The sequence below is a fragment of the Choloepus didactylus genome, chromosome 9, assembly GCF_015220235.1.
Source record: "Choloepus didactylus isolate mChoDid1 chromosome 9, mChoDid1.pri, whole genome shotgun sequence".
Taxonomy (NCBI): Eukaryota; Metazoa; Chordata; class Mammalia; order Pilosa; family Megalonychidae; genus Choloepus; species Choloepus didactylus.
Genome location: NC_051315.1, coordinates 121066147 through 121354504, shown reverse-complemented (window position 1 = coordinate 121354504; position 288358 = coordinate 121066147). Strand labels below are relative to the sequence as shown.

Genomic DNA, 288358 nt, shown 5'->3' with positions numbered 1-288358 from the left:
TGAGGGCAAAGTAAGATCCTGAGACTGGTTCTCCTAGATTCTCTACAGCAATAATGCCAGCTAGTCTTTTTCCACTCTGATAGATGCATTATATGCATTTGCTCATTTGAACTTTGTTATTAGATACATATTGCTTTTCTCATTGAGCAGATGAGAAAACTGAGGTTCGAAGAGTTTATTGACCAAGAACCCAGCCCCACATGTAGCAGAGAGAGCTTTTGAGGGGCAGACAGAACAGCTGTTCCTGGGAGCTGTTACAGGCAGGCAGGTCAGGTGCTTACAGAAGGATTATTGAAAGGTAGCAAAGGGTATTTATTGCTTTGTAAGAGTCCCAGCAGGAGACAGAAGATGCTTTCAGCTGAGATTGTGACTTGAACTTAATGAATGGGACATTAATAGAATTGTGGTCAAGGTTAAGGAAACCAACAAGGAACGGCTGAGCTTCTCAGGCAGGAGCACCAGCAAGTCTAAGGAGGAGCCAAGGATGGAAACGCCAGGTGCTGTCGTGAGAGAGGGACAACCTCCCCAGGCAGAAGATAAACTCCAGTCTCTCTTCCCATCGGCACCCTGAACTCTTGCCAGCATCTCCCCCTGGTTGAATCCAACACAAGGCAGGGGGAGAGGGCATCTTGATAAGTAGTATTTGGGTCAGCCCCCTTGGAGCACAAAGCAGGGTGATGAAAAAATGGGAGGAAAAAAAAAGGGGCGGTGGGGGGGGGGCGTCCTTTTGTTCCATTCACTGCCTGCAGTCCTGCTCTGTTGTATCTTTCTTTTCATGTCAGGCAGGTCCCATAGCTTTCTGATCAGTTTAAGTTGTAATAGTCTATTTTCTGTGATAATACCAACTTTCATCCAGAAAAAGTCCATAATTGCCAAAACTGGGAAGCAACCAAGATGCCCTTTTATAGGTGGATGGAAAAACAGACTATGTTACATCCAATGGATTATTATTCAGAGATAAAAGGAAGTGAGCTATCAAGACACAAAATAACATGGAAGAACCTTACATGTATATTTCTAAGTGAAAGAGTCCTGTCTGTAAAGGCTATATATATTATGATTCCAACTATGTGACATCACGGAAAAGGCAAAACTATAGAGGCAGTAAAAAGATCAGTGGCTGTCATGGGTTGGGGGTGGGGAGGGGAGGTGGAGGGAAGGAACGAACAGATAGAGCACAGGAATTTTTAGAGCAGTGAAACCATTCTGTATGACATCATAATGGAGGCCACATGACTACACATTTTCCAAAACCCATAGAACCGTACACACACGGAGTGACCCCAAATGTTATCTACAGACTTTGGTTACTAATAATATATCAATGACAGTTTCATCAATTATAACGAATGTACCACACTAATGCAAGATGTTAATAATGGGGGAAACTGTGCATAGAGGTGATATATGAGAACTCTGTACTTTCTGTGCAATTTTTCTGTAAACCTAAAACTGCACTAAAAATAAAGTTTATTATTTTTTAAAAAGTCCATTTATCTAAACAGACCTTCCTTTGCACATCTAGAGCAAAGCTTCTAGCCATCCTCAGCTCAAACCTAACCTGGCACGGGGACCCATCGTGGGCAGAGGCAGTAGAACACTTTCAGCGTGGCAGCGTGGCCACTCAAGAGGCAGGCAATAATAAAACTGATCAAAGTTCAATTTTCTTTTTATTATCACCCTGCACAGGCAATTCTAAGTTATATCAGTGATGAAATACTCCTTTCCAAATAAAAATTATTGCTGGCCAAACTTATAAACAATTGTCAAGGTTACTATTGAGTCTTTTTTTAATAATATTTTTATTGTAGAACGTATACGTAGAAGTGATAACTTTCCAAGAGCAATTTAACAAGTAGTTAGACAGCAAATTTCAAAGAATATTATAGGTTCCACCCCCACAGTTGCAGTTATTTTCTTATTGTGAAATATATCATAAATACAAAAAGGTAATATCTTTTAAAGTATGATTTAGCAAGTAGTTTTATAGGAAATTGTTAGCGTATATTCAAGTTTCAACTGAGCACTTTTTTTTTTATTTGACATTTAACAAATATAGTATTCTGCAGCTATACAAACGTTCATTTCAGTAAAGGTGTGGAATTGTTCAAGCTTGGTTAGGCAGGGCTCATGTCTCCAATCTCTATGTACTCTTGGATTTAAACCGGAGATTCAGAATAAACAGTAATAGCTGCGTACAATTTTTCTTTTCTGAGGTTTTTTTTTTTTTCTGGTGTGACATTTCACATGAGGCTAATCAGACACAAATTTGCCAACAGTCAGAACTGAACTTGAACAATGTACAATGAAACACTGGGCTTTATAAAATTGTTCCCTTTGGAGAAAGTATTGACTATGCAACAACAAAATGTAAGGAAGTGAAATTTGCATAGAGATAAAAAATCAGATTTCAAAGAAGACTACCAGGAAAAATGACAAAAGATGATGGCCTTACATTGCCTGAAGATGTCAAAAAGGTAATGTTTGAATGCCTTGATCATTTTGACTAAGAACTGGACACTTGTTCTAAATCAATGAATGAAGTAATGGCCATGTACTCAGTTATTCAGGCATATTCTCTGATTTTTGCAGAAGAAAAAACTTTAAAGTTTCTTCCAAATATAATCTAAATGTATAGTGAATTTTCTGGTTAAGATATTTTAGTGGAAGTATATCAACCACAGAGATATTTGATTGACTCTGGAATTGACCCTGAAGAAATAAAGACCTAAACAGTACTGCAATATCTGGAATTCATTATGAAATGAGAATTTCATGAATTTCTGCCAAATTTATCATTATATTGAAGAGTTTTGCTAAGTATTTATAGACCTATTGCTACATGTGAAAGAAGTCTTTCATAATCAAAACTAATAAAGTGTAACCATCAGATATGAGCATTAACACGCAAAGAACAATTTTAACAGCTATTAACAAATTTTCAGAAAACAGAAATTACAATGTTATTCATTATTGCAACAGACTAATATGGCAATTTAAGGTTTTTCTTCCTTTTTAAAATATATGGTAATGCAATTTAAAAGTATTAATTCATTCCTTTTTCCTTTAATATTTATTAACTTCCTTATTTTTAAATTTATTTTTTCTACTTGCATTATTATATATACAGTGTTCATAAAAAGAAAAATTTCACTGTTCGCAGAATATCCAAGATTACTGAAAATAATCTTTTCGGTAATAACAGAATGTTAAAGAATGATCTGGTCTGGATGTCAATACACTGGTTACGCCATGGACAGAAGCATGTCTGTTCTTTCATTATTCCTCCTTGCTCTATCTATCTTCTTCCGTCCCTCTACTTCTAGTTCCTCCAAAAGGTGGGAGAGAGAATTAGAGACAAGGACCAAATTCCACAGTCTGCTTATCTGCTTAGCTATTGGAGTCCATACTCGATTCTTGATGTACTTTGTGAATAGTGTTCAAAGGCTGGTTTTCTCATGGATCACAGGAGTGAGTGTCCTTGGGAGGTACTTCAGGAACTTTGCTTTTGTGTGGCTTCCCCATCTAAGCTCCCGTATTTGAGAGTGCACCCCACAGCCTTTCATGATGGGGTCTCCTCACCCTGAAAGGCCACCCTCTTGGGAAGGAAACAGCTGTGTTGTTTTATGTCTACTGGACCCAAGGGAAACTCATCAAAGAGGAGGGACACAGGCTGTCCGTGTTGCCCGTTCTCCTTGTCCTGCTTACAGAATTCTCCAGAGCCTCAGTCACTGTCTTGACATCCATGTACACCCCAGCACCATGTGCACGGGAGGCGCTCCCAAAATTCCACTCCCAGTGCTTTGCCCTTGGAATTTGGTTTTCCGCAGCACAAGTTTCTAGCAAGTAGTGAAATGCTGATCTTCCATTCTTCTCATAGTCCCAGTGTTAAGCAAAATAAAACACCTATCTGCAAAGAGCGTTTCCAAGGGACCCCTTTCCAAAAAAAGATTTTCCAGAACAATTGACACTGAGAAAATGGAACAATGGAACGCAACCTACAGAATTGCAGATAGCAACATCTGGAGATAAACCAGTTTGGATCCAGGAGACCGAGCTTATCACAATGGACAAACCATACTAATCAATGTATATCTGCTGCTCACTTTGTAAGACTCCTCCAACCCCATGTAAATACCAACTTAATATCAGCCAATCAGAACATTTCCTCGCTCACTTCCGGGTTTGCCCCCTGCAGTGTAAGTTTTCCCTTTCCACTTCCTCGGTGGAGCTCGTTAGCACTTTCGGGTTGTCGCTGACCAGATTCGTTAATTGCAATCATTAGTTGCCCAAATAAACTTGGATAAAATTTTAATTTGCCTCCGTTTATCTTTTACACCAGTTTCTCGCAGTGATTTTCTTGGTGGCTCGCTCAGCTGCTGGCTGTACGTTTTCTATTGGTTAGCTCCTTGTATGGGTCAGTTGGAGGTGAGCGTCTCAGAGCTGGTTTGATCAACTTTTAGAGGGAGCCATGGAGCTCGTTCCTACAAGCCCCCCTGTTAGCTTTAGCCGCTCTCAACAGAGAGGAGAAGGGAGACCTCTGCTAGGGGAAGCTGTGGGAGCGGCTGTCAGATGGACGTGACTCAGTCAGACTTGTGATTTTTTTAGGCAAGAATGGAGGGAATTCCCGTTTCATTATCTCTCTTTTTTCTGTGAAATAGAAGCTGAGATTTTCTATTAAGTCTACAAAAGGAGATGGGAAAAGGAATGGCAGATTTAAAGAAACAATTTTGCAAAATATTTTTGTAAAGACAGTACAGACTAGGAGAGCAAGCTACTATGGGAAAACATATCTAATTATGTATATAAATTGTTGAACACCACTGTGTGCAGGATACTATCAAAAGGGAGGGCTGACTAATATAAACCTCAATAACCAGTAATATCACTTTAGATGGGCTGAGCGCTTGGGTTCAATACATCAAATCATAGATATTTTGCTCAAACTGCCCCCTAAACATATTGTTTTTTGAAATTAAAAAGGTACAAAAGAACATACTAAGAACAATAAAACAAAGATATATTGCTCATTTCCAACACTTAATTCTTTTTCTTTCAATGTTTCTCTTCGACTTTTCAAAATATGCATGTCTTTCCTATGCTGCGTCTGAAAATGAAAACTACCAGCTATGTTTTAAGCCTACAACATTTCTTGAAAAGGGTGGATTGAATACATCTCTTTGGAATATACCTCTTCAACATAATTGGGAAGAAAATTTCTATTTTCAAGTCCAAGCAATCAATTTTTAAAGAGCCCTTCCTTTCTACTGCCTCAGAGGTATTTACAGAACATATTGTGATCTCTCCTTAAATGTGGCACGTTGCTTCTGCTATTTTTAGTCTTCTTATTCTCTTTCCAATTGCTCAGTTCATGGCTTGACACACATTTGGAAATGTCCCCTTGGTGTGCTTAGTATACTTTATAAAGGAACAAAAAAGGCCTTTTATTTTCTTGCTTCCCATGTGAATTCCCCACACCTAGCTTTAAAGTGAATAATAACCACTTCGTATAGTGTGTTGTTAATGCACATAGGGTCAATTTGCTTTCCTCATTTGCTTTTCATCAACAACCAGCTCTGCATGTTTTTGGTAGTAGAAAGATCATATTTTCCCAGAAGGAGAAGGAAATACAGAACTTTCATATTGCTTGCTTAAGTGACAAATATTACCATTATAGAAATGCAGTTTGTTCCTGGGTGACTTCCCTTGGTTTTCAAGGAGAATTTTCCTTTGTGAGTCATCCAATATGACTCTTACATTACTTTCGTTTGACATCTCATGTAAAGGACTATAATTCTCATTTTCACAGAGGAATAATTTATAGAACAGCTTCCTGATAGTAGATCAGCAGTTACATTCTAAAAACTCTTGCCTACAGGTATACTTTCTTTTACATTTGGCAGAACTTCCACCTAAATTACCTCTGGTTTCCTTTTCTGACATTGTCTCCTATATGTGTCTCTGAACAAAAAAAGATTAAAATGAAAAAGCTCACCTTCCTTTAAGCAATGGATCACAGAAGTGATTCAGATAAAGGGATGTTTTGTCTGATTGATGGTGTGTGGAAGAATGAGGAAGTGAGAAAAAACGGCTAAGGAAACAAACAAAAGGCATGAGTCCGAGAAGAGTGAAAAAGACTTTGCTTGTCTGAAAGGATGAAGTATAAAAAATGGTGTCTTGCTCTTCCAGTAGATTGCATTGTCTTGCCATCCACTACACTGAACTTTGGGGAGGAGGCCCCATAAATGGACAATCGGAAAAGAAAGGGCCAGAGTGGAATTGAGTTGCCTGGCTGCTTTGAGTCAGCTGCTATGCCCACATGCCTGGCTCCATGTGACTCCCGTAAGTCTATTTTCAAGGCTTGAGTGCAAGTCTAAAAAGGTATAGAGGGAAAATTCAGAGATTAAAATCTGATTCCAATGTTTTTCACCTTGATTTGAGAGGTGTTTGTATGGGTATATAGATTTGTCAAAGCTCATTGAACTGTATCCTTTAAAGGAGTAAGTTTTATTGTTTGTGCATTATATCTCAATAAAGATAATTTTAAAAGCTAAAAAAGACTATAGCTATAAAAATACATGGAATATGTTTGTGAAAAAAATATAACTTTTATGACTTTTTTATGATATTATTTTACCTTTAGAATAAAAAGCATAACTACTTTAAAAATCACCCCCTAAAAAATATTGTACTCCTGATGTAACCTCTCTATATAATATAATTATCTCTCCTCGTAATTAAAAGGATTACTATTAAGAATTTTAAAAATGAAAAACTATATCTTGGTTCTAGTTCTGGTGTCACCATAGAAGTTACTCTCTGAATCTTTCTTTCCTCATTCATAAAACGGGAAAAATATCTGTTTTACTTGGATCACAAGGTGATTAGGAGTATTACAAGAAATAATATATATAAAACAGTTTAATAAAGTGGCCCAAAAATGTTTGATTTTAAATTTACAACCCATTTAATTATCTGACCAGACTATAAAAACATTCTTACCTTGGACTATATCTCAGTCGCACTGTAGTTTCCAGCAGAACACAGTGAACATAGAGTAGGTGCTCCATAAATATTTGTGGATTCAATAAATGAAAGAATTAGCAACTGAGCACCAACTATTGCCAGGGACTGTGGCAGGCATAAAAGGGAATATAAATATTAGTTAAATTCAGATTCTGAGAAGATAACACAAGAAAACACATGTACTTAACAAGGCCATTTGTCTGCTGAAAGGAATGTCACTTGAACAAGAAAAGAGACTGGTTTGAAAGAAATTGGGCTGCTTTGGTTCTTGGGTTGAAACAAGATCTTTTGAGGAAAAGGCAAGGAAATAAGAGTAATGAGGGCTTAACTGTCCAAAATAAAAATACCAGATAGATCCTGATAACAAATATATGTCTTTCTTGTTTCTCTCTCTCGCTTTCTCTCTCCAAACATTCACACTCACTCACACACACACACATAAATTTCTTTTCTGTTTTTCGTTGAACAATACTGAGGAACATGGACAGGGAGAAAACAAAGTTATCCAAAAAATTGTTAGTAAATTGTGGATTTAACAACTTTATGATACTCCAGGGTGTCTTCAACTCTCTTAAGACTATTGTCAATAGGCTCTTTACAAATAAAACCTCCAGAAAAAGTTAAATTTGATTTCCATTCAAAGACAAATAGACACCACCTTTCCTAGGAAAGAAGGAAGAATGACCTCTGAGCACAGAGCCTGGCTCTTCTGCCTTGAGATGATCTGAATGTCCCAGGACCCTGGCCAAGGGGTTGGAGACGGCCATCCCTAACTGAGGCCACTGCTGCTCTCAAGTCCACTTCAAGGAGGACATTGAATTTGAAGGATGACCTCCTCAGTATGAGAAGATGTTTCCCACAGGGACTTGGGTATGTCTTGAAGCCACAGAAGAGTGCTCCAGCTCACAATAACAAAATTACAGGAGTCCATAAATTCCTCTATTTAATGATTTTATATGAACTTTTCATGGACTTGCAGAAGTGTTACAATAACTTTAAATACTATATTCAGACCCATCACTCACATTGTCCCACATTTGGTGAAGCCCGTTAGTAGACCTGGCCATACTGCTCACTGAGGATTCCAGTGTTGCAATCATTTACTTAAAAAAAAAAATTCAATGGGATTATTGCATCTTTCTTAACTTTTGATAATTTATCTTTTCTCACTGGAGATAATTTCCATAGCCCCTGTCTCTTTACCACAGAACACAATTTAAAGAAATCTCCTTAGTTATATCTGCATTTTAAAAAACGTATAAAACTGAATATTGAAGTTTGCATCAGATCATTCAAAAGCTGTTTCTCATAAACCAGTTGGAGCCTTTATTAATTTCTCCATTCTTTCTATATAAATGCAAGGTGGAAAATTCCAGGCTGAAGACTACCGTCTGTGTTGAAAGCTATTTTACATTGGCCAGCAGGGTGCCTGAAGCAACCTATTTGCTAAACCACAAATACTAGGAATATTTCAGACAGTCACTGAAAACCTATAATTCCTTTCAAGTTAATCTATGTATTCACTTACCTCATGGAAATCACCCTCGCATGTGTTGTTCTTTAGCCAATAGAAGACAACACAATGCCTTCGAGATTATTTCTTTGCCAGAAAAGAATCTAAACCTGAGATTTGACAGGATGTTCTGTAAAGCAAAACAGGGTTGTGAATTAGGGAAGTTAAGTCATTTACAAGTACACTAGAGCTAAACATTGGTCTTTGTCATCCCAATCGGGGACACCTGGCTTTGTCCTCTCCTTTGGGTAGATCTACACATTTTCAGTAAACATGTCAGTGGTTAAAATGCTCCCCACTCAATGTTTAGATCAACAAGACTTTCTACTTGAGCAAACTAGAGGAAATTTTCCAGATCTCGATTCCCATGTAGCCTCTTGTAAAGAATTCTGGGATGATTAAGTCAGAGGATGTTTTAAGGTTTCAGTTGTGGTGATTTACAAGCACTAATCATGTAAGATCACCTATTCCAGGTCTTATATCACCCCACCACCCACAACAAAAAAGACATGATGGTAAAAATGAGCCCTTATTGGCAATGAGATAATCCCCTGGGAATAAATTTGGTTTGGTTAAATGTTCATGAAACTGAAACCTTAACAAAATGAAATGCTTTTACAAATTTGGCTGGAAATCTTTCAAAGACAGGTTTTTTGAAAGGTTTCCTACAGTTCCAGATTTGAATTGGTAAAAGCTACAAATGCAGCTCTTAAAGCTTGCCCATCACATAAGAGAACAGCGTATTATACTCTTTCCTACCATGTGGAGTTTGGTTTGTTTATGACTAACGATATGAACTCGAGTGGACAAAAAATCCTTCTGCTTTCACTGGCTAAGGATAATGCTTTCACTTAGGGTGTCAATGTGAAGAATTGAAATGTGTTATAGATAATATCTCATTAATTTCCTTTGACAGGAAAATCATGTAGAGAAATTTGAGGATACTGACTGTTGTACTAATGTGGGGGAAAAAAAGAGTTGAAGAAACAGGATTGAACTGAGTGTTCCCTGAGACTGTCATTTGTCTCCAGGCCTCTTTCTAGTCTGTTCTTCTCATGTTGGGCAATTTAATGGTAATTACACACATTTATGGATCTCACAAGAATGTCTGTGAACTTGTGCCTCTTATCACTTTACTATATTGTGACATTAAGAAATTAGTGCTAGACTTAAAGTAAAAAAGACATTTACTTATCCTCATCATTTGCCAGGTGTCAGATATTGTGCAGTTCACCTAACTAGTCTAATATTCAGTTTTCTCAATCATTCATTCAGTCGTTCATTCATTAAACAAATTTTCATTGAGTATCTATGTTCCAGTTTGCTAATGCTGTGGTTATGCAAAGTATCAGAAATGGATTGGCTTTTATAAAGGGGGTTTATTTGGTTACACAGTTACAGTCTTAAGGCCATAAAGTGTCCAAGGTAAGGCATCAACAATTGGGTACCTTCACTAGAGGATGGCCAATGGTGTCCAGAAAACCTCTGTTAGATGGGAAGGCACATGGCTGGCGTCTGCTCTGGAGTTCTCATTTCAAAATGGCTTTCTCCAAAATGTCAGTGTCAGCTTCCAATGGCCGTCTTTAAAATGTGTCCCTCAGCTGCAGCTCCTCTTCAAAATGTCCCTCTCAGTTGCTCTGAGGTTCTTTTGTCTGTGAACTCCTTCTTATGACTCCAGTGATCCAATTAACAGCCACCCTGAATGGGTGAGATAACACCTCCATGGAAATTGTCCAATCAAATGTTTCACTCTCATTTCATTGAGTCACATCTCCATGGAAACACTCAAGGAATTCCAATCTAATCAACACTAATATGTCTGCCTTCACAAGATTGCATCAAAGATGATGGTGTTTTGGGGGCCATAATGCATCCAAAACAACACAGTCTACTATAAGCCTACTGTGATAGGTACTCACAATAAAATGGCAAGCTAAAACGGATTGTGGCAGCTGGCCCCAAGAGGGCCACCATCAGTTTCTTCCCTCCCAATATGCTCAATCCTTTTCCCCATTGCAAGATGGAGTATATTCCCCCTCCCCTTGAATCTGGTGGGATCTGTGATTTCTTTTGACTAATATGATACGGTGGAAGTGATACAGTGACAGATTCCAGGCCCAGACTTTAAAAGACTTGTGACTTCCACTTCCTGTCTCTTGGGCTATTCACTTTTGGAACCCTGAGGCCACCATGTAGAACGTCTAACTCTCCTCAGGCTGCCATCCATGAGGAAGCCCAAAGCTGGCCCCGTGGAGAGGCCATGTGAGGAGAGAAAAAAGGAGACTAGGCCAGTCCATTCCAGCCCCAGTACCAGACTATGTGAATAAATCATTAGAGTAGGCCCACCTCAGTTGGAATCTGACTTCAACTCTATGAAGAATCCAAAGCTTGAATTTCCCAGGTAAGTCCATCAACGGAGAGAAATAATAAATGTCTATCCTCAGCAAACTAAGCAATAAGGTGGTATTTACACAGTAATAGGTGATGGCACACAGACATAGTCCCTGCTCTCCTGGAGCTTTTAGTGGGACAAAAAGAGAATAATTAAGCAAATGATCACAGAAATCAATTAAATTTACTCTGAGATGGATGTCATTAAGGGAAAGTATATGGGGCTGTGACATATAACAGAGGAACAGGACCTAGTTTGGAGTCTGAGAAACCTTCTGGGAGGTGGGGGTGTATGGGTTGAAATCCAAAGGATAGACACCATTTAACTAGGCAAACAGAGGGGAATCTCTGTGCTCATAGGGATAGTATGATATTGTGGTAGGAGAGATCTAGTCCTGTGATTCCAAGCAAAGGAAAGGGTATGTGCAATGGCCCTGAGTTAGGCAGGGGCCTGATGCACTTATGGACAGAAAGGAGGTCAATGAGGCTGATAGGCAGAGAGGAGTAGGCAATAAAGTAATGAGAGAGAAGGCTCCCACTCATGCCAGGCCTTGTAAGGAGTTAGGAATGTGTTTTTCCTGCAATGAAAAAGCATCTGAATACTTTTAAGTGGGAAAGTAATAAAATCATATTGGCCACCCATTACAGGATGGATTGCAAAAGCTCCTTATCTCAAGTGTCATGATATATGTTCAAGCATTTTTAAAATGCATTATTAAAATGCAAAGCATCATGATTATGACAAAAAGTTTCAGTGTGTTTACAAAGACAAGCCCAGATAGTAAAACCCAGGGTAAACTCTGTATTTTCAAGAAATATTTAAAATGAAAGAAAAATTCAGTAATCATCCACAAATTAGAGTACACTTCTGATGGAGTTTAGATTTTTTTGTTATAGGAAAATCAAGCAAAACTACAATTAAAAACAATTTCTTTCAAGAGCTTTTGTATTTGTCATGGATGGCAAAACTTACAGGGAATATGAGGTCAGAAGTTGAGACTTACTGTGTTATTTCTGTCAATAATTAGCTGTGTAATCTTGGGCGAATCATTTATTCCATGGACCTTTTCCCATCTGAAAATGAGACGATTGTATTAACTGGTGTCTTTCAGTCCTGTGATTCAAATCGTTCCCATCTATTGTCTATAAAATGATTTCACACTTAAGCGAATATATGAAGGGAAAACGCCTGTATTTTTTCAGAACTGCTGATGAATATTAAGCCAAGATTGTGTATTCTTTCCATTCCGCTGGCTTATCACTCATAAACTATGGTTCCTTCAAAGGCTAATGGGCCATTATTGGCAAAATCATCAGATATTTTGTTCTTCATTTTTCTGGGAAACTTTTAAGAACAACTGATCACTATGAGTCCTATCACAACAAAATGTTAATACATTCTAATATTCTATAAAAGGCTGATTAGTCTCATTGATACCAACCCACTGTCAGTTTCTGGGCTTAATTTCAAAAAAGGCCTTAAAATAATTTAATGTTTTGCATTTATGTCCATGCAAGTTCCTTCCATCCTATGTGGGCAAGTTACTACAACCATGCATCATGCTAATACAGGTTCAAGCCACAACAGAAACTTTTAGCAAATATTCCCTTTGTTACTTGAATTGAACAGAGAGTCCAGAAAGGGCAAATAATCTCCTTGTAACTTACACAGCCCAAAGAGTCCAAAAGGGCAGGGGATGAAGTTCCATCCCAGCCAGTCTCCTGGGATGGCCAAAAACTGCCCCAGGTGGGGATCAATAGATGAGTGCTCTGCACACCCCACTTTGCACCAGAGAAGATAGACAAATCTGTACTGTTTGAGTGTGGTTTTTATAACCTTATTGGCGTGGAGGTGGGGTGCTATCTGAGAATTCCTGTTCTGATAAGCATCTGGGACTGCTTGTTTCTGGTTTCCAGGTTTAAGGTCTGGTTGAGCCTTTTTATTAGACTTAACGTCTCCCCCAGGTTGTGGCATGGCACACAATAGAAAGGGAAGTGGTGCAGCAGGGGGCCAGAGTTTTGCTCCTTAGCATGTTTTCATGACTTCCCCAGAACAGGAGGTGGGGGTAGGTGACGTCTGGGCAATGGTCCTTAACAGGTGTCTGTGATTTCCCTACCATCTTATTTAGAGGCCTTTGCCTGAAGGAAAATGAATGTTCCAAGTTATCTTATTTAGCTTAGGGTTTTGTATGTTTATAATGTCCTCAGTTTGGGTAAAATTTCAGGTTCACCTAGATGCATCCGTTATTGGAATTTACATCAGTATACATGAATAAATGGAAACAAGTTTCCCTTAAGCACATTTTTGTTCAAGTCATCTTGCTAGGTGAAAGTGAGATACATATGACTAACACTTGGCCTCTACCTAAAGTAGTTTGCAGTTGACTAGAGGAATCAAAACATTTATGCAAAAAATATGTTGCTAGTCTGAGAGTATTATGTCATGAGAGGAATGAAATATACTTACCATAAGATAACATGGTAATAGTTATCTTCCACTTTGCAGTCCATAAACTCTGAGAAATATCTTTAGGCAAGTTGAAGGAGGTCAACAGAGGTGGGTAGAACAGTAGATCAAGGAGGGAAAAAGCACAAGCTTTGGATTCAGACCCAACTGGGTAAGTCCTGCCACTTAATAGCCCTGATAATAGTGACAAGGTATGTAAATGTTCTATATCTGATTCTGTATCTGTAAAATGAATATGATCTATACCTTCCTCGTTGACTTGTTGTCAGGTGGTTTTGTCAAGAAAATAAATACATAGTTGTTATAATGCCTGAAACATAGTAAGTACTGAATAAATACAAACCACTAGGATGATGATGTTGATGGAATTTTTTTAATGATGAGAATTAACATATGCTGCTGTCTGCAGGCAAATTGCAGCATTGCACCTAGATAACCACTAATCAAGTGTATTAGGCATTTACACAAATAAGTGCATTTTACAGGCAAACCCAAGGCCTCTGTTGATTGAATAAAAACTATCTCTCAAAGTAGAACTTTCACTAGCAAATCATGAAATAGTGAATATTGACTTTCAAGGTCACCACTTTACTGATTTGGTAAAACTTTTCTTCTACCAGTTTGTGAACTAGTCCACCCTTCTCTGATATTCAATGTCTTCAGGTTAGCTCTCCTTTTCTCCAATTGAATTTCTCAGATACAAAATTGGAAGAATGTATAAATAATCATTATCACATTATACCTTTTTGCACTCACCCCACTTTAAAAAGCCCCAAAATTCTAAAAGAAGTGAGCAAATCCTTGGCAGGCACCAGTTATTGAGGGTAGTAAGAATTTTCAGTGCTGAGAGATTGACTGATTCTTCTCTACACAAGCTAAAAACCATACATATTCATATGTGACTAAATCCAGACTTCCTTTGAAATACAATAAAATAATATGAAAACCACAAAGTTAATTGATGCATAATTAATGTATAAGCCTATCTAGCAAATAAATATTCATTGATAATGCTTCTATCATTGCAAGGTGAGTTTTTGGAGAGAAATAATTATTCAATTAGTGTAGATTTCCAGGTTCTAAACAAGACCAAAGATAGAGATTCAAAGAACAGTACCTAACTAGGCACCATCTGGGACTTTAGGCTAGTTTCACATACTTTACGTCATTATATAGGTGAAGTCCAAAAGCTAAGTGACAGAGTTCTGTATTTCACATCTCTCTGCTTTTCATGATACCTCACTTTTACAAAAATGAGAAATAGGCTCTCAAATGCCAAAGATGTGAATGTGTTTGTTTATATCTGTGCTCAGTTAGTGATCTCATAGAGAACAAATATCTAAGTGTTTGTGTATATGTGTGCATGCACACCTATATGTATGTAAATGTTCATAATAAATCATTAATCTTGAGCTAACCTATATAGCTCTACCAACAGTAAAAAATAAAATCTACCATTTATCAGTTACCTAATGATCGAATGGCAATGAATTAACTGCTTTGAATATAGTCTTTTTCTACTTTTCTAACCACCCTGAGAGGTAGATATTACCCGGGAGAAAATTGAAGATAAGGTAAACTAATGAATTTCCCCCAAATCATGATTAATGAGTTGCATATTTATGACACTCAACAGAACACTTGTTTCATTTTTCACATGTTCCATATTTTCTACAATGAGCAGTAACTCCTGTTTGAATAAGAAAAAAGTATGAAAAGGGCTTGTGAATGAATAGCTAGCCAACAGTATTGAGCATAAAATCAAGTTTCAAGCAGGAGTGGAAAAAAATTGTATTTATTTTTCTCAGTTATTCAAGACTTCTGTTTGTATTATTGAGTAATAAATTTCCATTGTAGGTATATTTATGTGGACTAAATGGTTCATACATTTCAACCAAAACAGTTTTCTATTTATTTTAGTTGAAGAAGCCAAGCGTTTCAATATGGTGATGGGCAATAGGAGGCAATGGCAAAGTAATAAGAGAATATGGTTTCTGTATCAGCATAGAGATGGTGTAACTCAAGTGCTAGCATGGCGTATTTTGCCAATAAGTCTCAACAAAAGCCTTCTGGATAGCACAGCCCAGGGTCCATCTCCTGATGCTCAAAACAGTCAGAGTCATAGATATTTAGCAGCACTTTTCAAATCTCACAGTGACCACAAATGCATTTTGGAGAATTCTAAGAAGATCCATGTTCCAAGTTTCTTTCTGAAGGTGTGAAAAGTGTTTTATGCATCTGTGCCTTACAAGGACCAATGAAGGATTTTAAATTCAATTTGGTCTTTTTAGGCCCTGAACACTGAACTGGAATGTCCCAAATACCCAGTGGGTCCACATGCTGAGCACAAATAACAGAGGGTCCTGATGGGTGCTCCTCCCCTGCAGTGTTTTTGTCTGCAGGCAAATTGTACCTCAACCAACACCATTTGCCAATCTTCATGCCACCAACAAACAACTGTGTGTTTTCTGTGAAAGAAGAAGGCTAAAATTGCCCTCTCTTTTCTTTCCATCTATTTTCTCATATATTTGAGTGTGAAGTGAATTTGGATTCCATGGCTTTTAGGGGTTAAATGTGATTTTTGGCAGGAAAACATAAAATCCCTGTTCTTTAATCCTGAGATTTAGAATGAGGAATTATAAATTACTCTTTTTTATACTATTATTATTATTATTATTATTATTACAGATTTCAAGGATGGATTCAGACATGTTTTCCCATAATATATGGTATTACTCTGTACCTATCTGTGCACCAACAATGATGATTTCTTTAATATTAACCCATTTGCTTTTGAATATTTGTTTTAAGTGGTTTATTTATCATTTGGATTCCTGTGTTCAATCTGTTTTCTCATTTCCATCTTCATAAGCCACGTTGTATTTTCTAATACCTCGGGAATATAAACAGATGTTGCATCATTCCAAAATCTTTCATTTACTTCACGGATTTCAGAAACAACCATGGTTACCAACTTTCCAGGAGAAAAAAAATAATATTTGGAGTTATTATCAATCTCCCTTTCATGTCAAACTGCTACATCTTCATGAGAAGCATGCTCAGAATTTAAATCCATTCTAGACTGTTCTAATTCTCAGTGGAGAAAACCATTCCAGTATTTAATATTTCTACCATTGTCTTTAAATTGTTTTATTTTCTATGTAGGTTATAGTTTTCCTATAAGAAGTCCTGGAATTTTATTTTCTGTATCCCAAGGAATTGTAATTGATTTGGAGAAAAATTACAGGCTTAATATCCTTTAGCTCTATATCCATCTTTTCCTACATCTCCTTGAATTGATTTATCAGATTTGTTTGAACCAGTTGATTAGTTGTTCCAACTTCTGTTACTCCTCTGAAGTTTTAATTTGTTCCCTTGACTGAGCCATATCTTCCTGTTTCTTAGTATGGCTTGTAATTTTTTGCTGATGTGTAAACATCTGACTATCCTGGTGAGTTAACTCTGAAGGTCAGTTTCTACCTCAGTTTTATCGTTTCTTGGCTTTGTGTTAAGGCTCTTCTATGATGCTTGGTCCAACTTACTCTGGACCTTTAGAGTAGCCTGTGTTTAAATGTTCAGATTTTGTCAGCTATTCCTCACCTGACTCTTGCCCAAGATATATGGTACGATTTTTAAGATTGCACATTTTGTGCAGTTGTTTCACATCCAGGAGAGAGCTTCGTTTCCTCTGTTCCTTCTCTGGGAACCTTGAGCTGTTCTGTTTGTTTTTGTGCAGAATTTTCTCCTCAGCTCCTATGATTTGTGTAAATTCTCTCCCTCAATCAATGCCCCTTTCCCTAACAACTTTCAGTTCTGGGACTTGTCCTGTCTTACAGCAGCTCAGTTTTACTCCCTTTCCTTTTTTCCTGTGAGGCTTCTTTTGCTTCCAGTTTCTTCCTCCTTAGTGTTTCCCACCATGGGGACCTCACTGGGGTCAATCCAAAAGGTCCATTTTGCATTTAGGTGGTCCAGCAAACAGACTGGACTGAGTGTGCATGCACATCTTTTGCCAACAGTTCTGCCACAATCTCTCCTCCCCCTCCCTCTCCTTTGTTCTCCTGGTGCCACTTTTGTATGCAGCATGCAGCACTCCTCAGCCATTGATGCTGTACCCTGCATCTCTGCGGACTTGGTCCCTGGGCCTGGATGTTCATGGGGTTCTAACTCGCTGCTGTGAATGGCTCTGTAGTCTGCATCTGTGGCAGGAGGGACCCAGGCCATGCTGCCTCTGTGCAACTCCTAAGTTGTGTGGGACCAAGGGGGAGGGATCTGGACTGGCAGGTCCAGGAATAAAATCTCCTACCTGATTCTGATTTTTCATTTTCTTTAATTCAGCATTTGTGGAGTCCTCCAGTATGTATCATCCTCCAGAGTTCCAAGCAAGTGGTATTGGTCCTTTTATTAGTTGATTGAGAGGAGCCTTTTCCAGAGGATGGCTTACATCACCATGCTGATGTCATCCTATATAGAGGAATTTGTAATATCCTCCCACTCTGATTTTGGACTTGGCCTTGTGACTTGCTTTGGTCAATAGAGTGGTATCAAACATGTTGAAAATAAAGGCTTGGAAAGTGCTCATGTTCTTCTGTTTGCAGTTCTTGCCATGTTGCCACTGCTATGAGAGTGTGCTTGGGCTAACCTGCTGGAGGATAGAGGCATGAGGTCATGTCCCCACACTCATTAGCCAGACAGGTTAGTGAGCCCAGCTAAGACAGACCTGCCCAGACAAGCCCAGCCTAAATCACTGTCACAAGATAAACAAATGCTTCGTGTTTTAAGACAGGGATTTGGAGGTTGTTTGTTAATCTGCATTTTGTGACAATAGATGGCTGATACAGACAGGGTCTTATTTATTATTATGTATCCAGCTTCAAATATCCTGCTGAGACCATATACAACCGGCACCCAATCAATGAAGGGCAGCTAATACTAGGAGATGTAGGGTCATTAAATGTTAGTCAAATAAATTATAGAATGACTGACAATGGGGGTGGGTCAGGAGAAGTGTGATCAGAATGGCAAAAGAACCAGTCCATGGCCCCCAAATATGAAACTTTTATTCTGGCTTGAAAGTCCATGGAATTTTACCCACAATCTGAACTACTCCCAATACTTTCTTCAAAGTCACCAGTTTAAATTTATAGAGATCCCCAGAGAAGTAAAATGGAAACTCCATCTCTTACTTTCCTTAGAAACACAGATTTCAAATTCCAAAGTGCATGCTCCCTCCATTGGTCACGATGATGGCAAATTTTCACATTATACACACCTTTGCCAGATGAGCATAGAATGACAGTAGTTTGCAGACAAGTTAAAATATTTTTATATTTGTTATTAATAATATCAGTGCAATGGAAGAACTTAGCAAAGTTAGCAGTAGGTGTCAGGATCAAAGTAAAGAAGAATCTAGTAAGGTAGAGAAAGTACTGAGGAAGATCAAGGAGACAAATTCAATCAGAGACTAGAATAAAGTCCCAAACCTCAACTCTTGGACTACTGGGAATTAAGAGTTTGTGACAAGGAACTTCATCAGAAGGGAAGTTGCAGGCACATGGGGAGAGGCTATATGTGGAAACCAAAGGCCACAGGTCACAAGGAATCAGCCATCCCTGAAGAGGTCCTAAAGTAAGCAGAGAAAGGAAATGAGAAACTGAGGGGGGAAGATGCCAAGATAGTAGCTGAAGCCTGAAAGCCAACCCCAGATAACAATACCGGCAGACAGATCAGGAACAGGAGCACAGTGGGAGACCCATGGCAAACAAGAAGCCAACCTCAGATCCACAAAGGAGGGGGGAGGAATTGGCACAGGATTCAGACATCTAGAAAACTCTCAGAGGCTGTGATTCTGGGATAGATAGAAACCATCTGAGGTTCCCAATATCGGCTTTCAGTTGCTTAAGACACTCTGCCTCTTATTTGGGGGAGATTCCATACCCCAAGGTGAGCAGAGACTCCACGTATATGGGCATGGAGTGGTTAAACATTCAAGTCTCAAACTTCTGCTTCTAGAGAATAGCAGCATCATGCTCACCTTGGTCTCTGGTCGGGAAGTAATCTTGCTGTTTACAAGGTTTAAATATGCTTGCATTTCCTCAGCACTCACAGAATGCCCGGACTGAACCCAAACAGAAACCGTGCCCTTAATTACATGGGGTAAGTTCAAACCAGATCCCCATTGAGGAGAAAATCACAGGTCATGTTAGGGAATGATATCAGATAGCATTTAGAGTTGCAAATAGTTAGACAAATGGATCTAATTCAAGAAGTAACGTTAAGAATGCCTTCCACTGATTACATATCACGTGTACATACTGAAACAGGCAAGAGCTTGGCTATTAGAGGCAAGATTTTTCACCCCTTAAGAGGGACACCACAGAGACATCACCCACCCCATCCCTCCTGCCCCTCCCCCACTTATCCTTATAAAAATGATCTGCATTTAAAAATTGTATATCCACCCGATGCGCGGCTCAGTAAATAAACATCCATGGCTGCTGAATCTTTAAGGTTTGTCTCATAAGAGAACACTGGAACTGAGGGGCTTTCAAGATCACTTAGTTCAAATTCCTCATTTTACAAATGATTAAACCAAAGCTTAAAGAAATTAAGAGACTTGCCAGAGACACACAGCTATATTTAATTTGCTTCATGTGACTGAGACACATTATAAGACACGGTAAACTAAATACAAATTCCCAGACATAGTGTTTAGTGTTCTGGAATAAAAGAGAAAAAAATATGTGTAAACCAAGTATGTTAATGGGGTTCTCCTGGAGCCCAGAACCAAAGAATTTTCTTTTTCATTTTGTTTTACAAATATTTGTATGACCAGGATAATTGACAATTCTAATACCTATCTACTCACTCTTTAGGAGGGAGGATAACAGCTAATTAAGGGCAGCATCTTACAGAAATAAAACATAAAATAACCAGAAAGATGGCAGAAAGAATAAAAAAGAATAAAAACAAAGAGGCCAGCTTTGGGAAATAGGGCTTATTTCACAACTTTGCCTGGGCTGATTTGAAGGTTTAATGTAGTGATATAACTTAAGTTATACACTTTATGAAACAGTTAATCCACTAAATCATTTTCTTTGAGCAGAAAAACAGCTGTAATTCATTCATCCTGAGCCATTATCCCAATCTTCCTGCTGTCATTTATTGACAGAATTATTGACAAAATTACTTAGTTCTAATTCCAACAACTGCTCCTGATCAGGCCCAAGTACTTCACCCACAAGGTGCCTCATGGTGAAGAGAAGCAGCATACTGGTGCTTGTTTGGGGGAGTTTCGTGAAGAATTCATGAAGGGCTGAGCACTGTTTTGCTCTCTAGTAGTCAGGAAGCTGCCCCAGGGACCTTCAGGGAAAATTCCCAGTTTGTCTGCACCAATTACATGAACTTGAAATGTAGGTTTGTAAGGAGAAAGTGAAAGAGCTTAAGGATGCTCTTCTCTGCTCCTGGTTGGAAAAAGATTATCTCCACACCCAGTTATTACTGGTTAGCGTTTGTTAAGCTCATAGTAGAGATCAGGTACTGTCTTTTCATGTGCTATCTCACTTAATCTTCACAGAACTTCTATGAAGCAGCAAAGGGAAACATAAACTTGTGTCAAGAGGTTGGCAGTGGCAAACTAGAACACAGAAAAGGAAGGAAAGGGAGTAAGCATTGTGCCACTAAAGCCATGGAAATGGCTGATTTGAGAAAAGTGTCACATGAACCTTATAAAGAAGCAAGATCACCCAAAACCATTGGATTCTCCACAAAACCATTGGAAAAATTCATGATCAGTGGAAAGGTTGCAAGGGATCCTGGTATTAGGGCATAAGGAAGAGATACTTTGAGAAAGTTTGTCGTACTCTACTAAGAGATTTTGAGGTGGCCATTCTTAGACCTGCTACGAAATATCAGATCTGTCATGTCAGCCCCAATGCAACTGTTAAAAATTTGTTAAATATTAGGCTGGTTTTCTTCTTATCCCTTCAGTGGTAGATTTCTCTCCTTCCCTCCCTTTCAGTCATCAGAGATCTCTTCTTTCTTCTCTGTTATTAAGATCCTTTCAGTGTCTGAAGTTTACTTCATTTATTCTTGTGTCCTCAACTCTTTTGGGGGCTTGAAAAACATATGATTATGTCGCCTTCCCAATTTGTCCTAGCTGTTAAACTGACAGTGACATCCTCTTGCAATTTTCTTCATCTGAACCAGAAACTTGTCTCTTGTCTACATACTATGTTACAATTACTGTGTACATTATGTAATATTTACTGTGCTTCTTTCTCAATGTAGTGTACCTTCTTTGCTACATTTAAGAAAATGTCTTTTGGTGTTTAGATGGGTTTCTATTACTGTTTTAGTGGAAACCTTTGTATTCAAATCCTTTATACTGTCTTTAATATCCTTTTATCTTACTGAACTTTTTACGACCCGGTTTGTCAGCTTTAACTAGTACCCTTTGACTCCTACCTGCTAACTATAAGTCAATGATCTCACTCTACATTCCCCCTTCACTTTCACTTTCCCTCCTATTTTTTCACTTGCATTCGTTCCTCTTTCAGAACCTATGTTCGTGTTTACATGGTCTTGTTCTAACCTTATCCCTACTCTTGTTTTAGACATAATTCTACAACTAAATACATTATTAAATGCTCACCATCAGTCTTTCTGCTAAAGTTTTTCCAGCCGTCTCTTGGTAGGATGAGAATTTTCCAAATTATCAGTTGCTGATTCCTTTGTGCATAAGTGTTCAGTTCTCAGTTTATCCCTTTTCTCTCACATTTTACTATAAACAGCAAGGAGAAACCAGCCTGCACCTTCCACACTTAGCATAGAAATCTTCTCAGCTAGATATCCAAGTTCATCACTTGTAAGTTCTACCTTCCATCCAACATCAACACACAACTGCACCAAGTTCTCTGTACTTTCTAATAAGGATCATCTTTCCTTCAGTTTCCAATAACACATTCACCATTTCCTTCTAAGGCCTCATTGTAAGTACCTTTAATGTCCATATTTCTATACTTTCTTCAAAGCAATCTAGACTTTTTCTACTGAGCACTTCAGAATTCTTTCAGGTGTAACCTATTATCCAATTCCAAAGCCATTTCCACATTTTTAAGTATTTGTAATAGCAGCACCCTATTTTCCAGTACCAAAAATGCTCTGCCAAATACCACACAATGTATTAGTTTAATGGGAATTTATTGGATTATGTTTTTGAGTCAAGAAGAAGTCCAAAATCAAGATATCAGCAAGGTTATGCTTTCTCCCCAAAGTCTGCAGTACGCGGGTGCTGGCTGCCAGCAATCCTCGGGGATCTGTGACTTATCTCTGCTTGCTGTCACATGGCATTGTCCTTTCCTTTCTCACTTCTGTGACTTCCAAGTTCTCTTTATAAGGCCTCCAGTAATCCAGATTAAGACCCATCCTCATTCAGTTAGCTAACACCTTAACTAAAATAACATCTTCACTGTGGTCCTATTTACAATGGGTTTACATCCACGGAGACATGGATTAAGATTGAGAATATGCGTTTGTGGGGGTTCATAATTTAATCAACTACAGCACCCTTATCACTACAGCCTTAACTTCTCCTTTGCCACATAACACATTCATAGGTTCCGGGAATTAGGATGTGGATTTGGGGAATCATTATTCTGCCTACGAAAATTAGTGAGAGCATTTACTGGAATTTTAGTCATGTCCTGTGGCTATCTGAGTTTGGAAAGTTGGAAAACTCCACCTCCTGTTTTGTTTTTCCCATTTGGCAAATTAGAAAGCTGAAACAGCAAATTCTAAGTTTCTATTCCAACTGAAAGACTCTAAAAGCTATTTGTACTTAAAAGATGTCAGAAGTCTAAAGTGCATCCCAGGCTATGAGCAAAATCTGTTTGGGAAATAAATCGGGTTACAAAAGATTCTGACATGCCTTCCTACAAGCTATATTTTTCTTTACTTGTAACTACGAATCTAGAAGAATCCTCTTCTAAATAAAAGCCTGTGTGAAAAGCAGAAAAACCACATCCATTAGTACTAATAGCCAATATCTTATAAGCTGAAGCAATAGAGTCTTATTGTTACAAATAGTCAACAATAAAGACAATAACTGAATCCTTCACAAGTTGCATCCATTGTACTTTTGTCAGCACAAAAATTATTTTACACATGGCAGGGGGTTAAAAAAAAGATGCACAGGAAGGTCAAACAAATTAAGAACTGGGCAGAGGCTTGAATAGAGACATTTCTCCAAAGAAGATACACAAATGACCAAAAAGCAAGTGTAAAGATACTCAACAACAGTAGCTATTAGGGAAATGCATATCAAACCACAAATATCATTTCACACCCAGTAGAACAGCTACTATTAAAAAAGGAATTACAAGTGTTGGAGAGGATGTGGAGAAATAGAACACTCATTCATTGCTGGTGGGAATATAAAATCTTGCAGCTGTTGTAGAAGACTGTTTGGCAGTTCCTCAGAAAGTTAAGTTTAGAATTACCATATGACCCAGCAATCCCACATGTAGGTATATGCCCAAAAGAATTTAAAGCAGAAACTCAAACAGATATTTGCACACCAAAAGATGCCAAAAGGTGGAAGCAACCCAAATGTCCAGCAACTGATGAACTGATAAACAAATTGTGTATACACACAATGGAATATGTGCCGGTTTGAATGTATTGTGTCCCCCAAATGCCATTATCTTTGTGGTCTTGTGGGGCAGAGATTTGCTTGGAATGTGCCCCACTCAGCTGTGGGTAATGATAATTTTGATGAGATGTTCCCATGGAGGTGTGGCCCTGCCCATTCGGGGGTGGGCCTTGATCAGTGGAGCCATATAAAACATGCTGTCTCAAAGAGACTGAAGAGAGTGCAGCTGTGAGTGACATTTTGAAGAGGAGCAAGCTTGCTAGAGAGGAATGTCCTGGGAGAAAGCCATTTTGAAACCAGAACTTTGGAGCAGACGCCAGCCACCTGCCTTCCCAGCTAACAGAGGTTTTCCGGACGCCATTGGCCATCCTCCAGTGAAGGTACCCGATTACTGATGTGTTACTTTGGATACTTTATGGCCTTAAGACTGTAACTGTATAGCCAAATAACCCCCTTTTTATAAAAGCCAATCCATCTCTGGTGTTTTGCATTCCGCAGCATTAGCAAACTAGGACAGAATATTATTCTTCCATCAAAAGAAGTGAAGTTCTGATACATGTGACAAAATAAATGACCCTTAAAGACATCATGTTGAGTGAAATAAGTCAGACACAAAAGGACAAACAGTGCATGAACTCACTGGTATGAAATAATTAGAATAAACCAATTCATAGAGACAGAATCCAGAATATCTGTTACTAGGGGATGGGGTGGGGAGGGGGGTTAGAGATAGGGAATTAAGATTTAAAATGTAAAGATTGCTATTTAAGATAATAGAAGAGTTTTGGTAACAGATGTTGGTAATGGTAGCACAACATTGTGAACCCAATTAACAACATTGAATTATATATTTGAATGTGATTTAAAGGGAAGATGCTAGGCTGTATATATTATACAAGAATTAAAATTATTTAAATTAAATTAAAAATTAATTTAATTCAATTCATGGAACTGTGCAACACAGTTAACCCTAAGTTAAACCATGGACCATAATTAATAGTACAATCTAAAAATGTGCTTGCATCAATTGTACAAATATACCACACCCATGCCAGGTGTTAATAATAAGGGGTACAATATATGAGAATCTTGTATTTTATGGATGATTGTTCTGTAAACTCACAAGTTCTCTAATAAAAAAAATGAATTAAAAGCAGAGTATATAAAGAGGTTTGAAAACTTATTTTGGAGTTATAAAAAGTTACAGATCTTATTCAATATAATGTAGGTTTTCCTGTTAAATTGGTCTTATATATCTTAAATTTATTAATTCATAAATTAATTAAAAATAAAGTTTAATTAAAAATTAAAAGAATGAGACAGGCATGCTTTGTGTCTGCCATTCTTTTCCTTGCTAACAAAGGCCAATTTCATTCAAGTGTTGGCAGCAATGTGGTCAGATGAGTTGTGCTCCTGCCCCAGTTCCAGGGAGGTTAGATGTGGTCATGTGATCATGGTAAGCCTCTTTACCTTTGCCAGTTATTGGCTTAGGGGGAGCATGTGACCTGGTTCTTCTTAGTGGGTCTAGAGGAGAACTCTGCTGTGGGCTTCTGGGAAAAATTTTCCTTCTTAATAATAAAAGAAAAGCATTAAAAGGATACTGCCTGCCCCCTACCCATTATTTCCCTACTCCTCCTGCTTTTTGGTGTAGCTCTTGTAAGATATAGATGCAAGTGCTGAGCTGCTGCAGCTATCTTGTCACCAGGAGGGGAGACGTTGTCTGCCTGCTGAGGGTGGCAGAGCAGACTACATGGAATGAGCCCAGGCTATTGCTGAGTTCTACATGCTACTAAGTCATCCCTGAAACATCCTAACCTTGTGAATTCTGGAAAAGCCACAAGGTAACTGTCCTTATTGTTAAATCACTGTTAATCAGGTTTTCTGTTACTCTAACCAAAAACGTACCAACTGATACAGGGAAAATAGTCTGTTTAAAATTTTAAGAAAGCATTTCAGTTGTGAAATTATAAAGCCTTTTTATATAGTATTTAATGGCTTATTGTTGCTGTTTAGCAAGATTTTATTTTAGATATGTACACATTGCTTTTTAATGAGATCATCTAGATAATGGGTGGGCAAATTATGACCTGGGGGCAAAATCTGACCCACCACCTGCTATATTTGTATGGTCCATGAGCTAAGAATGGTTTAAAAAAATTTTTAATGGTTGAAAGAAATTATGTAAAATTCAAATTTCTGTGTCCATAAATAAAATTTTATTGAACCCTGCCGGTAGTCTCCGACAATTTTCACACTGCAACAGCAGAATTGAATACTTGAGGCTGAGGCCATTTAGCCAGCAAATCTAAAAATATTTACTATCTGGCCTTTTAAACAAAAAAGGCTTGCTGACCCCCTATCTAGATGAAAGTAAGAAACACATATAAAAGGTTCATTTGATTTTGAAAAATATTTAAAGTGTTATTAAAAACTGTTAAAAAAATACCACACAGGGTGTTTTCAGTTACTCCTTATAAGCAAATAGCAAGGGCACTTAACTGGCTCACTCTCTTTTTTTAAAAATCTCTCTTAATAGCTACCTCACAGGATAGTTGCAAGGGCTATACCTCCTATTATTGAGGTGAAGAAATGCGCTCAAAGAGATTATGGGATTTGTCCAAGATGACCCAGTTCATAAGTGATGAAGGGAAGAGTGTCAACTGGGTTACTAACTTCAGAGAGAGCACTGTTTTCTCCACATCAGCATGCCATACCTACTCTTTAGTAAAGAAATGGTGAGGAAAAGAAAAGAAAAGAAAAAAAAAGTTGATCATGGTATTGATTTGTGTTCCAATTTGCTAGAGCTGCCATTATGCAAAGTACTGAAATGGATTCGCTTTTAGAAAGGGGATTTATTAAGTTACAAATTTACTGTTCTAAGGCCATAAAAGCATCCAAACAAGAGGATACCTTCACTGAAGAATGACTGGTGGCTTCTGGAACACCTCTGTCAGCTGGGGAGGCATGTGGCTGGTGTCTGCTGGTACGTGATTGTGTTTCAGCTCCTGCGTTTCAAAATGGCATCCTCTAAAATGTCTCTGGGCTTCTCTCTCTTAGCTTCTTCAGCCCAGACTCTGGGCTAGCATCTCCAAAGCAAGCATCCGGATCTGCTATTTTTAAAGGACTCTAGTAAACTAATCAAGACCCATGATGAATGAGCAGGGTCAAATCTCCATAGAAAGATTCAATCAGGAGGTCACATCCTAATCAGAAAGATTAATAAATCTGTCCCCCCACAAGACTACATTAAAGAATATGGCTTTTGGGTGGATATCATGTATCCAAACTGGCACACCAATTGAGTGACTTCTTAGTGTTGATTAGGTTGGAATATTTTGATTGAGGGCTTCCATGGAGATGTGAATTTATCAACTGTGGGTGACTCATTTGATTAAATTATTTCCATGGAGATATGGGCCCACCCATTCAGGGTGGGGCTTGATTTAATCACTGGAGTCCTATAAAGAGCTCACTAACAGGAGGAACTCAGAGCAGCTGTGAGGGACATTTTGGAGAGAAGCTAAAAGCTGACACTGATGCTGACACTTGGAGATGCTTGGAGATGATTGGAGATGCTAGCTCAGAATTTGCTCTGAAGAAGCTAAGAGAGAACCCAGAAACATTTTGGAGAAAGCCATTTTGAAACCAGAATCCTGGAGCAAAGGACCAGCAGATGCCAGCCATGTGCCTTCCCAAGTGACAGAGGTGTTCCAGATGCCGTTGGTCATTCTTCAGTGATGGTATCCTCTTCTTGATGCCTTCGTTTGGACACTTTCATGGCCTCAGAACTGTAAATTTGTAACTTAATAAATCCCAATCCATTAATAAAAGCCAATCCATTTCTGGTATTTTGCATACTGGCAGCATTAGCAAACCAGAACAATTGGTAAAGAGAGAAACTCCACCAGCTAATTTTCTGATGATGATTCTTCACTTTGTTTATAGACTTCTATTCCTGTCTCAACCCTTATTTACTCATTTCTATAATTTACAAATTTCTACAAAATGGGTAGGAAGAGCTGATGAGAATATATTTGACTAAGAGCTTTGCATGGGTTGAGATATTCTTTGATGCCATACCTCAAAATAAATTCATGCTTACATCAGAACTCATTTTATTAGGCCAATATATCAAGGTGTATAAATTGTTAAAAGATAGATAACAAGTTGTTGCAGGTGAGAAAAGTAGAAACTGATATGAAATTTTTGCACAATGCAGCTTCTTTCTTTATAAATAAACTTAACACATGCAAAAATGGTAACTATGGGATAACTTTTAAAGGGAGTTTTTATTCCTGATAGTCATTTTATTGCACATCAGTATAAAAAGCTGCTGGTCAAATTAAATATACATTAAGTGTGAGTGTGTGTGTGCACCTTCTCACCAACTCTGTTCTCTTAGTCTTGTACACCCCATCTCCTCCCATTAATTTGAAACATATGATGACTATGAGGACAAATATATATATAGAGAGAGACAGTATACAGACAGTACAACATTATATCTAGTTTGGTGAGAATGAGGGGAGGTGAGAGTTGGACAAAAGTTCAGATAAAAAATTATCACGTCACCTAAAGAGACTGTCTTTTACATTGTTGTTCGTTCCTCCCAAGATTTAATCTGTGGTTTGACACCCAAAATCAAAGCTACAGAAAATCAATTAAAGTATTAAATATTAGTGAGAAGGTCATTGAGAGTAACAGTTAGCTTTAGAGTGAAGCAAACCAAATGGATCAATAAAATTATTCCAATGTAAACTTCCAAACTTAAAGTCATTCACCAACACAGAGTGCATGAGAAATCACTTTACATCAACCCCGCCCACCCCCCCAAAAAAAACACTTATTGGCATCTCTTATGACCATCCACAGAATGGATTGCAATTTGCATGTAGAAATTGTCAACACTGTCCTATAGGCTTTCAAAATTGAAATAACATCATTACCAATGACTAGGCTGCTTTGTCACTGAAGTACTTAATCAAATATAATATTTGTATGCGAGACATAAGATATAATAGTTTCTATGACTAGAATGTCAGAAAATAGTTATTTAGTATAAATGAAACTGCTTCTGTTGAGTGACACTTTAGAAAAAATTCTGCAGAAAACTACCACTGACAGCCATCATCTCTCCCCAGGAATCAATCACCTGTTACTTTACTATTGCCAAAAATAACATTAAAACCAGAAAAAGAAACTGATAAACACAGCATTCCTTTTAACAGAGTTCTTATTAGAGTCCAAAAATAAATTTAATGGTTTAAGAATTAAATAGAAATCAAAACAATTTAAAATAAACCAAGACTAATATTCATTTATTCAACTGATATTTATTAACAATTACTGTGTATAAAAATCTGGCTAGGCATTGGGGATATAGTGGTGAACAAGAGAGCTTTTGGTGTAGCATGAAGACAGGCATTAAATAAGTGATAATATTAAAATATAAGAGGCAATATCAAGCTATCATAGAGGAGTTACAAGGTGCTTTGGGAACAGATAGTACATTGTTGTACAGTTCTGCACTTTTTACAATGTAATATTAAAATATATATAAATCAAAATACCCTTTCAAGATAGAAAAAAATTATTATTTTAGGATTTAATTTTATGATTATGGAATAAAAATGAATATTTTATATCCAAATTTGATTATTTGCAGATGTGATTTTGCCAGGGAATTTTTTAGTATGCTACAGAAATTAAAATTTTCATTAAAGGAATAAATCAAGTCCACAAAAGATTACTCTATAATTATTTGAGCTATTAGAGCGGAAGCACAGGAAACTATAACTGTTGTATTATTCCTTATTATTTAGCAAGCCCTTTTGTATCTGGAACAGTATTTTTTAAAATAACGACCATTCTAAAGTTTTAAATGTAATTCTTTTTTTCAAGTCTTCCCCAGTTTTCACTTTTGCTTAATACATGGTGGAAGCAGGAGAAGCCAAAAAAAGAGTTAAGGAATTGATAGAGGGGGCTGAGACTGTATAGCTTCTGAGACTGCAGATATGTTGAGTTTTTGCACCCTCTTGGATAATTTTTCCCATGGACTCCACAAAACTGTTTGATGAGAGTCCAGGAAACATGTTCCTTGTGATACATACCTGGGCGAAATGAAGCCCCAACCACACACACCCATCTGTTTTAAGGAACAAAAGCCTTAACATTTTGCAGGTGGGGGAAGGTGGGCAAATCCACTATCACCTTTAGAGCACTGGTGGAACCAATTGGAGATGGGGAGCTTAGATCCCTGGGGAAGGAGCAGGACACCCTGTTGGGCCCAGAACTATAGCTGAGGGAGGGAACGATGACAAGCTCACACCCAGGAGACAGGGACACAGTGCTTGCCTAAGACTGAAGCTCAAACAGAACCAAGGGAGCATGCCTTCTGTGGTGGTTAGGAGCCAGGTACCCCCCAAAAATATTTTCTTAATCTTAATCCATTCATATGGGTGTGAACCCATTGCACATAGGACCTTTAGATGAGGTTACTTCAGTTAAGGTATGGCCCAATTGAGTCCGGCTGGGTCATACTCCTATTACTGGAGGCCTCATAGGGAAGGCCAGAGAAAGAGAAAGCTCCAGGAATCAGCCAGAACGTGGAAGTAAACAGAACTTGGAGGAGAAAGAAGGCACTGCCATGTGCATTGTCATGTAATGGAAAAGTCAAGGAATTCCAAAGATTGCTGACCGGCCGGGAGATACCATTGCTGGGAAGAAGCAAGCCTTCCAGCCTCTGAAACTGTGAGCCAATAAATTTTTGCGGTTGAGTCAAACAATTGTATGGTATTTATTTTACCAGCTGGGAAACTAAAATCCCCCCTCCTCATACCAGCAAAATAAAAACTGGATAATAAAAAGTAACAGTGGAATTCTGCTTGGATATTCCTGAGAGTGTGGAGATAGATACAATGCAAGGCACAGCAAAAGGGAAGATGGAAAGCTTCGGGTGGAGCAGACATTGAGTAAAACACTCTAGCACACCGGTCTGCATCCTTAACACAAAGTAACGAGAGAGGATTTTGAGGACTGTAGGTTCCCTGTCAAGGAAGGTAGCCCAAGACAGGGACAAGAGTCTACAGGACAGGGCCAAACCTCCCTTTACCAGCCATGTTCCCTCACGGATCTTCTCGGAGTTCAAAATCTGGCCTTCCAGACATTATGAAGACACTTTAGTCAAAAAAAGGAGACAAAACATATTTTATCTAATGACTTGTTAAATAACTTACCACTGAAACATAAGGTCTGTAGGTCTCTACTTGTATTCTTCTCCCAGGTGCCACAAATGTTATGGATTTGCCTACCTGTGAGAAGGTTGGCTTGCCTATTGTCATTCAATTTCTTAAAATTTATTCATGAAGCTTCTGATCTCTTGGTCCTTGTTTTAGTGCTTTTTTCTATAATACTGCTCAATCCCCCATAATTTAAGTATCTATTTTTAATAAAATAGAATGCATGATTTCAATCAGATGATCTTCCCAAAGAGAGGATTTGAAAAATCAACAGAAGTCGTATCTTTTTATCCACGTAAGATATGAAACACCTGTAAAGCCATGTGCTAAAGCTGACAAAGGAAAAGAAAATAAATGACACTGTGTCTATTTGTTGAACTTTTGGTTTAGCAGTTTTAATTATTCTGTATAAATGAAAACTAAAAGCTTTTGATTCCATAAAGGCAAAAGCATTTTCTACCATATTTTCTGTGTGTGTGTGTGTATATATATGTATATTATATATGTAGTACCTATAAATTTTTTCAACTTGGTCCACAGTATCATATAGCAATTTTTATGAATTGAATTGTGTCCCTCAAAAAGAAATCTTCATGTCCTAACCGCTAGTCCCATGAATTTGACCCTGTTTGGAAACAGGGTCTTTGATGATGTCGTCAGTTAACACGAGGCCAAACCGGATTAGGGATGGAACTTAATCCAATATGACTGATGTCCTTTTAAGGAGAGAAAATCTGGACACAGGCAGTATTGCTGACAGGGCGACGCAGAAATGAGACACGGACACAAAGCTAAGAATTAAGGGAGCAGGGGGCCCACTTGCATCTCGTGCTAAGTGGACCACAATGCAGCCTTGCTCCAGCTATTTATTTCAGAAGATTAGGTGTATATGCTAAAGGTGCTCAGGTGGGGGAGAGCCCACCAGATACCTATATTTACATCAGGTGCATACAATCTAGGTTTAAGACAATGGTAGTCACAAGACACACATCTTTACAGGGCGGGCCTGCATGGCATTCTATGCAGGCCTGCAGCTCAGCATTCTAAGCCACCACCCCAGATATGCCTCAGGCAACATGGAAGACTCAGTTCCCCACAAGGCAGAGAGAGCGACAGAGAGAAAACTACCATGTGGCAGAAGTGGAGATAGAGTTATGCCACCACAAGCCAAGGATGCAGGTGTGGATTGCTGCCCCCCAGAGCCGGGAGAGGCAGGGGAGGGATTCTTCCTTTAAGAGGGAGATGGCCCCGCGGACACCTTGCTTTTTGACCCCTGTCCTCCAGAACTATGAGACGATAAATTTCTGTTGTTTAAGCCAATTAGACTGTAATTCTTTGTTATGGAAGTCCTGGCAAACTAAGGCAGCAGTTCCTTGACAAATACAGGGAATAAATGTCTGTTACAACCAGAAACCTTCTTTGCTATTCCAGATGCATACGTTCTCTAAATACTTGAAGTTAGAGGGAATGCAACATTCAAACTGCATTTAACTCTAATACAGACAATCTAGTATCCTGACAGGTAAGGAAAGAATCTCTTCTTTATCAGACTGAGTAATCCAAAAGCCACAGTTCTCAAATTGATCTACAAATGCGGAATGATCCCAATCAAAATCTGAGCAGTTTCTTACAGATATAAATAAGTTGACTCTAAAAATTTGTATGGAAAGCGTACTAGAATAGCTAAAGCAATTTTGATAAAGGAGAACAAAGATGACATACATGAACTGATTTTAAAACTTAGTATGCAAGCTTAGTATGCAATCCATAACAATTTTTGAAATTACCTATTTAACTGCTTGTTGTGCTGTACATTGAGAGTTAACATCTTTCTGTATGTATATTATATTTTACAATAATGGAAATAGCTGAAGTTGTGGAGCTGTGACCCATGATATTCTTTGAAATCTCTCTACTTGTTGAATTGTACTTTGAATATTATCATTGTTATGTATCTGTGTTAAAGTTCACAATAAAAATGCATTAAAACTTAGTATAAAGCTATAGTAAACAAGACTGTATATGTATAATGGCACATAAACAGACACATAGATCAATGAAATAGACTAGAGGGTCCAGAGAGAGATATACACAAATATGTTTGACTGTTGACAAAGAAACAAAGGCAATTCAATGGAGAAAGAGAAGTCTTTCTAACAAATCATACTGGAACAGTTGAACATCCATATGAAAAAAAATTTTCTCCAACTTTCAATCTATATACAAAAATTAACTCAAAATTGATCATGAGCATAAATGTAAAACATAAAAGTTTTAGAAGAAACAATAGAAAGGAAAATTTAGTTAAGTAAAGAGTTCTTAAATATGACACCAAAATCATGGTTCATCAAAGAAACCATTGGAAAATTGGACTTCATCAATATCAGCAAATTTGTCTCTTAGAAAGACCCTTTTAAGAGAGTGAAAATACAACCTACAAAGTAGGAGAAAATATTTATTAATCACCTATCTGAAAAGGTATTTATATCCAGTATATATATTTTTAAAATCTCAAAACTCAGTAATTATTCCAGTAAAATATTTTAAATGGGCAAAATATTTGAACAGACACTTCACCAACAAAGATGTGTAGATGGCAAAAAACATAGGGAAGATGCTCAACATTATTAGTCATCAGTTAAATGCAAATTAAAACCACATTGACATACTGCTACACACTCATTAAAATGGCTAAAATAAAATTTAAAAGATATTACCAAATACTGATGAGAATGTGGAGCAATGGAATGCTCATACATTGCTGATGAGAATGCAAAGTGGTATACTCATCCTGGAACACAGTTTGGTAATTTCTTACAAAGTTAAACTTTCCACATGACCCAGCAATCTGGGTATTTACTCCTAGGTATTTACGCTAGAGAAATGAAAACTTATATTCACTCAGAAACCTGCACACTGGTTTTATAGCTGCAATATTCTTTTTGTTGTTGTTGTTAAAAATTATCAAAAAATTAAAAGAAAACATTTTGAACAAAATGAAACAAAGGAATATGAGAAACAACTATAGCTGCAATATTCTTAATTGTCAAAAAAACTGGAAACCACCCAAATGCCCTTCAGTGAGTGAATGGATTTAAACAAACTGTTATACATCCATATAGGAGTACTATATGGCAATAAAAAGGAGTGAGATATTGATACATGCAACTACATGCATGAATCTTAAATGCATTATGCTAAGGAAAGGAAGCCAGACTAATGGGATTGAGAACAAACTGGTGGTTTCCAGGAAATAGAGATAGGAAAATATTGTAACTACAAAGGGATGGCATAAAGGAATCTTGGGGGCAAGATAGAACTGTTCTGTGTGCTGATTGAGCTGCAGTTTTACGTGGCTTGATACATTTGTCAATACCCAGATAACTGTACACACTCAAAACAGGTAAAATTTACTGTATGAAATTTCAAAAATAAATGACAAAAAATTATATCTACAGACAAGCAAACCAAACAACAGAATATATTCAGAATCTGTTTATTTCTTACCACTGTACTGTTACCACCATAGATGGGCTGAGCATCCTCTTGTACCTAGATTTCTGCCATAACCTCCTAATTCTTTTTTCTTTTACTCCTGTAGACTATTCTCACATCACAGCCAGAGTCATCTTTTAAAATCATAAGTCAGATCATTTCACACCTCTGCTCAAAGCCTTCTGTGATGGTTGGGTTCATGTGTCAACTTGGCCAGGTGATGGTACCCAGGTGTCTGGTCAAGCAAGCTCTGGCCTAACCATTGCCGTGAGGACGTTTGTGTCTGGTTAATAAACCAACAGGCTGGTTGATTAAATCATCAGTCAATTGACTGCAGCTGTGACTGATGACGTCAACAGAGGGTGTGTCTTCCACAATGAGAGAATGCAGTTGGCTGGATTTAATCCAATCAATCAGTTGAAGGCTTTTAAGCGAGACAGATGGAGGACATAAACTTCTTCAGCTGACCAGCGAAGTATTTCCTGAGGAGTTCATTGAAGTTGCCAGTTCGTTTCCTGAGGAGTTCATCGAGGTTGCCAATTCATTTCCCGAGGAGTTCATTGAACACGTTTGTTGAAGTTGCCAGTTCATTCCCTGAGGATTTCATCGAACATCTTCATTGGAGTTGCTGCTTGCCCTACGGAATTTGGACTCGTGCATACCCACAGTTGGTTGAGACACTTATAAATCTTATATTCACAGATATCTCTCATTGATTCTGTTTCCCTAGAGAACCCTAACTAATACACCTTCCAAAGGCTGCCCATTTCATTCAGAGGAAAGCAAAACACAAAACAGGCTACAGGCCCTTTATGGTTTGCTCTCCTCCTACAACCCCACCCCCAAGTCTCTCCCCGTGGCTCACTCCACTCCAGTTACAATGGCCTCCTTTTTATTGTACCTCATACCACACACAGGCTTGCGTTAGAGAATTTGTTGTAGCTAGTCCCTCTGCCAGGAATATTCTTTTCCAGATATTCACCCCCATCCAGTCTTTGCACAATGATCACCATCTAAAAAAGACCAACGCTGACCATTCTATATAATATTGGAAGGTGCTCCCATCCAGTACTCCCTGATTCCCTGATCAAGTGTTCATTTTTATAGTGCTTATTGCCTTCCATTAAACTATATATTTCACTTATTTCTATGTATGTTATTTGTTGTCTGCCTCCCCCAGTTATAATGTAAGGAACCAGAGGGTAAGAGTTCTTGCATGTTTCATTCACTGATGCAACCCAATACCTAAAAAAGAGTCTGACATTTGATAAGAGCTCAGAAAATATTTGTGGAATGAGTAAATAATTGAAAGCTATGAAAACCTATAAGGATTGTTGGGAACTAATTAAAGACATATATATGAAAAGAATCCTTTAAAGACTTGTTAAAATTAGGTTTGTTGTATATGACCTTGCAATTTCTCTAGCACAGCCATGGCCTTCTCTAATTTGCAAGCTTTAGAACACTTTTATTCTGAGCCCAGATCCATATCTAACTTTTTGTTAGATCTTAAGCAAGTTGTCATCTCCCTAAGCCTGTTTTCTGTTCCATAAAATAAAGTGTTGGAAAAAAAGCATTTCAAGAGCTGCAGTGGACTTAGTATATGAGGTTCATACAGACTTTAGAATCACCTGGGGAATTTTCATAAGTACCGATGCCTGGGCACCACCCCCTAATATCTAATTTAATTGGTCTTGGTGGAGCTTAAGCATTGATAGTTTTAAAGTGTCCCTATATAGCCAAGCTTGAGACCCACTGACCCAAAGAACATGGTTCAACCATGTTCAGGAGCAGTCTTCCATGGGTGTATGTTGACGTGTTCAGGTGTTTGCTATTAAAGTTGAATATGGATAGCATTAAGCGGATCAATTTGAGACGTGTCTGGTTGAGCTGATCAATACCAACATACAATGGGGGGAGGGATACTAAGAGGCTGTATAGAGATGAATGGTCTTGCTTGGGCTTCACTGGGGCTTCTCCCCATTTCGTGCTGCCTCTGAGTACATTGATTCTGTTGATTTTCAATCTCCTTAAGCTGCTGAATAAATGTACTGTCTCACTTACCCTTCCCCTATACATATATCTTTAAAGCTAAGTAAGTCATTTGCTTGCTTATGCAAACCTAGGTTGTTCTTGGTCATTTTCATGCACTCTTCAGAAATTGTGCAGGCCTGGCACAATATACCTTCAAGTTCAATAACCATCATCGAGTCTTGGATCCTAAATTTCAGAAGCTCATGTGTTAGCTCCTCAGACTTGTTCCAGAAATATGAACCAAATCTACTTATTTCTACCCTTTTGTTATTTTTGAGTAATGAAAATGTTCTGACTACCTTTTGAGACATCATTAAAAGAACAACACCTGGCACCCTCCCACACCCTCAGGACCTCAAATTCTGACGGCCACCATCCAGAACCAGCTGCCTAATTGCACCTTTCCCTTCCTGCTCTCATAATTGGTAGAAGCCTACATTTTGAAGAGTGATGCCATGCCACAGGCCCCAGAATTGACAACCCTGGAACAGCCAAGAAATTGGAAAGGAAAATTTCCAACTAATGCTTTGAAGGGTTTTTTGGTGCCAAATTTTCCATTTGCAATTTTTAATGAATTTTCCAACTCTTTATTTTAAAATGATGCACAAAATATTGCAAATATTCCCCCTTAATTTTTTTGAACTTTATTGTTTAGTTGTTTTGACAAATGCAATTGTCATTGAAATTGCAAAACACAAGAATGTTCTACCTTGTTTTGTAAATTAAGACTCTGAGCCTCAGTAATCAAGACATTTTTAGGACTTTTGATGCATGTAGACTTTTTCCTGTCTCTTATAAGTATATGCCTTAATGTGTGACACCTAAATTACAGACTTAACCATTTCCCCAAAACAGTGTTTTCTTTTCAGATACTTTAACTTTTTCTTTTCTTTTTCTTTACTGTTGAAAGGGAAAATGTATACCAAGCCTGTCAGATATATTGGGGAAAAACCCGCAGTGTTAGTCAGTGATGTCATTAGAGATAGTAATGAAGCCATCAGGAGACTCACAGGATAGTGTGGTGAAAGGAAGTGGAGACTATTATACTGTTCAGTTCTCAGATTTGGATTTGCCTTTGGACTCAACCTGACAATGAATAGTTAGGTGCAAGCTCTAGCCAGTCAAATCTTACACAGGGAAAAGGGCCATCGCAAAGGTGAAAATGAGCTCCAACCTTCCTTTTACTTTCCAAGTCTCCAAACTCATTGTCAAATTAGAACCATTTGGGGAACTGATCCTACTGCCTGTTGGCCAAATTCCTCTGCCTTAATCTCTGCACACCTGTCTCCTCCAGGTTGTTCAGAGACGTGCTCTTCATTCATCCAATCCAAAATCTCCCTGTTGTATGCAATTTATAGCATCTATCACTATCTAAAGCACATCATTTAGTCAGTTCCCTCCTTCAAATTATAAAGGCCATTGGAGTGGGCAGGGACCTTGCTGACCCTGCTCTCCTGATGGCTCAAAAGTCTTGCCCAATGCACACAGAGTTTATCAGTAGACATGGGATTTTGAGAAGAGAGTTTATTGCTAAGCACAAAGCAAAGAGATCAGAAGGTCTATGGACCTAAAATCTGTGAGAGAAGCTTTCAGTATTTTATAGCATTCAAACAATGGCAAGCTGGCTTAGGGTAATGAGCAAGGTGGTCAGTTCTGGGCTGGCTCATGTTACTTCATTAATTATCATTAGTCAATAATCATTAAGGGGACTATATGTAGGAACACCAGACTTCAGGGTGCTATGTGCAAGAGCACCTAACTTCAGGGTTGCAAAACAAGATAAGGTGACACAACTGGGACCAGTCACGACTTGTCTTGTTACTCTCCACTTACAGGGTAAAGATAATGCAGTTTCAAAACTTAGCATCAGCATTAAAGAAACAAGGTATCTGGGTTACAGTTCAGTGAGTTACAAAAATTGCAGATGTTTCCTTCTGGCTACATTACAATATATCAGAAAGCCAGAAAGCACTTAGATAATGATTAAGTGTAATTATATTTGTTAGCACTCTGTTACATCAAGTATGCACATTACCTACCATAGTGCCTTAACAACAGGACCCGCTCAGAGGGTGTTTGTTGAAGGATGAGAGCATGCATAGTCAGAGAAAAGGAATGAAAGGTAGTCAATAAGTGCAATCCATTAGAACCCCCATAACAGGGAGGGATGGGACCAAAGATGCCTAGGGATCATTGTAATCATGGATCATGGCTAAGAAACAGAAAGACCCCGGCACATCACTGCATTTGCAATGTAGAGCCTTCCCTCCCTATACACCACTCCAGTGTACCAAAAGCTGACTCTAGTCAGCAGAACAATGCCCCCCACCCCAAAGATGTTAAAACCTCAATCCCAAGAACCTGTGGATATGTTACCTAAAAGACAAAAGGGACTCTGCAGATATGATTAAGTGTTATTTCTTTGAGATCAGCAGATAACCCTGGACTACCCAAGTCACCCAGTCTAATTACATGATCCTTTAAAAGTGGAAGAGTGGGTCAGAGAGACACTTTGTAAGGACTTGTCTCACCATTGCTGACTTTGAAGATGGAGGGAGACAGTCATGAGCCTAAAAATGGGGAACAGTCCTCTTTCAGTTTCTTAGCTACTAAAACAAATGCAATAGAACGTGTTGGCTTCAACAACAGAAATTTATTGGCACACGGTTTCAGAGGCTAGAAGGCTTGCTTCTTCTGGGGCTGGTACCTTCTAACAGGATGGTAATCTTTGGGGTTCCTTGGCTTTTCTGTCACATGACAATGCACATGGTGGTGACTTCTCCTTTCTCTTCCAAGTTCCATTGGCTTTTAGCTCCTTGCTGCTCCCTGTGGCAGCTTTTGTGTCCAATGTCCTTTGCTTATGAGGACCTCACCCATATCGAATTAAGGCTTGTCCTCATTCAGGACAAGGGATTGGACCTGAACATGCTTTTCGTGGGACATGATTCAATCCTCAGTGGGCCCTGAGCCTACAGCCAGCAAGGAAATGAGAACCCCGGCCATCATGGAGCTGAATTCTGCCCACAACCTGAATGAGCGTGAAATGGATTCTGCCCTAGAACTTCCAGAAGGGCATGCAGCCTGCTGACTCTTGACTTTAGTGTGTTGATCTCATGCTGGAATAATGACCTCCAGAAGTGTAAGATTAAAAATTTGTGTTTTAAGCCACTAAGTGTGTGGAAATTGTTATTGGCAGTAATAAAAACCTAATACATTGATCACAAAACTCTAAATGAGAAAAATATGGTAGAGTGAAATGCAAGTAAAATCAGTGTGCCTGCATGGTGGAGGCATGTGAATATCTAAGCATATCATCCTGCCCCTCTGATGCGAAGGTGTGTCTTTTGGAAAAATCAGTGTATGGATGTATAGTTCTAGTTACAATGGAGTTGATCTTTCAGAGACCTGCTCCAATAAAATGTTTCAAATTTATCCTTTTCAAGGTTGACTTAAAAGCATTGAAAGCAATTAAAGTATTTCAGTGGTTCATTACCAGTAATGTCATCAGCACTTCTCTTTATTCAACTGCAACTAAGAGTGCATTGCATCTGTCTTTCTCTCGCTCTTAATCTGTCTCTCTCTCTCTCTCACTTGCCTTATGCCTAAATTGCCATTGATTATGGATACTAAGAAGGGAATCATTTTCTTTCATTCATAGTGACAATATGATTTGAAAGAAACCATCTAAATTCCTCTTTATGCTCTGTAATGATTACTCCATGTAATATATATTTGACAGTAATAAAATATTTTCATTAACTTTTTTATTTTGAGATAAATTGTAGACTCACATGCAGTTGGAAGGAAGAAAAGAGAGAAATCTTGTATATCCTTCTCCTAGTTTCCCCCAATGGTGAGATACTACTAAACTATAGTACAGTATCACAACTAAGATACTGACATTAACACGATCAAGATACAGAACAATTCCACCACCACAAGGGTATTGCCCCTCCCTATCCTTAACCCCTGGCAAATATTAATCAACTCTCCATTCCTATAATTTTGTCATTATAAGAATGTTATATGAATGCAATCACATGGAATACAACCTTTCGGGATTGGCTTTTTTCAACCACCATAATTCTCTGGACACTCATCCAGGTTATTGAATGTGTTAATAATTTGTTCCTGTTTTTTGCTGAATAGTATTCCATGGTACAGAAGCACCACAGTTTGTTTAACCACTCCTCTATTGACAGATTCTGGATCATTTCCAGTTTGTGGTTATTATGAATAAAGCTGCTAGAGACATTTTTGTAAAGACTTTGTGTGAACAATAGTCTTCATTTTTCTGAGATAAAAGCCCAGGGGTTCAATTGCTGGGTAGCATGCTAGATGCATGTTTAGTTTTTTTTTTTTAAGAAACTGCCAAGCTGTTTTCCACAATGGCTGTACCATTTTATATTCCTCCCAGCAATGGGTGAGTGATGAGTAATTCAGTTTCTCCATGTCCTTGTCAACACTTGGTATTGTCACTATTCTTATTTTTTTTAATTAACTATTAAATATATCAAAAAATTAAAAAACCATAAATAAAAAAAACATTTCAAACAAACCACAAGAAGGGAATAAGGAAAAGACACCTAACCTAAAATAACTGCATTGCTTCCAACATGTTCCTACTCTACCCCAAGAAAGTATACAGACTATAACCCAGCAAAGGAATAAGAAAGACAGATAACCTAAGAGAAGAAAAGTTCTGTGAACTTGTTCCTACCATACCCACCAGAAATTGACAAATCATAGTCATTCCTGGGCATTCCCAGAATGTTAAATTTACTCACAATAACTTATCTGTTCTTATTAGATTATCAATCCCCCTTCACTAATTGCTGTTTAACACTAAGTTTCCTACATTCTACATTATAAACCATTTATTTTACATTTTTCAAAGTTCACATTAGTGATAGCATATAATATTTCTCTTTTTGTGCCTGGCTTGTTTCGCTCAGCATTATGTCCTCAAGGTTCATCCATGTTGTCATATGTTTCATGACATTGTTCCTTCTTACTGCCACGTAGTATTCTTTTGGGTGTATATACCACATTTTATTTATACACTCATCTGTTGAAGGACATTTGGGTTGTTTCCATCTCTTGGCAATTGTGAATAATGCTGCTATGAACATTGGCGTGCAGACATCTGTTCATGTCACTGCTTTCAGATCTTCCGGGTATATACGATTGCTGAATCGAAGGGTAACTCTATATTTAGTTTTCTAAGGAACTGCCAGACTGTCTTCCAGAGTGACTGAAGCATTATACAGTCCCACCAACAATGAATAAGAGTTCCAATTTCTCCACATACTCTCCAGCATTTGTAGTTACTGTTTGTTTAATGGCAGCCATTCTAAATGGTGTGAGACGGTATCCCATTGTGGTCTTAATTTGCATCTCTGTAATAGCTAGTGAAGCTGAACATTTTTTCATATGTTTCTTGGCCATTTGTATTTCCTCTTCAGAGAACTGTCTTTTCATATCTTTTGCCCACTTTATAATTGGGCTGTCTGTACTGCTGTCATTGAGTTGTAGGATTTCTTTATATATGCAAGATATCAGTCTTTTATCAGATACATGGTTTCCAAAATTTTTTCCCATTGAGTTGGCTGCCTCTTCATCTTTTTGACAAATTCCTTTGAGGTACAGAAACTTCTAAGTTTGTGGAGTTCCCATTTATCTATTTTTTCTTTTGTTGCTTGTGCTTTGGTTGTAAGGTCTAGGAAGTGACCTCCTAATACAAGTTCCTGAAGATGTTTCCCTACATTATCTTCCAGGAATTTTATGGTACTGTCTCTTATGTTGAGGTCTTTAATCCATTTTGAGTTAATTTTTGTGTAGGGTGTGAGGTAGGGGTCCTCTTTCATTCTTTTGGATATGGATATCCAACTCTCTCAGCCCCATTTGTTGAAAAGACTGTTATGTCCCAGTTCAGTGGCTTTGGGGACCTTATTAAAGATCAGTCAGCCATAGATCTATCTGGTGGTCTACCTCCAAATTCTCAATTCAATTCCATTGATCAATACATCTATCTTTGTGCCAGTACCATGCTGTTTTGACAACTGTGGCTTTATAATAAGCTTCCAAGTCAGGGAATGTAAGTCCTCCTGCTTCATTTTTCTTTTTTAGAGTGTCTTTAGCAATTCGAGGCATCTTCCCTTTCCAAATAAATTTGATAACTAGCTTTTCCAAGTCTGCAAAGTAGGTTGTTGGAATTTTGATAGGGATTGCATTGAATCTGTAGATGAGTTTGGGTAGAATTGACATCTTTATGACATTTAGTCTTCCTATCCATGAACATGGAATATTTTTCCATCTTTTAAGGTCCCCTTCTATTTCTTTTAGTAGAGTTATGTAGTTTTCTGTGTATAGGTCATTTACATCTTTGGTTAAGTTTATTCCTAGGTACTAGATTTTTTTCGTTGCTCTTGAAAATGGTATCTTTTTCTTGAATGTCTCTTCACTTCAGTCATTTCTAGTGTATAGAAACATTGCTGACTTATGTGAATTAACCTTGTATCCCACTACTTTGCTAAATTTGTTTATTAACTCTAGTAGCTGTGTCGTCGATTTCTCAGGGTTTTCCAGATATAAGATCATATCATCTGCAAATAATGACAGTTTCACTTCTTCCTTTCCAATTTGGATGCCTTTTATTTCTATATATGTCTGTTAATTCAAATTCATTTATCAGATTGTTTAGGTTTTCAATTTCCTTATTGGTCTTTGGTCTGGTTGATCTATCTATAGGAGAGAGTGATGTGTTGAAGTCTCCCACAATTACTGTGGAAACATCAGTTGCTTCCCTTAGTTTTGCCAATGTTCATCTCATGTATTTTGTGGCACCTTGATCGGGTGCATAAACATTTATGATTGCTATTTCTTCTTGTTGTATTGCCCCTTTTATTAGTATGTAGTGGCCTTCTTTGTCTCTCATAACATCCTTGCATTTAAAGTCTATTTTATCTGAGGTTAATATTGCTACTCCTACTTTCTTTTGGCTGTAGCTTGCATGAAATGTTTTTTCCATCCTTTCACTTACAATTTCTTTGTGTCCCTGTGTCTAAGATCAGTCTCTTGTAAGGAACATATTGATGGTTCATATTTTTTGATCCATTCTGCTAATCTATATCTTTTAATTGGGGAGATTAATTCATTACATTCCATGTTATTACTGTGAAGGCATTTTTTGAATCAGTCTTCCTATCCTTTGGTTTATATTTGTCAGATATGGTTTTCCCTCTCTCTCTTAATATCCTTTAACGTACCTATACTGAATCTCTTTAGTACTGAACCTTTCTCCATATCTCTCTCTCTTTTCTTTGTTTCTCTTTTGGTAGGGCTCCTTTAGTATCTCAAGTAGGGCAGGTCTCTTGTTAGCAAATTCTCTCAGCATTTGTTTGTCTGTGAAAAGTTTAAGCCCTCCCTCAAATTTGAAGGAGTGCATTGCTGGATAAAGAATTCCTGGTTTGCAATTTTTCTCTTTCAGAATTTTAAATATGTCATGCCACTGCCTTCTTGCCTCCATGGTGGCCACTGAAGAGTCGCTACTTAGTCTTATGTTGTTTCCTTTGTATGTGGTGAATTGTTTTTCTCTTGTTGCTTTCATAACTTGCTCCTTCTCTTCAGCATTTGACAATCTGATCAGAATATGTCTCAGAGTGGATTTATTTGGATTTATTATGTTTGGAGCTCACTGGACATTTACGATTTGTGTACTTATGTTGTTTAGGAGGTTTGGGAAGTTTTCCCCAACAATTTCTTTGAATACTCTTCCTAGACCTTTACCCTTCTCTCCCCCTTCTAGAACACCAATGACTCTTATATTTGGACATTTTATATTGTTCATCATATCCCTGAGGTCCATTTCAATTCTGTCAGTTTTTTCCCCATTCTTTTGTTCTTTCATTTTCCATTCTGTCTTCTTCGAGGTCTTTGATTCACTGTTCATCTTCCTCTAATCTAGTACAGTGAGTATCCAGAATCTTTTTAATTTGGCCAACAGTTTCTTTTATTTCCATAAGATTTTCTATTTCTTTTGTTTACTCTTGCAGTTTCTTCTTTATGCTCTTTTTGGGTCTTCTTCTTGTCCTTTATAACCTGTGACATGCTCTTGTTGTTTGTCTTTAGTTCTTTGATTAATTGCTCCAAGTACTCTGTCTCCTCTTATCTTTTGATTTGGGTGTTTGGGTTTGGGTTATCCATATCACCTGTTTTCTTCATGTACTTTAAAATTTTCTGTTGTTTTTGGCCTCTTGGCATTTGCTTAACTTGATAGAGTTTTTTTTTTAGGATATGTAGGCTTATTAGAACAATTATCTGTAATTTGTCAGATCTACAGCTTCGTGGCATACTCTTTAGTTAACCAGCTGGTGGCATCTGCTAGCCACCTATTCCACTCAAGCCAGTTCTCCCCAATTTTGTCTTTGTGGTGTGTGGGGTCTGAATCTTGTGGGGGTCCAATTGGTGCCCCAAGTTTCTTGTAGTTGGTGCTGCCTACCCCCCTGAATGCAGGTGGTGTGTCTGAGTGGTTAGGGAGGGAGGGCGGTTTTAATAATCAACTCTCTCAGGTGTTCCTGGAGATCTAAAGCTGTTGCAGGGGTCTAAACATTCAGTTCAGACTCGCCACAGTTTGTCTCTGCCACTGACCCACAAGTCCTTGGCATTGGCGTATGGTCCCTGGGACTTCCCAGTGGGTCGCTCTTCCAAGCTGTGCCCTCCCGAGGCCTCTGCTGAGGAAAGACCATGCCAAGTCTCAAGTGAGCACATCCCCTAAGGGAAGTTCTGGGCCTCAGGGCCCTGGGGGGGCATTCCCAGCTCACTGAAAGGATGGCTGCATGGGGCGTGTTAATTTCGCCCTTTTTGCACAACTCTGCCTTCCTAGCTCCAGGACAATTAGCTGCAGGTGTGTGAAAGGCTATCATCCACACCAGCTATTGGGACATGTGTGCATGTTGCTGGAAACAATTCCCACCGTGCTGGGTTGTATAGTACAGTGCTGGGCTGTGGTGCCAAGCACTGGGCAGGAGCATTCCCAACCTGCTGGGAAGATGGCTGTATGGGATGCGGTTATTTTCCCCTTTTTCACTGGCCTCCACCTTCCTACCTCTGAGGCAATTAGCTGTGAGTGTGTGAAAGGCTATCATCCACACCAGCTATTGGGGCATGTGTGTGTGTTGCTGGAAACACTTCCTGCCATTCTGAGTTGTGTGGCACAGCTCTCTGTCACTATTGTTTTGATTAGCCATTCCATTAGGTATGTAGCAAACTATCACCCTGGTTTTATTTTGCTTTAGTCCAATTGATAATTATGTTAAACATCTTTTCATGTACTTGTCATCTGTATGTCCTATTTTGTGAACTATTTATGTCTTTTGCCCATGTTCTAATTGTAATGTCTGTTTTATTCAGTTGATTTTTGAGAGTTTTTAATACAGATTCTAATTTTTCCAGTTTGCTAAAGCTTCAGTCATGCAAAATAACAGAAATGGATAGGTTTTTATAAAGGGGGTTTATTTGGTTACAAACTTACAGTCCTAAGGCCATAAAAGTGCCCAAACTAAGGCATTAACAAGAAGTTATCTTCACTGAAGAATGGCTGATGGCATCTGAAACACCTCTGTCAGCTGGGAAGGCACGTGGCTGGAGTCTGCTGGTCCTTTGTTCCTGAGTTGTGTTTCAGCTCCTCTCTCTCAGCTCCTGTGTGTCCTTGCTTCTTTCTCCCAGGCATTTCTCTCTAAGTATCTGGGGGGTCCTCTCTAAGCTTCTCCAGGATAAACTCTGGGCTTCATCTCTTGGTTTAGCATCTCTAAGCATCTCTAAACATCTCTGTTGGCTTCCAAGCCTGGGTCTGTATCAGCTCCTGAGCTCCAGTGAAATAACCAAGACCCACCTTCAATGGGTGGGGTCCACACCTCCATGGAAACATCTAATCAAAATGTCTCACCTACAGTGGGTGAGTCATCTCTCCATGGAAATACTCAATCAAAATGTCCCACCATAATCAAAAGACTAATAAGTCTGTCCCACCAGACTGCAGTAAAGAACATGGCTTTTGTGGGGGGCATAACAGAGTCACACCAGCACACTAGTCCTTTGCTGAATACGTGGCTTGCAAATATTTTCTCCCAGTCAGTGGCTTGTAGGTTTCAGCCACCCCAGGAGACTGACTGTAATGGGACTTCTTCCCCTGTTCTTTTGCTTTTTTTCTATGTAATTGAGAAGGAGATTATTTGACCTTTCAGGAATCCTTATTATGTCCCAGAAAAAGGGATCATTTGCTAATAATTTCCATTCTGTCCTGAAATTGTGTTCCCATGACTTGTAGAATTTCGCTCCACAGAATGCCCATTTTTTCCCCAGCTGCAACTTTGTTAATAATCACATGGGCATATTTGTGTAGATCTGTTTCTAGGTTCTCTATTCTGTTCCATTGATTTATGTGTTTTCTCTCTACTTGTGCCACTCAACCTTGATTAATATAACTATATAATAAGTTTTGGAATCAGATTGGACTGATTCCTGCTGCTTTATTCTTTTCTAAACTATAATTGTACTATTAACTATAGTCCATAGTTTACATTAGGGTGTATTTTTTCCAATATACCTCCTTATTATTAACACCTTGCATTGCCGTGGTACATTTTTATAATTGCTCTATTAACAATAGTCTATCATTTATAATAGAATTCACTGTGTTGTACATTCCTATGTTTTATTTTTTATTTCTATTCCAATAACATATATACAACCTAAAATTTCCCCTTTTAACCACATTCACATATATAATTGAGTGCTGTTAATTATACTCACAATTCTGTGCTACCCTCACCATCATCCATCTCCAAATGTTACAATCAACACAAATAGAAATTTTGTACAAATTAAGCATTACCTACCCATTCCCTACCCTGACCCCAGCCCTTGGTAATTTGTATTCTAGATTCTGATGATATGAGTTTGCTTATTCTAATTATTTCACATTAGTGAGATCATACAATATTTGTCCTTTTGTGTCTGGTTTATTTCACTCAACATAATGGCTTCAAGGTTTATCATACTCTCACATGCAACAGAACTTCATTCCATTTTTTTTTCTTTTTAATTTTTATTGGGATTGTTCAGATACCATACAATTATCCAAAGATCCAAAGTGTACAATCACTTGCCCCTGGTACCCTCATACAGCTGTGCATCCATCACCGCACTTAATTTTTGTTCAATTTTTAGAATCTTTTCATTACTCCAGACAAGAAATAAAGTGAAAAATGAAAAAAGAAAAAAAAGAAAAAGAAAAGGAAACTCGAATCCTCCCCTATCCCTAACCAACCCCCCTCAATTGTTGACTCATAGTGTTGGTATAGTACATTTGTTACTGTTTAAGAAAGAATGTTGAAATACTACTAACTGTAGTATATAGTTTGCAATAGGTATATATTTCTTCCCTATATGCCCCTCTATTATTAACTTCTAGTTGTATTGTCATACATTTGTTCTGGTTCATGGAAGAGTTTTCTAATATTTGTACAGTTAATCATGCACATTGCCCACCATAGGATTCAGTTTTATACATTCCCATCTTTTGACCTCCAGCTTTCCTTCTGGTGACATATATGACTCTGAGCTTCCCCTTTCCACCTCATTCACACACCGTTCGGCACTGTTAGTTATTCTCACATCTTGCTACCAACACCTCTGTTCATTTCCAAACATTTAAGTTCATCCTGGTTGAACATTCTGCTCATACTAAGCAACCACTCCCCATTCTTAAGCTTCTTCCTATCTTTTGGTACCTTATGTTTCATGTCTATGAGTTTACATATTATAATTAGTTCTTATCAGTGAGACTCTGCAATATTTGTCCTTATGTGTCTGGCTTATTTCACTCAGTATATTGCCCTTGAGGTTTTGTCATCAACCCATTTTTTTTTTAAGATGGTTTTGTTCACACACCATACATTCCATCCTAAGTAAACAATCAATGGTTCTCTGTATGGTCACATATTTATGTGTTCACTACCTTCACCACTATCTATATAAGGGCATCTGCATTTCTTTCACAAGGCAGAAGGGAGAGTCAAAGAAGGTAGAGAGGAAAGGAAAGAGATAAAAAAAAAATGACAGCTAGAAAGTAGCAAAAGGAAAAGTAACCTTAAATCAAAGTAGAATAAAGTCAGACAACACCACCAATGTCAAGTGTCTAACATGCCTCCCCTATTCCCCCCTCTTATCTGCATTTACCGTGGTATATTGCCTTTGTTACATTAAAGGAAGCATAATACAATGATTCTGTTAGTTACAGTCTCTAGTTTACGTTGATTGCATCCCTCCTCCAATGCTTCCCCATTTTTAACACCTTGCAAGGTTGACATTTGCTTGTTCTCCCTCGTAAAAGAACATGTTTGTACATTTTGTCACAATTGTTGAACACTCTAGATTTCACCAAGTTACACAGTCCCATTCTTTATCTTTCCTCCTTTCTTCTGGTGTCTCACATGCTCCCCACCTTCCTCTCTCAACCATATTCATAGTTATCTTTGTTCAGTGTACTTACGTTGCTGTGCTGCCATCTCCCAAAATTGTGTTCTAAACCACGCACTCCTGTCTTCTCCTATCACTCTGTAGTGCTCCCTTTAGTATTTTCTGTAGGGCAGGTGTCTTGTTCACAAAGTCTCTCATTGTCTGTTTGTTGGAAAATATTTTGAGCTCTCCCTCATATTTGAAGGACAGCTTTGCTGGATATAGGATTCTTGGTTGGTGGTTTTTCTCTTTCAGTATCTTAAATATATCACACCACTTCCTTCTTGCCTCCATGGTTTCTGCTGAGAGATCCACACATAGTCTTATTAAGCTTCCTTTGTATGTGATGGATTGCTTTTCTCTTGCTGCTTTCAGGATTCTCTCTTTGTCTTTGACATTTGATTATCTGATTATTAAGTGTCTTGGCGTAGGCCTATGCAGATCTATCCTGTTTGGAGTACGCTGCGCTTCTTGGATCTGTAATTTTATGTCTTTCATAAGAGATGGGAAATTTTCATTGATTATTTCCTCTATTATTGCCTCTGCCCCTTTTCCCTTCTCTTCTCCTTGTGGCACTCCAATGATACGTACATTCTTGTACTTTGTTTCATCCTTAAGTTCCCAGAGACGTTGCTCATATTTTTTCATTCTTTTCTCCATCTGCTCCTTTGTGTGTAGGCTTTCAGGTGTTTTGGTCTCCAGTTCTTGAATGTTTTCTTCTGCCTCTTGAGATCTGCTGTTGTATGTTTCCATTGTGTCTTTCATCTCTTGTGTTGTGCCTTTCATTTCCATAGATTCTACTAGTTGTTTTTTTGAACTTTCGATTTCTGCCTTATGTATGCCCAGTGTTTCCTTTACAGCCTCTATCTCTTTTGCGAAATATTCTCTAAACTTTTTGAATTGATTTAGCATTAGAGATTCCTGTATCTCAGTTGAAGTGTACGTTTGTTCCTTTGACTGGGCCATAGGTTCATTTTTCTTAGTGTAGGTTGTAGTTTTCTGTTGTCTAGGCATCTGACCTCCTAGGCCACCCCAGCCAGGTTTTCCCAGATGAGAACAGGCTCAGGTCACAGAAGGAGGAAATATTCAGTATCTGGTTTCCCTGATGGTTTTTTTTAGAGGATTGATACACCTGTGCTTTTCTGCCCAGCAGGTGCACCTGTTAGCCTGTCACTGACTGGTGTAAGAGAGTGTGGCCTGTGGCTCTTCCCGCCCCAGGCTTTGGGGTCTGGTTCCGGAAAGGCAAGCAGTAGAGTTGGGTCCCTCCCTTTCCTCTTGGGAAGCTATGCCCCATCCAGAGAGGTCATCTGCATAACAATAAGTTCTTTGTTTCTCTGACTCTGCTGATCAAAGTGTTTTGATTTTAAAATGGCTGAGGCTGTCTTTACTGCAAAGCACTGCAGGCTGAAAACGGCTGAGGTTTTCTCCACAGAGAGAGAAAGGGACAGAAAAGCTCCCAGGTTCACCCATCAGCCAGAGATAGCACCCAATCCTCTAAGCTCCCCGTCCTGAGACAGATATGTCCCCCGACTCTCCCAGGGTCAGTTGTCACCAAAAGCCTCTGTCTGCTTGTTGAGGATTCGCTGTCTGTATTGAGCAGTTAACATTAAAACCCCAGTTGGGGCTGGGCTGAGAGAGTGCTGCTCTCTAGCACCGCGAGGCTTCCATGAGGGAGGGGCTCTCAGCTCTTGGCTCTCAGCGCGGGTCCACAGTTTTACTTACAGATTTTATGCTGCAATCTCGAGCATTCCTCCCAATTCAGGTTGATGGATGAGAGTTGACAGTCATGTTTGTCTCCTCGCAGTTATTCCACTTCATTCCATTTTAATACAGAATAATATTCCATTGTATATACATTTCTTATCCATTCATCAGTTGATGGACACTTGGGTTGCTTCCATCTTTTGGCAATTGTGAATAATGCCACTATGAACAGTGGTGTGCATGTATCTGTTTGAGTCACTGCTTTCAATTCTTTTAGGTATACATCTAGTAGAAGGATTGCTGAGTCATATGATAATTCTATACTTAGCTTTCTGCGGAACTGATAAACTGTCTTCCATGGAAGCTGCACCATTTTACATTCCCAACAGCAATGAATGAATGTTCCTATTTCTCCACATCCTCTCCAAGACTTGCACTCTTCTGTTTTTTCAGTAGTAGTGGTTCTAGTAGGTGTGAAATGATATCTCATTGTGGTTTTGATTTTGCATTTCCCTAATACCTAATGATGTTGAGCATTTTTTCATGTGCCTTTTAGCCATTTGTATATCCTCTTTGGAGAAATGTCTATTCAAGTCTTTTGTCCATATTTAAATTCAGTTGTTTGTCTTTTCATTGTTGAGATGTAGAATTTCTTTATATATTCTGGATATTAAACCCTTATCAAATATGTGGTTTCCATATATTTTCTCCCATTGAGTAGGTTGTTTTATCACTTTTCTGATAAAGTCCTTTGATGAACAAAAGTTTTTAATTTTGATGAAGTCCCATTTTATCTATTTTCTCTTTTGTTACATGTGCTTTGAGTGTAAAGTCTAAGAAAGCATTGCCTAACAGAAGATCCTGAAGATGCTTCCCTACTTTTTCTTCTAGGAGTTTTATAGTCCTGGTTCTTACATTTAGGCATTTGGTCCATTTTGGAATTAATTTTTGGATATGGTGTGAGATAGGGGTCCTCTTTCATTCTTTTGCATATGGATATGAAATTCTCCCAGTACCACTTGTTGAAGAGACTATTCTTTCCCAATTGAGTGGTCTTGGCAGCCTTGTCAAAAATCAGTTGGCTAGTATGGTATGTGAACAATCTCAATAAAAACTAAAAAAAAAAAAAAAAAAAAAAAAAAAATCAGTTTGCCATAGATATGAAGGTCTACTTCTGACCTCTCAATTTTATTCCATTGATCTATATGTATATCCTTGTGTCAGTGCCAAGCTGTTTTGACTACTATAGCTTTGTAATAAGCTTTAAAGACAAGGAAGTGTGAGTCCTCCAACTTTGGCTTTGGCTTTCTTTTCCAAGATGGTTTTGGCTATTTGGGGCCCCTAAATCTTCCCAAATAAATTTGATTATTGACTTTTCCATTTCTGCAGAGTAGGCTGTTGGATTTTGATTGGGATTGTATTGAATTAAAATTTACATCTTAACAATAGTCTTCCAATGCAGGAGCATGGAATGTCCTTCCATTTATTTAGATCTTCTCTGATTTCTTTTAGCAAAGTTTTATAGCTTTCTATGTATAAATCCTTACATCCTTGGTTAAATTTATTCTTAGATATTTGATTCTTTTAGCTGCTATTGTAAATGGAATTTTTCTCTTGCTTTCCTCTTCAGATTGCTCATTAATACTGTATAGAAACACCACTGATTTTTGTACCTCACCACTTTGCTGAAATTTTTTATTAGCTCTAGTAGTTTTGTTTTGAATTTTTCAGGACTTTCTAGATACAGGATCATGTCATCTGCAAATAGCGAAAGTTTTATTTCTTCCTTTCCAATTTAGATGCTTCTTATTTCTTTTTCTTGCCTAAATGCTCTAGCTAGAACTTCTAGCACAATGTTAATAACAGTGGTGACAGTGGGCATCCCTCTCTTGTTCCCAACTTAGAAGGAAAGATTTGAGTCTTTCACAACTGAATATAATGTTAGCTTGTGGGCTTTCCATATATGCCCTTTATCATGTTGAGGAAATTTCTTTCTATTCCTATTTTCTGAAATTTTCATGTCAAGAAAGGATGCTGAATTTTGTCAAATGCCTTGTCTGCATCAGTGGAGATGATCATGTTTTTTTCCCCTTTGTTTTATTAATGAGGTTCATTACATTAATTAATTTGCCTATGTGGAACCATCCTTGCATACCTGGGATAAAACCCACTTGATCATGGTGTATAATCCTCTTAATGTGCAGTTGGACTTTATTCGCAAGTATTTTCTTGAGAGTTTTTACACCTATTTTCGTAAGAGAAATTAATCTGTAATTTCATTTGCTAATAGTGTCTTTATCTGGCTTTGGTATTAGGGTGATGTTGGCCTCATAGAATGACTTATCTACCACTTTATTCTTCTTTTTCAAAATTGTGCTATTTTCCTTCATTTGCCAGTCGATACAAATTTTATAATAATCTTGCCTTCATCTACAAGGAAAACTTGCTGGAATTTTTATGATCATGTTATTAAAACCATGTATCAATTTAGGGACAATTAACATCTTTAACTATGCTGGGTCTTCCAATTCATGTACACAGTATGATTCCCCACTTATTCAGATCTTCTTTTATTTCTCTCATCAGTGTTTTCTACTTTTCAGCATCCAAGTCCTGTCCATCTTTTATTAGATTTATATCTAAGGATGTCAGGTTTTTTAAAAGCTAATTTAAATGGTATTGTAGTCTTAATTTCATTTTCCATGTGTTCATTAATAATACATAGAAATATAATTGATTTTTGTGTGTCGATGTTGCTTATATCCCACAACATTCAAAGAGATTTTAGTTCTAGAACTATTTTATTGATTCCTTGGGGTTTTCTGTTTAGACAATTACATATTCTGCAAAAGGGATTATTTTATTTCTTCCTTTTATTGCCTGCTCCCCCCACTCCACCCCCCTTTTTTTGTCCTTATTGACCTGGCCAGAACTCCCAGCACTATGTTGAACAAGAGTGGTAAAAGAAAATATCTTTGCCTTCTTCCCAAACTTCAGGGGAAAGAATTCAGTCTTTCACTGCTAATTATACAGTAATGTTTCCCATAGGTTTTTTTTAAATGCGAATATTTATACAACTTTGTGTGGGATGCTGTACTGAACCAAGAGAAAGTTGTTAATAAAGCTCAGCAAACCTGACAATATATAAAGGTGAATGCTTACCACAAGTGAGAGAAAGTAAATGCAAATATTATGCAAACATTTATAAATATTTATACAACTTAACCAGTGTGAGATGCTATAGTTCAAAAGCCCAACAAAAAACCTGACAATCTGTAAAGGTGGATGGTTGTTAGAAGGCCTATCCCTGGACTTACCACAAGTCAGAGAAAGTAACCATGAAAGTATATTTGATTAATGTAAAATTTAACAAGACAAATTAATGTATTTTGAAATTTGAAAGTACAGAAAAAAGAAAAGTACTTGAGGATTATTCACCAGCTATAGGGTTTTTGTACATGTGTTTTTATCAAGTTGAGGAAAACCACTTATATTCCTATATTTCTGAAAGGTTTTTATTAATCATGAATAGGTGTTGAATTTTTCAAGCACTTTTTCTGAATTAATTGATATGATCATGTAATTTTGTCTTTTTCTTTTTCCTTATCTTTTTATCCTATCAATATGGTAGATTACATTGATTGATTCTGGAATACTGAACCAGCCTTACATCCTTAAAATATACTCACTTGGTCATGGTGTATAATTTCTTTTATAAATGAATGGATTCTATTTGCTAATATATTTTAAGTGTTTTTTTCGTGTGTATTCATTAGGGATATGAGTCTGTAGTTTTCTTTTTTGTCTCACTCTTGTTTTGGTATCAGGGTATACTAGGTCCATAAAATAAGTTGAGAAATGTTCTCTACTTTTTAATTCTCTGGAAGAAATTGTATGAAACTGAGGGTAATTCTTCTTTAAATATTTGATAGATGTCTCCAGTGAAACCATCTGGAACTAAAGATTTCTTTTTGTGGACTTTTCTTTTTACTTACAGGTTCAATGTTCTTAATAGTTATAGGGCTATTCAAATTATCTATTTAAAATTGGGTCAGTCACTGTCATTTTGAAAGGAATTGGTTCATTTCCTCTAAGCTGTCAAATTTGTGTGCAGATTTGTTCATAGTAGTGTAAGTTTCTTTTGATGCCTGCCAAATCTGTGGTTATATTCCATATTATGCCTGGTATTGGTGATTTTCATTTCTTCTTTTTATTTTTTTCCTTTGTCAGTCTTGCCAGAAGTTTGTCAATTTTATTTATCTTATTGAAGAAACATTTCTTAGTATTATTGATTTTTTCTATTGTTTTTCTGTTTTCTATTTGATTTCTGCTCTTATCTTTATCCTATCCTTCTGCTTGCTTTGGTTGATTTTGCTCTTATTTTTGCTAGGTGCTTGTGGTGGGAGCTTACATTACTGATTTGCAAACTCTGCACTTTTCTAAAGTATGCATTTAGTGCTATAAATTTCCCTGTCAGGACTACTTTAGTTGGATCCAACAAATTTTGCTATGGTGTATTTTCATTTTCATTGAGTTCAATATTTTTTTTAATTTTATTTGAGACTAAATTTAGACCCATTAATTACCTAGAAGTGCATTTTTCAGTTTCCAAGTATATGATTTCAATTCTTTTCAATTTATCAGGGTTTGTTTTTGTGGTCTAAGTTATGGTCTGTCTTGGTATATCAAGTATCCATGGATACTTGTAAAACAATCTGTATTCTGATGTTTTGAGGTAGATAGTTCTATAAATATCAATTAGATACTATTTGGTTGGTGGTGGTGTTGAATTCTTCTATATCCTTACTGATTTTCTGCCTAGCTGTTCTATCAATTGTTGAGAGAGTGGTTGAAGTCTCCAATTATAATCATGGATTTTTTCTATTTCTCCTTTTGGTTCTATCAGATTTTGCTTCACATGTTTTTCAACTTTGTTGTTTTGTGCATACACATTTAGGGTTGCTGTGTCTTCTTGGTGGAGTGAGCCTTTTATTATTACATGATGTCGTCTGTGTCGGTCTTGGGTTATTGTCTTTGCTCTGAAATCTACATTCTCTTATTAATATAGGCACCCAAGGTTTTTTTTGTTTTTTTGTGTTTTTTTTTGGCTGATGTTTACATGATATATTGTTTTCCATCCTTTTACTTTAAACCTTCCTAGTTTAATTTGAAATGAATTTCCTAAAGAGAGCATAAAGTGAACATATCTTTTTAATCCACTCTGCCAATATCTGTCTTTTAAGTGGTATATTTAAACATTTACATTTAATGTAATTATTGATATCTTAGGGCTCAATTCTGCCATTTTATTCTTTCGTTTTGTGTTTGTTGGTTCTGGTTTTGATCTCTCTGTTTACTTTTACCTACCTTTCTGTGGGTTACCTGAACAATGTTTCTAATTCCATTTTGCTTTACCTGTGATGTTTTTCAGTATATTCTTTATATAGTTTTTGGGCTTGCTCTTCATATTGCATTACAAATACATAACATATCACCATCTATTGGTGTCATCATTTAACTAGTTTAAGTAAAATATGGAAATTTCATTTCTCTCATATCCCTTTATCCTTTCTCCTTTGTAATTTAATAGTCTTAAATAGTTCTCTGCATACATTTAGAAATTGTATAAAGCAATTTTATAAGCTTTACTTTGACTGTCAAGTATACTTTAGAAAACTCAAGAGGAGAAGGAAAGCCTACTGTATTTACCATATTTTTGCTTACCATGTTCTTCTTTCCTGATGTTCTAAGATTCCACTTTCATAGTTTCTTTTCTGTTTAGAGAACTTCCTTTAGCCATCCTTTAAGAGTAGACTAGCTGATGACAAATTATCTTAATTTTTCCTTCATCTGAGAATGTCTTGATTTCACTTAATTTCTGAAGAATATTTTCATTGGATATAAGATTTTTTAACCATTCTCTTTATGTTTTTTTTAAATTCAATTTTATTGAGATTGTTCACATACTGTACAGTCATTCAAAATGCACAATCAATTGCCTACAGTATCATCATTTGGCTGTGCATCAATTATTCCAGAAAAGAAATAAAAACAAAAAAGAAAACTCAAATCCTCCCATACCACTAATAACCCCTTCCCCCCATTACTGATTCATAGTATTAGTATGGTACATTTGTTACTGTTGATGAAGGAATATTAAAATATACTAACTGTAGTACATAGTTTGCAATAGGCATATTTTTCCCCTATATACACCTCTTATTAACTTCCAGTTATAGTATCATACATTTGTTCTAGTTCATGAAAGAGATTTGTAATATTTGTACAGTTAATCATGGACATTGTCCATCACAAGATTCACTGTTTTATACATTCCCATATTTTAACCTCCAACTTTCCTTCCGGTGACATATGTGACTCTAAGCTTCCCCTTTCCACCATATTCACACACCATTAAGCACTGTCAGTAATTCTCAGAATAACATGCTACCATTACCCTTGTCCATTTCCAAACACTTAAACTCAACCTAGTTAAATATTCTGTTCATAATAAGCAAATGCCCCCCATTCTTTAGCCTCATTCTATATCCTGGTAACTTATATTTCATGTCTATGAGTTTACATACTATAATTAGTTCATATCAGTGAGACCATACAATAGTTGTCCTTTTGTGTCTGACTTATTTCATTCAATATAGTGCCCTCAAGTTTTCTTCATCAACCTGTATTTTTGTTTTGCTTTTTTTAAAGAAGGTTTTGTCCACCCATCATACATTCCGTCCTAATTAAAAATCAATGGTTCCCTGTATAATCAAATATTTATGCATTCACCACCATCACCACTATCTATATAAGGACATCTCCATTTCTTCTACAAAGAAGGAGGAGGAGGCATAGAAAGTAGAGAGACAAAAGAAAAAGAAAAAGAAAAAAACAGAAAGCTAAAAAGAAACAAAAGGAAAGACAGAATTAAACTAAAGTATAACAAGAGTCAGACAACATCACCAATGCCAAGAGTACCATACCTGTCCCTTATATCCCCCTCTTATAGGCATTTAGCTTTGGTATATTGCCTTTGTTACATTAAAGGAAGCATAATACAATGTTTCTGTTAAGTATAGCTCTAGTATGCATTGATTGTAATTTTTCCCCAATACCACCCCATTTTAAACACTTGTAAGGTTGACATTCATTTGTTCTCCCTCATATAAAAACATATTTGTACATTTTATCACAATTGTTGAGCACTCTAGGTTTCACTGAGTTATACAGTCCCAGTCTTTATCTTTCATCTTTCCTTCTGGTGTCCCACATGCTCCTAAGCTTCCTCTTTCAACCATACTCACAGTCATCTTTGTTCAGTGTACTTACATTGTTGTGCTACCATCACCCAAAACTGTGTTCGAAACCTCTCACTCCTGTCTCGTCCTGTCTGCAGTGCTCCCTTTAGTATTTCCTGTAGGGCAGGTATCTTGTTCACAAACTCTGTCATTGTCTGTTTGTCAGAGAATATTTTAAACTCTCCCTCATATTTGAAGGACAGTTTTGCAGGATATAGGATTCTTGGTTAGCAGTTTTTCTCTTTCATTATCTTAAATAATATCACACCACTTCCTTCTTGCCTCCATGGTTTCTGCTGAGGAATCCACACATAGTCTTATCAAGCTTCCTTTGTATGTGATGGATTGCTTTTCTCTTACTGCTTTCAGGATTCTCTCTGTCTTTGACATTTGATAATCTGACTAAGTGTCTTGGTATAGGCCTATTCAGATCTATTCTGTTTAGGGTATGCTGCGCTTCTTGGATCTGTAATTTTATGTCTTTCATAAGAGATGGGAAATTTTCATTGATTATTTCCTCTATTATTGCTTCTGCCCCTTTTCCCTTCTCTTCTTCTTCCGGGACACCCATTACATGTACATTAAAGTGCTTCATACTGTCATTCAATTCCCTGAGACATTGCTCATATTGTTCCATTCTTTTCTCTATGTGTTCTTTTGTGTGTAGGATTTCAGGTATCTTGTTCTCCAGTTCTTGAGTGTTTTCTTCTGCCTGAATTCTGCTGTTGTATGTCTCCATGGTGTTTTTCATCTCTTGTGTTGTGCCCTTCATTTCCATAGATTCTGCCAGTTGTTTTTCAAACTTTCAATTTCTATGTTATGTTCACCCAGTGTTTTCTTTATATCCTTCATCTCTTTTACCATATCTTCCCTGAACTCATTGACTTGGTTTTTGATATGATTTAGCATAGTTCATTGAAAATCTTTAATTGATTGTTTCATTAAAGTGAAACAATATCTCAATTCTATCTGAATTGAGGTGTAAGTTTATTCCTTTGACTGGGCCATATCTTCATTTTTCCTAATGTAATTTGTAGTTTTCTGTTGTCTCGGCATCTGGTTTCCTTGGTTACCCCAATTAGATTTTCCCAGACTGGAATAGGTTCAGGTCTCAAAATGGGGCTATATTCAGAGTCAAGTTTCCCTGAGGGTGTGTCTTAGAAGATTGACAGACTTTCCTGTGAGACCGCTATTGCTTTTCCTAATCTGCCCAGCAGGTGGCACCTGTCAGCCTGTCATTTGTGACTGGTGTAAGGTGTGGCCCCTTTAATTCTTATCTTAGCTTGTTTCTTGTTTCTGTTTTCCCCCAGGCCCTAGGGAGTTATCTTTTGCATTTGAATAGCTCCCTTGTCTTTCTAACTCTGTAATTCCACCCCTATCTGAGTTACAGTGCTGCCAACTGAAAATGGCCACTCAGGTTGAGAGAGACAAAAAGGGAAAGAAAGCCTCCTTTCAGAGCCAGTCCATGGCCCTCCAGTTTTGCCTGTTGGTCAGATAGAGCATCTGATCCTCTGGGATCCCTCTCCTAGGGCACTGGTGTCCTCTGGCTCTCCAAGGTCAGTCTCTAAAAGTCTCCATATTTTCCTTTTTTTTAAATTTTTTTTTTTTCTGTCAGCTCCACCTCCTCTCTGCTGGGAGTGACCTCAAGGTACTCTGCTGCTTTTTACGGTTTTGTGTTTGTAGGTTGCATTCAGCAATCCACTTTTGTTCATTAAAACCCCAGTTGAAGCTGGGCTGAGCTATATTCACTTGCTCCAAGAATGCTTCTTTCTGCCACAGCGAGGTCCTGCAGCTCAGCCTGCCATGGCAAGAGGGTGCTCCCAGCGTAGGTCCACAGTTTTTACTTACAGATTTTATGCTGCCATCTCAGCCTTTCCACCCAATCCAGATTGGTGTATGATGTGTGGACAGTCACGGTTGTCACCCAGCAGTTTTTCCAGATTATTTACTAGTTGTTCCTGGTTGTCTATTAGTTGCTCCAGGGTACTAATTAAATTCCACACCTCTCTATGCCACCATCTTGCCCGTCTCTAGATATAGGATTTTGTGCTGATAGTGCTTTTCCTCAGTGCTTGAAAACATTGTGTCACTTTCTTCTGGCCTCTTTGGTTACTGGTAAGAAATCTCCATTTTTTAATTGTTTCCCCCCTCTGGGTAAAGTGTTGTTTCTCTTGCACTGATTTCAGTATTTTTTTCTTTGTTTTTAATCTCAGAACATTGATTATGATGTTTTTATGCAGATTTTCTTTGGACTTATCGTACTTGGTGTTTACTCAGTTGCTGAATCTGTAAATTTATTTCTTTTGTCAAATTTGGGTAGTCTTATGCCATTTTTTCAAGTACTTTTATTCCCCTCCCTCTTTCTCCTTTCCTTTGGGAATTACAATGGCACCAATGTTGGATTGATATAGTCTCACATGCCCTTGAGGGTCTGTTCATTTTTTTTTTTTTCAGTCTATTTTTTCTCTGTGATTCAGCTGGGATAATTCCCATTTTTCTGTCTTCCAGTTCAGGGATCATCTTCTTTCTCCCCTCCATTCTGCTGCGGAGATCATCCATTGCATTCTTTTTGTTCTAGTTTGCTAATGCTGCCGGAATGCAAAACACCAGAGATGGATTGGCTTTTATAAAAGGGGGTTTATTTGGTTACACAGTTAAGGCCATAAAGCGTCCAAGGTAACACATCACCAATCGGGTACCTTCACTGGAGGGTGGCCAATGGTGTCTGGAAAACCTCTGTTAGCTGGGAAGGCACGTGGCTGGCATCTACTCCAAAGTTCTGGTTTCAAAATGGCTTTCTCCCAGGACATTTCTCTCTAGGCTGCAGTTCCTCAAAAATGTCACTCTTAGTTGCACTTGGGGTATTTGTCCTCTCTTAGATTCTCCGGAGCAACAGTCTGCTTTCAATGGCCATCTTCAAAATGTCTCTCATCTGCAGCTCCTGTGCTTTCTTCAAAGTGTCCCTCTTGGCTGTGGCAGCTTGCTCCTTCTGTCTGATCTTATATAGTGCTCCAGGAATTTAATTCAGACCCACCCTGAATGGGCGGACCAACACCTCCATGGAAATTATCCAATCAGAGTCATCACCCACAGTTGGGTGGGTGCATCTCCATGGAAACACTCAATTACAATCTAATTAACACAGATAGGTCTGCCCACACAAGATTATATCAAAGATAATGGTGTTTGGGGGGACATAATACATTCAAACTGGCACACTTTTTAAATTGTGTTTATTGTATTTTTCAGTTATAACATTTCCTTTTATCAACATATTTCTATATAGAAGCCTATTTCTCTGCCTAGCCTTCCTATTTATTTGCTGACACTTTCAATGTTTTAATTTGTTTCATCTGCGTTTGTAATTTCTCATTGAAGAATATTCATGATGGCTGCTTAAAAACCTTTGGCTGATAATTCTATCATCTCTGGCATCTTAGTGTAGACCTATTTGCTTTTCCCAATCAATTTGAGATCATCCTGGTTCTTGGTATGACCAGCGATTTTTGATTGATCCTTGAACATTTTAAGTGCTATATTGTTAGGAGACACTGAATCTTATTTAAATCTTCTGTTTTAGCTGATTTGTCTTGATACGGCTTTGGCAGGTCTCCTTATTTCCAGGTGGAGTTAGAAGTCTAGTTTTCCCACTTGTGCTTTGTTGACACATGACAGGGGCTCTTTATTACTGTAGGCAGGGGTTTTGAGAGTTCCTGATACCTCTGTGGGAGTAGTGCCTAGTAACTGCTTCCCATGCTGTCCCCACCATGCAGAGGGGGCCATGTGACCTCCTTACTGCTGGGCAGTAGGGAATGCTCTGACTTTCCACTGTGCCTCCTCTGACATGACCCCAGTGCAGAGTGGGAGGCAGCTTAGTTCCTGCTGTGTGGCTGTGGAACATCAGGCTTCACTGACACCGACATACGTTGGAGATGAGGCATGGGGGAAGAGGGGAGCCAGTTACTGCCCCATGGGGATGAACTTCTTGGCTCTCTACCCAGCTATTCTGACAGCACCCTGGGGAACTGGGGTGGGGCAGGGGAGAAGGATGCTGAGGGGTCTTGCTGGAGCCTGAAGAGGGTGGAAGTCTAGGCTACTCTTGGACTTTGCTGAGCAGGTGGGATAAAGGCAGGTTTGTTTGTTTGTTTGTTTTCTCCTGTGGTGTATGCTGGAGTAGAGAGGCTGTTGTTTTTAAATTTTGGAGGGGGGTGGGGTTGTTAGGCTGCATCTTCTTTAGTCCTTTGACTAGAGAGAGCAAGCTTTTCTTGGGAGTTTTTTTTTTCTTCTTTTGTCTGTACCTATTGACATACCTAGGTTGCCAGCTTCTTCAGCTCCAAGTCTGGGATAAATGAGGCAAAAAGAAAACCCAGAGACCTCACCACCATCACATTCCTTGGGTCCCGAGGTCCCTAGCCGGGCTGCCTTCTTGTGTTCACCTTTCAGTCTTCCTATTTTTGTTTTATACATAATCTCCAGGATTTTTAGCTGTACCCACTGGCAGGAATATGGAAAAATGTATCTACTCCATCTTCTTGTTGGTGGAAATCCCAATATTTTTGTCTAGGTTGGTTTTTGAGATTTTGTTTTAAATGAATAAAGCAGTGGAGACAACAGTGCCCTCATCTTAACACAAGCCATTTGCTACTATTGCTTTTTCTTTTAAAGATATCTGTCATTTTTTGCAGACTAGGATACCGAGGCAGGCAGGTGAGGGGGTCATGGTGGCGGCAGCCCTCCCTCTGCCTTTGATAGATGGTCATGCCACCGTTTTGAGATCTCTGTGTCTACATTATGTTTTAACAGGTAGAGAGATGACTGAGCCGGAATTAGGCAAAGTAAGTTAGATACGAATTGCCAGAATTAGTAGCAGGAGAGGAAGGTCCAAGTAAAGGAAAAACAGCTGGGAGTCAAAGACAACGTCGCTCCGAGAGTGATCGGCCATCACATGGTACAGGACAACAAAATCAATCGAGAGAAGCAAAAGAAATGGGGCGCGACCAACGGGGAATGTGGGCATTACTAAAAGTGAGGGCGTGAATGCGAGAAAAGTGGGTGAACAACTTCCGAGCTCAGACCTGCTGGACGAGAGAAAGAAAAGGAGGGAGGGGACTAGAGCGCTGAGCGAGGAGACAGGAATTCTGCAGTTATCACCTCAGCTGTGCACCAGGAGCGCCGGCAAGGCTACGAAAACACTCTCAGGCAACTGAGTCTGGGCAGAGGAGGAGGGCAGGAAGGAGGCGGGCGCAAGGGCAGGAGCACTGGCCCGAGCGCTGGTGCGAGGAGGTCAGAGGAGGCGACGCGGAGGGGACCACCCAGCGGGGCGGGGCGCGCAGCGCTGCCCAGCGGGGGAGAAGCGCGTCTCCAGCGGGTGCCACCGCCGCCCCAGCGCGCGCCTGGCTGCCGGCGCGCGTCCGGCCCTGCTCTCCTCGCGTGCCTGCCTTGTGGGAACCGGCTCCTTCCTCCCCAGACTGCTCATCCTTCGCCCGCACTTAAACCACCTTCCTTCTCTACGCTCTCATCTACAATGGATGGCAACTCCCTGCTGTCGGTACCAAGGTAGGACCCGCATCCTCTAAAGCCCAGCCCAGCAGCGTCCTTCAAACTCTGTTGCGTGCCCCGGGTCGCTCGCGAACTTGCCCTGGGTCTCCGCGGGGCACCCCCGGAGGAGACTGGGGCCGCTGCACGTGGAAATCAGTCGGGCCTAGGCGAGCCGCTCTCTGGGGACAGGGCGCGAAGCTGCGTGGGGCCTGGGTGCAGGAGCGCTAGGAGAGAGAGGGTGGCAGTCCCGCGCCGTCTCTCGACCCGGGGGTCCTTCTCCTCTCCCCAGAGGGAGCCAGGCTGGACTTTCCGTGGACGCAGCTTGGAATGGTTACGCGCCTTGTGGGAAGAGGGGGTTCCGAGGTAGTGGTGAAAATAGAAGGGAGCAGGACGAGGGTAAAGTACTCCCAGTTCCCGTCCATCTTGACCTGGGCGGATTTCTGAGGCTGCGGGTGCGGGGGAGTGTCCCTGACCGCGGATCTACGTGTAGACAGCGCCGGGTGGAAAAACCGGATAGCACAAACCTCGGTCCCCTCCAGTCCCTTGGACCTCAGCTGTCCCTAAATCCCCTCGCCATTGTGTGGGTTCCCCCTTAACATCCCCGGCCGTGCCCATCCTTGATTCGACCCAGCCCCAAAGGTCCCCACGTGTGGGGTAGGTCAGGGACGCCGCCCGCGGCGCTGCCAAGCGGAAATAAAGGGTTGTCCTTGCGTTTGCGTCTTCTCCAGTCTCCCGGACTTAAGAACCTGAAATGTTTAGATTTCTTCCCCATAAACCTTAGAGGTAAATTGGGGGTGTAGAGCTGGCTGTGCACCTTCTGGGCAGGTGGCTCTTGCGCTCTTGGCGCCGGGCAGGCAGCGTTCGCCCGCACGGTCCCTCCTCTCCTCCGCAGGGGTGAGTGGTGATGGCCTCGGCATCCTTCGTGGCCCCCTGCCCCAGGTAAACATCTAGGCACCTTCCTCCCGGGAATATAAGGTCCTGGAATACACGTTTTCAGCTCGGGTTCTTGGAGAGCAGCAAAGACCCAGCATCCCCAGGCTGGGCACACATGTAGCTGATACTACATTGCCAAGTAGCCGAGATGGGGGTGGGAGAGGATGGAACTACTTTTCAAAGGCGTCGAAGGCTGCCATCTAGAGACATCAAGTATTTATGTTCTGTAGGGAATGAGAGCTTTCCCAACTCCACAGGCATTTTCGCACTAAGCATTCCTTCTCTGTGGGGTTGTGAATGCTCTGTAAAGGTCCTCTGTGATTTCTGTGCGTCCCCTGAAGCTGTTCTTAAATGAGAAATCACTAACCCACATCTTCAAACCACCGCTAAGCCCTTCCATTCTACCCTAATGCACGAAGAGGGCAGAAGGACCCACCCTCTCATTTTATAAAAAACAGTGTATTCACTGATTTTTAGGTAAAACTGTAAGGCTTAAAGTCTTGGAAATTGGAGGTTCACTTTCTACACGCATTTATTCTACTGTCCATAGCAAATGGTCATTAGATTTGAAATGGTGAAGTTTGTAGTTCCCTCATTCCAGTAGACACACTTTTGGTAAGAAGTTGCTTGCTTTAAATCCAGTTTCATAGACTGAATACTGTGGTGCCTGAATGATGAATATCCTCTCATTCAAAAGTTGGGCCATCTTCTAAAATATTAGAAACACATTGTGCCAATAATTTCTTAAAATTATTTCTGTTTGCAGTACTGTAAAATGATCTTATAAAAGAGCAAACCAACTATAATAATATCACTCTGTCTTCTAGTAGTCCATTAAAATGAGAATATAAGATTTAAGGTCAGCTGCAGCAAATGAAATCTTTTGAATATGACTGTTTAGTCACCAAGACATGTTACATTTCCATAAATCAGTAATAATTTCAGCTATTTCAGTAGCATCTTTATTAATGTTAAAAATAATTCAGTTAAAAAAATAAAAATTCAGTTAACTCCAATAAATGAGTTAATTCGAGCCTCTATTTCACTGAACACAAGAAAAACAATACTTTTCTGTACGACTTAGATGAAAGTCATAGGTAGTGCTGTAAAAAAAAAGTAAAGCATGATTAAAAATTGTATGTAGAATCTTATATTAATCAAACTGCTTATGCACAAAACTTTGAATTTTAAATAGCTGATGATTGGATACTCCTCAAAAACTTTTTCAAGAAAACAGCAACAATCATGGAAAATAAAATTATCATCAGTTAAGATTTGTGTTGCTCCAATCTGAATCATTTCAGTAACTAATGAAGTAAAGTTGGTGATTATAAATCATTGTTTCAGTTAAGAATTATAAAACAATTTATGACATTCTGTTTAAAAATTAGAGAAAATAAAATGGCTTATTAACATATCAAATTAATTATAGGAATATGTTTTGTGTTGGCTTTTACATTTTCTTAATATTTTCAATTACTCAAACAAAAATATAAATGACTAAAATTTTTATCAACCAATATACAGTTAAGCTTCAAAATTTAAATTGACTCATACACTTTAGAAACCTTGAAACATGACTTTTAAAAAGGTTCTTTGCGTTATTATACTATGTGCCTCACCTCTGTGAAAGTGGCAGTTTGTTTTTACTGTGAATAGTTTCATGTTTAAGTGTACAATAAATTAGGTAGATCACATTTCAGATTTCTTAAAATCACTAGTTATCAAAGCTAGATGATTTCTCCAAAAAAAAAACTGAGCTCTGGAGAGATGAAATGTTACCATTGTTGCATTATTGATCTGGAACTGAAGTGTTTTCTGGCTAGTAGTCCAGTTCAAGGAAAAAACAACCACAAAATAAAGATTTAGTTTTTTTAGAGGTGAAAGTTTTGGGAAAGATACTTCTGTCATTAAGTTTACAAAGAGTTTACTTGATTTGCTAAGATCGCAAAACTAGATAGTAGGAAAAGAAAAGACTACAGGGATCAAATGACTGTCATCCAGAGTCTTTCAGTTGCAATAGTACATTGTCTCTTAAGTAGTTATCCCTTGCAGAAGAAAGTCTGTTTCACTTATACTAGTTATGGTGTGTATATAGGAAGGTTTATATTTTATGAAGTGTTATCACATATATTAAATTATTTGGTCATTACTTCCCTGTAATTTAATTAGGACAGATATTATTATTTCCACTTCCTAGCTAAAAAACATGAGGCAAAAGAAAATTAAATGAACTAAATAACCAGATTAAAGATCTGCACAAATGTTTATGTATGTAGCATGGCCAGGTTATCCACAAAGTTCTTCTGGGTTCAAGTCCAGTTTCTTTACTTGTATTGATTGAAAATCCACACTTTCTTCAAATGGGAGAAAGAAATTCTGATACACAGATGCTCATATCATTTAGAACACATGGGGGCAGTCTAAAAGCTTAAAATACCATCTTTTAAACCTGAAGTGGGCTGAAAATCACTTTTTACAAACAAATAGCTTGTCACCTTGACCATATGTGAACTTGAATTTGAAGTTTGGGAAGGAGACCTTTATTATTTCCTAAGTTATTTGCATTTTTATGCTCTATTGTTTTATTCTTTTGTTTTCCTTGGCTTACTGCATTTCTATTTCCATAATAGTTTTTCTTTGGCACGTTGAATGAGAAAATCATCAAAGATGAACTTTTGAGAAAATAAGGTATATTGATTTAGATTTCTTATAAGTTTTTTTAATCAATCCTAAGTTTGACCTAGCAACATTACGATAGAGCCCATCCAAGTCTCAAGGTTCAGTTTCTGAGAATGCTAGTTCTAGTTAAATAAAACAACAGGATAAATTTTTTTAAAGGGTCATACAACCCAATACTAGAAACCAGAATAAGATGTTTTATCAAGTTTTCATTGAAAAGATATCTGTTTTTGAATTCATACAAAAGGAGAAATTCAAGAGGACATTTACTGTTTTCTGTTTATCAAAAACTCCCTTTCAGAAAGATTAACACATCATGCTTAACATGTTAGGGGGCAGGGTAAGAGATCAGATATGGAAGGCATGCTTTCTTGGAGGTGGTGCTGAGCTGTGGTCACATCTCCCTGTTCAGAATTCTCCAGGAAAGATTGCCAAGAGGTGCTATTTCCTGCAGGGAGAGAAATGGGCATTGGTAAGTCGGGGTGATCAGGAGTCATGACCTCAGTGTAAGGTGTACTTCGTGAACCTGGTGAACGTTATAAAAAGCCTCAGAGTCCACCACTAACATTATGCTTTAGGTCTTGACACTTTGGGAGCTGCCCTGCGCCCTTGACCTCTATGTGATTCCTTTAGTAAAATCAGTATCAACTTGCAAATAAACTATGAGATTTCACCTTGTTCACAAGAGGAAACCTTTGCTAAGTTCTGTTCATTGGAATGGAATTTTATTCTGTGTGTGAGAGAGAGTTACATCTACCAAGAATTGTAAGGTGGGGAGCGGAAAAAGTGATGAATTTGACATCTGGAGACAGGTGTTTAGTCCTGTTCTGAAATGTGCCTGGGTTTGTTGGTCCTTTGCCTCCTTCTAGATATGCTGACAGAGATGGCAACATGATCTCGGTCTCTTTTAGCTCTAACCTTTTGGAATGCCACAGCCTTTACTGTAGCTATGACTCTCAAGTGGGTACAGTACGGGGAGCATTCTACTCTCTGAAGAGGGGCAGGTAGAATTGAGACATTCAAAAAGAACTGAAGCAACAGCCACCCATCAAAAAAAAAAAAAAAAATACCCAATTTGGAGAATGTTGGTTTGTTTTTAATGTTCCCTGATACATAGAGCAGCTTCAAGCACACAGCAGGTGTAATAAAATCATAGTGGTTAAGATGCTGACTCCACCACTTGCTAGCTACTGGTTATCCATGCTGGGGTGAGATGCTTACACACACTGTCTGAATTTCTTCAACTGGAAAATTTAAGCAATAACAGCCCTTCAAAAGGTTGTTATGGGGATGAATTGATATAGTATGTGTAATGAAACAGTGAAAATTTAGCTATTACATTCTATTATAAACTTGTCTAAGTATGAATGTTTCATGGTGGATTTTTAAAATTCGTACTGGAGAAGAGCTGACATAATTTAGACATGAAGTCCACTTCATCTGATATTAAAATATCAAGCTAATCCAGCTTTCCTTTGGTTAGTCTTTGCAATATATATATTTTCCTTCCTTTTACCACTAACTTATGTCTTTATATTTAAAGTGATTTCTTATAGATAGGATATTATTGTCTTATTTTTTTATCCCATCTAATTAATTGGTGTGCTTATATGATTTGCATTTAATATGATTCTAGATGAGGCTGGATTAAAATCTAGCTGGCTACTTTCTGTTTGTTCCATCTGTTCTTTGTTCCTTTCTTCTTCTTCTTTTTTGCCTTCCTTTGGGTTAATTGAACAGTTTTATGATTCTGTTTTATCTCTACTATTGACTTATTATTTATACCTCTTTAAAAAATATTAGTGGTTGCCCCAGGGTATAAAATATATATCTTTTACTAATCAGTGTCTACCATCAGACTGTAGTAGACTACTTCATATGTAATGGAAGGATTTTAGGACAGATATTTCAAATTCTGCCTTCTGAGCCTTTGTGCTATAGTTGTCATATATTTTATTTTCACATATTTACATATAAATGTACTATGTGTTGCTAGTATTTTCCTTTAAACAGCCAGATATTTTTAGAGCAATTTGAAATAAAAAATTAATTTTAATTTACCTTCATTTATTCCATTTCCAGTGCTTCATTTTTATAGGTCCAACCTTCTGTCTTGTATTACATGCCTTCTGCCCCAAGAACTTCCTTTAACATTTCCTGGAGATTAGGTGCTAGCAAGAAATTGTCTCAGTTTTTGTTTGAATGAGAAAGTATTTATTTCTCCTTCAGTTTTTGAAATATTTTTTGCTGAGTATAGAATTCCAGGTTGACTTATTTTTCTTCTGCATTTTAAAGAAGTCATTCCTTTGTCTTCTGGCTTGCATGGTTTCTTCCAAAAGGCTGCTTTGCATCCTTATCTTTTTTTCTTCCTTTCTATGTCATGTATCTTTTGTCTCTGACTGCCTTTAAGATTTTCTCTTTGTCTTGTTTTCAGCAGTTTCAGTAAGATATGTTGAGAAATTGTGTGTGCGTGTGTAAGGGTGCTTTATATGTATTTTACTTGAGTTTTCTGAGCTTTTGTGGTTTGGTATCTGTCATTAATTCTGAAAAATTCTCAGCCATGACTTCTTCAAATATTTTTCCTACTGTGTTCTCTTCTTTTGGAATTCTGCCTGTGCATATATTAGAACACAGCTATTGAATGCTCTCTTAAGGATTTTTTTTTCATTTTTTTTTTCTCCTTTTGTTTTGGTTTGAGTAGTTTCTATTGACCTATCTTCAAATGCATTGCTTCTTTCCTTGGTTGAGTGGAGTTCCTGATGAACTCGTTGAAAGCATTCTTCATCCCTTTACTGTGTTTTTCATTTCTAGCATTTCCATTTTATTCTTTCTTATAGTTTTCAATATTCTCCTGAAATTACCCATGTGATCTTGCACTGTCCAGCCTATATTTTGGGAGTTTGTGTTAACCTAATTAAGAGGTGGACTGGATTTGAGGGTTGTGGTTGCTATTGTTACCTTCAGTGTACCCTGGGTTTCAAATCGCTCTCGTGGTACATTGTGTTTAGGCTCAGACTGGTTTGCAGGAGTCTTATGCCCCATATCGGCTCCAACATGAACTTTAGGTCCTCCCTTTGCTCCATGCTCCAGAGAGTCTGACTCCTGCTCTTGTAGCTTTTCCAGAAGAATTCTCCTGTTACTCATGACTCAACTTGTGAACCTTATGTTGGGGAGGGTGTCTTGTTTGGTTCTGGTTAAATCTTAGGCAGATACTGTGCTCCCTGGTCTCTGTGCTTCTGCATCACCCCTTCTGTTGCTCTGAGCCCAGCACATGTTTCTGCCCTCCTCTGGGGGTAAAGGATTTGCGTCTGTTCCTTCTCCCAGCTGCATGGGATTTGCACCTGATTCCCTCCAGGTGACCATTTTGCCATCACCCCTGGAGATTTTTTTTTTTCCTTGAGATGGACTTTTGTGCACCTCTCACAGAGCTGTTCTTTGCTCTCATCAATCTTTGTTGCAAGAGGCTGCAAACTTCCCCTATGTCTGCATCTTGCCTGGGGCTCCAAACACCCCTACCAGTACGTGATAGGCCTCCACCAATTCTTTAATCTTGCTCAATTGTTACTGGTGTCTGGTTGAGTCTGCCTCAGGTGAAGAAGTGTTCTTGTTCTATCTCTCCCAGCAGCACCTGCCTCTCCTTGGATTTTGGGCTAGTCAGTGCCCTAAGACCTCAGAACTTCCAGGAGTTTAAGAAAATTCATGAGCTTGCGGTTTGTCTAGATTTAGTTGTGGTGGGAGTAGTGTGGTGGTGGTAGGGATCAGAGTAACTTTCTTTTCAACTCTATATCCCCAAGTGGAAACTAGAAGTCAGTGCTAATATTTTTATTTCCATCTTAAAAATGAGGAAACTGAGGCTCAGAAAGGTTAGATGACATTGCCAAAGCTGCTACACCAGTGAGTGGCAGAGCTAGAACGTGAACCCCGTTTTTCAAACTCCGAATCCTATGCTGTTTGATGACATCAGAGTTCTCTATTTCCTGTTGCACATGCGCGTTCCCATAATGGTGGCCTCCAGGACATTTATTCATGCCACGTGGCCTCATTTAATTCCAGTCATTTTGACTCCCTCTTCCAAGAAAGTTACTGAGCATATATAATGGTGAGTAAGCAATATATCTTGCTCTTGAGGAGCCTAGAAGATAATCTTAGTATGCCATTTTTTTTTTCTGAATGTCTTTTGGTTCAATCTGTCTCAGAATATGGTCTCTGGAACAAAAGCTACTGGGAGTACAGGTGGATCCTGTAAGTGATCTTGAAAACATCCACCAGAAATTAATGGAAATCTGGGGAATAACAGCCAATGGAGTTTAGCACATGAATTATAAACTTTCTGTCTGTCCTTAGAGAAGTCTAAGAAACTTCTACTCAGAAACTAAGCAGTGATCCTGCCTGAGAGAAGAGAGTTGACATATCCTCACTTCTGCTTTGAGAGAGTTTCTCTCTAAAAAATAACATGCAAACCAATGTTGTTCCTTTTGTTCTTCTCATTTTAAATACACATTACATGGCCAAATTATTGAAACAGTTACCAGAATTCCTTAGAGCACACATTTTAGAAGTACATGTTAGTCCAAAGAAACATAAAGACGTTATATTAGTTTCCTATTGCTGCTATAACAATTTACCACGATATTAGTGGCCCAAAACAGTACAAGGTTCTATAGGTGAGAAGTTGACATGGATCTCACTGGGTTGAAATCATAATGTTGCCAGGGAGACTGTTAAGGGAGAATCCATTCCCTCAGCTTGTCCAACTTCTAGAGGCCACTCAGTTTCCTTGGCTCTTGGAGCCCTTCCTTCATCTTAAAGCCGACAATGGTGGGTTGAGTCCTTCCAACATTGCATCACTCTAAACACTTCTTCTGTCTCCCTCTTCCACTTTTAAGGACCCGTGTGTTACCTTGAGCCCAGCCTATTATCCAGTATAATCTCTCTATGTGAAGTTACCTAATTAGTAAACATAATTCAATTTGCAGCCTTGATTTCCCTTTGTCATGTAATATAATATATTCACAGGTTCTGGGGATTAGGGCACGGATATCTCTGGGGGAGGGGGGCATTATACTGCCTAAAATAGGCATTAATTGAACTAAAAATTGATCATACTTGCTCTCAAATGGTACTTGAGATTCTACTAAGAGTGTTTCTTTCCTTCCCTCCTTCCTTTCCTCCTTCCTTCCTTCCTTCCTTCCTTCCTTCCTTCCTTTCTTACTAGAAGGGAAAAGTGACAAACTATTTGTTCCTCCACAGCCATATGAGTCATTCAGTATAGCTGAGTTCAAACAATCCCTCAGTTCCTGAAGCTTATTCAAGAATATAAGGTCAGTTCAGGGTGATCTGGAGAACCTGTAGAGTTCATTTTCTGGAACAACCATTGGTTGCAGTGGTCACTAGTGTTGTTCAGCAAATATTTCTAATTCTTCCCTTAAGCTTAGAGCACGATGCTAATTGCTCATCTCCTTGATATGATGCATGTCCAAATGACTTGCTTTGGCCAAGGCAATGTGAGCAGAAGGGACATGTGACTCTTCCAGGTAAAAGTGTGAAAGAGTGTATGTATAATTTGCTTCATTTCTCCTGCTCCCTTCCATGGTGATAACAGAGTTCCACAGAGTGACTGTTCCATCAGCCTGGGTCTTGGGTGACTTGGAATGGAGACCCCAACCAACCCACGATGGGCATGTATGTGGTGTGAGTAAGAAATATACCTTTGTGTTTTTAAACACTGGAATTTTGGGGTTGTTTGGCACTGCAGCAAAATTCTGTTTTTGTTTTTAGTAATGCAAAGCAGATTTATTAGCATGCACAACAATGAGGGTTAGTATGATAGAAAAGAAAAGCCACTGGTAATGGAGAAGGTCAAGGCACACTTCGGGTTCTACCATGACGAGAAGACTTGCTGTGCTGTCTTCAGACGTTCAGAGTCTATTTAGTTAGCTTCAGCAGCGTTTTCAAACAGGCCTTCCCAGTGAATCAGTTCTAAGTCCTCCTGATAGTCATGATGCTATTCCAGATAGTCTATGTTCTTTACTTGTTTCCAGGGACTCTCTCACTAAGCTTGAGAGATCAGTGTCACTTTTCTCGGAAGTCAATATCTCGCCTTTACCAGGTTCCTATAAGTGGAAGCAGGGAGGTAGGAGGCCTTATGTACCAGCTCCAGATAATTAACAGTACATACTGTGGCCTAAAGGTCTCTCCTTCTAAGGACAAAGAATGTGAACTGGGAATCACACTCATCTTAGTGTCAATTCACACATTTATCTTTTCGCAGTCTCACACAACTGCTGCTGTTTAAGGATACAGTGGTGTTGCATCATACACACATTTAACTCACTAATTCAATGCTAAATGTTCGCTTTCCTTTTTCTACTTGTTTACTTCTTTCTCTCTCCCTCTCATCTTTAAAAACATCGTAAACTTATATTTAATTTGTATTTTCTGTTATACACTGTACATTCCTATATAGTATCTACACACTTAAAAATAAGTCTGTAAGATTTTAGTCATAAAATTCAAGTGAACAAAATTTATAAAAATCTTAAGGAATTTTATACACAGATTTCAAGATAGGCAATGACATTAAATCCTACACCTCATAATAAATGCTTCTCTGCTGCAAAGTAATTGAAAAGACACTGATGTTGGTAGCATGTCAGCATGAAAAAGAGCAGCATCGGAGAATCAGTTGTCAGCCTACAAGTTTTGAATGGACACTCCCAAGATACCATCAAGACTCGGATAGAGTATGACACAGTCCTGTCCTCAAGGAGCTCACTTTTAAATTCATGGCCATTGGGAACAGGGGCTGAATGAAATATGCTAGTGTGGAGCTACTCAGCACACCTCAACTCTAATTTCTCTTTCCATCCCTTTAGCGATTGCTCTCTCAGGCTAACCAAACTGCTCAGTCCTTCTTTTTTGAATCTCAGCAGCACCTGACATGACTGGCAAGTGACTCCTAACTTCTTTCTTTATGTCTATTTATTAGAAAAGTTGTAGATTTATAGAAAAAACATGCAGAAAATACAGAGTCCCATAAGCCCGCCTCTTATTAAAACCTTGCATTAGTGTGGTACATTTGCTACAATTGGTGAAAGACTATTATTGTAACTAACTGCTATCTGTGTTTTAAATTACAGTTCTCTTTTTGTGTTGTGCTGTCCTATGTTTTTTAATTTTTTTTCTAGTAACATATATGCAACCTAAAATTACCCCTTTTAGCCATGTTCAGATACGTAATTCAGTGCTGTTTATTACATTCATGATATTGTACTATTGTTACCACCATTCATCACCAAAAACTTTTCCATCACCCCAAATGGAGACTATCCAATTTAGCATTAACTTCCCTAATTTCTTTAAATAATTTCTCTCAAAAGAGAAATTCAACCTTTAAAATATGCCTTTTGAAATACCAAGTGCTATTTCTCACTGTGCTGGAGAAATAAAACCCATTGAACAGGGGTTATTAGAGCCACTGAGAAGTTTGTAAAGGTCCCCTTATCCAACCCCTTGCTCTACAGATAAAGAAACTGAAGTCAAGGAAAGTTAAACTACCCCAAATCAGAAAGACACTTCGAGACAGGACCAATAATAAAACCCTGAGCCCCTGATCCCTGTACTTTCCCTTGCATGGGGTTTGTTTAAAAATAATAATAAGGGCCAGAATACATTGGAAGCCCTTGGGATTGTCTAGTATAGCAGAACATGCCTGTCACCCTTGTCTAAATACTGTCTTCACTTTCCCTTAGGAAAATAATATTGCTGTAACTGCTCATGTATCCATTTCTAGCTGCCAGAAATCCCAGAGACAAATTCACAGCTCAATTATAACGACAGTGTAGGAGTTTATGGCCTGGATATCTGTGTTTTTAACCCTGCTATTGACCCCTTGTTCTAGTTTCTGTTATCCTTTGCCCTGAATTTTATTTTATGCTTTACCATTTTATTGCATATGTTTTACCATTTATTTTCTATTAGCTATCACAAATTCTTAGTGGAAAAAGGTGGCCTTTCCATCATTAAATCAATCACACTATCAATTAATAATTTTGTTTTCTTTATAATAATTTATAATAATTTTCTTTATAAGCAATGTAATAGAATCATTTTCCTGTATTTCAGAGGAATTGAATTGAGCTGTGGCAAACTGGAATTCATATGAATTCATATGAAATAATGGTGTGTTCATATTTAACTAGACATTCTTTTATGATAGACTATATCTGAAAAGTTAAAAGTAGTTTCTTTAAAATGATTAGTAGTGCATTAAAGTAAAACCGTCTGTTTTAGAATAAATATATAATAGAATACTAAAATTTTGTGGGATATATTTATTCATTATTTATTCAACATGATGTTATACATAGCTATTAAACATATGCTCATATGTAATGACTGTCAATGCATGTTGACAGTATTTGGCCCAAATAAGCCTAATATACATTTTACTGTACTTTGCTCAGATGTTAAATGCATTAAATAAAATGATGGGAATTTAAAAATATTTGGATTACTTCCAAAGATATAAGGAGAATTGATATTGTTTTAGTTTCCAAGGCTGCTCAAAGCAAATACCGTGAAATGGTTCAGCTTGAACAATGGGAACTTATTTGCTTACAGTTAGAGTCCAGGATAATGTACAAATCAAGGCATCATCAAGATGATGCTTTCTTCCTGAAGACCTGCTGCTGACAATCCTTGGCTCCTCTGACAAGGCAAACGGTGGCACCTGTTGGTCTCTCCCTTCTCTTCTGGGTTTCCTTGATTTCAGCTTCTTGTTTCCACAGCTAGCTAGCTAGCTATCATCTCTCTCTCTCCCTTTCTCTCTCTCTCTTTTTTTCTCTCTATCTCTATCCCCCTCTCTCTATCTCTCTCTCTCTCTATCTCTGCATTCATTCCATTTATAAAGCACTCCAGTAATAGGATTCAGACCCATCCTGATTGAGGTGGGTCACACCTTGATAGAAGTAGCCTCATCAAAAGGTCCTACTTAAAATGGGTTCACTCCCACAGGAATGGATTAATTTTAAGAACATGTTTTTCTGGGGTACATACAGCTTCAAAGCACCACATATTGCTTCCAAAGCTATAAGAGAATTGATATTTTTCTTTTTATATTTCAGCACCAATATAAGTTAGGCAACACAATCACTTTTTGTGCAAAATCTGTAATTTTGAACATAATAATACGAACCTAATAAGAATACAACAAGTGACTTTTGGTAAACTGTGCCATTCATTTACAGTTTGAGTAGCTAGTTCTTCCACTTAATTAATGCAGACAAATAAATCAAAGAATTTATCTCAGTAATTTAAACAACAAATGAAAGTCAGATCAAAGGTAAAGAACCAATTGAAATCATTTTTTTCTAAGTGAAATCTTGGCCCTGCATAATGTGTCCATTGCTGACTCATGCACTCAAAATAACATGGAGATTTTAAATTTTTACTTTATTTTTTCTTTTTCTAAATGAATCAACAGTGCTTCAAAATAGCCATCAAAAAGTCACACTTCATTTATGTAATTAAAATGGGTCATTAATCTGACCTGGCATTCTGTTGTACTATTAGATTTCCTCTCTTGCAATGGCAGAAAAAAATGTAGTGACTTCATCAGAATCACATAATTTAGAAAATGAGCTGCAGCTTCATCACATGAATCACTGTGAAAGAAGTGTCCAAGGAAGAAATTCAATATCCGGAGAACAGAAATCTGTTATCACAACCTTAACAACACTCAGCTCTTGTTCATCATATCCATTCTTCATGCATGAGAAGGAATATGGATGAAATGTTGATAAAATTTTCCTTGTTATTTTTGGTAGGAGTAAGATATTTTCCATACAATGGATAAGAACATATATAAAGAGGGAAAGAAAAAGTGAAGACATGATCAAAGTTTTAACTTTAAAGGATAATATGGGATGCCTATAGGTGATTGGGAGTGGGCAAGAGAAAAGGGGGCAGCTTGTTTGAAAAGAAAGAATGAAACCTAGTGACGAGGCTGCAATCTTCATCATGTAAAGATCATTGGAACCTAAAACGGCAATTAAAATTACCACAAAGAGGACTGAGTGTCATATTAAATCATGAGCAAAATTAATACATTTGATTGAGGCTTTTGCTTTAAGAACAATAAAAATTATGAAAATTAATTTTATAAAATTTTGAAAATAAAAAGTAAATATGGGTTCTCTAATGAACAAATAACCAATTAAATGTCAATTACATTAGACAGCATAATTTTCCCTTCAAAATTGTATGTTAACATGGCACTTTTTGTCACAAGATTATAAAGTGTCATCTCTGTAAATATATTCGACAGCTTTGTCAATTTTGCCAGAATTACTTCTTTAGTTCTCAAATCAGTCTCTTGTGAACCATTCATCATGTCATCATCCTCATAGATTTTCTCTCTGTCTGATTTTATCAGTCTCACTCTGCCAGACTCTGATTTGTCAACGTTTGACATGAGATGAAAGTTCTCTAATATCATTTTCTTCTCCTTTCTGAAGTCCTGTATCTTCTGCAAGATTTCTCATTTCAGTGGATGAGCATTTTATTTAAAGAAAAGTCACAACCTCTTAGCCATCAGCAGGCAACAGTCACCAAAGGTGTTGAGGAATGGACAGAGATAGATATACAGGTTAAGTGGAGGAGCGGGATCTTCACTGAAGACTAATTGCTGAACAGTCAGTCCATTAGTTAACGAAACTTTTGCTTTCTCACATAGCCTGTGACTGCAGAGACTGATTAACGAATAACAAGGACACATACTCTTTTGGGAGACAGTTTTCAGTGGCTTTAAGTTTGCCAGATTTTCTTCACAATTTGCATTGCTGAAAATCTTTTCCATTTTCACAAACACTATTTGCCGAACAGCAAATTGTCTAGCTTAGCAATGTACATTGAATATTTCTAAAGCTCAAATAATCCTCTGGGAAATTCTCCACTGCAGGTAAGATTATAGAGGTCGTTCTGTTTCCAAAATACCTCACAATTATTACTCTATTTTTAGTGCACAGGTAGCAATTTCAGTTGAATATATTAAAAGCACCAAACAGTGTGCCTGGAAGATAGCAAATCCTTGAAAAATGTCAGTCCTCTCCTTGTCCCTTTCTATAAGACCACAGTGCTATTCAAAGTCTAAAAGAAAGAAAATAGATAAATTGGATAAAAGCTATGTGATGGATCTTTTGATGGTGCCTATATGACCAGGACCTCTGTGAGACAGATACATTTGTAGTCCCTGACAGTCACCAAGGTCATTGATCCCTAAAACTTCTTGAGCTAAGCTTTTTTTCTTTTTATAGTGACCTGAGGCAGGCAAAAAATGCTCCATGGAAACAAACTTCTTTATAGACAGTTAACATAAAATGTAAGGTAGAGATAAGCCTTTGAAAAACAGAATTTGTTCATTCATTTATGTATTCAATAGTTCTGTTGGTCTCTTAGGGTATAGTAGATAATATCAGCTGAGTATGCAATAATGAACACAAGGTAAGGCAGACCTACTGGCATCGAACCTCGGTACCTGTGGGAAAGAAAGGTATATATGACTAAATAATGACCACAATGGATACATGGCAAATTGAGATGTATGCTCTAAAGGAAAAAGAATGTGTTTCCTTGAGAAAATATAATAATGAATGAGATTGGAGAGGTAAGGCATCTTCTTGAGGAAAAGTGTTTCTGGCAGTCAGAACTCAGTTGGAAAGGTCCTGGAGCATGGAGTGTTTAACAACTCATTGTTTGTGCCTGTGGTACAGGAAATGAGGAAGAGATGGTGACAAATGAGATCTGAAAGGTAGATATGTGAGGCCTTGGGGACCACTGAGTCTTCCTCCTAAAAGCAGTGGGATGTGATTGAGCAGTGACATCAACTAGAGGTGTCTGGAATCCCTAACTGAGATAAGGCACATAGAGGATGTAGTCCAGTTCCTGTTATACTGTAAATACTCCATATACAAGAGCTGTTATTGTTCTTGTTAGATTATTATTTCAATATCACAATGCTTCCGGGTAGGGAGGGAGGGGAGTGGAGAGTTACGATGGTAAGATAATGAGAAGACAGTTTTATTCAAAAGCAACAACTGCCATTAAGAACACACTTTAAAAGCATTTCTTGACACGCAAGGACACACTGAAACGGACATCCAACAGGTTGCCCATATGTCATGCAGATAGAGAAGACAACGGATTGCAAAGGGCTTCTTTATGGTTTATGTTGAGATAAAGATGCATTGTGCTGGTTTGGATCTGTTATATACCGCAGAAAAGCCTATGTTGTTTTAATCCAGTCTTGTGGGGGGAAACCTATTGTGGGTGGGACTTTTTGATTAGGTTATTTCCATGGAGATGTTCCCACCCATTCAAGGTGGGTCTTAATCCCCATTCTGGAGTCCTTTATGAAAGGATAAAAGGCATAGACATTTTGGAAAGAGCTCAGAGCTGAGAGAAGCTAACAGAAACGCCCAGACACATTTGGAGAGCGAGTGCCGTTTTGAAACCAGAACCCAGCAGAGGAGAACCAGTAGATGCCACCATGTGCCTTCCCAAGTGACAGAGGAACTCCAGATGCCAGCAGCCTTTCCTCCAAGAAGGTATCCTCTTGTTGATGCCTTAATTTGGACATTTTCACAGCAATAGAGTTGTAACTTGTAACTTAATAAATCCCCATTGTTGAAAGCCAACTCGTTTCTGGTATATTGCATTCTGGCAGTCTTAGCAAACCAAACACCCACGTTGACTTTCTGTGTGCATTACAAGTAAATACAGTTGGCTGCAGAACATCCCCTCTTCAATATTAAGGAGGAAGAGAGAGATGGAGGGACATAAAAAGAGAGAGAATGAGTGGATGTGAGGGAGAATGTGGAGGATCACTTAGGTGCCTTAAGGCTGCATCTTACATGGTGGACACAAGAGCTGATGAAATTCAGTCAAGAAATATTTTCCCAACCATTTGCTAAGTGTAAAATAAATATAATTTTCTTTCTGTTCTGTGAATCATTCTAAATCACTCTCTGGGCCCCCATGCCACTCAATGTCAGTCTTTAAAGGGGCCCTCCTCTCTAGCATCCTCTCTAGCATCACAGAGAATCCAAAAGCTACCATAAAAATTCTAGTCCATTGTTGTTATGACATCCAGTTGTCCACTGCCCTGCAACTACCTGGTTTTTGCTCACTGTAAGAATGGGACAACATGATTTTTATCTCATCTGGAGCCCTAGGGCTTAATGCTCAGCTTCAGTGGGTGCAACATGCCATTCTTTCAGGGTTTTGCCACCTCCTTATGGCAATGGATTTAAGAAGAAATGGGTTCTCTTCTCTTATGAATCGTATAATCCTATCCCCTTCCTATTTCCTGTTACTTTTCAAGATCAAGTTAATATAGCAATTTATGATGTATGTGTGCTACATACTACCTGTCAATATTGACAGTAAATAATTCATTTCATTGATTTATTTATACTACATATTGATGACTTTTTAATGGAGGCACCAATGTAATTTAGTAAAAATGGCCAAACCAGGGTCCTTGTTCAAGCTTAAACTGAGATAAAATTTGCCCATGAATTACTGAGTAGATGAATCTAATTGACTTGAATTAATTAACAAGTGTGAAAAAGTGTCCCTTCCACAAAATTTTACCCATATCATATGTAACTGAAATTCACAAAGATTCTCCATTTTAACCATCTTGATTCGCTACGTTAGTGATAAAAAAGTGGCAAGCATATGAAGAGTTGTCATTCTAGGGTCTAATTTTCCCTAATCTAGTCTGGAAGTAAAGCGATAGGTGTAGCTAACCCTAGCTCACAAAAGGCCTGACCCCTGACTCTACATGGCTGAAGGGTTATTTCTTAGATAAAGTATATGGATGGGTTGTAATCAACATCCATAAAAAATGAAAACAAAGAAAATTCCTAAGAATTTACAGTCATCTCCTATCTTCTATTGGCTCCTTCCTCTGAACCACTTTCTTTGTTCATGAGTTGCACTCTTCAAGTAATACATATTAAACCATGCTCTGATTTAACAGATGTAGCAGTTAGAAAATTTAGAAATATTTCTTCATTCTGTATTGGCAATCATATAAACAAGTGTTTTCAACCAGTTACCACATATTTAATATAAGGACACAGAAGCTTAGAGTTCAGGGTGGCAGGAAAAAGAATCAAATGTTTTAATCAAGGGCATTTGTAAAAGTGGATTAAGTGTCAGGTGGATACGTGCTTCTGAGCACATATCCTTCTTAGTCTGGAGAAGAATTTTAAGAACATTCCTGTACGTGAATTAGTTCCACAGTCATGGAGGTGATGGCATAGAAGCTAAGTGCCTGGTTCCCTGTGGTGAGAAATAAGGATGGAGAGAAAGGAAGGGGTTAGATGATGGAAGCCACTGTAGACCATGTTTGGGAACCCACACCGTGTCTGGATTAGAAGAGGCAGTGTAGAGCAGTGGTAGAGACCTCAGACTGGGCAGTCGTGCCGTCTTATACTGGAGCCCTGTTTCCACCATTGCCCATTGGTAAATTACTTCATTGGTTTCATTGGTTTCTTCATCTGTGACACATGAGGGGAGAGTGAATCCTGTCAGTGATAAGAATAGAAAGAAGGGGATGGGATTCAGTATATATTTAGAGAATAAAATTGAAAGGATTTGGCAATTGATTAGAAATTGCATGAGGGAAATAGGAATCAAGAGTGAATCACAGGTTGTTTTAGTTTGCAAGATTTGGGTTGATTATTTCAAAAGCTGAGCCAAAAACACAGGGGATAAGCAGATTGGGCGGTAATAAATTGAATGTGAGATAGATGCAGAACCTATAGGTGGAGATGTTCAGCAGGCTGTTGCATCTTCAAAGCTGAAACTCAGGGTTGAGATCTGAAATGAGAATGTGAATTTACACTGAGAGTATCAGAGAGATGAGATGTCTCAGAGTGAATTGATCAGAACAGCTCTCCTTTCTCATTCTTAATTCTATTTTTCCTGATTTTTGTATCTTTCAGTATTTTTCTTATTTCCTAAGGGATCCCACTTTCATCTATAGAATTAGCAATTGAATTCAGTCTTTCAGACATTGACCTTTGACACTACCCAAGACCTACTTTAAACTTACCCCTGGTTCCTCCAACTGCTGGCTATTACAACCACCTCTAGACTGAGCTGGGCGTGGTTGGTCTCTTAGCCCCATTATACGGAGTAAAATCACAATAGACTATACTGACAAAGTAAATTGCAATCACCATATCCTACATGTGCCTATTATATTTTTCCATCACCTTCAGAGGTCCTAGAAAGAGGAAGGTAGAGGTGAAGAGTGCAGTTAGTGGACAATTTGGACAATGAATCATCATTTGAATGGATGTTCAACACTGGGCATCACCACTGATAAAATTCACAAGAAAATTGCTCAGTTCTTCCTATTGCTTTGTTTTAGTGCACAGTCATGGAAAAAAAACGACTCTGTATGTTGTCCATTCTGCTGCATAATCCCTGAACTTTTGCAAGCCTATCGGTCATAATTAGCTTTCTTAAGCTCGACATGCTGTTGTGCCACAGACATTTCCAAATTGGTCTTGTGCATTCTGCTGCAGACTAATAGCTATGATTTAATAAAAAACAACACTATTTTAAACTTGGTTCCTTGCTTTCTTACTGACTTTCCTTTCCTTTTAAGAACAATAATTTTTTTAATGAAAAGAAAAAATTTTTCTTTTCAATGAAAAAAATGTTAAAAAAGAACAATAATTATTCAACATAGACAAAACAACATAGATTTTTCAACATATATAGCCCTCCTTTTCCAAATGAATAATCTGTGAAAATATTTCAGACTAGCTATTTATTTCCAAGATTCTCCAATGAATGCTTTCCTAGCAATTGTAAAGCAATGAGACTCACTCAAATTCCGGTGGTCTCTGTAGGCTTTATCTGTCCTTCTGTACATGTACTGCCTCCAGCTTTCCTCCACTGCGTTCCCCAAACAATGATACTGTCTTTTTCCCCATATTAATAGGCCAAAGTAATAGCACCTGCAGTGAGGCAAATAGACTCAGAATTCTACTGAAAGTAATTCCTATAAGAAAAACAAATAGAAAAAGACAATAACTGGTGTTCAATTTTTAATTGTTCCACGGCTTCATTCTTTTATTACCAGTTGGATTTTTTTTTTGTTTTTTGAGACTGTGAGTGGAGAACCTTGAAATATTTACATATTCAATCAATATTTCAGATTATGTAGATATTTTCTTTCTACAATGTTCAGTAAACAGATATTTGGGAATATTTAATTTACTTTGGTGTTGTATAGACAGTGGTTTGTAATGAAAAAATCCCAAGGTATTGAATTGGGAGACCTGAGTTTGAGATCATATTCTACCGTGTAACTAGGGTAAAATTATTTTATTATCCTGAACTTGGATATTAATGTTTCTGGACCTGATTCTCATTATTTGTGTGCAGAGAAAACTAGGAAACCTATGTGAAAATGCTTACTTAGAATAGTAAAATTCAAATATTATTTTTCGTGCCACTTATATATTTTATATTTATATATTGATTTTTTGTCTCTCTTCTCTAATAAAATGGAAACTGTATGAAGGCAGGGATGTTTGTTTTATTCGCTTAAGTCTCTTGAGAACCTCACAAAATGCTTGGTGCTCAGTAACTATTAACAGAATAAATGAATGAATGTGCATGCAGATTTCTAATTAGTTTTATGATTGCTTAGAAAGCATTATGTTCTTTCTGCCTTTTCTGCTTATAAGATGTCTAATGGACTGTTCACAGATTTTTAGAAAGATACTTCATTTTGATTGGGAATTTTTGGGGAAATTAAATGCTTGTGTGTTTGTGGATGACCTTACCTCAGAAAAGAAGTTCAAAAGTAAATCTGAATCAGCGACAAGAAGATCTGGGGTATATGACTATGACTATTTGTCATTATGAGTCTTTCCACATGTAAGTTTAGTTGAAGCAATCAGTTTCATTCCTTCTACAGTAGAGAAGAATTGAGTCGTTCATACAGACTTAGTTTACTCATCAGGAACATTACCATAAACAAAGCTTCCTCTGAACTCCTGTCTGACTCTATCACAATTGGAATGTAGTTACTTTTGGGACATGAAATTCAGATAATTTGGGAAACCATAATGTAGACACTATGAAATATATATAAAAGATAGTATTCTTATCTCAAAGTAGGTCTTGGGGAAGAAAAGCCCTGTTCTCTTAGGTTGCAAATCTTAGTCTCAATCCAGTACAAGGGAAGGCATTTCTAACTGATGATCATCTATATAGGACACATTCAGTTCCACTCTGCCTAGAAACAGGATAATAAATGGAATGACCTGCTGAGTTCCCTCCCTGAGCCACAATTAACAACAGCTCCTACATTTTGAGACTTTGCTTTGCCCTCTGCCTGTGCCACGTAGAAGCTCTATTGCCTGTTTGCAATGGTAATTTTCAATAAATATTGAATTTACAGGATTTCTGTCAGAAATATGCTTCTAGGACTCCTGAATATTTTAGAAATAAGAGAATAATTAAAACACAAAGCATCCCAGAAGTGTCTTTACATAATTGGTCGAGATGGATTTGCTCATTTTCCATTCTTGCTTCACTTTTCTCAGTGGCGTCTAATGAGGCACCAGAGTAAACCTGCTGTGTCAGTGGCTATATTGTCCTAGTAATGATGAAACATATTCATCTACTCAGTCTCAGTAAAATTCCATGCTCAGCTTCTCCTAGTAAAGATCAAATGTGATTTCGAAGAACAAGTCAATGTTTCCTGAACCAATAACCTTGGCTATTTGAGCTATAAAATCTGAAATGCATATTGATATCATATTGATATTTATGTTATGTCTTTTTATTAAGCAGACTTCTTGTGTTGCCATGATTAAAATGTGGCATTTTACTTGAGGTTCTCATTAATAATAGTTGCATACAGATGATAGTTATTGAATAGGCTATGTTAAAATTACATTATTCCACTTTGCTTTTCTTGCTTTAACAATTTTATCACAGAGATGGCCATGATGGAATGAATGGAAAAGGTATTCATTGCTAAACTCCCAACTTCTCATTTATCAAAATTATAAGGGATTTAATTCAGGCAGAAAGAAGGCAATCACAGATGTGAGGTCTGAGATACAAAAATAAAGAACCAAAAAAGTTTTAAATATTTAGTAAATCTAAGCAAACATTAACTTTCCCTATGGAGTCTTAAAAAGGATTAACATATAATGGAATAATATAAATTAGGAGGGGTTAGTTGAAGTTAAGTGGTTCTAAGATTGTTATATTGATCTGGAGGAGGTTAGAGATGTTGATTAATTTTTGAGTATGCTAAGATAAATATACATATTATATTTTCTAGGATAATTACTAAAAGAATTAGAAAAGAGGGTATAACTTCAAAACTAATAGAAAAATAGTAAAATGATAAATCTTAAACAAAATAGGACAAGGCACTAAAGAAAAAGAAGTAAATATGAGTTGGGACAAAATGAGAGCAGATTTTAAATGGTAGATATAGACCTAAATATATCAACAATTAAAAGTTGTTTCGGGGGGGGATCCCAAGATGGCAGCTAGGTAAGACAGGGCAAAAAAAACACCTCCATGAAAAATACTAGATAAAAGCCAGAAAGTGACCCAGAACACCAGTTCCAGTGATGCACCAGCCAGACAAGGTCTGCTAAATCCACAGGGACCATGCATTTGGTGAGACCGGGAGTCTGCATTCTGAAACGAGTGAGTGAGCTGGCTGAAAATCTGGCGGCTGCGCTGCGGTATGGGGAAACTGTGGGTTGGAATTTGGCGATGGACTAGTTCTTTAAAAAAAAAAACAAAACCTGGGACCAACTGTGATACAACGGTGATAACCGTGCAGTGAAGCATGGCAGGAGTAGGCTGTCCCAACGCCTCGGTGTCTGGCCTGGAGGATAGCCCTTCCCACACCTACTGCTGATTGTCTCGGGGCCGGGAGGGCAGAGGGGAGCCAAAAGGAGAAAGAAACCGCACCACTTGCAGCCATCTTCCCAGCGGGCTGTAGACACCCCCGCCCAGGGCTGGACCCACAGCCCAGAGCTGCGTCAAGGGTCTCAGTGTGACAGGGAGTGATTCCCACAGCACTGCACACACACCACAACATTGGCTGTGGACAGTGGCCTTTACTGCACCCACAGCTAATTGTCCCGGAGCTGGGAGGGTGGAGCTGTGCGAAGAGGGGGAAATTAACATGCCCCATTCAACCATCTTTACAGCAGGCTGGGAACACCCCTACACAGCCCAGTGGCCCAGGGCTTCCCTGGAGGGCCGGTGCACACTTGTGACATGGCACAGCCTTCCCTCGGCAGGGGTCCTGGAAGAGCACAGCTGAGAAGGGGGACCTGCTTGGATTTTCCAGGGACCCTATGCCAATACGAAGGACTTGTGGGTCAGCGGCAGAGACGATCTGTGGCGGGACTGAGATGAAGACTTGGACTCTTGCAACAGCCTTAAATCTCCGGGAACACCTAGGAGGTTTGATTATTAAAGCTGCCCTGCCTCCCTAACCACTCAGACACATGCCCCACATTCAGGGTGGACAGCACCAACAACACAACCAAACTTGGTGCACCAATTGGACCCCAAAAGAACCAGACCCCCCCACACACACCACAAAAACAAAGTTGGGGAGAACTGACTTGAGGGGAATAGGTGACTTGCGGATGCCATCTGCTGGTTAGTTAGAGAAAGTGTATGCCACCAAGCTGTAGTTCTGACAAATTAGAGATCAAGTAAAGCAAATGCCAAGAGGCCAAAAACAACAGAAAATCTTAAAGCGTATGATAAAACCAGACGATATGGAGAACCCAAACCCAAACACCGAAATCAAAAGATCAGAAGAGACACAGTACTTGGCACAATTAATCAAAGAACTAAAGGCAAACAATGAGAGCATGGCACAGGATGTAAAGGACATGAAAAAGAGCATGACACAGGATGTAAAGGACATAAAGAAGACCCTAGAAGAGCATAAAGAAGAAACTGCAAGAGTAAATAAAAAAATAGAAGATCTTACAGAAATTAAAGAAACTGTTGGCCAAATTAAAAAGACACTGGATACTCATAATACAAGATTAGAGGAAGTTGAGCAACGACTCAGCCTCCTTGAGGACCACAGAATGGAGAATGAAAGAACAAAAGAAAGAATGGGGAAAAAATCAAAAAAATCAAAATGGATCTCAGGGATATGATAGATAAAATAAAACATCCAAATATAAGACTCATTGGTGTCCCAGAAGGAGAAGAGAAGGATAAAGGTCTAGAAAGAGTATTCAAAGAAATTGTTGGGGAAAACTTCCCAAACCTTGTACACAGTATAAATACGCAAAGCATATATGCCCAGCGAACTCCAAATAGAATAAATCCAAATAAACCCACTCCAAGACATATTCTGATCAGACTGTCAAATACTGAAGAGAAGGAGCAAGTTCTGAAAGCAGCAAGAGAAAAGCAATTCACCACATGCAAAGGAAACAACATAAGACTAAGTTGTGACTACTCAGTGGCCACCATGGAGGCGAGAAGGCAGTGGCATGACATATTTAAAATTCTGAGAGGGAAAAATTTCCAACCAAGAGTACTTTATCCAGCAAAACTCTCCTTCAAATTTGAGGGACAGCTTAAATTTTTCACAGACAAACAAATGCTGAGAGATTTTGCTGATAAAAGATCTGCCCTACTTCAGATACTAAAGGGAGCCCTACTTACAGGGAAACAAAGAAAGGAGCGAGAGAGAGAAATTTAACAGACATATATAGAACATTACATCCCAAATCACCAGGACACACATTCTTCTCTAGTGATCACGCATCTTTCTCCAGAATAGACCATATGCTGGGACATAAAACAAGCCTCAATAAATTTTTTCTTAAAAATTGAATTTATTCAAAGCACATTCTCTGACCACAATGGAATACAATTAGAAGTCAATAACCATCAGAGACTTAGAGGGTAAAAATGAGTGGGAGATGAAAACATTCCCAGAGAATCAAAAGCTGAGGGACCTCATCACCAGTAAATCAGTCCTATAAGAGATGCTAAAGGGAATTGTGCATGCTGAAAGGAAGGGACACTAAACAATTGACTGAAACCACATGAAGAAATAAAGATTTCCAGTAAAGATCACATGGTAAATATAAATACCAATACTACTGTATTTTTTTATTTGTAGCTCCACTGTTTACTTCCTACAGGATCTAAAATACATAAAGTGTAATGATAAATCAGTGGTTTTGGACTCAATGTAAAATATGTAATTTTTGACAAGAACTGCATAAAGGTGGGGGAATGGAGGAGTGTAGGAACATAGTTTATGTATCCTATTGAAGTTAAGTTGGTATCAAAGAAAAACAAGATTGTTATAGACTTAAGAGGTTAAATTTAAGCCCCGTGGTAAACACAAAGAAAGTATGAGAGAATATGACCATAGAGATGAAAAAGTGGAGTATGGGTTATGAGAAGTCAGGGAAGTGGCAATGGGGAGTTAAGAAATGAGTGTAGGGTTTCTGTTTGGGGTGAAGGGAAATTTCTAGTAATGGATGGTGGGAAGGTGATAGCATTGCAACATTCTAAATGTGATTAATCCCACTAATGGAATGCTAGGGAGAGGTTGGAATGGGAAGATTTAGGCTGTATATATGTTCCCACAAATGAAAAAAAAAGTCTAAATAGATCATAACAATTAAAAGCCAAGGATGATCCCGGATGGGATCTGAGGATGGAGGAGAGGAAGCTCAAAGGGACACACTTGGGACTAAGGGGAAAAAAAAGGAAACAGAATGTAAGCTTTGTGTCAATGTTGAATTGCTTGAACTTCTTAGCTGCGCTTGATGGGAATGCATAAAAGAATGTTCTTGTTCATGGGAAATGTATATGTGAATTATAGTGTTTGTTCAAGGATGTGTGCAGCTTGCTCTCATATGTTCAGAAGACAGAGCAATAGATTATGGATGATAGACAGGGAGGGAGGGAGGGAGGGAAAGAAAGAAATAGCGGTGTGACAACATGTTAAAGTTAGTGGATCGGGGTATCGGGGGAGGGGGGTCAGGGAATGCTGGAGTTCTGTGTATGGGGCTTGTATTGTTTTTGCAAATGTTCCTGTAAATTTGAATTTATTTCAAAATAAAATTAAAAAAAAAGTTGTTTGGAAATGACAGGCCATCCAAAAATAAACCTTAAATGTACAAAAAAAAAAAAAGAAAAGGAAGAAAGAGCTACTTTTCTAGAGATGCTACAAGTAAATTGTAAGGATTAGCAGTGGGATTTAAAAATTATCAAAGAAATTAAGACATATCTAAAACATAAAATACTAAAAGAGATGGAAAAAGACATTTCATGCTATTGGTAACCAAAAGAAAACTGACGTGGCTTTATTATTATCAGACAAAATGAACTTTAAAGTACAAAATCATTGCTGGTAAATTCTGTCATTCTATAATAAATTGGCACAATATATCATTTTAAATTTGTATACACCTAATAAAATAGTGTGTGGTTTGGAACTGTAGGTACCCTAGAAAATCACATTCTTACAGCTAATCCATTCCTGTGAGTGTAAACCTATTGTAAGTAGGTTTTCATGAGGTTCAATCAAGGCATGGCTCAGGGTATGTCTTAATCCTCTTACTGGAGTCCTTTATAAATGGGATGAGTACAGACAGAGAAAGCCACGGAAGCAAGAAGCTGAAAGCAGCAAACCTAGAAGAGAAGGGAGAGACCGGCAGATGCTGCTGTGTGCCTTGCTGTGTGACAGAGGAGCCCAGGGCTGCAGGAAGCTGGTCTTCAAGAAGAAAGCATCATCTTGATAGTGCCCTAATTTGTACAATTTCACAGCCTCAAAACTGTAAGCTTGTAAGCTAATAAATTCCCATTGTTAAAAGCCAACCCGTTTCATGGTATATTGCTTTCAGCATCCTAGTAAACTAAAACAAATAGTCTCAAAATAAATATAGCAAAATGGATTTAATTACAAGAAGAAATTATCAAAAAATAAAAAAATCAGTAAGCACTTAGAAGATATGACTGCTATACCCAACTTCATCTAATGTGTGTGTATATCTTTGTGTGTGAGGACAGAATGCTACAACCAATATGTGCAGAATATACATGAAGTTTACAGAAATTGTACATAGATCAGATTTTAAAACAATTCTCAACAAAAGATTAAAAAAATACAGAACATATTATCTTACGACAGTGCAATTAAACTAGAAATTAATAACAGAAAGATAAAAAAAATTCACATGTGAATAGAAATAGAAATGTATTCCCAAATGCACATTGATAATTTAAAAACAACACTATAGTTTATGGTTTCTAGTTATAGAAAATAGTTTAAATTGAAAGATAACCGAAATGCCACATTTCAAAACTTGTGGAATGCAAGTAGAGCAGTTCTAAGAGAAAAATGTATCACCTTAAAGGCATACATTTGAAAAAAAAAGAAAGGCTAAAAATCATAGTAAGCACAGGAAGATACAAAAAGATAACTTTACAGTAGTAAAAGAAAGGAAATAATAATAATACCAGAAATCAATTAAATGGAAAGTAAACATCGAGTATGGAGGATAAACAAGTCAAAAGTTGGTTCTTTGAAAAAGTAAATTGAAATGAAAAATCTCTCTTATGCTTAATTAAAGAAAAAAGAGGGGAAGGAATAAACAAAAATAAAAACAATGGCAGAATGAAAAAAGTGAACATCACTACAGATACTACAAAGAGAAGTGTATTATGAAGATGTTATGTCAATAAATACAAAACGTTAGATAAAAAGGAAACTTTTTAATAAAATTATAACAAAAGGTAACTTAAGAAGAAATAGAAACCATAAATAGTCTATAAACATTAAAGATATTGAATCTGTCCTCAAAAATCTTCCAACAAATAAAGCTCCATTTCCAGAGAGCTTCACCAGAAATTTATGCCAGATGTTTGATGAACAGATAATTCCAGTGTTTCACAGACTCTTCTAGCAAATGGAAAAAGAGAAATACTCCTAATTTATTTCTTAATGCTAGCAGAACCTTGATATCAGCCTTACAAATGAGCAAAGAAAATACAACGAATCTTACTCATGATCATAGAAGGAAAACAATCTCAGCCAAAATATTATCTAGGGGGCTTCCAAAATATATAAAAAAGATAATACAACATTATCAAATTGAGTTCATACCAGGAATTCAAGACTGGTTTAACATTTAACAAATCAATTATTATAATCCATTGTATTAATAATCTACAGGAGGCAACTATACAGTTATCTTGATAAATGCAAAAAGGCATTTGATAAAATGTAATGTACTTTCACAATAAAAAAATGAGAGCACTAGGAAAATAAAATAGACAAGAACTTCCTTAACCTGATAAAGGGTATCTACAAATATCCTACAGCAAACATGATACATAATGGCATAACTTCAAAAGATTTTGGCATTATTCTATTCAACATTTCACTGAAGATCCTGACCAGTGGAGTAACACAAGAATTGAAACCATGGGTGAGACAGCTGGGAGTTATAACTAAAGATCAAGATTCAGGCCCAAACCTGCTTATCAAGATTTCTTCCTCTCCCACAATTAAAATTCTCTCCTGAGCTTGTATTACAGGTGGTCAAACTTAGCCACAATGGGAAACCAGTGCATGCACAGGCACACAGATTCTTGCTCCCTGAATGATCCCTGAGACAGTAGGGACAAAAATCGCCTTCCTCGGAACCAAGGAGTCATCAAAAGCAAATGAAATGTGAGGGGTCCCTCAACAGGGAGGATAAGATCCAGTCCATTGACCTATTTCTACCATGAATAGATAATGCTATAAACAGCCAATCAGAATATGCCAACCCAAATCCCCATCACTGTCCCCACCTATTCTGTAAAACTCCCTCAATTCTCAGGTCAGGGAGACAGATTTGAACTTTCCTCCTGTCTCCTTGCTGGTTGACCTCACAATAAAACTCTTTCCTTTCTCAAAATCCTGTTATCATGGCATCAGCTTCTGTATGCATCGGGCAGCGAGCCCACTGCTTGGTAACGATGAGAAGCAAAAGGTAAAAGATTTGGAAAAGAAGAAACCAAAACTCTCAATACTTGCAGTTGAACTATTAGAATTAATAAATGAATTTAATGAATTTACTGAATATAAACCAAAACACACATATAAACTATATTTCTTCACATGAGTCATAAACAATGAATGAAAATTTTGAAGTAAACCATTTACTATACTGTTCTGGTTTGCTAAGGCTGCCAGAACGCAAAATACCAGAAATGGATTAGCTTTTATAAAGGGGGTTTATTAAGTTACAAATGTACAGTTCTAAGGCCATAAAAGTGTCTAAACTAAGGTATCAACAAGAGATACCTTCACTGAAGAACAGCTGATGGCACCCAAAATACCTCTGTCAGCTGGGAAGGCACGTGGCTGGTGTCTGCTGGTCCTTTGCTCCTGGGTTGCATTGTTTTCAACTTCTAATTCCAGTGGCTTTCTCTTTAAGCATCTGTGGGTTCTCAGCTTCTCCGGGGCAAACTCTGGGCTTTATCTGTTAGCTTAGAATTTCCAAACGTCTTTCTGTCTGCATCTCTAGGCCTCTTGGTCTTTCTCAGCCCCTGAGCTCTCTTAAGGACTCCAGTAAACTAATCAAGACCCACCTTGAGTAGGTGGGGTCATTTTCCATGAAAATAATTGAATCAAAATGTTTCAACCACAGTTGGGTGGGTCACATCTCCATGGAACAACCTAATCAAAAGATCCCATGCATAATAAGTCTGCACTCATGTATTAGTTAGGGTTCTCTAGGGAAACAGAATCAACAAGAGATATCTATAAATACAAGATTGATAAAAGTGTCTCACACAATTGTGGGGATGCACAAGTCCAAATTCCATAGGGCAGGCAGCAGACTGGCATCTCCAATGAAGATGTTCGATGAACTCCTCAGGCAGCAAACTGGCAATTCTAATGAACCTGTTCGATGAATTCTCAAGCAATAAACTGGCAGCTTCGACATACTCTTCAGGAAGTGCTTTACTGGTCAGCCGAAGAAGAAGTGAAGGTCCTCTATCTGTCTCACTTAAAAGTCTTCAACTGATTGGATTAAATCCAGCTGACTGCATTCTCTCATTGTGGAAGACATGCCCCTCATTGTAATCGGTCACAGCTGCAGCCAATTGACTGATGATTTAATAAACCAACTTTCTGGTTTATTAACCAGCCACAGATGTCCTTAAAGTAACAGTTAGGCCAGTGCTTCCTTGACCAGACACCTGGGTACCATTACCTGGCCAAGTTGACACATGAACCTAACCATCACAACCCATAAGACTGGATTAAAAGAACATGACTGTTGTGGGGGACATAATAGATTCAAACCAACAAATACTGTCAACAAACTTGAAGTTTCTGAAAGTAAATTTAAGGAGACTACAAGATTTTTCCAGAGACAATTATAAACCTTAGTGAGTAACATAGAATGGAGATCTTCTTATGTGACCACAGATGGTTTTACTGTTCATACCACATGCTCTATCCTCCACCCTCACACAAGACATCTCCTGCTTTGACTTCTCAGGTATCTTGCTATCTGAGTTCTTCTCTGGCATATTCATTCATACAGTAAAATTTTATTGAGTTTTAATGATGTATCAGTAACTTCCAGGCCATGGGAATGCAAAGGATAACTTCACTGACTGATTCTTGTTTACTTTTTGTTCATATAGTAGATAGATAAGGATATGGATGTAGATATAGATATAGATATTATTTTTAATAGTTATGAGATTTGAAGTAATATGTTACTTGAAAAATACGTTGCTTGCAGAAAAGGCTAACATTAATTGCAGGGTATTCAGAGAAGCTGAAACAAACATCCATTTAAAGAAAACTTGCCCCACCATTCTCTCTGTTGAACTATTAAGCTTAAGAATCTTAGCAAAAAGTGTGGTCCTCACCAATAGATACTTATGAACCAGGTTGGAAGGCCCTGACATTCTTATCTACAAGATGGAAGTTGCCCTTTGGTGCACCAGATATGAGAAACTCAATCACAGACACAAATTCAACATATTACCCAAGCTAGATGCTATATGAAAATATGCATGCAATCTTTTGAGCCCTTTTCTGAGGTTATTTTTTTTAATTGTTTCAGTCTCACCATCTAGCTATTTTGTTCTTTTTGAAGATGGCCTGCTGTGAATCTGTGTCTTTCGTCTTTAATGATACTAAAACTTCTGTTTCTTTTTTTTTTTTTTTCTCCCCTCACCTCTCCTCTCCTGTTTCCTCTCCTCTGCTGGTGTTTGTAACTCCTTTCATGTGGGTGTGGCCCTCTCCATCAGCCATGCAGGTAGTTGAACCAAACTCACCTCCCTGCCTCTCTGCCGCCTTGCCAGCCAGGAGACACTCCCAGGAATCCAGGTTGGTTGTGGGGTGTGGGGTCTAGGGGATTATAGAGCCAAGTCATAATCAGGGCCTCCTCGTTCAATTCAGCACCCCAGGAACTCCCTGGGATTCTCACCCACACGTTGCAGACCTCTTGGTTTGCCATGCCACTTCTGCTAAATTGCAAGCAGTGCTGAGGATTTTACCCCTTTCTTTTCCACTAAAATTTACCTGACTGCGTCCCATCCCTTCAGGGTCCTTCTCCCCCTCTTCACTTAAATGATTTGAAGGCATTCGTAGTGATTCCAGCATCAGTAATATTAGACAGGTGACAGGAAGTTTTAGCTCGGCAGAGCGTGGCTTATCCCTGCAAATCACAAATGGAAGATGGTTTTCTCTCCCAGCTTCTTGGAAGTCTAGGCCTGGGTTGCATTGGGTGATGCTCCTCAATGACTCGGAAACAGCCCTTCTCTCAAGGGGAACCCACTGCCCAACTAGGAGCTGCTAGCCAGAGACATTACAGAACAACCCTCACCCCTTGCCTGTGTTATTCTTCTCTCCACCAGCGTTCAGTAAAATGGGAGCATCCTAAACAAAGATTGTTCTTAAGAAAGTGAATGATCAAAAGGTAAGATGTACAGTGCAGATATCACATGGCATCCAGAAAGAGTACAGATGGGATTCAGGATAATCCAAACTTATATCCCAAATTAAACCACTTAATTAACTGTGTAACTCTGAGCAAATTCCTACCCTCTGGATCTCAATCTCCTATGACTATCATAGGCTGATAGCACCTACCCTTCTGGGATGCTGTGAGGATTTGAAGGGACAACTGCAAAGGCCTTTCACCATGACTGGGGTAGCATGGATGCTCAATAAATTGTATATATTAGCCAAGATTATCCCCTTCAGCAAAAGCAACACATCTTGTAATGCCATTGGTATGGGTCCATTTAACAGATGAAAAAACTGAGGTTCAGAGAGATTAAGAAACTTTTCCAAGGTAAAGCTAGTGAAAGTGACAGTTAGGACCCAAATTCTAGTCTTCTAACTACCAGAATGCAGTAATATTTCACTATACCATATGACAAGACATTTTAAAAATTTTTCATATATTTATGTTAACTGCTAGTCTTCTCATGTGGCATATTTGTTTAATGTATGGATGTTGCTCTATGTTCATTCTAGCGGTTTCAAATAGTACAATTATAATTTGCATGATTTTTTCTTGAAAAAGGAAAATATGAAAGTTCTCATGGTTTGTGCAGATTATTTCTATCTGTTTGACAGTTTTGCTAGCATTTGTCTCTTAAGACTGCTGTCACAAGCAAAAGCTGGAGTTAGAATTAAAAGATCATCTGCTATTATTTATTTGACTTAAATATAGCTATATCACTAAGATTTTTAGAATGATGCTATCTGCTTACCTTACCCACATTTATTCAGAATTTACCAAGTGACAATATTGTGCTAGGTGTTTTATGGCATTCAATAAAGAATCAGATAGTCTTTTTCACCGCAAGAGCTAAGAAATAATTTGTAAATAAAATCTGGCTACATTTATTTCAAACCCAGCTAAATCGTAAATCCCTTCTTCTTTCAATATGAATACAAATATACCTTAAAATGGAGATTGATACATATTATCATTTACAGATAAAGATACATTTACTGAAGTATGATTTCTACAGACGCTGTCTCCAGAGGGAGAAAAATTCCAATTATTTTCCAGCTTGCTAGATTTCTTACGAAATTTCTTCTGCTATCACAGCAGAAAAACCCTCCCCAAACCCTAATCAAATCATGTTTCAAAGTGCAATACTTCAAAAATGCAATGCAAATTTAAAAATAAACAAATCCAAGAACAAAGTTAATTTGTGCATAGTTATATAAGTAGGAAAATCCAAGGAAAATCTAAGACAAAAAGTATGCCTGGGTGGATGGTTGAGCGGGGCTCACCTAATTAAATGTTTAGCAGGGCAATACTTGTAATGAAAATGTGCTGTAAGCTAGGAGGCATGCTGCATCTAAAGGGCACCCATATTCATCTATTACTTTCTGCTGTAGCCTGATTCACCAATTATTAAAGAGAAGAGAGAAATCCAGACTTTCTAGGTATTTTCCCATTTTCAAGTGTTGGCAACTAATTTAAAATATTTTAATACAATGCAGAATATGGCTCCCAGTTTGTGAATTCTGTTTATTTTCTCATTGCTAAATGTTTTTGATGCAAAACCACCTTTATTTTTAGTTTATTTATTTATAAAAATTTTTGACATTAGCAACCTGTACTTTTAAAAAGTCATAAAATGCATTCATGACAAGGGAATTACATTAGTTGAACTATATGAGAATAACTTATAGTTGTAAAAATTTAAATGCCAGGTACATTTAGAGGAGCCGTTTATTAAATCCTGCTATGTTTGCCAGAATGTTTGATAGCCAGAATCACCTGGGTAAGGTAATCCCTTTTGATTTCTTTTAAGGAGTAATCTTCAGCCACTTCCCAACATGCTGTGTGTTATTTTATCTCTTCCTAAAAAAAGCTGGATATTTTTAAAATACTCTTATGTATGCAATAAAGAGCACAATAAAATCCTTGAGTCCACTGAAGCAGTCTAAGAAAAATAAAGGCATTAGCATTGCCTTCCTTTCCCATCACCAGATACTTCTCTTAAGAAGATTTGTATTTTTGTATGATGACATTGTTTTAAACTGGGCCAGAAACTTCATCCAGCAGTGACAAAGAGCTTTGCTTCACTAGTCTAAATCTTATTATCCAGAATCAGGTGAACAGTCCATAGGGTTGTCCAAGTTGAATTTCATTTCACCAGTTATGCATATAGACAAGTAAGAAGATGTTTGACAGACCCATTCCCCAGAGACACTAGGGAAGCAAGATATAGATTCAGAGGCAGTTATCTGTAGTAAAGGAATCTTCTCTAGCAGCATTAAAGTTTTTGCTGTGGGAAGTTACCTTCGGTGTGACATAGGTTTTGCTGGTTTTCTTAGTTTTACCACTTCTACCGGTCATAGCAGCTCACTTTCACCGTGGTGGCTGAATTGTCTGTTACCTTGGTGCAGCCCAGGAGAGCTCATCACTAAAGCAGTAACCCGAATGTGAAGACTGCAAATTTAACTTGATTTGAAAGAACAAAATCATTTAAAATTCAGGGACGTTCATTGTAAGTATAATTGCCATGGAATTTTGCATTTCCAAATGTGTTCATAAGTGCTAGATTTCCAATACAAAGAGTTTCATATCACACATTTAAAAATAAAGATCTCTTTTTAAACACAAAATAATATTATGGTCAAGGTAAAGGATTTAGAAAACACAGAAAGGAACAGGAAAGAAAATATGACAAATAACTCCATTACCCAAAGATAATTGCTGCCAACATTTTTACATGTTACTATGCATATGACACTACGTGTCTTTATGTTTTAATTAATTCATAGATTCTATAAACATTTGATGAGCTCCTATTATATGCTGGGCATTGTTCTTTGACTGAGAATACAGCACAAGAAAAGCAACCAAGATCCCTGCATTCATGGGAAGAAGTGACACATAATAAATAAGCATAGTAAATAAATACATTCTATAGTATGTTAGAAGAGGATACTGATATTGAAAAAACTAGAGCAGCTTGGAGAGATTGGGAAACTGGATTAGGGAGGTGTGAGGGGCAGTTGTAAATAGAGTGGTCTGGGTAGCCTCACTGAGAAAGTGGCATTTGAGAAGGACTTGAGAAGGTGATGATGTGAAGTGTGCAGATCTCCAGGGAGAGAACTTTCCAGCCAGAGGGAACAGCAAGTGAAAGCCCTAATGCAGAGCACACTTGGCTTGTGGCAGGAATAGCAGGGAGGCAAGAGTGACTGGGGTGGGGGGCAGGAGGGCAAGTGCACTGGAGATAATGTTGGAAAGGTCAAAGGGAACCCAACCAGCTAGGGTCTTGCAGTACATCATTAAGTGCTCAGCATACCATGCAGAGCTACTGCAAGGGTCTAAGTACAGACGTGACCTGTGGATTGCAGAATCTCTGTTCCCGGTAACCTATGCTCTTGAATTCATTCTCAGCATTTGCTCATTATAGTTCATATTAGTGAGGCCTTACATTTTTGTCCTTTGCTTTCTAGCTTATTTCAGTCAACATAATGTCCTCAAGGTTCATTGACCTAGTTGCATGACTCACCACTTCAGTCCTTGCAGCCGCTCAATATTCCGTTGTATGTACACACCACAGTTCACCCCTCCACCCACTATCTCTTGAAGAAAACATTTATCAAGCAAATTAAAAGAATAAACAGAAACACAGAGAGAAATACATAAAATACTTTAGAAAAAATCATTCTTAGGTATTTATTAAAGTAATCTTATGAAATTTTTGTTACTTTAAGTAGCATTTTAGCAACACAACTACTTTCCTTTAGTGTTTATAAATTGCATCCCAAAGTAAATAAAATGCTACAGTCATATTTTGTGTATTTTTTTTTTTTTTTTTTTTGTAAATAATCAAGGCTGAATTAAAAGGTAGTTAATTTGAGGACATTTTCTCAGCTAGGAATGACCCACTGGTTTTAGTGTAATAATGAATGGCCTGTTTACATTCTCTTTAGTCATTCAATAGTACTTCACAACAGTGGTCTGAGGTTTGCAACATTTTGACTGATCTGAGGGAAAAAATGATAATAAAGTTTGTCAAACTATCTTTTCCTAAAAAGAAATATCCTTCATTCCTAGATAATATGTCATAGCTTTTTCCATTATTTTTTTTATTATGGTAACAATATACCATCCAAAACTTCCCATTTTAACCACGTTCTTGAATATGATTTAGTGATATTATTTACATTCACAATTTTATGCTACCAGCACCACCAACCATTACCAAAATCTTTCCATCACCCCAAACTCTATACTCATTAAGCAATAACCTCCTCCTATTCCAGCCCCTATTAACCTCTAATCCATTTTCCCTATATGTGAATTTGCCTATTCTAGATCCTGTATGTGGGATCATACAATATTTGTCCTTTTGTGTCTGGCTTCTTTCAGTCGGCATAATGTCATCAACGTTCATCCATGTTGTAGCATGTTTTTGAATTTCATTCCCTTTTATGGCTGAATAATATTCTGTTATAGATACATAATACAAAAAATACAAAATGGGGTATATATATATATACACACACATACCCCAATTTATTATCCATTCATCCGTTGATGGACACTTGGGTTGGTTCCACCTTTTAGCCATTATGAATAATGCTGCTATGAACATTGATGTACAAATATATGTTTGAGTCCCTGTTCCAAGAAGTGGAATAGCCAGGTCAAATGGTAATTCTATATTAACTTTCTGAAGAACTGCCATGCTGTTTTCCACAAAGGTAGGACCACTTTACATTCCCACCAGCAATGAGGTTTCTTATTTCTCTGCATCCTTGCCAACACTATTTTCTATTTGCTTTATAATAGCCATCCTAGTGGGTGTGAAGTTGTAGCTCCTTGCAGTTTTGATTTGCATTTCTCTAATGACTAATGATTTTGAGCACTAAGATGTACATCTTGTCCTCAATGAAATTGGGAATGCATCTGCCAGTTTAGTGTCATGCAATTAAAATTAGTAGTATTCGTGCTTTTTCTTCGGTAATGAAACAAAATAATGGTATATCACATGATGGATTTTATATTGCACATAACATGTTGCCTTCTCTTGCAGCTTTCAGAACTCTCTCCTTGTCCTGTGCATTTGATAGTGTAATCAGTATATGATAGGGTGTAGTTTTCTTCATGTTTATCCTGTTTGGTGTTCTCTGAGTTTCTTGGATGTGCATATTTGTATCTTTTGCTAAGTTTTGGGAAGTTCTCCAACATTATTTTTTTGACTATTCCTTCTGCCACTTTCTCTATTCTTTCTCCTTCTGGGGCTCCTATAATACATATATTGGTCCACTTGATGTTGTCTTACAGCTGTATTAGGCTATTTTCACTTTTAATATTTCCTTTTTTCTTTCTGCTCCTCAGTCTGACTCATTGAAAGTGTCTCGGTCTTCCAGTCCACTTACTCTTTCTTCTTCCAGCTCCAGTCTGCTCTTGAAACACTTCTGGGATTTCTCATTTCCATCATTGTGGTCTTGAACTCCAGTAGTTCTGTTGGGTTCCTTTTTAAAATTTCTATCTCTTTACACAGACTGTCATATTGTTCATTCATTGTTTTCCTAATATCCTTTAGTTCTTTCTCTGTACTTTCTTTCATCTCTTTGAGCATTTTTAAACTCATCTTTTTTAAAGGCTTTGTTTAGAATGTCCACATTCTTGTCTTCTTTGTTGGTGTTTTCTGCATTTTTATCCCCTTCCTTTGGATGGGCCTTTATTTCCTGTTGCTTTTTTTGTCGGGCACTCTTTTTGCAGGTTGTACATTGCAATATTTTTAAATGTTAACTCTGGGAATTTCTCCTTGGGGTGTCTGTTTCTTGATTTTGTAACCAGCTGGTGATAAGACAGAGATTTTCTTAGACTTTAGCCCTCCTATCACGAAGGTCTGACCTGGGCAAATGCAGTGTGCAGGGTTTTCCCTGTCTTTCTGGGCCTCTGTTTTGTTCTGGAATTTTGCTTGTTAGTTGTTTTGGAGTTCCCTGTTTACAGGAGTTCATTTGCCCCTTCTGTACTCCAAGGGACAAATCTCCCTCTCCCAGGTATTTGACACCGGCAGGCCTTTGTTCCAAACTGTCCACCTCTATAGATTAGTATAATCCTTTCGTTGTCACTTGCTGCTTTTGCCTGGAGGGCAGATTCTGGGAGGAGGGTCCGCCCAGACAGGATGTTCCCAGGTCAGTCTTTCCCAGCCCAAACAGGGCCAGGGACCCCTAAAAGGGGTGCAGACTAGCTCCAAAGTGCACTGGGGAGGGGATCAAGAAGGGCTACAAGAGTTTCTCTGATGACTTCCCAAAGCTGAGCTTTCTTGGCCTGTCCATCAAATGCAGCCCTTCAACTAACTGCCCCCCACAGCCCTGAGGAAGTGCAGTATCTTTAAATCTTCTCCAACTCCGCCCTTGTCTGGGGAGAGTTGAACAATTACTGCTACCTTTTTCAGTGTGGGCTTGAAACAATGGCTGTCCTCAGAGCCAGGACCCAGTGATGTGAATTCACTAATCAAAAGCCATGATCAGAGATCAGCTGTGCCCACCCTTGTTCTTGGAGAAGAGGATTTTTATGTCCCTTTCTGTCGCTGGCAGCTAGCCAGGGACTGGACCGTGCAGCAGCCTGCCATGAGAGTGTGGGATGGGCATGGGTAGCCATTGTGTGGAGACAGCAGTTTACAGTTCTTTACTGTAATTTGTCAGTCTCTTCCTCCTGCTCTCCTGGATGCTGTACAGTGTCTTCTGATCTCTGAAATTTCACAATAGTTGTTTCAGACAATTATTGCCTGTTTATTAGTTGTTTTGGTAGGAGAACTGAGTCCTGGAGCTCCCTAACTCCATGGAAACATAGCCTTTTATTATATTGTTAGAATATCTTATCCTTGAAGAATGATGTAAGAGCAGAGATAGTGTACTTACTTTTTTAAATTGTCCTTACTTGGGAAAATAAAAGGTTGACCTGTTTATAGTGTTGTTATTTGACTGATCCAGGAGATCTAAAGTCTGTATGCTGCTTTACAGTTACTCGGCAGCCTTTAAATATTAAAACAGACTGGGTAACAATTGTTTCTAAATATTTTTAGGTTTGGGTAGTTGTTTCCTCTGATAGATTTACTAAAATGGTATGGTAGTTTGGAGCTGTTATGTACCCCAGGGAAGACCATGTTCTTTTCATCCATCCCTGGGGTGGGGGGGGACTATTGTGGGTGGGACCTTTTTATTGGGTTGTTTCCATAAAGATGTGACCCTGCTCATTCATGGTGGGCCTTAATCCTCTTGCTGGAGTCCTTTATGAGAGGATAAAAGACAGATAAAACTCAGAGAGCTCAGAGAAGCTAAGAGATGAAATCTAGAGTTTGCCCTGGAGAGACTAAGAGAGGACCCACAGATGCTTAGAAGGAAACACTCAGAGACATTTTGGAGAGAGCTCAGAGAGAACAGAAACCAGGAGAGAAGGACCAGCAGACATCATCATGTGCCTTCCCATGTGACAGAGGAACCCCTGATGCTAGCAGCCTTTCCTCACAGAAGGTATCTTCCTCTTGATGCCTTAATTTGGACATTTTATGGCTGCAGAATTGTAAATTTGTAAACTAGTAAATCCTCATTGTAAAAGCCAATCCATCTTTGGTATATTGCATTCTGGCAGCTTTAGCAAACTGAAACAGATTTTGGTACTAGAGTAGTGGTATGCTGCTGAGTTTGCAAATACCAAACATGTTGGAATGGCTTTTTAAATGGATAACGGGAAGATTCTGGAAGACTTGTGAGATGCTTGATAGGAAAGGCCTAGATTGCTGTGAAGAGACTGTTGGTAGAAATATGGACTCTAAAGATGCTTCCGTCAAGGCCTTTAGACAGAAATTATGAATGAGTTATTGCAAACTGGAGGAAAGTTGAGCTTTGCTTTAAAGTGGCAGAGAATTTGGCAAAATTAAGTCCTGGTGTTGGATGGAAAGTAGAATTTGAAAGCAAGAAGCTCTGATATCTAGCTGAGGAAATTTCCTAACTAAATGTGGACAATGCAGCCTGATTTCTCCTTGCAGCTTATAGTAAAATGTGAGAGGAAAGGGTAAGATGAGAACTGAACTCTTGGGTATGAAGAAACAAGAAATTGATAGTTTGGAAAACTCTGAGCTTTCAGAAAATAAGTCCCCAGAGAATAGTGCCCCATGTGAGGATTTAATCAAACTTGGATCCAGTCAGTCATTTCAGGATAAGCCAGTCTTGGAGATAGAGTTATCCAGAAAGGATTTATTTATTACTGTTGTAGACTTTTTGGAACTTTCTGTATATAGGATCATGTCATCTACAAATGTGAAAGTTTTACTTCTTTCTTTCCAATTCGGATGCCTTTTATTTCTTCTTCTTGTCTAACTTTCTAGCTAGAACTTAGAGTATAGTGTTGAATAATGATGGTGACAGTGGGCATCCTTGTCTTGTTCCAGATCTTAGAGGGAAAGCTCAGTCTCTCAATTTTGAGTATGATTTTAGCTGTAGGTTTTTCATATATGCCCTTTATCATATTGAGGGAGTTTCCTTCTATTCCTGTATTTCAAAGTGTTTGCATCAAGAAAGGATGCTCAATTTTGTCACATGCCTTTTTTGCATCAATGTAGATGATCATGTCTTTTTTTCCCTTCTTTTGTTAATCTGGTGTATTACATTAATTGATTTTCTTATGTTGAACCACTCTTGCATACCTGGGATAAAACCCATTTGATCATAGTGTGTAATTCTTTTAATATGTTGTTAGATTCACTCTGCAAGTATTTTGTTGAGGATTTTTGCATCTATATTCATTAGAGAGATTGGTCTGTAATTGTTCTTCTTATAGTATCTTTATCTGATTTTGGTATTAGGGTGATTTTGGCTTCATAGAATGTGTTAGGTAGTGCTCCTTAATATTTTGGGTAGAGTTTGAGCAGGATTGGTATTAATTATTCTTGGAACAATTGGTAGAATTCACCTGTGAAACCATCTGGTTCTGGGCTTTTCTTTGTTGGTAGGTTTTTGATGACTGAGTAAATCTCTTTACTTGTAATTGTTCTGTTGAGGCATTTCTATTAATTCTAGGGTCAGTATAGGTTGTTCATGTGTTTCTAGGAATTTGTCCATTTCGTCTAAGTTGCATAATTAGTTGGCATACAGTTGTTCATAGTAGCCTTTTATGATTCTTTTTATTTCTGCGTGGTCAGTAGTAATACTCCCCTCTCATTTCTGATTTTATTTGTTTGTATCTTCTCTCTTTTTGTCTCTGTCAGTCTTGCTAAGGGTTTGTCCATTTTATTGATCATTTCAAAGAGATGACTTTTGATTTTGTTAATTCTCTCTATTGTTTTTTATTCTCAATTTCATTTATTTCTGCTCTAATCTTTGTTATTTATTTCCTTGCTTGCTTTGGGTTAATTTGTTGCTCTTTTTGTAGTTCCTCTAGGTGTGCAGTTATGTCTTTGATTTTAGCTCTTTCTTCCTTTTTAATGTAGGCATTTAGGGCTATAAATTTCCCTCTCAACACTGCCTTCACTGCATCCCATAAGTTTTGGTATTTTGTGTTCTCATTTTCATTCATCTCAAGGTATTTACCAATTTCCCTTGCAATTTCTTCTTTGACCCAATTGTTGTGTAAGTGTGTTATTTGACATCCATATATTTGTGGATTTTTCAGTTCTCTGCCTGTTATTCATTTCCAGCTTCATTGTGGTTAGTGAAGATTCTTTGTATAATTTCAATCTTTCAGAATTTACTGAACCTCTTTTGTGACCCAACATATGGTCTATCCTGGAGAACAATCCATGTGCACTTGAGAAGAATATATATCCTGCTGTTTGGAAGTACAGTGTTCTGTTTACATGTTAGGTCTAGTTCATTTATCATAAGATTCAAGTTCTTTGTTTTCTTACTGATCTTCTGTCAAGATGGTCTATGCATTGATGAGAGTAGTATATTGAAGTCTCCAGCTATTATGATAGATACGTTTATTTTCCCTTCAGTTTTGTCAGTGTTTGCCTCATGTATTTTAAGTCACTGTGGTTAGGTGAATAAATATTTATGATTGTTATTTCTTCTTGGTGGATTGCCCTTTTTATTAATATATAGTGCCCTTCTTTGTCTAACAGCTTTTGACTCAAAGTCTGTTTTATCCAATATTAGGATGGCTACCTCTGTTCTTTCTTGGTTACTATTTGCATGGAATATCTTTATTTGTCCTTTCACTTTCAACCTGTTTTTAACTTTGGGTCTAAGGTGAATCTCTTGTAAACAACATATAGTTGGATCGTACTTTTTATCCATTCTGCTAACATGTGTCTTTTGATTGGGGGAGTTTAATCCATTAACTTTCAGTGTCATTACTGTAAAGGTAGGACTTCAGTCATTTTGTCCTTTGGTTTTTATGTCATATCTTTTTTGTGTCTCTCTTTTCCTTTACTGCAACCTCCTTTTCTGTATGGTTGATCTTTTTTGATGTATCTGACTGATCCCTCTTTAGTTTCTCTTTCTGTATTTTTTAAAATAATTTCTTTGCATATACCCTGGGGTTTATATTGCACACTCTACGTCTATAACCTACTAATTTGAAAAGATACCAACTTAGCTTCAATAGCACACATTCTTTGATCCCATATCCCTCTCTTAACTCTCTTTGTGTTGTTTTGCCCCACTTTACCACTTTATATTTTGCATGCCTGTTATCAGAAAATATGCCTTTTTCTTGTTCAAATGTGTTATGATGCTTATAGGAATTAAAGAGTAGAGTTGTATATTGAGGATACAGTTCTATTGGGTTTTGAATTTTCCCTTTTAGTTATCCTTACTGATAATCTTCATTTCTTCACTCTACTCCAAGCCACTCTCTCTTTTTTCTTTTCAACCTGCAGAACTCCCTTTAATAATCCTGTAGGTCAGGTCTTCTCTTGATCAACTTTCGGTTTCTGTTTATATGTTAATATTTTAAACTCTACCTCATTTTTGAATGACAGTTTTGCAGGATAAAGAGTTTTTGGCTGGCAGTTTTTCTCTTTCATTTGTCATGTGTATCTTAAATATAACACACCACTGCCTTCTCACCTCCATGGTTCCTGCTGAGAAACTGGATCTTATTGAGGATCCCTTGTATGTGAGGAATAGCTTTTCTCTTGCTGCTTTCAGGATTCTGCCTTTATTTTTGGCATTTGACATTTTGGTTAGTATGTTTCTTGGAGTAGATCTATTAGGATTTATTCGGTGTGGCATAGTTGCACTTCTTGGACATGTGTAATTATGTCTTTTATAGGAGTTGGGAACATTTCAGCTATTATTGCCTCAAATATTCATTCTGCTCCTTTTTCCTTCTCTTTTCCTTTTGGGACACTCATGATACATATGTTTGTGTGCTTTGTGCTGGTGCTCAAATCCCTGAGACTCTGCTCAATTTATTCTATTCTTTTCTTTCCTGTCCTTCTATCTATAAGATTTCAATTGTCCTGTCTTCTAGTTTGCTGATTCTTTCTTCTGCCTGTTCAAATTTGCTATTGTATGCCTCCAGCTTTTCATCTCTTCTATTGGACTTCCATCCCATAATTTCTGTTATGTTTCTTTCCATACATTCTAATTCTCCTTTATGCTCACACATTGTCTTCCTGATATCCTTAATCTTTTTATTCATATTTTCCTTCATTTCCTTGAATTGATTTAGGAGATTTGTTTAAACTTCTTTGATTAGCTGTTCCAAATTCTGGTCTCCTCTAAACTTTTAATTTATTACCTTGACTGAGCCACATCTTCCTGTTTCTTAGTATGTCTTGTAATTTTGTGCCAATATCTAGGCATCTGATTATCTTGATGAGTTAACTCCAAAGGTCAGTTTCTTCCTCTTATCTATAAGGTTTTATTGTTGATTGGATTCTTGTTAAGACTCTTCTTTGACACTTGATCCAACTTATTCTGAACTTTTAAAATAGCCCGTTTTTAACTGTTCAGATTTTCTCTGTACATCTTCATCTGATTCTTGCCCTGGATGTGTGGTATAATTTTAAGATTGCACTTTTTCTGCATGTTTTACCTCCAGGAGAAAGCTTCTTATCCTGTTTCCTCTCCAAGAATCGATCTCTTCTGTTTGTTTTTGTGCACAATTTTCTGCCCTCCTCCTATGACTTTTTAAAATTCTCTCCCTCACTCCACGCCCTGCGTCCATACACTTTTCAATTCTGGGACCCATCCTGTCTTCCAGCAGTTCAGTTAAACCCTCCCTTTTTTTTTTCTGTGAGGCTTTTACACTTCCAATTTCTTCTGTGTTATGGTATCCCACCCTGGGTAGCCAGATGACATCAATCCAGAAAGTTGGTCACTTTTAGAAAAGTCTATTTTAATTTTAGATGGCCCAGTCAACAAAGACTGGATTAAGTGAGCACACTTCTTGCCAACAGTTCTACCATGGTCTTTCCCCTCCCCCACCCCAGGGTCCTTTTTTGCAGCACTCCTTGGTGGCTTATATTCTGCACTGGCTTCCTTTGTACTTGGGTCCCTGTGTTTGGATATGTGTGGGGTTCCAACTCACTGCTGTGAGTAGGTCTATAGTCTGTGTCTATGGTGATAGGGATCTGGGCTGCTGCTTCTGTGTAACTTCCAAGCTGCTCAGAACCAAGTGAGGGGAAGGAGAATGGACAAGTGTGTCTGGGACTGAAATTTTGTACTCAATATTTTTCTTTTTCTTTGATTCAGCATTTTCAGAGTCATTCTCCAGTCTCTACCATACTCCAGAATTCTAAGCAAGTTGGATTTATCCTTTTATTCAGTGAATCTTGGGTAGGCATTTTTGGGGGAATGTCTTACATCTCCATGTTGATGATCTCCAATCCCAATGATCTTTTTTTATATTTGAGTAAACTGAAGCCAGCAAAGTAAGTATTTGCCAGAAATTATTTTGAGGATCATCAGAAGTGTTTTTTACATAATTGTAGTTCAGAACAGGGGCACAGGGCCAGACTGTCTGGGATTGAATTCAGCTCTGCCATTGATTAGCTGTATGATCTTGGACAAGTTTCTTCTCCTTGTTGCCTCAGTTTCCTCTCAGGTCCCAGGTAGAGATGGGTACCATGAGGTTTCAAGGGGTTGAGGGGAATCAAGATAAGCTGGGGTGGCTCCACCAGCAGGAGGAGAGCACACAAGCAGAGGACGGAGGAGAGCACACAAGCAGAGAACCACATGATTAAAGACAAACAAATAACTTTTCAAATATCTGACCTAAACCTCTGAGCTTCATGTAACATATTAATCCCTTTGGATGAAGGTAAAATAAGGACTTTTTATTGAGCAAACATTTCCTTTGAACCAGGTAAAGGCATATTTTAAATATTCTCTCATATCTTGGTTGTGGTAAATTATTAAATTGATTTTAATGAACGCATATCATTTCCTTGCTCAAATTCTCTTCTGATAGATCAGAGATTTTATTTTTTCTATGTTGAGACTAAAGGATTTAGTATAAAGTGCAAGAGTAGATATCTGTAATGGAATTGAGGCAATTGAATGATTATAATTACTACATTTTACTGAAAACATCCTTTAAGTGGGGAGAAGATGAGAGCAGTCTCTTTCACGTACACGTATTAGTTGCTTGACCTTGGGAAAGTGGCTTAAATCCTCTAAGACACAATTCCTTTGCCTGTAATGTGTGTGTGTGTGTACGTGTGTGTTGGGGGGGTGGTTAATATAATTGCCCACCTCATCTGGTTGTCGTGAGGATTGAAAATTATATTACATGTTTCTGGCACATATTTGGTGCTCAGTAAATGTTCTTATTAATATTGTTGTTGTCAACTCTTCCGGAAGTTCATGAAAAATGACTGCTTTTCTAGAATAGTTATGTACTCATATACTTGTTTTAGAGCATATTAGATGATGAGAGAGTAAGCATTAAGTATATGGCAGATCTGGGTTCAAATTCCAGCTCCTCTCTTTATCAGCTGTGTATAAAACCAAGCTCATTAACCTCTTTGAGTGTTGGTCTCAGTTCTATAAGAAGTACAGCAATAATACTATAAATAATACTAGCCTAAGAGGAGGACTATATAAACTTTTCCCAATAAAGAAATAAGCACACTCTCTGGCCAATTATAAAAGCCCCCAAAATACCAGTAGTTACTGTTGTTGTTGGTACTATTGCTCTCAATATCGTGTGTTGAATGGTTGCAAGAATCTTCATTCAAATAATTGAAAAACATAGACTTTTTTTCCCCAACAGATGTGTTCAGTACTCCTGGTATTGAACTGCATCCCCCAAGCTTGGAGTAATAATAGATAACTTGTGCTGAGTAGGTGCTACATGTCAGATGTATTCACAAGAGACTATTCATTTAATCCTCAAAACATCCCTATGGCATAGTTAGTATGATCATTATCCCCTTTTGCAGATGATGACAATGAAAGAGAAAAAGATCAGTATCTATGCCAATATAACACAACTAGGAAGTAGAGAGCTAGGATTTGAACTTCGGCATTTTGGCTGCAAAGCTTGCATATTTTAACCTCTAAACTATACTGGCTTTACCTGTTGTCACAAGAGTTGCAGTCTGTTCATCGAACACAAATATAAGTGTACACACAATACATACCACCCTTGCCAATAAAAGACACTCACTTTGTCCTTCTCTGATCTCTTCACCAACAGGAAATAGGATATTTCAATTTGCTGTTCATAAACAACTCAGTTTCCACTAACTGGGCACTTCTCACTCTTGGGAAATAACTGAATATTCCTTGGGTCTTTTTTTACCACTAATGGTGACCTACTTATTCACACTGCATTAGTCATTGATGATTCCTGTAAGGTGGCAGCTCAGCACCTCATTCGTATATGACAATTTTCTAAAAGGAAGGCTGCTTCTCTTCCCATAATATGTCTTAGTCACAACTTCAAATTCTGCTTTTGTACCTTCTTTTCCACCTTGATCTACCTCCTGATTAAAACACATTTATCAAATTCAGCAGGATACTCTTCTGAAAGGATGTGCTTAATAAATATTGTCAACACTTGTCAAAATCAAAGGAAAATGATCCAGGGAAGAACCCATTAGGAGCAAGTTATAAGGCTGTACTGTATCTTGATGACAGTTTTTAATATCAGTTTAACTCATTTTAATACATGCATGTGTTTCATGTCACTTCCATCTCTGCCCATCATGTAACAGCAAAGGTTCTGCTTCTCCGGAGACCAAGAACAGCATCTTTGCCAATACTCTAAAAATTCCATCTCCTTCCAAAAGACATGGGACCAGATTGCTCTGTGTTGTAAAGTCACCTATTGGAAATTCACATCATATCGTTTAAAAGATAATCCTTCTATATATATATACATTTAGATAGTGGGAATCATTGAATTAATTCATAATGTGTTTCTGGAGACTATAAGATGCATTTGCTTTGCCTATTAGTATAATGGAGTTGCATTATACTTTTTAAGTAATGCACTGATTTTAGTCCCACAATGCTGCCTCATTTAATTTGCAAAATTGTAAGCAAAATTATATATAAATATATTACATAATATTTGTTATATATATTATGTTATACATATATTCTCTGCAATTAGCATTAGAACAATTGGAGTAAGTCCTTCAGGCAAGCAAAAACACTTTCAAGTTCTCTTCCTCACCTTCATTTACAACAAGGATTTCTTGGTCATCTGAAAGGCAGAAGGGCTTTCATACTAAGATATCTATGGGTAGAATTGTCTTTTCTTTCTTCCACTGGACTAGCTCAGCGGTTCTTAAACTCTGGGGTGCAGAAAAAGCACTGTAACAAGTTGTCTACCTACAGCCATATACAATGTGCTTCATGGGCATATAAGGAGTTATCAAGGGTCATCTTTTACTCATTTCTATTTTCATATTGCCTCCTGATTTTGGACCTAAGCAACTCTACCCAAGTTAGATGTTATTCCTCCCTAAAGCAGTCAGAGATTGTCATCATTCTGCTTCCACTGTTTTATATCAGGAATGAGCAACCGGAGGGCTACCTCAGCCTGCCTGCTTCCAACTCCCCAGGTTGCTGACCCTGTAAAAAGACCTGGGGCATATTCTAATCCTGGACATAAGTCCAGGATGACCTGGGTGGAAGTGATCCACCAGCTCACCTGAGGGGCCTGGGGGCACAGGACACATCTGTCTTCCTGAACTCCTGCATGAAGGACGTTGGCCAACTCATAGAAGCAATAGTACATGATTTTCTTGACTCATGAGTCAAGTTACTGGAGACCAAGATTAGCTTGGTCTATGGTCTTGTCTTCTACCTGTAAACAATTTGGAACCTAACAATTACGCCTGTTTGTCCTTAGGTTGTCCTATGGTCAAGGATCCTCTGACCACTTGGAAAGTATTTAGAGTGATGTCTGCAGCTGGGTTTGAGATGGAGTCAAACACTTAAATGGCAGCTTAAATGGGAAAAAGATGAAAACCTAGGCCCACCATAATATTTTGTAAGGGACTTTTGGAGCTAGTAGGGACCAAAGAATCGAGTTTAAACACTTCATTTGTAAATAAAGAGACTGAGACCCAGTAAGACTATATGGCATGTCCAGGCTCAGTAGCTAGAGAGTGATACCCAGGATCTGGGCCCAATTACTTTCTTCCTTTTTTTTTTTTTTTAAATATCTCACCCTGTACAAAGATATCATGGATGTTATTCTTTCATTTAAATTAAGTTCATTATAGTCCCCAATGCTGTAATTACTCAGAAAATAAAATATGAAAATTTAAAACAAAACAGATTTTGCTTGAATTATTCTGTGCAATTTTTGCCTGAATCAATAATTTGCTACATGACATCACTGGTAGTCATAAAAAAATGTCGTTCATCATAATTAATAATGGCAGTGCTAGCAAACTATACTTATGCACTGACTTATGGCTAATTGAAATGCAATGAAAATTAGCTAATTCAGAAGGTAAAATATGAGGGTTATATATTAGTTAGAAATATGTTGTTTAACTGATCTTTGATTCTTTTTTAAGAGAAAAATTCTACATGTTGAGTTGAAAATTACATGCAGAATCATTAAGTCATATTCCATAAATGTATTTTAATGAATTGTCCATGTTCTATACAGTCAACAACAACAAAAAAATAGACTGTGTAGACTTGGAATATCAGTATATTTTTTAATTCTGAATTTCCCAATAGAGAAATATTTGGAAATGTTTACAACATTCCAAGGGCTTTTTGTATATAAATTAGGTTTAATTTTAAATCTCAAGTCATATCATGAAAAGCAATTTCAGCAATAATCTCGATTTCTTTTCACTCCTGGAAGACATAGAAATAAATTTAAAGTATTTGAAATTTATATAAATCACTGTACATAGTCAAGCCTACTACCATTTGACAGAGTTGGGGCAGAGGTCTAACTTTGGAATTTGGGAAACAGAGAAGTTAAGATTCTGCCTATATAGATGATAAAGTCATGACTTGGATTCTCCAAATCTATTCTCTTTTCTTAGTAACAGTTTGCCTTCTGATTAAAAGTATGTTTTCTCCTTTTTAAGAAGTAAAATGAGAATTTTATTATATTGCGGTATTGAGTGAGCTGAATTAAGGTGGCAACTGAAAAGATTTCATTTGGGTTTTGAAATTGCTTACTTAAGAAAATATGCTTAACACTGCTAGAAGTCAGACGGTTGCAATTGTGTCTGTCTAAGCACTGTGAAAGGTATTGGGTTGCAGTTTTATGTTCACAGCACAACAGTCTACGGAGCCTTCACAAATTACAGAAGTGGACCCCCCCCCCCAAATGGCAATGTCAGCGGGAGGATTTGCAGTGTTTAATGCACTCTGAAAAGATGCGTTTTGATAAACCAACCGTGTGTCATTCAGTCTTCATTTCTGAATATAAGATGACTCACTGGAATGTGTTTTCTTTTGTGTTTTGGGCACAAACAGCAACTTGGAGTCCCCACTGATGTACGAAGTTTCAGATTCACAGCAGGGCAGTGGCAGCAGCAGCTCAGGAAGCATCTTGGGTGGCTCCATCACAGCATGTAAGAAGGTAACCTGGCCTTACACTGCTTTATTACTGCGGGCTGATCTTGAACACTAATTTAGTTTGACTTTCAAACACCTTTCTAAAGCAAAAAAAAAAAGAAAGAAAAGAATAAAAAATAATTAAATAACAACCAAAACAAACATCAGCATGGCCCATAATTTGCTGCCCAAATGACTCATGATGATGTTAAAAAAAAATGTGATTCATGCAAATGATCAGAAAATCAAGCCGTTCAGATGGTATAACATGAAAATTCTACCTATTCCCATACTGCCTCAACCCCAATCTCTTCTTCAGTTCCTCTTCCCAAACTTAACCTTGGTAACAGTTTCTTGCATCTCTTTTCAGAAAAATTTTCAGATTTTGAATGGCTCAGTTTATATTAAGCCCCTATGTCTATATCAAAGAAAAATTTATGACGGTTCTTCTTTTGATAATTTCCCAAAAAGAAGTGTGTTCTTGGCTTATTTTATTAGAAGACGCATAATTGCATTTCCTAGATTAAATATTTTAAAAACAAATCTTGCTTTAGATACTCGCACAATGTTATCATTTGGTACATTTGAACATAAAATCATCCATTTAACCACATCATTTTCCCAGAGAATCCAACAAAGGCTCAGAAACTTAAAGCAAAATGCCCAAGATCCTGATCCCGCCACCTAATGTTTTGTCACTGTTTGATGCTGAATTTCAGAGGGGCCTGTGTGTCTTCTCATCCTAACTTAGAAGAAATCACTCTGGCTTATTTCATTTATTGTTAATAAAGGAATATGAAGGAAAGTTACATTGTAAAAAATCTTTTAATTATAAATCAAGACAAATTCCCTTACTAAAATCTTTTAATTGTAAATCAAGACAAATTCTCTTACTAAGCATTATATATGAATCAATTTTTTTGGTTACTGTACCCGGTTGAGCAGCCTTATTTATTCTCTGCTTGCATGACTTTTGTATGGTAACTTTCCAGTTTAAAAGTACCAAAGAAATTGACAAATATCTGCAATTAGAGGACATATGTTCATTATAGAAAAGTAGCATTAAATTGAATTTTTCAAATGTATTTGCATGCATACTTTCATAATCAAATATAAAAATAAATCTGTCTTATTCATTAAGGCATGCATTTATCATGTGTTATATGATTTATTATTCATTCTCTTCTTTAAAAATTCCTATAGAGAAGTCAATGCTTAAATTCCAGTTTTCAATGCAAGAAACTGAGGCACTGTAATTCAAAGTGATTTTGAGTTACTATAAAAGAGCTATAACTTCAGGTCTCCAAGCCCCAGGTATATTCTAGTCAACTCTCTGTAACTCCAGATTATAAAGTTTTCAGCAGGTGCTGATTTCTCAAGGCTAAATGATTTTTAATTTATTCTGATTTTTGAAAAAATATATTAGTATTGATTAGAGTCACATGGTATATTATGTAAAAGAACAATTAAAGCCAGTCTGCCTAAATTTGACATCCAATTCCTTTACTTACAGTGCTGTAATTTTGAGCAAATCACTTAACTTCTTCATGCTTCAATTTCTTCATCTTGAAATGAAAATGATAATATTACCTACTTCATAGGGTTGAGATGAAGGTTCAATAGACGTGAGATGCTTAGAACAGTACCTGTTGTATCATAAGCACTCAAAATAAAGATCATTGTTAATTATTTAATTGTGAATTATTATTGGTTATTAATATTATTCTATAGAATAATTTTATCAATAAATTTTCAGTGCCAGAAATAATTCAATGTAGGTACTGTTATGTTGAGAGGCTTAGTAATCTATGATCTGTTACCGCAACTACAATTATGTCCCTGGAAAAGTGGTGATCCTATTCATTTCTTTAAAAATCACATTCGGAAGCTACTGAACTCATAGAGCTTTTGTAGCTGGAGATTAACTTGAAAAATTAAAACTAAAGCTTAATCATCTATTCTAAATTACCTCTTCAGGATATGTGTGTGTGTGTGTGTCTAAAGTTTTGAATATAATCCCACTCATTCCACAATTATTTCTAGAAAAACTATTAGTAGGTTGAAACATATAAAATAGCCTTTTTTAATAGATCAAAAAAAGGGTAAATATAGGTAATTTCTTATGGTTCAACCTAAATATACTCAGACCCCTCCTACATCTTGGGGAAGATACAAGGTTAGATGATAAATGGGTCCACCATGAATAATCTACTGTTGGTTTGGGAGATAATAATGTTTCTCATATGAAAAAGAAACATTATGATTTACAAGTTAAATAATTATTTAAGGTAACTGTATAAGTAATATTTCAAGACAGTAAAAATTAGGTAAAAATAAATAAATATTGAAGGTATTAAAAGCTAAGAGCACAGAGAGAAGTTGGACCTGCAATAGACAGCAACATCTTCAGCAGAGAAGTGGAATTTCATTTGGGTTCTGAAGTTTGAGCATGACTGGAATGGATGAAGAGGATCACCTCCCAAATTTAGGAAGGATGGTTGCAAATTAATGTAGGAGAAGTCAACACTCTTGTGGGCAGGTAATATTATTTTTAATATTCATAGTGCATTTCCTTTTATTTCTAATTGTGTCTTAAACTTTCATAATAATTGCATATAAAAGACTAATTTAGTAGCCATGTGTCATCTGGGCTATAGCTGTTTGGCTTCCTTTCAAGAGTAGCCCACCAATGCTTTCTACTTTGTATCTAGAACATAGGCCCTGAATAAAAAGGTATGGAATATGTTGGGGATTGAATCATGTCCCCCACAAAAGGCATGTTCAGTTCTCAATCCCTGGTGCTATGGGTGTGAACCCATTTGTAAATAGGATCTTTACAGATGTCATTAATTAAGGTGTACCCAAACCGAATGAGGGTGGGCCTTAATCCAGTATGACTGAAGTCTTTATAAGTAAAGAGAAATTGGATACAGAGGGAAGCCACAGGGAGCAACCAGAAGCTAGAAGTCAGTGGAACCCAGAAGGTAAAGGAAAAGTTGCTGCCATGTTCTAATTACCATATGACAGAAAAGCCAACGATTGCCTGGCAGCCTGGAGATACCAAGCCTGGGAGGAAGCAAGCCTTCTAGCCTCTGAAACCATGAGCCAATAAACTCCTGTTGTTAAGACAATCCATTGTCTGGATTTGTTTTAGCAGTTGGAAAATTAAAACAGTTTTGGGTACTGGAAAGTGGGGTGCTGCTATGACAAATGCCTAAAAATGTAGAAACAGCTTTGAAATTGGGTAATGGGTTGATGGTTTGGAAACTTCTGAGCATCTCCAGACGGTGCGCTCAGTACTATTGCCAGAAGTGGCTTTTTAGGGACCTCCCTGAGCTTTTGGGAAAAGAGTCCCCAGAAGAAAGGTTCCATGTGAGGGTTTAACTGAACAACCCTTTGCTAAAGAGGGTGTGGTCAAACAGTCAGCCATTTTGGTGGAAGTCAGGATTGGAAATACAGTTATCCAGGAAGGATCTGTGGAGAGTTCTATTGTCTGATGGTTTGTACCCACTTGAACTGCAGGCAAAGTTTACAAAGTTTTTGAAAAATTTGTATGAGCAGAACCACAGCCAGCCTCCACTGAAAGAAACAGAGAAGGGACAAACTCGAGGAAGAATGACTTCAAGGGCAGAACCATGGAAGCAAAGGTCTAGAGTGAAAGATCTTTTCAGGCCGAGACAGCTGGTTTACCCATGTGTGTACAAAGGGTGAGTCCAGGCCTGTGCTTGGAGGGGGCGTCATCTGCCCTGGTGCTTGGAGCAAGGGTGGGGTGGGCTTGTGCTACCACACCAATGCTTGGACGTGGTGGGGCCCATGCCCCAGCTTTTGCTGAGGACCTGGCCACCATCCCAGTGCTTGGAGAGGGTGAGGCCTGTGCTCCAGTGTTTGGAGAGAGTGTGGCAGCTGCACTAAAACTTAGAAGGAATAAGGCTGCCACTCCAGTAGGCCCAGAAGACAAAACATCAATCCATAGTTGACTCTTAGACCTTGAAATCAAATGGAATTTGCTCTATTGGGTTTCAGATTTGTTTGGGACACGTGACCCCTGTATTCTTTCCAATTTCCCCCTCTGCAGTGTGAATATTTATCCTATGCCTGTCCCACCACTGTATATTGGAAGCAGATAACTTATTTCTAGGTTTTATAGGTACACAGACAGAGAAATTTTCCCCAGGATGGTCCACGCCCGTAAATGATTTTGGTAAGACTTTGTGCTTAGCGCCTTGTTCTAAAATGGTTTAAGTCCCTTAGGACATTGTGATGGAATGAATGTATTTTGCATGTGGGAAGCACATGTCTTTTGGGGGTCCCAAAGGCAGACTGTTGGGGATTGAATCATGTTCCCCCAAAAAGGCATGTTTGCATCCTGACCTGTGTGTGTGATCCCATTTGTAAATGGGACCTTTGGAGATGTTATTAGTCAAATTGTGGCCAAATTGAATGTGAGTGGGCCTTAATCCAACATGGCGAAGTCCTTACAAGCAAAGGAAATTAGAAACAGAGAAAGCCATGGGGAATAGACAGAAGCAGGAAGTCAACAGGACCCAGAAGAGAAAGAGGATGTGGCTGTGTGCACTGCCATGTGACAGAAAAGTCTAGGAATGCTAGAGATTGCAAGCTGGTCAGGAGATATCAACCCTGGGAGGAAGCAAGCCTTCCGGACTCTGAAACCATGAGCCAATAAATTCCTGTTGTTAAGCCAACTCATGGTATGGTATTTGTTTTAGCAGCCAGAAAAACAAAAACAGAATATGGAATGATTCCATGCCTTTCTTAATTATTTCATTCTTATATCTCACTTATAAGGTGATTTAAATGATCATGATTAAATTTTTAAAAATCTTGTTAATTACTGATAATGGGACTGGGGATGTGAGGATCTATATGTTCCTAACTGCACAAATAATAAATGTTCTGTACAAAAAAGGCAAATAGGACAAGGAACAGTTATATCTTAGAAATAGCAGTGCTGTTCAGCAGAATCATCACTCTTCACAGTCAATCAACCTTCAGTAAGAGTAACATGGATAATTGAAATATATTGGTAATTCCCCAGACTCATTTCACAGAATAGCTTCATCTTCTTCTCCATCAAACCTTCTTATCGGAACTGACATATTGCTAAATACACTGGTGGTCCAGAAGATAATGCCTTCAGCCTTTGAAAAATTGCATATTGACTACATTTCTTTCAAGGGCTACATAGTGAATTGCTTCAGTTCCTCTTTGCTGTAGGGGAAGAAGGTTCACTAGAAGCCAGACCTGTGAAAAAGCGATAGTATCAGGTAGGAGACTTTGGTGGACTTACTTGAAGGAAGAACTAAATATATATATTTGGCATTGAGGGACAGACTATATCCAGAGCTAAGATGACCATACCACCCAGTCACAGTTTAAATATATTATCCTGGCATTTTTAAATTAACCTCCTTTTGTTCTTAAAAGTGTCCTGATATGCAAAATTAATTATATGGTCATCTTCACTCTTCTTTTATCTCTTCTCTCCTTTTTGCTCTTTCTTGTAAGAGCTAGGAAAGTTATTAGATAGATAAATTCTCACCAAGTTATTAATGATTGTGTGCCGGTTTGAATGTATTATGTCCCCCAGAAAAAGCCATATTCTTTGGTGCAATCTTGTGGGGCAGACATAATAGTGGGGATTAAGTTGGAATGTTTGAATTAGGTTGTTTGCGTGGAGATGCGCCCCACCCAACTGTGGACGATAACTGATGGGATATTTCCGTGGAGGCGTGGCCCCGCCCATTCGGGGTGGGCCTTAATCAGTGGAGCCATATAAATGAGCTGGCTCAAGGAGAGGAAAGAAGAGTGCAGCTGGGAGTGATGTTTTGAAGACAAGCAAGCTTGCTAGAAAGGAAAGTCTTGGGAGAAAGCCGTTTTGAGGCCGGAGCTTTGGAGCAGATGCCAGCTGCCTTCCTAGCTAGCAGAGGTTTTCCGGACGCCATTGGCCATCCTCCGGTGAAAGTACCCGATTGCTGAGGTGTTACCTTGGATGCTTTGTGGCCTTAAGACTGTAACTGTGTAGTGAAATAAACCCCCATTTTATAAAAGCCTATCCATCTCTGGTGTTTTGCATTCTGCAGCATTAGCAAACTAGGACAGATTGCATAACTTAATATAGTTGTGACAAAAAAAATATGTTTTTTACAGCTACTACTGCTCCCTCCCTTAACTGACATTGATTACTGATCCTATTGAACCTGGCCATGATCTTGAAATTGTACTCATCCTGCAGCTCCAAGCACCCAAGTTGGAATGTGAGATAACATATATGTTATCCCTGATTTAATGAGCACCGAGTCCCAGGGGAACTTTTTTTTTTTTATTTTAGTTTTTAATTTTTATTGAGATTGTTCACATACCATACAATTATTCAAAGATCCAAAGTGGACAATCAGTTGCCCCTGGTACCCTCATACAGCTGTGCATCCATCACCACACTTAATTTTTGTTCAATTTTTAGAAGCTTTTCATTACTCCAGACAACAAATAGAGCGAAAGAAGAAAAAAAAAAAAAAAAAAAGGAAACGAAAGGAAATGTGAATCCCTAACCAACCCCCCTCCAATTTTGACTCATAGTTTTGGTATAGTACATTTGTTACTGTTTATGAATGAATGTTGAAATACGACTAACTGTAGTATATACTTTGCAACAGGTATATATTTTTTCCCTATATGCCTCTCTACTATTAGCTTCTAGTTATAGTGTCATACATTTGTTCTGGTTCATGAAAGAGATTTCTAATATTTGTACAGTTAATCACGGACATTGCCCACCACAGGATTCAGTTTTATACATTCCTGTCTTTTGACCTCCAACTTTCCTTCTGGTGACATACATGACTCTGAGCTTACCCTTTCCACCACCTTCACACAACTTTCAGCATTGTTAGTTATTCTTATATCTTCCTACCAACACCTCTGTTCATTTCTAAACATTTAAGTTCATCCTAGTTGAACATTCTGCTCATACTAAGCAACCGCTCCCCATTCTTTAGCCTCGTTCTATATCTTGGTACCTTATATTTCATGTCTATGAGTTTACATATTATGATTAGTTCCTATCAGTGAGACCCGGCAATATTTGTCCTTATGTGTCTGGCTTATTTCACTCAGTATATTGCCCTCAAGTTTTCTTCATCAACCCATTTTTTTTAAAAAATGGTTTTGTTCACATACCATACATTCGAACCTAAGTAAACAATTGATGTTTCCCTGTATAGTCACATAGTTATCTGTTCACCACCTCACCACTATCTGTATAAGGGCATCTGCATTTCTTCCATAAGGCAGGAGGGAGAGTCAAAGAAGGTAGAGAGGCAAAAGGAAAAGAAAAAAGAAAGAGGAAGAAAAAAATGACAGCTAGGAAGCAGCAAAAGGAAAGATAACCGTAAAGTAGAATAAAGAGTCAGACAACACCACCAATATCAAGTGTCTCACACCCCCCCATCCCCCCCTCTTATCTGCATTCACCTTGGTATATCACCTTTGTTACATTAAAGGAAGCATAATACAATGATTCTGTTACTTACAGTCTCTAGTTTATGTTGATTCATCCCTCCCCCAATGCTTCCTGATTTTTAACATCTTGCAAGTTGACATTCATTTGTTCTCCCTCGTGAAAGAACATATTTGTACATTTTATCACAATTGTTGAACACTCTAAATCTCACCGAGTTACACAGTTCCAGTCTTTATCTTTCCTCCTTTCTTCTGGTGTCCCACATGCTCCCAACCCTCCTCTCTCAACCATATTCATAGTTATCTTTGTTCAGTGTACATACCTTGCTGTGCTACCATCTCTCAAAAAAATTGTTTTCCAAATCTCTCACTCCTGTCTTCTCTCACTCTGTAGTGCTCCCTGTAGTATTTCCTGTAGGGCAGGGGTCTTGTTCACAAAGTCTCTCATTGTCTGTTTGTTGGAAAATATTTTGAGCTCTCCCTCATATTTGAAGGACAGTTTTGCTGGATATAGCATTCTCGGTTGGCGGTTTTTCTCTTTCAGTATCTTAAATATATCACACCAATTCCTTCTTGCCTTCATGGTTTCTGCTGAGAAATCTGCACATACTCTTATTAAGCTTCCTTTGTCTGTGATGGATTGCTTTTCTCTTGCTGCTTTCAGGATTCTCTCTTTGTCTTTGACGTGTGATAATCTGATTATTAAGTGTCTTGGTGTAGGCTTATTCAGATCTATTCTGTTTGGAGTACACTGCTTCTTGGATCCGTAATTTTATGTTTTTCATAAGAGATGGGAAATTTTCATCGATTATTTCCTCTATTATTGCTTCTGCCCCTTTTCCCTTCTCTTCTTCTTCTGGGACACCAATGACATGTACATTCATGTATTTCATGTTGTCATTCAATTCCCTGAGACATTGATCATATTTTTCCATTCTTTTCCCTATCTGTTCTTTTGTGTGTAGTGTTTCAGGTGTCTTGTTCTCCAGTTCCTGAGTGTGTTTTCTTCTGCCTCATGAGCTCTGCTGTTTTATGTCTCCATTGTGTCTTTCATCTTTTGTGTTGTGCCTTTCATTTCCATAGATTCTGCCAGTTGTTCTTTCAAACTTTTGATTTCTACCTTGTATTCACCCAGTGTTTTCATTACGCACTTCATCTCTTTTGCCATATCTTCCCTAAACATTTTGAATTGATTCAGCAATACTTGTTTCAATTCCTGTATCTCAGTTGAAGTGTAAGTTTTTTTCTTTGACTGGGCCATAACTTCGTTTTTCTTAGTGTAGGCTGTAGTTTTATGTTGTCTAGGCATCTGGTTTCCTTGGTTACCCCAATCAGTTTTTCCCAGACCAGAATGGGCTCAGATCTCAGAAGGGGGCAATATTCAGTATTAGGTTTCCCTGAGGGTGTGTCTTAGAAGATTGACACACCCTGTGAGGCCCCAAGCTTCTTTGCTTTTCCTAACCTGCCTAGAAGATGGTGCCTGTCAGCCTGTAGTTCCTGACTGATGTAAGGAGGTGTGGCCCCTTAGTCCTCAGTTTCTGTTTTGGTTGTTTTTCCCCAGGCTCTAGGGTCTGGTTCTGAATGGGAGGCCAGTAGTAGGGCTGGGCACTGCCTCCTTCCTCTTAGGGAAGATACAGCCCCTAGGGAGTTTTCATTTGCATTTAAATAGTTTCTTTGTCTCCCTGACTCTGCTCTCTCCACCTTTGTCTGAGTCAGAGAGCTGTGAACTGAAAATGGCTTTGGCTTTCTCCATTGAGCTGCCCAGGTTGAGAGAGAGAAAAAGGGACAGAAAGCCCCCCTTCAGGACCAGTCCATGGTCCCCCCAGCTTCACCCACTGGCCAGAGACAGCACCTGATCCTCTGGGCTTCCCTCCTGGCACAGAGAAGTCCTCTGGCTCTTTAAGGTCAATCATCACTAAAAGCCTCTGTCTGCTTGTTGGGGATTTGTAGCTTGTATTGAGCAGTCCACATTTGTTAATCAAAACCCCGGTTGGAGCTGGACTGATGTACATTCGCTTGTTCGGAGAGTGCTGCTCTCTATCACAGTGAGGTTTTGCAGTTCAGGTTGCCATGGGTGGGTGTGGGTGGCTCTGGTGCGGTTCCATTGCTTTTACTTCCAGATTTCATGCTGCAATCTCAGGCATTCCTCCCAATCCAGGTTGGTGTATGATATGTGGACAGTCATGGTTGTCCCCCAGCAGTTATTCCAGATTATTGACTTGTTCCTGGTTGTTTATTAGTTGTTCCAGGGGGGACTAACTAACTTCCACTCGTCTCTATGCCACCATCTTCTTTCTCCTCCAGGACCAGTTCTTTTTATAAAACAAATACAACCACTATTGTTAAACTGAGTAATAGGGATTTTCCATTTTAAGCTAAATATTGTAAATGTTGTCCTTCCGTATCCATTAAACAGCAAGTGGAAAGTCTTTATATTCTCTTTATAATAAATTAATATCTGTTATTTTCTAGGGAGGCAGTAGTATATCATGTAACTAACTTGGAGTTTGTATCCAAAGACCTGAGTTATATTATTATTGTGTGAGCTTAGGCCAGTTATATAACCTTTCTGACTTAGTGTTGGTGTGACTTTTCATATGGAAAGGTTTGTGTATGTACTTGGCATGTAGTAGATGATTAATAAACATTAGTTGATTCCAAATCACTGATCTTTACACCATGTAAACTTTATTCAAATTTAAAAATTCATCTGGACATAACATGTGATATACCCTCATTATATTGATATCCATTGGATTTTCCTCTACTCTGAAAGCATTATATTCAATGCCAGATTTCCACAATAGCTGGACATTTTCAATTGTGTGTTTACTTCATGGATTGAAGATTTGCTATTTGGGGTATAGTGGCACCAAGTTTCTGAATAGGATTTGTCTGAGGAAAGAATTGTTGAAGAAAGATCAGCACCCCAAATCTCCTTCTCTTTTTATGCCATGTTAATTAAATCTGCTTTAAACTTGGACTTATCAAAGGCAGCAGACTGAAAACACTTCAGGTTCCCAGAGGCAGAGTTTGATCTTAATATGACATCTGACCGGCTCTTTGAAGTTTCAAGAGTATTCTTTGCTGTGACTGGCCTCTTTTTAATTGACTTAAATTTGCTGTCAACAGTGGCTCAGGTCCATCTGAAGGATGACAGAATGGAAGTCACTTGACATTTCATCTTATTCTATAAAATACACTTTCATCTAAATTTATATCTTGTTGATGACTTGTAATTAACTAAAGCAATTCAATTAGTGCAGGCCAGCATGAGCATACAAATTGGTAGGCTTTTTAGATTCTGATATGTATTTCTACAGACAGTGTTATTAGCAGAATTGTATTGCTCTTGGCTAAAAGCCGCAGTAGTGCTTCCAGGGAGCTAAAAAATATTTTCACTGTGCTTAAAAGCATGGTGTTCCCATGATGGAAATAGTTATAATAGTCTGTATTTGTAGATGCTATTTCCTTAAGGCAAGAAATATCTTTAAAAATTTAAAAAATACATTTTACATTTAAAAAAAATTATTGTTTGAGCTGTATTTGCCTTTCTGTAAGAGGAAGACACCAGGCTTTTACCCCTGGAATATAACCTCTGATCAAGAATCTGGCAAGGGTCTTAACGTCCAGTTTCTGATACCAAGGAATGAACTATCCAATTTTTATTAAGTGGCAGGTTGTCCTGTTTTGTCACCATTCTGCAAGAGTAACCAGAAACATTGAAGAAAAAGGGAGATTTTTAAAAAAAGAAGTAGAGAATTGTCTTACTGATGGTGATATTTAAGGAAAGCTAACAAGGCTGTCCTAAGAGATTTCCTTAGTGCAAAGGGAGACTGGAGTCTGGGATGTAAGGAGAGGTTAAGAGTCCATACTTGGTGTGGGCAAGAAGGTGGGGAGAGGAGAGGTGGAACCTATGTAGAAATAGTGGGAAGAGAGAAAAATGAACCCTGGTGAGATGCAATTCAAATTAAAGATCAGTGGGACTGTATGGTAGTGAGGGTTAAACAGAAGAATGAACTCTGTTTCATTCTCCTATTTAGGACAAGTCATCCATAATTGGGGGGTTCCATTGAGGCAGAGGGGTTGGGGGAGGGGAAGCAAGGGGAACAAGCTACTGGTTCTTATTCAGCCCAGTTGCATCTAAAGATCCAGCTACAAAATTCCCTATGGGGGAATGCGATGGTTAAGTTCATATGTCATCTTGGCAGGTTATGGTGTCTAGTTGTTTGGTCAAGCAAGCATTGGCCTGATTGTTACTGTGAGGCTATTTGGTGGACTTAAATCACCAGTATGTTGGTTGCATCTATGACTGATTATATCTACAATCAATTGAGGAGAACACCTTCAACAATCAGAGAAATCTCATCCAATCAATTGGAGGCCTTAAAAGGAGTAGACAATTTCAGCCATCAGAAGGGAGAATTTCCATCTCTACTTCAGCCAGCCAGCCTCTCCAGGGGAATTCATTGTGGCCTGCCCTATGGAATTTGGATTTGCCCATCCTCATGGTCACATGAGCCAATTCCTATTTTTAAAAATCTCATAATATTTGCATAAATTTGTATATTCACATTATGTGTGTGTGTTTGGGTGTGTGTGTGTGTATCCTTACAGTTCTGTTTCCCTAGAGAACCCTGACTTACGCAGGGCATTTTCACTGACCCCCTAAGGAAACTTCTATACATCTTGAGCCACACTGACATCTAGGATGCTTCAGACTTACACTGAGGACAGAAGGCAAATATAGTTTCCTCCGCCCTTAGCAAATGCGGTTCAAGATGATTTACATCTTTTCCAGCCTTCAAGACAGCCTGGTCCACACTGAGTTTATTGTTCGGAAAATATCGATTCAATAATCCTACCAGGTACACTTCAATTAAAATTGTCAGTTATGGCTTATTTCACAATTTGGGTATGATTCAGCTTCTTATTCCAAGAGTCAGTAAGGACTTCTATTCAGGACTCAACTCCACCTCTCATTGCCTCCAACAATTGCTCCACAGTGCTCAAGGTGTCTGTTCATCTCAGTCTATTCTCTACAGCCCAGTTCCTTGAGCACCGTTTTTGCTAGGTATGAAGAACTCCTGCAAGGAGCTGGCAGTGCCTTTTTTTAATGAAAAAGTAGGACTCCGAAAATCCAAAATAGCTTAGAACATTCTGTGGAATTGAGGGTGATGCTGCAGTATTGGAACTAGGCAAGTGATTGTTTTTTGAATTCTTTTTGTAATTACCCAGACCCTTTGTATTGTATATTAAATATCTCTATCCAGAAATGGAAAGGTTCTAATATTTTTTAAAAAGCCGAATGTGGCATTCAGAATTCCCCTTTCTATCTTCCCTGCTCCCCATCACTGACCTGGAGGCCTTTTCTCTTTACTTTCTGTACCCATCAAAGAAACCACCAGTCCAAATCCCATCTACCTTTCCAGTATCCTGCGAGGCTCGCCCCTCTGATTAAAGTTCTTCCAGTATCAGAGTGAGAAGGAAGGAAATGGCTCAGATAAATTTGAACACCCTTTAAAGATGTTCATGAATCTCTGAAAATGATTCCCCTCATGTTTGTGCCTACATTTACTAGATTCATTTTTGCCTTTGATGGAGAAGACAGTGGAGGCTTGTAGCTATGTACCCTACACACAAAAAAACATGTTTTTAAACTTAATTCATTCCTGTGAGTGTGAACCCTTGTAAGTGGTACTTTTTAATGAGGTTATTTCTGTTAAGGTGCAGCTCAATTGTATCAGAATGGGTCTTAATCCTTTTACTGGATTATAAGCAGAATGAAATTCAGGCAGATAGAGCGAAAGCCACAGGAAGAAGCTGAAAGTCAATGGTACCCTTAAGAGAAAGAAGAAGCCAAGAGAGGCCACCATGTGCATTGCCATGTGATAGAAGAACCAAGGACCAAGGATTGCTGACAGCCAGCCCCAGAACGCCAGAGTCTCCTGGGAGAAAGCATTGCCTTGATGACACCTTGATTTTGGACTCTTCCTAGTATCAAAACCATGAGCCAATAAATTCCCATTGTTTAAGCCAATCTATTGTATGGTGTTTGTTTTAGCAGCCAGGAAACTAAAGCAGAGACCCACCCTGAAAGACACATGTAAGGACTCACAGTCTCCAGGGTAGAGAGCATCCAAGAAGCAGATGTATTCCTTAGCAAATTCTATGTTCATCTGCTTATATTCAGGGTAATGGATGGGTATCTTAAAAGATGGTTGTTTCCTATTGCTTCTTCCCAAGAAGAGAATAATCTGAGAAAAGTCCAGAGCATGCATCAGCATTAAAGTGATACATGTGTTTAAATCCACTATTCCCTGTCGAGTGGCAAATCCTACACTGACTGTACTTTGCATACGTACAGGAAATAATCCAAAATCAATGATAATGCCTTGAAGTGATCATATATTTTCCTGCATGTGTGTTTCTTATATTTTGCTTCTCCCAATATTAAAAAAATACATTCCCTTTACTGATCCAATAAATATCACAGCATTATACTGACTCTAAATATAACTAGATAGCAATTAATCGGCTGTCCTCTATTTATACATCCAGTTTGATTCTGTTCAAAATCATTGCTGATCATGGGTAAATCATACTACATTTGCATTTCTGGGATATATCTGATTTCTGTAACTCTTTTATTTTACACTTGAGGTTCAAACTCAGTTATCATGTTCATGTAGAAAAATGTCTGATCAACTTTCAAAACATTCTTTAGCCAGCTGACATTTTTCTGATATGGCAGAATTAGACAAGTATGGCTTGATAGATCTTTACAAGTACCAACAATTCCCAAACTCTGAATTGTCCTTTCTGCAACTCTACCATTCTTGTGTACACCCGATTTCCAATTCTCAGACTTTAAGATCCTTGAGATAATAAAAAGGGACAGACTGTCAACCATATGACCATGTTGGTGATCTGGCTCAATAGCAAGTTTGTATATACAAGAGAAGTAGGGAGATGTATGAGACTGTCAATCAATCCCTTAGGTCCTTTCATGCCGCATAAGAATACACTCTGGCCCAGATTAACATAAAAGGTCTCTAAATTAGACATATGTCACCATAACCTGGGCCTTTTTTTCATGAGACACCTCCATTTTAAACTCAGATACATCCATAGCTTATGTGAGATTTTTCAGAGATCAGTGTTCCATAAATCAATAGATTCCAGGTTTATTTACCAGTAGTAAGCCTAGATAGACCAGGTACATCTTGCTAAAAATCATGCCACAGATAAGGACTCCTACTGGAAAAATAAAATTAGCTTCTTTATCTGGAAGCCAGACATTATTATGTTTATAATGAAATTTAAATATAATTTCATTATAATGTGACAGGTTCACAATACTTCTTATCTGGAGGAATTCCCTTCCACCTTCCTCCACAGTTAAAGGAGAGAATGAATTGCAGATCTGCTGTTAACCATTTCCTTCCGGACCTTCCCAACTAACCATGTCTTTGATCTGGAGTTTTCTAGGCTTTTTTCTCCTCTTTGGTAATGGAGAATTGATTTGTTCCAAGGCCCTAAAAGAGCTCCCTGATTCTCCACTACTTTAAAAATAATCAGTCACAGAGTTCCAAATTTAGAAGGTATTGATGGTATAATGCAGAAATGATTCCCACTCAACCAAACAGAAAATCATATTGTAGCAAATGTCCTATGAACAATCATATATGATTATTCATACTTTGGTAAACAGTTTCTCTTTTTTTCAAAGGAGGCTGAATACACAAGAACTCAGGCAGTCAGCCAGCACATAGAATTATCATTAAAAGGAAGATGTTATCTTAACGTTTAATTAAACCTTTAGAGAAAATGAAACTAAACCACTGAGTTTTCTATGCCAATTTTTCTGCCACACAATCATTTTATTTCTGGTTTACATCATTGTTTCTTCTCAGGAGTTCAGTGTGCTTTAAACAGATATTAAACACTTTAATAATGGGAAAGGTATTATGTCCCAGAGTAGAAAACTAAAGACTAGAATTGCAAAAAAAATTTGCTGAGGCATAATTTAAACCAAACTGAAGTTAAGTGTGTAAATCTGATGACTTTTGGTCTAGTTGTGTGTGTGTGTGTGTGTTTGTGTGTATGACAGGCTCTTAAGTTATAAAAATTTTTGGCAATTAAACATTAATTAAGCTAGTGACTAAACATTCCAAAAGTATAGTAAAAGAACTTTGTAGAATCTGATAGGGCTTTACGACATTAGAAAGAATGCTGGCCCAGTTTAGCAATGTATTTCCTTTCAATGAAAAGTCAAAGGTTTTGGAAATCAAAAGCTCTCAGCTCTTCCTCTAATACACCACGCACACTGCTGCTTCAGGACTTGGTTTTGCTGATGACCTCTGGCTGGGTGCACTTCTCTCAGGTAAGAGCATGGCTGGTCCCTTTCTTTATTCACATTTCTGCTCAATGTCACCTCCAGAGAGGCCTTCCCTGATACATTTTCCAAAATGGTGCCCCTTCATTCTTTACTCTTTTCCTGATTTTATTTTTCTTCACAGTAGTTTTCATTATCTGATGTATTTATTTATGTATTTATTGTCTGTCCTCCCCCAACAGAATGAGTACAGAGATTGTCTGTTTTGTTGTTGTTGTTGTTTTCGTATCATTGATTTCTCAGTTATACACACAGTGCCTGACAAACCACATGTGCTTAACAAAGAACTGTCGAGTGAATGAATGGAAACAATGTGAGTGGCATTATCCTTTTCTTAGAAATGGTAGCACAAAGTTAGCATTAATTAGTGCTTTTGAATATGGATTGAGCCAATATGGAATAGAAACTAAAATAGTAATTTTAAAAGTATCTTAAAAAGGAAAAAAAAATCTTAAAACTAAACAAAAAAAATCACATTGAAATAGCACTACATATGTATTAGAATGACTAAAATAAATTAAAAGAACAAAACTGACGACATCAAATACTGGAGCATCTTGAACCTCTCATACATTGCTGCTGGGAATGCAAAATGGTAAATACACATTGGAAGACATTTTGGCAGTTTCTTTAAAAGTTACAGTACCACCAAGTAATCTCCCTTGTATGTATTTACCCAAGCAAAATAAAGACTTAAGTTCAGACAAAAATCTGGAGGTGAATGTTTATAGCCACTTTATTCTTAATTGCCAAAAACTGGAAACAACCCAAAGGTCCTTCAACTGATGAATGGATTAAAAAAATATGTTTATCTTCAGGTACATCCATACAATGGAATACTACTTGACAATAAAAGAAAACAAACTACTAAGTAAAAAAAAAAAAAAAAAAAACACAACATAGATAAATCTCAAACATATTCTCAGTGAAAGAAACCGGTCTCAAAGGCTAAATATGATATGATTCCATATACATGACCTTCTAGAAAAGGCAAAATTTTAGGGAGAGAAATCAGTTTAGTGGTTGCTGGAGGCTGGGACTCCAGGGACAATTGACTACAAAGGAGAAGGAGGAATTTTTCAGGGTGATGAAGTTGTTCTACATCCCAATTGGGATGGTGGTTACACAACTATATACAGTTTCAAAATGCATACAAGTGAACATTAAAAAAGGGCAAATTTTACAGCATTGTGATATTCCTATGAAGAAAGTATTACCTGTAGCAGAGATGCCGTTATTATATTGCAGAGAAAATATGTGTGGCATGGGTAGCTGCATGAGGGATCTTCCCTGCCTTCTTTCCTATCAGTTCTTTGCCATCCCTGCCACTCACTGCTCAAATCTAATTGCCCCACTCACATTGCAGAGAGTCTTCTTGTATTAGACAAAACACTTGAGTTTCCTAGAAAAAGTCTAGAACAGGAATAGGGCCCAAAGAATCTTATCTGAGAGATGCCCAGGGCCATTCTAATGGGCTGCTCTTGCTCCACTTACTTGGTAGCACATCTTTTTTCCCCTCATCTCCAATACACACTCATGAAAATAACAGGTCATCCTGGGAAGGATGATACCTTCAGAGAGTACTTCCCAGCATTTTCCACATCATGATGTATTAAAAAATAATATTTTTGGCATCCTCAAGTAAGTTGATGGCCAGTGGTGCTGGCCTTATAGCCACCCCAAGCTCTGTCCAGCCTCCAGACATCTGAGGACATCAATATCTCAGTAACTAGAGCTTCTTAACTTCTCTGAGTCTCACCTGTGTCAGGGGAAGTATAAAGCTCTGTTTTGAAGTGGAGTGATTTCCTTGTTCTGATCATGTTATCCAGTTAATTTTAAGCAGCATTTAGTCATTAATCATGCTACATACGTTCAGCAAACATTGCATTTTGTGTGTGAAATTTCCCCCTCTTAAAAGCTTCAAGGCTGTTTCACATCTTTATGTTTCCACTTATGTGAAAAAGAAATGTGATAATATTTTGATTGTATAGGACAAAAAAATGGGGATGTTCCTCAATATTAAAATATTTATTACCTTTTGACAAAGTCTTTGAGAGAAATAAATGTGAAAGAATGCCCACCTTTAGGGGATTGGAAGAGGAAAAATTAGTTTATAAGGAAGACCCATCCTCCCTGCTTTCCCCAGCACCTCCGGACAAATCCGATTCATCTCTCACTCTGTTCACCTGGAGCTCCCTCTGCCACCCCTTCCTTCCAGGTAGAACTGATGAGTGGCTCCATCCTTCATGCTGTCTGACCTGGATGGCTTTTGAGCAAAACACCTACTTTCCTTTATTACAGTCCTTTGCGTGCTTGTTCTTACTCAATTAGATTTCAGTTTCCAAAAAAAGCAGCAGTCATTTTTATTCAGCTTAATATTTCCACTGTACGATGTAGAAAGGGCTCAATGAACATTTGTTGACTGAAGGAAGAGATAGAAAGAGGAAGAGTAAAAAAAGGGAATATCACAAATAAAGAGAAATCCTCAACTGCCATGAAAAGGTCAAGAAAACACTAAGATGATAAATATATATTATCTAAGTTTTATTGCATTCTGATAATAGCTATCATGTATCAACTGCCTACTCTGGTAAGAGGTGAGCATTTGACAGATGTGTTTTTTTTTTAACTGCTCCTTGTAGCAGCCTTCTGAAGTTGACTTTAAGTATCCAAAAAACTAAGTCTCAGCAGAAGTTAAACAACTGGCCCAAGTTCTTTCAGAAAGTGAGGGAGATACAACTTAATTTCAGTTCTGCCTCCAAACCTCTGCGACTAATGATGTCACTGTCTTCCCCAAAGAAATGACATTTTTTTTTAATAGAAGACGTTGCTCAGGAGCATCTATGGCTGTGTCCCGATTACAAGCCTTGTCTCCTCTGTCCCTTCCCATATCAATATGAAATTTCTGCAACTTAACCCTATATGAAAAGGAAAGTGACTTTAAAATAGAGTGCTGATCGTTCTTCATTGTTTTATGACATTCATAAAATTTTAAGAGAAAAGGTGCCATCATTTCAAACTCGCAAATGCACAGCACATTCGTTATTAGCTCTCCATGTAAAATAAGTGCGCCCACAACTAAAAATAGCAGATAAATAAATGAGCCATTGAGAGCCTGGTGAGTTTTTCTCTTTGCCTCCTCATAATGTGACTCTCTCAGCAGGGAGATTATATTCATAAAGCTTTAAATCATTAAATTCTCAAGCACATATTCTTCATGCCAGCACTCCTCTTTATCTAATGGCTTGTCCAAAGTCATCAGACTGAAAGCTTTTCACAGATTAAAACTGCTTACCTGATGATGTTAAGTGGTTTAGTGAAGCCTGCATTTTTATTCTCCTCACTTGGCTCTTAATGTGTTTCGGAAAGGGAAATGCTGGCTGGAAGAATGAAAGGTGGAGAGGGGGAGAATCACAAGAAGATGTTCCATGCACAAGAGGCCTTCTGCTCACTTTGTTTAATTGTGCTCAAGGAGCAAACTGAGGCTGGGAGCCAGTGGGTGACTTGACCATGAGTCAGAGAAGCGCCTGGTTAAACAGCAGAGTTAGAATGGGAACCTGTTCCAGTTTGCTAATGCTGCCAGAATGCAAAACACCAGAGATGGATTGGCTTTTGTAAAAGGGGGTTTATTTGGTTACACAGTTGCAGTCTTAAGGCCATAAAGTGTCCAAGGTAACACATCAGTAATCGGGTACCTTCACTGGAGGATGGCCAATGGCGTCCGGAAAACCTCTGTTAGCTGGGCAGGCACATGGCTGGCATCTGCCCCAAAGTCCTGGTTTCAAAATGGCTTTCTCCCAGGACGTTCCTCTCTAGGCTGCAGTTCCTCAAAAATGTCACTCTTAGTTGCTCTTGGGGTGTTTGTCCTCTCTTAGCTTCTCTGGAGCAAGAGTCTGCTTTCAACGGCTGTCTTCAAACTGTCTCTCATCTGCAGCTACTCTCTCAGCTTCTGTGCATTCTTCAAAGTGTCCCTCTTGGCTGTAGTAAGCTCGCTTCTTCTGTCTGAGCTTATATAGTGCTCCAGTAAACTAATCAAGGCCCATGCTGAATGGGTGGGTCCACACCTCCATGGAAATTATCCATGGAAATTATCCACAGTTGGGTGGGGTGCATTTCCATGGAAGCAACCTAATCCAAAGGTTCCAAATTAATCCCCAGTAATATATCTGCCCCCACAAGAATGCATCAAAGAACATGGCTTTTTCTGGGGGACATAATATATACAAACCAGTACAGAACCCAAAACACTTGAGCACCCAGACCAAGGCCCCAAGGGAGGGATGGATGTGGTCATAGGCACAGGGATTCAGTAGAACCTGAGGATGAAGAATTATGTAATTTCACCAACTTGCAGTGAAGCCCTGCTTAAGTAGGAACTCTGATCTAGGGTCAAATCACCTGACTCGGTTCTCCACTAACTAGGTGAGCTATTGACCCTTCTAAGTCTGGACAAAGGGAATAATAATTTTTATGATAGCTTATGTTTACTGAGCACTTACTATGTGCCCTGCACTGTTTTAAGCACACCACATATATTAGTCATTAAATTCTATCTTGTAAGTCTAGACGTTTAGTTCAGACAACATATGTTAGTGGCTTTGCCCAGACAGTTCTCAATAAATGTAGTATAACTTGGCCAATAATGAGAGAATATAGGGATTTCATAATTCATAATCTCAAACATTAATGAACTCTATGGGAAAACCTTTTTAATTTTAATTACTGATGTGGTAAGATGAATTATTTTTTAATTATGATGAATAGAATTAAAATTTAATGTTATGCAATGAGTGAATATTCTCACCAAACAAACTCTCTTCAAAACATTTCTTTTTAAGAAAGATTTAGGTTTCATTTTTTTCTTCCACTTCTTTACTCAGCCGTTTCTACTTATTCTTAAAGCAAAGCTGTACCTTAGGAAAACACTCAGCATTTTCCATTGAGTGACGAGGTCCATAATTCTCTTGAACTTTTTTCCTCATTCCTAGGCTAGGACAGGGCAAGGTCTTGTATATTTTTAGTTATTATTAATTTTTAAGACATAGGTGCAAAAAAAAAATACCCTTAAATTAGTACACTTGACACATTAATTACAAGACTTGACAGATTAATCTTTCTGAGCTCATTTCCCTGGTCGTAGGCATCTCTTCTCTCAGTCTGCCTCATCATTAGACAGCCTCTTTTGGCAGCTCTGGGACTCTCTCGCTGCGAAGTGCCAGGATGAGGCTTTTTGATGCCATCACCTCTGCTTCCCTGTGTTACACCAGATAAATGTGCCAGCACAGCCCATCACTTTTCTGAAAGGCCCAAGTAAATTGTGACCAATGCTGTTTCCCTCCTGAGGTTGTCCTAAGACAAGAATAATTCACAGTCTCTGATAAGTGACAAGTGCTTGTCTCTGTTGGCATAGTTTTTTGGAACCGTCATTTTGTGTGCACTGTATATATTAGAATGTAGAAGCAGTCCAGGGACCTAATTTTTAAGACATGAGCTTTGGAATGGCAAAGAAGTAATTCTACTCAGAGGATTAATTGAAACTCATTGTAAAGTATTATTAAACAGTATGCTAATTTGTTGCCTGCATTTTAAATATCCAATATTCCTAGGATACATAGTCAATGAGTGCTTTGTGTTACTGGTAAGTGCTCCAAATTCTAAGAATCAGAGAAAGACAAGGAACAGAAGCATAATGGCATTGATTTGGTTTAATGTTAGCTGAAATAGATGTAAAGCATGTTTTCCTTTGAGGTATGAAAATACTGGAACTACTTGCCAAGTGGATTAATTAAATTATAATTTACCTCGCAAAAATTTTCTTCACCTTAAAGAAAGAATCACCTCAGAATTTCATTAATGAAAAGCTAACTTTAAAATGGAAGTCTGTAGGAAAATGTAGTTTTGTTTACAAAGATTAGGTGCACGTAACTTTTCAGAACCGCTTCCAAACTCATACCCATCTGTATGTATATGGAAGGCAGTACTGCTAAATACTAAATAATTTTGAGTGCAGGTCTTGGCATCTTCAGGGCCAAGTTCAAAGTCTGGCTCTGGCCAACTTGGGGCAAAAACCCAACTCTCTCTGAGCCTCAAGTCTTCATTTCCAAACTAATATGAAGGATCGTTATCTTTAATATAATCCCTACTTTATAGCACTGTAGTAAGAATGAAATTAAAACAGTAAAAACAAATTGTACATGTGAAATTTTAGCACAATTCCTGGCACATTCTAAGCATTCAAAAATGGTAGCTGTAACTATTAATACTTCAAAATGAAGAACTAAAATTACACCTTAAACCAGAATATTTGCTAAAGAAAGTTTGTCCCTATCCATCTGAAATGCTTTCAATCTACCAATTCCAGGCTTCCAATTATCTATCTTCCTTTGCAGTTTGTTTCAAGTAATAATAATGAAAACCATGTACTGAGGGGATAACATGTCATCGGTGGTTTGATCTTTCACACACACCATCTCATTGAATACCCGGACGACCTGCTGAGGCTGGGTTTTTGTTATCCCCAGGTGTGGAAACTGGTACCTAGGGGTGTCACTTGCCAAGGGTCATCCTGCTATAGTAACCAAGTCAGAATTTCAACTCAGTTACTGCTAACATCCATGCTCTTAGATTCTATCCTACTCCGCAAAGAAAATTCAATGGCAGCGGGGAAGGTGAACTTAGAGGCTTATTCTACTTTACATATATGTTAGTCTAGGTCAGTGGTTCTCAATCTTTTTTTTTTAAATCAAAATTTCTTTGCACTCTAAAAAACTACTGGGATAATAATATATATGAGGTTGTGCAGAGAATAGGTTATCTCTGAATGGTGGGATAACATGCTTTTCCATATTTCCCAAAATATCTACAATAAACATGTTATACTCATGAAATTTTTTTAAAAAGTTGTTCCAAATAGCAAAAAAAGCAAAAAATTATTCAGGAACCTCAGGAAGCTGGTGTTTATGTGGTTTATACATGTCATATGTTCCATGTTTCAAATTAAAGCTAAGAATTTTTTATATTTATTGATTTTAAAATATGATGAACCCATTACATATTAACATAAATAACATGTTTATGAAAATATGTATGTTTTCTAGAACAAAACAAGACGCTTTAGTGAGAAGAGTGACATGATTTTACATTTTTGCAAATCTCTTTGATGTCTGGTTTAAAAGAAGACAGCTGCACTCTCCCGTCTGGTCCTGCAGTCACTGTTACGCTGTCACACATCATGTAGCTTCTGGAAAATTCCACTGTACATACATGTGATCATGAGAGTAAAAAGGGCAAATAACCTCTTACCATTATTATAAAATAGTTTGACCACCGGATTTCCGAGAGATTCCAGGCCACACTTTAGGAACTACACTTTAGGTAAAATTTTTAAGAGAAATTAGACGTTCCAAAGCCACCCTTAATCTGCAGTAATAACCCAAGTTTGCCATTCCATTCCCTGCTTATTCACAGAGTGTATCCTTGTTCCGTTCTGGAAAAGGATGAAAATTCATCTTCTCTGGGTAATGTTAAACGTTCAGTGGGAACAGGTATAGAAGTAATAATATCACTCAACTAAACCAAATCTGTTGTTGAAAAAAGTATCAGAAATGTATTTGATTAATTTACTTTTGAAAGATAAAATTAATAGTTTTGATCTTGGAATAAATGAAGACAATCTTTGTTGTATAATTGAATATACTTGAACTGTTATTTAAGCGTCATTCTATTTTTGTCATTAACCAAACTGATTAAATCTGTTATGTTGCGTAAGTGAGTGTAGTAAGTCAAATATTAGCAGACGTGTACCCACATAAAATAGAAGGTACCATGAGAGTTGTGGAAACATTATAGAGGATGGGAAAATTCATAAAATAGTTCAGTAGTTTTAAACATTAGAAGCTCAGTCATCTGGTTGTTTATGAGATTGTATCTTCAAAATATGATTTTTCTTTGTTGCTTTAAAATCCAAACCCAGAAACAAAGCATTTGTAAATCATATTTGTTTTTGTTAATTCATATATACAAATTCTTTTTGCTTTAACCTACAACATGGAAATGGTTACTTTCATGCACTTTACTCATTCTTAATAATTTTAAAACTTAACATAGCATCCTAGATGTTCTAAAAGAGTTATACATGGAAAATTACTCTATTTCGCAGTTGTTAGCAGAGTAAAAGAATTTGAGAATCATATTTTCAGTAGCAGTATTGAACTAAAAGGAAAAACACTACATTTTTTAAAAAATGAAAATAATTTATATGGTGTGAAAGCACACTATCACTAAAATGAAGTTTGATCCCTATTGACAATTGCACCATAATCCAAAGCATCATTTGTTTGCAGATTATACAAAAGTCCCACAGATATTGAAGTTTAGTTTCTAGGTGTTGGATTTGATAGGAGAAGAAACATCAATGTTAACATGAATGAGCTCCTCTAAAGCCAATTCCTGGTTGAATATTTTATATAATCTAGTGATGCCATTTTGTGCAAGTTTTTTTTTTTTTTAATATCCAATGCTCTGAGAAAGAGGAAACACTTTCAGATTCTTCGGAAGAGAGCTGCTTGTTTAAATAGAAAACATTGGCCCAAAAGCACTGAAAAGGGTTTCTCGGTTCCCTCAGGTTCTTCGCAGCAGTAGTCTGCTAGAATCTACTGATTACTGGTTGCAGAATCAGAGGACACCCTGCCAGATTGGTTTTGTGGAAGACAAGTCTGAAAACTGTGCTTCTGTAAGTACACAAAACGTCATGAATATTGTCTGATAAAGCAGGGAAATGTGCAGGTTTGCCCATGATCAGGACAGAAGTTTTATAATTCATTAAATATAAGGCTAGGAGAGTATCGTATTGAAAATACATAGTAAAAATAAGACACAGAGCTAATGTTTCTGTGTGCTGGTTTCAACCTGTAAATTAATCTGATCAATTTCCTGAGAAAGAAAAAAAAGTTTATATTTTCAAAATCACCGAGAAAAAGATTCAGAAATAGAATTGTATGATGAGAAATAATGACCATTCAGCAGCTCTCTTAGATTCTTTTCAATGTATTCTGTAACCCCTGCTGGTAGATATTTTCTAACATGAGAATTGTGTAAAAAAAGTTTTCAACCTTTCTTTTAAGTTATTGTCATTATTTGAAAGTCTTTCAACCCAAGAAATTTACAGGCATGCATTTTAATATATTGGAACTGAGCTTTACCTGCAAACCCCTTGTTTTCAAGCTAAGAGATGTTCTTATAGATAAACATTAAAATTTGTATGGTTTAGAATGTAGGTACATACTGTTTTTCTGAAAATATGTTCCTTCCTATATGTTCTACAAAGCTATATGTTTTTGTTTTAATTGAAACCTCTTGGCCCTTATGGGGTCATGATTACAGAGAATGGGGAGAATATTTCCAAAAAGGAGAGAAATGTAATTCTCATGACTAAATTGACAGCATCATCTCTGAGCTATTCCTGGGAGGTAAGTTGCATACATGCCAGCATTTCTGTTAAAAGAAAGAAAGAAAGAAAAAAAAAAAAGAACAACCCAGAGGCTGCAAATGAGAAGAGGAAGCTTTTTTATACAAGGAGCAGAGCGAGACAGAATTGGCATACAGAGGATGTAAAACATTTCACATTCTCCCACTGTATAGTCCTTTCAATAGACTTAATTCAATCTCTTTGTGTAGTCGGATGATTGTGGTTATGCTACTACTTTTCCTACTTTTGATCCCCTGTCTAGGAAACTCGTCCTGGCTAAAAATATTTGGGGAAAACAAAAAGGATTACGTGGCAGATAATAGTGATACCTTCTTTGCAACAAATTCAACTCTGGGTTGGAAAATTCAGGCGTTTGTGACATACATCTCTAATTATGCAGCTATAAATTGTAAAAGTGAGAGAAATGGATGTGTAATGCTATCAACTGCTGCATTACAGCTCACCACTTGGAGAAGGCACAAAAGGTATAGCAGTGGAAATTGTGTAATGACGGGCATAGACATCTTCTCTCAACTTTATATTTTGGGGGTTTGGCTTTTTAAAAAAAAAAAATTCATTGAACTACAATACACAAACAGTGAACCCTAAGTTAAACCACGGACTATTAATAATAGTACAATTATAAAAATGTGCTATCAGCAATTTTAACAAATGTTCCATACCATTGCAAGGTGTTTCTAATAGGGTGGTATATTGGTATATGGGAACGCTGTTGTTTTATGCATGATTGTTCTGTAGACACACAACTTCTCTAATAAGGAAAAAAACTGCTAAAAATGGAAATCTATTAGAAATGCTAATATTTATAGCCTAATGTAAGGATTACCTTTGAATCCTTAGGTGTGTAAGAAAACTCTCCTCCCATTACCCACTGATCCCATTAGACTCAAATTGGGACTTAAAACTCCATGACTTTCTTTCCTAATTCTTTGACACTTTACAGTGTCACTTGTCATTGATGTGTTTTAGCTGATTCACCTTGTCTTTTTGGTTCTTCCTGTTCTTTCCAAAAAACAAAATCTAAACCCAAAGAAATGTATTTAGGAAGATTCATTTTCTTCTAATAGTTTGTAATACTTGAAACTAACACAAAATATAAAAATTATCTATAGACTCTAAACCTAAAAGAAATCTCAGGTTCCCTAAGACAAACTATTCCTAATCTCTCAAAAATACCCTGTAATAACTTTTGTTTAATTTTCCAATTCTCTCTCTTTCTGCATGGCACAGATTTCTAGCTTCAGAGTCAGATATTGCTAAGGGGAAACTATTATCTAGAGGAAAAATAGAGGTGAGCTATAAAGATAGTTGGCTGGGACAGGGAGCTCTTAAGAAAATAGCTATACAGTAAGAGTGGACAGAATGATTCAGGGGAAAGTACTTTTTTCAAAACCATTTCTCCACATAAGCATGACAATGAACTTATAATTTAAAGAAAAACAAAGGACTGGATTTAAATATAATATCCTCATTAAATTTTAATTTAAAAATGTAAGTTCACAAAATCATCCTGAACATAAATCTATTCACAAATAGTCGTGAAGAATCTGAGGAACCTATAGCAATGGCCTCTCATATTTTATTGCCTTGTAATCTGGAGACCCCTACCCTAAATTAATCTTTGTTTCTTTAAATAATTTCTTCTTGATCAGAATTAGTCACCAACTTTTTCCTGTGAAACTTTGATTAGCTTGTTATTCATTATACTGAACTCCAAGTATTTAGATTCATGGTTTCTTAGAACTAAGTACTTCACTGTACAAATGTTTTCTGAATTCAAGGTGTCTATTTAAATATTTTATTGAGGGAAAATCTCTGGTCTGGAAAATGTTAAGAGATCTGTGTGTGCCAGTAAGGATGTTTGTTTTGAAGCACCATACAATGAGTTTTGGTCATTTCTTCAGGAGAAATGTACTGCATTCATTGCACCACCAAAGTGAGGAGACTTAGCCAAGAACAGTTCTATCCCATACAAGCCTGTGAGCGTGAGTGGTCAGAAATATGACAGTCACACCAAGAAAAACCCATAGAAAGCTGGCTCGGAAGGTCTCTGAAGTCATCTTCAGAAGTTTTTCCAAAAAAACATTCAACATCAAAATTTTTTTTTTATGTTTTTCAAAATGGAGTTCTATAAAGCTATAAAATTTTATTTTCTTTCAAATTTGCCATGCTGAAAAAAAATTCAGATACTGATTATCAGGGTGTTTAAAAAACACTCATTATTTTTAAAAAGGGAAATGTGGAATTGGATAATGGAACTGGAAGCCATTCTCCAAAACCCAATAGCTGAGACATTGTCTTAATAAAAGAGGTCCTAAACATAAGTGGTAGGAATTGAACTTGGCAGTTCTTGACTTTTTTTTTTAATTGAAAGCAAATTAATCCCTTTTTAATCTGTTATTGCTTTTCGCTATTTGCTGGAGTTTAATTTTAGGTTTTCTAGAAATCCTTTTGTTTTAATTTTCATTAAAATTACCTTAACAGTTTACATTATTTCTCTTCATAGTTACTGTCAGGCTCTTTCCTAACTGATCATTTTCAAACTCCTAGTTATCACTCACCAAACAAATTATGCCTTTCTTCTAACATGCACTTTAATTGATGAATAATAGTGTTTGAAAATAAGTACATTTGCCTTAAATTTGTAAATAAATAAAACAAGCTCTCAAGTTGTGTTTTACCTTCCATTCACGGCATTGCAAAACTAAGAAGATATCTGACAGCTCCTCTTTGGGTCTCTGATGCTAATGCAACCCAGAGGCAACAATGAGAAAATGATGTCTCTGATGTTGATTTTTATTTTATATTGTTTCTCCAAATATACCCATACTCAGTGTATACTGAAAATTAAAAAAAAATGTTATAGGAAGGCTCAATGTCATTAAGATGTCAATTCTACCCAAATTGATCTACAGATTCAATGCATTACCAATCAAAATTCCAACAACCTACTTTGCAGACATGGAAAAGCTAGTTATAAAATTTATTTGGAAGGGAAAGGGGCCTCAAATTGCCAAAAACATCCTAAAAAAAGAAGAATGAAGTTGGAAGACTTACACTTCCTGACTTTAAAGCTTATTATAAAGCCACAGTGGTCAAAACAGCATGGTATTGACACAGAGTTTGGAAAAAGACCCCGAGATCTATGATCAATTAATTTTTGACAAGGCCCCCAAATCCACTGAACTGGGACAGAACAGTCTCTTCATCAAATGGGGCTGGGAGAACTATATAACATAGCCAAAAGAATGAAAGAGGACCCCTACCTAACACCCTATACAAAAATTAACTCAAAGTGGATCGAAGACCTAAATATAAAAGCCAGTACCATAAAACTCCTAGAAGAAAACATAGGGAAACCTCTTTAGGAATAGAAGGTAGCTTCATAGACCTTACACCCAAAGCACAAGCAACAAAAGAAAAAATAGATAAATGGGAACTCCTCAAAATCAAATGCTTCTGTGCATCAAAGGACTTTGCCAAAAAGGTGAAGAGGCAGCCAACTCAATGGGAGAAAATATTTGGAAACCATATATCTGATAAGGGTTTGATATCCAGTATATATAAAGAAATGCTATAACTCAACAACGAAAGAACAAACAACCCACTTACAAAATGGGCAAAAGATATGAATAGACATTTTTCTGAAGAGTAAATACAATTGACTAAAAAACACATGAAAAAATGTTCCTCTTCATTAGCTATTAGGGAAATGCGAATCAGAAGCACAATGAGATATCATCTCACACCTATAAGAATGGCTGCCATTAAACAAACAGCCATTTTGTTTAAGGATGTGGATAAATTGGAACACTATTCACTGCTGGTGGGCATGTATAATGGTACAGCTGCTGTGGAAGACAGTTCCGTGGTTTCTCAGAAAACTAAGTATCGAGGTGCCCTACAACACGGCAATTCCACTACTCAGTGTATACCCAGAAGATCTGAAAGCAGTGATACAAACAGACATTTGTACACCAATGTTCGTAGCGGCGTTATTCACAATTGCCGAAAGACGGAAACAGTCCAAGTGTCTATCAACAGATGAGTGGATAAACAAATGTGATGTATACATACAATGGAATATTATGCAGCAATAAAAAGGAATTAGGTCCTGAAGCATGTGACAATATGGGTGAAACTTGAGGACATAATGCTGAGTGAAATAAGCCAGACACAAAAGGATAGATATTGTATGATTTCACTAATATGAACCCCCTAAAAATGTAAACTCAGTCTTAAATTCTAGAATATAAGGGACCTAGAGATAGAAGCTAGAGAAAGGGGAGCAGTTACCTAATATGTACAGACTTGCTAACAAGGTTGAACTTAAATGTATGGGAATGGATAGAGGTGACAATAGTTCATTAGTAGGATTATAAGCAATAGTGCTGTATTGAAGGTGAATATGATTGAAAGTGGTTGTTTAAAGTCAAGTATCTCACCAGTTAGCACTGTAAATATAAATAAGTTCTTGCACTACTTCAAAGGTATGATACTTGAACAAAGAGTTAATAATAGAGTGGTATAGGGGTAAAACTACCTATTACATGCTATGGACTATATTTAACAGCAATACCTCACTAATACCACATCAAGAGTAGGGGTAAATAATTGGGGGCCTATAAGAGTTATGGGATGTTTTGGGTTTTCTCTTTGGTGTGGCTGTCTATCTGATATTTTTCTCTTTGGAGCAAGAAAATTGTCTAAAACTGAGAGTGATGCTGATTGTGCAACTATGTGAGGAGACTGTGGGACATTGATTGTTTATATTGGATAGAATATATGTTATATGAATATATCTCAATAAAATCTGCAGATTCAAAATAAATAAGTAAATAAATAGAAAGATTCAAGTGCTAGAGAAAACATGGAGAGAGAGGTATACCTATTCAGTGTTGGTAGGGTAACAGAATGGTGCAGCCCCTCCAAAGGCTAATATAGCAGATCCACAGGAGGTTGAGTATAGGGTCACCATATGATTAGTCAATCCTGTTACTAGGTATATACTCAGAAGAACTGAAAGCAGGAACTCAAACAGACACTTTCACACTGAAGTTTATGGCGGCATTATTCTTGATAGCCAATGGATGGAGGTGGCCAAAGGGTACATTGACTAAGGAGCAGAAGGGCAAACTGTGGTATACACAGACAATGGAATGTTGTGCAGCTACAGAAAGGAGTGAAGTCATGAGGCATGCAAAGAGGTGAATGAACCATGAGAACATTTTGTTGAGCAAAATAAGCCAGAAACAAAAGGAAAAATATTGTATGGTCTCATTTAGAAAATACTTATAAGAAAATTAGGGCATAAATTGTAAGCTCTTATAGCAATCACATTTATTCCTGAGTTTTAAATGTTTTTCTAAATTCTGAGATGCTGTGCTCTATGTGTATAACCTGATATTTCCCTGGAACTTTGGGTACATGTGTGACACCTATGACACAGAGTTAGAGTTCTGCAGCTCTGAAAGTCAGCATTACTCCACACAGCAACTGTTAAAGAAGCTGAAAAAAAGATCAGACTTCAATTAGAGATAATGAATGAAGCTGAGGGGGTCTGGACTAAGGGTAAAGGATGATGATGTCTATATCTTAAAACTTCACCTCTTATGTGAAACCAAAGGAAGAGATGTTTATTTTGGATAAAATTTAAATTTTCTGTAGTACACAATCTAACTTAACCTGTCTGGCCAGTTCATTTAAACAACTTAAACACATGGAGCCTAGAATAGGGAATGAGATCTTGTAATTCTGTATAGCTAAATGTAAGACCCTGATAGTCCATTGTATGTTGGGCACGTAATTAAAACAGCATTTGCAAAGTCCCTTGAGGGACTGGAGAAAAAAATATGGAACTATTAAATTTTCCCACCCAAGAAATTCTTGATACTCTCTCAAGCATTAGGGGCTCCCAATTTAATAAGCCAAGCCCTCAATCTTGAGGCCTACTTTTATGAAACTTATTTCTCTAAGGGAAAGCTAAATCTGCCTACAGTTTTGCCTAAGAGTCACTTCCAGGGGACCTCTTTTGTTGCTCAGATGTGGCCTCTCCCTCTCTAAGCTCAACTCTGTGAATAAACTCATTACCCTCTCCCCAATGTGGGACACAACTTCCAGGGGTGTAAGTCTCCCTGGCCACATGGGACATGACTCCCAGGGATAAGCCTGCCTCTGGCATTCTGGGACTGGCAATGCCATCTTGACCAAAAGGGGGAAAAGAAATAAAACAAAACATGGTTTCAGTGACTTAAGAGATTTCAAATAGAGTCAGGAGGTTATTCTGGAGGTTACTCTTATGCAAGCTTCAGTTAGATATTGCAAATTGCCATGGTATGCCAAGTCCCAACTAGCAGTCATTGCTGAAAACCCTAAAGAGTACCCAGGGCCTATCTGAGACTTTATAAAAGTTTCACTCACTAAGTTTATTTTTCAGAAACTTAAAACCTCCAGATTGTTCCTATGCCAAATAAGTCCCCAAACCCAGAGGTACTAGTCAGTCTGGGAACATCAACCAGTTGCATTCCCCCTATCCCATAATGTCAAACCCCTTTACAACATGAAGAAGTTAGAACGGTCATTGCCTAAATATCCCTGAAGATTGAGAGAATGATCAAATGAGAGGGAGGAGTTTTGACAGAGAAGATAAGACTTAACAATTGATTATGACTAATGAATCACTATATAGATATTTCTTTTTAGTCTCTGATGTATTGGAACAACTAGAAGGAAACACCTGAAAATGTGGACCTGGAACCCATATCATAATTTGAAATTTGCTTCTATAACTACTTGTTAATTTGTACTTTGAAATTCACCATTTTTCTGCATATATGTTATATTTCAAAATAGAAAATGTTTAAAAAGTTTAAAAAGAGGCAAATATCCCAGTTGACAAGTTGGTCTATGGAAAAAATGTAGACTCACATGGCCAAGGAAATACATAATTCTAGAACTGAAGGGACATTTTACTTTATCTAGCCCAGCTATTTACCAAGTTTTTCAGCAACTTTTAATGCTGCCTTTTTTTTTTTCCTTTGAAAATCAAGTTTGGAACATCATTTTTAAAATTCCATTATTATTAATTCTTTAATTTCATGTTTATAGAAAAATTGCTTTTAGACTTACAGAAAAATTGCAAGAAGAATACAAAGAATTCCCATATACCGAAATGTTAACTTTTTAGTACATTTGCTTTCTTCTTCTCTCTCTTTTTGTATATGGTTGTGTCTAAATATATATATATAATTTCTCTCTCTTTATGTATATGGATGTGTCTAATTATACATATATAATTTTTCTTCTGAAACTTTTAAGAATGAATTGTAGATGTGATGCCCTTTTACACCAATGTACTTGAGTGTGAAGCATAAATATTTAAAACCAGGATTGAACCAGAGCTGCAGAGGTCCTTGTTCAGGCACCCAATTCAGGAGTCACTGGACAATGGCATTCTTTAAATATTTATTCAACAGTTTTCAAAGAGAAGCTAAATACGGCCTGCAGAAAAGTAAATAATTGGATATTGGTAACAGAAGTCCGCCAACCTTGAGTAAAACAGAAGTTCTATATTTAAGTGGATCCACTCAGCTTAGAAGGCAGTTTAAGCAGGTGTGCAAGTTTAAAACTGTTATGAACCCCAGAAGAGCCATGATCTTTTAATGCAAAATTATTGGATGGAAACTTTTGATTGAATGCTTTCATGGAGATGTGATTCACCCAACTGTGGGTGAGACCTTTTGGTTAGATTATTTCCATGGAGGTGTGGACCCTGCCCATTCAGGGTGGGTCTTGATTAGTTCACTGGAGTCCTGTAAGAGAGCTCAAGAGCAGACACAGATGCTGATGTCTGGAGATGCTTGGAGATGCAGAAAGATGTTTGGAGATGCTAAGCTAAGAGATGAAGCCCAGAGTTTGCCCTGGAGAAGCTAAGAGAGGGCCCCTAGATGCTTACAGAGAAACACTCTTGGAGAACAGGCAATGACAACAAAAAACGAGCTGAGAGAGAGAAGCTAAGAGAGACAGAAGCCCAGAGACATTTTGGAGAAAGCCATTTTGAAACCACCTGGGAGCAAAGGACCAGCAGACGCCGGCCACGTGCCTTCCCAGATGACAGAGGTATTCCAGACGCCATTGGCCGTTCTTCAGTGAAAGCATCCTCTTGTAGATACATTAGTTTAGCCACTTTAATGGCCTTAGAACTTAGGTTATTTGTAACCTAATAAATCCCCTTTATAAAATCCAATCCATTTCTGGTATTTTGCATAATGGCAGCTTTAGCAAACTGGGACAGTAAGCATTGAGTGTTACTTGATGCAAGCTCCTAGAGATATGGGGGTGGGCGCATGCTTCTAGCCTCCATCCCTAGTGGATTTTTCCTGCCTACTTCATCTAGAACTATTTGCCAGGAGAGAAATCCTGGTAAATTCTGTTTTTTCCATTTTGCATATTTCAGAAGATTTGCGTACCACCCTCCCCCTTAGCTTGGTCTGGAAATGAACTACTTAGAGGCTTGCTTCTTGATATCCAGCTCATATAAAACAGACAGAGCAGGGAAGCTTGAAGTGAAATGGAGTGAGGAACCCAGAACCTGGTCTGCAGGGCCTCACTTTACCCTGTGTGGTGGTTCCTGGACAGCTCTGGTAATCCCAGGGTCCTGGAGAAAACTTCAGTCTTAGTGAAATGAAATTTCCACTAAATTTACCAAGTGTCCATAGCTAATGAATTGGGAAAAGTCACTTTACTGGGAAGCATAACTTTATTAGGGGGAGAGAAAACTCATCCACTAAGCTACTAAATGGCTCTTCTCCATAACAGTGGTGCTCAAGAAACAGAAAATCAAGGAAGGTGGCGAATAAATTTGAGAAGGGGTTTTTGATAAATAATTCGAGGGCTAAATCTTGTGTGTGGTCAAACAATGCAGTATTAATTTGTGGATAGGCCTGAGACTTCATCCATAGATTTTCCAATGTCTTGGATCCTGAAACCTTCACATAGTTTTTACAATTTTATCATCGTTGAAAACAGAGTCCAAAATTCTATCTCATATGTTGTAGGTGAAATGTTATCTAATAAAAATTAAGATCGTTGATTTGCTTTTACTGGCTCAAGGAATTACAATGTATATCTAAACATTGGATAAGTTGGGTGAGGCTTTCAATAATTCAAAGTCTGAAATGGAATTCAAAGGGAAATATAAGTGTTTATTTATATGACTAGCATGATGCAAAGATGGAGACCAATTTAAAAATATATGTTCCTCAGTAAACAATATAAATAAAATGAAAAGCAGCTCTGTTAAAAATTAACAGCTCTGTTAAAAATATGAGCAATATATTTTATAAATTCAGGGTGTGAATCTCAATACATGAAGAGTTTTCACAAATCAGTAAAAAAAAAAAAAATGAAAACTCCAATAGAAAAGTTGGCAAGAGCCAAATGTAAGACAGTCACAAAATAAGAAACACAATTATCAATATACATATGAGAAAATTCAACCTCTCTGTTAATCATAGATGCTACTGTCACTATTATACAATTTATTCCTAACAAACTGTTCAAGATTTTTAAAAATTATACCACCTGATGATGATGCAAGTACCGTTAAAAAGGATATTCAACAACTGACATTGAGAGTGTAAATTGATAAAATAATATCATCTTTCTGGAGGAAATTTTATAAAAATTATTATCCAAAAGATTTAAAATGTTCATACCTATTGAAATACTTCTAGAAATAAATTCTAAAGAAATCACCAGAGTTGCATGCTAAGACTGGTATAAAATATGGTTGACGTATGAACTGATGTACGTAGGGCAGCACGGTGGACTGATGTAGAACACAGGCTCTGAAGCCAGTCTGCTTTGGTTTGAAACCCAGCTCCTACTCTTTCTAGCTATATGACCTTGGGTGAGTTGTTTAACCTCTCTGTTCCTCAGCTTACTCATCCACAAAATGGAGATAATAATAGTATTTACCCCATGGGTTGTAAAGATTAAGCATGCTAATATTTGTAAAGTGCTAAAATGGTGCCTGCACATAGCATGCACCATATAATTTGTTCAGTAATACTAACAGCATGTGATGTGAAAATCAGAAAGAATATGTAAGACCTGTGGTACAGGAATGGTTAAATAAACTTTGGACATCTATTCCATGAAGAGTTATGTATCCTCTAAACCCCATGTTTGTAAAAAAAATATTAAAGTGTTTGGAAATAAATGCTTTCATATACTTGAAAATAAATAGGCTACAAAATTGTACAGAACATATATTAAGCAAGACTTGCTAATGGATTGGATGAAGGAATGAGAGAAATCAATAACTTCTATGTGTTTGGCTTGAGCATCTAGGTGGAAGATGATGTGATGGAGAAGACTGAGGGAGGGAGGAAGAGATTGGAGTTGGATGTGAGGAGAGCGATTCTGGGTCTCTCTGGTCATCCATGTGGAAATGTCAAGTAAGCAGTTGTACAAGTGGGAGCTGTTGGTAAGACCAAGGCAAAAGACAGAAATTTGAAAGTCATCAGGGTGGAGATGTTATTTAAAGCCCAGAGAATCAAGTTGATGAACAAAGCCAGAGAGGGTGTGTAGACAGAGAAGGAGGGTTGGTACTGAGCTCTGGAGCATTCTGATAAGTTCTCAAGGATCCACATTTTTCAAGGATGCAAGAGTAGGAAGAGATTATTTTAGCATATAAGCCTGAGTTTCAAATACATAGTGAAACATTTTATGTATTTGACATTTTTGCCACTGAAAATGCTGTGTACATTTAAAATCTGGATGTTTAAAACATGTCTTACCTGTTTATTTAAAATTCTTTTGACAGAATAATATATTATTAAAATATCTCAGAATAGCTTTGAGTTTCAAATTTCATATAATTCCTGCTATTATAGCAATTTACCTCTGAGTAGAAAACCTATCAATCAAAAAAACCAACCACAATGAATCATTTTTCTCATTAAAATTCCTTTAAACATCAAGGATATTGACTACATAATTTTCTATTTTTTAGTAGAAGTATTTGGGTTAACATGTCTTTCTTAATCAGTTCTAAAATCCTATGAAAACTAGTTAGAAGTTTGGTTGTTGCTGCTGTTGTTTTTTACAGCTAGAATCTCAAATATTTAAAAAAAATGAAGAAGAAATAAAAAGGTGAGCATGGCTAATATCAGGATGGAATGTCTGCTTTTAGTTCTGAGTATTATTGCATTTCTTTTATAACAACCAGCAGGCTCACCTTAGAGGTTTATCAGGAAATGGGAAGGTGCTAAAAGCAGAATCCCTGCTTTCCATACTGAATATTAAACTTCATTTAGAACAAAGACAGCCCTCACTTATATTCCAGACAGCACCCAGGACAGTGTCTGATCCACCATGGATGCTCTGTGACATTGGTGGAATTTAATTGGATTCTCTGGAGGCGTTTTATATCTTTGCCGGAAGCATCTGGACTGGCTGAATGAGGCTGAATGAGGGTGAAAGGAAAGTTTGCCTTGCTAAGTTTCGTATGATAATCAAGCAGACTGCCTATATCAGCAGTGACTAGGGTAATTTTGCCTGGCACACAGGAATGAATTGTCCTAAGGCAGAGTCTCTAACCCTCGGCATTATTAATATATTGGGCTGGATATTTCTGTGTTATGGGGGGCTGGCCTGTGCCTTGTAGAATGTTTAACAGCATCCCTAGCCCACCAGATGCCAATAGCCAAAAAATGTCCCCACTTGGGAAACACTGTGCTACAGATTTTCAAATATTAGCCTCTAGATACCCCAGGGTATCTCCCATTCATATGCTTCAGCCTGACCTGTACCTCACCACCCCATCATATGCAAGGAAGGGAACAGCTATCTCCACTTCTTCTAAATGATTCCAGTCTACCAGTTGCCTTCATCAAAGGCCATATACACTAGAAGTAAGGACCAAAAAGGAAAGGCCCATGAGACAGTCAAGCCTATTTCAGGATACCTGCCAGTGGGTCAAGGTCAATGAACTTTCTGCAATTGCCTCTACCACCAGATAGAATCTGTTACCTGCATTACACTAGAGCATCCCAGGCTACCAATTCCCACATTGAGATATACTACATTTATTTATAACTTACTTTCCTCTGTCAAATATAGAGCAGTTATATAGCAGCCAATCTGAAAGCAATATGAAAGAAAACCTCCCACTCCTACTGCATAATTGATTTACTCTTGGCACCCAGGTTATTCTTTCCTTCCACAGTTTCTCACACAAGCTAGGTAGTATGGCCATATCAGCTCAACTCCAGACTCTTGTTGCCAAATGAGAGTGTGGGCCTTATATGGCCAGGTCTTCTAATTTTTGAAGAGAAGTCAGAAATCTGGTTGTCTATATGAAATCTACTGATTTCTGAATGTTGGCCAATAATATAATTTTCTTTCAACATTGCGTAGCAAAATAGCACATACCTGCGGGCTGGAATCAGCTGGTGGAGCATCAGTTTCTAACATCTGTCATTTCATCTAATGCCCACCTGACCTTACTCTTGTTACCTACTGGCTTCTATTTGCATTTGAATTTAGGGCCCCTGTCACTAGAAAATCCAACAAATGCATCCAAGTTCAAAAACTCTGTGTAGGAACAAACACATTACCAAGAAGGACGTTCTTTCTTCTTTACAGATTTGGCTTATTCAAACTTTACCACTCTCCGCAAACAGACAACACAATCCTATCTTAGAATCCTACCTAACCTAGAAAATAAAGGATGGTTAACATGAATTCCCCTTTGATTCTTCATATATTTGTAAGTGAACAGTTTTGGTAAGTGAACAGTTCATCTCACGAAGACCCAGTCAAGAATGACCAAAAGACAAAATTAATCTGATAGATAAATTTATACCCAAGCATCTAATTCAAGTCCCTCCACAAACTGCCCTGCCAAACTTTGCACCTTGATCATCCTTTACTCCTCCTCACCAACCATCCTCGAGACTCACTGGAGAACTTGGCATTCCCCAGACATCTGTGCTTCTTCACCCATACTGTTCCTTAATCTGGGGACCCTGGTACCAGCTAGATGCCTCATAAATTCTTATTGACTTGTTCAGCCCACCTATATTCACATAAAACAGTCATTTTAACTTTTAAGTATCATTTATTTAGGAAAATTTGGGGAAAATATCTTGTATTCTTTCAGATTAACTCCTTGGAAACATACTGTTATTCCCTGTAATTGTTACTTTATTTGGAACTGACAGCTAGTTTGTCAATTACTTCAATATTATATTCCTGCAAAATTGCTTTGTCTTTAAAGAGGATAATTGGTCATCACTCAGTAAAAGTACTATTCACCATTGCATTCTTAGAAACTTGTATATACTTCTCCTCCATCCTTATAAATGCTTCTGATTCTCCAACTCCTCTTCAAAAAGCAAAACCAAAACAAACAGTAAACATTTTCCTTGACTAGCTCCCTGTCAAACCACCCACCCTATTTCCTTCCTTCTTTGGACTGCCAAACTTAAAGAACAGTACAAAGTATATTTGCTGGCTCTACTATTCAAATTCTGTTGAAATTGCTTTTATATGTGTCACCAAATCTGCTGACCTATTCTCATTACTTATATTACTTAGTTCATAGTAGAAATAACCAAACTCACAAACCCCAACCCAGCTTCTGAAAACTAGCTATTTTCTCCATGGCTTCAAGAACACCATTCTTACTTCTAGTTGTCCTCCTGCCTCTGGGATCATTATGTCTTTACCTTATTTCCGGACTTCTGCTCCCCCTGCCTGGTGCTTAAATGTGGAGTTTCCTAAAGTTCTGTCCAATAGCCTGGTCCCTTCTTGCTCCCCGTTCTCACTGGGCCATTTCATCCAAACCTCCTGGCTTCAACCACATAAAATGCTGATGGCAACCATCTCTGCATTTTAGACTTATTTCTAAGTGCATGTTAGATACACTCACCTGAACATCTCAAAAATACCTCAAATTCATTATGACTAGAGGTAAATACCCAAGAATATGTTCTGCCTCCTAAATTCTCCATTTCTATTGGTGGTTTCAGGACCTACAAATTTTCCAAGACTATGATCCTTGGAACCACGCTCATCTTGTATTTCTCCCTCACTTTTCACCTCCCATGGAAAGCTGGCTGTGATTTTTCAATTCTGTGCTCTCCTTTTGAGTGCCACTATCCTATCATTTATAGTGCCACATATTTTTTCTAAATATTTAATACTTCCAAAAAAAAACAAACAGAGCAATAAAACAAAGACCCTAGGAACCTTGAAAGGCCATTGGTACTTTTTCCTTGTGAAAGCCTTTGCAGTGCCTGATTCTTAGGTATATTTTAAGGTTCCAATGGTATGAGTAACTACATTTGCAATTCCCCAGTCTCCATCTCCCAAATTCACATAATCCCTACAAAGGCTGCTGAGTCAGTTCAGTGTCCAATTCAAGAACATGGCTTTGATTTTTAATTGAACTGGATATGAGTTCCAAAGGAGTTGATTCACCATCTTTATCATAGTTGGTGAAGTGTCATGCCACATGACAGGCTAATGGAAGCACAGTGACGTGGGCATACTTTGACACTGGAAACTCACTCACAACAGTTATTTTCCAGAGTCTAGTCGTAGCACCGAGATAAAATATCAGCCAGTGAATGGATTCACACCACATGCTAAACAAACAGGAAGTACTGATGATCTGTTCTAACCAAACTAAGTGAATAAGTATTTATTCATTCATGGAATTGCAGAACCCAAGAGCAGGGATAAACCTGAGAGGATATATCACCCATTTCACTCATTTTTCAGGTGAGGGGGAAAAGAAAAAAACAGCAATGAAGAAAATGGAATACTCACAGCTGCAGAGTACATTAGTAGAAAGTCCAGGTCTTAAACTAGTGAGTACAGCACTTTTTCAGTGTTCTATAGGCTCACCCCTCAAATATAATAATTTTATTCTTATATCCTAAAATATAAAGTACAAATATTTAATTATATGGTTCCTGTGTTTATTTGAAGCTTAGAAGATTTATACTATTAGTCCATGTTGAAGACCCAAAATTAGTATTATTGAAAATTTCTAAGATAATTAGCTTTTGGGTTGTTGTCAATAAATTTAAGATTATCTCATGTTTGTAAATGAATTACTCTCAGAGCATACCTAGTTATATCATCTGATGGTATAAATGTCGTTAAAAGCTGATATGTCTGACTTAATTTGTCAGGGGTGCTATAACAGTTTCCAAAACTGGTTGACTCAAACAAGAGGAATTTATTTTCTCACTATTTTAGAGGCTAGAAGTCCACAGTCATGGCATTGGCAGTACATGCCTTCTCTAAAGTCTGCAGCATTCTGGTGGCGGCTTACTGGCAATCAGTGTCTGCCTTGGTCACGTGACGATCTGTCTCTTTCTGTCTCCCTGTGGCTTTCACTTTCATGTCCAAATTTCCTTTGCTTTTAAAGAAGGGACTCCAGTCATTTTGGATTAAGGCTCACCCTGATTCAATCTGAACACATCTTAATAGTATCTTTGAAGATCCCACTTACAAATGAGTTCACACCCACAGGACCGGGGGTTAGAATTTGAACATATCTAACTCAGTCCTCCCACCTAAACAACTATTTAAATAGGCAGGAACTGTCTGAAATGTTGTGACTCAAGCAAAACAACATAGCCCTGGGTCACCTCAAGTGGCAGTGCCTACAGTTTCTCATCCCACTAGTGTTTATCTTACAATGTGCAAACTACCATGCCAAAATCTAGGAGGGATATAGAAGTATAAGCAAGATAGATCTCCTCATCTTAAGAAACTCACAGTTGATCTGAGAAGATCATACCTGCATTCAAATGACTTCAACACAGAGTAGAACATTAGGTGCCTGTGCTGATTTGTATATATAATGTCCTCCAGAAAAAGCCCTGTTCTTTAATCCAATCTTGTGGGATATTGGGATTAGGTTGTTTCCGTGGAGATCTGTCTCACCCAACTGTGAGTGACACCTTTGGTTAGGGTGTGACCTCTGATTCAATGTTTCCATGGAGGTGTGGCCCTGTCCATTCAACATGGTCCTTGATTAGTTCACTGAAGTCTTATAAAGGGGCTCACAAACAGAGGGACTTCAGAGCAACTGCAGCATAGAGAAACATTTTGCAGACGGCCGTTGAAAGTTGACATTTTGGAGAACACCATTTTGAAATGCAACCTGGGAGCAAGCAGACGCCAGCCACTTGCCTTCCTAGCTAACAAGTTTTCTGGATGCCATTGGCCTTTCTCCAGTGAAGGTACCCTTTATTGATGCCTTACTTTGGATACTTTATGGCCTTAAGATTATATGTATGTAACCAAATAAACCCCCTTTGTAAAAGCCAGTCCATTTCTGGTGTTTTGCAAATGGCAGCATTAGCAAACCGGAACAGTGCCCAAAAAGGATAATAACCATATGGGTTAGAAGTGGAAAGTGAAAAAAGGTGAACTCTGACTTAGTTAACGTAGGAGAATTAGAACAAACTTCCTGGACTGGACAGTATTTGAGATATGCCTTGTAAAATTGTAGGATTTAGGCACAAGAAGAATAAAAGGTCAGAAAACAGGAATACCTTTAACAAAGACCCAATCATACAAAGCACAGGGTCAGTGTAAGGAATAGTGTCAGAGGGTAGAGGGTGTGAATAGGTATGAGTAGGAGGAAATACCATTGGAAATGAAGGTTCAGATCATCTGGTAATGATATGCTCTTCCAAATAATGATAGCCACAATTTTATAATCCCTCCATAGTTCCAAATTTACTCTCTTGCCTCACATCTACACTGCAGCAATTGCTACTTTGATAATCTGAGGCTTTTTGTAGTAAATCTGAATACACTTTGAGACTTTATTCTCAAACATGTTCATTATTTTTACCTATTGGGAAATTTAGGGTAAGAAAAATAAGATGGAGTCGGAGACATAATTTGATAGAACACAAAGCTTTTGCCTTAAAACAGTGCAGGGGACGTCTGAGGAAGACAGCAGAGTGGGGAGCTCCAGAACTGTCTTCCCACCTAAACAACTATTTAAACAGGCAAGAACTGTCTGAAACAATTATTTTGGAACTTCCGAGGCCAGAAGAAAACTGCACAGCATCCAGGGAAAAGCAGGAGGAAGAGGCTGATAAATGAAGGTAAAGAACTGTACATTGCTCCCTCCTCCCCGTGGCTCCTGGAACCCATCCTCCACTCTTGCAGCCATCATGGGGTCCAGTCCCTGGCTACCTGCTGGTGACAGAAAGGGATGTAAAAATCCTCTTCCCCAGGAACAAGGGTGGGCATGGCCAGTTGCTTGTTATGGCTTTTGATTAGTGAATTCAGATTACTGGTTCACAGCTCTGAAGGCAGCTATTGTTTCAACCTGCCTCAGACAAAGGCAGCAGCAGCCATGTTTCAACCCCACCTTGGGTAACCATTGTTTCAGCCCTCCCCAGAAAGGGGCAAAAGCAGAGGAGATTTAAAGAGACAGTGCCTCCTCAGAGCTGCAGGGAACAGTTAGATGAGGGGCTGCTGGGAAAACCTGTATAGTGCATGTGCCTTGGGCAGGGATTTCTGATAGGAGGGCTGAAGCTCAATAAAATCTCTGTTTTACCACCAGCTGATTACAAAACCAAGAAATCCCAGGGAGTAAATCTTGGAGTTAACATTTTAAAATATTAAAATGCATAGTGTGCAACAAGAATACAGGACAAAGAAACAGGAAATAATGGCCCATCCAAAGGAAGAGGATTAAAAATACAGAAAACACCAATGAAGAAGACAAAAATATGGGCATACCAAACAAAACCTTTAAAAAAATGATCTTAAAAATGATCAAGGAGATGAAGGGAATTACAGAGAAAGAACTACAGGATATCAGGAAAACAATGAATGAACAATATTAGAGTCTATGTAAAGAGATAGAAATTTTAAAAAGGAACCAAATGGAGTTCAAAACAACAATAACTGAAATGAAAAATGCCCAGGAGGGATTCAAGAGCAGATTGGAGCTGGCAGAAGAAAGAATCAGTGAACTTGAAGACAAGACACTTGAAATGAGTCAGCTGAGAAGCAGAAAGAAAAAAGAAATATTAAAGTGAAAACAGCTTAAGACAGCTATGGGACACCATCAAGTGCACCAATATACACACTATGGGAGTCCCAGGAGAAGAAAGAGAGAAAGTGGCAGAAGGAATAGTCAAAGAAATAATGACAGAGAACTTCTTAAACTTAGCAAAAGACATGAATATGCACATCCAAGAAGCTCAGAGAACACCAAGCAGGATAAACATAAAGAAAAATATACCCCATGTTCTGGTTTGCTAATGCTTCTGTTATGCAAAATACCAGAAATGGATTGGCTTTTATAAAGAGGATTTGTTAGGTTGCAAATTTATAGTTCTAAGGCCATAAAAGTGTCCAAACTACAGCATCAACAAGAGGATACCTTAACTGAAGAATGGCTGATGGTGTCTGGAACACCTCTGTCAGCTGGGAAGGCATATGGCTGGTGTCTTCTAGTCCTTTGTTCCCAGGTTGCATTTCAAAATGGCTTTCTCCAAAATGTCTCTCTCAGCTGCTCTCAGCTCCTGTCTGTGAACAATCTTATAGGACTTAATGATTTAATTAAGTCCCACCATGAATGGGCAGGGTCCATATCTCCATGGAAATAATTTAATCAAAGTTCTCACCCACAGTTAAGTCACATCTCCATGGAAACACACAATCAAAAGACTAATATCTGCCCTCACAAGACTGCATTAAATGCATGGCTTTTGGGGGACATAATACATCAAAACCAGCACACCCTATCATATATTGATTACACCAGCAAATGCAAAAGACAAGAAGAGAGTTCTGAAAGTTGTAAGAGAAAAGCAATGTGTTACATGGAAAGGAGTCCTAGTAAGATTGAGTTCCAATTTCTCATCAGACACCACGAAGGCAAGAAGGCAGTGGGTTTAAATACTTAAAGTGCTGAAGGAAAACTGCCAGCCAAGAATTTTATACCTGGCAAGACTGTCTTTCAAAAATGAGAAGGAGATTAAGACATTCTCAGATGAACAATCTGAAAGAGCATGTGATCACTATACCTGCCCTACAAGCAATGCTAAAAGGAGTTCTTCAGACTGAAATGAAAGGACATTAGACAGTAGTTAAAAGCAGCATAAAGAAATAAAGACTTGTGGTAATGGTAACCACTTGGGTAATTATAAATGCAAATAATATTATATTTTATATTTGGTATGTAACTCCACTTTCTAGTTCCTACAGGTGCTAAAATGCAAATGCATAATAAATCTAGGTTTTTGGACATACAATGTACAAAGATATAACTGGTAATAAGTACAAAATAAATGGTGGGGGGGACAGAGAGGTAAGGGAAAGTATATGTGTCATGCTATTGAAGTTAAGTTGGTGTCAAGCCAAATGTAATTGTTATTACATTTATGATGTTAAATTTTAACCCTGTGGTAACTACAAATAAAACAGATGAAAAATATATCCAGATAGAAATGAAAAGGCACTCAATATGGTACAACACAAAAAAGCAAAGAAATATATAAGTAGGCTTTAATGGAAGTGAGGGGCAAAAATGGTGTAAGACTTGCAAAGGCTAGATAGCAAAATGCAGAAGAGAGTCCTTTATTATCAGTAGTGATTTTAAGTGTAAATGGATTAAACCCTCCAGTCAAAAGTTAGAGATTGGCAGAATGGATAAAAAAGCATGACCCAACTATATCCTATCTCCAAGAGACTCACCTTATAGTCAAAGATACAATTAGGTTGACAGTGAAAGGATGGAAAAAATATACCATGCAATTAGTAACCAGAAAAGAGCTGGGTGGCTATACTAATACCATATAAGACAGATGTTCAGTCAAAAACAAAGATGGTCATTATATACTGATAAAGGAGACAATTCAACAGGAAGATGTATCAATTATAATATATATGCACCAAACAGCAGAGCCCTAAAATATATGAAGCAAATACTGACAGATTTGAAGGGAGAAATTGATGGTTCTACATCAATAATAGGAGACTTTAACTCACCACTCTTAATAATGAATAGAACATTTAGTCAGATCAATAAGGAAGTGCAGGACTTGAAGGATACACTAAACGAACTAGACCTAACAGACATATATAGAATACTGTACCCAGTGAAAATAGGATACACATTCTTCTTGAGTGCACATGGATGGAACCCTCCAGCATAGACTATGTGGTGGGTCACAAGTCTCAATAAATTGAAGAATATTGAAATCATACAATGTATGTTCTCCAACCACAATGGAATGAAGCTAGAAATCAATAACAGAGGGAAAAGAGGGAAATCCACAACTATGTGGAAATTAAACAACCAACTCTTAAACAACCAATAGGCTAAAGAGGTCATAAAATATGAATTAGGAAATATCTTGAGGCAAAATAAAATGAAAATACAATGTACCAAAACTTACGGGATGCAGCAAATGCAGTGCTGGGAGGTAAATGTATAGCTCTAAATGCTTGCATTAAAAAAGAAGAAAGATGTAAATCAGAGATCTAACATCAAAACTAGAAGAACTAAAAAAAAAAAAAGAACAAACTAAACAAAAAGCAAGCAGAAGGAAGGATATAACAATGATTAAAGCACAGATATATGAAATAGAAAAAAAAATATAATCAACAAAACCAAAAGTCGGCTCATTGAAGATATCAGCAACATTGATAAACCTTTAGCTAGACTGACAAAGAATAAAAGAGAGGATACAAATAACAAAAATCAGGAATGAAAAGGGACACATTACTACCAACCTGACAGAAATAATTAGGACTATAAGTAGTCCTAATAATTATACATTGACCAAGAAGAAATAGATCTCAACAAACCAATTACTAGTAAAGAGATTAAATCAGTAATCAAAAAATCCCAACAAAGAAAAGCCTAGGACCAGATGGCTTCACAGGGAAATTCTACCAAACATTTCAAGAAGACTTAATTCTACTTCTGCTCAAACTCTTCCAAAAAATTGAAGAAGAGGGAACACTCCCTAGCTCATTGTACAAGGCCAACATCACCCTCATACCAAAGCTGGATAAAGTTACCACAAGAAAACTACAGCCCAATATCTCTTATGACTACAGATGCAAAAATCCTCAACATAATACACCTCAATCAATGCAGAAAATATGTTTGGGGAAAAAAAAAAAAACAGCACCTATGCTTGATAAAATCATTTAGAACACTAGGCATAGAAGCACAATTCCTCATCATGATAAAGGGCATATATGAAAATCCCACAGCTAACATCCTACTTAATGGTGAAAGAATGAAAGTTTTCCCTCTAAGATCTGGAAAAAGACAAGGTTGCCCACTATCACCACTCTTATTCAGCATTGAACTGGAAGCTCTTGCCAGAGCAATTAGGCAAGAAAAAGAAATAAACGGCATCCAAATTGGAAAGGAAGAAGTAAAACTTTCCCTGTTTGCAGATGATATGGGCCTATGTACAGAAAATCCTAGAAAATCCACAACAAAGCTCCTACAGATAATAAATGAATTCATCAAAGTGACAGGGTACAAGATCAATGCCTCCAAATCAGTAGTGTTTCTATACAAAAGCAATGAACAATCAAAAGAAGAAGTCAAGAAAAAAAAAATTCCATTCACAATCAAATATCTGTGAATAATCTAACCAAGGATGTAAAGGACTTGTACACAGAAAGCTAAAAAACATGATTAAGGGGAAATGTTAGATTGTTATATGGAAATAGAATAATTTTAAAAAATCCATGGAACTACACAACACAAACAGTAAACCCCAAGTTAAACCATCAACCATAGTTAATAGTACAATTGTAAAAATGTGCTTTCATCAGTTGTAACAAATGTTTGATACCAATGCAAGGTGTTGGTGGTGGGGTACTATGCAGGAATCCTGTGTTTTATGCATGATTGTTTTGTAAACTCAAAAATTCTCTAACAAAGAAAAAACCCACAATCAGATACCATTTCATGCGCATTAAGAAAAGAAAAAACAGTGCAAAGTTTTTTCTTCTCAGATATTTGGCAGCCAACTCAGAGAAGGATGAGTAGTCCATTTCACAAAGGAAGTTTTCTGATTACTTTGGAGCAACCCACTCTTACCGGTTCTGAGGCCTTTGGAAATTTTCTCTTGTAAAGCCTCAGAAGGAGGCACCATGATGTTGTTTATTTCATTTGACTCAATATTATCACCACCACCACAAGTTCCCTACAGCTGTTATTATAAATGTCCCTAATGTTGGCTGATGACCAGATATCAAAGTACAACCAATGAAAGTAGTTCTATGAAGAATCTAAATTCTGTAGTCCACGTATGAACTCTCTGATAAACTGTCTTAATCCACAGGTTTGGAGGAAAAATACTGAACCTAGAATAAGAGCTTTTAATATGGTGCTCATGAACCCCTGAAATCAGGGAACTATTGCACATGTATATGTGTATGTAGAGATATGCATGTTTTATCAGTTTCTCCAAAATGTCTATTACTCAAAAAGTATTAAGATCCACTAATCTGAAGAAATAAAGACCTTACAGATTTAGGAATTTCTCCCCTAAACCTTTGTAAATATTGAATTGTAAAGAATTGAGAGTTAAAATATCTGACAGATACCTACAACAAGGGTTGCAAACAATTTTTTTTCCTGTGGTTTCAACAGTGTTAACATGCATGGTATTTTTAAATATCTGAATTAGTTTATTATATTTCCAGAGATTTATGCTAAAAAGCAAAATTTCTGCTTCCCTTAGCAAATCAGGTCTCACGGCAGTGCTTCTGATTCCCAGCATGTCAGCATGCATGTACAACTAAAATAGAGGCTATTTCTTGGGGGTTAGGGAGGGCAGCACCCCCACCTCACCAGCAGCCCTCACCGTAGCCTCCAAAGTGAGGCCAAGTGCTACTGCTTTATCGTAGATCTTGAAATTAGATAGTGTTAATTTTACCAATTTATGTTTTGAACTCTACAGCCTTATTCTACTCACAGTCCATTCCCTGGTATTTTTCCCTTACTTCCCTCCTCTCTCTTTTTATTCTCTCCCTTCCCTTTTTACTTTCTTTCGCTCTTTTTTTCTCTTTCTCACCTTTCCTTTTTTCTTCTTTTACAGAATGAGAGATACATGTGTGAAAAGTATGTCAATTATTTTTTGAACAGCTTTTTTGGAGATATAATTCACATACCATACAATTCACCCACTTGAGTTGTACAATTCAATGGATTTTAGTATATTCACATAGTTGTGGATCTATCACCACAATCAATTTTAGAATATTTTCATTACCCCCAAATGAAGCACCCCATCCTTTAGCCATCACTCCCTTACTCCCCATTCTCCCCTGTCCCCCAACCCTAGGCAACAACTGATCTACTTTCTGTGCCTACAGTTTGTCCATTTTCTCTCTGAAAATGTGTCTAATCTGGAAATGTCCTAACAATGGGATTATACAATATGTAGTTTTTGTGATTGGCTTCTTTCACTTAGCTTAATATCTTCAAGGTTAATCAATGTTATAACCTAAATCAGTATATAATTTCTTTTTATTGCCAAATAATATTCCTTTGTATGGATATATGCCTTTTATTGACGATTCATCAGTTAATGTTTATTTGGATTGTTTCCATCTTCTTTTTGCTATTATGAATAATACTGCTGTGAACATTAGTGTACAATTTTTTGCATGGGCATATGTTTTCATTTCTTTTGGGTATGTACCTAGGAGTGGACTTGTTAGATCATATAGTAATTCTATGTTTAACTTTTTGAGGAACTGTCAGGCTGTTTTCCAAAATGTTTGTAACATTTTACATTTCCACCAACAGTAAGTGAGGGTTCCAGTTTTTCCACATCCTTGTCAAAACTGATCTTCCTTTTTCGTTAAAATTATCCTTGTGGTTGTGAAGTGTATGTCATTGTGGTTTTGATTTGCATTTCCCTGATAGCCAAATGGTGTTGAATACTTTTCATATTTGGCTATTTGTATATATATATATATTTTAGAGAAATGTATATTTAGATCCTTTGCTCATTTTTATTTGGGTTATTTGTCCTTTTTATTGATTTTTCTTGTAAAATATACATTCTAGTAAAAGTCCCTTATCAAATATTTGATTTGCAATCAGTTTTCCTATTCTTTGGGTTGAATTTTCACTTTCTTGCTAGTGTCCTTTGAAACACAAAAGTTTTTCATTTTGGTGCTTTCCAGTTAACTGGGTTTTATTTATTTTGCTGTTACATTTTTGGTGTAATATCTAAGAAACCACTGGCTAATCCAAGGGCATGAATAGTCACTCCTATATTTTCTTCTAAATATTTTATAGTTTTTGTTCTTACATTTAAGTCTTTGATACATTTTGACTTACTTTTTGTATAAGGTATGAGGCAGTGGTCCAAACTGATTTTTTTGCACATGGCGATCCAGTTGTCCCAGCACCATTTGTTACAAAGACTGTTTTTCCCTGTTTAATTGTCTTGACACCTTTGTTGTAAATGAATTGACCATAAATATGAGAGTTTATTTCTCGACTGTTAGTTTTATTCCATTGATCTGTATATCTATCTTTATGCCAGTACCACACCACCTTGCCTACTGTAGCTTTGTAGCTGAGTTTTGAAATTGGGAAATGTGAGTCCTCCAGCACTGCTCTTCTTTTTCAGGATTGTTCTGAGTTCCTCAAATTTCTGTATAAATTTCAGAATCAGCTTATCAGTTTCTGTGAAGATGTCAGCTAGGACTTTGATAGGGATTTTGTTGAATCTTTAGATCAATTTGAGGAGTATTATCATCTTAGCAATGTTAAATCTTCTGATCCATGAACGTGGGATACTTTTACATTAATTTACTCTTCTTTAATTTCTTTAAACAATGTTTTGTAGCTTTGGACTTCTTTTGCTAAATTTATTCCTAAGTATTTTATTCTTTTTGCTGCAGTTTCCTAGGGCTGTTATAACAAAGTACCATAAACTAGATGGCTTAAACAATAGGAATTTATTGTCTCACAGTTCTGGAGTCTAGAACTCCAAAATCAAGTGTCAGCAGGGAAATGCTTCCTCCAAAGTCTGTCAGGAAAAATCCATTCCTTGCTTCTCTCCTAGCTTCTGGTGGCAGGAATGGCTTGCTGGCAATCCATAGCATTTTCTGCCTCAAGCATCACATGGTGTTCTCTCCTCTGTTTCATTTTTGGTTTGCTTAGCTCTGCTGTATGAGTGAACAGTATATAATTGATTTTTGTATATTGAGTTTGTATCCAGCAACTTTGTTGAACTCATTTATGAGTTTTTTAGTTGGTTGTTTAGGATTTTCTATATACAAGATCATGTCTTATGAAAACAGAGATAGTTTTGCTGCTTTCTTTCCAATGTGGATGTGTTTTATTTTATTTTCTTGCCTAATTGTACTGGCTTTAATTTCCAGTATATGTTGAATAGAAGAGTGGCAAGAGTGGGCATCCTTGTCTTGTTCTTGATCATAGGGGGAAAGCATTTGGTCTCTTTCATTGCTAAGTATGATGCTAGATCTGGGATTTTTGTAGTTGCCCTTTATCAGACTGAGGAAGTTTCCTTTTATTCCTAGTTTGTTGAATATTTTAATCATGAAGGAATGTCACATTTTATGAAGTGGTTTTTCCAACTCTATTGAGATGATTGGGTAGTTTTTGTACTTTACTCTGTTGATGAGGTGCTTTACATTAATTGCTTTTTGATTGTTAAATCCATCTTGCATTCCTCAGATAAATCTCAGTCATGATGTATTTTTTATATGTTGTTGGATTAGATTTGCTACTAATTTGTTGAGAAATTTTTCATCTATATTCATAAAGGATGCTAGTCTGTATTTTCTTTCCTTGTGATATCTTTGTCTGGTTTTGGTATCATAGAATGAGATGAAAGTGTTTCCTCCACTTCTATTTTTTGGGCTTTTCTTTGTGTAAAGTGTTTTGGTTACTAATGCAAGCTCTTTACTTGCTGTAGGTCTATTCAGGTTTTTAATCTCTTCTTGAGTAAGTTTTGGCAGTTTATGTCTTCCAGGAATTTGTTCCTTTCATCTAAGTTATCTGATTTGTTTGCTTACAGTTTTTCACAGTATTCCCTTAAAATTCTTTTTATTTATTTAAGTCCACTAGTAAAGTTCCCTCTTTCAGTTCTGATTTTAGTAATTTGAGTCTTCTCTCTTCTCTGGGACACTTCCCTATATAACAGACCAAAAAATACAATTTTATACTTATTGTCTTATACAATTGCTATTTAAATCAGCTAAGAGAAGAAAGGAGAAAAATAGGCATTTATACTGCATTTACAATGAATTTTTTACTTTGGTTATTGTACTTTTCACCTCTGGAATTTCCATGTGATTCTTTTTTTATAATATCTATTTCTTTATTGAAAGTCTCTCTTTGATTAGGCATATTCTTTATATTTTCCTTTATTTCTTTAAGCCTAATTTTGTTTAGGTATTTTAACATATTTATAATGGCTACTTTGAAGTGTTTGTCTATTAAATCTGACCTCTGGTCCCTATTGCCTCTTTTTATTCTCCTATGTATGGGTCATACATTCATTTCTTTTCATGTCTCTCAATTTTTGGTTGAAAACTGGGCATTTTCAGATAATATATTGTAGCAACTCTGCTTGCTGATTTCCTTCCCCCTTCTACAGGGTTTGCAATTTGTTGTTTGCTTATTTGTTTGTTTTTTGACTTGAACAAACTATTTTAGTGAATTCTATTTCTCCCTGTCAGTGTGAGCCTTGGGTGTGTAGGATGACAGTGGTTTTAGCAATTCTCTCTTTGTTTCTTTCCCTGTACTCTCTTTGAAGCTGTCTGCTTCTTTTGGTATTCCATCCTCACCTGCTAGGCCCTGCTATTTACCTGCTTATTGCTCTATGGTTTTCAGTAATGACCTACAGTATAAATTGCTCAACACTCTGATTCAGTTAAATTGGGTAAGGCATAGTTTTTAGGCCAGTCTTTGAGTTTTGTCCTGACTTCAGGAGGGCTTTTTCAGCTCTCTGTTTCCCTGTTTCTCTCTGGTGAACTAGCTGGCCTACAGTTTAGCTTCATGCTCTTGATTAAGAGGAGCTATTGTTTTGAAGAGCACTATTGGGCTTGAACTTCTGGGGAGAATTTCAGAGCTCTCTTTCACGTACTGCCTCTCCCCCTGAGTAAACTCTCGGAGCCACTACTTTGAGTGCCGGGCACTGGTGTTAGACTCTGTACACCTGGGCTTGCCTCTCCTGGCATGATGAGCCCTACAAGCAAGGTGAGGTAAGGGTGGTCATGGTGCCAGTATTTTCAGCATGCCACGCAGCGGGTAGAGCCTCTATCTTATGGGTAGGGCCTGGGAGGAGTAAGGGAGCCCCTGACCTCTTGGCTGCACGCTCCAGGAATTTAGCTTTTTCAGTTTGAAGTTGAAGAGGATGAAAAAATTCTTTCTTTTGGCCTGCGCCTCCTGCTGAGATATGGTAACCTTGATTGGAAACTGAGTTCCAACCAAGTGGAACATGCCTCGTGTTGATCTGAGTTCAGGGGAGGGTAGAGAATAGGTCATAATTTAAATGCCACAGACTTTCTCTGTGGGGATGTTTCTTCATTTGATGTATGCCCTTAGGACAATTTCTAGACTTTAAGTGGTGATTCTCATAGTTTTCACCAGTTTTGCTTGTTTCACTAGAGAGTTGGACCACAGAATTCCTCATTCGGTGACCTCAGATGTGGAGCTCTCTATTGTTTCTTATATCCAGTCCATTTCACTATGTTACCTGCCTGGCCCTTGGAGGTTTTTGATTTTCTGATCCAGATAGAGTTAGCAATTCTAGAATCAGAGATTTCATGTCTCCACTTGAAGGTAACTTGATATCCTTTAGCATTCGCTTGGTTGAGGGTAGAACTGACATCTTCTCATAACAGATAAGACACTAATGGATATAAGTCCCTGAAGAAGAACACCTCAGTTTTGCATGAAGTTGATGAGTGACTATTTCTAGAAAGGGCCAAAATTTCCTCAGAAAAAGAAATAGGGGTTCCTTGTAACACACAGAGTCCAACTTAAGAAAATGTTTTTGTTAATTTTATTCTGAAAACATTTCACAGGTTTTAATCATTGCCTACAGCAGCCATTAAAAAGCTTATTAAACAACACTGATTGTTTAACTTTAAGGAATATAACTTCAAGATGAGCCCACAAAAATAAGTTGTTTGTAAAATGTTCCCGTTAATACTTCATGAGTTAAACTTGCAATGTAGAGTTGTTGGCTAGGAGCTACTTAGGCATTAAAGGAGGTATGGCAAAGGATGATAAAAATTGGATAGTTAAAATTGAGTCATTGTTTGTAGTACCAATTGCATAACAGACCCAACTGTCTATTTATGGCCCCCCATTTGTTCCGGTATAATCATGTCATCAATGTACAAGAGCATTTGGTCACGTATCCTTGAAACCACCAAAATTTTTATGTATTTTCAACCAGAAATTCAAGGTAAACATATCTATAACAAAGAAAATTCTCTGGTCACTGCAATTTTTGTCTAAAAGCATTGATAAATTATTTGAGGTAGGTGCAGACCAGGCAACTGATGTTAAAATTCATTCATCATCGCAAAACCCAAAGTGTCTTGGACTATGTAAGCACAAAAGTTCCTTCCAATTTTAAACTTTTTTCAAATGCTTATTCATCGTTCTTGGTAATACTGTATTGGAAGAAAGTGATATCTTGCTTAATTAGCGAGAGCAGCATAATTTTGCTGCCTTCATTTTTTTTTAAATTGACCTTTAGCATGATGTTCTATTAGCTCAGCATATTGCTTCTGTTCTGACGCTTATTCTGTAAAAACACATTCTGTTGAGTTACCTAAGAGGCAAGTGAGCCAGGGCATTTTTGGTTTACCTTTGTAACTAAAAAGGGAAGTCATCAATCAATGTCATGGACTTCAGACTGCTCTTATGTCAACATGATTTTATTAAGACTATTTTTCCTCTTTCAGTATACTTGTTTGAATATATGCCCTTTTTTTCTCTGTCCTTCACAACCCTTTCCCACTTTTCATAAAGACAGGATCCCTTTATTCTAAAGAGAAGTCATTTGAAAGAGGAAAGGTAAAGAATTGGTCTCAAGCCCTATTCGTGTGTCTGAAAACTGAATGAGAAATTAATTTGTTTAGGAAAAGTTCACTTAGGTAGTTAGCTTATGAAAGCACTTTTTAAAATTAATCAATTAGTGAAAATTTTGGAGATTGCCTAAAACAAATCTCCTTGGGACATTTAAGATGATTCAGAAATAATGAATTCTTACGGTGCATGAAAATGTATATCACAACATTTGTTTGACAATGAAAGCAAAAAAATTGAACAATTAATAATAAACAATATTTATGTATGAAGATATAATAAAAATGTAAAATGTAAAGACCCCAGATTTTCATAACCTGTTGATAATTATGGGAAAAATTCATGCAAACTTTAAACTTGATTCAAATCAGTTATGCAGCCATTTCTTTACGTGTCTATTTATAGGCATACTCTGTTATCAATATTCATCTCTTATTTAGAATTTTAAAATTTTCATTTATCAATTAGAGGAAGCAGTTAATAACACACACTGTCCATGCAAAATGAAATATGCATGGATTTGCTGGCCATTCCTTCAGAGGAAGGGGAAGGAAGGCTTTTTAGCCACTGTTGCAGTCTACAGTTTGCAGCAAATGGGCACCATTTTTAGGGTGACAGACACTGCCCATTGTTTTCTCAGGCTTAGAAATATGTGGGAGAAATGAAAGAGACAATACAGCCCCAAAATCACTTTAATTTTTATCGGAAAAAAAAAAAAAAAAAAAAACTTCCCTGAGACAGGTTGTCAACTGGGATAGCAATATAAGATGCTCCAGGGTGCTGTACCCCCATATAATCTCTGAACAACTAGCAAAACCTGACAGAGCCATCATTCTTGAAACCCCAGAAAACAGTTGAAGAGTTACCTGGGAGAGTGCAGAATCAAGAAAATGGAGCTTTATAACGGGTAGGAGAAGCTCATGGTGCCCTTGTAGGATCCTCTCCCACCCTGTCAACAGCACAGTGTGCAGCCAGTCTGTGCTTCCCTTGCAGGTCCCTGGCACTGTTCCAGGGGAGCAGAGTAACCACTATACATATACTGCAGTGCCTATATGCCAGTGCCAATCTATCTAGTGGCATCCTGAAAGACTGAACCAGAAAACTCATCTCTGGCTCACACTGCCAGAAGCTTGCAGACAGCTAAAGCATTGAAAGAAACAATTAAGTCAAGGTGGCCTGGAGCAAAGGATTACCTACTTGAAGTCATAAAATAGAGAACACAGAAGGAGGAGAAAGTCTATTTCATAGGGATTACAGGGGGCTTTCAAATTCCTATAAATGAGGGGATGGGGGTGGGGGTGTTCCTAAGGCCACAAGCCAGCACAAGCCCGGAACAAGGTGATGTTCAGAAAAGATGGAGAGGACTCTATACTTGACAAACATCTCTGGCTGATCTTGATAGGAAGGCTAATTTTTGAAAGATAGCACCAACTAATGCAGAACAAATTTGAAAAGGCAATGAAATGCATTTTTTGCACCCATTTGTTTTTGTTAAGTCCAGGCACTCAAGGAAATCTCTGTCATATCATCTGGATACAAACTTAAGGAACAGACAGCTCAAGGAATAAATCCCAGAGTTAACTCTTCAAAACATCAAAATGTGTGACAGAAGATTACAAAACAAACAAAGAAACAGTAAATGCTGGCCCATCCAAAGGATCAAGATAAAAATCCATAAACCATCAATGAAGAAGACCAACTTTGGACATACAGGACAAAGACTTAAAAAAAAATGGTCTTCAATATGCTCAAGGAGCTAAAGGAAAACAAAGAGAATAAACTAAAGGATATCAGGAAAATAATGAATAAACAATATGAGAACTTTTAAAAGATAAAATTTTTTAAAAGGAACTAAGCAGAAATTTGGAGTTGAAGACCACAGTAACTGAAATGAAAAATTTCCTAGAGTGTTTCCACAACAGATTAGAGTTGGCAGAAAAAAGAATCAGTGAAATCAAAGACAAGACAACTGAAATGATTCAGGCTGAGGAGCAGAAAGAAAAAGTAATGAAAAAAGTGAATATATCCTATGGGAGATGTTGGAAGCCATCACATATCAATGCACACATTATAGGAGCCCCAGAAGGAGAAGAGAGAAAGGAAAAGAAGGAAGATACAAATAATGGCAGAAAATTTCTCAAATTTAAAAAAAAAAAGCTATGAATATGTACATTCAAGAATCCCAACAAAACCCAAACAGGATAAACTCAAAGAGAAACATACTCACATAGTAGCCAAACTGTTGAATGCCAAGGACAAGGAGAGGGTTTTGAAAACTGCATGAGAAAGCAATGTGTCTTGTACAAGGAAGTCCCAATAAGATTAAGCTCCAATCTCACATCAGAAACCATGGGGGCAAGAGGCAGCGGGGTGAAATATTTTAAGTTCTGAAAGAAAATGATTGCTAACCAATAATTTTATATCTAGCAAGACTGTCTTTAAAAAATGAAGGAGAGACCAAGACATTCCCAGATAAGCAAAAGCAAAGGGAATTTGTCACCACCAGACCTGTCCTTCCAGTGCTAAAGGGAGTTCTTCTTATTGAAAGAAGAGGACTCAAGACAGTGGATCAAAGACATTAATTCTACCCAAAGCAATTTACAGATTTAGCACAATCCCAATCAAAATTCCAACAACTGTCTTTGAAGAAATGGAAAAGACAATCATTAAATTTATATAGAAGGGTAAGGGTCCCCAAATAGGCAAAAACATCTTGAAAGGAAGAATAAAGTTGGAGGACTCACACTCTAGATGTCAAAACTTTATACAAAGCTGCAGTAATCGAAATAGCATGGTACTGGCACAAGGGCAGACATACAGACCAATGGAATCAAATTGAAACTTCAGAAATAAACCCTCATGTTCATGGCCAATTGATTTTTGACAAGTGTACCAAGTCTAGTCACTGGGAAAAGAATAGTCTTGTCAAAAAATGGTGCTGGGAAAAGGATATCTACATGAAAAACAATGGAAGTGGACCCCTACATCACACCATTAACTCAGAAATTAACTCAAAGTGGATAAAAGACCTAAATATAATAATCCAAACTATAAAACTCCTGGAAAAAACAAAAGGGAAGCATCTTCAGGACGTTTTGTTAGCCATCAGTTTCTTAGACTTCATACCAAATATATAAGCAATAACAAGAAGTAGATAAATAGCACTTCAGCAAAACAACATTTTATGCATCAAAGGATTTCATCATGAAAGTAAAAAGACAAGCAACATAATGGGAGAAAAGATTGGGAAACCACATATACAATAAGGGCTTGATATCAAGAATATGTACAGAAATACTACAACTCAACAACAAAATACAAACAATCCAATTTAAAAATGGGCAAAATTCTTAAACAGACATTTCTGCAAAGAGTTAGAAACAACCAATAAGCACATGAAAAAATGATCAACATCATTAGCCATTAGGGACATGCAAAACCACAATGAGACACCATGTTGCACCCACTAGAATGGCTACCTTTAAAAAATGGAAAGTAACCAGTGTTAGAGAGGATGTGAAGAATTCATTTTTGGTGGGAATGTAAAATGGTGCAGCTGCTGTGGAAAACATTGAGTGGTTCCTCAGAAAGTTAAGTATAGAATTATAATATGAACTGACAATCCCATTTCTAGGTATTTACCCAAAAAAAAATTGAAGTCAGGGACTCAAACATATATTCATACACCAGTGTTCACAGCAGCATATTCACAATTGCCAAAAGATAGAAGCAACCCAAGATGTCCATCAACAGAAGAATGTATAAGCAAAATGTGGTATATACATACAATGGAATATCCTTTAGCCTTAAAAAGGAAAGAGGTTCTAATACAAGTAACAACATGGATGAACCTAGAAGATATTACGTTGAGTGGAATAAGCCAGATTCAAAAGGACAGATATTGTTTGATCTTGTTGATATGAAATAATGAGAATAAGCAAATTCATATACTCATAAACAAGAATACGGGTTACCAGGGGCTGGGGAGAGGGTAAGGAATAGGGAGTTCATGTTTAATTAGTACAGAATTTCTGTTTGGGGTGATGGAAAGGTTTTGATAACAGGTGGTGGTTATCACAACATTGAGAATGTGATTAACACCACTAAATTATATAATTGAATATAGTTAAAAGTGGAAATTTTAGGATGCATACATGTTACTAGAATAATTTTTTTATAAAAAACAACAGAAGTCCAGGTAAACATTGAGCCCTAATGTAAATTATGGACTATGGTTAATAGTGTAATTACAATATTGTTTCATCACTCATACAAAGGCACCACACTAATGGAAAGTGTTAATAATAGGGAAAACTATGTGTGCAAGAATCGGTATATGGGAACTCTATTTTCTGTATGATTTTTCTGTAAACCTACAACCTCTCAAATAAACAAATAAATAGCTTTCATGTATTAATGATAGAAATATTGAATGCATTACCAATATGAGAAGTTTGTGTGCCAAGTAGTGAGTTTCCTAAAAGAGGAAGTGTTTAAACAGAGGTGTGGTGGACCCACAGAGCTATACTATAGTAGAGGTGATTCCCACACATAGGGGAAAGTGGTGCATTAAATGACTTCTGCAGGCTCTTCCACCCTGAACTTATGACTTTGTGAATCATTTCAGCGAAAATTAGAGCTCATATTGATTGAATGCTTCTGGCTTCCTGACCTTCTGCTAAGCATTAGGTAGATTTATTAATTCAGACAACATCTCTAGGGTAGAGAGTATTAGTTTCCCCAGGTGAGTTTGACTTGGATGATATCCGAGTCACACAGGTAGTGAGTGATGGAGCCTGGAGTAAGCTCTGGCCGTCTTTACAAAAGCACAGCTACCCCCAGCCCTGCTGCGCTGCCTCTACATGTTCTAGCCATTCCTAGCCAAATCATGACAAATCAGTGATCTGCCTGGTCCTTTTTATACAGAGTCCCTTCCTTAATTGTAAGAGTGATTTTTTAGTAGTTCTACAAATTTGCACCCTTGTAATAATCACCTTCTTATGTACCTTTCTGAGAATTTTTCTGCTCACTTACTGCCTGTTAATAACAATAGTTTTATATATTTTTATTAAGCTTTAGTTTATGAAATGCTTGCACTAATATCATCTCATTGGGTTTTACAGAAACTTGTGGAGTGGCAAGAATAGATATTACATGTGAAAAAATATGCATCGATTCTGAGAAGTTAATGTTTGTCCAGGATCATAAAGTGATGAAATTGGTACCTGAACTCAGGTCTTCCATTCTGAATGCCAAGTGATCTCCATTTTGCCTTGTCACCTGCTGATTAAATGGTTAATAGGAAAAGTAAGGTCTTATGATTTCAAATCCCCAATTTTCTGAAGCAGCAGTTGGCAAACTATGATCATTGGGCCATATCTGGCCTGCTGACTGTGTTTGTAGATGAAGTTTTTTGGGGACCCAGTCACATTTATCATTTACCTATTGTCTATGGAAGCTTTCCTACCACCACAGGAGAATGGAGTGGCTGCAAGAGAGACCCTTTGGTTGTACACCTAAAATGTTTGCCATCTGTCCCTTTAAAAAAGTTTTCTGACCTCTGGTCTAGAGGAAATAGCTAATACTTTATCAGATAAGTGCTGCTTTACTGTATCATTGGTTAATGTGGATAAAAATCAAGATTATTTCTGTTGCATCTGAGGACTCTCTCGGGTCTCTTTTGCATTAAGCGTTTAAAGGACTTCACTCTCCATCATCAAGGCATTGATTGATTTATTGATCTCTTCTTTGTATTGCTTAAATTCATGATATGTTTTGAAATTTTTTGGCAAAACAGGCTTTTCACAACAATTTCCTACATACGCTCCTGTACTAATTTCACTTTAGTAAAGTCTCCTTTGCTCTGCTCCACCTCTTAGTTTTTTTCTAATCTAACTGTTCAGTGTCCTAAGAAATTATATGTTTCACAGCATTTTTCCTCTGCCTTACATCTGAGAATTAGACAAATATATGCCTTTTCTTTTCCCTCAGAAGAGTTATCAGGCATCTTTTGCAAGAATGATATTGGTTCCTGCATAAATCTAGCTTTTGTGTTTCTCAAAGCTGTAATTACTGATGGTATTTTTAGTCCTGTAAACCCTAATTTGCCATCCATTTTACTGTAGCCTGTTAATCACAACCTACCAGAAATCGCATGAGCCATAGTCAGAGTGAACTATGTGATGCATGGTTTGTGATTCAGAGACAGGATCAAACACTTGTTAGCTCTTTAGAAAAGGAAAGCAAGACCTTGGTAATTCAGAGAGGGTATGATCAGAGCATGTATTTTCCTTTTGCTAGGACTCAGATTTCAGGAGTCAGATTAACTGGGGCAGATTTCAAGAAGCAAGTTAATATCTGAGTCCTAACTAAGCCTTTATTAATTTTGTTAGACAAACACATCTGTGTATGCCAAAGGACAATGTGGTAAAATGTTTGTGGCACAAGAAAAATAATGTATTTTTAAAAGCCCTTTCATCTTTGAGATCTGTTTTTGTGATAATATCCCATAACTTATATTTACTTCCATAACTACATTCTTCTTACCTTAATGTAAAATTAGTTCTGTATTAGTCCATCTCAGAAGATAGTAAGGGAGGAGACACCAGGGAGCCATGACTGGCAAGAGAAAATCTACCCTGAGATCAATGATTAGCCACAAATGACCTACAGATGGCCAAAGCTCCACTGAAAAGACATTCACCTGAGCATACAAATGTAACCTGCAGCACCCAAAAGCACTTTTTTAAGTGCAATTGTGAGGACAAGGAGATTAATATTCTCCCTTTTTGTAGTTGATACTCTAAAGATGCAAATACCAACACAGACACAAACAGAAATATAGAAGCAAATTCAGGAATATCAAACATAATGCCATTTCAGTATTTTCAGTTAGGAAACTTAAAATTAGTTGACTAACTTTAGTTTCCCATTTGTTATGAAGTTGGTTACCAAGTCAAAGCATGAGTTTTGCAACCTATAGAGGCTAAACACTTGAATGCTGACACATGTCATTGCTTCATTCAGTAACCATTTTCTGTTTGCCAGCCAGTGTTCTGGGTGCTGGGAAAACAAAGGATGCGGCAACCAGCCTCGGGGAACCCCAGGGCTCTGGAGAAGACACTTAAATAAAGATGCTGAACTGTAAAGAGTGGCTGGGACAATGATTCTTTCCACCTGCTGCCCCTATGGAAGGGTAGTGAGAGCTAATGGGAGATTCACAGCTGAGGTGGACAGTTTACTGGCAAGTCTGGGTGAGAAGACTGGAACCCCAGGACTCACAGACTTCTCTGGGTGTGACATCTGAGGGCCATCCCTGCCTCATAGAATAGAACTTGGCCTTGGGAACAAGGCATCTATGAAAATGCCCAGGGACAAACAAAGTGGATATAGTTTAAAGCTTCACTCTCTGCCACTTGTTAGCTGTGGACATTGTGAAATACAATTAGCCTCTTTGGGTTCCTTTATCTCCCGTAAAATGAAAGACCTGGAGAAGAACGGTCCAATCCTGAGACCCTAGAAGTTGCAGTGATAGTCAGTGAGCTTCAGCAAAGAATCCAACTAAATCCCTCTCTAAAATCTTGGCGTACATTCGTTCACATATCCACTCCCTCGAAAAGCATTTATTCAGCTATGCTTCATGCCAGGCATGTGCCACTCTCTCCAGCTAGAACGGTGACTGAGATAGACAGTCTCTGTCCTCTTAAGCCAAAATTCTCTTGACTTTGGAATAGAATCACCTACTTTCTTTTATAACACTGTTTATTTCCATGCTGCAAAGAAACCTGATTGGGAAGAATATGTGTTGTTGATTAATGAGAGAGAGAAGGAAGAAAGGAGGGAGACAGGGAGGGAAGGAAGGAAGGGAGGAAAGATGGAAGGAAAGAAGGAGACTCAAATAAAAGAAAGACAGTGTCACAGTAACAAAGGGTGTACTTCTGAAGACTTCAAATAGTTCAATATTGATTTTCTGATAGGCGTTAATATAGATTATGGATTAGGGATTATATCAGTTTGCCTCCATTTTAGAATATTTTTTAGTTTAACAGTTTTTAAGCATGGTATATACTTACAGCAATTTTTGTATCACTATCACCTCATTTTCAATTATCAAAAATACAAGGTGCCTTAGTGCAGATGATTGCTTGGCTTAAAATCACAGGGCAGAGAACCTAAGATGGTGGCTAGGTGAGATGGCAAAAAAACACCTGCGTGAAAAATACTAGATAAAAGCCATAAAGTGACCCAGAACACCAGTTCCAGTGATGCACCAGCTGGACAAGGTCTGCTAAATCCACAGGGACCATGCCTTTGGTGAAACCAGGAGTCTGCTTTCTGAAACAAGTGAGTGAGCCGGCTGAAAGTCTGGTGGCCGCACTGCAATGTGGGGAAACCGTGGGTTGGTGTTTGGAGACGGACTAGTTGTTTTTAAAAAAAAAAAAAAAAAACCCAGGAGCGGCTGTGGTTATGGAGGCAAGAACTGTGCAGTGAAGCGCGGCAGGAATGGGCTGTGCCAACACCTCCATATCTGGCATGGAAGATAGCCCTTCCCACACCCATTGCTAATTGTCTCAGAACCAGGAGGGCAGAGGGAGCCAAAAGGAGAAAGAAACCATGCCCTTGCAGCAATCTTCCCGCCAGGCTGGGGATGCTCCTGCCTGGGGCTGGAGACACAGCTCAGAGCCACGCCAAGGGTCCCAGTGGGATGGGAAGTGTTTCCTGCAGCACACGCACATACCACAATATCGGCTATGGACAGTGGCCTTTAGTGCACCCACAGCTAATTATCCCGGAGCTAGGAAGGCGGAGCTATGTGAAAAGGGGGAAATTAACATGCCCCATTCAGCCATCTTTACAGCAGGCTGGGAATGCCCCTGCAAGTCCTGGTAGTATAGGGCTTCCCTGGAGGGCTGGCGTGCACTTGTGACGTGGCACAGCCTTCCCTCGGCAGAGGTCTTGGAAGAGCACAGCTGAGAAAGGGGGACCTGCTCAGAAATCCCAGGGACCCTACACCAATACCAAGGACTTGTGGGTCAGTGGCAGAGACAATCTATGGCAAGACTGAAATGAAGGCTTAGACTCTAGCAACAGCTTTAAATCTCCGGGAACACCTGGGAGGTTTGATTATTAAAGCTGCCCTGCCCCCCTAACCATTCAGACACATGCCCCACATTCAGGGCAGACAGCACCAACAACACACCCAAACTTAGTGCACCAATTGAACCCCACAAGAATCAGACCCCCACACCCCACAAAGACAAAGTCAGGGAGAACTGACTTGAGGGGAATAGGTGACTCACGGACGCCATCTGCTGGTTAGAGAAAGTGTATGCCACCAAGCTGTAGATCTGACAAATTAGACATCAGTGTTTTTCATATTCTGAAAGAACCCTATCAAGTAGAGAAAATGCCAAGAGGCCAAAAACAACAGAAAATTTTAAAGCATATGATAAAACCAGACAATATGGAGAACCCAAAGCCAAACACCCAAATCAAAAGATCAGAGGAAACACAGTACTTGGTGCAATTAATCAAAGAACTAAAGACAAACAATGAGAGCATGGCACAGGATATAAAGGACATGAAGAAGAGCATCGCACAGGATATAAAGGACATGAAGAAGAGCATCGCACAGGATATAAAGGACATGAAGAAGACTCTAGAAGAGCATAAAGAACTTGCAAGAGTAAATAAAAAGGTAGGTGATCTTATGAAAATAAAAGAAACTGTTGGCCAAATTAAAAAGATTCTGGATACTCATAGTACAAGACTAGAGGAAGCTGAACAATGACTCAGCGTCCTCAAGGAGCACAGAACAGAAAATGAAAGAACAAAAGAAAGAATGGGGAAAAAAATCGAAAAAATCGAAATGGATCTCAAGAATATGCATAGATAAAATGAAACATCCAAATTTAAGACTCATTGGTGTCCCAGGAGGGGAAGAGAAGGGTAAAGGTCTAGAAAGAGTATTCAAAGAAATTGTTGGGGAAACTTCCCAAACCTTCTATACAATATAAATACATGAAGCATAAATGCCCAGCAAACTCCAAATAGAATAAATCCAAATAAACCCACTCCAAGACATATTCTGATCAGACTGTCAAATGCTGAAGAGAAGGAGCAAGTTCTGAAAGCAACAAGAGGAGAAGCAATTCACCACATACAAAGGAAACAGCATAAGACTAAGTAGTGACTACTCAGCAGCCACCATGGAGGCGAGAAGGTAGTGGCATGACATATTTAAAATTCTGAGAGAGAAAAATTTCCAACCAAGAATACTTTATCCAGCAAAACTCTCCTTCAAATTTGAGGGAGAGCTTGAATTTTTCACAGACAAACAAATGCTGAGAGACTTTGCTAATAAAAGACTTGCCTTACTTCAGATACTAAAGGGACCCCTACCAACAGAGAAACAAAGAAAGGAGAGAGAGATATAGAGACATTTAACAGACATATATAGAATATTACATCCCAAATCACCAGGATACACATTCTTCTCTAGTGACCATGGATCTTTCTACAGAATAGACCATATGCTGAGACATAAAACAAACCTCAATGAATTTAAAAATAAAATTGAATTTATTCAAAGCACATTCTCTGACCACAATGGAATACAAATAGAAGTCAATAACCATCAGAGACTTAGAAAATTCACAAACACCTGGAGGGTAAAAATGAGAGGGAGATGAAAACATTCCCAGATAATCAAAAGCTAAGGGACTTCATCACCAGTAGATGAGTCCTATAAGAAATTCTAAAGGGAATTGTGCAGGCTGAAAGGAAGGGACACTAAACAATTGACTGAAACCACATGAAGAAATAAAGATTTCCAGTAAAGATCACATGGTAAATATAAATACCAGTACTACTGTATTTTTGATTTGTAACTCCACTATTTACTTCCTACAGGATCTAAAATACATAAACTGTAATGATAAATCAGTGGTTTTGGACTCAATGTAAAGTGTGTAATTTTTGATAAGAACTACGTAAAGGTGGGGGAATGGAGGAGTACAGGAACATAATTTATGTGTCCTATTGAAGTTAAGTTGGTATCAAAGAAAAACAAGATTGTTACAGATTTAAGATGTTAAATTTAAGCCCCACAGCAAACACAAAGAAAATATCAGAGAATATGACCATAGAGATGAAAAGTAGAGTAGGGGTTAAGAGAGATGGGGGAAGGGGCAATGGGGAGTTAAGAAATGAGTGTAAGGTTTCTGTTTGGGGTGAAGGGAAATTTCTAGTAATGGATGGTGGGAAGATGATGGCATTGCAACATTCTGAATGTGATTAATCCCACTAATGGAATGCTAGGGAGGGGTTGGAATGGGAAGCTTTAGGCTGTATATGTTTCCACAATTGAAAAAAAAAAAAAAAGACACTCTAAATAGATAATGACATTTAAAAGCCAAGGATGATCCCAGATGGGATCTGAGGATGGAGGAGAGGAGGCTCAAAGGGATATACTTGGGACATAAGAAAAATAAAAAAGGAAATATAGAATGTAAGCTTTGTATCAATGTTGAATTTCTTGAACTTCTTAGCTGCGCTTAATGGGATTGCATAAAAGAATGTTCTTGTTCATGGGATGTGCCGGTTTGAATGTATTGTGTCCCCCAACTGCCATTATCTTTGTGGTCTTGTGGGACAGACGTTTTGGTGCTGGTTAGATTTGCTTGGAATGTGCCCCACCCAGCTGTGGGTGGTGACTCTGGTGGGATACTCCCATTGAGGTGTGGCCCCGCCCATTCAGGGTGGGCCTTGATCAGTGGAGCCATATAAAACATGCTGACTCAAAGAGACTGAACGGAGTGCAGCTGTGAGTGATGTTTTGAAGAGGAGCAAGCTTGCTAGAGAGGAACGTCCTGGGAGAAAGCCATTTTGAAACCAGAACTTTGGAGCAGACGCCAGCCATGTGCCTTACCAGCTAACAAAGGTTTTCCGGACGCTATTTGCCATCCTCCAGTGAAGGTACCCGATTACTGATGTGTTACCTTGGACACTTTGTGGCCTTAAGACTGTAACTGTATAGCCAAATAAACCCCCTTTTTATAAAAGCCAATCCATCTCTGGTGTTTTGCATTCCGCAGCATTAGCAAACTAGGACATGGGAAATGTATATGTGAATTATATTGTTTGTTCAAGGATGTGTGCAGCTTGCTCTCAAATGTTCAGAAGACAGAGCAATAGATGATGGATGATAGGGAGGGAGGGAGGGAGGGAGGGAAAGAAAGAAATGGTGCTGTGACAGGATGTTAAAGTTGGTGGATCAGGGTATCAGGGGAGGGGGTCGGGGTATGCTGGAGTTCTGTGTATGGGGTTTTTATTGTTTTTGCAACTGTTCCTGTAAGTTTGAATTTATTTCAAAATAAAATTTTAAAAAAAAATCACAGGGCCCATTATAGAAACTTTGACCTTGATGATAAGTCTCCAACAGTTTATCCTTACCCACCTGCATGATGATTTTTGCAAACTGAACATTGAACCTACTTTGATGTTGTTTTTTATTTTCTTAACATTGTCTTTAATTGTTCACAGAGCAACTCTCTCCTGAATTAACCATAGATCATTTGCCTCCTTGAACACATTGAACAAAGTGGTTCTTTGGCCTCCTGCTTGGAACTTTATCATGGCAAACTTCAGATCCACAGTGAATGATCTTATATGCTATAAAAAAAGACTTTTAGTGATAACAGGAGTAATTGTTAAATTAACAGCAATCAAAAGCACTCACACAATGTCTAATGCATGTAAACCCTCAGTCCACATGGTTCTCAAGGGCAGAGGGTTTATTTGTTAACAGTTGACATGGGGTGACCACATGGCAATGGTTTCATGGTTTCATACTTCATCAGAAATGCCTGCTTTGAAATTAGTCAATTATTGATTTGGGGTTGATTTAATTTGGGGAGGCTTATGGCACAACTTAAAATCTGCACAAGTTCAAATGTTGAGATTCCAGGGTGTAAGGCTCTGTGTATATTTCACAATATTTTAGTTCTTCCTGCATATTAAGCGGTGTGTTAAAGATGCATATTTCAGGAACACTAACCTACATTTTCTAGAGATGCTGCCTTGGTGATCATATTTCTGGCTGAATCAGAGGGAAAATAAATAATTAAATAATTTAAAAAAAGAAATATTTACCTGATCTGAAGAAAGTCCTGAGTTGCAAATTGAAATGGTTCAGCAAGTTACAGGAAAGATTAATGAAATATGAATGGCAAACTAATTGTGTGTGGGTTAAATTTTTCCATTAAAAAACAATTAAAAAAAAGGTAGATCCATATGCAAGCATGCTCTATTCTTATGCTGTTTAGAATGAAAGCAAAAGTTGAAAAAAAAAAAAAAGCTGTACGCATTTATTTCTGATATGAATGCAAAGAAAATATCACACATATTGCCGGTGGATATTTAAATTGTTAAAACTTGTTTAGATAGAAAACCAAACCATTCGTTAAAATTTAAAGTACATGCATGCCCTTCAACTCAGAAATCCCTCTTGTGGTACTGAAAGTGAGAACCTGTAGATGAGGCTGCACATCCTAGCTTTCTTCATTGCAGCAGCAATAAAAACAAAGAAACCAACAAACTGGAATCAAAGTGATCCCCATCAGTTAGAGGTTGAATAAATCAGGCGACAATGGCCCCACAGAATAGGATGGCGTCATTAAAAGGATTCACCAGAGCTCTATCACTACACTTGGGAAGATTTCCAAAATGTGTTGTTGAATCAAAGAGGAAATACAAAGAAGGGTGCAAAATAAGACCTCATTTTTGTAAAGCAAACAATGCCCAAATGCCCCACACATGCACGTGCACACACCGCACACACACACATGAATATGTGGTGTGTGTCAAGTTGATAACACAAGAAAGTGGTGTGGGAGGAGGAAGGGCTCCACATAGAAATAGAGGGAATTAAGTAAAAAGGAAAAGAAAAAAAGAAAAACTGCACTTTTCCTCACCACTCCCCACAAAAACACACTCCTCATATATTGCTGATGGAAAACCCAGCATATATTATGATCCCATCTAAAGAAAACTTTAGTGTAAATGCAAATTTGGGAAAAAAATTATAGTTATATATATATGGGTGTCCATGTGAGACAGCACAGTGTAATATAAATAGTGAAATCCTATTATGGCAAAACTACCAAAAAAAAAAAAAATCCTCACAGCTCTGTGCATGTGTGTGTGTATACATATACATATATGCATACGCAGTCCCCAAGAGGGATTATATATGTGTGTGCATATGTACAAATAAATACACATATAAATATATGTGTGTGTGTGTGTGTGTGTGTGTGTGTGTGTATTTGTTTCGAGATAGGTATGGAAGGATTCACACAAAGCTGTTAAACTTGGTTACCACAGTGGTGTGGATATTGGAAGGGGGAGGTGAGAGGGGATAGAGATGATCAGGTTTGCCTTTTTATATCTTTTATTGTTTTTCTTTGTTTCATTACAATGAGCAAATAATATGAAAAAATCAATAAACAGATTTTTCAAATAAAATAAGTAAAGCTAGTACAAGGCACTCAGCAGAGCTAGGAGACGGCTCACATTCTATCAACTGTGCTTTAATGTGGTAAGTGTTTGCAAGAAAGATATGAATGAAGAGATGTGGGGTCACAGAAGAAAGAACCGTTAGTTCTGGGTCAGAGAAGTCAATGAGAAAAAGTAAATATTCAAAATAGGTTCCTCAAAGATGTAATGTTTTAATGTAATAACTTAAAAAGTAGGAAAAAATTAATTGGATAAAGAAGACAGAGAACTCTGTGCAATTGAAAAAACATGACCAAAGACAAACAAATACAAGGAGTTATAAACTTAGTTTAATATTTACATTAAAGAAAGATCCACATGCATATTTGGGGAAAAAAAAGACCATAGAATTACATGATTTTTGGCTAAGAACTCAACCACTTCATAGTTTATCTGTCAATTGATTTTCAATGAAAATGAAAGTCATAGAAATTTTAAAATCCAAGGGAGTAAAATGTAAAATAAATGAAAAGAGAGAAAATGTTTGAAAACTCCAAATACTGACAAAGATCTTTAAAGATTACCAAAGAATCCTTGAACTTAAAATTTTGAGGTGCTCAAAATATTAGTGCTGATGAACTCTCTCCAGTTAGTGTTTTTAAAGCTTAGTTGGTCTCAGATAGAAATGCAGATTTCCATCTCCTTTTAGATTTTAATAATTCATGTTGAAACTTTTAATGCTTATTCATATAGAATGTATATTTGTGAAGAAACCATATGGAGTCCTGAATATGTCCTGAATTGGTATCTTTTTTTGCAGCAGCAGAATCGTTTTTTGAAATGAAATCCTATCTTTCCCCTATTATGTAAAGCAAAGCAAAGAAACACATAAGTGCTCAACTGAAGTGAGGGGTAGGGCCTTGAATGGGGTCAAATTCACTCGCAGCTCTGAACCAGGAGCCTTAGTTATAGGACAGAAGACTGAATGATTGTTTGTCTATCTGACAACCTGTCTGTCTGGTTGGCTGAGTTTTTGTCTCTCTGATGGATGGACTATTCTGGCTCAATGGCTGAGTCCTCAGGAAGGCCTCTCACTCATCAAGCTGAGATGATTTTAACAGAACACATATGTTTGAACCTGAGAGAGCTTTAGAAATAACCTCCCCTTTCCCAGATTCCTAGCTCATCATGTATGTGCCCTTTGTATATAATTTTATGTTTTCCAAACAATATTGGCTTGCTATTTTGAGGTTTTATAGGATTTCTTTCATTGATTTTTTTTAGAATGAATCCATTTTTTACTGTGATTATGAGCAACCATCAGTATTTCTAGCAAATAACAGTGAGCCAATGGGATTCAAATAACTGAGATTTCTAAAGTGTCCAGATAGGAAACACAAATGTACCCACCATCTCTTAATTCTTTTTATACTTATGCTGAATCAGAGACGCAGAATTGCCTTTTACCCTGATGTTATCATACCACAAAAAAACAAAACAAACAAAAAAACCAAAGTTGTTGAATCTTGCAACATATATTCTGCTGTTTGTGCTTTTGTAGTCACATCCTTGCAGCTTAATTTTCAAATTAGGTGAAGAAAGACAATCCTGGATATGAGTAAACATAATAAAGAAATGAAGGGAAGTTTAATAGACAGCATAGTACAACAAAAACACATTTAAGGTTTCTGGAGTATTTTATCTTCCATTTACAGGCTTCATCTAAATGAGCACAAAATCGGTGGGTGGGAACTTCTGGGGAAGATGTTGGAGTAGGGAGCTCCAGGACTCACATCCTCCAGAACAGCTAGTGGACAGGCAAGAACTGTCTAAAACAGCTGTTCTGGGTCTCCAGGGCCAGGGGGTCAGTAGACAGCATCCAGGGAAGAGTGGGAGTAAAAGAGCAACTGTGGTTGAAAAAAAAACAAACAAAAAACGGAGTAGCTCGCTCCATGGTGACGGCTGGCACCCATACCCCCTCTCGAGGCAGGCCAGGCCACCTCAGGGTCTGATCCCCAGCTGGCTGCTGCAGATGAAGAGGCCGTGGAAGTCCTCTTTCCCTAGAATGGAGGAAGGGGCACAGCCGAGCACTGATCACCGCTTTTCATTGGCAAATTCAGATCACTGGGTACCAGATCTGAGATGCTGTTTCAGCCCACCCTGGACATCGATGGCAGTGACCACTGTTACACCCCACTTGGCAGGGGCAGGAGCAGTGTAGGTCTAAAGGCACAGGGCCTCCTTAGTGCTGCAGGGCACAGTTGGTTGAAGGGCACCTCTGCTGGGCAGGTCAGGAAAGTTCACTTGGGAAATCGTCCAAAAGACTTTTGGCATCTTTCCTGATGCTTCCCAGGGGCTCTTTGGAGCTGGTTGGACCCCCTTTGGAGGTCCCTGGCCCAGTCTGACTTAGGAAAGTCCTTTCCCGGATGACCCTCCTCCCAATATTTACCCTTCAGGCAAAAGCAGCTAGAGGCAAAAAGGCATAAAAGACTATAGAGGCGAAAGAAGAGCAAAAAGAACAGATCAAGGTTTTGGAGAAGGAACAGAGGAAAGAAAGCTTACTCCTGGGGTGAAACAATTGCACCAATAGTGCAATCTTAAAATTTTTACTCATATCCAGGGCAAGAATCAGATGAAAAAGGGTGGAAAAAGTCTGATCAGGTCAACATGGGCAATTGTAAAGGTCTAGAATAAGTTGAACCAGAAGTCAAAGAAGAGCCTTAAAACAAAGCCACCCGCCTTTGTACGGAACTAGCCAATGTACAAACAACCTCATGTAAATACTTCTGTTCCCATTATGCTGTGTATTATATTTGTATATGGTGGTTCCTTTTCCAGAAACCCTTTTCTTACCTGATAGTTGTCTTGTTTTCTGTGTTGTTTTTAATGGAAGGAAACAAGCCTGGTCAGCGAGGGCAGGGCACCCCCTTTGCTATCCTCATGCTGCCCCCGTCCCTGCCTGGAAGCCATGTGGAGTGGGGGTGGGGGCTGGTTCTTGCTTTAAGTCATAAGGAACAGTGTTTTCATTAAGGAAAAAATGTGCCTCCTGGGAGCATCTCCATTCCCCCCATCCCTTGCTCCTGCTAACTACCTACTCTACTATCCGAAAACTATTCTTATGTAATTAATGTATGCTTCCTTGTTTATAAATGCCTGAAAGAAAAAAAAGAAAGAAAAAGCTTGGCCTATTTATCTCTTCCATTGTGTACCTGGCAGTCCTTTGGCACCTGCCCCCTGAGCATAGGATATTGTATAATAAAGGACTTTGAGAGTCAAAAACCAAAACAACAACAAAAAATCAGTCGACAATAAAACCCTAGGCAAGAGACAGAAACTGACCTTCACAGTAAACTCATCAAGATAGATGCTTAGACATCAGCAAAAAAAATTGCAAACTATGCCAAGAAACAGGAAGATATGGCCCAGAGAAAGGAACAAATTAAAACTTAGATGGAGACACAGAATTTGGAACAACTAATCAAAGATGTTCAAATGAATCTCCTAAATCAATTCAAGGAGATGAAGGAAAATATGGCTAAAAAGATAAAGGATATTACAAAGACACTGGGTAAACATAAAGTATTTGAAGGTATGAAAAGAAACATACAACTATGGAGATGAAAGGCACAATAGAGGCCATTAACATACGTTACAGGCATACAGCAGATTTGAACAGGCAGAAGAAAGAATTGGTGAATAAAAGTTCAGATAATTGAAATCTTACAGACAGAAGAACAGAGAGAGAAAAGAAAGGAAAATATTGAGCAGGGTCTCAGGAATTTGAATGACCGCACTAAGTGCACAAAATGCACATTTCTTCTCCAGAAGGAGAAGAGAAGGAAAAAGGTGCAGAAAGAGTGTTTGAGGAAATAACAGATGAATATTTCCCAACTCTTATGAAAGACATAAATATACACGTCCAAGGATCACAACATAATCCGAACAGAGTGAATCCTAATAGTTCTACTCCAAGACATACACTAATCAGAATGTCAAATGCCGAAGATAAAGAGATAATCCTGAAAGCAGCAAAAGAAAACTGATTTGTTACATACAAGGGAACCACAAAAAGACCAAGTTCTGATTTTTTATCAGAAACCATGGAGGCAAGAAGGCAGCAGTATGATATGTGTAAAATACTGAAAGAGAAAAACTTCTGGCCAATAATTCTTTATCCAGCAAAACTGTCCTTATAAAAAGTGAAGAAGCATTTAAAATATTCACACTAAACAGAAACTGAGAGAGTTTGTCAACAAGAGATCTACCCTATAAGAAATACTAACAGGAGTTCTTTAGGCTGAAAGGAAAAGACAAGAGAGAGAGGCTTTCAGTAGAGGGTACAAATGATTATCAGTCGGGTAACTAAAGGGGTAAAAAGAGAGAAAAAATAGATATGACATATAAAAACCAAAGGATAAAATGATTGAAGTAAGTGCCACATTTATAGTAGTAACATTGGATGTTAATAGATTAAACTCCCCAAGCAAAGGACATAGATTGGCAGAATAGATAAAAAGGCATGTTTCCGCTATGTGCTATCTATAAGAGACTCACCTTAGACCCAAAGACACACTTAGATCAAAGTAAAAGGTTGAAAAAAGATATTCCACACAAACAATAACCTAAAAAGAGCTCAGGTGGCTATACTAATAGTGGAAAAATAGACTTTAAATGCAAAACTGTTATAAGAGTCAAAGAATGAACACTATACATTAACAAAAGGGGCCATCCATCAAGGAGAAATAACAACCATAAATATTTCTGCACCAACCCAAGGTGCCCAAAATATATAACATAAACACTGGAAAAACTGAAAGGAGAAAGAGAGATCTTTTCAATAGTAGTTGGAGACTTCAATACACTACTCTAGTCAATACATGGAACACCTAGACAGAGTATCAATAAGGAAACAGAGAACTTATATAATATGATAAATGAAGTAGACCCAACAGACATATACTGAACATTGCACCCCAAAAGAACAGAGTATATATCCTCCTTATGTGCTCATGGATCATTCTCCAGGATAGACCACATGTTGGGTCATAAAACAAGTCTCAGTAAATTTAAAAAGATTGAAATTATACAAAGTACTTTCTTTGACCATATTGGAATGAAGCTGAAAATCAGTAACAGAGAAGTGGGAAATTCCCAAATATATGGAATTTAAACATCACACTCTTAAACAAACAGTGGGTCAAAGAAGAAATTGCAAGGGAAATTAGTGAATATATTAAAATAAGGAAAAATGAGAACACAATGAAGGCAGTGCTGGGGGAGAAATGTATAGCCCTAAATGCCTACATTAAAAAAGAAGAAAGAGCTAAAATGAAAGAAATAATTGAACACCTGGAGGAACTAGGAAAAGAACAGCAAACTAATCCCAAAGCAAGCAGAAGGAAAGAAATCACAAAGACTAGAGTAGAAATAAATGAAATTGAGAATAAGAAAACAATAAAATAAAAAAAAAAAACAGAAGTTGATTCTTTGAGAAGATCAATAAAATTCACAAACCCTTAGCTAGACTGACAAAAAAAGAGAAGATGCAAATAAATAAAATCAGAAATGGGGGGGGGGGGGATAAATGCTCACTCCACAGAAGTAAAATGGTTATAAAAGGATATTGTGAACAACTGTATGCCAAAAATCAGACAATGTACATGAAATGGACAAATTCTACAGACACACGAACAACCAACACTGACTCTAGAAGAAATAAAAGACCTCAAAAGACCAATTACAAGAGATTGAATCAGTCATCAAAAACCTCCCAAAAAAGAAAAGTCCAGGACCAGTGTCTACATTGATGAATTTTATCAATCATTTCAAGAATAATTAATACCAATGCTGCTTAAATTCTTCCAAAAAAATTGAAGAGGAGATGTGATGGTTAGGCCATGTGTCAACTTGGCCAGGTGATGGTGTCCAGGTGTCTGGTCAAGCAAGCACTGGCCTAACCATTACTGCAGGGACATTTGTGGCTGGTTAATAAACCAGAAGGCTGGTGTATTAAATCATCAACTGATTGCACCTGTGACTGATTATATCAGTGAAGGTTGTGTCTTCTGCAATGAGAGAATTCAGTCAGCTGGATTTAATCCAATCAGTTGAAGACTTTTAAGGGAGAAAGAAAGGAACTTCACTTCTTCTTCAGCCAGCCAGTGTCTCCTGAGGAGTTCATCAAACACCTTCATCAGAGTCACTAGTTTGCTGCCCGCCCTATGGAATTGGTACTCATGCATCCCCACAGTTGTGTGAGACAATTTTTTAAAGTCTTATATTTATAGATATCTCTTGTTGGTTCTGTGTCCCTGGAGAACCCTAACTAATACAAGAGGGAACACTACCTAACTCATTCTATGAGACCAACATCACCCTAATACCAAAGCCAATAAAGATACTACGAGAAAAGAAAATTACAGATCAATCTGTCTAATGAATATAGATGCAAAAGTCCTCAACAAAATATTGCAAATCAAATCCAACAGCACATTAAAAGAATTATACACTGTGCTCAAGTGGGTTTTATCCCAGGTATGCAGAGATGGTTCAACCTAAGAAAATCAATTAATGTAACAAACCACATTAACAAATCAAAGGGGAAAACCACATGATCATATTGAATAACAAATAAAAGATATTTGACAAAATCCAGCATTGTTTCTTGATAAAAACACTTCAAAAATAAGAATAGAAGGGAACTTCTTCTACATGATAAAGAGTATATGTAAAAAAACTGACAGTTAACATCATACTAAATGGTGAAAGACTGAAAGCTTTTCCTCTTAAGATCTGGAACAAGAAAAGGATGCCCACTGTCACCACTGTTATTCAAATTGTGCTCAAAATTCCAGCTATAGAACAAGCTATAGGCAAGAAAAAGAAATGAAAGGCATCCAAATTGGAAAGGAAGAAGTAAAACTTTCACCATTTGCTGATGACATGATCATGCATAGAGAAAGTCCAAAAAATCTACAATGAAACTACCAGAGCTAATAAATGAGTTCAGCAAAGTGGCAGAAAGAAAATCAACATGCAAAAATCAGTAGTGCTTCTATACACTAGTAATGAACAAAATGAGGAGGAAATGAAGATAAAATTCAATTTACAGTAGCAACTAAAAGAATCATATATCTAGGAATACATTTAATCAAGGATGTAAATGACTTCTACACAGGAAACTACGAAACATTACTAAAAGAAATTCAAACAAGTTCTTAATAAATGGTAGGATATTCTGTGTTAATGGATCGGAAGATTAAATAGCAGTTAAGATGTCAGTTCTACCCAAATTGACATACAGATTCAATGCAATCCCAATCAAAAGTCCAACAGCCTACATTGAAGGAATAGAAAAGGCAATTATCAAATTTATTTGGAAGGGTAAGAGACCCTGAATAGACAAAAATATCTTGAAAAAGGAAAACAAAGTTGGAGGACTCACACATCCTGACTTTGAAGCATATTACAAAGCTACAATGATCAAAACATAAAGATTAACATATTCACCAATGGAATCAAATTGACAGTTCATAAATAGATCCTCACATCTTTGGCCAATTGATCTTTGACAAGGTGGCTGAGTCCACTTAAATAGAACAGAATAGTCTCTTCCAAAAATGGTGATGGGAGAACAGGATATCCATATGCAAAAGAATGAAAGAGGACCCCTATCTCACACCATGTACAAAACTTAACTCAAAATGAAGCAAAGACCTAAATATAAGAACCAGGACCATAAAACACCTGGAAGAAAATGTAAGGAAGCATCATCAAGATCTTTTGGAAGGAAATGGTTTCTTAGACTTTATACCCAAAACACAAGCAATGAAAGAAAAAGTAGATAAATGGGACCTCCTCAAAATTAAACGTCTTTTTTTTTTTTTGCATCAAAGGACTTTGTCAAGAGAGTGAAAAGAAAATGTACTCAAGGGGAGAAAATATTTGGAAACCCCCTGCCCGATAAAGGTATAATCTCCAGAATATGTAAAGAAATACTACAACTTAATAATAAAAAGGTAAACAACACAATTAAAAATGGACAGAAGACTTGAATAGACATTTCTCCAAAGAGGAAATAGAAATGGGAAGAAAGCACATGAAAAGATGTTCAACTTCACTAGCTATTAGGGATATGCAAATCAAAGCCACAATGAGATAACATTTCACATCTACTAGAATGGCCACTATTAAAAAACAGAAAACTACAAGTGTTGGAGAGAATGTGGAGAAATAGGAACACTCATTCACTGGTGGGGGGAATGTGAAATGGTGTGCCACCACTGTGGAAGACAGTTTGGCAGTTCCTGAGGAAGCTAAGTATAGAATTGCCATATAATCTGGCAATCCCACTATTTGGTATATACCCAGAAAGCAGGGACTCGGCAGCCTTTTGCACACCAATGTTCGTAGTGGCATTATTCACGATTGCCAAAAGATGGAACCTACTTTAGTGTCCATGAACCAATGAATGGATAAACAAAATGTCACATATACATATGATGGAATATTATTCAGCTGTAAGAAGGAATGAAATCCTGATGCTTTCAACAACATGGATGCAACTTGAGGACATTATGTTGAATGAAATAAGTCAGACACAAAAGGACAGATATTGTATTATTTAGTTGATATGAACTAATTATAATAAGCAAACTCATAGGGTTACAATCCAGAATATAGGTTACCAGGGGATAGAACAGGGGTAGAGAATTGGGAACTGATGCCTAATTTGTGCAGAATTTCTATTTAGGTTGATTGGAAATGTTTGGAAATGGGTAATGGTGATTGTAGGACATTATTGTGCATGTAATTAATAGTGATGAGTTATGTTTCTGAATGTGGTTAAGAGGGGAAGTTTTGGGTCATGTTTGTTACTAGAAGGAAAGTTAGAAGATAAAACATGGAGCTGTAAAACATAGTGAACCCTGTTGTGGACAATGGACTATGGTTAATAGTGCAAATATAAGAATGTTCTTTCATGAAGTGTAACAAATGTATGACACTCTTATAAGGTGTTAATAGGGTGGTATAGGGGAAAAAAAACACCTAATACAAACTATGGACTATACTTATTAATATTTTAATGTTCTTTCATCATTTCTAACAAAGTTACCATACTAATGCAAAGTGTCAACAATAGGGAGTAAATGGAAACCTTGTATTTTTTATATGACTTTTCTGTAAACCTACAACTTCTCTAATTTAAAAAAAAATCATTTAAAAAAAAAGTTATACTATGCAAAAGAAACCAGACACAAAGTATTATGTGTTATATGATTCCATTTATATAAAATATAAATATAAATAAATTTATACAGACAAATTAGATTAGTGGTTATGTGGGTCTGGGAAAGGATAGAAGGATTGAGAGGTGAGTACTAAGGGGCATGGGGTTTTCTTTTTGGAGTAATAAAAATGTTCTAAAATGACTGTGGTGATGAATGCACAACTCCGTGATGATGCTAAAAGCCACTGATTGTACACTTTGATGGATTCTATGGTATGTAAATAGACCTCAATAAAGCTGCTTTTAAAAAATGGACATCGTTTGCTCCAGTATGTTTGTGCTATAATGAGAATTTATTATGGAAGAACGGTTGCTCCTTTGCTCCAAATGCTCTGTTAGCTGGGAAGCATATTCCCTTTTGCGTGGAAACTGAAATGAGTCTGATTTCTCACCATATGAGCAATGTGCAACCAAGAAGCTGTGTGCTCACCACAGCCCTGGGCTGGGGGTTTGGGGGGTCCAGGCAGCTCCAGCTGCTTTGCTTTCAGTTCCCTCTGGGAGCTGAAGGGAAACTTTACTTTTACAGATTCAAAAGCTTGACTGCTGCTTAAAAGGGGACAAAGGGTAATTGGATAACCTTTTTAAAAAAGGATAAACTTTAAGTAGGCATAAATTACCATTTTATAGAAAATGATTTACCTTGTGTCACAGCGAGACCCAAGGGAGAGAGACAAATTTGGGATGTGCACAAAGAATGTGACCTGTGGCTGATGATGAGGTCAGAGGCTCCAGATCACTGGAATCACAATTTTTTGAAATTTCTGCTCAAGGCATATTTTAACAGTAGAATAAGCCACTTTTTTTCTTTTGTTTTTTTTGTTTTGTTTTGTTTTGTTTTTTTTTTTTTTGCAAAATCAGGTGGGAACAAAATACAAGATTAAAAAATGAGAAAACTGACAAGAACCATTGGGAGCTTCTCTGGCATTTATTCAGTTGTAAAATTATTAGAAAACATCAAGGATACCTCTCTCCTTCTTTGTGATAATAGCACATATCTGTGTTGTTGTTTTCTCTGAGTCTCTAAGGTCATTTTTAAGTTCCACTGTGAATTCTACCCTTCCAACTTAAACCACAGGGGCCTCCTGAGATGAAGACTACCACTGGGAGTTCCACCCTCTGTTCTTTTAGCCCCTCTCACCTGAATTATTATCATTCAAAGTCTTTGCACACACTTCCCGCTGCTCCAGCCTGCCTTTTATTGATTGACTCATGCCCCACAAAGACATCATGTTCAAGTCCTAACCCCTGGTTCTGTGCACCAAGCTTTTTGAAATATTTTATGCTTGCTGTCTTCAATGTCCCACCTCGTCTCACTGCAATCAAGCCTGAGCCCTCAGCACTGCACTGGAACTGCTCTTTGCCAAGTTTATCAAGAATTTTCTTGATGCTCAGTCCTGAAGACACTTTTCAATCTGTGTGTTACTTGACCTCTTGGTAATGTTGGTGCCTTCTTCCCTGAATGAGTGTCTGTCAAGGACACTCAAGGCAGATGTGCTGGGGATTGAAGCATGTCCCTCATAAAGACATGTTTATGTCTTAATTTGTGTTCCTGTGGGTGTGAACCCATTTGCAAATAGGACTTTTGAAGATGATATTATTAGGTACGGTGTGGCCAACTTGAATGAAGGTGGGCATTAATCTAATATAGTTGAAATCCTTATAAGCAAATGAAATTGGACATAGAAGTAAAAGCCAGAAATCAAAAGAAGCTAGAAAATGAGGCAAATCACCAGGTGATGGTGGCAGAGATGCAAGCCAAGGAATTCAAGGATTGCAGGCAAGATATCACCAACACTACAGACTCCAGATGAAAGCATGGCCTGTAAAGACCATAATTTTGGACTTCTAGCCTCTAAAAACATGAGACAAGAAGTTCCTGATGTTTTCAGCCCTAGTAAACTCAGAGAAAAAGAACTTCACTATTCACAGCACAGCAGTAGCCAGAGAGCATGTTTGCATCCACTGCCCTTGCCTCCGAAAAGCCAGGGGTGACAGGTGGGTCCTGGGCATGCCGTGCTCACACTGAGTTTACATCACAACTAGGAAGGCTGAGCTGAGAGGATGCACAGCTTTGAAGTGAGTGATAGGCAAGTCTGATCTTGGTCTCAGAGGGAGATACTGCCTTCAAGATTGCTTGCTGCGAGCACAACCTGAGAAATGGTCAGATCTTGCATTTTTGGCATACCCAGTAAGAACATATCCAGCAAGAACCTTCAGGGACATTCAGCACTCGCGGTGGAGGACTTGTCCCAACAATGTCTTCTGCAACACCACACTTTGCTGGTTTTCTGGTTTCTCGTGCTTTTTGTCAGTTTTCTTACTCTGTCCCCATATCAGCATTTGAAGAGTTCTGCGTGGGTCCCTCTCCTCTTCTTGTTCTATATACTCTTTCTCTTCGTGATCTTGTGCTTTAATTAATCGATATCAGGGAACATAAACTCAAATGTCTACAGGGATAAGGCAGGTAATATGTATGAATGACACACACCAGGAGTAAAGCTAGCATCTGCCAGAAATATAATCAATGGCTGTGCCGGTTTGAATGTACTATGTCCCCCAAAACGCCATTATCTTTGATGTAATCTTGTGTGGGCAGACGTATCAGTGTTGATTCTATTGTGATTCTTTGAGTGTTCCCATGGGCCTTCATTAGTTTCCTGGAGCACTATATAAGCTCAGACAGAAGGAGCGAGCTTGCTACAGCCAAGAGGGGCACTTTGAAGAATGCCCAGGAGCTGAGAGAGGAGCTGCAAATGACAGCCGGTTTGAAAATGGCCATTGAAAGCAGACTCTTGCTCTGGAGAAGCTAAGAGAGGACAAACACCCCAAGAGCAACTGAAAGTGACATTTTAAGAAGAGCTGCAGCCTAGAGAGGAACATCCTGGGAGAAAGCCATTTTGAAACCAGAACTCTGGACCAGACGCCAGCCACGTGCCTTCCCAACTAACAGAGGTTTTCCGGATACCATTGGCCATCCTCCAGTGAAGGTACCCGATTGCTGATGTGTTACCTTGGACACTTTATGGCCTTAAGATTGTAACCGTGTAACCAAATAAACCCCCTTTTATAAAAGCCAGTCCGTCTCTGGTGTTTTGCATTCCAGCAGCATTAGCAAACTAAAACAACGGCCATTCATTTTTACTGAACCGTGGTGAAAATATTTAACATAAAACAAATGTGTACAATAGTAAACATGACATTTTAAATTAGAAACTTTAAAACTATACATTTGAAAAAAGTGAAAATATAAAATTATTACATTTTTATATTGTAAGTTGTTAGAACTTGATCTGAAATTCAAAATGTGAAACTTCTTTTCTACACTTAGATGTCAATGACAGGCTTTATATTTCACCAAATTCAGCCATGATACCTAGTTCGGTGTGATATTTACTTCTATTATTTTCCACAATGGGGAACAACTGTTTCTAAGCACACCTACTGCCAAACCCAGAAAGAGGCTTATATTTAGTGTAGGTACATCTGAGGGAGTTAAAGAATCCTTGTATCCCAATGTTATCATTTTTGGATTCTAGTACTTATAATTCTTTATTTCAGTAATTTCCACTGGCAATTCTTCCTTAACAATTTAAATTTTAAATGAGGCAAGGTGGGAAATGTGAATTCATTTTTCATGCAGTTTAATATCAACCAGAGTAATCTTTTTAAAAATCAGTCTTCAAAACCATGGTTTGGGGAATGTCGTTCAGTTTAATTTAGGGAAACCAACTTTTGCATATAAAAGTGGACCCATTTATTTCTTCCCAAATGACTTCCTCAAATACATTATTTCAGGATGAATGGGTAAATGGAATAATACGTTCCTATAGCTACTAATGAGTTCACTTGGCAGAAAAATATTCAATGGGTAAATGAATGGTACTGGAAACTAAAGCAATCATATGTTTAATGCAATGTTTGCTAGTCATTTCCTCTTAGATGCATGAATAAGTCCAATCTAAGTCCAAATTCTGCAGCTGTATGAATGCAGATTGTGATAGCTAAATAACTGGGCTGCTTACTATAGGATTAGCACAAGCTAACCCAACTGGTCGATAATATTATTATATTTTTTATCTTCCCTTCTAGACATTAGGTTCTTGAGTCAAGGACTTTTTTGTTTTTATGTTTATGTGCTTCATTTCTTATTGGACGTATGAATAAGTCAATTTCTTTCAATAGTTAAAACTCTCTTCTGCACCTTGTCACACCTAAGCCACTTCAACTCTGTATAGTATTTCGTGCAGTTCATTCAGCAACCTGATCTCTATTCAAGTTTTAAGAGTTAATTACTATGGCCATAACATGGCCCAGTTTTAACTTTTGAACCAAAAAATAAATAAATAAACAAGCAAAAAAAAGCACTACATGAACTAAAATTCTATATTATTGCAAAATGTTGTCACCTGAATGTTAGTTTCACTGTAAGTTGAACTTAACACCAACACAGCAGTGGCACCAACTCTCATCCCACTGACTAGTTTTGACCAGTTTGCACAGAGCTTTCCAGTTCTCTCAATACAGAAAGCAAGTCATTTCCTGATATTATTTCACCAGAGTTATTATAGGAAATGTTCCTTAGTTAAATCAAAATTATCATCATCAGCAAGAACAAATATAATTGTTTGGGCAGTATAAGATAGATAGGTAGAGAGAGAGAGAGAGAGAGAAACAGAGAGAGAGATAAAGATAGACAGATAAATCAATCTGTGCCAAATGCAGATACCACAAATAATTGTTCTCTGCAAATTAAATAACTGAATTCTTAGCAGTAGCTTGAACATGCCATACAACATTTCCAGCTAGACTTTGTGTCTGGAGGGACACATGATTTCTGCTATACTCAATAGAGTTTATTTAATAAGCCTGCCATCTATAAAATGCAATTGCCCAGGCAAGTTATTTTCCCTAATGCATAAATAAGTCTATAACAGATTCAGTTATTTTACTCACGTTCGAAACAAATGCTATTAGAATTTCAGTCTTTTTTTGCAGATCACCAATTGTTTCATCATGTGTCTTTTCAGGATACCTGTATAGTTCTTTGTAATCTTCTTCAGAAATATTAAGATTTTTTCATAATATTATGACTTTGTTTTGTTTATTTTTAAAACAGGTACACTTTGCATGTTAAATATGCAAATCTACTTCTTATCTTCCCAAAGAAATAAGCTTTCTCCCATCTTTCTTGAAACACACACAATCTTGGTGTTTTTATTTTCCCACTTTTAATAGAGGCATGAGTGCAGCTATGTATATATTATTTAATATATATATTTAATAATATATATTAAAAAAGCAATAACAAAGGACAGGAGACACGAGAGGCAATAGTGGAGACTGTGGGGAACAAGTGACCACATACCCCATTTAAAGAGCTCTGGGGAATTCTGGCCACATAGAAATGCAAGCCCATGTTCTAGAGTTGTTGTTCTGTTTCTTTTTCCTTTAAGAGGCCAGAAATCCAGATTTTTATGTGAAATCTCTCAATTATTTAATGTTACTGTAATGTCATTTAAAACATTGTCTATCAGTTGTATAAAAATGTAGCTTATGAGGGGTGACAAGGGGATTGGGAAAGCCATAAGGACCACACTCCACTTTGTCTAGTTTATGGATGGATGAGTAGAAAAATAGGGGAAGGAAACAAACAGACAAAGGTACCCAGTGTTCTTTTTTACTTCAATCGCTCTTTTTCACTCTAATTATTATTCTTGTTATTCTTGTGTGTGTGCTAATGAAGGTGTCAGGGATTGATTTGGGTGATGAATGTACAACTATGTAATGGTACTGTGAACAATCGAAAGTACGATTTGTCTTGTATGACTGCGTGGTATATGAATATATCTCAATGAAATGAAGATTAAAAAAAAAAAAAAAAAAAAAGCATAATGCTGAGCAAAATAAGCCAGGCACAAAAAGAGAGATATTGTATGTTACCACTAATGTGAATTCTGTGAAAAATGTACAATGTTTTATACTGTAGAATGTAGGGGACCTAGAGATACCAATTAGTGGAGGGGGAATGATAATCTAATAAGAACAGATAAACTATGGAGGGGAATCTCAATGTTATGGGAATGCTCAGGAATGATTATGGTTTGTAAACTTTCTTGGATATAGTAAGATCATGTTGGAAGCAATAGAGTTATTTTAGGTTTTTTTTTTCTCTTATTCCTTTGTTTTCTTAGGGGTTGTTAATTTTCTTGGGGTATGGAAGGAACATGTTGGAAGCAATGTAGTTATTTTAGATTATTTGTTTTTCTTACTCCTCTGTTTGGACATGGTTTATTAATTTTCTTGGGGTATGGTAGGAACATATTGGAAGCAAAGTAGTTATTTTAGGTTATTTGTTTTCCTTAATCCATTGCTTTGTTTGAAATGTTGTGGGTTTTTTTTGGTTGTTGTTTGCCTGTTTGTTTTTAATTTTTTGATAAACAAAGTTAAAAAATTGAAAAAAAATCAGTAGAAAAATGGGAGTAAAAACTAAATGACAAATAGGGTGGGATGGGGGGATGGTTTGGGTATTCTCTTTTCACTTTTATTTTTTATTCTTATTCTGATTCTTTCTGATGTAAGGAAAATGTTCAGAAATAGATTGTGGTGATGAACGCATAACTATATGATCATACTGTGAACAGTTGATTGTATACCATGGATGACTGTATGGTTTGTGAATATATTTCAATAAAACTGAATTAAAAAAAAAAAAAAAAAACATTGTCTATGCCACCTTAAACATTTTCAGGATGGACCAAGGGCTGGCTTGGGGCTCACAGTGCCAGTTTGCAACCTTGGAATGGAATCAGAAGATTCTAATGGAGGCTAATAAGGCTGGAGTCAGTAGATTCATTTCATTTTTCAAGACGAATAATTTTTTTTCTAGTGGCCACAGTTAATGCTATTTTCCAAGGAAGTCCATGTCCTGATCATTCAGAGACCTCAGTCCAAATATCACAGCTATTGTCAAGCAGAAATCATTGTTTAATACTAAGAATATCTGTGCACATATCCTTTATAAGACACATATGAAAATGGAGAACTTCAAGGTATGCCAAAGACTGCCAAAGGTGTCCCCAGATCCAGTGTGAATTATGGAGCCTTTGTCACCAGCTCCAGCCTGTGCTCTACTCTCGAAGATGAGGCCGTGGCTTTCCTCTTTCGTGGGCTGCTCTTGGTAATGGCTCTTCCACACTTAGTCCTTTCTCAATCACCTGTCATCCAAACACTTCCTGCGAACGTTCCTTTTTCTGAAAGGGAGTCTCAGCTTCTGCCTTCCTTGCTGGAAGTATAATTCGTTGTAACATGGTTCTCAACCAAATCAGGCCAGAAGTGATGACTCTAAAACAACACAGATTGGGTCCAAATAGAACATTTTAATATGGCAACTTCAATATCTCAATGTCTATATCCATGACTTGGCCACTGTTCTACCACTTCCACCACTCCCCCCTCACTCCCTCCTACATAGGCATCAAGTCCTCTCAAGTCTTCTCTGAAATGCCTATTCATTCCCTTCCATTCTATTAAATTGACAATTTCTGACTGTATCCCGTGATTTCCTTTGTATTCCCCTTTTCCCATCACTGCTGAAGTAATAGTCCCATTATAACAAATGAAGCAAATTTTATTAGCTTAACAGATGGCACCATAATTCTGTTCTGAAGAAATCCTGTCTTTGGTGGAAAGAAATGTTTGTGGTGCTTCTATTAAACATAGATTATTAAACACATGAATTTGTCTCTGTTCCCTCCTGAAACTACACTTAAATGAAATGAAAGTATATAAAACCAAAAAGGACAAAGAGAATAGAACAGTAGGTGAAAGATGTCAAATTTTCAGAAGATGACAACAAGATAGACTGTGGAGAAGCTGGCAATGCTGTATACCAAAAGATTTCAGGGGGGAATGCCAAGTCAATTCACGTGTCAAAATCTGAGATAATGTTAGTAACTAGACAAACTATCAAAAATAGTGGAGGCAGGTAGGCAAGGGGCTGAATATAGGTGTGTTCATTGAAAGTCTGTGTAAGAGTAAGAACTTTGGACCCCTTCTCTGATCCTACCTAAGTCCACCATCTCTCGTAACTCAGTAACGGATTGTTGTTCATTGCTGCACCCCCAGAATCTAACATAGTGTCTGGCATTCATAGTAGGCATTCAATCAATAGTGTTTCAGTAAATCAATGAAACTGAAGACATATTCCATGGGGACACTGGCACAGAGACACTCCAGAGAAAAGTAGGGGAAATCACAGTACTGAAAACTGAGTTTAAGTGAAAGTTCCTACACTAAGTAGTAAGACACTCCTCCAGCCCCTTTGTATCACTAGGACCCAAGAATACTGGAAGCCAGACTTTTAATATCCACACCCCCAGCAATAAATTGGAGGAATCTTCTCTGGCGAAACTGATTGGTTCCGGGGAAGGCAGCCTATACAAACTGGTAGTAAGAAGATCTTCCAAAGATATAGCTGGGTCCTCATCCAGTCAACCTACAGAGAAGTCTGATAGTTAACAAGCACCACTCAGAGGCTTCCAATCAGTTTCTTAGTTCATCACTCTTAAATAAAATGTACAACAAAGGACAGATTGAAAAAATCTTCCAACATGAAAGAGGGCAATAAAAAAAGACAAACAGGACTCAAAAGAAATTAAAAAATATATATAAGGAACAAAAGTAAATCCCCGCAGATAAATAGCTAGAATTTTTATCATTAGAAAAATAAGCAAAACAGTGTATCCACAAAACAAGAACAGGGCTTTATACTTTCAAGCAAAGATAAAAAGGGGTGGACTATAAATTAAAATTATGAGAGCTGAAATTTAAAAACTCAATAGAAGTGTTGGAAGATAGTCAAGGAGTGTTCCAGAAAGTAGAACAAAAAGGCAAAGAAAGAAAAAAATATTAAAATCTGAAGACCAATTCAAGAAATCCTACATTCAATTATTAAGATTGAAGAATGAAAACAGAAAAATTTGTGCTAGATAGAGAATGGGACTTGATTTCATGAGATAATCAGAGAATTTATTTTCTGTTTTATAGCAGGGATATTATTCTAGGCTTTGGTACATTCTTTGAGAAATAATAACTTCCTTAAAAACATTTTAAGCATTTTATCTGAAGTATAATTGCTAAAGAGTCTCCTGATTACATTAATTATTTACCTTATCTTCTCCCACTTCTGTGATGGAATGACTTCCTTATATTGTTGATATAATCTTATGACAGATGCCATTTTCTCCTGAAGATAAGAAGAATCTGTGCAAGTTTGAGTGCCTATATTTACACCAAAGGATATAAAGTAAAGCTTGAAGATACCCTCCTTATGTCAGGAGTGCCAGGAACACAGAACTTTAAAAGCAGTTAGGTTAAAATTTCAATCTGAGGTCTTCTATACATTAATGACTGTATACATCCAGAACATCCCCTTATCAAAAGTATCATCCTTTCTCATTTATTTAATCATTGCTGAAAGATCCCATATTTATTTTTTCCTCAGAGGAAACACTCATTCAGAATTTTCCCCACTCTGCTGCTTGTTCCACAGTCTACACTGAGGAGGCTGGTTTGTGGGATGATGGTTGAGATCAAGTTTTATAATATCCTATTTCTCCTTTCAGATATTCTACTATTGCCTCCCTCCATCTGGAGCTGAACTCAGTTAAACAGTAGTCACCTTCTTTCAATTTCTCTGAAGCATGGCCTCAGCAAATATGTGAATGCCAGCTGTCTTCTCCCAATTTCTCCTTAACTCAATGAATTCAGGCTTCTTACCCACGTCTCCTTTTACTAATGATCTCTTAATCATCAGATCCAATGGCCTTCCCAGTGGTTTTTCTTCTCTGTGGGTTTGGATAATATTGACTTCTCTTTCCTCATAGCTCTCCATTTCCAGGTTCCCCCTTGATTTCACTCTTCTGGTTAACCTTCTACATTTCTAATCATTCCCTGACATTTTCATAGTTTCTCTTCCTCTGCCCACTCAAATACTGGTGTCCGCAGGGATCTATCGTTAGCTTCCTTCTTAGTCTGTACAGTTTCAATGGGCAATCTCATTGAGTCCCTCCATAGGTCAGCCTTTCCATCCAGACTCTCCTGAAGAACATACTGTATGTTTTATAGCCATATCCAGTAAGGCATACAGACATCTCAAACCCAGAATGGTCCAAACCAGTCTCATCTTATTCTTCTCAAAATTCTTGATATATTCAATAATTGTGCTCCCATGCAAGTAACAAACCTCAAATTCATCCCATGTCTTCTTTCTCTTGGACTCTTGCAGTTATCCCTAAAAATTGTACATAAGAGATAAATTTATCCTACTGCAGTTTAGATGGAGGTGGGGATGGTCAGGAAAGACAGTAACTGAGGCATGTTTGGGGACTTGAAGGTTAAAGAAGAAGGAAGGGAGGAACAGATAAAGAACTATCTATGTCCATGAATGGGAATTTTAAATGCTGTAAAGGAATCCATCTGTATACCAAACTGGCCTATAGGTTCAATGCCATTTCCACCAGAAATTCCAACGGTGTTTTTTATTATTGTTGTTTACGTTGACAAGCATATATTTAAATTTATCTGGACTTCCAAAGGACTAAGAATGGCCAAGATGCTCATAAATATGAAGAAGGGGGTGAAAGGACTCACCTTACTAGATAGAGTGGGTTGTTTTTTTTTAATTGTTGTTTTGTTTAGTTTAGTTTTGTTTTTTGTAGAGATCATTTCATATGGTGTAGAGGTAAGCAGTCTGACTTATGGAATAAAATAGAAGCCTGGAAACTGACCCATGAATATGTTGAACTTTGCAACATGACAGAATTAGCATGCAGATCAGTGCGGGCAAGCACTACTACTCCAAAAGTAGTAGTAGCACAATTGGTTAGCTATATGGAAAAAAAATGAAACTTGATTTATGTCTGACACTTTATGTAATGATGAATTCCAAATATATTAAGGAGTTAAATACCAACTGGAAAACTTTTAAATGTTTGCATAAAAAATTCTTAGGTTAGGGAAGAATTTCTTTAGACACAAAGCTCTAACCATAAAAAGAAAAGATGATTAAATCAACTGTTTTAAAAATAACAACTTCTGTTAAGCAAATAAGCGATTTAAAGTAGGTGAAAAGACAAACCAGACCAGGAGAAGAGATATTTACAACATAAATAACTGACAAGGGATTGTTAATCATAATATTAAAAGTTTTCTATTTTTAAAATCCTCGATAGAAAAATAGAAAAGGCTTGAAAAGGTATTTCACAGAAAAGGAAATATATAGAGCTTATAAAAAAGAAGACGGTGTTCCCCAGCATCAGTTTCAGGGAAATATGAATTAAGATGACAACGAGATTCCATTTTACACCCATCACATATGCAAAATTTAAGGAGTCTGACAGTACCAGGTGATAATGAAGATCTGTGGGAACTCATGCATATTTGTGGGTAAACAGGCACTACCAGTTTAGAAAAAATAATAGTACCTCATGAAGTTGAACATTTGCATGCCTGATGATCTAGTTTATGACACCTAGGTACAACAGAAACTCAATAATATTCATAGTAATATTTATGATAGTTAAGAACAAAAACTGAAATGCCTTTCTATAGGAGAAAGGACAAATAAATTATATATAGTCACACTAAGATAAATCTGCAGCTATACCTCACAATATGAAAGAATTTTGGAAAATATTAAGAAGAAAAACAAGTTCTAGGAGACCACATATGGTATGATGATATACTATTTTTGTTGAGCACAAAATCAAGTAAAACCAAAGAATATGTTGTATGAGCCTATGTATATGATAAAACTATATTGTAAGAAGATGATAATAATGGAACGATACCCAAATTTAGCATGGAAGCTACCCATGGGAGAAGAAAACAGAGAGATAGGATAGGAAAGGAACATGTAAGTAGATGCAATTACATGTTCTAGTTCCTGGGTTTGGTGGTGGTTTATGGGTGTTCGTTTTATTATGCATTGTAACTAATTTATAACATATAGAGTTTTGTGTGTATTAAGTATATCATATTTTAAACAAGTATTAAATATATTGTAAAAAATAAAAGCAAAAATTTATTTAAAAAAAAAAGAAAATGGAGGGGACAAAATGATCAAAAACATAAGAAAATCTTTCTGAAAAGGTGAGTATTTTACTTAGAGCCAACAAAGAGACCAACACAAGTAGAGGAAAAAGATCCACACCAAGTCTTACATCATGAAATTTTAGAATACCAGAAATAAAGAGAGGATCGCTATAGCTTCCATTAAGAAAAATACTCCATACATACATGCAAATGCACACACACACACACACACACACACACACACACAGAATCAGAATAGCATAACACAACACCAATGCTGGAAGCTATAAGACATCAGAGCAATGTCTCCAAACTATTTTTCATCTTAGAATTCTATAACCATTCAACCTATCAATCAAAGATGGGAATTAGAATAAGACCTTTTCAAACGAGCAATACCTTAACTTGTCTCCCGTGCACTCTTTCTAGGGAAACTAATAGAATATGTGTTCCATCAAAACAAGATGTAAATCAAGAAGATATTATCTATAGAAAATAGAGGATACAAAATGGAAGAAAGTTTAGGGAGACCCAGGATGACAACTCTACATTAAGCCTGGAGAACAAACCATGTTAGAGTATGATAAAGGACTCCAGGTAAAAAGTTTCCAGGTTTAAAATAAAAACAAAAAAACAAAAGAATGCCTATTATTTTTGAAGATATGAAAAATGTTATTTTGTGTTTTGGTAAATCTATTGGAAATTTGGGAAAGATTTGTAATTGTGAAACAGAAAACTAAGAAAATTAAAAAGTAGGCATAGGGATTGTCTTTTGCTGTACAGAATCAACCACAGTATTTCAGTAGTATATCACAAATATAACATACACGCATCTACAGGTTTTTGAGGGGGGCAGCTAATATAGGCAGGGCTTGGCTGAGTCTGGGTGTTCTCCTTGTCTCTTGCTGCCCCTTCAACCAGTCAGCTTGTCTCAGAGCATATTCTTATCATGGTGATGTCTTAGGCACAAAGAGGGCAAGGCCACTGCCCAAAAGCATTTGAAGCCTTGGCTTGCATTATATCTGATATCACCCTATTGGCCGAAGCAATAGCCAAACTCAAAGTTAGGGAGCAGAGTAGATTCCTCCTATGAAGATGAGAAGGGATGACTATTGGTTGAACAATAATCTACCACATAAGGCAAGAATTAAAGCCAGTAAGAACAAGTTATTAGAAAAAAGAAATATCACAATGCACAATTGGTTCCTACTCAACAGTAATTACGTAATCACAGTAACACAAACACTAAATATTGATTTGCCCAAAGTTGTAACATGAAAGTACGAAGAAGAGAGAAGAAGGAAAAGCAGGGGTAGAAAGGATGGTATAAGAATGCAAGAGACCGTGTCTATTTATAATCAATGAATAGCAATATACAAAAAGTAAGAGAAGAAAGAGTGTGGGTGGGACACTCACACTTCAGGGGGAATGAGGCAGAGCCTGCTGTTTTTCATTAAAAGACTTCGATAAACTGGGTATGTGTACTGCTTTGATTTTTAAAAGTCAAAAAATTTTAAACAAGTATATGGAGAAGGAATAATAATAGCAAAATGTGAATATTTATCGGGCCCTTACCATGTGCTGGGCTTTATAAACTCTATGTCTTCTCACCCTCCCCCAAATCCTACGAGATACATAACATTTTTCCCCCATTTTACAAAGGATGAGGATATGAGGCTTTAAGAAGCTGCCTAACTTGCCAAATCTTACATAGTAGGGGCAGAGCTGGGCTTGGCGCTGGGCCCTCTGTCTCTGTCCAACGATGTCCTACACTGTCCTCACTCTCCTGGCCTGGGCTGGTATCCAGACTTCAGCAAGGAAGGAGTTCTGTGTGATAAAGGGAGAAAAATTTGGAGCTCTATCAAAAAGATGAGGAGATGAAATGTAGGGAAAAGAATGAGAAGCACAGGATGATGGTGAAGGATAAATGTGCTTCTGCTCCCCTCTCTCTCCCCTCCACAGAAAGGTGTTCAGATAATCTACTAATCTCTAAGGTTTGGTGGGTGCTCCAGTTTGCTAATGCTGCTGTTATGCAAAATACCAGAAATGAATCGACTTTTATAAAGGGGGTTTATTTGGTTACAAAGTTACAGTCTGAAGGCCATGAAAATGTCCAAATGAAGGCATCAACACAAGTATACCTTCACCAAAGGAAGGCCAGTGGTGTACAGAAAACCTCTGTTAGCTGGGAAGGCACGTGGCTGGCATTTGCTGACTGCAGGTTGTGTTCCAGCTCCTCTCTCAGCTCCTGTGCATTCTTCAAAGTGTCTCTCTTGGCTGAAGCACCTCCTTCTGTCTGTGAACACTTTTATAGGACTCCAGTGATCCAATGAAGACCCACCCTGAATGGGTGGAGCAACACCTCTGTGGAAATTATCCAGTAAAAGGTCTTGCCCACAGTTGATTGAGTCACATCTCCATGGAAACAGTCAAAGGATTCCAACCTAATCTAACACATCTGCCCCCACAAGTTTGCATCAAACGACATGGCATTTTGGGGGACATAATACATCCAAACTGACACAGTGGGAGTGATTTTTTTTCTTCTGTGCAAACCAAAAAATGACTGTATCACATCAGGGTTGATCCTGTAAAATCAAGCCAACCCTGCAGAGAACTCACAAGAGCCCTCCACAGTGAATTACACTGAACTGAAGAATTAAAGGTAATCTAATTAGATCTCAAAGGGCACAGAGACCCCTTGCTGAAAATTAGACAAGAATAAGATGCAAAAATTAGCCTCCCTGACTTCTTCAGAAAGAAAGCAAACACTCCCCACTACTTAAAAGAATAAGGCACAGAATCCTACCAAGACAACTAGAATCCTCACCTTTCTACTTCCCATCCAAGAGTAATTTGTTCAAAACCCATCCAGCCTTTCTAAATCTCTGTATCTCAGAGTCTGCTAATTTTCCCCTTGTCCAGATTTCAGTCATTTTAGCTTGTACCTCAGTTCGAGCACTCATTTGCTCTGACTTCATTTAGGATGGTCTGGTTTGTTGTTTCAGATAAACAAATAACTAGACTAGTTTAGTCTGCTGGACTTTGAGGATGGGAACCATGGATAGCTTGTTCATTGTGTGCTGGCAGTGAGCCCAACAGGCATAAAGGGGTGCCCTTTAAATATTGTTTAAATGACTATGTGGGTGAGTGAGTGAGTAAATGAATGAATGAATGAACAAAAGAACAAATAGACTGGCTGTGGGATTTGGCATATTGTAACTTGGGATTCAGTTTCTTCACAGATAAAAATGAGAGTTGTACTAGATGAATTTTAGTCACTTTCTGCTCTAAAATCCTGTGAATCTATACTGCAATAAAAATACTAAAAACACGTTTTTCTTACATAAACTCACCCTTACATTTTGGAAAGTTATCCCAGGTTTTGTTTTGTTTTCTTATTCATTTATTCTTAGTGAAATAAAAATTTATTTGGCAAAAGCCCTCTGAAGCTGAAGAATACTTTTTATGTTTTATATTCTGCTTTCCTTTCAAGTGAGAAAATGTTAGCTGGCAACAGACCTAAAATGATGATGAAATTTGGACATTACAAAGGAATGAACTTCACGGCTGAGTTGGCTTTGCCCAGAAGGAGAGAGGGTTCTTTTTGAGGTTTTTTCAAAGGCTACCAACAGTTCACAGTATCCTTCAACTGAAAGCTGGAATTTTACATCTCAGGCAGGAAAATATAGTGATATTAAAAAGAATTCTCTTTTTTTTCTCTCTTTACTGTAAATGCTGAGGCTAAATTAACAGATGCTTCAATAAATAAAGTCTGAAACGTTGAACTATAAAGCTTAAAACAAAAAATCCAGTTCTCTGCCAGCTAGCTGTCAATGATTTTTGGAGGGGCTAGAGAATATAAAGTGCTTGAAGAGCTTCTGAATCACTCATGTATTTTGAACATTTGACTTTCACAACCAGAGCTTAAGAGCAGAGATTTATTTGCTGGCAAATTTTCCGAAAACCCATTGCCTTGAATAAAGTTCAAAGCAGCAAATTGGATAAAGGTGACAGAAATCAAGGTATGCATAAGTTTTACCAACAGGGAGCAGAAACAACACTATTCAGAAAGTATTTTGAAACATGGAATCATAGTCAATGAAAATACATATGAAAGACTTGTTTTTACGCTTTTCACTATGACGTTTCCTCTCATTTTTTTTCTTTTCTCTCTAGTTTTTTATGTATTGATTTAACTATTTATTCATTTTGTGGAAACCACTGATTTGTGAATTCTGTTTTACAAAGGCTTGAATTCAGTGGTCCTTTATTTGAAAAGCATGTTCTTTCTCAACACCTCCCAGTTTGTTAGAACATTTTAAATTAATGAATTTCTAAAGACCCTGGGGATGCAATCTAGAGGGACAGTAATTCACATATACGTACTGAGCTAAAGACTTCATTTGTAGACCTAGAGCAGGCCTAATAGAATGCTTCCTAGAGACCCAATGAAATGGAACCAAGAACCACTCTCTGATGCCTGAAAAAGGAAAAGTGCCTTTCCCCCTTAGCTGCTAGGTTTGAAGACTAAATTCTCTAGATAATCTTGTCACTTCCTAACATAACGTCACCCATATGTGCCTCAGTATTTTTTGTTGAGTTTTTGTTTTTCACACATTTTACCTATACTAATAGGGTGGTAGCATCAACTAACTATTGAAAATGCACAGTGATTGCTCAAGTCTGCCTGAGGCATCCTGGAGAGGTGAAATTTGGAGTTATTTAGCAAGTTTCCTGCCAAAAAAATGAAAGATGCAAATAAAATTCCTCTTTCAGACTAATTATTTGCATTTAAAAATTAGGTTTGCTATCGTTTATTCCCAGTAATCCCTAAGTATTTGAATTGTCTTTCTTCTGCTCTAAAATAATTTAGGCATTCAGTCTCAAAACATGAGTTTCCACTGTTTTTTTTTTTTTTTCATTTTGTCTGTGCAAATGTTTATCACATTAAAAAGAGGGAAAAAAGGCAATCCACGTGAAAGTTCATTTCATTTTATTAGTTTAAAGATGAAAAGGTTAGACAGAATCTTTAATGGACGTTCAATTGAACAGTTGAAACATAAAATTCCACAAAATTTAAAACCACTTATTTATGTTCAGTGTATCGTGTCTACAGCATTTCCTTCTTCTGCTATAGTCAAAACTGTGGAAGATTTGTTAATTAACTGATTAACTTTTCAACATTGATGAAAAGTACGTTCTTAAGCCATGGGGAGCAGCCAGAAGCTGGAGGTCAAGGGAACCCAGAAGAGAAAGGAGAAGACGCTGCCATGCGCATAGCCATGTGACAGAAGAGCCAAGGAAACCCAGAGTTTGCCAGCCAGCCGGAAGATACCGACCCCAGGAAGAAGGAAGCCTTCTAGCCACTGACACTGGGTGATATTCAAAATATTGCACAACTAGAGAGATTTCTGGGGAAGATGGTGGAGTAGGGAGCTCCAGGACTCACTCTTCCAAAAGTAGCTAGGAGACAGACAAGAGCTGTCTGACAGAACTGTCCTGGGCTCCAGGGGCCAGGGGATCACTGTACAGCATCCCAGGAAGGGCAGGACCAAGAAGCTGAGAATCTGCAGTGAAGAACTGTGAGTAGTTCGCTCTGCAGCGGCTGCAGGCCCCCATCCCCCACTCTCGAGGAGGGCTGCCTCAGGACTGGTCCCTGCCTGGCTGCTACAGAAAGAGAGGGATGTGGAAGGACTATTCCCCAAGAACAGGGGTGGGGCACTGCCGAGCGATGACCACAGAAAAGATTAACCTGAATAAACTTGTTGATGATTGCTGTGACTCTCTGATGCCTGGCTTAATTACAGGAGGCAAAGGAGAGGTTTCAGGAAACAGTCTGATCAAAAAGAATCCTAAGGTTTGCTGCTGCAGAGAGGATCCCCTCCATCATTCTTGATGTCTGTAGTAACCCAACTACTCAATAATTGCCCAACGCCTCACTTTTCTTTGCCTGCAGTAACCCAAGGCCTGACTCCTATGGACAGAAATTTATTTCAACCCTTTATGTATTAGTAATGTAGATAACCCCTGTGAGAGAAAAAGTAAACAAGGTGGAGTCAAATCTATAGTGTTCTTTTTTTCCTTTCAACTTAACATGCAAATGAAGTGAAACTCCCAGAAAAGTCTTGTTCCAGAGTATTTTACTCACCCCTTCCCCCAATATCTTTGGGCATCCTGTTTTCTTAAGACAGTTGCTTTTAGTAGACAAGGGGGCAGAGGAATGATCTCATCACCCAGGAGATGGGAGATGACAAAATTACACTGAAAAGAAATCATCTTTTCTACAATTCCCAAATCTTCAATCACCCATGGAGATATTTAGAACTATTTTCTCAGAAGCAATCCAAATGTCCATAAACTGACAAATAAATGAACAAAATGCAATATATCTATACAATGGAATATTATTCAGCAATAAAAAAGAACAAACTTTTGAGACATATTAAAACATGAACTTTGAAAACATTATGTTAAATGACAGAAGCCAGTCATAAGATTCCACAGTGTATGATTCTGTTTCTATGAAATGTCCAGAATAGTCAAACCTACAGAGACATAAAGTAGATTAATGGTTGCCTAAGTCTTGGAGGGAAGAGGGAAATGGAGGAAAAAGGAGAGTGGCTGCTATTAGATATGTATCTTTTGGAGATGATGATACTGTTCTAAAACCTACTGTGGTGATGGCTGCATAATGCTATGAACATATTAAAAACCATTTCCTTGTACACTTTAAATGAATGAGTTATAAGTTATGTGAATTATATCCCAATAAAGCTGTTATCATAAATGTAATTAAGTGTTCAATAAATAAATAATTGATAATAAACAAATAAATAATCCCCAGGCCCCAACCCAAGAGATTTTGATTGAATATGTCTGGTGTAGAGCTCTGGAATATGCAAATTTTAAAACTCTGCCCCAAAGATTCTGATGCACCATCCAGAGAGTTTAAGTGCCTGTGGTCATAAAGTCATTTAGAAGCAGAACTAAAGCTTAAACTTCAGATCTCCAGTACAGCTCGTTCAGAGGCAAGCCTTTACGTAATGGTAGGCCCTACTGTTTTTTTCCTTTTCTGGTTCTCTCTTTCTCAGCTCTCCTCTCTCCTGCAGTGGGCCCTTTAATTTCCACTTTGGTTTTCCTCTCTCCCCTTCCTGGAAGTCAGTGGTCCTTTCACTTACTGTTTGGCCTGAGACTCTCAACCAGTAGAAGATGATTACTCAGCTTCTAGGACAAAAGACAAACCGTTAGACTACAGTCCCCTCTGTCACAACAGCCTGGGAACAAAGAGCAGAGCCAGTGGCTGCACCTTTCCTTTGGTGGCCAGCACGCTCAGCCCCACCACTACCACCTGCATTGGTTCAGCAAATTGGTTGTACAATTACTCTCTACCAAGCTTACACCCTCCTTGATGATCCTAAGATTTCAGGGAATGCAGAACTGTCTTCTCATGAGAAAATGCTAGGAGAATGCTAATTTAACCTTCCTGAAGCCCCTCAGAGCAACAGTTTTGGTCCCTGGAACCACCATTAATGTCTAGAAAGTCTGCCTTAAATTTAGTCATCATGTCTTCATATGACAGCTTAGTGCTACCAAATAGTGGGATTCAGTAAATAACTGCTGAAGGATAGAAAGCACGGAATAGCTACACTGAGTCCTACCAGGGAACTTCCAGTGGGCAATGAGCCACAAATAGGCTATTCCTGAGAATAATTCCATTATCATTTTATTTGTATGAACCTGAAGCACATTTTTCCAAGCAAGTAAAGTGTAGAAACACATTGGTCTACTGATTCCCTCGTTTGCATTGGGTCCAAATACTCAGAGCCTATTCTTGAGAAGGAAACACCTTCCTATAATAGACCTTTAAAATGGAAATTTTAAGTTAAGTATAATGTTATCAATCTGGTATATGTATAGCAGACATTGTATGTAAGTCTATCATCTAGTTTCAAAAGAAATATCTTTTAAAACAAGAAAAATCTTTAAAGATGCTTGTGAGGAAATAATTATCTTAAGAGTAACATACTTATTTTTGTAATTTATATTTTTCAAGCTAGCAATAAAACTGGCTTAAAGTATGATTAAAGTTCTCTCATTATTTAGGGAATTGCTATACATTTTATTGTTATTCTTGTCACAAATTGCTTGAATAGCTATCCCTAAAATAGCATTTCAGTGATTTTTTAAAAAAAATATTGACAATGAAAAAGCAGAGAAGCTTGACAGTATCAAGTGCAAATAAAATTTTATATTTCATTTTATATGATTGCTGCAATCATTTCAAAGCAGTAATAAGTGGTTACAAATGCAGTATCATCCCAAGCAGTTAGGCATGTTCCAGAATGTCAAACAGAGCAGTGACATAACAACATTGATGTAAAAATTGCCATGTAGTTAGCATTCACCAAAAGTATTAATCAGGAAAAATGCCGTATTCTTTAAAAGATAATTGGTCCAGGGTCCTGAATCTAGCAGAAGTCTTTTGGTTAGAGAAAGGAAGGATCAAACTTTTTTTTCTTTGGAAGCTTTGTGGATCAGCATTTTGAGATCCATCAAATCAAGGGATCCTGTCATATCCCAAATAGCCAGATGCCTACATTGTTAGAAGCTGCTGAAAAAGCAATTGGTTTTCTTCCAAGACAAAGCATAAATATGTCTTTGGTCAAATTCAGCGTTCAAATGCTACGTTTTAAAGACTATTTGACATGATGCTTTCCGTCAACATTTTCTAAGCCAGCTCTCCAATAGAATGATGTCCTTATTTGGTTTTAGCTAACTTGAGGAGAAATGAAAAGATGCCAAGCAGAGGAAGTCAGAGATCCTGTATTCTTGGTGAAATTTAAAACCCTGCTGTCATATAGCCTCTCGCACAGTCATATGCCCTTAGTGGCTGCAAAATGCATGGCATTTCTAGACTAGTTGCATTTGACCGTGTGAACAGTCCAAAAAGTTGACTGAAATTAATATGTAAATAAATAAAACTGTCTGCATGCAATATGGGTTTAATGATCACCAGTTCTTTTTCTATATTTTCAATTCAAAAGGTCAAGCCTTTTTTTTTTTTTTTGTAACTAATCTGACATAATAGCACTGTTTTTATCTGGATTAATTTATATTAAATTAAAACAATTTAATAAATACAGTTAACTCAAAAAAACTGCTATGAATTACAAGCCATTTAACAAGTATTTTATTGTCTCTTGTTTTGCTATATTTTAATGTCAGCCTTTTTCTCACACTAGCTTTTAACAAAAATTTATATCACCAGCTAATAAAATTTTATAGTGAAATTTTATTTCTGAATATGCATAATGGTGCTCCATTTATGGAAAAGGGATTCTAACCAAAAAAATAACTGAGATTACTTGACTAAATAATCTATAATACTAAAGAGAGAAAATAGCATATTGCCTATGGATATTCAAATTTTTACAACATAAATAACTTCAAGAATTGCATAAATGTCCAGATCATAAAGGGGCATCATTTTCTTTGCAATGCTTATTCCTACAACATTTTATTTTAAAACCATGATAATGACAGAAGAGTGGCATTTGAGTATAAAAACAATACAGTAAAAACAATTAGCATTGTTAAATAGGCAAAAAAAGAAGTGTTTGTATTCTCTCTGTGATGTCATGTTTCCATCTGCATTGGCTAAGTATGTCTGCAGATGGTCCAAATGAAAACGTGCAGACAGAAACGAAATGCATTTTATGTAAAGAGAAAGGAGCTTCCATTCCAAGAAAACATTAACACCCTTTATGTCTCCTTGTTACCAATTATGGTTCTCAACATTTTGCCCTTTTTCTATTTTGGTGAAAATCCTTATTCATAGGACCAAAAAGGCAATTTAAGTACTTTTAAAAGTAACCAATAACTGGAGTAATATAAGCTCAATTAATTATCTTATAACTTCTCTCTATATATCATTATATCCTTATTAAAAGAAAAGTTTGTGTATTGACTGCATTAGAATTCATTATATAATTAAGGGAAATAATTAATGCAAGTGTCCCCCTATTGGACAAACATGGCCTGTCCTTTTGAATTAACTATCTTTTGACAGATAAAGAAAAATAGGCTAGGTTCAAAGAAAAAAAGGTAACTAAGTAAACACACATACCTAAAAAAAAATTCTTCCCTAGGTCATTTGGCATATTTGAATCTGCACAGTCAGGCATTCTACACACAACTCAATAGCGTCACTTCACCCTCATGTGAAGAGTCAGCGTGGAGCAGTTAAGCTTTATTCCCAATTGGCTGGAGTCTTGGACATAAAGCCTCGGACTCTGCAGCCACAGTATTCTCCCCAGGCCCAGAAGGACCATTTTCAATACACAGCCTATGGAACCATGAGATACCTACCCTCCAATCCCCCAGCGTCTCTATCTCAGCTTCCCATTAACAAAAGGTTCCTTAAATAACATGGAGAGCAGATTCACAGATAGGAAAGAAAATAACCTCAAATGATTACTTCCTCTTTCATTAGCCCTTTAAAAAATTTGCTGATTTATGTCCAGTCTTCATTGTATGGGAGAAAAGCATTTTGCCAACCAACTTGGATCTCATCTCTGCGAGTTCCTGTAGGGAGCACTTCTCATCTTGGATTTCAACGGCTCTGTCTTCTCTTCCTCTTTACCTTGAGCTTATTACAGAGCTACTTACCAGGTCATTGCTCAACAAGAAAGGGAAATACCACCCATCCATCTTTTGTGCCATTTTCCCTCTTCTGCTTTTATGTGTCCCACCTGCCTTTCAAGTTTTCCTCAAATCCCAACCTTTCTGGCATACTATTTAAGATTGACTCAATTCTCCTCCAAACTTCCTTCTCCAGCACACTTGGTCTTGTACTTCTATGCATTATAATGCTCTTCATCATTTTCGGAATATGTCCTGCCTCCAAACAGATCATAGCTCCCTAAGAACAAGAAGAATGCCTTACATCATTTGTCTTCTCAGCACCTAGCACCAACATCATGCACCTAGGGGATGTAAATCATCTAGCCCTCTCATCAAACTACACAAACCTCTTAACCTATATCTACCATCTCCCAGAATTCTAGACAGAAGCTTTTCTTATATTCTCCACCTAGAGTTTAGCATTCGTGGATGCCTAATGCTCATTTATTCAGTCCAGGGTCATAGAAGGTGAAAATTTGCTGGGAGTAATCCCATCACATGGATCATTTCACCAACAAGTGGATTTACTGTAAAACCACCAAAGCTTAAGATTCAGGGTTTCTCATGTTCACAGGCCCTGCATCCAGGGCCCTGGGAAGAGCTCTAGGAATGTGTTCACATGATAAGTTTTCGTAAAATTTTCAGAAATATTTTAACTTCAATTTTCTCTTTCTATTCATACTTCCTACTGCGTATTTCCCCTGGTGTTGACAGTTATTGGAGGGACCATATTGTTGGGACCCAGCTAAAGGGGACATTGAGTGGGGATGAATTTGCATGAGATCTATTGATTTGGCTTAAGGTCATTTTCTGTATAGTTAAGTGATTGCTAGTCATCCACCATAGGAATGGCTTCCAGGAATAACCCCACCATCCAGACTAGCAACTCAACCAGATATCGTGACATGAGGGTGTCAGGACAGAGATCATATGACAACATGAACATGTGCTACCCACTCCCAATACCATAAATATGTCAGTCATGTATAGGAAACAAAACAAGTTCCAGAAACTTATCTGTGGGAAATTCTTCCAGCCATCAGATGTGTAAAATTGTAAATATAAGATTGGGTTCTCACTGATACAAGTCAACATAAAAGTTCTCTCCTGGCAGAAATTTGTTAATGTGACACTGAAAATTATAAAGGTACCACCATTATTTTTTTCTTTTTTTTTTGCTAGGACTCACACAAAAGAGAATTTATGCAAATTTTTTTGTTTATAGAGCACAAACCTGTAATAGTACTATGCATAGTGTATATGCTTTAACAACTCATATGTGAAAGAAACTATATGGTAGTTGCCAACTATATTTGATAACAACCCCAAAAATGTGTAAGACATTATCAATAAAAAATTGTGATGCTGAAAAAATTTCAATTAACTGTTAGAGGAAAGACTGAATTATCTTTCTATTCTCTCTATGGAAAATAAGATTATAAAACTTTTGTTCTATGAAGAGGCAATCAGAGAGTACACAACCAAAAGTGTAGGAAGAAATATTATGGAGGTATCTTGGACAGTTGATTAGTTAAAATATTATTTTTCTGGATGTTGTCATTTTGTGGTTTTGTCAGCCTTTTTAAATTTAAAATTTGTTGTGATTTTTTTTCTCCTTCCAAATAAATAAATATTCACATTCACATCTAATGTAGAATTTATCTTATCACACTTTTTCTTAAGGAGGTAAATTGCATATGTACCAGGCCTTACAAAACCTGGATCATCCCTTCTCACCAAGGCCTAGAACGTTATGCACGCACGGTGTGAACAAGGATGGTTGGGGCCTTTTCTTGTTCCTGTCTTAGCCCAACAAACAGGCGTGGAGGGTTTCCTCCAAGTGCAGGCAGAGTTTCACATCACAGTCCATAGGTTGAAAGCAAAGCTCATTTTCAGAGCACTAAAGACAATATTGGAAAGCAGGTGACCTTTATCATAATGCCTCTCTTTGGTCTGTCTGCTTTGCTCTCTCCCACTGTGAGAGGGAGTAATAAGAGCCTCGTGAGGCCCATGGGCAAGGTAATGTACTTTTCTTTAAGGTGAATGGAAAATCATCTAATCAATTCAATAATGGCAGTCGCAGCTGCCTGTTATTAAAAGTCCCTGAGTACTAATGGATATCGAACCAGTTTTCCAAGGACGAAGTTTTGATTATCACCTGAATATTCTAAAACTGCTCTAGCTCATGAACCAGTCTGAGCTCCACCTGGTTTTCATTTGTGCTGTCTGCAAAGGGACGGATGCCCAGTTCTTTCCTATTTACCCATCTCACTAACTCAGAAGAGACTGTGGGTGGTGTTCCAGGTCCTGCCCCCAATGCCCATCAAGTTATTCTTCACAAGCGGATACTGCATTGTAGGAATGTACTGCAGGGATTTTTGCAACCAAATATCAGATTTTGAGCCCATGAAACTTGAGGAAATCTCCCTCTGGTAGTGAAACAATGATCTTTATATTTCAGATATGTAAAATTGTTCTACTTTTTAAGGCCATTTTCAAAGTCTTTCAATTATCTTTTTTTAACTTCAAAAAGAAAAAGGATGCACTTTTGGAAACTGTGACAAAAACGACTAAATGCAATCAGAATACTCCATATACTTGCAGGTGTCTACATAAATTCAAACATCTGAGAGAATATCCAGATAATTTATGTTCTCAGGTTTGTATGATAAAATAAACTTGATGGGAATAAAAACCTGTGATTGAATTTTTATCAAAATATTGGAAGATCTCATTCACACGATTTCATTTGACACAAACCTTCCAAGACCTTATTTCTAACACTCCACTTTCTCCAGGCCTGTTTCTCCAACTCACTAGGGATACCCTCCCCATTTCCTACCCACCCAAACTCTATTTATCTTTCAAGAACATACTTCAACTCTTTGGAACTTTTCCTTAAGTTCCCTTCCCCCCATCTGAATGCCCATAGCAATTTTTCTAACTACGTGATGGGATTAAAATTATGACAGTTCCTTTATTATTGTATTGAATTATTAGTTAATATTGTAGCTATTGTTTTTTATACTTTCATTTATTCAAACTTGTATTTAAGATGGCTAACAAAGAGGCAAACTACACAACAAGATTAAATAGATTAAAATTAACAATAAAAAACTGAGGCAAAGAGAAATCCACTTATCATACATTGTATTACGAGTGAGTAGAGAAAAGCAGCAGTAAATAGAGACGGGGAGAAATGAGAGAAAGTAATCACTGCACTTATAAACACTTCAGAATATTACAAGTCCAAAGCTATTTATGAGATTTAATGACCCCTTATAAACTTGAAGATTTTGCTGTGACTGTTACATTGGCTGTAATACAAATAGACGGTTTTTATTTTGCTGGGCCACATAAAGAAGAGCGTTCCTGGAATCAGTGTGTAGAAAGCATGAGTCTGGTGTCAGAGATTCAGATAGGAGCCCAAAGGTAAAATGACTGTGTCTACGCCAGAAAAAAATATATAAAATGTGCAGAACTCTCAAATCATTTTCACCTAATTGATTCCTGCTGTCTTCTAAAAGGAGTGTAAGGATTTTCACTCAATTGACTGCTTTTGCCCTCTTTCCCAGGTCTGCTTTGTGAACCTGGATGTGAACAGGGATGAGTGCAGCACAGAGCATATGCAACAGGTAATCCATGGAACTTGAGCTCGTTACAGGGCTCACTGAGCAGAGAAAAGCATCCAACATGACTCACATCCATAATTGACGCTCATTTTGTAGGAGGACTGTTTATTAAATGGTTTCATCACAGGCAATTTCCCTGACCCTTTTCCTGCCACCTCCTACTCAGTTTGCACTTCTTTTGTTTGTTAAAATTTGCCTTCCTGGTTTCCCACACAGTTTATCTGTTATAGACTTCTATTGAGTACTAGAGGGATTTTCAAAAGAAATTGTTCATTTGATTTCATTTGATGGAATTATGGTGCAACGTTCATCAAAGAAAACAGAAGGGACCATAGCAAGTAGGCATCTTCGGAACTGAATGTTTGAAGACTTCATGTGAGTGATATGAGACAGACTTCTGCTAGGCTTGAAAGTAGACATTTGTCACTGACTTAGCTACATATACTTAGTCAATATACTAATTTTTTCAGGCTGCTCATGTGTAAAATGAAGGCAGTGACGATATCTAATCATATAGGATTGTTTGAGGATTAAGTGGAGTAAGATGTACCATATGTAGTCTTTAGCATGGTGCTTAGCACATAGTAAGGCCAAAAATCAATGTCAGCCATTATTTTATTTTATTATCAGCAATTCTCCTAGTAGTGGACTTAAGAGGAAAAAAATTTCCCAAACTAGTATTTATACCTATGGCATGACAGTAATTTTTGAATTGTTTATAATTGCTTAGTTGTTTATTTTGGAAAATTTATAACTGAACAGTTTTTAAAGCTTTATGTTTAAGAGATTTTCTATTCCCATCTAAACCTTGTGTTTCAACCCTATACAATATTTTCTATCAATAGTATTAGTAGATTAAATAATCTATAGTGTGAATATTTATGTGAGGAAACTGTTTCAAGTAAAAATACACTGTGTAATAAGGAAATAACAGAAATTGTGGAACTGTAACCCATGACATTCTTTGAAATTTGCTCTCTAACTACTTGCTAAATCATACTTTGAAAGTTATCACTGTTATGTATATATGTTAATTTTCACAATAAAAATGTATAATATGAATATCAGTATAAATATTTTAAATATGTATAGAAATCATCTGAAATAATGAAGATTCTTGCCCTACAGAAATTGGTCAACGTTTCACCAGATCTTCCAAAACTCATCAGCTCCATGAATGTCCAACAGCCAAAAGAAAATGAAATTGTCCTCCTAAGTGGGCTAACATCTGGAAATCTCCAAGCAGATTTTGAAGTTTCACAGGTAAGCATATAAGCTCTTGATAAGCCATTCACTACTGGTAAGTTATCTGTGAACAGCTCTCAGCACCAATCAGTATGAACCCAAAACAGATGTTACATATAAGCACCATAGCATAAGAATCAATGACTTCTTTCTAGTCAAAAATAGTCTTCATTACCACTCAGAGTTTGACAGAGCTTTCCTTTCATCAATTAAGAGCATCTCTTACATGAACTAAAATGGATGCACTAGGCATTGTCTGGTTAGCTTGGTTTTTTCGTAAATCTACTGGATAATCAAAACCAGAATTCTCTTCCATTTCAGGAACAATACCAAAGTTCCAATTCATACCATGTGGTCCCAAGATCCCACAATTTCATCTTTATGGATGATTCTTTATTCCTTAGGAGATACCAAACCAGCTCACCTAATAAATATAGCAGGCCCAGGGATGGAAAGGGAATTTCCTGGGCCCAAAAGAATAAAATTCCTAGAAAAAAATGATACTACTAAAAATAAAGCAGGACCTAAAATGCTAGTATTAACATTTAATGTACTGATGTTCATTGCTATTAGGTAAATAATCACAATGCTATTTATTTGAATAAAAGTATAGGTTTAATGCCTTATCAGTTTCCAAGAAAATATATAAAAGACTTGTAAAGTTTCACTGTATAAAATATTTGTGATTTTCACAAATAAGATGTACCGAAAGTGCTATATAACACAGCTTCAGATTCCAAGGCTGAACATTTGTTTTGCTACAAATTTTTCTCCCTTGGATTTCAGTTTTGCTGGCAAGAATCTTATTTTATTCTTCAACTGTTTCCAAAATCTCAAGTATCTCAGGAAGCCGTCTCCTATTTTTTGCTGTACATGAGATTCTTCATAAAGATCTACACATGGCCCATTACGATTTGCTAATCAAGACTTACAAGAAAATTCTTTCTGGTCATTCTAATAGCATATAACCTGATTGAAAAGTTTTGAAAAGAGGACAGAGAAATGGCTCTTAGCACCTTCTCCTTACATTAAACAAATCGTGATGGCCAGAAACTACATTCAAACCTGGGCTTCAGGAGTATTTCTGCATCACTTGTATTTCCTGATGCTACTCCCTGGCATTGAGCTCCTGCCTTACCTGTAAAAAGGGTTTTGCTTCATCTAGGGCAGGGCACAACCATGTAACAAATGAAACTCCCAGTGCAGCAGCCCAAGTAGGAAACTAACACTCCTGGGAATCAAGACCTTTGCCCCTTTCCTACTACATCAAGGCAGAGGACAAGTTTCATTCCCTCCCTGAGCTCATATCTGCACACTGGGGGTCAGTTTTTACTAATAAAGCAAGAACGTCACTGTTTATAAGAACTGGAACCTTGCTAGCCAGAAAAGCCGCACAACAGAGTAGAGGCCATTTTGGATGTGAAGTGACCAGACAATGGATCTTGCTGATCCCCAGTTTGCCGCTCTATGGTATTGGAATAATAACGGTTTCTACTTTATAAAACTACCATGGGAATGAAATGAAATCAATGAAAAGCACTTTGTTAAGAAGAACTTTAGTTTTGTTATAAAAAGGTGGGAGAATACTTTAGGAAACCCAACATTTGCCAAAAATACAATTGAAACTGTATTCCACCCCCCCACCCCCACCCCCCCCAAAAAGTCTTGTTCCAGAGAAAATGTTTTATTTCCAAACTTTAAGATTCATGATGGTTTTTAAAACAATACAATAAATCAACTAATAAATGAGGAGGTTTCATTTCTAGGCAATTGGATATCCCTTACTTGGCAGCTTGTAATAAGGCTTGTTTACTATACAAATTTTACATGAATCCTGAGTAATTGGTGATTTATCAACAAATTATACATTATGCCATTTACACTTACTTATCCTTTGAAATACTGCATTCTCCTTTTATTTTTGGCATCAACAAAATTTTTAAGTACCTCTACTTTATAAAACACTTTTCCTAGCTTTTGGCAGTATGTTATTATTGGGAATCCCAGCTTTCTCCCAGTATCTCTGTGAAAACTGACATTGACATTAATTGTACCTGACCTTAAGTTGAACTTGCTAGACTCTAATGAGTCCCAGTTAGGAGGCTTAACAAACATGACAGGAAATTGGCTTAAATACAAAGGGACTGTTTTAGCTTATATACTGAAAAAAAAAATCATTGGGTAAAATAGATATAGGTAATGTCATAAGAACAGGGATTTTTCTCTTGTAGCCCCTCTCTTGCCTTGCCTGTTGGTGACATGTTCTGACAAACTTTTACAACAAGGAGGCACTGGCCCTTTGAGTTCAAGTCAAGCAGGAAAGAGTGGAATTCTCTTCCAGGTGGCTCCCAGCAAAGTTTTCTTTGTGTCCTATTGGCTCTCATGTATCACATGCCCATTTCTAAAACCAATCACTACAGCCTGAGGAATGCTGTGTTCAGGTTGGCCAAGTCTGAGTCACATGATAACCTCCAGAGTTGAAGATGGAATTAACTCCATGTGAAGCACTTAAACTGTGAATGGGGCAGAAAATGGTGTCCCACAGATAAATGAAGATATGAGATCCAAAAGGGCTAATGGATGCTGGATCACAAAAGCAACACAGATGTTCACTGGAGTCAGGGAGAGTCAAATTGCAAAGGACTCAATAGAGATTGCCTGTGAAAAACATGTTTGAATTTTCCATAAACTGCAACATTTTTAATCTTTATCCCAAGATTCCTCATCACTTCCTCTGTGTCACTTCACCCTTCTACAATCCCGTGAAGCCTTAAATCATTTTGTAGGTACCACAGTCCTTATAGTTTGATAGTTCAGCAAAGTTGGTGACACTTCAATGCGAATCCCATCCCATCCTACATCACCATGGTGAATACCTACTTGTGTAGGGTTATTCTCATTTTGGCTACTTTCCCCCACTAAAGGTTGGTTACCTATTAATCCATGAGTAAAGATGGAGATGTTGGGAACTGGATTAACTGGAGAGATCCTATTTAGCCCAAAAGATATGACTAAAGTTCTCTTAGGCCCTTTGAGAAAGGGGGGAAAAAGTCACTTTGGAGGACTTATGGGAAGATGGCAGAGTAGGGAGCTCCAGGAATCAGTCCTTCCACCAAAACAGCTGTTGAACAGGCAGGAACTGACTGAGACAACTGTTCTGGGATTCTGGAGGCCAGAATAACACTGTATAGCAACCAGAGAAGAGAGAGAGGAAGAGGCTGATAAACTAAGTGGAGAACAATGAGTTGCTCTCTCCACACAGTGGCTGCCAGCACCCACCCCCCACTCCCATGGCAGGCCACCTTGGGATCCAGTCCCTGGCTAGCTCACTAGAGACAGAAAGGGATATGAAAATCCTCTTCCCCATGAAGAGGAGCAGGCACAGCTGATCACTGATCAAGGATTTTGATTTGCTAAGGTGGATTACCGGGCCTGGCTCTGAACTACCGTTTCAAGCCACCCTGGACAAAGGCGGTGTTAGCCATTGTTTCAACCATGCCCCTAACAAGTACAGAGACGGTGGAGATTTTATGATGCAGTACTTCCCTCGGGGCTGCAGGGAACAGTTAGCTGAAGGGCTGCATTTGCTGGTCGGGCCAGGAAAGCACAGCTTTGGGAAGCCATCAGAGCCTTTTGATGTCATCCTTGATCCCTCCCCCAGGGTACTTTGGAACTAGTCTGCACCGCTTTCATGGATCCATGGCCCTGTTTTAGTTAGTAAATATTGACTTGGGAAAGTCCTCTCTGGGTGACCCTCTGCAAAGAATTTGCCCTCCAGGCAAAAGCAGCTAGAGGCAACAAAAGTAGTGTAAAAAACTATAGAGGCAAAACAAAAGCAAACAGAACAGATCAACTCTCAGAGAAGGAACAGCAGAAACAAAGCTTTACCCTGGACATGAAACAATGGCACAAAAAGTACAGTCTTAAAAATCATGCCACATATCCAGGGCAAGACACAGATAAAGAGGAGCTGAAAAAATCTAATCATTTATACATGGTCTAGTCTAAAAGTCTAGAATAAATTGAAGCAAGCAGCAAAGAAGAGCCTTAACACAAAGCCAATCTCTTTGCCTAAAACTCTAGGCAAGAGAGAGAAACTAACTTTCAGAGGAAACTCATTAAAACAATCAGATGCTTAGACATGAGCATAAAATTACAAACCATACTAAGAAACACAAAGATATGGCCTAGTCAAGGGAACAAATTAAAATTTCAGAGCAGAAACAGAATTTGGAGAACCTAATCAAAGATTTTTGAACAAATCTCCTTAATCAATTCAAGGAGATGAGGGAAAATATGGCTAAAGAGATAAAGAATAATAAGACAATCTGTGAGCATAAATAAGAATTTGAAACTATAAAAATAAACATAGCAGAAATTATGGGGATGAAAGGCACAATAGAAGAGATTAAAATACACTAGAGGCATAAAAAGGCAAAATTGAATAAGCAGAAGAGAGAAACAGTGAACTAGAAGACAGGACAATTGAAATCTTACAGACAGAAGAACATATAGAGAAAAGAGTGGGAAAAAATGAGCACGTATCAGGGATTTGAATGATAGCACAAGGTACATAAGCATGTATGTAATGGGTGTCCCAGAAGAGAAGAAGGGAAGGGAAAAGGGACAGAAAGTATATTTGAGGAAATAATGGCCAAATATTTCCCAACTCTTCATAAATATACATGTTCAAGAAGTGCAATGTACTCCAGACAGAATGAATCCTAATAGACCTACCCCTAAGACATACTAATCAGAATGTCAAATGCCAAAAATAGAGAATTCTGAAAGCGGTAAGAGTAAATCAATTCATCATATAAAAGAGCTCTACAATAAGGCTAAATCCTGATTTCTCATCAGAAACCATGGAGGTGAGAAAGCAGTGGTATGATATATTTAAGGCACTGAAAGAGAAAAACTGCCAGCCAGTAATTCTTTATCCAGCAAAACCATCCTTCAAAAATGAAGGAGCATCAGATATGGCCTGTCTCTCTAGGCCAATTCCGCAAATAAATTCACTAACCTCTCCTATACGTGGGACATGACTCCCAGGGGTGTAAGGCTCCCTGGCAATGTGGGACATGACTCCCAGGGATAAGCCTGTCCCTGGCATTGTGGGATTGAGAAAGCCTTCTTGAATCAAAAGGGGGAAGAGATATGAAACAAAAAGTTTCAGTGGCTAACAGATTTAAAATAGAGTCAAGAGGTCATTCTGGAGGTTATTCTTAGGCAGTATATATATATATATATATTTCTTTTTAGTTTCTAGTGTATTAGAATAGCTAGAAGGAAATATGTGAAACTGTTGAACTGTAATCCAGTAGCATTGATCCTTGAGGATGATTGTATAACTATATAGCTTTTATTATGTGACCATGTAATTGTGAAAACCTTGTGACTGATACTCCCTTTATTCAGTGTATAGGCAGATGAGTAATAAAATAAAGAAAAAAAATAATAGGGCAGCTAAGGGGTATGTTTGGGGTGTTCTTTTTTATATTTTTTTTCTTGGAGTAATGAAAATTCTAAAATTGTTGTGATGACTGTATAACTATATGATGATATTGTGAGCCATTGATTGTGTACTTTGGATGGATTGTATGGTGAATGAATTTATCTCAATAAAATTACATTTAAAAATGGAGTGTTTAAAATATTCACAGATAAAGAGAAACCAAGAGAGTTTGTCAACAAGAGGTCTGTCCTATAAGAAATACTATCAGGTTTTCTTCAGGCTGAAAGGAAAAGACAGGAGAGAGAGGCTTGCAGTAGAAGGTAGAAATGAAGATTATCAGTAGAGTAATCAAAAGGATAAAAAGAGACAAAAAAAAAAAAGATGTGACATATAAAAATGAAAGGATAAAATTGCTGAAGGAAGTGCTATCTTTACAGTAATAAAATTGAATGTTAATGGATTAAATTTCCCAACCAAAGACATAGATTGGCAGATGGATAAAAAAACATAATCTATCTATATGCTATTTATAAGCATATAAACTTTCAAGTTATTTGTGTCACCTTAACACAGAGACACAAGAAAGTGAAAGGCTGAAGAAAGATGTTCCATGCAAATAGTAACCCAAAAAGAGCTGGAGTAGCTATACTAATAACAAACTTCAAGTCAAAAGCTTTTATAAGAAACAAAGAAGGAAACTATATATTGATAAAAGGCGCAATCCACCAAAAAGAAATAACAATCATTAAGTATTTATGCACCTAACCATGGTGCCCCAAAATACATGAGGCAAACACTGGCAAAAATGAAGGGGAAATAGATGTTTCTACAATAGTAATTGGAGATTTCAATACACCACTCTCATCAATAGGTAGAACATCTAGACAGAGGATGAATAAGGAAACAGAGAACTTGAATAATATGATAAATGAACTAGACTTTATAGGCATATACAGAACATGGCACCCCAGAACAGCAGGATATGCATTATTCTCAAGTGCTTATGGATCATTTTCCAGGATAGACCACAAAACATGTTGGGTCACAAAACAAGTCTCAATAAATTTAAAAATGTTAAAATTACACTAAGCAGTTTCTCTAACCATAATGGAATAAAGCTGGAAATCAGTAACAGATGGAGAACTGGAAAATTCACAGATATATAGAGGTTAAACAGCATGCTCTTAAACAATCAATGGGTTAAAGAAGAGATAGCAAAGCAAATCAGTAATTATCTTCAGACAAATGAAAATGAGAACACAATATATCAAAACTTATGGGATGCAGTGAAGGAACTGCTGAGAGGGAAATTTATAGCCCTAAATACTTACATTAAAAAAGAAGAAAGAGCTAAAATCAAATCCTAATGGCACTCCTGGAGAAACTAGAAAAAGAACAGCAAACTAATCCCAAAGCAAGCAGAAGAAAAGAAATAACAAAGATTAGAGCAGAAATAAATGAAACAGAGAACAAAAAGAAATAGAATTAACAAAACCAAAAATTGGTTCTTTGAGAAGATCAATAAAATTAACAAACATTTAGCTAGATTGTTGAAGAAAAAAGAGAGGAGATGCAAATAAACAAGATCAGAAATGAGAAGAGGCCATTACTACTCACCTCACAGAAATAAAAAGGATCATAGGAGTATATTATGAAGAACTGTATGCCAACAAATTAGATGACTTACATGAAATGGACAAATTCCTAGAAACACACAAACAGCCTACTGACTCGAGAAGAAACAGAAAACCTCAACAGACCAATTACAACTAAAGAGATTGAATCAATCATCAAAATCCTCCCAACAAAGAAAACCCAGGACAAGATGGCTTTACAGATGAATTCTACCAATCATTCCAAGAAAACTTAATACCAATCCTGCTCAAATTCATCTAAAAAATTGAAAAGTAGGGAACACTCCCTGACTCATTCTATGAGGCCAACATTACCCTAATACGAAAGCCAGATAAAGATACTACCAGAAAAAAAGATTACAGACCAATTTCTCTTAAGAATATAGATGCAAAAATCCTCAACAAAATACCTGCAAATTGAATCCAACAGTTCATTAAAAGAATTATACACCATGATCAAATGGGTTTTACTCCAGGTATGCCAGAGTGGTTCAGCACAAGAAAATCAATTAATGTAATACACCACCTTAAATAATCGAAGGGGAAAAACCACATGTTCATCTCACCTGATGCAGAAAAGGCATTTCACAAAATCCATCATCCTTTCTCGATAAAAACACTTCAAAAGATAGGAATAGAAGGAAACTTCTCAACGTGATAATAGACATATATGAAAAACCCACAACTGACGTCGTACTCAATGGTGGAAAACTGAAAACTTTCCCCTTAAGATCTGGAACAAGACAAGGATGCCCACTGTCATTGCTGTTATTCAACATTGTGCTAGAAGTTCTAGCCAGTAAATTTAGGCAAGAAAAAGAAATAAAGGGCATCCAGATTGGAAAGGAAGAAGTAAAACTTTCACTATTTCCAGATGACATGACCCTATATATAGAAAGTCCCTAAAAATCTACAACAAGACTACTAGAGCTAATAAATGAGTTCAGTAAAGTGGAGGGATACAAGCTCATCATGCAAAAATCAACAGTGTTTCTAGGCACTAGTAATGAGCAATATGAAGAGAAAATCAAGAAAAAAATTCCATTTACAATAGCCACTAAAAGAATCAAATATCTAGGAATACATTTAACCAAAGAGGTAAAGGATTGAACACAGAAAACTACAAACCATTGCTAAAAGAAATCAAACAAGATCTAAATTCATGGAAGGACATTCTGTGTTCATAGATTGGAAGAGTAAATATCATTAAGGTGTCAGTTCTATAAAAAGTCATTTACAGATTCAATGCAATCCCAATCTAAACTCCAACAGCCTGCTTTGTAGAAATGAAAAAGCTAATTATCAAATTTATTTGGAAGGATAAGGGGCCCAGAACAGCCAAAAATATCTTGAGAAAGGAGAATAAAGTTGGGGGACTCACACTTCCTGTCTTTAAGGCATATTACAAAAATACAGTGGTCAAAACAGGATGGTACTGGCATAAGGATAGATATATTGACCAATGGAATCAAATCCAGAGTTCAGAAATAGATCCTCACATCTATGGCCAATTGATATTTGTCAAAGCTACCAAGTCAACTCAACTGGGAAAGAATAATGTCTTCAATAAATGGTACTCAGAGAACTGATATCCACATACAAAAGAATGAAAGAGGACCCCTATCTCACACCATATAAAAAATTACCTCAAAATGGATCAGTGACCTAAATATAAGAACCAGGACTATAAAATTCCTAGAAGAAGATGTAGGGTGGCATCTTCAAGATCTTGTGGTAGGCAGTGGTTTCTTAGAGTTCACACCAAAAGCACAAGCAATGAAAGAATAAAAGAAATAAATGGGTTCTCCTCAAAATTAATAACTTTTGTGCATCAAAGAACTTTGTCAAGAAAGTAAAAAGAAAACCTACTCAATGGGAGAAAATAATTAGGAACCACATATCCACTAAGGGTTTAATATCCAGAATATATAAAGAAATCCTACAACTCAACAATAAAAAGACAAACAACCCAATTTTAAAATGGGCGAAAGAATTGAATAGACATTTTTCTAAAGAGGACATGCAAATGGCTAAAAAGCACATGAAAAATGCTCAGCATCACTAGCTATTAGGGAAATGCAAACCAAAACCACAATGAAATATCATTTCACACCTACTAGAATGGCCACTATAAAAAAAGAACAGAAAACTACAAGTGTTGGAGAGATGTGGAGAAGTAGGAACACTCATTCACTGCTGGGGGGGGAACGTGAAATGGTGCCGCCACTGTGGAAGACAATTTGGCGGTTCCTAAGGAAGCTAAGTATAGAATTGTTTTATGATCCGGCAATCCCACTATTCGGTATATACCTGGAAGAACTGAAAGCAGGAGTTCGAACAGATATTTTCACACTGATGTTCACAGTGGCATTGTTCACAATTGCCCAAAGATGGAAGCAACCCAACTGTCCATCAACCAATGAATGGATAAACAAAATGTGATATATACATATAATGGAATATTATTCTGTCATCAAAAGGAATGGAGTCCTGATACATGAAACAACATGGATGAACCTTGAGGACACTTATGTTGATTGAAATAAGGCAGATGCAAAAAGACAACTACTACATGATCCCACTGTTATGAACTAATTATAATAAGCAAACTCATAGAATTAGAATCTAGAATATAGATTACCAAGAGATAGATTGAGGATAGAGAAAGGGGAGTTGATGCTTAACTTGTACAGAAAATATATTTCGGCTGATGGTAAAGGTTTAGAAATGGATGGTGGTAATGGTAGCACATTATTGTGAATGTAAACAACAGCCTTGAACTATATAGATTTATGTGGTTAAAAGGGAAAATTTTAGGCTATATTTATTACTAGAATAAAAATTAAAGTAAGACATAGGACTGTACAGCACAGAGAACCCTATTGTAGACAATGGACTATAGTTAATAGTACAAGTATAAGAAGTTTCTTCCATGAATTATAAGAAATATGTGACACGATTACAAGGTGGTAATAATAAGATAGTATCTGGAAAAAATACACCTAATATAAATAACGGATGATAGATAGAATTATTTTAATAATCTTTGATCAATTGTAGCAATGGTAACTACTGATAAAAAAAGTACAATTATTTTAAAAAGTGCTATCATCAATTTTAACAAATGTTCCATACCAGTGCAAGGTGGTACAGGAATCCTCAGTATTTTATGCATGGTTGTTTTGTAACCTCACAACTTCTTTAATAATAATAATAAAAAAAGTCACTTGGCACTTTTGATCCTAGAAATTACAATACAAATAAAGTTTTTGGCAGTCAGCCTAAAATCTTCAGTAGTCAATATAAGTTACCTCACTTCTCTTAAGTTTAGTTTCCTATTCTAAAAAAAATAAAATAATAATAATAATAGTAATAATAGCTTTTATCTATTCTCAGAGGCTACTAATAGTGACTTAATTAAATAATATGAAAGCGTATTGAGAAGTACTAAGGACTACTCAAATGCAAAGTATATTTTCTTTCCATATCCAAAAAATTGAAGGAAGTTGAAGGAGAAAGAAAACTTTACTTAACGCAAAATAAGGATGGAGGACTAAAGTATACTGAGCGTAGCTTTCAGTTACCAACATTGCTTTAATGTTGCTAGAATAATGTAGCTAATGTGCCTTTTCTGCTTCCTGGGGAGTTTTGTTGTCTGTGAGCAATTTTCTCTTTGTTTATTCATGTTTTTGTCATTTTATCTCAGCAAATTACTCTATGGTTTTTTTATATTGTTACATTATTTTAGAATTACATTATTCAATTGGTAAATATAAGAAAAAATATTCATAACATCACCCATTCATTCCAATATTCATTTATTCAACAATAATTTATTATGTACTGCGGTCGCAGTTGATTTGTCTGGGGGGAGGGCGGCCGGTTGCTGAACCCTCGGCTCTCGGCGTTGCTCGGAGGGTACCGGCGGCGGGGGCTCTTTCCCGGAGGCGAGGGCGAGGCGGGGGACTGGGCCCGGTCCCCGGCAGAGGCGTGCAAGGTGTGGAGGGCGGCGAGAAGGAACAGGCGGGACACGGTTCTTTGAGGGTGAAGAAGCCAAGAGAGTTTATTAGGGGTGAGCACAGGTTATATAGGCTGGCATAGAGGGCGGGGGTTGTTACAAGCCAATGCTGAGGGGATAAAGGCTAGGATTGGTTCTGAGAGGGTGCGGAGGTTAGGATTGGTTCTAAGAGGGCACGGAGGTTGTTTGAAAAGGGGCGGGAGTTGCTCTGGCAACGGTGTCTGGCAACAATGTATGCGCACTGGTGGTGATGGGAGTTGCACTGGCAACGGGGAGTGTCCGGGCAAGATAAGGGGGTGGGGAAAAGGCGGTTCCCTCCGGCAAGCCTCCCCTAACGGTAGTATTTTGGGTGAGGAAATGGGGCCTGCCTCCGGCCTCACTTTCCCAGGCCTGGGGGGCTGTGGAGGGCGCTGTCGCCCGTGCCCACCACCCTCCCCAGGGGCGGATCCGGTCCCCTGGCCCAGGCCCGCCAAGTTGAAGCACGTAATCAGTGTCCCGCATTTCCCCCTTCTTTTCTAATTGAAGGAAGAAGCTTACCGGAGAGGTCCGCTAAGGGATGAGGGAAGGGGGAGGCCGGGGAGGGGAAAAGGGGTAAACGGTGGCTCAGCGAGGTTGGAGCTTGACGTTGGTGTGGCGCCCGGGCGCTCGACAGGGGCCTCGCTGCTTGCGGGATGGACGAGGGTGGTGGCGCTGCGGAGGGCTAGCTTCTTCAGTGGAGGCAAGTCGTTGATACTGGACTTGCACAAATGATGAGAGGACAGCATTGGTATTGGCCTGGCTTTTAGCAAGTTGGCGAAGTCTGCGGATAACCCAGGGTCCTAGGGTGAGAGCTAGAATAATTATTAGTAGGGGGCCTATGAGGGGGAGGAGGTAAGGGAGGAGGGAGGTAAAGATGTGGGACCAATAGTTGGCAGCTTCACGGTCCCTTTTGCGCTGTTCTAGTCCCTCTTGGACTTTCTTTAGGCTGTCTTCGGCGAGACCTGTGGAATTGGCATAGACACAGCATTCTTCTCCTAGAGCGGCGCAAAGGCCTCCTTCTTTGAGGAGAAGAAGATCGAGACCTCGGCGGTTTTGGAGCACTACCTCAGAGAGGGAGTTAACAGAATTTTTAAGATGGGAAATAGCGTTTTGTAGGTGACGAATGTCCTCGTTAACAGCCGCCCGGAGGTGAGTTAGGGCGGAACCTTGACTGGCTAACGCAGCGATTCCGGTGCCAGTGCCTGCAAGACCTAGGAGGGAGGCAATTGTGAGGGCGGTGATGGGCTCTCGCTTTTGCAGAGGGGCAGGAGCTGCAGTTCTTTCCAGGCGGAGGAAGAAGTCTTCCTCGCTGTGGTATAGGACTCTAGGGATAAGGACAATTAGGAGGCAAGTTTCATTAGTTGTATTGAGGGTTTGCACATTAAGGCAGGGGGTAAGTCCTGTAGAGGAGCAGAGCCATTGGGAGGAGTTGTGGGGAATAAGAAACTTGGCAGAGCTGCTGGGAGATGAGTAGTTGGCACAAGCTGTGAGGTTGGGAGAGTTACTTGAGCGAGGGTGGATGCGCTTTCCTGTAAAGGAGATCGAATGAAAGGTTAGGGGGATGGCAGAGGTATTCCAATTGTATTCCAAGGGGCTGTTTTCTGTATTTTCTGAAAAGGAAAGGTTGGAGGCAACTGGCTCATACAGGGGGGAGGAAGTGGAGAGGCAAAGCCAACAAGAGGAGGTAAGATTGGGGTTGGAGGAATTCACTCGGACTGGGGTCCAGGCCCAGGTGTACGGTTGTCATCTGGTGCACCAGGTTGCGGAGACGACGGCGTTCTCGTCTCGTTGGACGCGTGGTTGCTGGTGGCAGGCCGGATTGCCATTCCTGGGATCCAGATTGGCTGTGCTGCATCATCTGGGAAAACACAAGCAAACCCGCGCCCCTGGGCGAGGAGTGGGGAGGGACCCTTCCAGGCATTATTCTCTGGGTCCTTCCAGTAAACCATCGGGGCCTGGGTGGGCCTATACGAGGGCCCCCAATGTTTATGTAGGGGCGAAAGCCCATCCTTATTGAATGTGAGTAGATTAAGGTGAATAAGGGCTGCTATGATAAGGTCCCCTGGAGTTGCCTGGGGGAGCATTGCCCTTTCTTTTTCAATTTGTGTTTTTAAGCGGCGATGGACGGCTTCCACAATGGCTTGACCCTGAGGATTATAGGGGATGCCGAAATGATGGGTGATGTTATATAACTGAAGGAAGGCCGCAAAGGAGGCACTGCGATAGGCAGGCCCATTGTCTGTTTTTAGGTCCCAGGGAACTCCCATGAAGAGAATTCCTTGTCTTAGGGCCTTGATACAGTGTTTGGCCGTTTCCCCGGCAAGGGGGACTGCATAACACATGGCCGAGAAGGTGTCAATTATTACATGCACATATTTGAGGCGTCCAAAGGACGGAACGTGAGTTACATCCATTTGCCATCTAGAATTGGGTTTTAGGCCTCGTGGGTTGACTCCCTGAGGTTGCAGGGGGCCAAGCGGCGCAAAGGGCGCACAAGTTGCACAATTGCAGACAAGATGTTTACAGGTATCTAGGGGGAGGCCACATAAATGATGCAATGACGTAGCTGAAAAGTGAAACCTGGAATGCAATAACTTGGCCTGGTTAACAGCATCCCCCGGAGGGGCTGCCGTGTGGGTTAGCATAGCTTGGGTATTCTGAGCTGAGACCGCTTGGTCTACTATACTATTGCCATTAGCCAGGGGCCCCGGAAGGCCTGAGTGACTACGAATGTGGCTAATGAACCAAGGATCCTGTCGATGCTCCAGGATGCTTCTGAGGTCAGAAAGTGCTTTATCAATGGCCGAGTCTCCCGGGAAAAAGGTGGAAAACGCGAGGACTCGGCAGACCTGATACGTGTAGAGGCTGTCTGTGAAAATGTTTACTGGGTGATTGCAGTGGGCGTTTAGCGCGTATGACACCGCCAGAATTTCCCCCACTTGGACTGAATGAAGGTTGACATAGCTGAATAGGCGGGGTTTTGGGTGGTCCTGAGAATAAGAGAGGAAGGCGAAACGGGTTTTGGAGGCGTCAGTGAAGACGGTAGTGGCACCCGGGATGGGTGCAGAGGAGGGGAAAGGATGGAAGGGGCTGCAGAAGGGAAGCTTGGCGAGCCCCTGTAACAGTCGATGGCTAGGATAATGGCAGCTGAATTCCCCCTGAAATCCTTCTAAGAGGATTTGCATGTCCGGGTTATTACATATAAGCAGGCGGGTTTGGCCTGCGTCCAGGAGCCAAACAATTTTTTCCGGCGGCTCTCCAAATACATGAACAGCCAGAGTGACTAGATCTGAAGCTAGGCTGATCCAGAGCCGCACTGCGGGGCAAATTTTTTTAAACCGGCTTTTAGCAGGGTGCACCCAAAGTAGAGGGCCTTCCTGCCACAGGCAGCCCATAGGTGTGCCGGGCGTAGAAAGGATGAGTGCTATAAGATTGCCCTCTCTAGTGCTGAACCTGTTGAGACAGCAGGCGGCGAGCGCCTTGTTAATGGCGGCAATGGCTTCCTTTGCCTCCTGGGTGAGCTTAATGCGCCGGGAGATTGCTAGCGGCGGGGCTTCAGGGACACTCAGCAGCATAAAGAGTGGTTGGAGCTGCACGGTGGTGATTGGCAACGCAGAGCGGAGCCAATTGATCTGGCCACAGAGCTGTTGGAGCTCAGTGATAGTGACCTGATCCGGTATGTCCAGCTGGGGAGCGGACGGGGCAATGGTTTTATCAATACTAAACCCTAAGAAGGCCAATGGCAGCACAATCTGAACCTTTTCGGGCTGAACCGTAAGGCCGAGGTCAGCTAAATTAGTGGTGAGGTCTCTGAGGATTAGAGGAAGCGCCTCGGCATCCTCAGAGGCCACCAAGATGTCATCCATGTAATGGATGAGCATGGCCCGCTTTCGCAGGGGGGCCACTGCGTGATTAACATACATTTGGCAGATGGCCGGACTGTTACGCATACCTTGAGGGAGGACTTTCCATTGGTACCTGCTAGCCGCGCCCGCGTGATTGGGGACGGGGACTGTAAAGGTAAAGCGAGGGCGGTCTCGCTTATGTAGCGGGATGGAAAAGAAACAGTCTTTGATGTCAATGGTGGCTACATGATAGTGGGCCGGGATGGCCACCGGATGGGGGAGGCCAGGCTGCGGGGAACCCATGGGGAGAATTGATCTCCCGCAGATCATGGAGGAGTTTAAATTTCCAGAGGGCCTGGCACGGGAGTGGGGGTAGGGGCAGCGTTGCCCCAAGGGTTGCCTTGAGGTGTAGAAGGCAGCCAGGGGTTGTTAGTCGGCAGGGTGGGAGGAGCAGCGGCAGCTGCCAGTAGCGGTTCCGAGGGGGAGCTTGTCGAAGGGGGAGGCGGAAGTGGGAGGCCCCAAGCGTCGCAAGATGGCGGCACAGTAGGCGTGGCTAAGACACAAGATGGCGGACTAGCTCCGCCCTATGAAAGGGCGGGGTCTAAGGCATAAGATGGCGGACTAGCTCCGCCCTGTGAAAGGGCGGGGCGTAAGGCATAAGATGGCGGACTAGCTCCGCCCTGTGAAAGGGCGGGGCCTAAGGCATAAGATGGCGGACTAACTCCGCCCTGTGAAAGGGCGGGGCCTAAGGCGTAAGATGGCGGACTAACTCCGCCTTGTGAAAGGGCGGGGTAAAGCGCATGCGGTTTCCGGCCCGGCTTAGGGCTGACGTCATCACTAGAGCACTTCCTCCCCTCAGTAGAAGAAGAAGGAGGAAGTTCGCCATTTTGGAGCAGTCTGGAGGGGCGGTTGCAAAGAGGTACACGGCGCCAAACAAAGAAACAAAGACACAAAGGACTACAGCAAAGTAATGGAGAGGAAGAGGGAGAGCTACTGGAGGAAGAGTGTCAGGAGGAATGGGGGACATAGGAAGAGAAGACGAAAGGTAGTCGGGGGCAATAGCCGGGTTAATACGGGAAAGGAGGAGCGGCCCAGGCGCGGAGCGGCGAGGGAGAGGCGGCTCCGGACGTGGAGCGGCGAGGGAGAGGCGGCTCCGCGGGGCGGCGAGGGAGAGGCGGCCCTTACCTTGCAGGCGAGGAGAAGGGGAGGTGGAGAGGCGTCCGGGCGAGCGGGTGGTTTACTGGACCGCTGCGTGGAGAGGACCGGCCCCACGTTGGGCGCCAGTTGCGGTCGCAGTTGATTTGTCTGGGGGGGGGGGCGGCCGGTTGCTGAACCCTCGGCTCTCGGCGTTGCTCGGAGGGTACCGGCGGCGGGGGCTCTTTCCCGGAGGCGAAGGCGAGGCGGGGGACTGGGCCCGGTCCCCGGCGGAGGCGTGCAAGGTGTGGAGGGCGGCGAGAAGGAACAGGCGGGACACGGTTCTTTGAGGGTGAAGAAGCCAAGAGAGTTTATTAGGAGTGAGCACAGGTTATATAGGCTGGCATAGAGGGCGGGGGTTGTTACAAGCCAATGCTGAGGGGATAAAGGCTAGGATTGGTTCTGAGAGGGTGCGGAGGTTAGGATTGGTTCTAAGAGGGCACGGAGGTTGTTTGAAAAGGGGCGGGAGTTGCTCTGGCAACGGTGTCTGGCAACAATGTATGCGCACTGGTGGTGATGGGAGTTGCACTGGCAACGGGGAGTGTCCGGGCAAGATAAGGGGGTGGGGAAAAGGCGGTTCCCTCTGGCAAGCCTCCCCTAACGGTGGTATTTTGGGTGAGGAAATGGGGCCTGCCTCCGGCCTCACTTTCCCAGGCCTGGGGGGCTGTGGAGGGCGCTGTCGCCCGTGCCCACCACCCTCCCCAGGGGCGGATCCGGTCCCCTGGCCCAGGCCCGCCAAGTTGAAGCACGTAATCAGTGTCCCACAATGTACCTACTAACTGCTATGCACTGATCCGGTTGCTGAGGATATGGTGGTGAACAAGTTGGGTAAGTTGCTTGCTTCCGTGGAACTAACCTACTTAGGTTATACTATTCTCTTGGACCTTCTTTCTCATGGGTATTGTTAAATATACATAAATGTGTTCAGCACTATGCATGCATTTCTGTCTCAAAAAGATCAACTAATGACACTAATGAGCAACAAAAAAGTAGGTGGAATCACAGTTACTTTTCCCATCTTCAACTTTTCCTTAGTAGGGCCTTAGGATAAGAAAACTAATAATCATAGAGATCATTGTAACAGCCAACAGTTAAGTAAAATACCATGTTGAAAATGCCAGTAAAATCAGGTATTTTCCTAGAGAAGCAAATTTTCTGAAATGCTTATTGTGTACAAATAATAAGATCTCCTGTGGTGATCCTTTCTCGGAGATGAAGACTTGATCTGACTGAGCATACATGTGTGTGATGAAGCTCATGTGGGCCCCCGTGCAACCCAGCACCTTTCCACAATGCATGGCTTCTGTGGGCTCTGGGGCTTCATTATTGGGCCATGAGGCAGTTAGGAAAATTGGAAAGCACACAGACCTGGATGGCAATGCTAGCTCTTCCACTTTGTACTTGTATGACATTGAACTTTTCTGTGCCTTTGCATTCCCATCTGTAAAAGAGCAATAGCACCACAACCTCGTAGAAATATTGTTCACATTGTATATAATATGATTCAATGCGGTCGCAGTTGATTCGTCTGGGGGAGGGTGGCGGCCGGTTGCTAAATCCTAGGCTCCCAGGCTTGCTCTGAGGGTACCGGCGGCGGGGGCTCTTTCCCGGAGGCGAGGGCGAGGCGGGGGACTAGGCCAGGTCCCCGGCGGGGGGGCGTGCAAGGTGTGGAGGGCGGCGAGAAGGAGCAGGCGGGACACGGTTCTTTGAGGGAGGATGAAACCAAGAGAGAGAGCTTTATTAGGCGAGAACACAAGCTTATATTGGGCGATTAGAGGGCGGGGTAGCTATAGAGGTCGAAGGCTTGGATTGGTTCAGAGAGGGGGCGGAGGTTGATAGACAAGGGGCGGGAGTTATTCTGGTAACTGCGCATGCGCACTGACGGTGGGGGAGTTGCTCTGGCAATGGGGAGTGTCAGGGGCAAGATAAGGGGGTGGGGAAAAGGCGGTTCCCTCCGGCAAGCCTCCCCTAACGGTGGTATTTTGGGTGAGGAAATGGGGCCTGCCTCCGGCCTCACTTTCCCAGGCCTGGGGGGCAGTGGAGGGCGCTGTCGCCCGTGCCCACCACCCTCCCCAGGGGCTGATCAGGTCCCCCAGCCCAGGCCCGCCAAGTCAAAGCACGTAATCAGTGTCCCGCAATTCAAAGCACCTAATAGACTACTGTAAAAATTATATAATAATAGCTGCCATTATTTTACAGGCTATATAGTTTCTTTAGATAAGACTCCTGGGATGTTTAGTTTCAAGAAGATTGTTAGGAAAATATATTTCCTTTCCAAGAATCCCATAGCTGTGTAACATTTCACATTTATTTCTTGTGAAAATACAATTCTTTCTGTCTGCCTTTAAGTATTGTTTAACTGTTCATATTGCTTTGTTAATATCACTTTTAGCACCTACCACATTTTAACTCATGCTGCATATATTTATTTTGAACAATATGAAATTGCCAATATGCAATCATTTTGACCTACAAATATGATAACTTCATATGATTCAATTTTATAGTTTTTTTTTTTCATGCCAGATTCACTAGTAGTATCTTTTATCCCACCCTCCAAGGCAATTGTCTGTACCTACCAGAATACCTTGCTTATAATGGGTACTCAGAAAATGCCTGGTAAATTTAAGTTTAGTATATTATGTCTAAATTTCAGTGACAATAAGATATGTCAAGCCAATTACTATCACCCTATAGCAGGAATTCTTCACTATTTGGTAGGTCACAGACCCTTTATGAATTCAATAAAAGCTATAGACCAGTGCTTCTCAAACTTTAATGCATGTAGGAATGACCAAGAGATTCCTTGTTAAAATACAGATGCTAATTTAGTAGGTCTGAAGTGGAGCTTGAGATTATACATTTCTAACCAGCTCCCAGGTGATGCCAAGGCCACTAGTCTATGACCCGCATTTTGGAAAGCAAGACTGTGGACCACCTTCCTGCAAAATCAGACCAAAATTCTGTATGCACATAGATGAATTCTATTTCTGAGCTCCCTGAGGATACGTGGATGCCTTAATGAATGAATGAAATTTTATTTTAAAAGCATCTACCCTAGAATTACTCTAGTTATAATATTCGATCAAAGATATTGGTAAATGCTGTTCACATAAGGAAAAGATATACTGCTTTAAGAAATACAATATAAATGTCTATGTGTATATATTTGTATGTACACACACTCATCACTCACACACATATATATTCAGACACAAGGATTTCAAAACATAGTATTTTTTTAGTAATTTGGTTTTATTAATGCAATTTTATTGAGATATACTCACACACCATATAATCCTCCAAAGTATACAGTCATTGGCTCACAGTATCATCATATAGTTGTGCATTCATCACCACAATCAATTTTCAAACATTTTCATTACTCCAAAATAAAGAAAAAATACATAAAAAAGAAAAAAAGAAAAAAAAAAAATGAACACCCAAACCTTCCCATACCCCACAGTCCCTATAATTTATATATATTTTTGTCATTATTTTATTACTTATCTGCCCATACACTGGTTAAAGGAAGTGTCAGTCACCAGGTTTTCACTATCACATGGTCACACAGTAAAAGCTGTATAGTTGTACTATTATCATCAAGAATCAAGTCTACTGGATTACTTTTCAACAGATTCAGGTATTTCCTTCTAGCTATTCTAATACCCTAGAAACTAAAAAGTAGTATCTATGTAATGCATAAGAATAACCTCCAGAATGACCTCTTGATTCTATTTGAGGTCTCAGCCACTGAAATTTCATTTTGTTTCATTTCTTTTCCCCCTTTTGGTCAGGATGGCATTCTCAATCTCATGATGTCAGGGCCTGGCTACTATCCCTGGTAGTTTTGTCCCTTGTTGCCAAGGAGACTTACCACCTGGTAGTCATTCAAAACATAATACTTTAAAGAATCCATTTTATAAGGTGAACATTGAAACATAAAATATTTTCCCTAAACATTTCAAATCCCACTTTGAGATATATTTATGTAGCTCACCCCTGCACATGAACTCTTCTTTCACATAAAAGAATTTTCTCTTAAAAATTGCTATAAAGCAGCATTTTTGATCTTCTTATAAAAATGAACAACTTGAGATGGACTGGACATGTTTGTGATTTACTAGTCATCTGTGCACAAGCAATTGAAAATATTTACTGTTACTCTAATGAAGAACAGTATGAACAGTGAAGATGAGTGGTAGAGAATAGAGACAAAGTCTTTAACCCTAGAATTGAACAGAATTAATAGATTTATCTGAGACACCATCCAAAGATTTGGTCCTCTTTTTTCACTGCTCTACTCAGTGAACCATAGGCCAGTCTGTCAGAGATAAGTAGTTCACTTCCAGCTGAACTTTTTATTTAAATTTCATGTTGGCTGCTTCTTCAGATGAGCAATCCAAATTATAGAATCTAACTGTAGTTGATAAAACATTTACTACAGTTCTGAAGTACTGGCAAAAGTTTTACTAATTATCACCAAGGCAGAAAAAAGACATCAGAGAACCTGGGACTCAATTTAATCAAGAAGGGAAAACAAAAACATGTGATACAACTGGTCTACTTTCCCTTACGCCAAAATTTCTCCTAGGAACCCTGTGTTCTCAAATATCATTGGATTTTTTCAAGCAGCGTATCAATAGAAGCCCAGAAGATATTTCAAATATTTTAAAGGTCTCCTCTCATTGTAACAGGAGAGATTGGTAGAAGGGAAAAGTCGAAAGCAATAGTCTTTTATTATCTCTTAATAAATGCCTTCTTTTCTCCCTCACTTCTAGTGTCCTTGGCGGCCAGATATCTGCTTGGTCCAGTGTGCAAGAGGGAACAGACCAAACAGTACCAACTGTATCATCTTTGAAATCAACAAATTTTTGATTGGTCTGGAACTGGTTCAGGAGCGGCAGCTCCACCTGGAAGCAAACATCTTGAAACTGGAGGATGACACAAACTGTTCCTTATCCTCAATTGAAGACGACTTTCTCACTGCATCTGAGCACTTGGAGGAAGAAAATGAGGTGGAAGAATATAGGAAAGGTGAGAACCTTCCAATGAAACAATGCACATCCTTACATTAGTCACTGCATAAAAAGTCTGGGTGAAGTTTCAGAAGTTTCAGACCTTGTCGGTTTGGCTGATGTATCACAATCTTCACCGAGTTCAGGGAGGGAAAGAGGGTAAGTGGAGAGCGTGAAGATGCTGACTAATACACTTAAAAGATACAATGGTTGGATGGCTCAAGATTCCCCAAAGATGCCCTAGGGATGCTGCAGGAAATCTGTGCTTTAAAGGGAAATCCTCCTGCCTGCCAAGAATGGAGGATATCACTGGGAAGAAAGTTAACTTCCCTAAGACTTCCATATATTGGTTTGGAGCAGAGTTAGACTGGCCTGGATTTGAATCCCAGCTCTGCCATTTTGAGCCTGTGTGACCTGGGGCTATTTATCTAACCCTTCTGAGCTCTGGTTTCCTTTTCTTTAATTTGGGAGTACGATAGTATCTATAACAAATGATTGTTTTGAGGACAGAAAGAGATAACTCAGGAAAGTGGTTGGCACTTATTTATTCAGCAGGTGCTGATGATTCTAAGGGAGCTCAATGAACAAAGTGCTCCCCTTACCCACTCCCAAACAAAGAGGAAGGGACACTCCAGCTGTTGTAGCCACTGTCCTTGGGATGAGCCCTATGCAAACTCTAGAGCAAATCTCTGCAACCAGGCCTCACTGTTGAGGCTGCTCTAAACATCCTTCGAACTTTCTCTGTAGCCACTGAGAAGTTCTAACCTGCAACTGTAGCTTGATTTCCCCTTGAAGAATGGTGGCCAGTTCTCAACTTGCAATCACCATCCTCCCTCATTCTACTCTTGCATTTGTACCCCACAATGGAAGCAATTTTCAAGTGGTGTTCCATAATGAAATTTGATAACTTTTCAGATTCATTTTCCTTGAAGAAATATCCAAAAGAAAAACTGGATGATGCCTTTAGGAATTTTTAAAAATTGACCATTATTTTAGACGACCGACAAACTGCTACCCAAAAAAGTAACAATGGCCCTCTTTTCCTCTTCACTAGGTTATGAAAATACAAATGTCTCGGCCACTGTTTTGGAAAGTAAAAAGCCAAAGGAAACCAGCCAAGAAGGATGGAATTACAATAAAGAAAAGTTGCTTTATGCTTTGGAAGAAAAATACATTAGCAAATTTCAAACACCATTGATTAAAACAGAAGGCTCTCTAGAAAAGGTGGCAGAAGAGACAGGCTTGCAGAGTCTGGATCCCTCAGCCAAGCCATCACAGTGGAAAGGTGAAGCTTTGGGGAATGACAGATCAGCCACAAATTATTATTTAGAAAATGTTAACAGCCAAGTCGAAAAATCACAGGCACTCTATACTCCAGGCAATGCTTATTTCACCAGGGTGGTGAAGAAAGACATGTCTTCTGCATGTGATAGCATCACTGAGCATGGCAGCAACTTAGATCCAGGAGATCCTGAACATGGAAGAAAATCTCTTCCTCCCATAGAAGATGCAGAAGCTACAGCTGGCGACTATGCCACGAATTTAGCAGAATCTGTGCTGCAAGATGCATTTATTAGATTATCTCAGCCTACACTACCCCAAGAATCCTCAGTCAGTGTCTCTGTAGGAAGTGCTCTGCTTCCTAGTGGATGTTCCACAAAAGACACGGTGGTCCCTCAATCATGGAATGAACTCCCCAAAATTGTCATTGTTCAGAGTCCAGATGGCAGTGATGCTGCCCCTGAGCCAGGCGTCTGTTCATGGCCTGAGTCAGAAGCCTCCACTGAAACCCCAAGCATCGTCCCTGGAGAGAACTCCAGAAGACACCCCCAGAGTGCTCTTGAAATAGCATTAGCTTGTGCGGCCACTGTGATTGGTACCATTTCCAGCCCCCAAGCCACAGAGAGACTCAAAATAGAACAAGAATCCCTGGTATCAAACAGCCAGCTGGGAGGACATGAAACACTACACACTCAAGCACCCCAAGTACTCAAAGAACCTTCTGTCAGTGAGTATTCATTTCCATCTGCTTTGTGTGGCATGACTCAGGTAGCAAGTGCTGTGGCTGTCTGTGGCCTGGGTGAAACAGAAGGAGCAGAGTGCCCTGTGGCTTCAGGGGGCTTCTGGTCTGCAGCTGAGTCTTCTGCAGCCATCCCCCCACTTGGGAATTTAGCGATGGGGAGGAGCACAGAGATGGGGAATGAAGCCCTCGCAGAGGCCTTGCTCAAGGAGGCCACATTGGTTTTAACAAAGCCGAACACCTATAGCAGTTTGGGAGACCTCATGGAGTCAGTGAAGGGGAGAATCACGGAAACTGCTTCAAGGTCTCAGACCCTGTGCTCAGAAAATATCCTTAGGAATGAACTGGTGCAGAACCTATCCAATGTTATCCTGAAGCATTCCATAGATGAAGTTCATCAGAAAAACAAAATGATCAACCCCAAGGATGGCAGGCACCCTCCTGACACTTTGGACATCTTAATGGAAAGTGCAAACCAACTGCTCTTCAATGTGATGTACTTCACATTCAAGAAGATTCAGCTTCATGAATATCCTACTGGCCTTTCTAATGAGCCCATCAGATGGAAGGACGTAGAAACAGGCCACCCACTACCTGATCAAGCTGCTAGTCAAACATGGCCAAAGGCCACCAAATACTCCAGCACCCATCCAATTAGCAATCCACGCAGCACTAGTCTCATTGTTAAAGATTTTTTAGATGACGTGCATCCGAAGCAAGATAACAAGAGTGGAGTGAGGCCAGGTCTCTTCAAGAACCCCATACTGCAATCTGAATTGTCATGTAGCCACAGTGTGCACGCTTCCTCAACTGCCAAAGCATCCTCTAAGGCAACACACCTGAAAGAGACTGTGGGAGAGAATACAAAAAACTCCCAGCAGATGCCCAGTCTCAGCGAGAATGAAAGCAGAGCCTCTTCAGAGGGAGAAAGGGCCCTTACATTCAGCAAATGCAGAAGTGGTTCCCAGGAGGTAGAGGATAGCATCAATCCAAATACCCAAGAAAAACACATTTGTGACACACCTCTAAGCAATGAGGTTCAAGTTAACCTGTCTTTGTCAGGAAATGACTTGCTGCTTCCTGCTCAATGCATGCTACAAGCCAAACACACAGACATACACTGCATTACAGACTTCGCCGAAGAATTAGCAGAGACAGTTGTCTCCATGGCAACCGAAATCGCAGCGATTTGCCTTGACAACTCAAATGGAAAACAACCGTGGTTTTGTGCATGGAAAAGAGGGAGTGAGTTTCTGGTTACTCCAAACTTATCTTGCCGAACCTTGAAGAGAAAGAAAGAAAGCCAGGGCAGTGGGACCACTGTCAGGAAACACAAGCCCCCACGGCTCAGTGAGATCAAGAGAAAAACGGACGAGCACCCTGAGCTGAAAGAGAAACTGATGAACCGAGTTGTGGACGAATCTATGAACCTGGAGGACATCCCAGATTCTGTCAATAGTTTTGCAAACGAAGTGGCAGCCAAGATAATGAACTTGACGGAATTCTCCACGGTGGATGGCATCTGGCAAGCCCAGAGCTATCCTCGGAACCGATTACTCAGTGACAGGTGGAATCGGCTGAAGACTTCCAGCTGTGAAAGCATTCCAGAAGAGGACTCAGAAGCCAGGGTGTATGTAAATAGCCTGGGTTTAATGAGCACTTTAAGCCCGTCAGTTAGTAGGGCCAGCTCTGTCTCCAAACAGTCGAGCTGTGAGAGCATCACCGATGAGTTTTCCAGGTTCATGGTGAACCAGATGGAAAATGAAGGGAGAGGATTTGAGTTGCTGCTGGATTATTACGCAGGCAAGAATGCCAGCAGCATTTTGACCTCAGCCATGCAACAGGCTTGCCAGAAAAATGACCACCTCAGTGTGAGGCCAAGCTGTCCCTCTAAGCAGTCCAGCACAGAGAGTATAACCGAGGAGTTCTACAGGTACATGCTGAGGGACATGGAAAGAGAAAGCAAAGACAGCCCCTCATGCAGAAGCCACAGCCAGGATTGGACTGCTGGCTTACTGTCTCCTTCTTTGCGATCCCCGTTCTGCTACAGACAGTCGTCCATGCCAGACAGCAGGTCCCTGTGTGCCAGGTTAACCGTGAATGCACCTGTCAAAGCCAACTCCTTAGATGGCTTTGCTCAGAGCAGCCGGCAAGATTTCCTAAGCGTCCAGCCGGTCAATAGTGCTTCTTCTTCAGGGCTCTGCAAATCTGACTCCTGCCTGTATTGGAGGGGTGGGACTGACCAGATCACAAACATGTTAATCCACGAAACCTGGGCAAACTCAATCGAGGCCCTCATGCGCCAGAACAAAATTATAATGGATGATGCTGAGCCAGCTGATGCTGAGCCCACCTTGCAAGTGGAGAGGTGTGCAAACAGATTACCTGCGAGCAGAAGGGAAAGTGGACCAACTCTGTCTGTTCACGAGTCTCTTGATTACTCGAGGAGAGGCTCTCTTACTGAAAGCAAATATTCCCCAGCCTCGTCTCCAAGCAAAGCTGCTCCTCACACAAACCACAACAGTTTAGATTCTGAAAAGGGGCTTCCCACCTGCAGTGAGGCTACCTCAAGAAGCCACACGGGCCAGTTGCTTTGCTCAAGGGAAGTGCCTTTAATTCAGATTGAGATAGATCAAAGAGAAGAGTGTGTTGGAGAACCCGAGTGCTTCCTTTCCCAAAGTAGAGCCCTTGAGGGAGCAGAAGAACATTCTAATGAAGAAAAAGCCCCAGATGTGGCAAGGAGTGGAGACAGAGCAGTGACCTGCGAAAACCACAGGTGAGTGAACCAACTGTTGGACTAAATAGGGTGCATGGGACTTGAGTTTGCATTTATTCTAAATCTTAAACATAAAGGTACCTTATTGATGCAAGAATTGAATTCCTGAGACAATAAATGAACTCCCTGGCTTAATATCCACTTGAAATAAAAAGGTGGAAGTAACATTTTTAGAAAAGCGTTTTCCAAGACAAATTGAGTTCATCGCTATAACAGAGGAAATAAGGTATCATTGTCCTGATTAAAATTAATTTCCTATAGTTTGCTACTTTTAAAAATTCATTCATGGAAATTTTCAAGTTAAAAAAAGGTAACTTACACATTTTAAAAAGCTAAATTTAAATAAATTTTAATTTTAGTGTCTGACATTAAATATTTTGGCATCGTTTTTCTCTCAGGCTGCTCCTTTCAAGTTTTTTTTTTTTGTTTTTTTTTTTTTTGTTTTTTTTTTTGGCTATTCTGAAGCTCTTTACAAGGATACAACATTCCATTTAAGCTGGCCCTTTAAATATATAGTGTAATCATGGAAGTTTAAGTGTAAAGCAACACTGTGATATTGTTTGTTACAATAATGCTTTTTCAAGAGTATTCTAATGTAGGTGACAATGCATTTTTTAATTTGAGGCCAGGCGATTATTTCTCTCAGGCTGCTCAAAGAAGTTTCAAACCCTTTGACAACTTCCATTTTCTGTGGGAAAACGATAGGATTTTTGAATATAGGGCTGTTGTATCATATTATTACTTTTGGGTCTATAAAGTTAAACAGCAAAAAATTAAGCTACTGGTCTCAACAAGCATAAGTTGGGAAATGACCTGGTTAGTTTTTTCATAGAGACATGCCTGTTACTCATTGTTTACAAAGAGCCTCTGATTTTTAAATGTTTAGCTTCATTGCTAAACATTTCAACAAGTTGAAAACAGACAGCCTTGGTCAGATTTCAGCAGTTCTCCAATGTACCTGGTAATTTCCCACCTCCACCAGGAAGGCAGAAGTGATCCATAGTCAGGAACCGATGTTCCCCATGATTAAAGGAGATCATTGCAGGGTGTGGTTGATGGGTGGTCCAGTTGGATTTAAGTACCTCCTTCTTAGCCACTTGATGCTAAGAATTTAATTTTCTACTTATATAAAACCATGGAAGAATGCAAGGGAAAGAAGGGGGGAACAAAACATGAAAACATACAAGCTGAAGAACACGAAGCTCAACTAAAAAGTACAGACTGAGCTGACCAAGATGACAAGTCCTTACATATCATTAATTCTACAGCTATAGACAATATTTATCAAGGTCTCATAGGGGTACCATGCCTCACTTTAGTTCACGAACCACCAAGGATTCTGGAGAATCACTAATTTTTAGAAGTGATCAAAGGATGGAAGAAAGAAAATAGCCAACATGCAATTCTTTAGAATTACCTTAACTTGAAATATGAAAAAAAATGGAAAACCTTTATAGATTTCAGATATCTGATTTAGAAGCTGCTTTATCACAAGGATCATAACTCAGCTGAGCTCTTTTGTCAAAGAAGGTTACCTAGTTAGGGAGCTTTTATAAACTACTAATTCAATTCAATTCACGGTTGTAAGCTCAAATCAAATAGTGATTATCACTGAAGTTGAATAAAATTCATGATACAATTTTGGGTTAAATGTCACTAACTTCATGCTTAAAACTGGTACCAATATGGGGGGTTTAAAAAAAAATTGGGGACCACATATGTATAAAGCCACTAAATCACTTAGGTTTGTATTCCATCTAATGACCCAAGCGCACCCCCTCCTACCTCGTGATATGGATCTCTGATTCAGTTGTCCACCAATGAGAGAAAAAAAAGGGTGTGGAATCATCAGCTGTAGAAATTCAAGAGCTTCCAAAACATAAGGACTAAGTGTCTTCACAAACCAATAGAGGATTCTTATAGAACGCAGACTACTCACCAACTTTCTAAATTAAGCATACCACTTTGAGCAAGTTCTTTAATCTTTCTTTTCCTCAGTTTATCCATCTGTAGGTGGGAATAATAATAGTACTTACATCATAAGAAGATATTTAAGGCTTTAAAAATGTACATAAAGCTCCTAACTTAGTGTCTAGTTCATTGTAAGCATTCAATAAATGTTTACTTTGTCATTATCATCACTGCGTGGTCGTTGTTTGGGATTAGAGTATGTGGTTACTTTTACTCCAGGAGGTTTTCGTTTTCTCTTCAAAAAAATATATTTCAGAATTTTATTAAAATGAGAGAATTCCCAGGATTTGCAAAGGGGAAAATTAGTCATATTTTCTATTGCATTCTCCAAGCTCAGAGTTGTTCTCATGGGAGTTCATGTGTCAAAATAGCTCAATACAAAACTATTCCCTGTGAATCAGTTGTTACCCACTTCTACGCAAGAGGGTGGCAGCTGACATAGGCATTTTTGATTCAGTTTGGGACTGAGGAGGTGTCATATCCCAAAGATGCTTTTAGGCTGCTCTCTAAGTATATGCATGGGGGGCCTTTTCATTATTCTTACTAAAAATGCAACAAGGACTCAACATACTGAAATAAGCATCATTTTTCTTACCTTTTTTTATTTGGTAATTGAGAGTAACAGTTTCAGTATCTATCATGGAAATCATGCCCACATAGAAATACCTGTTATCTTTTAGACTACCACATTTTTCAAGATGACTGACTTACCACTCACTTATAGAGAGTTTAAATGATTTAGAGTAGCCCTCATCTTGATTTCTGAGGAAAATATTATCTTATTGGCGGGCAGCAATGAATTGTTAACGCAGCCTTCTTCTCTGAGATAATTGAAGAGCAATGCTCTTCTAACCTTTTAATAATTTGAGACTATAAGGAATAAAAACAGAATTCTGAACACATTTATGTTGCACTTGCTGATGTCATCTGATTTTTTAGAATAATTTTATCTTGTGTATCTGTTTTTTCATTTATATTTGCTTCAAGAAAGAATTACTCATCCAACAAATACTTGAGTGCCCATTCTGTGATACATGCTGTCCTTGGGGCTGCAAACACAGAAGAAAGTGGAGAGAGTTGGTGGCTTCACCCATGGCTCTTACACTTGAGTGGGAGAAACAGACAGTAAATGTGGAAAATTCCTTGGGAAAAAGATGATTGCAGAGTGCGAGGAGAGGGAATAACTGGTTGGGGGACGTGCCTCCTTTAGCTGGGTATATGAAATGAGACCTGAAGAAGTGAAGGCACTAACCATGTGAAGAATCACAGTGAAAACCTTGCATTTCAAGCATTCTGGGGTTCTAGCTAGCCTGAAATTTTTTTCCACACTATGAATCACCTAGAAATCCTAGATTAAATATAATAAAATATCCTTTTAAACATGGGAACTGCTACTGCTACTACTAACAATAATAATAATAATAAATCATAGGCCAAAAATTAAAGGAGCTGGAAATAAAAGTGGTAAGTTAAGTGACTGATTGGTGGTAACCTACAAGCTTATTTTTTAGAGGCCAGTGGAAACCAGGAAATGAGGCTATGAGTCCATGAATGGTGAAGATGTGGAATTGAGACTGATCTCTATATCCTCAAAGGTGACATCCTCAGTAAAAGCGTGAGCTAGGGGAAAAGAGTTTGCCCACCAGAAGAGGGAGATGATAAGAAGATGTACCTTACAGCGTTAAGGCTCTGGGGAGAAGAGGCAAAACACCCCCCAAGAATTTATAACCACAGCTTGCCCAAATGTATGTTTGGGGTTCTAAGTTGCATTATCTCTCTAGTCCATGAAACCCCAAGCTGGTAAGTTACATTTAAACAATCTCAGGTTAACAGAACTTGGAGAGCTTGGCAGAGTCCAGAACAAATCTTCTCTGGAGACTTAAGACACAGTCTTAAAGGATTCCCACAAATAAAGCCCCATCAAATATGAGCTCAGAACCTCAAATTACAAGACACACGAGGAAATAAGGCACTGAAAACAAGACAGCAAAACATCTGATAGCAGAATTAGTCCTACCAAGGATTTCAGATGTTGGAATTATCATATACAGAATGTAAAATAAGTATATTTTAGATATTGAAAGAAAATGAGGTATTTAAAACATGAGCAACAAATTACAATAAAAATAGGATGAGGAAGATTTAGAAATCATCAACTCAAAAATTATAAAAGGTGAAGAGTATAATGATTGAAATTTAAAACTATTTTTAAAAAATAGAATTATTAAAATTAAAACCTCTATGGAATACCTGAAAAGAGAACTTTAGTAAAAGATAAAGGTGGAGACTTCTGCTTTCAGCCACGATGGAATAACTGAACCCAAACTTGCCATTCCTTGGTAAACAACCTTAATCCAAACAAATATATGAAACCACTGTTTTTAGACATTCTGCAATAAGGAGAACATTGAGACAAGGGAAACAAACAAATTGAGCCTTAGAATTGCCCTTACTTTCTGCCTGGATTCCGTTTTCAGGCAACAGTGCATGGAGGACAAAGTAAGCAGAAATTGGTGGGCTCTCTGAAATAAAGAGACAGAGATTCCAGGAAACTATGCAGAAAGGAGCTCTAGAAATTTGCAGAGTGATCCCCTTAAGTCTGTTGCGGAACACCAGGCCATGAATGCATAGATGAAACTCCATGCAGTTAGGGAGTTGTAAGCTGAACGACTCCACAAGATCACACAGGGATGGGAGAATTTAGTTCCAACCAGCCAGAGTGGAGAATCCATGTTAAATGCATCCAGCATTTGGTAGAGACTCCACAAAGATCACACCTTAGAATTAGGGCTAAAATACTCCCAAAATATAGGCTAATCTAAATTGTTCCTAAAAAACATATAAACAAACACTGAAAAGATCAAACTGAAATGAAAGTAATTAAACACCATAAAAATTTCAACGTTACTTAAAGAAAGACAATAAAATCAGCACTGGACAACATAAATTCACAAGATAATATCCAATAAAAATTGTTACATGTGCAAAGAAGCAAAAAAAATATGACCCATAACCAGAAGGATAATCAGTCAACAGATGTGTACCCAGAAATGACGGAGATGATGAAATTAGTAGAAAAAGGACTTTAAACAGCTCTAATAAACATGCTCAAATATTTAAAGGTGTATGTAAATATAAAATGTTTTGAAAATTATAAACTCATAAATCAAGAAGTTCAATGGATCCTAAATAGGGTAACCAAAAAAAAAAAAAAAAAAAATCAAGGCACATCATAATCATATTATTAAAAGCTAATGATAAAGAATCTTAAAAAAAAAAATCCAGAGAAAAAGAAACATTACATATTGAAGAACAAAGATAAGCATTGCAGCAGATTTCTCATCAAAAACAATGTAAGCCAAAAGACAAAGAAAGACATATTATCAGTGCTGAAGGAAGGAGAAAAAACTGTCAACATAGTATTCTCTATCCATCAAAAACATCCTTCAAAATAAAGGTTAAATAGTAGCAGTTTTAGACAAACAAAATTTGAGAAAATATGCCACAGGAAACCTCCACTACAAGAAATGTCAATGGAAGTTCTTAGGTTGAAGGAAAATACTACTAATGGAAACTTGGATCTACACAAAGAATAAGAAATGCCACAAACAATAAATATGTAGATAAATATAAAAAAACTTTTTCTCATTTTAAAAATTTCTTTAAAAGATAATTGTTTAAAAGAAAAAATGTTTTATGACATACATATAACTAAAATATAGGAAAACTATAGCACAAAGGATGGCAGCAGGGGGATGGGGGGAGATGGGAGTATATTGTCATAGGCTCTTCCATTATAATGAATTTGTATGATGTAATTTGAAGGTAGACTGTAATAAATTGAAGGTGAAGATCATAAATCCTGAAGTAACTACAAAAAAGATATAGAGCAATAGCTAATAAGCCAATAATGGAGATAAAATAGAATGGTGAAAATTGTTCAGTTACTCTAGAGAGAAACAGGAAAAGTAGGGGGGAAAAAAAGAACAGATGAGGCAAATAGAAAACAGTTCTCAAGATGATATATTTAAATCCAGCTATACTGATAATTACATTTTTAATGGTCTAAACACTCCAATTAAATGGCTAAGATTATCAGACTGAATAAAAAAGCAAAAGCCTACTATAAGAAATACATATCAAATATAAAGATGTGTGTAGATTAAGTAAAATAATGGAAAGGAAATATAAGAAAGCCTGAGTGACTATGTTAATATCAGACTTCAGTTTGAGGAACATTGCTAAGGTAGAGAGAGACATTTTAACGATAAAGAGCCCAAATCATCCAGAAGACATCATAATTCTAAATAAGTGTGCACCTAATTACAGCTTCAAACTACATGAAGCAAAAACCGACAAAGCTGGGAGGATAAACAGACAAATCCACAATTATAGTCCAAAATTTCACACCCTTCTTGTCGTAGCTGATAGAGTAGTAGAAAGTCAGAAAGGATATACATGACTTGAATAACATTACCAATCAACTTGACCTAAGTGACTTTTACAGAACAATCCATCCAAATGCAGCAGAACATGATTTTAAGTACATTTGAAACATTTACCAGCATGGACTATACTTGAGCCATAAAACATCTTAATAAATTTAAAAGAATTAAAATCATATAGAGTATATTCTCTGATCACAAAGGAACTAAACTAAAAATCAATAACAACAATATATCTGGGCAATCTCCAAAATATTTGGAAATTAACATTGGTCAAAAAATAAGCCACAGAGAAATTAGAACATATTTTGAATTGGATGAAAATTAAAACACAATGTATCAAAATTTGTGGGATGCAGCTAAAGTCATACTTAGAAATTTATACCTTTAAATGTTTCTATTTTTAAAAGAAGACTGGTCTTAATTAATGACCTAAATTTTGCCTGAAGAAACTAGAAAGGGGTGATCAAATTAAACCTAAAGTAATATAAGGAGGGAAAGAATAAATGTAAGAGCAGGAAACAATGATAATGCAAATGGAAGAGACAGAGAGAATCAGTGAAACCAAAAGCTTTTATAGTCTAAAGATTGATGAATACATGCATGTTTATGCATTTAAACTTAAAATGTCTAAAATGAATATTGTTAATTTTCACACTCTCCCTCTTCAATGAACTTTTTGTGGTAGCTAAACAACTGCATGACACATTGAGAAGAGGGTGTAACAGTCAGGGTCCCAGAGTTTTCCAAAGAAACAGAACTGACAGAATAAAAGAAATGTAAGAAATTAGCTCAGACAACTATGGCTGGCAAGTCTGATGTCCTAGGCAGGCCAAGGGCAAGAAACTCTGGTAAAGGTGATCTGGAAATCCTGAGTCTGAATCCCCCAGGGGAGACCAGCAAACTAGAAATTCCAGCAAGAATCAATGTGGAAATCTTGAGACACAAATTCTTCTGACCTCTGTAACCCTAAGTTCTTGCTATTAAGACCTCCAACTGATTGAATGAGGTCCTTCATTTAAGGTCAACTGATGGAAGATGCTAAGCCCATCTACAAAATGCAACCATAGTAAGAACTAGGACAGTATTGGACCAAACAACTGAACACCTCAATAACCCAGCCAAGGATACACATAAAATTACCCATCACAGTGGCCTTTTACTGTATTTATATATTTATTTTTTTGTTAATTTATATTTCTGGCAAGTACTTTCTGTTTTCCATTTCCAGTAATGACTTAAAATTTCTTTGTAAAATAAATTTATTTAGGCTATATAGAGTAAACTGATTAAAAGAATATTTCAGAAAATAATAATACAGGCGGAATGTGGATATGGCAGAAATCATGAAAGTGATTTGCTAAGAAATGAAGTTTGGAGAGAACTGGGCCAGATGATTTCTGAGGTCCTTGCTAGCTGAGAGGTTTTTCAGTTAAATTTGATATGACATATGGTCCTCTAAAGCTCTGTATGTGAAGAGGAAAAAAATCTATCTGCATACATTGGCACAAAACATCTTTGCATTATTCATTAAAAAATGAGCAAAGCTATAAATTTCTGTCCAAAGAAGATGAAAACTCATAATTTGGATAATCATTTTTCATTCTGAATACCTTGTGATATGACATGGAACATGAGGTATACTGTGAATAGAGTGTGAAATTGAGATAAAATAAAATTTACTCACAGACTCATTTTTTAACCTAGAAGTCTAATGACAAATCACTATTTAACTTCTTTAGTTAAAAAAAAAAAAAAAGTAAATAAATAAATAAGTATAAATCCTGGAATGAATTTTTCTGATAACAAAGGTCATAATTTAGGAAAGAATCAGTCCAGGAAATTATTTTTTAACCAGGCAAACAAATGGTTTTGGAGCCCTTTCCCTTGTGCCCAGCAATTTATCCATTTATTCTTTATAGGAAATCTGTGTAATGTTTCCATTTTCCACCAATGAACTTTTCTGTCATCTGAATTTAACTAAATACTGTCTCTTTGGCTGCATCTGCTCTCTCCCTTCCTTCCTGCTTAATTTGGAAAAACCACATTTTAGAAAGTAAAATCAAGCATATTAAGGATCTGCTTTCACCATGTGTTAGCAGCAGAGAATGCTATAAACAACCACACCTCGATACCATACCTATCCAGAATGCTATGAGAAGGAACTTAGGGCCAAGAGACAAAGGTGGATGGGAAGCCTTTTGTAATATTCCTTATAAGGTCAGTAAGTTCACACATCCAAAAAGAGACTTTTAGCCACACTCCCAAAAGTTATGCATTTGAAATCTTAGACCAGAACGCACTAAAAGCAATTAAGTATACCCATTTCTCGGAGAAGGGATACCATTTTAAGATTACTTAAGAGGAAAATTACATAGACTTTTCTTCAGCGAAGATAGTATTTTGAGTGGTAGAGACCAAGTGTCTTACACTGGATTGCCTGGGAACAGATCCTGAGAGGCAGAGTTTGGCAGATCCTTCCTTAGGGGTGTTCTCCAGGGGTACAATGATACACATAAGAAAGTGGGAAGGCAGAGTTGGGCTGAAGAAGCTAACCTCAAATGCGGTTGCAGCTGAAGCCTCAGCCCACCCTACAGGAAACTCTGAAGCTGGAAAGGTCTGCCAGGTTTGGTGTAAACTGAGGCAAGGAGGTGGGCTTTTGGTATATCTGTATCAGCTGGTCACTGGGACACCTGCCAGAAAGGGTATGCCTTGGCGTGGCAATTCCCTGTCCGAGAATAATTCCCAGTGTGAATAGTCAGCAGTCAGATTCTCAGCAGCGAGTGTGCAATGGCCTGGAGAAGAGCCTTCCAGTATCCACTACACCAAGTTTCACTGCATTTTTCATTGGCAACTGAAATATGCTTTGGCTTCTCATTTTCAGTCATTAACATCATTCTCTGCTATACTATTGGACTAGTGTTGATATTTCATGAATATTTTCACATTTCTGTGCCATCAGGGTTTTCTGAGCAGAGAGCACTGGCACCTGAGCAAAATGATGATTGAATACTAACCCAAAGATAGAAACTTTGGAGAGGTATAGAGGTTTGTATCCCAGGAGCCATTTGTTTACATTCCAGGGTAGTGAGGTAGAATCCTTTCTCATCTCTGCAAAGAGGAGAGGATTCACATTTGTTTATAAACCATAACAAAGGTCTCGCCACCCGCCCACACTGCACCTCCACCCCCACCCCCACAGAAGAGGGGGACAGATACGCCAGCAGCTCCTGCATGAGCTCCAGGCTTCATAATTTGGAACCCCCTCCTCAGTGCAAAACTGTCTGAACACCCAGTGTTTGAGGCATCAGAAACTGACTCAGATTGCTCTGGGAGTAAATAAACAGTCTGATCCTTAATCAAGCACTCTTGTGTTTCTGGTAGTGTATTTGTATGTTTTTATAAATAAATATAAATAATATGAATATAAATGAGCCCTGTGGCAGGCAAACAAATGAAAATTCAAGTTTATTTAGGACCTGCTGTTGCTAAGTGTTAGCAGCAGAACAAGCTAGACGCTGCCACTCCTGAAGTTATTCAGAATGCTGTTAGCTTGCAAATAGTGTAACATCCCAGACTGCCCACAGTTTCACACTAACAGGTAGAGCCCTCTAAATTGAGACATGGGGCCCAATTATGAAACTAGGCACTTTTAACAACAGCATATCCATCTAAGGAGTAGGTCATGTGTCCACAGCCCTGTTATTAAGATATAAGAAAGTATTAAAAATTCTTAATATTGTAAGATATACACACAGATAACTATTGTGCAAAGTAGGAAGCATTAAGTGCTGCCAAAAAAAAAAAAAAAGAGAGAAACAGATAAATTGCTATGACCATTCAAGAGAGAGATGGGGATTAAAGAAGGTTTCAGGGAGAAGGGAGCATTTCGGATGGGCCCTGAAGATTGGTAAGCAAAGATCCAAAAAGGGCATTATCAGACTTATGATTCTTAATGATATCTATAAGTTACTAATAGAGAATAATAACACTTACTGGGTACTTGTATGTCAGGCACTAAACTAAATGCATTAGAGGAATTTTATTTTCAAATTTATTTCTTCAGAAAGCACTTTTGAGGTGGGTGTTATTACTTCGCCCAGCCTAGAGAGGTTTATTAACTTATTCAGGTCTGACAGATGGCAGGGGGCTGAACTGGAGTCCATAGCAGTTTGACTCCAGGGACAGGGCTTGAAGCACCCTGATCACCAGCATTTGGTCAGAGGAAACTGCAAGGGCAGAGGCTGAGTGGCAACACACCCCTGGCCCACTTGAAGAGCAATGGATCACTTTATTTGCTAAAGTAGTGAGTGGGGTAGAGGGAGATGAAGCTTTCAGCCATGGGAGAAGGCCATGAATGACAGAGTTTAGATTCAGGGGGTACCTGATGGTTTTTGACAACAGCAATCAAAGATATGCTTTAGGAACATTAATCTGGCTGCAGTGCAAAGAAGGTGTTGAAAGTGAAGACGTTGGGGCACAGCTCTGGGAGGCTGAAACAATAATAGTCCAGGCACGAATTCATAGTGGAACATTCAAACTTAAGGTCAAAGGTATGATACCAACTATTCTTGCAATCTTGGGTAAGTCATTCAACATCTGTAAGCTTCTACATCCTTACCTACAGAAAATCTATGAGTTTCCTTCCAAATCTAAAATTCTAGGAATTTAGAAGGACCTAAATTAGGATAATTTCAGTGAGTGCAGGGACAGGGGTAAGCAAGTATGGGAAAGATACTTTAGAGATGGCATGGAAAGAAGATAACAACTGATTGAATGCAAAGGGCAAGAGGGAGAAACCACTGCAAGATTTTAAGCCTAGATACCTCAGGAAAGTCAATGGGGAAAGTCAGTGGAAGGAGGTGGGAGGACAATTAGGTTTCATTTTAGATATACTGATTTTGAGATGTTAATGGGACAGATTGGAGATGTTCAGAACAAGTGAAATAGGACCCCTGAAGCCAGAAAAAAAGATCCTGGCTGAAGTTCAGATTTGGAAGCTGTTTTCATAGTCAGGTGAGTAGGTGAGACTGTTTAGGGTCAGACTGTGGAGGGCAGCCAGGCCATCAGAGCTGGGGAGAGCGACAGAGAGAAACAGAGAACCAGGTTCCAGGGAAGGAGCTGCCACAGAGGTAGAAATTCACAGAAGGCCTGAGAGGAGAGGCTTCCAGAAGAAAGATCTGCCAGAACAAGTGCTCCAGTGCTGCTCTAAAAAGTGCTAATCCAAAAAAAATGGTGTTGATATAAATCAGGATTTTCACAGGGAATGGTGAAAACACGAGGCAACAAGTAGAAAATATATTTAGTGAGATTTATAGGAAAAATGACTTGGTAAAGCAACAGAACTGGAGTGAGTATTTTCCTCCAAGCACATTGTACACATACCACTTGTATTAGAATTTGCCTGAGGTGGTTGTTTAAAATGCAGATTTCTGGGCCTTCCTCCAGAATGACTGAATTATAATTATAATCTCCCGTGGGGATGGTTCAGGTATCTCCATTGTAAATACCACCACCCCCTAGTAATTCTTACACAGACTGATTTCAACCTGTTTTCCAAATGCATGGACAGAGTGGGTGGAAGGAGATGAATTGAGGAGGGGGACAGCTGATGGAGGGTCATTCTGAGAGGGCAAGATGGGATCTAGGGCACCAGCAGAAGGATTCACCTTAAAAGAAAGAGTCCTTCTAGGTCCAATGATATCTGGTTCACTATGGCGAAGACCCGGACTCAACAGAGCAGCCAGTGTGGTCCCTGTGACAAGTTCTATTTTGTGCCTCCCCTCTTGGTAATAACATCTCGCCGTCCACAGTGGTCGCCTTGATGCCGGAGGTGTACCGGAGCCTGAAGTGTCCACTGAAGCCAGAGGCCCCGAGGAGTTCCCCAGCTCTCCCAGCAGCTGTGAGGAGAGCACAGGCAGCTGGTCCCAGCTCGCCAACGAGGAGGACAACGCAGACGACACAAGTAGCTTTCTGCAGCTCAGCGAGCGATCCATGAGGTACCTGCTCTTCACTTGTCTTGAGGGAAACAGGTCTCAGCAGATTCTAAAAGGACATTTTAATGGTTCTCTGCAGAAGGTCCCTAATAGAGCAAAAAGGAAAGCTTTGCCAGGTCAAGATGTCTGCCTGTCATGATTTGTGCCATGAGGTATCTTAATATCCCATTATAACTTGAATTACACAGTAAGAATCCACTGTGTTCCCTCTCTGCAAGCACCAGCTGGTGCATTCAATGATGGCAAGTGTGAATTTTTATATAAGAGTTGCTATTAACACCTTGTGTGATTGATACCTTCTTTCTGGTTCATTTGTATTTCACATGCAACACAGGCTGTGTTTACATGAGGCAAATGTTTCCACACTGTGTCTTCTTGTTTGGCCTAACTGTTCCTCTGTTTTCTCTCCGCTGGCCTCTGAATTGTTGCTCTGGAAGAGCTAGAGAGGAACTTATGGGAGATCAGATTTGGAGGAACTCAAATCATTCAGGAACCTTGAACTGAAAAATATTCTCCCAATAGGTAGAAACTGTAAGGCAATCTCCACGTTCTGCCCAAAGTCTTACTTGATTCTGGACCAACAAGTCCATAGACTTTCCAGATAGTTCAATGGGAAAATATGGTTCAGAAGCATCTGGGTGTGTGGCTCTTTGAAAATTTTATTTCTGGCAGTTCAGTCCTCATACTTTGGCACATTTCACCATGTTAAACAATTGTCTAAAATTCTAAGATATGGAAGGAAATGTCACAAGATAGAGACAGGGACAAAGAAGACCTCAACTTTGGGGTCTTAACAGCAGAAGTTTTTAGGTTTAGTTACCTCCAGTTCAATATTTAAATCATCAGTTTTCAATCTGTGAATGTATTCAGTATCCACCCCAAATCCAAGGCAAGAATGTAAAGTTGAGGAAGTCTATTTAGTTAGGGTACTCCCTGGGGAAGACTCTCCCAGTAGGTGGCACCCCGGCATTTGCCCCTTGAAGATCTTGATTGGCAAAGATGTTCCATTGGGAAATGGAGAATGTGTGAGAAAACTCAGGGGGTTTAGTGAAGTTGGATGAGTGCCATTTCTCAGGTACAGACAGAGCCTAAAACTAGGCTCAACTCTACTATGTTTCAGTAGGTTCTGGGCTAGAAACTAAACTGTATGTTCCTTGGGCAACCGACAAAAATGATGCAATCCATGATCCCTTCTTCTGCATGATACATCAGGGATCAGATGTTGCTCCTTCTCAGAGATTTTAAGATAAAGGAGTTATAAAATGTTGACATTGCCTAACTTGTCCTGGAAATTCTGTGGTCCCATAGGAAAACAATGACCGAGGTACACATTCTATAGAATGTCCCTCAGAAAAAATCCCCTGAAAGGCAAAGGGAATGCACTGGTTTCTGCTGGGAATGAAGAGCATTCTGGGATCTTCCCCAGCCAGCATGTTCAAAATACCTTGGTCTCTGGGGATGAACCCAGGGAATCTCTTGCTGATAGATAAGCTTCTCTCCTGTAACTATAATGAGGAAGAAAAGAGGCATGCTGATGATTATCCTCTAGGTGTGATCCACCAGATGTGATGACACTTCAAAAATCAGAAATTATTATTATTATTATTATTATTATTACTGCTTTTGACTTAAGCCTATTACGTTTATGTAGTTCGTTAAGTATTCCTAATTTGGTCAGAAATAAAAGACAATTTAGGGGTCCTAGAGTCAAAGCAATATTCTTCTGGGGAACAAAAACAGGATCTCTTAGAACGCTGGACCTCAGGGTCGACAGTGTGGCCAGGTGGTGGAGACTGGCATTAATATATAAACTTTTGCTTTGTCAGCAATGGCAACACTAGTGCCACTAGCAGTCTTGGCATTATGGACCTGGACATTTATCAGGAAAGCATGCCATCTTCTCCCATGATTCAGTAAGTAGCCACTGAGATGCAGTGATTGTGCAACCACCCCTCCGATTTCATCTGGCAATCCATCTTGATCATCCAGGTTGTGCCCAGCCACTGACTTCATCGTGTCTGTACTCTGTAGCTCCTGGCACTGTGGTTCCCCGTTACTGGAGCAAGAACTAGCTCAGGCCTAGCAAGGCCACACCCTACCACCAGGGTGCTTTCTGAGTTTCAAATCTGCCCCCATGATATATTTCAGATAGAGCATATTAATATAATCAGAAGTGTATGTCATTTTACCTAGTTGGACACATAAAAGTAAAAATCCGTGTGAATTATAGCAATCCAGCCAAGAAAGACTATTGTTCAACAGAATCTGATGTGGATGGCATCTCCTTTACTTGCAGCCACTTGGGCCAGTCACTATCAAATGTGTCTAATACCAAGCGGTTGCCGTGATAGGGATGAGATGAGATGTGCATCTGAACATCTCTGTTCAGTGACTGAACCCCACAGCATGGGGACCTTCTCAAAGACCAAGAGAAAAACACACTGAGAGAAACTTAATCCTTACTAAATCACATAAAGCATGGCACAGACAAGGAGGGCAACATGAGATCAGGATGGACGAATTTTAGAGTTTGTGATTATTCTGGAGAATTAAATGGATTGAAATCTATTTTTGACCATTATGGTTTAGCTTGTTATTAGAGATTTCTGAAATTTCAGGAAAATGAAAAAGGAGTATAGGTTAAAAGTTGCTCCCTGACCCATTTCCTTGATCACTGTCTATAGCTAAAGCACTTTTAACTCACCATTTCAGCAGGCGTCCAGCCTGCAGAGGGTTCCTCAATGATTGAAGGTTGCAGTTTATCCTTTGTTGCTTCACACAGCCATTATTCAAAAGGAGAGATGAATATATGCATCAGTTTGTTTTTTTAAAGGAGAACGGGGTGGTGGGGGGACTACTTCGGGGTGAATTTTTTTCTCCTTCAGGAAACAAATAATTACTTTTTGCATCTTTCTCCCTGGGCTGAGCCTAGGCCTCCTAAATGTGTTCAGGGAAAGCCAAAACCTCCCACCCATATTCAGCATTTTGCACCTCCATGATAACAGAAACTCTACCTACCATATGTCATTTTCACTTATGTCACTTGTATAGAGATCTAGCAGAAAATCTAGACCTTTAGGGCATTGGCCATTCTTCTGCAAATAATTAGATATTAATCAAAGAATGGCTCTATGGGGCCTCATCAACCATAGGTTCCTTCTCTCAACATCAGGAATACTGTGGAACGTATCAGTCAGATCTTAGCAGTAACAGAGAATATAAGGGATAATCTTCTACATCAAAAGACACATTGTTAAGAACTTCTGTATTCTAATTTCTAGACAGGACAAAAATATAGAACAACCGTAAGCCTATATGCTATATGTGCTATTAAGCTATATGCTCTCATTTTGTAAGCTTTTACCAAGTCCTCTACTCTATACAAGGCTCTAGATTAAGTCCTTGCCATATAAAAATGCCTCAAATATTAAAAGTTACCATATCTAATGAAATGCTCACTTCAGTTATGAGTCTGGTTCCAAAGCACTCCCCAGGCTTATGCAACCCTCCCAATAAAAAGAAACAAAAATTTCAACCTAATGGAAGTATTTTGTTGTATAATTTAAGTTCTGTAGTTCATTTGATGGTCTTTTCCCTTATTTCAAATAAAAGAACCATATGCAGATAGAAAAGTCACATTCCTAGATTAAAGTGCAGGCTTCTATAGCTGTCATAGGATAGGAAAAAAAAATCATGATGAGATGGAAGCATATAGGCCTTTAAATGACAAGTAAAATACAAGAGAAGTATAAATTCCCACATCAGAACTAATGACCTACAGAATCTCCCCTTGGCGGTTCCAACCTATGAAGGTTTATGGAAGAGGAGGTTGAGTAGAATAGAAGGGTGTGTCTCTCAGAAAGGGTCACCCCCAATTATCCAAACTAGACCTATGTAGGTTAGCTGGCTTCTTTTGGGGCAGGGTGGACAGGGAGAGGATTTTTATTACAGACCCAGTAGTTCCACCTATTAGCCACATTGCTATCTCCTCGGCATGACATTACTGTACAAAAACGATAAATGCAGAGTGAACTTCAAAAGCTTTTAGATCAATAAGACCCATCACCTCATCTTCCATTTACAGCCTGCTCTTCCTAAACATTGCCAACCATATATTGTTGTTTTCTTCCCAAGTGAATTAGTAGAAGAAAAGGAGATTCTTAAAGGACAGTCAGAAAACGTAGAGGGTAAGCCACGTTCCCATAATTTTGACACAATTGCCTGCAGTCTCCCTGTGGAAAGCATAGTAAGCCTGTGCTTGTGTCTGTGTTCAGAACACACCTCGGGGCAGCCTGTGGGACCGGCCGGTGGCCGGAGGAGCCTGCTGGTTGTCAACTTTGACCTGGAGCCAGAGTGCCCTGATGCTGAGCTCCGAGCCACTCTGCAATGGATAGCTGCCTCCGAGCTTGGGATTCCCACCATCTACTTTAAGAAATCTCAGGAAAACAGGATTGAAAAGGTATCATTTTTTCTCTGTTGGGGTAGGATATCATAGAGCCTTGTGTCTTCCTCAATGCCGAAAACTCAGAAAATGCCTAGTGTATCCAATTAGGCTGAATTATTTGATTCGGTTTTGACTTTTCACCTTAAAATTGTAGCCAGAACTTTGAAACATTCTGCTTAAATACTTAAGTAGAATCAAGATTACTACTTCCTCAATAGTCACCTCGTTAGTGATGATGTGAAAAGTAAATTGGGGAGATGAAAACTCTTTGAAAGAGTCAGTTATTTTTTGGTTTTCTCTTGCTCTGGAACCAACCAGTTCATAACACTCCTTTAAATAACAGGTAAAACGAAAGGAACTGATAGATGATAGGAACCAAAGTGAGGCCACGCTGATCTTTAAAACAGGCTGTGCATGATGTCATTAGGCAAGTTTTTTCATCATTCCCTACTTACTAGAAATACAAAGTTGAGGAATAGATCCTCCCCTAAATCAGAATTAATAGCAATCATCACTCAAATTCCACATCTCTAGAACTTAACACTAACTTAGGTAGAATCTCATCTCTCAAGATTCAGGCATGACATCCCTCTGCCAACGTTTTCAACCTCAATGTCCCAAAATTTAAAAGCATATTCCTTTTTAAAGATTTCAAATGACTAAATATTGGTCTCCTATTGCTGTGTAACAAATCACCACAAATTTAACAGCTTAAAGCAACACCCAGTTCTGTAGGCAGAAGCTCAGGCAGGTTCAACGAGTTTCTCTGTTTAGGGTCTCACAAGGCAGAAACCAAGGTGCCCACCTGGCTGTGCTCTTACGTTGAAGCACTGGGGGAAAATACACCTCCAGACTCCTTTGGGTTTTTGTCCTAATTTAGTTCCTTGTGCTAATTTAGTTTCCTTGCTGACAATCAGCATAGGCCTGCTCTCAGCTTCTAGAAGATGCCTGCAGTCTTTGCCATGTGTCCCCCTCCAGGTTGCCTTGCTTTGAATCTCTCTTGACATCTTCTGCCCCCAGCTATAGAAAACTCTCTGCTTTTAAAGGGTTTGTGGATTAGATGAGGCCCACCAATTGATTTCCCACTGGACTAACTCAAAGTCAACTGAAGAATTCCTTTGGCCATATAGGGTTACGTAATAAAAGCATGATATCACATCATATTCAGTCCCAGGAATTCGGATAGAAAATCTTGGAACAGGATTCTGCCTTGCATGGTTGGTGTACATTCTTTCAATGTCTTATGGTTACAAAGTATTTCCATGTATCTCCTCATACCTGTTTCTAATAACCCTATGAGAAAAGCTGAATGGTTATAATTGCCCCCATTTCACTAATGAGCAAATCAGGGCTCAGAGATGCTGGTAAGTGAGAGATTCCTCAGAGACTAGGCTGAGTCTAGTCCCCAAATCCTGCTTTCTCCACAAAATACTTCTCAAAGTTTATTTATCCAAAAAGTGTCTCTGTCAAGTAAAATGACCTTGGATTTACAATCTGAATTTAAACGTATATATATATATCTAATTGCACTCTAATTACCAATGCCAAAATCTAGCAGCCTGAAATGAAAGGAACTTTACCTACTTGCCAGTGCACTTCGTAATTGGAAGAACTTACCCATCTCAATACCACCAGCCAATGGGGAGGGGACTGGCTCCGGGAAAGAGCTTGGAGGAAGCCTAATTTTTTTCTATACCCTTTTCCACTTCAACCTCTCTCCAACCAGTTACTTTTACTTCTCTTAGTGGCTGGGTCTGCCCACCACTCTGCACCAACCAAATCTAGGTATCGTTCTACACTTGTTATCCCTTTGTTTGCAAGGTGACAAGTGGTTCCACTCTTTGATAAATTCTCCTCTGACCTTACCCCCAGCCTACCCAGTGAAAAGGATGGAGGGAAAGATCATAATCCAATGGGACCGTCTTGCACTGCCACACACAGAGTCCCATAGATCTTCTGCCATGGGGAGGAAAATAACATTCTCTGGAATACCTTCTTAGATTCCTGGGAAAATGAGAGACATGTTGGTTTCCAACTTTAACTCTAGCCACTTCCTGAATAAGAGTGTTAATGCTGAACTTTCAAATATTCCCATAATGGAATAGATTTTTATACATTCCGTCTTTCTGAAGAAACAAAATAATATCCTTTATGCGAATATGTCTCATAAATCCCTGCAAGAACAAGGGGTGTTTCGGTGATAACTGGATTAGGTAATTCATGTCCTAACTTAATGTTTGTTTACCCATACCTGATTTTCAATCTTCAATGAGTGTGCGCATATTTGCTCACAACTTTTTTCTAACAAAATAAATGTTCCACTAGTATTACTAAAAAAACATTAAATAATGCATTTTTCACTCAATTAGCATCAGCTCAAGAACCTGATTTTTAAGTAATGTAATTGTAAGGATTAAACCTTCTTTCTTTCTTTTTTTTTTTTTTTCAGAGTCACCTTCAGGTAGTCTGCACAAAGTGGCTTTTCCATAAATAGGCCCTGGTGGTTGCCTATGACTGAACTAGTTAAATAAAGCAAACCCTTAAGCAAAATTTCGATATCCTTTATTTTTTCGGTGGTGCATTTAGGGACCTCATTCTGATTGTGTTTTAAATAGCCAGGTAGTTAAGGGACCATTTTCAAGTGATGTAGAAAAGAGAGAGATTATGGCTTTCCACTGAGGTGGTGTCATACAAGCAGCAGTTTCTCATTCACGCCCCATCATCATGGAGAAGGTTAAAGAAATGTCCTTTGTCAACTTCAGAAAATGTCACCTTAACTCACTTTCACCCGAGTATTTAACACCATTCATGGTTGTATACCCCAATTTCCTATTTGCTTGAATCCTGAAATTTTTGGGACATATTAATTTAGTCAACATGTTTTCCTTATGGTGCTCCCAACCAATTAACCCTCATGCCTTGTGAAAATACAGGCATGTGCTAAAGGTGACAGCTGGGAGGATATTGTGAATAAATAATGAAGCAGCTCACCTTTCCTTTCTCTGAACTTGTTGGAGGACACTTAAAGTCAGTTTCTAACTAATTTCAGGGTTCTTTCAACTCAGAAGGCAAATTCCAAGCATTCTGGGTTCTCTGTGCATTGCCACTCCTCTCTTGACAAATGGCATCTTCATTGTCAAGAAGGTTTCCCTTTCCTTTGGGTTTTGTTTAATCATTAAATACTAAGCCCATGTGAAAGGGGCCCTTTCAGAACATTCATTTCATTAAGCAGCTACCACATGACAGACACTATTCTAAGCTCTGGGGATACATCTGGGAACAAAAGAAACTAACTCTCCTACCCTCTTGGAATTTACATTCTAGTTCAGGGAGAAGAGAACTCAAAAGAAGGTCACATTGTAAATAGCAACTTTGAAATATTATGGGAACTTTACTCTGGACAAGGAAGCTTAAAAACACCCGAAAACAATATTTCTCAGACTGTGCCCACGAGCCAGAATCACTTGGGAGACTTATTCACAATTCACATGCCAAGGCCCTTTCTGGGACCTGATCACTTTCTGGGAATGGTGCCCAGGATTATGCAATTTTTTAAAACAACTTCCCCCAAGTAAAGTGATTCTGATGATCACTGAAATTTGAGACCCACTTCCTTAAGAAATATCCTGTAGGAGTGGCACAATTTGAAGTGACCTTAAACTCTGCTAAATTCCAGAGGAAAGATTGTTGATAATAATTCTAATACCGAATAATAGAAAACACTTTGTAAATTTAATTCACAAGGACCTTGACATCAGTTAAATTTAATCTATTTAATTCAAGGCAAACAGAAATAATGGGAGTAAGTTTTTAAAGACACCCAGGTGGTTAATTGTCCTGTTTTCCAGATCCAAAGCATCATTGCCCTCCATCTCTTTTTTTGTTGTTTAAATTCAATGAGCTTAGAAGAGCCGGAGTGGGCTGATAACTATCCTCCCAGTAAATCAGGTCTTGTATCCTTAAGCCAGGATTGAGAATTACTTCCTTTTCTTGGAGGCATTGCATAGGACAGAATGTGCTGAGAGAGAGAAATGGATGTGCACTTACCTTCCTCAGAAAGGGGGTATTAGGCGAGAAGTAGCCTCCCGTCTAATTTCTTATACCACTCCACATGCAAAGTGGTGAAAGGAGAACGAGAGAGAAAATGTTGATGGTGTTGACCTGACTTTTCTAAAAAACTACACTTCGGGTCCCAGTTTTGAAGAAACACCTCACAAAGAAAGGAAACGTAATTAGGAAGAAATAGATGCTAAGACTCTTCATTTGTAAATATAAGAAATTGTCTTTAACCCAAAGGTTCTTTAGCCTTGATTCTCAAACTTAACTGCACATTAGAAGCACCCGGGGAGCTTTTACAAGCCCTGATGCCCAGACCAATTAAATCAGAATCTCCTCCGGGGATGGTACCTGGGCAACACCGTTTTGTAAATATCCCCAGTGATTCCAGCACAGTTCTACGGATGATAAGGCATTGCAGAAGCAATGTAGGAACCAATTCACTTGTGCTAAATGAAATCTAAGTCTGCCTTGGAGCAAAAGAAGGCAGCTGCTTTCAGAAATCTACGTTGCATGTCTCCAAAAACCCACACAACTTGCAAAAACTCCCTTTGATTCCACCATATCATTTTACAATTAATCTAATTTATTAAATGCACCCGAGATTATAAAAGCCCTCTACTGCACCATGCTTTTCAAATGACCTTATCCATACAATCAAGGAATTTAAATTCTCCTAGTTTCCTAAGAATAAATATTTGCTCAAGGAAACGCAACCTATGAAGTATAGGAGGGTAACCTAATTATTACTGATGGTGAAATGGCAGAAAATGAGAATTTTGTATTGTATTTTTTGATGCAATGCAAAGACAAACTTGGATCCCTGAACATGCTAGTGTTCATTATGAAAATACCAAGGCAAGAACGTGGACAGGCACAATGAAGGATTTAGGGCCAGCTGCTAAGTAAAATGTGGCTTAAAAAGGCTATTGTTTACAGTAATAAGCTGCAAATGGCCTTTTCTTGCTTCTTCACAATCTTAGCTTCATTTTTATTTAAAATTTTTTTTTTAAATGGAGTCAAGAAAGAAAGCCTGAGAACTTCCTGCCATCAGCTCTGCAGATGTTTCACGGTCTCAGCGTCTGAGCTTGTCATCACAGCCTCAGAGCATGCTATATTTAGTGGGGTCAGAACATTTTAAAATTTTGCTTTATTGCAATATCAGCCTGGACTTAGAAATAACGAGACCAATCCCAACCTGTATCCTCACTGATGGGGACATTTTCACAACCTTGGACTGGTCAGTACCATGCTGTAGTCATCTCCACACAGCAGGCTCCAAAAAGATGGAAGGAAGCTGGTGTTGGTCCTCCTGAGGCCGACTTGAGGCTGGGGGGCCTTCTGGGAAGGGTATAGCAGATATCGGCATCTTCCTCAGAGCTTGGATCCTTCTTCCTTCTATCCCTCACTTCCTCAGGTATCTGGGTAGGGCAGTGACTCAAATGTAAGAGGAGGGGAAAGGTGGTAGCCCAGTAAGCCAGGGTTTACAGAGAGAAACGAGAAAGGCATTAAGGCGAGTTTTATATTTATGAGTTCTTTCAGTTAACTTCATCTTTTTAAAACTTGTTAAAGGTGAGGAGATACCCTCAAGGGGTAACTCCAGCCTAAAGCCACTGGTGACTTTTGTGGGGAATTCTTGCAAAGAAATCAACCACCTAGAAGTTTCTCTTTTGGTGAAACTTCAGAAACTTGATGGTCACCCCTTTTCTACCAGGAACACCTACTTCCTAGACTTCAATAAGAACTGGAAAAAACCGATTCATCAAATTGTGTGAAGATATGGTAGCCTTTCTCGCCTTTCTCCCCTTCAGGACCGCTAATCTGAGGCATTGTGTTTTGACCACTTTGGCTAATCAAAAACATATCTTGGATATTTCATGCATACTGAGATACAAGTAATATTTCCCAAAATTATTTTTATGTGTCTCAATAATTTACTTATAGCAGCCTGGAAAGTTCCCCTTCCTGAGGGTATTTTGCATGCTAAGCAAAGCCTTAACCTAAAGTTTCCCCTCTGTTCCCTAAAATGTCAGGAATCAGATGGGAAGCAAGGCAGGGTTGTGAGGGGTCCCAGACAAAGAAGAATTTCTCTGAAATTCTTTCACTGAGACTGATGTTGCTGAATGGAGCTGGCCCTCTGTTGCTCTTGCAGTGAGCAGTGAAGAGTGGTCCTGGGTATCTCACCCCCAGAACGTACACGCCCAGTGCTGGCCACGAGGTGATGAGAGGCATACCTCATGACCAGCTCTTCTTTGCTCCTTGCCCACTAGCTACTATTGCCCTGCGCTAGGTTCTGTTCAGCCTTTTCCTTGACCCATGATCTTTAGCCATTTTCATGGTTTACCTTACCAGTAGAAACTTATTGAACACATATCCAAGATGTGCCTATTAATTTTCAATTATATATGTGCAAATGCATTATCTGAAACTCAAGAATGAACGCTTACTCTAGGTTCATCCTCAATGAAACTGGATGTCAAGTCATATTTCAGATTGTCTTCTTGGTAGTTTTGAAAGTGTTTGAATGACATTTCGTCATCCATTCCTTCAGTCATTCAGTAAATATTTATTGAGCACCTACTAGGTGAATGCACAAGATATGAAAAGATGGCTAACTTGTTGGCCCTCCTCTGGGAGCTTATTATCTATAATACAATTGCCATCTGTCTCTACCATCTATCTTGCTTTTCACATCGTTCAAAAACTCTTTGAGGTACTGTTTATGTTTCCTGAAAGTTAAGTATTTTGTTTTCTAGCCTAGAAAGTTGTTTTATTCTGACTAAGCCAACAGAAGACAAGCAAGTACAATACAGCCCTGATTTCTATAACTTTTCAAGTAGTTTCTGCAATCACAGCTGGGAGAAGAAACATAATTTAATAGTAATTCTCTGTAACACAACTTCTCAGTAATTGAAATGAATTAACAAATTCAAACTGGAGAAGGAGAAAAAAAGGCCAGGAAGAAATTAGAATTCCAGTTTCTGGCTGATCTCAAAAGTCTACGTGTACACAGAAAGAACAAAATAAAAAATCCTAGAAAGAAACATTAAGGAATAGTAACTAAACCACAATCCTCTTCTTTCTAACAAATAGGGCTTTCATCCTCACAAAAATTATATTAGATTCAGTCTGTCCTTTCTCCCATTGCTCCAGATATATGTCACCCCCATGTTCTCCTTCCATCATTCTGGTGTAGTAGAAAGAGCACTTTACTAGGGTATTTAAAGACCATGATTCTACTGCCAACTTTTTGTCTCCCAAGCCCTCAATTTTTCATCTCAAATGCCTACTTCACAGGGTTGCTCACAGAATGGAATGAGATTACACATGTGAAAGTGCTTACAAAAATTTCTAGTTCTTAATAATTGTTACTTTTCTTAAGAAGTATCTGACTAAGGAGTTTAAGAGGCCTAAACTCCGGATTCCATCACACTGTGTTCTGAAGGAAATGCTCTGTAATGATTCCCCCATCTTCCCATCCTCCAAACTCACTCTTCACTCAGTCTAGAAGTTTCTAGGTTGTGGCCAACTGATGCTTGTACCAAGAAGGAGGTGACAAATGTAGGATATCAACTCTATCTTTCCTTTTCCTTTTGCTATGGAAAGCCTTCTCTTGATACTTGATCTGAGCATTTGGCAGGAGTGAGGCAGGCATTTTAAGATGGAGTGAGGAACTAGTAGGCGGCCCTACCCAAAAGTTTAGCACTTGGTTTATTTGGCCCAAATGTACATATCCAATTAGAAATCATTTGTGATAGAGATAGAGGGAACCAGAACCATTTTACAGTTTGATCAGAGGGGTGATCTAACCCAGAGAAAAGCAGATCTTAGGAAATACTTCAAGTATCTAGAAGACCTTTGGAAGAAGAATTAGCTTCATTCTATCTGGCCCCCCTACAATCAATGCAAGAGAATTGCTGTGAGGAAAATTCCCCCTCAGTTGAAAGAAGGACTCTCTAACAATCTGAACTGTCTAAAAAGTAAATAGGTTGTCTTTGACAATAGTCCCCTGTCATAGACATTCAAACACAGATTGGACAGCCATTGGGGAGAATATTTAAAAAGAATTAAAGCTTGGGAGAGTGGTTGAATGAGATGACTTCTGAGGACCCTCTGTTCTGTGTGAGCCCTAACTCTATGCTTTATTTTAGTTTCTAGATGTTGTGCGGCTGGTTCATCAGAAGTCCTGGAAAGTGGGGGATATCTTCCATGCTGTTGTCCAGTATTGCAAAATGCATGAGGAGAGGAAGGATGGGACTCCAAGCCTCTTTGACTGGCTCTTGGAACTGGGATAATGTAGCTTTCCCTCTATAGTAACCCTTTCCTTTATTCCAGCTTACATCACAGTGGTTTGCAAAATGCTCTCAACTTTCTCAAAACATTGCATCACATTAGCAGAGCTATAAGAAATCTGCTGCTCGAGCCTACTGCACATGGAATAAATCTGAGGAAAAGCAAACTATAGGTTTATGCAAATCAATACAACCTGTGGGTGAATCCAAAAGAATTTATATTAGAGTGATTGGAAAAAGAGAAACTTCAATGGGCCCCAAATTAGAAAGCTTATGACTAGGTCCCAATTCCAGGAAAGCTGCACTCATGTATCTTTAATAATACAAAATGACTTCTAGTATCTCCAATTATGTGAATCAACCAGACACAAATTCACTGGTCAAAATAATTTCATTCACAATTCTGCAACTTTTATTTTACTTTTCTGAGCATTCAGCCCAGGTAAACACTAAAGATGTGGGTAAGAAATTTCCAAGAATTTGATATAGAAGATTTCCACTTTCAACTGTTATCAGTGGATATTAACAGAAATACAAGAGTCTGTCAATGTCTCCTACTGAGATCATTTCATTTATTCACTGCAACCCACTGATAAATATTCCACCTCTCCCCAACAATATTTGAGCTCCTAGCTAACCAGAACATCCTTGACATTTAGCTAAGGGAGAGCAAGATTGAAGATTGTCTTGTTTCCATCACTGTATTACTTTGGTAATGTGATTACAGAATTCTTACCCTAAGGGAAAATTTTCTTACTAAAAAAAAGTCTTTTGAGATGAAATCTGCTTGTCTATTAAATTATATGAAATGCAAACTTTCATTTTATTTTTATTGTACATTATGAAGAGACTGCTATCTTAATACATTGAGTTGGTTTAGAGGTTCATAAAACATAAAGAGATCCTTATCTTAAATTATATAGTTACATTTGGACTCTGATCATTTGATTATGAATATCTTGGCATCCATATGCCAAATGTGCTTCTACAGTGATATTTATGATGACTGATGCAAGGTAAATACCTTATAGTTGACGTGACCAGTTAAGATCATAGACTAAACTGTCTCTTTTCCTGACTCAAAGATGGACACTTTATTTGGGGAAAGAAAACCCTATCACATTTTAAGTATTTTAACAATAGATATTTAATGTTATTAAAAATAAAGGTATCTGTCTTCTCCCTAATAAGTCTTTTATTCTTTGAACTAAATGAGCTATACTCACATTTATTTTCATGCTCAAAGTAGCTGTTTATTAAAGATTTCCTGAAGTCTTTCCACTATTTTTAAAGATTGTGAAGTAATTTTAAATGTAAACAAGTTCCCACGCCATCAGTGTTGGCCTTACTTGCTCTAGTCATCCACATTTTCAGATGTCAAGAAGGGTTTCCTGTGAGCCATTCTTTTCCCTCTGGGACGCTTTCCCAGTGCTCATTAGGCATTTATTACACAAATAGTCCAAATTTAGCTAATATGTTTCATTTGACACGTTAACCAAATGGCAAATTTTAAAATATACCCGTCACCTGAAACTGAAGGTTCTTTGTGCTACTAAATGGAAAAGGATATATTTATTTTTTAAACAATCACAAATAATTGTGTGTTGACTTTTGTTGTGCTTGAATAAATGTTTGCTTATCCTACAAAGCACAAATTATAATACTGGATTGTAACTATGTGATGAAGTTATGTATGTTGTAACTAATGTTGCAAACTAATCAATAAATTTCTGTTGCCAAATATTTATCGCTTTTTTTCTCCAAGAGTCATAAGCAGTTCATAGAAAAAAATAGTCACAGTGTGCTTGGAAGAAGGTGGATTTTAATTTTTGAATAAACAAATGGCCTTTGACTAAATATGTTAGGGTCAGTAATATTGAGGCTGAATAATTCTTTGTTGCAGAGGGCTGTCCTGGGCGTTGTAGGATGTTTAGTAGCATCTCTGGCCTTGACTCACTAGATGCCAGTTGTGACAACCAAAAATGTCTCCAGACATTGCCACATGTCCCCTGGTTGAGGACCACTGGTGTAAATAATGCATGAAACGGGCAAGACCTGAACCTCTATGGGTTTTTCTGGGTAAAGGAGAAGGAGCTTGTACCTCTAGTCTAGGGAATCCCAGTAAGAGCCTGAGAGCCAGGCAGCTCCTACCTCCCTGCACTGAGGCCCGTGCGGTGTGGCCTTTACAGTGAGGTGGGGGTGGGGGTGGGGGCTGAGAAGAAGCACAAGACAAATAAGGAGTCTAAAGGCTGGGATGAACTGAACTAGACTCAGGGAAACTCATTAAGGTCAGAGATAAATGAATCATTGCTCTTTGAATTTATTACATCAATTAGAATTTATATAAATGAGACATTGTGTTAGCCAGGGTTCTCCAGCGAAACAGAACTGACATGATCTCTCTCTATCTCTATATCTATCTATCTATCTGTCTATCATCTATCTATCTATCGATCTATCTATTGGAAATATTAAGAGGTTTATTGTAGGAACAGGCTTACATCATGGAGATTGGTAGGTCCAAATTCTGTAGGTCAGGCTGCAAGTTGGAAACTCCAGTGAAGGGGAGGTTGAATTCCCTAGGGGAATCTAGCTAACTGGAGTAGAGGCAAGAATTTTCTGACTTCTGAAATCTTCATTTCTGGTTTTACAACACCCAAATGATTGGATGAGGAGTCTCCTCTCATTGCTGAGAGCAATCTCCTTTGTGTATTGTAGATGCAATCAGCCCAAGATGCAATCTATGTCCAAGGCACCTTCATAGTAACAATCAAGCTGGTGCTTGCTTGACCAAACTACTGGGCACTATAACGGAGCCAAGTTGACACATGAAATTAACCATCACAGGCACTGAGAATCATGCGTACCTTGTTTTATTCACTAATAAAAAAGCACGAATATGCTTCTGTAAAGATTTCTCTATTCAGCCAGACGGTATCATAGACCCGACAAATGTCCCTGATGAATCCATTATCCTTGACATCTTCCTGGGACCCAGTGTCTTTCCTCCACACTCTAGGTTCATGTCCTTCCATTTACTAAACACTGTTTTAGTGACTACTGAGCATCGGGCACTATGCTAGAGAGTTGGAACAAAGATTTGAATCATACTCAGCCTTATACCCATAATTATAGGGGAAATGATGTATACATCAAAATCTAACAAGACAATATAATAATTGCTATAATACAACTCTACATGGACTGCCATAGAAAGGGCATAAGGAAGGGAATGTTTAATGCTGCCTGGTGACATTTGGGGTACTTCCAAGGGAAAAAAAAAAATGAACTCAGCTTTTTAGGTACAAGGGAGTCATTTAAGGAAGTGGAGAGTGAGGACTCTAAGGACTGAAGAAAGAATGTTCAGGGCAAAAAAAGATATCATGAACAAAGAGCCAGACATGCGTGGTCTGAAACGCAACTAGGCATTTGATGAGATTGGAGCACGGTGTGCTGAGGAAGGCACTCAGTGTGAAGCAGAGAAGGGAAACTGAAGCTACATCGTAAAAGGCTTTATAGGTAAACCAAGGAGGCAAAAATACATTCTTCAGGCCCGAGTCCTCTTAATCAAGGGTGTTGTAAGATCACATATGCCTGTTAGAGAAATGAATTAGATAAATACATGTGTGACCACAGAGTTATTTCTTACATTTGAGAATATGCCATTTGAGAGACCGAATAAACAAATGGATAACGGCCAACCATATATAAAACAGAACTCTGACCCACCATCTACAGCAACAGCCCAGGAAGCTAGACCACAATCCCTGCAACCATCAGCTCAAAACATCCAGAACTTGATTGTTAAAAAATTGATGGCTTCTGTATCATTTGCCCCCTCTTCCAACTCAGAACAAACCAACAAGAAACAAATATGCCCTTCTAACCAATCACATAGGATGACCTGCTTCTACTTGGCCTTCTCCTGCTTCCCCAGGCCCACAGTCTCCAATCAGGACATACCTGCAGTCCTTCCTTTCCCACTGTAAAGCTCTCCTACGCCCCTACCTGCCTTGGAGTCTCTGCCTAACATAAGTGATGATGGCTGACTCCATTGTTATAGGAAGATCTGAGTAAATAACCTTTGTCTGCTCTCATTTGGGTGCTCTTCCTTTGTCTCCACACATTAAAGATTGCTTTGTTCATGTGTAAAAGGATCTCCAAGCACCATGATTTGTTCTCATGTAGCACTAATCATCATTTGCCTTCTATCATGGTAAGTTGAATACCTGTGTCTTCCTTACTGCTTCTAAGCTTCTTAAGGATAAAACCATGTCTTAGGCATCTGTGAGTTCTACCAACTATGGCAGATAACACAACTAACACAATGCCTTGTTCATAGTAGAGGTCAAATTGAACTGGAAAAACCAACAGGCCTTGCAGAACTGAAGATTTCGTAACGTTTTAACTAAAATATTTTAGATACAAAACAAAACTGAGAATGTTTTTATGTTATTGGCATAAATTTGAGTAATATTCAGGGCATAATCAGCAGGATACAGAAGCCAATTGAGTGCAGGCAGGTTTGAATGAAATGGACAGGGAAAAAATCATTTGGGTTTCCCTCCTTCCCAACAAAATTTGTTTGTACTCAAACAAAAGACTAATCCACTTTTATTCTGTCAAGAATCCTTTGGCCATCTAACTTTCTCTCTTCCTGAAATAGCCCCTTCAAAAATGCCCCTCCATAAAGTCCCACATTCAGTCTTTTCTTTTTTTTTGTTTTTTGTTTTTTGTTTTTTTTGTTGTTTTTACAGCACCTCCAGAGGTGGACTTGCACTAAATACTTAGAAACATTTATTTGTTTGGCTTTGAACGATTCCTACTGCATTGGTGAACTCTGTCCCATTTATTACTTTACTCTTCACTCTCTCCGTTTCAGGCCATGAATATGTCAGGGATTCTAGATCCTACCATGTTGCTATGAGCGCCACAAAACACAGGTGCAAGGATTGTTTTATGGCAAATTGTGTTGTCTTTGGGCCAAACACCTGGACAAAATTGCTATCCACACACAATACACCCCTCTTTTTTCACATCACGAGCAACAGCCATGGCAAAGCTGAAGTAGGAGCAAGAGTCTCTCTTCTTACGTAGAATTGCAGAATGAATTGCCATTTGTTGGGGTAGAATGACAGTGGATGAAACCAGGAGAGTCTCAACTTTAAGGAAACTTGATTCTCCTCCCTGCTGCTTGTATAGCATTTGTGAAGGTTACTGTAACCTTGTAAAGGTTACTATTTTGAGCAACATGATGATTATTTTAAACCTAGCAATATTTTTAGTAATAAAGGCAGTAGACCACACAGTGACCTTTTATGAAGCCCAAAGAAATGTCAGATAAACTCTCACTAAATTAGATCAGTTATTTCTTTCTTCCTTCATTTTTGACAGCAGGACCTTTTTTTTTTTTTAATTTGAGAGTCAGGATGTAATGGAAAAAGCTGTGATTATTGTCCCATCTGCAAGTGCCCTCAAGAATATTGCTAAATGTCTCCAAAACGTAGTTTTAATTCCTTTATTTTTAAATATGACAAATGAAGTGTGTGGATGACATGATATATGAGATCATTTCCAATCAGGACATTCTACAAATTGCTGTTTGGCAAAGAGGAGGGCAAAGGTGATGTCAAAGTAGAGAGCGAAGCAATTGTTGTATGAGGTTTGGTGTCCCAGGAAGTAAAGATCAGAAAAGGCTCCCTATTATATATTGGAACAGTGGTTTGTTCCTATGTTGCCTCAACACCAGGGGCAAGATGCCAAGGAATCAGATTTTGAACAATTTTGGCCAAAGAAGTGAGGAAAAGATTGAGACTCTTCAAGGAGACAGAGAAAAATGTAGCTAAAAATCTTAACATTTCTGTGTGTATATGGTCTGTTTTATTTTCTTTGTCTGCTCAAGCAAATACCATATAGTGGGTTGGCTCAAAAAATGGGAATTTGTTAGCTCACAGTTTTGAGGCCATGGTGGTTTAAAGCTGTATGTGCCCCAGAAAAGCATGATCTTAAACTTAATCCATTCCTTTGGGTATGAACCCACTGTAAATAGAACCTTTTAATGAGGCTACTTCATTTAAGGTGTGGGTCTTAATCCTACTATTAAAGTCCTTTGCAAGCAGAATGAAATTCAGAGAGAGAGAGAGAGAAATCCACTGAAGGAATAACCAGAAGCTGAAATCAACAGAACCCAGAAGAGGAGGGAGAAGTGAGAGACCCCCCTGTGCACTGCCATGTGACAGAGGAGCCAAGGACCAAGTATTGCCGGCAGCCAGCCCCCGAATGCCAGTCTTTAGGAAGAGAGCATCACCTTGATGATGCCTTGATTTGGACTTTTTCTCAGCCTCAAATGCATGAGCTAATAAATCCCCATTATTTAAGCCAGTCTATTGCATGGTATTTGCTTGAGTAGCCAAGAAAACTAAAACAGAGGCTAAAAAAGCCAGTGTATCCCTATTCTTTGTGCAAGTTTTCCCTCTCACCCTCATGTTTCTTGGGTGATACATTTTTCCAACTTCAAGTAAGATCCCACCCAGTAGCTAATCTCATGGTGTTTTCCCAGCTGTCTCTAGTTCTAGCTGCCCAGCACAATGCATTTATATGCCCTGTGTGAGCACAGGTGTTGATGGCACAGGAGAGCACTGTTGGCTGAATCACAGAGTTTTGTCTTTCAGAATGGCAAGGCCAATGCTGGCATCATCAGAACTCCCCTGATGGATGAATAAACATCATTTAAAATAAATGAATTTGTTCTTGAAATAAAATGACGCTTCATGACTCAGCATGAAGGTTTTAGCAAGTCCTTTATTTGGAGGAGAGTGACATCTGCTAACAAGTATCTGACAGAAGTCTGAGCATGGTCAACTTCTAATGATTGTGCAAAGGGAGGACAGCTTTGCAAGTTTGGATGTATTATGTCCCTCCCAAAGCCATGTTTTAATCCAATCTTGTGGGATATTTGGCTTAGGTTGTTTTCATGGAGATGTGACTTACCCAACTGTAGGTGATACTTTTGATTAGATTTTCATGGAGGTGTGGCCCCACCCATTCAGAGTGGGTCTTGATTCGTTTACTGGAGTCTTTTAAAAAGAGCCAACACAGACCCAGATGCTTGCTGATGCTTTGAGTTGCTGGCCCAGAGTTTGCTCTGGAGAAGCCAAGAGAAGACAAAATGCCCCAAGAGCAGCTGAGAGAGACATTTTGGAGAACGTCATTTTGAAACACAACCTGGGAGCAAAGGACCAGCAGAGGCCAGCCATGTGTCTTCCCAGCTGACAGAGGTGTTCCAGATGACACTGACCATTCTTCAGTGAAGGTATCCTCTTGTTGATGCCTTAGTTTGGGCATTTTCATGGCGTTAGAACTATAAATTTGTAAACTAATAAGCCCCCATAATAAAAGCCAATTCATTTCTGGAAGTTTGCATAATGGCAGCATTACCAAACCAGAACAACAGCCTTGGCAGGAAGTGCCCAATGTCAATAAACCAACATTTTATTAATGGTTACTACTTCTGTGCTCCTTATTCTGGCTCATATAGTTCATTTGAACATGAGAACCAAGTAGCCACCCAATTTTGCAGATAAGGTAGTTGAGATTCAAAGGTGTGAGGTAGCAAGGGTAATAAAGGAATAATAACAACAGCAACTAACATTCCCTGAGCATGTACTCTGTTTCGGTTTGCTAAAGCTGCTGGAATGCAATATACCAGAACTGGATTGGCTTTTACAATGTGGGTTTATTAGTTCACAAATTTACAGTTGTAAGGCCATGAAAATATCCCAATTAAGGCATCAATGGGATGATACCTTCTCTGAAGAAAGGCTGATGGCATCCAGGGTTCCCCTGTCACATGGGAAGGCACACGGCTGTCAATGCTGAAACTGCCTCCCTGGGTTTAGCTTCTGGTTTCCATTGCTTTCTCCAAAATGTGTCTGAGCTTCTGTCTTAGCTCCTTTCTCTCAGCTCCTGTGTGTCCTTGTTTCTCCCAGGGTGTTTTTCTCTAAGCATCTGCAGGTCCTCTCCTAGCTGCACCAGGGGCAAACTCTGTATTTCATCTCTTAGCTTTTCTCCAAACATCTTTCAGTCTATATCTCTAGGCCTCTGGGTCTGTGTCGACGCTCAGCTCTCTTAAGGACTCCAGTAAACTAATTAAGACCCACCTTGAATGGGTGGTGTCATGTCTCCATGGAAACAACCTAACCAAAAGATCCCACCACAGTAGGTCTGCTCCTGCAAGATTGGATTAAAAGAACATGGCTTTCCTGGGTTACATAATTGATTCAAACCAGCACACTCTATGTGCCAGATGCTTTTTTAAGTGCATTACATGTATTAACTTGCTTGATCTCCACAACTGCTGTATAAAGTAGGTATTATGATGATGATGATGATGATGATGATGATGATGATGATGATGATGATTTTGCTATTGCAGAACATGGAGAGCCTGGAAGGATTCAGTATCTTGCTTAAGGTCATACAGCCAGAAACAGGCGGAGTAGAGTTTGTCCCCAGGCAGTTTAACTAATTCCAGAGTCTGAAACTTAACTTCTACAGGAAGATCTTAAATCAGCATAAATTGGAGGCATGAAAAGGGAGGGAGGTAGAAGGATAGAAAAACAAAGGGAAAAAAAGGAGCAGATTCACAAAGCATCTTCCAAATTAACATTTACCAGTTTAATCACATATTTTCTCATGTACCATTACTGTCCCAAAGTAAGGAAAAAGAACAGTGAGCAAAACTTTGTCACTTACTTGACACTGACAGTAATTAAGCCTGGGAGAGTGGAGTTGGTGACTATTTATAAGGCTGAGTAAAGTGTTTGAGAGTATTCCCCATGCAAAGAGACTTTATTTCTAGATCATTCACATAAGCTGCCTTCAGGCAAATACTTCATTTAACTGCAAAATGTGCAGATGTCCTCAATCTGGAAGAGCACCAGGTTATAGACGTTTTCCAAAACTTTAAAATCACAATAAAACTTTCTTTTTAAAAATAACACTAAGAAAATATGCTTGGTTTCTTTTATAATGCTCTAAGAAGCCTACTTTAAAAAATATATGTTAATCATTTTCAACCACTAATGCTGTGGCATTCAACTGTTCAAAATGAAAAATTAAGCAGCAAACTAAAGAGGGATGTTCAATGGATCACCGAGGAAGAGTGCACCAGCCAAGTTTATAGCATGGAAAGAATGAACAAATCACAGAGGTGATGAATTTTACATTCTGTTTTTTGAGCTTGGTTCCAGGAAGCAGCAAGAAAAGAGAAAAAAAATTAACAGAGGTTCTTTCAAAGTGACAAATGCCAAGGTTGACTCATTATGGGTTAGTGAGTAGAGATGTCTTTCCTAAGGCAGCTCATTTGGGGAAAGACAGGTGGGGATGATTAACAGGTCTGTTGTTCACCAATTACATGCTAGAAGTGACACCTGTCCTTTCCCCATCTGGGCATAAGTGACCCTATTTGACTATGAGTAATGAAGTTGCTCCTTGGCATGAAGCTGCCCAAAGGAGATTGATCAACACTGCCCAGGGTCCCATGGGTGATTTCCAAGATGGGAGCAGATGATTATTGCATATGGTGATACCCATGTAGTGGAGAGTTTGGTGGCCTACTCAGCAGCATCCCCTTTTCCTCTCCTCCTTGACTGATTTTATGCAGGAATCCATCTTTCTACACATAACCCATGTGAGACAGAAGATTCTGGCTCCATTGGGCCCCAGGGATGAATACCGGCTAGCTCAAGCCCATCAGAGCCCAGCCTTCTTCTGCAACATTATTGGTCTGCGGATGGACATGGGTCTAAATTGACCCAATCCAAAGGAAGGAAGGAGTTATATAGAAGGGGTCTCTCTCTCTCTCTTCCTCTCTTCCTCTCTTCCTCTCTTTCTTCTTTCTCTACCCAATCCCCCATGAAAATTGAACAAGGAAGCATTCCCCTGGCTGCTTCTGGCAGCCATCTTGCAAAGGTAAACGGTTGATTAATCAACCTGAGTTAAACAAGGCAAAAACATGATGCATTGTCAAGTTTCTTCAACTAATAGACTAAATGTGTTCTGTCAAATCTCTCTTCCCCATCATATTGTGACTCTGGGGCAGATTTAATAGTTTCCAGTCATTTTCAGTTACTAAAATCTCCAGCCAGTCTAATTCAATTTATAGCTGCACTCTTAAGTGCAACTTAAAGCTCTCTTTCCCTCCCTGTCTAAGCACAAGTTAGGTTTTGGCCTGAGGAACTGGAAGTGGGGAGAGGGGCAGTATCTGCATTTCCCAGTTCTATCTTCATCACTGGGAAGGGGGGGAGGAAGAAGCAGGGTAGATGTTTCTTTTCTTATCCAGAAAGGCAAATGCAACTCTTTGTTGGCTTTGATTGCTTCTCTGGCAACTCTGTCTATGTTGCAGGAACCCAAATATCCACTGTTTCCAGGAATACTTGTGTGACTGTTTTGGAATGCTCTGTGGGGTCACACCTTAAAATTTCTCTGAAATGAGAGACACAACTCCATTTCCAGTTTTACCACTTGCAGCCAATTAGCCCCATTCCCTGCCATAGCTTCTTGCTTCTGGGTCCCAAAATCCAACAGGCAACCCTCTTGGGTAGGGTACCTGCAAAACAGCTGAAGCTCAGTTACCTGCCGCAGTGTCTACAGGAAACTTATACAGTCTCATGCTGTCAAACAGTGACAATCGTATTTACTCCAAGGCTGTCCTCCCCACCCCCAGTCCCACCTCAGCTGGATCTTCTCCTGTGAATATTCTCTGTTCAGGTATGCTTATGATAAAATCATCAAATCTCTTCAGAAGATAGACAATCAAAAAATAAAAAACAAGAATCTTTTTATAGGGTCATCTTTTCCACCCCCTTGACTGTGAGCAGAGGCAGGAAAAGTTCCTCCTCATCAAGGAAAAGAAGGTGAAAGTCACAAGCTGGTGATTCCATAGGATATCCTCTAGTCGTGCAACTGGGAGCAAAGGGTAATGACTGGAACGGCTTAAGAAGTTCAGATCCCAAGTCTCGATCTTGCCATTCCTAGAAGTTAGTGTTGGCCAAAGAAATGACAACCCAAAGGAAGAAGATTTTACAACTGGCCAGAAAAATAGCAGAAAATTGTTCCTTTCCTTCTCCCTCCAAGTTCCTGGAGAAATTGGAACAGGAAAGTACCACCAGTGACATAATTTGCAGGGACCAGTGCTAAATGAAAATGTACATCCCTTTGTTCAAAAATTAATATGAATTTCCTGAGATGCTGATCCCTTTGTGTATAACCTGATGGGTCTCTGGAACTTTGGGTATCTATGTGACACCTGAAACTCAGAGCTAGAACTCGGCAGATATGAGTGTCAGCAACTGTTTAGAAAAGCTGAAAAAGAGTCCAGACTTCAACTAGAGATATGAATGAAGCAGATCTGATTAGGACTAGGGCAAAAAAGGGCCAAAGGGTAAAGGAAGATACTGTGTTTTAAAACTTCGAATTCCATGTGAGATCAAGGGAAGGGATGTTTAGTTGGTGCAGGATCTATATTTCCTAAATAATTTAACTCATACAGTTCATTCAAATACCATAATTACATGGAACTTTGAATAGAAAGTGAGATCTGGTAGGTTTTCATAGGTTAGTGTGAAATAGTGACACATCTCAAAGTCATTTGGGCAGAGAATAAAAATATATATGCAGGGCCCCCCTGAGGAGCTGGGGAGAAATGAGGAAGTGTTGGACTTCCTCACTTGGATTGTTGCTGATGTTGTCACAAACATTGAGGACTGGCAGTTTGGTGTGCAGAGTCTTCTATCTCAGGACTTGCCCTTATGAAGCTCGTTACTGCAAAGGAGAGGCTGTAACTGCTTATAATTGTGCCTACGAGTCTCCCCCTGAGTGCCTCTTTTTTGCTCAGATGTGGCCCTCTCTCAAGCTAACCCAACTCAGCAGATGAACTCACTGCCCTCCCCACTATGTGGGACCTGACTCCCAGGGTGTAAATCTCCCTGGCTATGCAGGATATGACGCCTGAAGATGAATCTGGACCCAGCATTGTGGGACTGAGAACATCTTCTTGACCAAAAGGGGGATGCAAAATGAAACAAAATGAAGTTTCAGTGGCTGAGAGATTCCAAATTGAGTCGAGAGGTCACTCTGGTAAGCATTCTTACGTACTATATAGATAACCCTTTTTAGATTGTAATACATTGGAATAGCTGGAAGTAAATACCTGAAACTATCAAACTGCAACCCAGCAGCCTTGACTCTTGAAGATGATTGTATAGCAATGTAGTTTACAAAAGGCTGACAGTGTGACTATGAAAGCCTTGTGGATCACACTCTCTTTATCCAGTGTATGGATAGACAAGTAGAAAAATAGGGACAAAAAACTAAATGAAATGATTTGAGTATTCTTTTTCGCTTTTATTCTTTGTTCTTATTTTTACTTTTTCTGGTATAAGGAAAATGTTCAAAAAATAGATTGGGGTGATGAATGCACAACTATATGATGGTACTGTGAACAGTTGATTGTACACCACAGATGAATGTATGATATGCGAATATATTTCAATAAAACTGAATTTAAAAAAATTAATACAAATTTCAAGATGATGAAAGAGGAGCATTAAGTCAACAACTGCACAGGTCATATGCCCATGAAGTCTGCCCTGCAGGAGACTAAAGGAAGAGAAGTGAGAAAGAGCTTCTCCTTATACTTTCATCAGGCCTTGATCAATTGCTAGAAAAATTAGGCAAGAAAAATAAATAAAAGGCATGCAATTGGAAAGGAAGAATTCAAACTTTCCCCATTTGCAGGTATTATCTTATATACAGGAAACCCTGAAAAACCCACAACAGAGTTCCTAGAGCTAACAAAGGAATTCAGCAAAGTGATTGTAACAAATACTCATTCTTTGCTTGTGGGATCAACAAACTCATTCTTTGCTTGTGGGATCAACACCCAAAAATCAGTAATGGTTCTGTGCATAAGCAATGAACAATCAGAAGGAGAAATCAAGAAAAAAATTCCATTTACAATCAAAGAATCAAATATCTAGGAATCAATCTACTCCAGAATGTAAAGGAGTTGTTCCCAGAAAACAACAAAACAATGCAAGAAGAAATTAAAGAAGACCTAAATAAAAGGAAGGATATTCTGTGTTCATGAACTGGAAGAGTAAATATCATTAAGATGCAATACTACCCAAAGCAAGTTATAGATTCAATGCAATGCCAATCAAAATTCTAACAACACTTTTTGTGGAAATGGTAAAGCCAACCATCAAATTTATATGGAAGGGTAAGGGGCCCCGAACAGCTAAAGCCACCTTGAAAAAGTAGAATGAAGTTGAAGGACTCACACTTCCCTACATTAAAACTTATTACAAAGCCACAGCAATCAAAACAGCACAATACTGACACAGACAGACATTTAGATGAATGGAATAGAATTGAGAGCTCAGAAATCAACCCTCACATTTATGGCCAGATCATTTTAGACGAGGTGGCAAAGACCCCTCAACGGGGTCTTTAACAAATGGTACTAGGAAAACTGGATCTCCATTTACAAAAACAGAAGGCAGACACCTACTTCATATCATATATAAAAACCAACTCAAAATGGATCAAAGACTTAACATAAGAACTAGAACCTTCAAACTCCTTGAAAAAAGGTAGGGAAACATCAGGACCTTGTGTTAGGCAATGGTTTCTTAGAATTTATACCCAAAGCACAAGTGATAAAAGAAAAACTCGATAAATGAGGCTTAATCAAAATTAAAAACTTTTGTTTCTTAAAGTACTTAACCATGAAAGTAATGTAACCTACATAATGGGAGAAAATATTTGGAAACCACATATTTGATTAGATATTAATATCCTGAATATATAAAGAAATCCTTCAACTTAACAACAAAAAGACAAACAATATAATTTAAAAATGGGCAAAAGACTTGAATAGAAAAAGCACATGAAAAGATGCGCAACATCATTAGCCACCAGGAAATGCCAATCAAAACTACAATGAGATACCATTGCACACCCATTAGAGTGGCTGCCGTTAAGAAAATGGAAAATAACAAGTGTTGGAGAGGATGTGGAGAAACAGCAACACTCATTCTTTGCTTGTGGGAGTGTAAAATGGTGTAGCCACTATGGAAGATAGTTTGGCAATTCCTCAGAAAGCTAAGTATAGAATGACCATATTACCCAGCAATCCCACTACTAGGTATATACCCAAAAGAATTGAAAGCAGGAACTCAACCAGATAGTTGCACACCAATGTTCATAGCAGCATTATTCACAATTACCAAATGATAGAAGCAACTCAAGAGTCCATCAACTGATTAAAGGATAAACAAAACATGGTCTATACATACAATGGAATATTATTCAGCTGTAAAAATGAATGAAGTCTTGATATATGTGACAATGTGGATGACCTTGAAGACATCATGCAGAGTAAAATAAGCTAGACACAAAAGGACAAATATTGTATTATATCACTGATTAGAAATAATTAAAATAAGCAAACACATATATAGGGGACAGGGTGGGGACAGGGAATGGGAAGTTGAGTCTTTAAATGTACAGGGCTCCTGTTTGAAGTGATGGACATGTTTGGTAATGGATATGAGTGATGACAGCACAACACCGTGAACACAATTAACAGCACTGAAATATATATCTGAATATGTTTAAAAGGGGAAATGTTAGATTTACAAATAGTAACGGAACTAAAATTTTTTTAATAATCCATGGAACTACACTACACAAACAGTGAACCTTAAATTAAAACCCAGACTTTAATTAATAATACAATTAATAAAAATATGCTATCATAAATTGTAACAAATATTCCATACCAATGCAAGGTGTTGGTGGTGAGGTGTTACATGGGAATCCTGTATTTTATTTGTGATTGTTCTGCAAACCCACTTCTCTAATTTTAAATAAATGTCCAGATCAAGGCATCATCAGGGTGATGCTTTCTTTCCAAACACCAGCTGCTGGTGATCCTTGGCTCCTCTGGCACTTGGCAGTGTCTGAAAGACTCGTCCTTCTCTTCTGGGTTTTTTGTTTTCAGCTTCTTTCTTCATGAGTTTCTCTTCCTTCTCTCTGTATCCATTCCTTTTATAAAGGACTCCAGTAATAGGATTAAGACCCATCCTGACTAAAGTGGGACACACCCTAAGTGAAGTAACCTCATCAAATGTCTCTACTTGCAATGGGTTCACACTCAGAGGAATGGATTAGATTTAAAAACATGTTTTTCTGGGATACAAACAGCTTCAAACTATCATACTCCACCCTCAGACTCCCAAAAGACATGTTCTTTCCATATGCAAATACATTCATTCCATCACAATATCCTAAAAGCCTTGAGTCACTTCAGTAACAATGCTTAGTACAAAGTCTCATCAAAATCAGCTACAGGTGTGGTCTGTCCTGGGACACAGTTCTTGTCTATCTTTGGACCTGTGAAATCTAGAGAGCAAGTTATCTTCTTCCAATATACAAGGAGGGGCAAGCATGGGATAGACATTCCCATTCCCATAGGAACAAATTAGAAGGAAAATGGGGGTCATGGGTCCCAAACAATTCTGAAACCCTGCAGGACAGATTCAATTAGATTTTGTGGTCTGAGAGCCATCCATGGAATGATGTTTTGTCCTCTGGGTCTGATGGAGCAACAGCTCCAACCCTTACAAGTGCTTGCACAGTGGCCATGTTCCCTCTGAACACTGGGTAAAGGCTCTACCCTCTGACTCTGCACATTCCTAGAGAATAGATTCCCACCTCTGAGAACACTGGGGTGGCAGCACTCTTCCTGAGCAATGGGGTGGAAGGCTCACCCTCTCCAAGTTCTGGGGCAGACTTACCCTTTTCACACACATGGATAGGTCCACTCTCCTGGCCCAAGAAGATGTCTTTGGTCCAGACCTCGGCTTCTGTGGTTCTGGCCTTGATGTGATATTTCCTTCAATGAGTACTTTTTCTGTCCCTTTTAGTCCAGGCTGGCAGTGGTTGTGTTCATACAGAGCTCACAAAAAAAACTTGGTTTTGCATGCAGTACACAGAGGTCCAAACCAGCGGACAGTAGAACTTCCCACAGATCCTTCCTGGGTAACTGCACCTCCAATCCTGACCTGCTCTGAAATGGCTGACTGGTTCCATGTTTAGCTAAACCCTCACATGGAGCACTATTCTTTGGGGCTCACTTTCCAGAAGCTCTAAATTTTCCAAGCCATCAATTTCTGGTTTCTTTGTGCCCAGGAGTTCAGTTCTCAGTGTATGCCTGTCCTCTGTCATTTTACTATAAGCTGCAAGGAGAAACCAGGTGGCACTTTCCACATTTAGCTTGGAAATCTTCTCAGCCAAATTTTCAAGCTTACTGCTCTCAAATTCTGCCTTCCATCCAACCTCAGAACTCAGTTTTGCCAAGTTCTCTGCCACTCTAAAACAAGGATCGCCTTCTCCAATTTCCAATGACACAGTCATCATTTGTGTTTAAGGCCTCATCAGAAGTACCTTTAGCATCCACATTTCTACCAACAGTTTCTTCAAAGCAATATAGGTCTCTTCTATCAAGTGCCTCACATTTCTTCCAGCCTCTACCCACTATCCAGTTCCAAAAAAGTTTCCACATTGTTGGTATTTATAATAGTAGCCCCCCACTCTCCTGGTACCAAAATCTGCTTTAGTTTCCTAGGCTGCTTAAAGCAGATACCATGAAATGAGATGAATTAAACAATGGGAATTCATTAGCTTACAGTTTTGAGGCCAAGAAAAATGTACAAATCAAGGGGCCATCAAGGGGATGCATTCTTCCCAAAGACTGGCTCCACTGACAAAAGGCAAAGCACATGGCGGCATCTGCTGGTCTCTCCCTTCTCATCCAAGTTTTGTTGCTTTGAGCTTCTTGCTTCTGTGGCTTTCTCTTCCCTTCCTCTATATTCATTCCATTTATACAGGACTCCAGCAATAAGATTAAGACCCATCTTGATTGAGGTGGATCACACCCTAACTCGTCCTTTTGTGTCTAGCTTATTTTACTCTGCATGATGTCTTCAAGGTCATCCACATTGTCACATATATCAAGACTTCTTTCGTTTTACAGCCGAATAATATTCCATTGTATGTATAGACCATGTTTTGTTTATCCTTTAATCAGTTGATGGACTCTTGAGTTGCTTCTATCATTTGGTAATTGTGAATAATGCTGCTATGAACATTGGTGTGCAACTATCTGGTTGAGTTCCTGCTTTCAATTCTTTTGGGTATATACCTAGTAGTGGGATTGCTGGGTAATATGGTCATTCTATACTTAGCTTTCTGAGGAATTGCCAAACTATCTTCCATAGTGGCTACACCATTTTACACTCCCACAAGCAAAGAATGAGTGTTCCTGTTTCTCCACATCCTCTCCAACACTTGTTATTTTCCATTTTCTTAACGGCAGCCACTCTAATGGGTGTGCAATGGTATCTCATTGTAGTTTTGATTGGCATTTCCTGGTGGCTAATGATGTTGCTCATCTTTTCATGTGCTTTTTCTATTCAAGTCTTTTGCCCATTTTTAAATTATATTGTTTGTCTTTTTGTTGTTAAGTTGAAGGATTTCTTTATATATTCTGGATATTAATATCTAATCAAATATGTGGTTTCCAAATATTTTCTCCCATTATGTAGGTTA

At 38.3% G+C, this 288358-nt stretch overlaps 1 protein-coding gene across 1 annotated transcript; it reads left to right on the top strand.

Annotated features, from left to right (window-relative positions):
* Window positions 1-63819: 63819 nt before the first annotated feature.
* Window positions 63820-272386, top strand: LOC119544298 (SPHK1 interactor, AKAP domain containing). Its single transcript, XM_037849670.1, has 12 exons — window positions 63820-63892; window positions 113490-113595; window positions 138071-138178; window positions 218199-218258; window positions 219384-219518; window positions 240446-240701; window positions 241737-245478; window positions 257708-257893; window positions 259717-259803; window positions 262025-262077; window positions 262165-262349; window positions 270542-272386. The coding sequence occupies exons 1-12, from the start codon at window positions 63861-63863 to the stop codon at window positions 270683-270685; spliced, it is 5094 nt and encodes a 1697-aa protein (XP_037705598.1). The 5' UTR covers window positions 63820-63860; the 3' UTR covers window positions 270686-272386.
* The last annotated feature ends 15972 nt before the right edge of the window (window positions 272387-288358 follow it).

Bases quoted from the DNA above. Each gene is read 5' to 3' on its own strand.
- LOC119544298 (XM_037849670.1), top strand. From the start codon at position 63,861: ATGGATGGCAACTCCCTGCTGTCGGTACCAAG. The intron at 63,893-113,489 runs GTAGGACCCGCA...GGGCACAAACAG, and splicing joins TCCCTGCTGTCGGTACCAAG to CAACTTGGAGTCCCCACTGA. The intron at 219,519-240,445 runs GTAAGCATATAA...CCTCACTTCTAG, and splicing joins CAGATTTTGAAGTTTCACAG to TGTCCTTGGCGGCCAGATAT.